Source organism: Schistocerca nitens, chromosome 6 (assembly GCF_023898315.1).
Source record: "Schistocerca nitens isolate TAMUIC-IGC-003100 chromosome 6, iqSchNite1.1, whole genome shotgun sequence".
NCBI classification, from domain to species: Eukaryota; Metazoa; Arthropoda; class Insecta; order Orthoptera; family Acrididae; genus Schistocerca; species Schistocerca nitens.
In genome coordinates this window covers 42,672,131-42,920,882 of record NC_064619.1, presented here as the reverse complement: position 1 = coordinate 42,920,882, position 248,752 = coordinate 42,672,131, and the positions used below count along the sequence as shown (strand labels likewise).

The window sequence follows — 248,752 nt, the reverse complement described above, 5'->3', positions numbered from 1 at the left end:
TAGAGAGCATGCCCCAATGCACAGTAGCTCTTATTGCAGCAAAGGGTAGCATCACTAAATACTGAAAATTTATTTTATTAGATTTTTGTTAATGCTAATATTACTCCTATGAAAAAGAAAAAAATATTTTTGTCCAGATTTTTTGTTGTTTTTATGATCTCAATAGGATACAGATACAATAAAAAATACATGAGACACCTACAACCAATCATTTGTCACAGAAATCCAATTAAACTACAAAAATCTGAGTACTATCCCTAATAACATAGACATCTACTGCACTCATATGCAACCAGATGTCTATTCTTATGGCACAAATAAGTACCATTCCACAACAAACATCAATGTAGTCATGTAAATATTAAGCATGCACTAGGAGATAAAAGCTGCAGCTTTATGAAAGTTATTACGCTAAACTCGGTTCAAAAGTTAATTGAGGGCCATTCCACCAAAAGTGAAACAAATCTCAGAAAAAAAATAATCTTTGGGTATTGTAAGTAAATTTGTTGCAGCAGAGTTCATTGTTGCCTGCACTGTATAAAGTACATATTGGAACACTGTAATTTCTTTGTAACTGTGGATGCAAACCTATTTATCTGCTAATAAGAAATTGAGCTCTTTAACATTTTGAGAAATTACAGTTTCATGGAGCATATTGGGATCAATTTTCAATACTCGAGTTCCTTTTGTACTTCTATCGTGACATGTAAAATTTAATTGTGCTATAATGCAAACAAACCATCTAACACAAACCAAAAACATGTGCTTAATTGTCCCTTTCCGTCACAGTGAATCATAAAAGTTTATATTATTTAGGTAATAATCACACCATATATAAATAATCAGAAATTAAAATTATAATCTTACAATTTAGTTTTTTTAACTTGTCCCACTATGTCACAGCTTAAAAAACTAGTTTGAAGACATGTAGAAAAAGCTTATTATACCATACTGTTAACTAGCTTAGTTGCTATTTTAATAAACTTGAGAAAACTTATATAAAAGGGATTTTCAAAAGTTTTACATCTTATGTAAATTTTGATATTTATTAGCTTGTGCGTTTTTCTTGATATTGTGCGTTTTTCTTGATATATCTTCGATTACAAATATGCGAAGCAGGGTTAAAGTGATAACATTCTACGAAGACATGCTGAAAAGTAATGCTTCTGAATTTTTTTCTCTGTTCTTGATTTAAGTTGAGTTATAACCTGTCATGCATATTACTCAGTTGACTTTACCGCTTTGCTGTCAGAAGTTGCAACTCTCTGCCACTAGAAGGTTCTGAATTGTAGAGGGTAACATGATGGTGTGCAACTTATGTTGTTGCATGAAAGACATTAAGAAAACTCAAAGCACCAATTTGAAGAACTAGTCCACACATGGAGCACCCTCTCCTTCAGCTTAACAATGTCACATCACACACAAGTGCTACGGCATCTGTAAAAATCTGACACCTTAGGTTCACTGTAATTGACCATCCTCCATACAGTCCTGACTTGGCCCTATCTCAATTTCATCTGGTTTCTAAACTCAAAGAACACCTCTGAGGACTACTTCGATAGTGCTGAATCAGTGAGAGCAGAGGTGACAATGTGGTTCTATCAACAAGGCCACATGTTCTACAGCGACAATTATCGACAAATAATCTCTCGTTGGGAGAAATGTGTTCGTCACCTGGGTGACTATGTTGATAAATAAATATGTAGATGTGAAGAATAAAGATGTAGAATATTAATAAAGTTTGTTTTATTTGAAAAGTCTTCACAATTTTCATATAAATAATTTGGAGATATTACTTTTCAGCATGCCCTCGTACATAATATTAGCCTAGTACATCATGGGAAAGTTAGCAGAAGACACAACTGGGATGAAAAGAAAGGAAAGAAATGAATAGTTGGATGATGAATGTCAACTAGCAATGGAATATAAAAGTGCAGGGAGACTAAGAATGCTACAGAGACAGATAAGAAGAAATGTGGAGATGTATAAAGAATTAAGGTCTAGTGTTCATAGGATATCAAAAAAAGAAAAAAGAATAGCTTAATGCAAAATTTCAAGAGAGAGAACAAATAAAGGAATGGAATGAAACAATGACATTCAATCATGCAATAGGGAAGACAAGGAAAAGTTTTCAAAGCAACACAAAATGCACGTAAAAATAGTAATGGCACAGGGCAGGAGCATGTAGAGGAACAATGGTTATAGTTTAAAAGAATAGCTGACCATACACTGGATAGATATGTACCCAGTAGAATAGTTCATAATGGGAGGGGGACACTCCATGGTATGCAGTCACTGTAAAGAAACTTCTAAAGAAACAAAGATTACTGCATAATAGGTGTAAAACAAAGAAGAGGGCTACAGATAGAGAGATGCTAAATGAAATGTGTTTGGTCGTCTAGTGAGCAATGCATGATGCATTCAATGATTACTGTAGAAGAATACTGTCAAATGATCTTTCACACAACCCAGAGAAATTCTGGTTGGTTGTAAAGGCTGTTAGTGACACCAAAGTTGGTGTCCAGTTCCTAATGAATGACATAGGAACTGATATTGTGGGTAACAAAGCAAAAGCTGAAATGCTTAACTCCATTATTATCAAACGTACGTTTACAAAGGAAAACCTAGGAGAATTGCCACAATTTACTCCTCATACCAATGAAAAGATGAATGAAATAAATATTAAGTGTCAGTGGAGTTGAGAAACAGCTGAAATCATTAAAACTAACCGAAGCTCCAGGGTCTGATGGGATGTCTATAGGATTCTATACAGAATTTGTGGCTGAGTTAGCCCCTCTTCTAACTTTAATCTGTCAGAGTCCTCAAAGAAGAAACCTGTGCCCAGTTCTTGTAGAAAGGCACAGGTCACACCCATCTACAAGAGTAGTAAAAGTGAGCCACAAAACTACCAACGAAAACCCTTGACATCGATTTCTCGTAGAATCTTAGAATGTATTCTGAACTCAAACATAATGAGGTATCTTGATCAGAACGACCTCCTCAACATCAATCAGCAAGGATTCCGAAAACATCAATTATGTGAAACTCAACTCGCACTTTTCTTACAACATACCTAAAGCTTTGGATCAAGGCAGTTAGGTAGGTGTGGTATTTCTTGATTTCCGAAAAGCATTCGACTCAATACTACATCGAAGCTTATTGTCAGAAGTATGATCATAAGGGGTGTCAAGTTAAATTTGTGACTGGAGTGAGGAATTTTTGGTAAGAAGGATACAGAATGTTATCTTGGGTAGTGTGTCATTGTAAGATGTAGAACTAACTTCAGATGTTCCCCAGGGAAATGTGGTGGAAGCCTTGCTGTTCATGTTGTATTTAATGACCTTGCAGGCAACATTAATCGTAACTCCAGACTTTATGCAGATGACGCAGTTATCTATGAAGAAGTACTGTCTGAAAGAAGTTGTATAAATATTCAGTCAGATCTTGATAAGATTACAAAGTGGTGCAAAAACTGACAACTTGTTTTAAATGTCCAGAAATATGCAACTCCCCACTTACAAAAAAAAAAAAAAAAAAAAAAAATTTACAAGGGCTATTTGGAAAGTAAGGAACGGTAGGTCACGAAATGGAAACCACAGTAAAAATCAAAACTGTTTTATTTGGAACGGTTAGCTACAACTTCCAGCTAATTTCCTACACAGTCGCCGCTCAGACTTAAGACATCTGTCGTAGCGTTGTACCAATTTTTCAATTCCCTTCTTATAGAAGACAGCCGCCACTGCTTTTTGACAATTTTATACTCTGGACTGCAGCTCGTCTGTGTCAAAATGTTGTCTTCATAGCCAGCGATTCATTTGAGCAGAGATGAACCTCAAGAGTACGCAATTACGGGCTGTATTGTGGGTGATCAAACACTTCCCATCGAAAATGCTGCAGGAGCATCTTCACTGCCCCTGCAGAGTGCGGACGAGAATTGTCGTGTAGAACTAACCACATGACAGTTATGTCACGTGGATTGCACACGTTCAGGCGAAATCTTTCGCCATGCCCTCATACTTGGCGGGAGACACTAATTTCTAGCCATCTTTACGTTCTCACTGAGTTCAGAACTGAAAAGAGCAACATGATGCAACTGACGGGTGTACTAGGCACAGTGTCCAATGCATCTGTGCAAAGCTTCACCAGATTTTCACTGTATTTTCCATTTCGCGACCGATCATTCCTTACTTTCCAAGTAACCCTTGTAGTATCTTATGACTATGATATTCAGTGAGTCACTATTGGAATTGGCCAACTCATACAAAACCTGGTGCAACACTTCGTAGCGGTATGAAATGGAATGATCACTTAGGCTCAGTTGTGGATAAAGCAGGTGGTATACATTAGTTTATTGGTTAAGTGCCAGGGAAGTGCAATCAGTCTACAAAGGATTTTGCTTACAAATCACCTGTGCAACCAGTTTTAGAAAAGTCTCAAGTTTATGGGACCTGTAGCAAACAAGACTAACAGGGGACACTGAACATAAACAGAGAAGGCAGCACAAATGGTCATAGGTTTTTTTGATCCTTGGGAGAGTGTCACAGAGATACTGAAGGGACTGAACTGGCAAACTCTTTAGAACAGTCGTAAATTATCCCAAGAAAGTATTAAAGTTTCAAGAACCAACTTTAAATGATGGCTCTAGGAATATACTAAACCCCCTTCATATCGCTCACTTTGGGATCGTGAGGATAAGATTAGAGTAATTACTGCACACACAGAGGCATTCGATCATTCTTCCCGTGCTCCATATGTGAATGGAATAGGAAGAAACCACCTCGTGGTTTGCAGAGTGTAAATGTAGAAATAGAGATGAACAAAAAACACAGCACAAGTGCGCAGAACATTTGAAGATATGCTCAATAACGACCCAGAGCAGATGTTTGGAGATCCACAAGAACAGGAGGAGAATATAGACGCAAAAGAAGAAGAAAGGGAAGAAGCAGAAAGACCAACAATGCAAGAAGTAGAGCAAGTGATACAAATTGAAAAATAACTGTGCACATGGCAAAGATGAGATGGTGTCAAAACATATAAAATTTGGTAGTCAACCTCATGTGAAGTACATGCACGAATAAATGACATATGGGAAAATGAATAGATGCCTGAGGACTTTAACAGTATGTTCTATCTAAATAAGAAAGAAGGAAAAAGTTAGCTTGTGAAAATCGTAGAGCATTACTTTATTGAATACAGCATACAAGATATTTTCCATGGTGCTGAATGAAAGAATAAAAAAGCGTGATGAAAATATCCTTGCAGAATACAAAGTAGTTTCCAATCAAAAAGAGGCACTTCTGGTCAGCTATTTGTTATTAGACAAAGAATGCAGAAATTTTACAAATATGACACTAGTCTCTACGTCCTGTTTGTTGACTTCAAACAAGATTTTAATGCTGTTACCAGGCCAGCATTGCATAAAGCACTAAAAGAATTGGGCATCTGTGACAAGAAGTTTAGTTAAGGAAAGGTGAACAACAAAATGACCAAGAGTTTTAACTTTGCAGATGGAGTGAAAGAGAACAATGGCCCCTTTGTAGTCCTGTTTAACTTGGCACTGCAGAGTCTGGTGGGGAAAGAAAGGACAAGAGAAGAACAATAATGGTGATATCCAGTTAGATATGTGCATATGCAGATGATATTGCTATAGTGGCAAGAGATGTAAACACTCTTAAGAAATGTATGGCATAATGGAAACTGAGCCAAAATTGGATTTACTGTAAACTGAAATTAGACAAAACATGTGGTAATGTTCAAGGCCAGAAGAACACCGCTTGACCTAAAGGTCTCTAATAACATGTTTAAAAGCTGTCAGCTGCTTAAATTACCAAGATGTCCTCTTAACTAGAGAGAATATTATAGGACAACATAATAAATAAAGGAAAGAAGCAGGAAATAGAGCCTACTATGCAAATTACAGGTATATAAGAAACTGCCTGTGAGAAGGCAGAGGGTTAAAGAATAAGCTAAATCATGAAATAGTTATACAAGGAAATGATATAGTGAAATCTATTAAATCTCAAGGAATATGCTGGTTAGGACATACGGAGAGGATGACAAGAGGCCCAAACAAATAATTAAAGGTGGACTGTATTCCAACAGAAGCAAGTGTTGGCCAGGAGCTAGATAGCTGGGCAATGTGTTACCTGAACTTACCAAGATCGAGATCTGAGGATAGAAGAGTAAGGCACAGAACAAAGATGTATGGAAGAAGATTATTGAGGATGTCAAGGCCCATCGAGGGGTTTAATGCCGAAGAAGAAGAAAGCAGTGTCGATGGAGACAATGGTGAACTCAGAAACATGGTGTGGCATGTGGTTTTGGATGGAAAATATCAGGTTACAAAAGCAGTGCGTCTTCATGAATGGGGGAAAAAATCAATTGTGATGATTTTTTGTCCTATGTATCAAGCTGAATAGCATAAGTGTCTCTACTTGGTGGAGCTATTCATAATATCCATCTTTACGCTATGTGGAAGTTCTATTCTCTTCCACAGAAATTTATGAAGAGCATTCCATCACAAAAAAAGTTTTGAATTTAGCTTTGTTTCAGGGAAAATTGCAACAGTGGTTCCTGAACACACTAAATAATGAAGGCAGCAGTTGAATGGATGATAAAAATAAAATTTGCAACTGAAAACTCATTTTGCACTTCATGGGACAAGTTTAAACAACAGATGTTGAACAAGAAAGAACAATATAGGCAACAAATTGGGTCAACTAAAACTACCGGTAGCAGATGTCAGCTTTATCCCATAACATAATGATGTGTAAAACATCATGTGTGCACAAACAGAAAGAGTAACTGACACTTTTTGCTTTGCATCTAACTTATATTATCTTTTGGGATGTATGTTGTGGTGACAGACTTATCTGTAGTGTAACCTTAGCTTAGAGTCAAGTCAGTAAGACGATCCCCGACAGCAGTGCCGCTGCCAGCTGCATAGATTTATTGGTTTCTGGCAAAAATAGTCATCTGTATAACTGAGACAACACTGAAGTGTTGCTACAGAGATGTTTATGAAACTGTGTTACTTGGTTAATTGAGATACACGCAAGAAGCTGCTGTGTCCAGACCACTACAACTGTTAGGAATCTTCATAAGCTGTGTCCACTATAGGGTAGGTTGGAACTTAACAGTTTGGTTGCGAGTTGGTGAAGGCAACAAAAGTGAACACGAAATCTTAGATGGTGTAACAATGATCTGTAGCACTGCCAGAGGTCAAGGTTAGGTTGAAATATGAGTTCTTGTTAGTTGGCAAACTAGTATCTGACACTTCAGTTCATCAACAAATATACCTTTTAAGCTCATAATACTGCAAGAGTAATGAGGTCAGATATTTTTAAAATTCTTGGTTCACCTGCTGTTGGCCATCGGCAAAGATTTTCATTCTCTGGCTTGAGAATCAAATTGTTCATGTTGGAAATCAATATCTTCAAAGCAAAACAGGTTAAAATGAAACGGTTTTGTACTAGTCCTACTCCACCACACTGAATGTTCCATTGATCAGCCAAAAAATGGTCTTGATTTTAAAATAACAGTTGAGAATAAAAAATATTAATGTAGATTGGACTACTGACTAACTTCACAACAGAGAATTTTAGTATCCACTCGTGTAATGTAACATAATATTTATACAGTGTTACCAGAGATGGCTTTTATATTTGGCCTATGTCCCATTCCGGCATGCATCTATTTTTAATTATTTACACAATGCTAAAGAATATTTCTATAATTTTATTTTACTAAAATTATATTTCAGCCTATATCTTTTTATGGTGGCAGAAAGTGTGTTCCTGTCACAATAGAAAATTTTGGAATGTGAAACATGTTAAAATAGGAAAACGACCCTTTCTCTTACTTGGAACAGCCCTAAATAGCTTAATGATGATTATTTATGGAGTTTCTAACAGCTGCCTCACTCTTCATTGTATAACTCAACTTTTGCCACATTACTGAAGATCCACCTCTTTATTGCTGAATCAACAGAACATGATGAGAATGAATTGTCACCTTTTTACAATTACATCACTATCTGCAATCTGATCTTATTTCTGTAAAGAGGTGCAAACAAAAACAATCACAGAGACAGTCCCTCAGAAGTCTCGAAGAGACTTTCTTTCTGGCTGCATCAGTCTTGAAGCTGCTGGGTTGTTGACAGCATGAAACTGATTCACCCTAATAATCAGAAGAGTTTATTACTACACACTGAAGAATTTATTCCACATAAACCCTGGCTGGTGTCACACCTATCTTTAAAAGTTTAATATTAATTATTTACAAATTTTTAACCAAGGCAGATATGTATGTACAAAGGGATTGTTCGAACAAGTGCTGTAATTCACGAAACTTGCAAACGCTGGGGGCTTAAACTGGCCAAAAAAAATAATGAACTACTTTAACGTAAATCCGACACTGATACTCTGTGTTATCACACGCAGAAATCTACATCTTCTGATCCCATAACATAATACACAAACTTACTCAATAAATTGTGTCCATTTTTAACAAATGAATAATTGGAAATTTATTTTTTATTTATTTATTTATTTATTGCTCCGTGGGACCACATTTAGGAGAAGTCTCCATGGTCATGGAACGAGTCAATACATGAAATTATAACACGATTGTAGAAACAGATGAAATGAAATATAAGAAACATATTCAGGCGACAAGTAGTTAGTTTAAATAAAGAAAATCTAGAATGTAACACTGGAATTTGCTTAATTTTTTAGCTCTTCCAGGAGCTCCTCGACAGAATACAAGGGAGAGCCATGAGGAAACTCTTCAGTTTAGACTTAAAAGTGTTTGGGCTACTGCTAAGATTTTTGAGTTCTTGTGGTAGCTTATTGAAAATGGATGCAGCAGAATACTGCACTCCTTTCTGCACAAGAGTCAAGGAAGTGCATTCCACATGCAGATTTGATTTCTGCCTAGTATTAATTGAGTGAAAGCTGCTAACTCTTGGGAATAAGCTAATATTGCTAACAACAAACGACATTAAAGAAAATACATACTGTGAGAGCAATGTCAAAATTCCCAGACTATTGAATAGGGGTCGACAAGAGGTTTTCGAACTTACACCATACATAGCTCGAACAGCCCATTTTTGAGCCAAAAATACCCTTTTTGAATCAGAAGAATTACCCCAAAAAATAATACCATATGACATAAGCGTATGAAAATATGGGAAGTATACTACTTTTCGTGTTGAAATGTCACTTATTTCAGATACTGTTCTAATGTTAAATAAAGCGGCATTTAGTTTCTGAACAAGATCCTGAACATGGGCTTTCCACAACAGCTTACTATCTATCCGTACGCCTAGGAACTTGAACTGTTCCGTCTCGCTTATAACATGTCCATTCTGTCTGATTAAAATGTCAGTTCTTGTTGAATTGTGAGTTAGAAACTGTAAAAACTGAATCTTACTGTGATTTAGCATCAAATTATTTTCCACAAGCCACGAACTTATATCATGAACTACATTATTTGATAATGTTTCAATATTACACACAAGATCCTTCACTACCAAGGTGGTGTCATCAGCAAACAGAAATATTTTTGAATCACCTGTAATACTAGAAGGCATATCATTTATATAAATAAGAAACAGCAGTGGCCCCAGCACTGACCCTTGGGGAACACCCCATTTAACAGTGCCCCATTGGGACTGAACATCATTACCACTCTCAATATTGCGGAGGATTACCTTCTGCTTTCTGTTCTTAAAGTAGGAGGCGAACCAATTGTAAGCTACTCCCCTTACTCCATAATGTTCCAACTTCTGCAGTAATATTTTCTGGTCAACACAGTCAAAAGCCTTTGTTAAATCAAAGAAAACACCTAACGTTCGCAACCTTTTATTTAATCCGTCCAAAACCTCACAGAGAAAAGAGACTATAGCATTTTCAGTTGTTAAGCCATTTCTAAAACCAAACTGTACATTTGACAGCAAATTATGTGAATTTAAATGCTGCAGTAACCTTGTATATACAACCCTCTCGATAACTTTAGCAAACACCGATGGCATAGAAATAGGTCTATAATTGTCAACATTATCCCTGTCTCCCTTTTTATAAAGTGGCTTCACTACCGAGTACTTTAATCGGTCAGGAAACCGACCACTCCTAAAGGAAAAGTTACAGATATGGCTAAGTACTGAGCTAACATACGTGGAACAATACTTCAGTATTCTGCTAGATACCCCGTCATATCCATGAGAGTTCTTGGTCTTTAGTGATTTAATTATTAACTCAATCTCCCTCTTGTCAGTATCATGGAGGAGCATTTCAGGTAACAGTCTCGGAACACTTTTTTCTAAGAGCGCTATATGATTCCCTGTTGGGACTAGGTTTCTATTTAGTTCACCTGCTATATTCAGAAAGTGATTATTAAGTACTGTACATACATGTGACTTATCAGTAACACGGACATCCCCACTACGCACTGATTCTATATTCTCGACCTGTCTCTGCAGACCAGCCACTTCCTTTACGACTGACCATATGGTTTTAATTTTAACCTGAGACTTAGCTATTCTATCTGAATACCACATACTTTTTGCCTTCCTAATAACTTTTTTAAGCACCTTACAATACTGTTTGTAATGGGCTGCTGCATTTAGATTGTGACTGTTTCTAACGTTTTGATATAATTGCCACTTTGTTCTACAAGATATTCTTATCCCTTTAGTCAGCCACCCAGGCTGCCTGTTTGTGCTAGTACCCTGTTTTGAACGTTCTAACGGAAAGCAACTTTCAAGAGCACGAGAAAAGTCTTGAGGAAAGCATTATATTTATTGTCTACTGTATCAGCAATATAAACATCTTGCCACTCTTGTTCCTTGATAAGGTTTACAAAAGTCTGTACAGCAACTGGATCAGCTTTCCTAAAAAGTTGGTAACTATATTTAACATGTGTTGAGCACAAAAATCTTTTAGACTTAAAATTTGTGCATCATGATCTGAAAGGCCATTCACCTTTTTGCTAACAGAATGCCCTTCTAATAATGACGAATGAACAAAAATATTGTCTATGGTTGTTCTACTGTTCCCTTGCACTCTCGTTTGAAAGAATACGGTTTGCATAAGATTATATGAATTAAGGAGGTCTACCAGCATCCTTTTCCTTGCACAATCACTTATACAATTAATATTGAAGTCACCACATATAACTAACTTTTTGTATTTCCTATAAAGTGAACCAAGAACCTCCTCTAGCTTTAGCAAAAATGTTGTGAAATCGGAGTCTTGGGATCTATAAATAACAACAGTAAGAAGTTTAGCTCCACTAAATTTAACCACACCTGCACAACATTCAAACACCTTTTCAGTGCAGTACTTTGAAACATCAACTGACTCAAATGGGATACCGTTTTTCACATACATGGCTACTCCCCCACACCGCAAAGAGCTCTTAGAAAAGCTGCCAGCCAACCTGTATCCTGGTAAAGGAAGCCTCTGAATTATCTCCTTATTTAAGAAGTGTTCAGATATACCAATAATTTCAGAGTCAACATCTATAAGCAGTTCACTAACTTTATCTCTAATACCTTGTATATTTTGATGAAATATACTAATTCCCTCATTAATTGGATACCCAAGCTTTGTCAAAAGTGGTTTCTTTGTTAGAGAGACTTCCCTTAAGCAGGAATACCTATCAGCAAAGATACAATAATTAAATACCACCTCCTTCTGGTATTATATTTATGAATGTTTCTACAGTTGTTAAAGTGTGAGAGATTGATGAGAACCAACTTTGTAAGGAAGTAAATTAACTATGATGCTATTGTCAGTAAAAGTAACTGTTTAAAGAGCTGTCCACAACAATTTCAAGCCAAAAATACTTACTTCCTCAATGATGAGTTATCCCAGTACCTTAGTGTGAGAGAGGTATATTACAGTCATTGCATACATAATCTCTGCAGGAAACTCCGAGGAGTACTTAAGTATTGACGTTGGTCGGTAATTATTATCCCGATAGTTAAGAGAGATGAAAATTTAGTTATGATAGGAGACTGGAATTCAATAGGAGGGAACAGAAGTGAAGGAAAAATAGCAGGGGAACATGGATTAGCAGAAAGGGAGGACACAGACAGCCACTTAATAGAATTTTGCACAGAGTGTAATTTACTCATCGCAAGTACAAAAAAGTCATGGAAGAAGGTTTTATACGTGGATTTTAAACTACAAAACATTTCCAGGGGCAGATGTGGACTCCAACCCCAATTTACACTACAACTGTAGATTAAATCGGAAGACATTACATGCCAAGAGGTTGGAAATTTCAGAGATGAGTCCTGGGCAATTTGAAAGCAGAGGACATAGCTGAGAGTTTCTGATGGATCACTAGACAATGATTGACTGAAACAGTGGAAAAGAATACAAAGGACAATGAATGGATAGCTTTGAAATATGAAATAGTAAAAGCAGCAAAAGGTCAAAATAGACAAAAGGACAAAGCCCAGCAGAAATCATTGGATAATGCAGGACACATTTGATCTGACAAAAGAAGAAAATCTGCAAATTTAGTAAATAAAGAAGGCACACGGATGTACATGTATGTAAAAAAAATGAGTGACAGGAAATGTGAAATGGCTAGACAAGAAGCGCAAAAGATGAAGTATGCAATCAATGAGAGAATTAAAGAAACAGTGTGAGGTCAAAAGGAGGACCAATACTAAGCAAAGAACGGAAAGCTAGAAAGTGGAAGAAACACACAGAAGGGCTATCAAAAGGAAACAAATTTGAAGGCAATATTGTAGAAAGAGAAGAGGAAGTAAGTGGAGATGAGTTGGGAGATACGATACTGCAAGAATAATTCGACAGAGCACTACAATGCTTAAATCAAAACAAGGCCCCTGAGCTAGAAGCCTTCCCCCCAGAACTATTGAGGGTCTTGGCAAAGACCGCCCTGACAAAAACATTCCACCTCACGTGCAAAAAAAAGTATTCTGACTTCAAGAATGTAATAATCCTAATTCCAAAGACAGGTGTGAAAATTACTGAACTTTGAGTTTAAAAAGTCATGCTTGCAGAAAACTGGCAAATTATTTACAGAAGAATGAAAAAACTGGTAGAACCTAACCTTGGAGAAGACCAGTTTGGGTTCCGGAGAAATGTAGTAACATGCAATGCAATACTGGCTCTACTGCTCATCTTAAAAGACAGCCAAACGAATGGCAAACCTATGTTTGTATCTTTTGTTGATTTAGCTTTTGATAATGTTAACTGGAATACACTCACTGAAATTCTGAAGGTAGCATTAGGACTTCCTTGCGCACTGTGTAGATATAGGAGCAAGGAATTGAAGCCATTCATGAACAGTGTACAGATATTAATTTATTCTAGACCTAATATTGAATAGTAAAAATAATACATAGCTTTCTTGCTGTAGTTGCAGCCATCAGCTGATAACAGTAGATCTGAATGTAGAAATACATACAGATACAAAAGATTTACAAATCTTGTCACTCTTCAGTAAAATATCTATTCCGAAGATGTTGAGCCCTGGCCATTTTAAAAGTCCATAAATGTTATTCAGCTGCAAAACACCCTCGTGCTGTGGTGGCAACTGTGGGACCAATGCGGCATCATAACTGGTGGGGCATTTATTTGAAAGTGCGGCAGACCGGAAAGCGGCCGATCCCCTAGGTAGTAGCCAGTGTTAATTACAACTTGCAAGGAAACCAGACTGAAAATATAAGATTCAAGGGACATTAAAGGAAAGCAGTGGTTGAGACATGAATAAGACAGGGTTGTGGCCTATCCCTGATGTTATTCAATCTGTACATTGAAGTAGCAGTAAAGAAAACCAAGGAGAAAATTAGAAAAGGAGAAAGTTTAGGGGAAGCAGTAAAAACTTCTTAAGGTTTGCAGAGGACATTTTAATTCTATTCGAGACGTCTGGAAGAGCAGTTTAACAGAACAGATAGTGTTCTTGGAAAGGCGTTACAAAATGAACATCAACAAGAATAAAAGAAGGTTAATGGACTGTAGTCTGATTACATCAGATTAGGAAATGAGACACAAACAGTAGTAGGCAGTTTTTCTATTTGCACAGCAAAATAACTGAAGATGGTTGAAGTAAAGGATATAAAATGCACACTAGCTATAGCATGAAAAGTATTTTTGAAAAATAGTAATTTTTTAACAGCTAATACAAATTTAAGTGTTCGGACATCTTTTTTAAAGGTATTTGCCTGCAGTGTAGCCTTGTACACAAGTGAAAAATGGACAATAAGAAGTTTAGACAAGAACAGAAAAGAAAAATTGTGCAGGCGGCGGCTATTAGTGTTTAGACAAGGTCATCAAAGAGAGAACAGGAGCTTGGATTAGGGAAGGATGGAGTAGGAAAGCAGCTGCGCCCTTTCGAAGTCACCAGCCTAGCATTTGCCTTAAGCAATTTAGGGAAATTATGGAAAACCTAAATCAGGACGACTGGATGCAGGTCCGAACCATTTTCCCCTTGAATGCGAGTCCCTTGGGCTATCCCTTGCTCTACCCTCAGTAGTAAAATTGTAGAGGGACACCGGAGATTCAAATGAATGTAGATTGCAGTAGTTATTTGGATATGAAGAGGCTAACAACTTCAATTTCCTTACCCATCTAGTAATTCCTTTTGTGTTCCAGAGCTTCCCAGGCATTTTTTTTTTTTGTTTTGGAAAAGCAACTGTTAAATATAGAAACCCATACATAAATAAATTCGATTTGGAAATGCTATCTGCCACTTTACAAACATCCCTCTAGTCAAGCTCCATATAATGCCGTGAAAATTTGTTTGCTCAATAATTACTCCAATTTCCATGGCACCACACCACTGTAACCAAGTAAGTAAATTAGTGAGTATAGTTGCACATTATCGCCTGAGGGGTCACTCACCACTTTATAAACATGTTACTGATTAAATGTTCACCTACAAAACTGATGTGTATTAGTATACTGGTTTACTGCACAATCTTGGTGGGAAAATTAACAGCAAAATTTAGCTTGTAAGTGTTGAGTATCCTTTTTTCAAATTAATTTCTTATATACAGAAAATTAACATTAAATCTTCCATAAACCATGAACCACTTATTTTTTTTTTACTGTTAGGTGGCAAAATAACGACCCAAATGTTTCTAATCATATTTGGGAAGTTCCCTGTTGGGAATCTGTACACTATAACAATTATAACGACTTTTCTGATAGCAGCTATTCACAATCACAAGCTTCCAACTGTTGACCTACGCAGAAACTACAGGTATCAATAGGTTTGCCTCTGATATTTCTCTACAGAAATGACATGTGAAAATTCAACGCCAGTTTTCTATGTTTACAGCTTTAGTGCTGTTGAAAGTAAAAATAATTAGACATTATTTATAAATAATGAACCACAGATACGAGGGCCGCATTTTCAACACCTCACCTTTTGCAGAAAAAGTGTGTGGTTGTGAAGTAAATATAAAGCCTCATTTCATTTTAATTGCTAAAGTTAATAGCCTACATATATACATTCACTGCAGTCTCAGTTCCCAAATTTCACATAATAAGTCATGATGTTTGGTAATTTCTTGGCAGACAACTCAAGGTATATGACAAAAGTATTTTAAAATCAGTGTAAATTATGAATACTGATTGTTGAACTGCTAAAGCATTTCTGGCATAGTAATGTGTGTCATCCTTCTAATCAATGAGATTATAAAACTGAGGTCACTAATTGCAAAACACAAACTATATCAATAATGTAGTAATGCTGTACTAATCAGCATTTAAAAATATCACAATCTGCTTTTTGCATCGCCATTAAAAGAAAGTTCTGAAAGGTTGCTTGTAGGAAAACAAAAGATGAAAAATTAGTTATATTAAGAATTGTTCTATCTTGTTATACTTTCATATGAACAATATATTAAGTTTTGAGAACAGTTTTACATGACATATTCATAAATGAAAACAAACTGTAAAAAGCCACATGACAGGACTTAAAACAATGTTAGGACCAGCTTTTTTTTTGCCTTGCGAATAATTGCCAAAAGTGAGAACATAAAAAAAATCAGTAAGTTGACATTCTGAATTTTGCCACTCACTTAACAGAATATTCTAGGGCAACTTCTGACTTTTGCAAAAAGCATCCATTGTACAAAAGAAAGGATCCTGAATTGTATGTGGGGTTAGCACGAATCCTGCAGGCATCTGTTCAAACAATTAGGAATATTAACCATCCACACAGATTCATAAATAAAACACTAGAAGGAATATTAATTATCTGCCCATGGAAATAAAATGGCTTATGAAAGTGTTTTCAGAAGTTATACCAGTATGTTTGACGAATTCTTGAAAAGACGTGTACTCAATTACAAAGAGGTAAATGGCCAACATATTGTCAAATATTTTTAACTGTTTGTGTAACCATTTAATGTATTCCATATCAATGTTTCCAGTGAATATAATCTACAGAGTAAGAAGCCAACTTACCTTGTCAGAAATTCCACTGGCTCTCATCTGAATGTAATTTCACATTTTCTTGTATGAAACAACAGTAAAATTTATTCCTATTTCATTCACCCCATAAAAGATATTCAACTTCAGATGTAAGACAGTGTCGAAAAACGCTGTTCAAATATTGTTTCCAGGGAGTGGATACAATCACAACCCAATATCTAGGGAATATCGTGCTGACACGAAAGGGGTGCCTTTAGCCAAATCCACATTATGCATAAAAAAGTACCCGAAAAAGTTTAATGTACATGAATAAAAATTCATGTTACTAAATGCGCTGAACCTGATGTTACTGGTAAGTACAAAATTACATTTTGAAGCGTATTCATATAGCACAATTACTGGAGACTGCATGCCTGAAAGTTCATGGTTATAAAATCATTCCAGCACTCAAGTAATCTAGAAAACCACTGAAAATCTGAAGTCAAGGAGTCAAAGCAATTATGAGCCTAGCTCCTCAAGAATGTGTATCTGCAGACTCAAATACTGTAATGACTTTTTTACTGTAATCAAATTTTGGTTCCGCATTACAGCTATTTTAATGACCTGTTAGGTGTCAAAGACCCTACTTTCCTTAGATGTAACAGTACCTCACTGCATACTCTCAACAAAATGAGCTACAAGGGAGGAATGTAATAGACTCAATGATAGAATAATACCCTGCAAGATTGTAACGTATCATATTGCATCTTAAGATCAGTCTTAAGATTCCAAACACTTGTGTTACTAATTGTGAAAAGCTAAAATTAAAAAACCTGATATGAAACTAGTATATACAACACCCATCCTGAAACAGTTTGCACTTCAGTTTCCTGCTGATTCCAGTTTCATGACATTCTTGGTTGAGTGCATTAGAAAACAATTCTAAGATTATTACTAGTTTCACTTATTTAAAGAAGGTACAGTGTATATATAACCCAATCTTCTCGAAGTATTAAAAGCACTTTATTTAGAAAGAGAAAAGTAAATCTGCAGATTATTGAGATTGCTCCACACAACCTTAAATTTATTGGTTCCATACACACATGTACACAGTACAATGAAGTGTGACCAATAAACTCTTCAGATTAGATTCAGTTGCACAAACACAAGAATCCTTTTCAGCACTGATCTTAATAGGCAAATTAAAAATGGAATCTTCTGGATAAAAAAACAAACAGCAACACAGTTTGATACGGCTTAGTTCATTTCTATTGATCATTTGTACTGTGATTAATTCACAAAAAGTTTAGTATACACTGTTCAGACGAGGTAATATGGAATTCACTTAACACACATGACAATATAAGATACTAATACTAAAGTTTGTCTTTGTGCCCTGCTCTGTCTTACACTACATCACTTCCTAACTTCTTATAACTGAATGTACAATTCCACAGTAATATGTATTGTTTCATGTAAGAAATTGAGATATCCCCAAAAGATTTCACACATTCATGCAAAAGCCAAAAGCTATCTTGCTCTATTCAAATTGCGCAGTTTCTATACACGGTACAATCTGTACATACAGGGCATGTTTACTACACCTGTCCACCACAAGGTTTGTCATATTTCAAGCTAAAATTGCAAAAAAGGGTCCATCTCAGATTTTCAAAGTTTTGCTCTCCATCACTTACTATAAACCTTCGCTACCAAAATATCTAAAGTAATTGGTGGAACACCTTTTATTAATACCGTTTAAACTGTGTTTACAGTTTGTAAACAATGAAGCATGGGTGTCATGACCATATAAAACATTATGAATTATTCTTCAAAGAGGCTGTAAGTTGCAAAGATTTGGTACCGCAGGTCTCGAGAAATATCCTAGGATTACGCAGAAACATTTTAATTTGCGCGTCGTCCAACAATTTTGTCAATAATTACGAAAATCGTTCTTTAAAAACCCACTAAGAAACAAGTAGACAGACAGTTCGGCTGAAGCACCTTATTTCACTTTCCAACAGTTATATGGTTTCTACACAGACAGTAAATTATAAAAATATGCAAATACTTTCGAGTAGTTCTATAATTATAGTGCTGTTTACCGAAAACTGAGTCTTACCTGTCGCATGTTTCGTTCTGCTTGAATACGTGGAATCTCAATATTTCTTCAAGTGTTTCGGTGAAATATATACAGTAATGTAATTTACATTACTAAATTCGCACCACAGAGGCTAATGCGCGAAATAAACAACTAAATTAACCGCAAGCGTGGTGGTATCTTCGTGCGAATTCGTCAAAGTAAATTTGCTGCCATCTTGAAAGGCAGTATATCGTGTCCACTGGGGAAAATCGTACCTCGTCTCCAGCACGACGTATAATTCCACAAAGAAATTTAATAAAAATATAGAACGTTGAAATTACAATACAATGGGTCTTCAACAACATATAGCAGCTTGAATCGACAGCCAAGTTAATACGCACAGGTTTATTCAACACCTATCCCCGATGTAGCACTGGCAGCCATGTTGCCTTCTTCACAGGAACTGTACCCAGAGTTCCAAGCGCGCGTTACGTGCCAGACTTGAACTGAGTTCTCCCTAAAATCGTCCGTGCCGAGAAAATGCAGCCTCTGACAAGTGCGGGACATTTGAATTTCGTTCCTGTGACGATAAATAGCAAAGCTAACTTCTTCTCGCATGTTTGAACGGAATAATTAACTGGGGGCAGCCAGATATTGCTGATCGACGAGAAAACAGCATTTTCTCGCTATATTCCAATAAAATCGTCGTGATAAACAGATATTTCAGGTCCCTTGAATAAAAGAGCCCGAGTTTAATTCATGAAATTAATGACAAACCACTTCTCACTGCGTATAAGCGGTACAAAATAGGGCACCTTTGTACTGAGATAAGACTGGTTTTTTTTAAAAAAATAATGTCACAACAACTGTCCTGAGGCATTATTCTGTTATTACAAAGTATTCTCTGCTTTTACACATTTAATTTCCTTTATCACTGTCAAAAAATAGCATGGATACACCATGAAAGTAAATCACAACACAAACATATTTTTTGGAGTCTTTTACTAGGACACAAACATGCAATCACAGTTTCTTTTGCTTCCGTGGTCGAGGCGGATTCCATGAGACTGGGGTGCTGTCTGTTATGGAGACGATATCCATTCCACCCATTTGCAGTCCTTTGATTGCTGCCTGAAATTAGAAGAAAATGTATTAATATCTTCTTTGAGCTGAAACTAAATCTAGTTAGAATAAAAAATACTGTTTTTGTAAAAAGTTGCTGATATAAACACAGACTATGGAAGACGGAAACATATCTGAATATAAATTAACATGCTAGCTGATCTTTAAAATTCTGCAAAGGTTGAATGTTATGCTTTATTATGAACAGTTAAGAGACCAAGTGAAGCAGACACTAAGCCCGGAGGTTTGTCCAAGATTCAAATTTCGATACAAAAAATGGTCCCAAGAAATGGCATGCTTTTCCTCACCGAGTCCAATGACTAGTTCATGAAGTGGAGGTGACCTAAAGTTTAATGTGGAATCTGAACAACAGCTCAAGATGGTATTCTCACATATACAATGACTCGAAAAAGTCATATATATGACAACAGATTAGCTTTCAGTTCCCAAGCTGTTTCAATAAATGAATACTTTTCACAATTTTAACCAACATTCAGCCACAGAAAATGCAACGAAGTATTTCACTAATAGTTCAAGACATAATCACAGAGCACTAACCAGTTTGGACTTATATTTACCAATGACGAGAGCAAAATCTTAAAAAAGCATTTTCTATTAGGGAATAAAAGTGGATAAAAAATTGGCCAAGATGACAAAAGGATTATTAAAATTAATCTCTTCAAAAAGGCAACCAAAACATACTTCATAAGAAATGTATACTACACAATCAAAGATTACTTACTGGACTTCAAGTAGGGGTTAATAACGAAAGAGACCAATTGCAACATCCTGTCACATTACAATACATGACCACAATGTAAAGCTTTTACCAAGAAAATCATGTGGATGACAGTACTATCTTCCCATTTTCTGAGATCAACATTTCTCATCATGGAGGGATGCTGACTCATTTTCCCAGAGAGAATGAAGAGACGACACAGAAACACGCATGGGACCGGAAGTCAGCTTTCTGAACAGACTGGAGTGAGTGGAAGGGCCACAGTAGCACATTTGTTGTTGACGTGTCATCATCAGAGGGTGTCCAAAGCGAGTGCAGTACAGCAGTGAAAAATTGAGTTTTATAACATAAGTTGTTTTGGGCAAATTGTGTATGATCAAAAGAACACTTTGCAACAAGGATTGACTGAAAGACACAGAACACTCACTCAAGATGTTGGAGTTTGCTTTGTTTAGCCATCCTGATCCATTTTTTTTAATTTTTAAATAATTTCCAGAGAATGCTGGAATGGTTCCTCCAGCAAGGGCATGACTGAAGAAAATTTATTTACTCACATTTCCACATGCATAAATTCTCAAATACACAAGGAACTGTTATTTGTATCAACCTGAGTAGGTAGCTTATTTGCAAGAATAGTGATAACCAAGTATTTAAGTAGGAGACTAAAGTTATTGATTACATCTGATCTGACAAGATCCTAAGTAAAAAACAGTTGTTCGTTCCCTTCCCCATTACTAAAACTGCAGCATTATTACAAAATACTGAAAACACCTTGTCAGAGGCTGCATTTTTAAAAATGACATAAATGAAATTTCAAGGTGTGTGTGTGTGTGTGTGTGTGTGTGTGTGTGTGTGTGTGTGTGTGGGGGGGGGGGTGTGTGTGTTACATATTACATAATGCTTCTATTCTGCACATATATTCAACAAAATCAAAATAAAAAAGGACAGTGCACCGAGATCACTGTAAGGATAGGTAGGCAATAATCTTCCCAAAAAATTTAATATGACTAAATTTTCTCATGCTGAGAAATTACGAACAATCTGTTTTACTTGGTGAAAGCTTTCTAAATCCAAGATCACACAAATATATCTTTATTTACGAACAAACAATTGGTTTTGCAGACTTTACTATCATCTCCAAGTCTATAGCATAATGCTTTTATATGAGATATATCTCATACCATGAGTTGCAAAATGTATTCATTTTGAGTTAGACCTCACGCCAAATTCTCATGCAGATAAAATGTAGTACATTATATAAAGGTTTTTCATAAATAAAACATTTTAAGTCAAAAAGCACCTTGTGCACAGGACCATGTCCATAAATGCGGTGCTCACAGAGGGTTAACGACTCAAAAACACAGTACACAATGAAATGCACAGTAGCACCATCTGTTAACATTAGCCGGATAATTGAAGATAGACCTTAGTGTATATACAGTGCAACTAGTACTGCAAAGATGAACACATACAGTATGTTACAGCCACTAGATGGCTCGTAACAGCAGTACCATAAGATCAGAGTGTAAATTATTCTCTTCTTCGCATTTAAGATTAGGTACTTATGTGAGTGGCCTTTAAAAATAGTAACGACTGTAAAACTACACTACACTTGCAACTGGAACATTTTTTTTAATTCTCACAATCCCCTCACTCATTCTTATTACTGCCAACACAACTGGTAAGTTTAGGTATTTAATACAATATCTAGATAGTTACATGTGTCAAAATTGTAATTTCCAGACATGGGTTATACTGGCCCATATATCTTATTTATCATTTACGAATATCTGCAATGTATAAAATAAAATAAAGGATATCAAAATTTCATGCAATTAGCTTGGAAAAAATTAGTCTACTGTAAACCACTGTCACATGATTCTTCACTTCACAATATCTTTAAATAGATAAAAGTAAGTTATGCAGATAAACTGAGTGCTTTTACAGACAGATTAGGAAATCTGCCACCTCACTTGGAAAAAGTGGAATACAAACTTTGCTTCAGTGTGGAGCTGACACTACCCTCGCCGCTGTGGCTACTACATGCAATCATTTCTAAGCAATATTTTGCATCTGAAGCCACCAATGAAACTTGTAATAAATATGTTATGATAGGTAAAACAAATGTTTGACTGGGATACATGTCAAAATTTTCTGCTTTTGGCAATCAATCCATCTATTCCTTATAAATTAATCGCATTGGGGGGGGGGGGGGTTGTTTTGGATGAGGAGACCAGACAGCGAGGTCATCGGTCTCATCGGATTAGGGAAGGAAGTCAGCCATCCTGGAATTTGCCTGGAGCGATTTAGGGAAATCACGGAAAACCTAAATCAGGATGTCTGGACGCGGGATTGAACCGTCGTCCTCCCGAATGCTATCGCATTATGGGCTTAGCATTCCTTAACAGTTTACACTAACGTCATTTCATGTCACTGCATATCCATTAATTTCATTTCAGCAAATCTAACTAAACTACACACTGAAAGATTCCTGTTCTCTCTTCACTGCCAATTTTGATGGACACCAATATGAGAAGTGTCCACCCTTTGCCTTTATCGTGGCTTGGACTCTACTAGGGACATTTTCCAAGAAGAACGTGAATGTCAAAGAAGGACTAGGAGCCAATTCTTCCTCAAGAGCCAAAACCAGAGAAGATTGGATGCTGAAGTCAAGGGAGAGGTCGACATTCTAACTCGGCCCTAAGGAGTTCAGATTGGGAATCTGAGCAAGCCATTCGATTTCAGGAATTCTGCTGTCTAACAACCATTGCCTCACAGACGCTGCTTTATGACAGGGCACATTTTCAAGCTGATACAAATAATCTAGTCTCTGATATTTTCCCCTCTATATGCAGTATACAATACTGTAAAATGTGCTCATATCCTCCCACCACATTTACTGTTTTCTGAAGTGCAATAAGGAAACCATACCCTAACCATGAAAAACACCCACATTCTGTAACACCGCCTCCTTCGTACTGCAATGTTGCCACCACACATGTTGGCAAGTACTGTTCCATTGGCATTAGCCACACCAAAATCATTCCACTGGAAAGCCACAGGTCTAGAATGATTTGTCACTCCCAAACACTCATTTCCACTCAACTAGTGTTCCATGGTGTGTCTCTACACCACTCAGAAATGATTACAGAAATGTGTGGCTTATGAAAAGCTGCTCGGCCGCTGTACCTTATTCTTTTTAAGCTTGACCATGGTCCCCTACTCTTTGTAATTGTTCGATGGATCGTATCAACCAGTACCTGACGTCTCCCAGTCTTGATGTAACTGTGGTTGTTCCTTCACCTTTCCACTTCAACCATCACATTATCAACGAAACTTGGGCAGCTTTCAAAGGGTTGAAGTATCACTAATGGATCTGTTACCCAATGACTGCTCCACATTCAAACTTTCTAAGATCTCCTGACTGATCCATTCTGCTGTTGTTGTTTCTCTACCGACAACCTAATACTCAATGTCTCCTTTTATACTGGTTTTCCACCTCCTGTGGCATCTAGTGGTCATCACTGGGGGGTGCTGCATACTTATGATCAGCTAATGACCTGATCATACAACAAACATTTTCACGGCTGGTTTTTTTAGCTGTTGTTAAATCTTGTGTGTTGTATGGTCATGGTCAAAGAAATTTTTCCACAAAAGTTTCATGGACATGACCTGGAAGATTTCCCAGCAAGTAACATAGTGTATTGTTTAATAGGAAATCCCAACTATGGTTATAGTGTTTCACATTTGGAAAGTATGGGCAGACAAGTCACACCAATGGGTAGAAAATTCTCAGAATGTAATGGGCATCAAAACCTGATCTCCGTATTTACAATATGATATCTATGAGTGCAGCCACCAAGACAAAATCAAATAAATATTATATAAGAAGACGTTTGTTATTGTCGCTGTTGCATTTCAAAATCTTTCCTGTCGTCTTATTTTCTGTTTCTGTTTTTACCAGTAGTCTCACTTTGTATTCACCTTCCCCTTTTTACCGTAATCTACTATACAATTTTATCCCGCCTATATATACTCAATAATACGTAATCCACTTCCAAACCATAACAAAAAAAATTTTATTTTCCGCTTTCAACACTACCGCTGCTATAAAATCCACCGTTTCTAGTTCAATAACAGCTGCTTTCACGTATTAAACAACCATTTCGGCTGGTTCTAATAACTTTCACTTTATTTCCACTTCCGTTTTTCGCACATCACTGATCATTTTTAGCCGCTCCCCACAGGTTTTAACGTCATTATTTCTTCGTCAGACAATTGTTAGCCACATTTTCGTAATCTTTCACCACAACACCACTCCTTTTAATACATTTACACGTTTTTTCGAAATTTTCCCGAATTTCTCCGTCCTTTAACATGTTTTAGCGGCAACACAACCACCTAACCTTTATGCACATCGTTGTCTACCAACCCAAGTTCACCACAGGATCAACTTAACCAACACTTTTTCGCCTTTTTTCATACCAGATCTCCAGTTGCTTTCTAGTTCACCTTTATCTCTCCCCATATATTTTTATCTTTCATTTTCATTTCAACCTCATGTTACACTTTCCACCTTCTAATACCATGTCACCCTCACAACACCCCCACAACGACCCCACTAAGTTTTATTTACATTCCCTCCGCAAAACATGCCCTCGCCCTAGCCAGATTACGCTCCCATATTTTATTTTCTCAGGCTTGTCTGACATTTGGCATTACCCCCAAAGGCCTCACACTTAAAGTTCCCATCTCTGGCTGCAACCCTTCTTTCCATCAGTCCCTATACCAGTTCCAAACTGAACAATCCATTGCCCTCACCCACCTAATCCTTCACCTACACATAAACTCAGCCAACGAACACACCCGTCAACTCCTATCCTTAATAAAAGTCCTCAATCTTTCCTCTCCCACATCCACACCGGCTGTTCAGAGCATCCTCCTACAGGCCAACCGCAAATTAGAACAGCATGCCACCCTCCACCTCAAAAAACTATCCAATCTCCTCGTTTCCCACCTCCGGAAAGGCAACTCACTCACCCTTCACAGCCTTTCCAGCAAACCTCAACCTCCTCTCATTGCACACAAACCCAGTCTCTCCCATCTACTCAATCTCCCACTTCCAGCTCCACTCCCTCCAAAACCTCAAAATTCCAATCAACGCAATCTGGAACCACAACACCCTAATTCAGTAGTTAACCTTTCCTCCAAACCTCTCTCCCAATCCGAAACCTCTGTCCTATCCAAAGGCCTCACCTTCAGCCCCACTCCCAGATTCAACCAAACAGCCCTCGTCAAAGATTTACTGTCCTACACTCGTACTCTCTGCTGGAAGTATCACTTTGCCACGAAGAAAAATGATCCTAATCCTACTCCTAATGATCCAACTCCCCAAGACACTATCCAAATTGAACCCTGCCTGGAACAGTTCCGTCCTCCGTCACAGCGGGACCCACCTCCTCTTCCTCGAAATCACCCTCTCTAAACCTTCCAGGAATTTCTGACTTCCAGCCTTGCCTCTCAATCCTTCTTAAAAAAACCTTAATCCTACTCCCAACATCACCACTGCTGAAGCCCAAGCTATCCGTGATCTGAAGGCTGACCGATCCATCGTCATTCTTCCGGCGGACAAGGGTTCCCCGACCGTGGTACTTGATCGTCGGGAGTATGTGGCTGAAGGACTGCGTCAGCTTTCAGACAACACCACATACAAAGTTTACCAAGGTAATCCCATTCCTGATGTCCAGGCGGAGCTTCAAGGAATCCTCAGAACCTTAGGCCCCCTGCAAAACCTTTCACCCGACTCCATCAACCTCCTGACCCCACCGACACCCCGCATCCCTACCTTCTACCTTCTTCCCAAAATTCATAAACTCAACCATCCCGGCCGCCCCATTGTGGCTGGTTACCAAGCCCCCACAGAGCGTATCTCTGCCTATGTAGATCAACACCTTCAACCCATTACATGCAGTCTCCCATCCTTCATCAAAACACCACCCACTTTCTCGAATGCCTGGAATCCTTACCCAATCTGTTACCCCCGGAAACCATCCTTGTAACCATTGATGCCACATCCCTATACACAAATATTCCGCACGTCCAGGGCCTCGCTGCGATGGAGCACTTCCTTTCACGCCGATCACCTGCCACCCTACCTAAAACCTCTTTCCTCATCACCTTAGCCAGCTTCATCCTGACCCACAACTTCTTCACTTTTGAAGGCCAGACATACCAACAATTAAAGGGAACAGCCATGGGTACCAGGATGGCCCCCTCGTACGCCAACCTATTCATGGGTTGCCTAGAGGAAGCCTTCTTGGTTACCCAGGCCTGCCAACCCAAAGTTTGGTACAGATTTATTGATGACATCTTCATGATCTGGACTCACAGTGAAGAACAACTCCAGAATTGCCTTTCCAACCTCAACTCCTTTGGTTCCAACAGATTCACCTGGTCCTACTCCAAATCCCACACCACTTTCCTTGACGTTGACCTCCATCTGTACAATGGCCAGCTTCACACGTCCGTCCACATCAAACCCACCAACAAGCAACAGTACCTCCATTATGACAGCTGCCACCCATTCCACATCAAACGGTCCCTTCCCTACAGCCTAGGTCTTCGTGGCAAACGAATCTGCTCCAGTCCGGAATCCCTGAACCATTACACCAACAACCTGACAACAGCTTTTGCATCCCGTAACTACCCTCCCGACCTGGTACAGAAGCAAATAACCAGAGCCACTTCCTCATCCCCTCAAACCCAGAACCTCCCACAGAAGAACCACAAAAGTGCCCCACTTGTGACAGGATACTTTCCGGGACTGGACCAGACTCTGAATGTGGCTCTCCAGCAGGGATACGACTTCCTCAAATCCTACCCTGAAATGAGATCCATCCTTTATGAAATCCTCCCCACTCCACCAAGAGTGTCTTTCCGCCGTCCACCTAACCTTCGTAACCTGTTAGTTCATCCCTATGAAATCCCCAAACCACCTTACCTACCCTCTGGCTCCTATCCTTGTAACCGCCCCCGGTGTAAAACCTGTCCCATGCACCCTCCCACCACCACCTACTCCAGTCCTGTAACCCGGAAGGTGTACACGATCAAAGGCAGAGCCACGTGTGAAAGCACCCACGTGATTTACCAACTGACCTGCCTACACTGTGATGCATTCTATGTGGGAATGACCAGCAACAAACTGTCCATTCGCATGAATGGACACAGGCAGACAGTGTTTGTTGGTAATGAGAATCACCCTGTGGCTAAACATGCCTTGGTGCACGGCCAGCACATCTTGGCACAGTGTTACACCGTCCGGGTTATCTGGATACTTCCCACCAACACCAACCTATCCGAACTCCGAAGATGGGAACTTGCTCTTCAATATATCCTCTCTTCCCGTTACCCACCAGGCCTCAATCTCCGCTAATTTCAAGTTGCCGCCACTCATACCTCACCTGTCATTCAACATCATCTTTGCCTCTTCACTTCCGCCTCGACTGACATCTCTGCCCAAACTCTTTGTCTCTAAATATGTCTGCTTGTGTCTGTATATGTGTGGATGGATAAGTGTGTGTGTGTGTGTGTGTGTGTGTGTGTGTGTGTGTGTGTGTGTGTGTGTGTGCGCGCGCGCACGCGCGCGAGAGTGTATACCCGTCCTCCCCCCCCCCCCCCCCCAAGGTAAGTCTTTCCGCTCCCGGGATTGGAATGACTCCTTACCCTCTTCCTTAAAACCCACATCCTTTCGTCTTTCCCTCTTTCCTGATGAGGCAACAGTTTGTTGCGAAAGCTTGAATTTTGTGTGTATGTTTGTGTTTGTTTGTGTATCTGTCGACCTGCCAGCACTTTCATTCGGTAAGTCACATCATCTTTGTTTTTAGATATATTTTTCCTACGTGGAATGTTTCCCTCTATTTTAATTATGTAAGAATAAAATACATCACCAGACATATTAATCCTACATGATTAAGGTTTCCAAGTTCTATTGGTCAATAAAATTTTGCAACCAAATGAGCAATTATACCTTATAAAAACACCAGTAAACCACCCGATTCTTTAAAAGAACCTGACTATGCGCTGCATTACTGGTTCCATCACATCAACCTCATGGCACTGGTTACCTGTATTGAGTCACATCCCACCACCTCACTTAAGGCAAAAATAAGCTCTACTGAGGGAGGCCAAGAAAATCTCTGCATCACCCTCTCCACCACCACACCAGAAATTCTGTCATCTGCCACAGCAATGATTGCGATCAAGAAGACCAGCAAGTGTTACTGCAGGACAACTCATCGCGGATGGTTTTGATCTAAATGAAGGCTGGAAGCATGAATGGTCAATGAAAACATTGGGAACAGGAGCCCCCTCACCTTGATCCCACAAAGAAGCCAAAAGGTTCTGACCTACCAAGGAACCTCTGGTGCCGCCTCAACAGGTTAAGGACTGGACATGGTTGTTGTAGCTACTTCAGGTACAAATGGGACTAGATGAGTTCACCAATGTGTGAATCTAACCAAGAAGAGCAGACAATTGAACATCTAGTCCAACACTGTCCACTTCATTCATACCCTGGAATTCCCAATGACTTGTTCACTCTCACACCCAGCTTAAGTAATTGGTTGAAAAACACAGACTTCAAGGTTTAATCTTGTCTTACACCATATCTCCTAAACTTTGTGTCATACAATGATATACGAATGAAGTCATGGTATTTGCACGCCATCAGTTACACAGACTCAAAACAGAGTTTCTAATTATAATATTTGTCTTATTGTGTCAAACTTTTAACCTAACCTAAACCTCTTAATGAGAGATTGAGACAGCATTTCAAATTTTCAAATTTTGTCAATAATTACAAAAAATACTGAAAAACAATTTTTTGATGCCCTGGAAGCCATTAGATAGGCAACCTGCAACTGGTCCCAATTTCAGGTGCTGTGTAATGCACTGGAATATACTACATAGCCAGCCACGGTGGCCGAGTCGTTCTAGGGGCTCAGTCTGGAACCGCGCGACTGCTACCGTCACAGGTTCGAATCCTGCCTCGGGCATGGATGTGTGTGATGTCCTTAGGTTAGTTAGGTTTAAGTAGTTCTAAGTCTAGGGGACTGATGACCTCCGATGGTAAGTCCCATAGTGCTTGGAGCCATTTGAATCATTTATACTAGATACTCTGCAATCTTGCCTTTGTGACCCACATACATAGTCATGCACTCTGTACTACTGGAATAGAAAAAACAAACATGGTCACTCAGCTAATATACTGCTTTGGACTTGGACGATTCAGATTTAATGAGATTGAGGCATTCATTAGGAACATCTTGTCCATCCTCAAGGGCAGCAATCTATAAGCCTGGGAAAATCTCTGGGAGCACTGTGTTCTTGGCAGTTGGTTCAGAAATTTTCAATGGGATTCATACTTTGAAGAGATTGTTAACCATGGCACTTGAGTGATTCTATCTCTCGGTGCTCTCTCACCTGAGCTTTACAAGGATGTGTATGGGTGTCCAACAAATGAAGGAAGAACTTTTAAATTAAATGTCCTCAAGAAGAAAATTTAGAGTGTAATAACTCTTTTATACAGATATTACTATTTATATGAATGGTAAAAACACAGATTTACAGAATACACTTACTATGAGAGAGGGAAAACAAAGTGTGATCTGAAGGGAGTGAATAGGAGAATTAGAGGAATAAGGCATTCATGAAAGCTTTTGTGTAATTCAGGCCAAGAGGAAAGGAAAGGAAACTGTTGTGCCAACTTAGGGGAGTGTACCACTGGCTGAATGCAGAAAGAAGAAACATCTATAATGCCATAAGATAGACAACCATAACAGAACAGTACATTATTAGACTGGTTTTTTAGAATTAAATTAAATGAAATGGATAAGAATACGAAATGAAAACGATTGATTTATGCACTTGCACACCACATTAAGTACGAATAACTGAAAACTGATATCTGCAAATCATTGATTTTAAGAGAGGCTCAGTGACAAGGAAAATTTGTCAAAATAGTTTTTTTTAAGTGATACAGAAAAAGAGCAGTGAATCAAGAATGTTTCAACAGGGTAGCAGAAGGTCTCAGCAAAAAAGCAATAAAATGCTAAAAGAAATAAAAGAGCATTTCTGTAAGTTTCTAGTTAAAACCCTCCAAATGAAAGTCATTAGTCCAGAAGAGATAATAGGAAAGTTTATCATCTCATCTGAGGGGAACTGTTTGTATGAACAACATTCTAAGGAATTTTGCAAAGATACAATTCTGTATCTTATAGGCTGTTCTGCAATAAATCCCATGCAATTAGACTATCATGAATCTTATGAATATTAAAACTGATACAGACACTATCTGCAACAAGACTGCACTGTACTGCCAACTGATGAATACATATTACAGATAGAACTTTATCTCACAAACACACCAATCTAAGAGAACAGTTCTTGTACAGAATTTGGTGGCTTTCAACCAATGGGATTAATATCACTGTCTAGGACTGTACTGACCGAACAATCTGTTTCTTTGTGACAAAGGCTTGGAAGCAAGAGGAACAAAAGATTAGAATCTTGTTATTTCAATACATGACACAGGAACTGAAAACTGAAGTAAAGGCTGTAATCATGCCCTCCAAGACATGTGCTGGGCAAACCAAGAACACTCATTTTGCTGGTATTTTGTGGTGGCCTTGCAGACCTTGTCATTAGAAATAATAGACCACGAACTTTTACTTTCAATGAAGCTGCATATGAATTATCTGAAAGAAACAAAAGCTGGACTTCCTGGTTCTCTCGGGATTCACTGCACCAGCATTTCACAAGTTCTACCATGATCTAAGGAAAGCTGCTAACATCAGGGAAGTCTACTTTGATACTGTATTTACGAAAACAAACATGATAAAGAAGCACGACATTGTTGTTCTCAATGGCAAAAACCCTGTGTTCTGGTGCATCATTAATTTTAATTAGCTATTTCTTAGTAAATTCAGCACCATTAAGCACAATTTTTTCTCAGTAATTGCTGATGTTAAGAATCCTTCTTAAGGCTTATATTTTTTCTGTAATGTACATGTTAAGAAAAATAATACAGACTATTAAATTTATAATGTGTGGTCTATAAATTGATCAAATAGTTTCCAATTACTTTTCCCTGGATGTTACAGTAATACATAACTTTTTCCTTTGAATTGGTAAATAAAACAATTTTAAGTCTACAATGGCAATTTTGGCCTTTGGCAATTTTCAAAGGGACACTGCAGAAATGTTGCACTTTAGCACATAGCCTTATTTAAGAATATGAGACACTTTCATCACATAACACCTTCACAACTCTCCAGCCGTCTCCACATGCATGTCTACTACTGTTTATGCTGTAGTCATATACATGCCATTTCATCCCTGACAACTTGAGTTGCAGTCCGTCAGTAAAAATGTGCACCACTCCATTAGTTTGGACCAAGGAGGAACAATGAGCAACAACTATTTCTTTGGTCAGAGGGGTAAAATGTGCTACAAGGACTTTCAGCACAATAACAGGACAGAGCAACAGTGTTTTGGAAGTGGCCCAAAGGAAGTCGGGCACGAAGAGGGACCAGCCAGCCCATCAACTTTCACCATGGTCCCAGAACATTTGGCAAGCTCAAGTGAGAATTTTAGAAGGTAGCTACCATTGAAGTGGTAGTGTCGCCTTTGGAAATCAGTCATGGTCATGCATATCAAACAGTTTCAGGGTGGTGTGTAAGACAGCTTACGGAAGAACTCAATGTCAAACATGATGACATCTGCCAAAACTTGCTTGATAATTTCATCAGAGAAGGTGGTTCACTTTTGACACGGTTAGTCATCGGTGATGAAACTAGAGTGTCAGTGTGTGGAATGGAAACAACCTGGATCACTGAAGCCTAACAAGATCCAGGACTTTGCCTTTGATGTCAAAGGTTATGCAAGCTTTTTTTTTTTGGGACACAGAGAGCGTAAATGATAAGGGAACAACATCAAACGAAATTTCCAGAGTGTATTGTTTGGAAACAAGCTAATGGCAGCAATTCATAGCAAACAATGAGGTCTGTTGTTGCACCAAGTGTTGCTGCTGCATTGCAATGGCTGCCCACACACAGCTCACTATACCATTAAAACCATCAAGAAGGTGAGTTCTGAGGTGCTGAACTCCCTCCTTACCACCCAGAGTACAATCCCTCCAACTTTCACTTGTTTGGGGCACTCAAGAATGCTTTGTGAAGTCACTAAGTTTCCTCACATGTGAAAGTGCAGAAAACAGTGCAAAAGCGTTTTTGTGATCAAGTGTAAATCACCTTCTTGGTAGAAATACATAAGCTTGTGGACTGCTGGATTAAGAGCATTGAAGAGAGAGGAAAATATGCTGAAAAATCACTTATAGGTTGAGACAATTTTTTATATACACCGTATAATGAAAGGTGTAGATATGTTTTTACTCTCCCTTGTATTAAACAATATGTAAAGTCATTGTAACACGGTCCACCTGCAAAGGTTGTGTAGATATTTGAGATAACTATATATATATACTAAACGGGAAAGCACTGGTAGATAGACACAATAAAAAACAAACACACACACACACACACACACACACACACACACACACACAAATTTGAAGCTTTCGCAACCCGAGGTTGCTTCATCAGGAAAGAGGGTAGGAGAGGGAAGGACAAAAGGATGTGGGTTTTAAGGGAGAGGGTAAGGAGTCATTCCAATCCCAGGAGCGGAAAGACTTACCTTATGGGGGGAAAAAAGGACAGGTACACACACACACACACACACACACACACACACACACAAAAACAGGCCTGTGTGTGCGAGTGTGTACCTGTCCTTCCCCCCCCCCCCCCCCCCCCAAGGTAAGTCTTTGTGCTCCTGGGATTGGAATGACTCCTTACCCTCTACCTTAAAACCCACATCCTTTCGTCTTTCCCTCTCCTTCCCTCTTTCCTGATGAAGGAACCTCGGGTTGCGAAAGCTTGAAATTTGTGTTTTTGTGTTTTTTATTGTGCCTGTCTACCAGCGCTTTCCCATTTGGTAAGTCAAAGCATCTTTGTTTTTTATATATAGTTTTCCCAGTGAAGCACAAAATTTTCACTATGTTCTACTAGAAAATTTCCAAAGGACAAAATTGTAATTATGGACTTAATAAATTATTTTAACAGCTGAAAACAACAAGTCAGTTTATATCCATTATATCAGAAATAATCTTTAAAGAAATTAAAACCACAATAATGCTTGTCATATTTGAAAGATCCCAAACAGCGTTCTTCACAAATGAAATATTAGCACTTGAATTCAGAAGAAAAACATTGCAGAATTACAAAAGAAACAGCACACAGGGGTAAAAAGGTGATGCAATTACTTTTAAATCTGGACTGTACCCATATCCCACTTGAGTTACACGATTTGCAAACATTTAGAAAACTCTTGCTGACTTTCACATTAATAACACTATACACAAATAGTTAGGGGTATACATATTCCACCCCAGGGGACAACTCTCTCTCTCTCTCTCTCTCTCTCTCTCTCCCCCCCCCCCTCCTCTCGTGTGTGTGTGTGTGTGTGTGTGTGTGTGTGTGTGAGTGAGAGAGAGAGAGAGAGAGAGAGAGAGAGAGGGGGGGGGGAGGAGGGGGTTTGGACGGTTACAGGAAAGGCATCTGGCCACCCCTTCAACTACTCATGCCAAACAATGTTGAACCTGCAGAGATGGGGGACAAAAAAAAAAAAAGAAGGAGAAAAAGATGTAGTGTACCACATAAATGCAGGACACACACTGAAGTGTAAAAGATTAAATGAATGTCCAAAAAATACTGCACAGATGAAGACAGTACGAGAAATAATACTACAAGCAGGAACAATTTTAGAATCTCACCAGTTGGAGTGGAGGAACAATTAAAGGTTAGCATATTCATTAGTTCAACATAAAGTAGTGTACCATAAATTTAATGCAATATTTGTGGGTAAGGAACTACTAACGGTTACCAATGCCTTGGAATGCAGAGAGTAGCTGGCAAAATTTGGGTTAGAAATATCTGTCATCCTGCGTGAACAAGTTATTCAACAAACAGTAATCTTCTAGGTGCTAATGATGTTTTGGGATATGAAGGGAATGATCCTGTCATAATTCGACACATGTGCTACAACAGTAAATAGTACAAGCTGCTGTGACATCTTGCAAGAAAAACTGAAATCTAATTTCTCAAAAATGACAAAAAGTTTTGCAATCTAAACTGAGAGTTCATACTCCACAATAATGTCCAGCCTCTCACAGCAAGTGCAACATTACACTGCTTCCTCACTGCCAAAAAGGTTTTGATCTGGAATCTGTGGATTACCATATCTTCTGCTTTAGAAGGTGCTGTGTTATTGACAGTTTAGGTCAATCAGATGTCTAAGTCTAACAAGCAGAGCAAATGTGGCTTCCTAAGCAACTGGAAACCTTTGTGGATGTGATACACAAGCTGATTGAACAATACAAAAGCTACATCGCTGAGCAGTGAGCATAAGTGGAAACGTGATAGGTTGGCAGTTATATATTATATTCACCTCTCTGTGACGCTAACTTGATAAGAAGTTGTCCAGCTGTATGGATGTGTAAGTAGCAGAGGGAGACTTTAGTGTAATTGTTGGACATATAAGGAAAGGAGTGCGGATAGAATATCGCAATACTATATAAGTGCTAAGTGGCCACCTCCTATGCTACGCTTCTCATGTCTCTCCCCTCCCCAGTCATTTGTTGTTTTACCACTCATCAACAATCAATACTGCCGTGGAAGAGAGTGCCTCGACCTTTCTGTAAGAAATGCCTGAAAGTTTGGTTCTCAACACCTGCAACAGCATAATAACGATATATTTAATACGCTGTGAAAACAGCAGATAAAAACAGGTTCTTTATGTCACGATAACATGACAATGCTCTAATACAGACTGTGCTGACCATCAATATTATGCAGCTGCTCTGAATGAATATATTTTAGTGCCTTACCAAATATCTAATCTATTTCAAAAGATACATTCTATTATGCAAAGCGAGAACACATTCGCACAGACATGGTGACAAGCTATAAAGCTTTCTTAGTAGGTGGTTCAGTGGTTAAGATACTGGACAAGTATTTGGGAGGAAGACAGTTGAAATCCCCATGGGCCCATCTGGAGTTAGTTTTGTTTTTTCTCTTCTTCAGAAACGATTTCCTTGCCACTGCCAGTCTACATTTTATATCCTCATTTATAGATATTTTCCCATAAATATCTTATAATTAAAGCTGGAATGGTTATTTTTATGAGGTGTAGCCATCTTCCTTCCCCAATGTAAGCTTGTGCTCCATCTCTAATGATAGGACAAACCTTAATATGTTCCCTCCTACTTTTTTGAACTTTTCTTTTTTAATTTATTTCTGAATGTAAATGTTATACATCTAAGTGAACTGGTCACTGCTGCAACTAAAACATTATTTATTTAAATCTTTTGCTGTAAACTACGAACCTCTGAAATACATGACAAACTGTACTGTATATTACTTTCCTCTCGTTCAACTGATCTGTGGGTGTATGGGAAGAATGACTGTAATTATAATTATTCAAAACTTGTCTTCATGGCCACTATGTGGGTGATATATTGATACTTGTAGTATATTCCTATGTTCTTAACTTAATACTGGTTGTTGAAACATTTTGCAGGACAGTTGACGCCAATCTTCAAGTTTTCACTTTTTCCTCGACGCAGTCTTTTGAGTCAAACCAACTTATGACCATTCATGCTGCTCTCCAGGTAGGGAAAAAAGCTACATGTAGGAGAATATTAACCTGCTGGGGGAAAGGAACTGTTAATTCAGACATACAAATGATTAATTCTAGAACTAACTCCATGTCTCTACTTCCTTGAGAGCTTAGAAGGAAAGGGCAAAAGGAAAGAAAATACGGGTTTAACAGTCTGTTATTTGACACAGATGACATACTCAAAAAATTGGACGAGGTCACGGAAGGAAATTGGCAATGTTGTTCTAACCACACAAAATAAACCTGCTTGACCAGACAGGGATGTTACAACTGCTCTTACTGAAACATCATAACAACATCCCACAGAACAAACAACAGTAAACTGCTGGGACTGCAATGAAATATATGGAGTGCCTCTCTAAGCCTTACTGTATACTGTGAGAAGCAGCTACGATACGCCATCCCAAACATCTAGTACAAGTAAATATAGTGAGATGCAGTTTCTCAAAATTATAGTGGATAATGTAACAAATTTTCAGATATACTCAAGTCAACAGTGTTCGCAGCTGCTGAATTACATCACTGACATAAAAAAGAAACTACACACTTTTCTTCTGTAATATTGGGAACTGCCATCTAAGAGCTTCGGGATGATAATGCATGGAACTTGGGGAAATAAGGTAACAGCATTGCGAACTATAGTCTCACAGTTGGGAGAAGTAATACTACAAACACCTGTCCTAGTGTATAGGTGTAAGCAAACCTGTAACTTGGGTGCACTTCACTTCATGTGTGTACCTGTGTATTTTGGGACTACAGTCTATATTTTTCTGCTGTAGCAATCTGACAACTTGTTCCTGAAGCTATTCAGACTTTCATACTGTCCGAGATCTACCCAGAAACTAACAGACGTTTCGGTCTATTGTGGTGTTGGGCAGGACTACTGCCGCCATCTTGGTGCCACAATGTTCCTACATTCAGCAAGCATCCAGTGGTGGTAGCGTGTGCTCTGTCTCTCCACTACTTTCCTTTCTGTGATGCGTTAAAATGTGCACTGGTGTTGCTAATTGTGAGGCATGTTTGCGGTTATATTTTGTTGGCAAAAAACTGCACACTAGCTGAAATTTTTTCACAAACTTTGTGATTTACACTGGACAGGAATAATGAGTGAAAGCCAAGTGAGGCAATGGGGCACCGATTATAAAAATGGCCCACACTTATGTTCACAGTGAGGACCACAGTGATTAGGCCAAGCCTTGTGGCTAACTGGTGGCGAAAATCTAACACAAAATTCATGAAAACTGTTCTTTCATGATTATGGAAATTTTGCATTACTACCTCTTCCCAGCAAGTAACACACGGCTCATTACATAATGCTTCGATACTGATGCCAAATTGCATGCTGGTATAAGCCAGTGGTTGCAATCATAGGCAGCAGATTTTTTCAGAGATGGTATTGAAAAACTTCTGCCAAGGTATAATACCACTTGGAGTACTGTGGTAGGGAGGAGCTGGTACAGGAGAAGACACCAGAGTAATAATAAAACCATAATGGATACAAAAAAAAGATTAAGAAATGCAAGCAGCAGAAACAACAGCACGGCTATATATTGGTAACTTAAAGAGAACCACCACAACTGATACAGTAGTGACATACCTCAACAAGAACAGAATACTGTGACAACTAGAATGTGAAGAACTACGCACACTGGGCGACAAAAAAAGCTTTCAAAGTAGGCATTCCATTTGAAGATCTACAAATCACAGAAGAACTAAAATTGTTGTCTGAAAACTTAAAAGTATGTCAATTTCGTTTTCCAAGAAGATCAATGGAAAAGGGAGCAGCAGAGCTCAACTAAACTAAGAAGAAAACCAGAAGAATAAGGGATAAAAGCAGTCTTGCAGAATACAGAGGGAATAAAAAGTGCTCTTAATCTAACAGACATTCTGCAAACCTCTGATCTTGCAATTCTAACAGAAACCTTCCTGATAAGACAAGTGGCAACAAAGATTTCTACAATTTTCACTTAATGGCAAAGAAGGGAGAAAGGGGACGACCCATGGGAGGAATCTCTATCCTACTGAAACCCTGGATGAACCCCAGGGGGGGAAAAAAAACCCACACACATACAAGAAAATAGTATGCTAGTAGAACCATCAAACAAATATAATTGCAGCCTACTTCCAACCGCACACAAATGCAGTAGAAATAATTGACGAGATAGTCACACTCACCAAACATGGCGACAGCAAACCCATCATTATTGCACGCGATCTCAAATGCAGAATAGACACGTATAACTATAAAACAAGACCAGTCACTGAAACTCTAGAAGAAAATGGTTTCATTCTACTGAACGATAGACAAATACCTACATATATATGTCACAATGGGAAAAGCACCATTGATTTTGCATTAAAAAGAGGAGAAATAAAAGGAAATATTCAACCAATATGGCAAGACTCCATCACTCCTATACGAAAGCACATTCCAATGAAGATAAAAATAATGTCACCGCACCACCAGCAAGAAAGACCCACCAAATCACACAAATAGAAACTTTAACAGAGGAAGGAAACCTTGAAAAAGCAACAGACAAATAGAAGACCTCCTAAAAAATTCAATGATACAAACCAAACAACAAGGACGGCAAAAAGATGGTTCGATGCTGAATGCTATAGCAAAAGGAACACTGTTCTAAGAACACTCCACAGATTAAGAAACCAGCACGATGATGAAACATGCAAACTATATGCAGAAGAGAGGAAAATCTACAAAAAAAACTAATAGAAGAGAAGAAAAAAGAATACACAGAAAGAGAGGCAAAAAGAGAAGCGGATGAAGCAGTGAAAGACACATATATAGCAGCAAGACCAAGAAAACGGCTCATACACCAAATATAGACAGGAAGGAATGGGAAGACCACTTCAGTAAGATACTGAACAAACGAGGAATCCAAACACCCCCAAAGAAAGAGAAACAACATCAAACAAAGGAAAGAGAGAATGTATGGGAACCTCTAAATGAAGTAAATGTAAAAGAAGTACAGGGCTATTACAAATGATTGAAGCGATTTCATAAATTCACTGTAGCTCCATTCATTGACATATGGTCACGACACACTACAGATACGGAGAAAAACTCAAAAGTTTTGTTCGGCTGAAGCCGCACTTCAGGTTTCTGCTGCCAGAGCGCTCGAGAGCGCAGTGAGACAAAATGGCGACAGGAGCCGAGAAAGCGTATGTCGTGCTTGAAATGCACTCACATCAGTCAGTCATAACAGTGCAACGACACTTCAGGACGAAGTTCAACAAAGATCCACCAACTGCTAACTCCATTCGGCGATGGTTTGCGCAGTTTAAAGCTTCTGGATGCCTCTGTAAGGGGAAATCAACGGGTCGGCCTGCAGTGAGCGAAGAAACGGTTGAACGCGTGCGGGCAAATTTCACGCGTAGCCCGCGGAAGTCGATGAATAAAGCAAGCAGGGAGCTAAACGTACCACAGCCGACGGTTTGGAAAATCTTACAGAAAAGGCTAAAGCAGAAGCCTTACTGTTTACAATTGCTACAAGCCCTGACACCTGATGACAAAGTCAAACGCTTTGAATTTTCGGCGCAGTTGCAACAGCTCATGGAAGAGGATGCGTTCAGTGCAAAACTTGTTTTCAGTGATGAAGCAACATTTTTTCTTAATGGTGAAGTGAACAGACACAATGTGCGAATCTGGGCGGTAGAGAATCCTCACGCATTCGTGCAGCAAATTCGCAATTCACCAAAAGTTAATGTGTTTTGTGCAATCTCACGGTTTAAAGTTTACGGCCCCTTTTTCTTCTGCGAAAAAAACGTTACAGGACACGTGTATCTGGACATGCTGGAAAATTGGCTCATGCCACAACTGGAGACCGACAGCGCCGACTTCATCTTTCAACAGGATGGTGCTCCACCGCACTTCCATCATGATGTTCGGCATTTCTTAAACAGGAGATTGGAAAACCGATGGATCGGTCGTGGTGGAGATCATGATCAGCAATTCATGTCATGGCCTCCACGCTCTCCCGACTTAACCCCATGCGATTTCTTTCTGTGGGGTTATGTGAAAGATTCAGTGTTTAAACCTCCTCTACCAAGAAACGTACCAGAACTGCGAGCTCGCATCAACGATGCTTTCGAACTCATTGATGGGGACATGCTGAGCAGAGTGTGTGAGGAACTTGATTATCGGCTTGATGTTTGCCGAATCACTAAAGGGGCACATATCGAACATTTGTGAATGCCTAAAAAAACTTTTTGAGTTTTTGTATGTGTGTGCAAAGCATTGTGAAAATATCTCAAATAATAAAGTTATTGTAGAGCTGTGAAATCGCTTCAATCATTTGTAATAACCCTGTAATAAAAAACACTGAAAAATAAGAAAGCAGCAGGACCAATTATATATTTAATGAATAATGAACATATACAAGATGCGAAAGAGGCTCTCTAACACACATGGATCAAACTATTCAACAAATGCCTGGAACTTTGAAGCATTCCGACCCAACAGAGACACTCGATAAAAGTTCTCTACAAAGGTAGAGGAAGCCCAATGGACACAAACAAGTACAGAGGCATAGCCCTAGTAAATACTCAGTTCAAGATGTTTTCAAAGATAATTACACAAAAAAATCAAAGCCTGTGTGGACAGTCACCTCCCAGAACCACAAATGGGCTGCAGATATCTGGAAGATCAACACTTACGGCAGTCAGGCTGCTTCTAAACAACATCGACTACAAAAGAAACAAATGTTCTACACAGTGTTCATAGACTTTAACAAAGCCTTTGACCTACTGTAAACAGATCTCTTAGTCCGAAAACTGGACAACACAATGGGAGAAGATAGCGTATGGGCAACAATAATCAAGTCAATCCTCAAATACAACTTAATCACAATATCAAACAACCTCTATTTTTCGAACCTTATTTTGCAATCAAACTGAGTATTACAGGGCGACCCAATGAGCCCTTTGCTGTACATTCTTGCTACTGAAGAAGTACTGCGAATTGGAAAAAATGAAGATGATGTATACATATATGCATACACTGACGACATAGCAGTACAGAAGCTAAAATCATTGCGAAAATAGATAAATGGTGCAGAGAACACATACTACACATAAAAATAACAAAGACAGAAATGGTGATTTTCAGAAAAGGAGGCAAAACACCCAAGAATGCGGAAATCAACATCAGAACACAAAAAATAAAAATCTCATCAGACTTTAAATACCTAGGGGTGACATTGCAAGCAACAGCCAAATGCTTCACAAAACATACAACAGAATGTGCAGCCCAAGCAATAATAGCAATACAGGACATCAAAAACATCCGCCTACTCAGTCTAGAAACAACCTTGAAATTATTCAACGCAAAAATCCTGGCCTACGGGATGGACGTTATATGGGACCATCTGACAGAAAAAAAATCCAGAAACACTAGAAAAGGTAAAATAGACTTATCTAAAAAGAGCACTAGGATTCTCAAAGACAACAAGATGTAGACTAGTGTACTGGCTAGCGAGAGAGACATTCCTAATTGAAGACATCAAACTTCGATATATGATTCCACATACCAAGGCTTCCAGAAATCAACTGAAGATCATGGAGGATAAACGAGAAAATTATGGCCAGAGTTCTATGGCACTGAAGCAATGACGAACCGCTCATGGACAGCACCAAACTTCGAACTGCGACATGTCTTAACTAGATTATCTATTCACGGCTTTTATCACCTAATTTGCAAAAAGAAAAATTATCATGCCCCAACCACAATGTGTGTGTGAACTGTGCAGTAAAAGAGTGAAACCTATAAATGAATATGCAAAAATGTAAAATGTTAAGCACAGTAACTGTATATGGCTATTTGGCTGCAGTTTTATTAAATAGTGTTCCTCAGCAATGATTAAGTCCTGGTACAAATGGACAAAATTTTTCGCTCTAGAACAGATGTGCTGGGTGCTGGTTTGTAATGTTGGTGGTCCTGTTGGAAGAGATAAAGTCGAGCGAAGTAATGTGAAAGAAGAGACCCCCAGCTTGAACCCAAACTTCTGGATGTTCTTGCATACTCAATGGTGTTCTTATTTTTCAAGTTTGATTTTTTCTTTGTGCTATGCTCTAGTTTGGGTTCATTAAAAAAATGAACTGTGTGTAATTTGGACTTTTTAAAGCTATTACAGCTGGCTGGTTAAGCAATTACTTTCAAACTGTTAAATTTGTTCTATTAACTTTAGTAATTCAATTTACAACAGCACTACGTACAAATTTTGTGTGGCAAGGAAGATGAGAAAAATATTTTCTTTTATATAAATATGCATTCTTTGATAGTGAAATATACTACGAAAACTTTCAACAATATTCTTAGAAACCTGAAGTATGCACTGCTTTTGTTTCATATTTTTTCTAAATAATTACTGAACTAATCCATAAGCTGATTGCGTCCTTTTGTAGGATCATTTTCAATTATTATTCATAGCCATTATTCACTAATTCTAGACTGTTGATGAAATCATTTTTATACCAATGCAAAGTATCTGTCTTAAAGAACCCTTCACACAAGTCCTGTCTTGTAAAGATAGAATAGTCTGGTTTTATTTGAAATAAATAATTTAAACTCATTACTGATAATTTCTGGAATTTGATTACTACTTGAACCCCTTTAATCTTGTCATCTGCTGGTTTCACCTCATGATTCAGTGCAGCGCCCAATTTAACTTTTGAATCAGAAGACAAATTAGGATCAAAGAAGACAAACAGATGCAGGAGGGATGCCATAAATGATTTTTCAAGTTTGTACAAAGCCACACGAGATATCACAATCGACAACTTGATGTTTATAAATCTTCGAAAGAATGTTTAAATCCCTGTATGGTGCTTCGGCTGCAGAAGGGGCAGACAAATATATGTATTCCTACAGCTACTTCCAAATCAAGTCACTATATCATTCAACATTCCTGGAACTTGATGTCATATGTGGCAAGTTTGTCCAACACGAAAAGATCCCTGTGGTGAAACTGACTTTTTGAAATCATCTATAGCAGGGGTGATCCAAGTTCTAAGGGGTTCTATGTGACACTCAGCAGTGTTAAAAGAGATTTTTGTTATTGGTTACGTGGTGTAATGTCTACAGTAAGACCTCCATGGGCTGAAGGTTTTGGGTTCTAATCCCATTAAGTGCCTTGTTTATTAAATCTTTATCAAAAAGACAATTATTTTTTAATTAATTAACTGGCTTAAATGTAATTTTTTATTTCTATTCCTACGTCAAATTTTAATTATCATGCAAATTTTTTCACATGCTTCCATTTTTTCTTTATACCATTCTTTTTCCACTTGGAATTTTTGAGAACGTGAATTTAATTATATTTATCTATTATAATATTCAAATATTTAAAAATTTCTATTGGTTAAATAACAAATGACAAAATAATCTATTTATATTGACTGTGCAATAGTGTCAAAAATGTATTTTTCATTAAAAGATTTACTTTTTTTCGGATGGTAATTTTCATACAAATGTTTAAAACATAGCCTGAATTCCTATTGCACTATGGACAAAATAAGAGATGGAGATTTAAATGAAAGAAGGAAAAATAAGAGTAAATGAAGAATCAGCTGTGATGATTAAAATGATGTGACAAAGGAGTAGAAATATAAAATTACATTTAAACCAATTAATTGAATGAAATTAATGCACAAAGTAATTTCAATAAAAATTTTATTACCTGGCAAGATTTGAACCCATGACCTTTTCCACATCAAAGCCTTACCCTATCCATTACCCTACACAACCTGTCAATATGATGCTACTATTTAAATGTTATCGAGTGTCATGCAAAATTCCAAAATATTTTTCATTAATCAACTAAAAAAGAGGGCCTACCAGAGAGAATTGCTGCAGGGGTCCAGCTGGGATAAGAGATCTGAACAGTAGGAAGTTAAATGACTGAAATATGAGTAAAATTAACACTACTGAATGAGTGAGTGATTGAAATTTTCCTATTTTATTTTCAAATGTATTTATGTGTAACATTTACAATTTCAAAAATACACCACCTACTAAGTGAAGCACTTAGAAGACATGGTTGGTTGTCAATTACTTTCATATACATACACGAGATCAGCAGGTGCGCAAATAATTGGAGTTCTGTTTCTCCGTGGCAAGTAGACTGGCCACTAGAGTGTTTTAGTGATGGTTATGTTTAGTGTTGTTACTACAGAGCAGTGGGATATATAAATGAGCATGAACTGTATCAGTTTTTGGGGAACCTCTGAAAAGGACAAACATCTGGTAAAATCGTGTCATATCCAGAGTTATGGGGCATTCATATGTGACAGTTGCCCTATGTTCGACTGGATGGGAACATGAGGGCAGGCATACATACCATCAAAGTCTCAATCGATCACGTCTAACTACAACATGGGTAAATCACCATATTGTGTACCGAACACACTGCAAATCCTTCTCATCTATGCCTGCCATCCTTGAACGAGTAATGGACGCCCTGCAACATTCTGTGTCATCCCAGATTATGAATTGGGGACTAGCAGCAGCTGGAGTAGGGTATTGCCACCCCATACACAGGCTGCAATTAACACCACAAGACATAAAGCTAGGTTGGGAGTGGTACCATTACTGGGAAGCATGGAATGCTGACGAATGGCATCAAACTGTGTTCAGCGATGGATCACAGATCTGAGCTACCCCATATGAGCACAGTCAGCGAGAATGGCAGCGAACTGGGGAGAGATGCCATTCTGCCAATGCTCGGGAGAGCAACAATGGTGTTACTCCTAGTATCATGGTATGGGGAGACATTGGGGTGCGATTTCAGGGCATAATGGGGATTGAAGGAATTATGAAGAAACAGTAAGTCAAGGACATCCTGCTTCCTCATGTTGCCTCTCACACGACATCATAGTGCCTTTTTCAACAGGACACTGCTCCTCCATAGATGGCATGTGTGTCTATGAACTGTCTGTATTATAAGTGTGCTGTGGACAGCAAGATCTCAGTATCTGTCCCAATAAAACATGTGGGACCAGTTCAGATGTCAACACACATCTCAGTGCCATTCCTCAAGATATCAATAACCAGTTACAACAGTTGAACAACTTGCCTCTGAAGAGGATACAACGGCTCTGTTAAGTCCTCCTCAACTGAATTGGTGCACGCATCCAGGCCAGAGAGCGGGTGCAATGTTATATGGGTAAACAGTCAATGAATGAATGAGGTAAAGTTTAAGAACCGAGTACAAAGTGTGGCTTTGAATACGATATGTGGTTATTTACAAGTATATCCAGCTTTGGTTTCAGAATACAGCTGTCTGACAGTTGGAAACAACGCAGAAAAAGGACATTGTTGTTGTTGTTGTTGTTGTTGTTGTTGTTGTTGTGGTCTTCAGTCCTGAGACTGGTTTGATGCAGCTCTCCATGCTACTCTATCCTGTGCAAGATTCTTCATCTCCCAGTACCTACTGCAACCTACATCCTTCTGAATCTGCTTAGTGTATTCATCTCTTGTTCTCCCTCTACGATTTTTACCCTCCACACTGCCCTCCAATGCTAAATTTGTGATCCCTTGATGCCTCAAAATATGTCCTACCAACCGATCCCTTCTCCTAGTCAAGTTGTGCCACAAACTTCTCTTCTCCCCAATCCTATTCAATACCTCCTCATTAGTTACGTGATCTACCCACCTTATCTTCAGCATTCTTCTGTAGCACCACATTTCGAAAGCTTCTATTCTCTTCTTGTCCAAACTATTTATCGTCCATGTTTCACTTCCATACATTGCTACACTTCATACAAATACTTTCAGAAACGACTTCCTGACACTTAAATCTATACTCGATGTTAACAAATTTCTCTTCTGCAGAAACGATTTCCTTGCCATTGCCAGTCTACATTTTATATCCTCTCTACTTCGACCATCATCAGTTATTTTACTCCCTAAATAGCAAAACTCCTTTACTACTTTAAGTGTCTCATTTCCTAATCTAATTCCCTCAGCATCACCCGATTTAATTTGACTACATTCCATTATCCTCGTATTGCTTTTGTTGATGTTCATCTTATATCCTCCTTTCAAGACACTGTCCATTCCGTTCAACTGCTCTTCCAAGACCTTTGCTGTTTCTGACAGAATTACAATGTCATCGGCGAACATCAAAGTTTTTACTTCTTCTCCATGAATTTTAATACCTACTCCGGCTTTTTCTTTTGTTTCCTTTACTGCTTGCTCAACATACAGATTGAATAACATCGGGGAGAGGCTACAACCCTGTCTCACTCCTTTCCCAACCACTGCTTCCCTTTCATGCCCCTCGACTCTTATAACTGCCATCTGGTTTCTGTACAAATTGTAAATAGCCTTTCGCTCCCTGTATTTTACCCCTGCCACCTTCAGAATTTGAAATAGAGTAATCCAGTTAACATTGTCAAAAGCTTTCTCTAGGTCTACAAATGCTAGAAACATAGGTTTGCCTTTTCTTAATCTTTCTTCTAAGATAAGTTGTAAGGTTAGTATTGCCTCACGTGTTCCAACATTTCTACGGAATCCAAACTGATCTTCCCCGAGGTCCGCTTCTACCAGTTTTTCTATTCGTCTGTAAAGAATTCGCGTTAGTATTTTGCAGTTGTGACTTATTAAACTGATACTTCGGTAATTTTCACATCTGTCAACACCTGCTTTCTTTGGGATTGGAATTATTATATTCTTCTTGAAGTCTGTGGGTATTTCGCCTGTCTCATACATCTTGCTCACCAGATGGTAGAGTTTTGTCATGACTGGCTCTCCCAAGGCCATAAGTAGTTCTAATGGAATGTTGTCTACTCCCGGGGCCTTGTTTCGACTCAGGTCTTTCAGTGCTCTGTCAAACTCTTCACGCAGTATCTTATCTCCCATTTCATCTTCATCTACATCCTCTTCCATTTCCGTAATATTGTCCTCAAGTACATCGCCCTTGTGTAAACCCTCTATATACTCCTTCCACCTTTCTGCCTTCCCTTCTTTGCTTAGAACTGGGTTGCCATCTGAGCTCTTGATATTCATACAAGTGGTTCTCTTCTCTCCAAAGGTCTCTCTAATTTTCCTGTAGGCAGTATCTATCTTACCCCTAGTGAGACAAGCTTCTACATCCTTACTTTTGTCCTCTAGCCATCCCTGCTTAGCCATTTTGCACTTCCTGTCGATCTCATTTTTGAGATGTTTGTATTCCTTTTTGCCTGCTTCATTTACTGCATTTTTATATTTTCTCCTTTCATCAATTAAATTCAATATTTCTTCTGTTACCCAAGGATGTCTATTAGCCCTCGACTTTTTACCTACTTGATCCTTTGCTGCCTTCACTACTTCATCCCTCACGAATATTTAGAAGATTTACTCATTGTAATGTACTTGTAGAGTTTTCTGAGTGCAAGAGAGTTTCTTACTTGTAAAGGCTGCAAATGCAATAGGGGAAGTGGTGGGGTGAGAGATCTTTCACAGACAAAATGCACCTGCCCTACAAAGATCTTTGGTAATTTTAACACTAAGGTTCCGCTAAGCAAGAACTGTTTTAAACATCAACCATATTTACCAGATTAGGCCTCCACCGACTGCCACATATTATTGTACCTAAAGGACTTTGTGGTTGCATAAACACTTAGTCTGAGCTTGATAAAGATTTCAAACTGGTGCAAAGATTGGCAATTTGCTTTAAATGTTCAGAAATTTGGAACTGTGCACTTTGCAAAACCCAAAAAACATCTTACATTATGACTACAATATCAATGGGCCACATTAGAAATCAGTCAACACACAGTATAATAAAACACTGACATCATGTGAAAGTCCATTTATAGAAGTTTTAAGACTCAGTATTAACTGTGAAATCTAACAATATCCTACCTCCTTGCATATAAACATTTAAGCAAATGGTGGAAACTACAGAATACCTATAGGTGGTACAATGGGAAGAACCTTTGAGTAATGTAGTTCACAATGGTTTGCCGAGTATGAATATATTGTGTTCAGACTACAACTAGCATACTTGGCATCTGTCTGCAATAGCACATAATATGGGTTGCCAGATCATGGTCACAGGGGTAGTATGGAATACATACATAGTCACCATCATAGGATAGCTTGGATGGGGTATTATATAATAATAATAATAATAATAATAATACCCATTTTACCTGTCAGAAATCTGATAATAGAATAACATGCCAGTTGTAGCCTGCAAGATTTGATGATGATAGGCAAAGAAAGATAACACTACAGTGTATGTGCCATGAAAACAGTCCACACCAGATTATGTACAACACTGGATAGTCTAACACAACCAAAGGAGATAAAGGTGACAGCTGTCCAGCACTGTAGATACCCTGTTGAGCCCTATAACTATTCAGCATAGCAAATGTCCCTTTTGTATCAATTCATTCCCTTATACATCACTGTGGCCAGTTATCATGTACTGATGTACTACAGCAAACTGTAAATATCACTCTAAAATTAGGCCATTTCTCTGAATGGGAGCTGGAAATCACACAAATTTGTCATCTCTCTTTGAAAGAGCCAAAATTGCACTTGAATTATGCCACTTGTATTTGGATGTGTGCTGGTATACTAATAAAGCGGACAGGTTTTGTACCACGTTCTCCAATGATAACTAGAAAACATTGTAGAGGTCTGAAATGATGGTCAGCTGCATTATGATCAACTCTGGAAAGGGACACAGGTCTGTTTTTGAGAGTGCTATGTAGCTCACAGCACGAGGTCAGTATTTTTCTTTGAAACTGCATTTAATGTATTGTTCAAGTGTAGAGCATGAGGAGTTTCTTAGTCGCAAATGATTCAATGGCTCTGTGGGTGTGTGGTATGCAATACTGACTGGTAATTTAGGGGCCTGTGTTTGAATTATGTTGCTACTTATACTTTTCTACTTCATTTTATTATATTCCTCGAATCACTAACAATTAATTATAAAATCTGATTACATTAAACAGTTCATAAATTCGATACAGTTAAGATTACTGTCTGTGCAAGTCAAAAGGAGGTAAAATGATAGTAAAAAAGTGAGTACACAAGGAAATTTAGTACAAAAGGTTTTTTTTTTATAGCAGGTACCAAAACAATGAAGGTGGCATTTTCCTTTTTTGTTCTATTAATTTTATTTGTTCACGTCAAGTTCAGCCTTCTAAGCAATTCTAAAGCGATTTTGTGTTTCTGCAAGAGAAAATTATGCCTTACATATGGAAATGCCAGCCTCTCTCTAAATTTGTGTTTTTTATTCATTTTGGCTAAAAATGCTGACTTGCTGGTTTGACAGCTTGACATTTATGAAGCTAACAAGACAGCATTTGTGAACCAAAACGAAAAGGAAACAAATCTAAAGGTGCTGACATTTCATTATGTAAGTCATATTGCAGAACTATATCATCACTTGGACTGGCCTAGAAGGTCAAAACTAGCCGTGAACAAATTAAATCAATACAGCAAAAGTGGAAAATGCCACATTTTAGTACGAAAGTGTTTCCAGTAGATGATCTGCTAAAGAGGCTCTTTACAAGTAGATCTTAGGAGGAAAAAGTATGATTTAAAGAGTCAGTCAGATCTTGTACAAATGTAAATCTAAAAACAAGTGTGGGTGGGACAAGGCTCACTGATTTGGAACAAACAGTGTTTAATAGAAGAAGGTAAAGGTCACTTTCAAGTTCCTGTAATATTTTGCCCGATGGTCACAGGAAAATGTACAATGCCCTAAAAATGTTTTCGCGTAGATTACGAGGAAAATTTGAGATACAGACACAGGACATGAGCAGTTGCCTTACGATTACGAGCATGGACTCAAACTCAGGATTTGGTGGGCTGAGTTTAATTACTGCTGGTTTCATAAGTGTTTTCTTCTTTTCCTATATTTCTCAGAATGTTAAACGCGTAATTATAATGTTTAGTTATACTTAAAACAGTTCAATAAATGTATGCAAATTAATATATTCAATATAGTTATAATTACTACAGGCCCCAAAATGTCAGAAAGCAATGGCAATGGTGAAATTCTGCAAGAGCCGCCACTGAAAACCGTATTCCCGTAGGAACCAACTGTCACAATATGATACACACATTTGTCAGAGCCTGACCACTCTTCCCAGATGCTAATATTGTAACATTTTATGTTGGCGAGGCATAACAACACTTCCTCTGAAAGGTCTTTGCCAACTGAACTTCATATAACACTGACCATAACACCGACCTTGCCAATTGCTCAAGAGTGTGCTACAATTTTTATCACTTATTTCTGGTACTGTTCAATACATCTTGCATCTAGTAGAAACTCTGTTGCTAACTTCAGAAACATTTAATGTATATACTGTCATTAAAAATAGTTGTGTCTAATCTCTCTGAGGAACATCCAGTGCTACTTTCACTTCAGAAGACGTCTCCTCACAGCTTGTCTAATATTCTAAAAGCAGTGCATTTTACCGATTATGTACCAATGGAGAACTGTACCGAAGGCTTCCATGAAAAGTGAAGAAATAAGCTATCAACACTGGTTCCTTGTTAATAACAAATAGAGGGAGCTCTAACACACAACCGGAAGATTTCTATACAGATGTTTGTCAGCTGATAATGAAGCAGTGTTATGTGAGTAAAGCACATCTTACATAATCCTAAGACAGCAGTAGTAAAATTCCATGCTTAATTTATGATTTTTCTTAAATTCTGGAAAATGTACCTTTTTCACTTACACCACTGTAGCTCCAAATTCATACAGTAACTTCTGCTATATGGTGGGTCACCACTACTGTACAGTATAGCATATAATATGTTCTCCTTTAGGTACGGTCATCTTCACTATCAAGTGACAGTAGTTGCTTTTCTGTTTTCATGTATCTTTATATCTGCTACTTTTGTGAGAGTATAAAAAATGGAGGTAGCAGAAAAGGAGAGAAGTAAAAAGACTGAGTGTGTTGGTGGAACAAAGGGCTGTGTAGTGCTGGAATGGGAACATGGAAGGAGCTAGACAAGTGAGACAATGACTAATGAAGGTTGAGGCCAGGAGTAGGATATACTGCAGGGAGCATTCCCACCTATGCAATTCAGATAAGCTGGTGTTGGTGTGAAGGATTCAGATGGCATAGGCTGTGAAGCAATCATTGAAATGACGATTCATGTTGGGCGGAGGTGGCCATTCGTGCGGACAGACAGATTGTTGGTTGTCATGCCCACGTAGAATGCAGTACAGTGGTTGCAGCTTATCTTGTAGATCACACTACTTGACTGGTTTCACAAGTAGCCCTGCCTTTGATGGGATAAGTGATGTTTATGACTGGACTGGAGTAGGTGGTCCAGTCCGGTCACAATCCCCACCTAGCCTATCAAAGGCAGGGTTCCTTGTGAAACCTGTCGTGTTATCTACAAGCTACACTGCAACCACTGTGCTGCATTCTATGTGGGCATTACAACCAACAACCTGTCTGTCCGCATGAATAAACACTGATGAACTGTGGCCAAGATACAAGTGGACCACCCTGTTGCTGAGCACACCACCCAACACGACGTTCTTCATTTCAATGACTGCTTCACAGCCTATGCCGTCTGTATTCTCCTCACCAACAGCAGCTTTTCTAAACTGTACAGATGGGAATTCTCCCTGTAATATATCCTATGTTCCCGTAACCCTCCTGGCCTCAACCTTCATTAGCCACTGTCCCATCTAGATCCTTCCCTGTTCTCATTCCAGAACTACACAGCTCTGTTCCACCTACACATGCAGCCTTTTTACTTCTCTCCTTTTCCATTACGATCTCCCCCCACCCTCACTCTCCATCTAACGTCCTGATTGCACCAAGCTGCTAGCTGTCCTAACATCTCCCCACCCATCCCTGCATGCTCCCGCAGCAGCAATTTATCGCCCCTCATCCTTACCCTCCTATCCCTCTCCCTTCCCACCTCAGCCTCTTCCTAACCCGCACCCAATACAAAGCGGAACATGTACTCACTGTGTTTAAGAAATAAAACCAAGGAAATTGTTAAAATTAGAAGAAGACCAAATGACTAGCAAGTGTAACTTCAAGATAGGAAATGCAATTCCCACATTTTGGAACTTTTATGTTCCCCCCTCAAAGAAGAAAGTGGGATTGGTTAAGAAAGGATGAAAAGGGGGGGTCAGATCACTCAGATCATAAGTTAGTGGGGATCTAACTGTTGTGAGGGCATGGAGAAACACAGAAGTGAAGAATAGGATGTCAAAGAGTGGAAGTCCATTGGGTCAACTTCAGTTCACAGACAAACTTTTGCCAGAATACCCCTCTTAAAACAGGTTTGAGGTGATGTCGTCCACTGACTTTGAGAAAAAAATCCACTGGGCTTTGCCCCTCTGACTGAAGCAATCCCCTCGCCTTTGTCAAGTTCTGGGCAGCCATGGAGCAGGGAAGTGCTAATAAGTTGCTAAAAACCTTAAAATTCGCTGAAGTAGTGTGGCACAGCTTGCATAAAGGACATGATCTATTAAAATAACAACATCAAAGTGTCATTTTTATAATTTTATTACTTTGCACCTAGTTTCAAACTAACCATCATCTGGTGGAACTTTAATGTTGACATGAGCATTAAATTTGATGTTAACTTTATATTCCAGGCATTTATTGGTAAAAAGTATGCTCTCAATGTATTTTTCCGATTTCAGTCCAAGCCCTTGGTACGTCAATATTGCAGTTCTACCTCGGTCAAGCATAGCCCATAAAATCTTTTTAAAATTGTACAGCATAAATGACATTGCCTTTTTAACTCTAAATGCTTAGAATATCAACCTATAACAGATTACATTTGTTTCAACATAAAAGTTCTGCGAGACTGACAGGTTAGTTTCAAATTAGTCACACAGTAATGAAATAAAAACTTTTAACATGGTATGTGTATTTTACATGGAAACGTAGCTAAAAACATTAGGCATATGATGGCCCCTTTAACTGTGAAAGAAATGAGTCAAAGCAAATCCTCCTAGAAAGGATGAGACCAACGCAGAAGCAATGAACTTGTTTCTGGAAACTAGTGGCTTGCTAAGCTTCATTTATAGATTATCTGCACAGCATTTCATTTGCAGCATTGTGCCAGAGACTGACTACACTAGGGAGCAGCAAAAAGCGGCTGCTGTAAGGGATAGATCAGTTCTCCCAAACTTCGTCTTCCCCCATTTGTGACCACCAATGAGAAACCTTTGACAAAGTCATGCTTAGTCTCTAACTGTAAGATCACATTGCTGCCAACATCACTTCTGCCACAAGTGCCATCAACTTAGCACAGAGTACTAAATGGACACCTATCGTTAATAGGATATATGCGGCAATACTGCACTCCATTCATACTGCTGCTGGCACAGCTTTGCACCTTTGTTGCTCCCACTCTCCAGCATTCGCTTTGCATTGTGTGGAAGTGTACACAGCAGTAACTTCCATTGGGCAGTACTGCTTATTTTGTTTGCAAATATGATAGTAAGGCATAAGAGTGTCTTCAAGATCCTAAAGACAATGCCAGAAGAGATGAAATCCTATCAGCACTACAAATCGCAACAGCAAAGTTGTGTGCTGTTTCACTATGACCCGTACAGAGAATAGTTGCAGAAGCATGGACAATGGAAATCTGTGATCAAGAAATGGTGTTTCAATCACCAAGAAAAGATATTAGAGGAAGAAGAACTTTACTGCATCAGAATTTTACGACTGTGGCAAATACCCAACAAGGAAAACGGTAGCATATCTTTTAAATGACAAGACTGCTTTCACAGAGGTCACCACTGCAGTGGAAGAATTCTAAAAGTCTTAGGGATTCAGGTACAGAAAGTGCACCAATGGAAGAGACAGTCTGATGGAAGGATCTGATATTGTAGCATCTAGGGCTACTTTTCTGGGAAAAATGTACATCATGAAATAAAATCATCACCCTTATCTCACTTATTCCGATGAGACTTGGATCAATCAAAAACATGCCAGAAAGCTCATATGGCAGTTTTTTGAAAGGCAATGGTTGGTTAAAAGTACTGACTGGCAAAGGAAAAACGCTTATTGTCTTTCATGCAGGATCTTTCTGAAGATGATTTAATCGTAATGCAAAGCTAATACAAGGTGTGATCAAAAAGTCATGAGAATCTTTTAATTTCACGGGCTTTGTGCATCTGATTTTCAAAACTTTTTTTTATCTTATTGGTACAAATGCTCTTGATGTATGTTTACATTTTAAGCTGTTTTGAATATTTAGTTTATTGTTTATAGTCAGAAAGGTTATAAGTGTGAGTACTCAGCAATTTTTTTTACTTACAGAAATTTTGCTTGAAAAATGGAATAAAGTGCAGCAGTGCATATGAAATGTTGACTGTGGTATCTGGCAAATCTACTTTGAGTACGGCACAGAGTTTATGAGCAGTATAAACATTTCAAAGAGGGTCAAAGAAGACAAAGGCGAAGACTATGAGCATCCTGGACTATCTAGCACATCAATTACTGACAAAAATGTGGAAGAAGTAAAGAAAATGGTTCTGAAAGAATGCAGAACCTCGATCAGAGGAGTTGCTGATGATGTAGTAAAGTTTGTACCAAAATTGTTGAATTTTGACCAAAAACAATGATGCGTAGACATCACTCAGGAACTGCTGAATGAAGTTTACTATGATTCAGAACTTCTAGAGAAGTGAAACATGGTACATGGGTATGACACTGAAACCAAGGCCCAATCAACCCTACGGTAACTGCCTGAATAGCCAAGAACGAAAAAATTTAACAAGTTTGCTCACCAGTGAAGATTCCTCTCACTGTTTGCTTTCGATTACAATCGCACAGTGCATCATAAGTTCCTGTCTTAATGTCATTTAGTGAATAATTAATACAATCTGAAAGTTGTGCACTGTTTGTGTGAAGCAATTTGAAGAAAATGACCAGAATTGTGGCCAAACTACTCATGGAAATTGCATCGCGATAATGCTCCTGCTCACACCTCACCTCTTTTTTTTTTATCTCAGACTGTGAGAACCATGAAAGGGCACAGTTTTGCTAGCATTGATGAAGTAAAAAACAGAAAATCCAATGATCATCAAGAAGCGAAGAATAATTATTTGTTTAAACGATGGGTTTTAAGTTTATTACGTGGTTCAGAAGAGGATTGCATGATATCTCTCTCTCTCTCTCTCTCTCTCTCTCTCTCTCTCTCTCTCTCTCTCACACACACACACACACACACACACACACACACACACACACACACAACCTTCCCCTCCCCCAAATTTATCAATACAAGGCACAACAGTCACCAAACACTACGACCTGTGCTGGCACATTTGTTGATGTTACTTGCGGAATTCCTAAGTCCCATTTTTTCTGCTTTGTGCCCATGTTAAAGATAACGTGTGAAGTTAAGGAATGCTTGAATATCCACATAAACAAAACAGAAATACCTTTACAATTTAAGAGATGAGCAGTAATAATGTATTTGGCTGTAATGAACCTTCTAAATCACGAGACATTAAACATTAATATGACGAGTCTGCTCTTACACTAAAGTATTTTTTGAACATTTTCTTGACATCTGCTTATAAATAATAGAGAAATTAATGATTAACACTTTATGTAAAGATGTATGGTATTAAAATATTGCTAGTTAACTGTAAATGAATTGAAAACAAAACCCAAGTCCTCACATCTCCTAGAATGCAGTCTCACTTACATTTTTGGAACTGAGGTGGTTGAAACTAAGTGGAAAGTAGGAAAATTTTCCAAAATGTGTGGAATGTATAGATATGTTTCACTCCTCAGCACTTGGAGTGTTTATAGCAACAAGGTTTAAGACTATGTCTCCTGAGATACAAAATGAATAAAAGTGTCAACTCTTACAGAAAATGAGAAGCTCAGGGGAGACTTACTGCACAACATGAGAAGGTAAGTCTTTTCCTCCCATCCCATGTGGTAAGTCTCCCATGAACTGCAGTTCTGTTGATTTTCCTGTAGTCTACTCCTTTTCCTAGACTTCTCCACTCCTTTTCCTTCACCCCCCTTCCTTCCCCTTCAACAATTTTGCATAACAAGCCACTGGCTCCGAAAGCTTGCCAATTACAACCGTCTTTTATGTGTGTGTGTTTTGCCACTGCTTGGTGAGTAGATTTTTTTATCTATTCAATTTAATTATTTTGTCAATTACAGTTTATATTGAATACACTTTCCCTAGATCGCAGTTGTGGAGATTCTCTTTTACAGCACATAGTACCTGTAATTGGAGAATTTAGCCCCCCTCCCCGGAAACAAAAAGGGTCCTACAGTACATCCTCAGCCAGAATGTATGTTGTTCCTGGAGAAAAAGTGGCTTCTTTCAAAGAATCAGCATTGATAAAGGAAATACCACCCTTATAGAGACAAAATGTAGCCCCACAGTTTTTTGCATACAGGTGAATAATAGATTTCACTTTCCTAGATACTATATCTAGTCTTATTCATGGTTCACAATGCAGAATAGAACTACCGCAAGTGAGAATGCTAAGGGTTTGGTTGAATAAAAGCTCAGGACTTCGTTCATTCCTTCAAATGATCAAAAGTTGTGATCTGTGAACAGGCAACACATTTGTGCATTTGTGATAATTTGGTCTCACAACTACCCATTGCAGCAGCCAGAGGAATTGGGTTGAAAAAAACATTTTCCTGTCACACGCCAGTACCTGGCTGCAAGTCTTCAACTATATCTTCTGCTTCTTTTCACTATATCTTTGAGGACTGTAGATGGCTGCAACCTCCTCTTCGTTCCGAAGTACATAACTGTTGCTCCTATCTGTTTATCTTTAGTCAACTGCAGTACCCTTAGCTGGTGATTGGACAACCCACTGTTGCTGGCACTGATATACAGCCAACTTGTTCCATAGCTCATCACTTCCTCCCATCTCCCACAAAACTCAAAGAGGCCTTCAGCTGAGGGATTTCTTTTGAGCAGACGTAGCTGTACTCGAGGACACAACAAATCAGAATTCTGTCTGTTAGGTGCAGTCTCCCACGAGTCTAAAGATAGTGTCCACACCAAAGAGAAAGAATCCATACAGTCAAAGAATAGTGGTAAGCTTTGGGAGCTCCTCAGATTTAAATATTTGAAAGTAATACTACCAAGTGTGATGAACATGTAAATCAGTGGCAAAGAAGCAAACGGAAAATTATTCCTTCAGGATTTTGGAATACTTATTAAGTAGCATGACACCAGAAATCAATTAAATTCAGTGACATGCAACACAACCTATTTGAAAGGTTAACAGTGATGCTCAGGAATGTGAAATGGGAATGTCAGATATTTATTTAAACACCATGATCTTACCTTCAAATACTGTTTAGGTCTACATAGCAGCTTATTTCAAATATGACTACACTCCATCACATTATAATTAATTTGCATCTGTAGTTATGTTATGTTTCCTTGAGGTCTTCATAACGAAAAAGTATTTGGGAGGAAAGGTGAAGGGTTGGATGGCAGGGTTCACTTCTATCAGTGGTGCTAATTTATTATGGTATTTCACTTTTATTGTTATTACACTTTAATCGTTCTGATATAATTTGAAGATGATACAGATGACAGGTGCGCCCTATCTTTTTCACTGTTGAAACAACTTAAAGGCCGAATTTAAACACCCATAACCACATTCATCATCACTGACATTCATGTACCCATAATTTCACTTCTAAATGAAGTTTGCAAATGAACACAGAAGAAGCAGATTTGGCCAGTGGCACATTTACTCTATAAAATTTCAACCAGCAAATTTGATGAAATTTCCTACACCATTAATTCCAGACTCAGTACTACATAAGAACTAAAACAGAATTTATTTGGAAACAATTTGCATGTAGCATGGACCCGCACAGTAATACACTGCACCTGACAAGAGAAATATGGTCCAAACACATACTAACCACACTTGTTTATATGACTGCATCATCTTCACAAACTTTGTTCACTTTTGGTTTCCTGCAAGGAGGATCACTTTTAATACTACAGAGCGCGAAAGTGGCAACTGAGATGGGTAGGCCAGTTCTCCCACCACTTATCTTTCCTCAGTTTCTGAGTGCCAATGAGAAGCTTATGGCTTAGTCCTGCTCCGTCCACAACTCACACTACCGCCTCAGTGTCATTTTTGCCACTGGTGTCACGCAGATGATGTCATAAGAAGCAACAGCTATCAAACAAACACTTACTGCTAACAGTGTTTATGTGACAATAATGTGCTCTGTTCATGCTGTAGCAAGGCTTTGCAACTTCCTTGCTACCCACTCTCCAGCATTTGCTGTTATCTGAGCTGCATGGAATTTATGTATGCAAAGAGGGCAGTGATTTTCATTGGGTAGTACTGCTATTTATGCTTGCAAGTTAAGATGACAATTCAAAGACACACAGAGACAAAAAAGATATAAAAATTTCTTCATGGTCCTAAAGACAATGCCAAAAGGGACGAAATCTTATCGGCACCACAGACTGCAACAGCAAAGGCATGTGCTGTTTCAATACAAACTGTACAGAGAATAGTTGCAGAAGCACGAACAAAGGAAACCTGTGGTCAAGAAATGAGAAAAAGATATTAGTGGAAGAAAAACTGTCACCGATTCGGGCGATTTCTGGAAAGATGTTCTTTGTCGTTCTGCATCAGAATTTTATCACTGTGGTGAGTAGCTTAAAAGACAAATGGTAGCATATATTTTAAATGACAAGACTGCTTTCACAGGGGCCACTATTTCAATGGAAGAATTCTGAAATCTTTGGGAGTTAGATACAGAAAATGCAATGATGGAAGATCCTGAGGGAGATATCCAGTATTTTAGCACCTAGGGCTACTTTTCCAAGAAAACTGTGCATCAGGCAGGGGAAGGTAGGGGGGAATCATCATTGTATTATTTATCTCTGGGAAACCTGACTCAATCAAAATTGCACCAGGAAGCACATCTGGCAGGATTTGAAAGGCAATGGTAGGTTGAGAGCACTGACTGGCAAAGGAAGTAGGCTTATTCTGTCTCATGCAGGATTGTCCAAGTATGGTTTTATCAAAAGCACAAAACTAATATTGACATCCCATAAGTCCACTGATCATGAAAAAATGAATAGTGATGTACGTAAAACACTGTTTTTTAGAGTCATTACTTAGTTTGGAAGAGGGTTGTGTCAGTGTCATGATTAATGTATTTTCATTCAACAAAAAGGAGAAAATTCCTAATTCAAGTACAAATAAGGAAGAACTGCATATTGGCTAGAAGAGAAAAGTATTTCAGGCTGCACCAAACGCGGAGATGTTGTAGGAATTTGGGCACTAGAAGCATCCTTATAATCAATATTAACTAGAGAGCTTAGCAGCATAAAAGGGACTCATAGTTGTGTGTCCGCTCCCTTACCACTGTTAATTAAATCCCATGGAAAATGTGACAGCCCTAGTGAACGGAGAGGTAGCGCAAAGGAAATGCACATTAAGACTGAAAGATGTGCAGGAGTTATTTCAGGAAGCAATCGATTTTGCAATGGAAGACAGAATTACGTGTGTACACCATGCTCAAGATCTGCAAGAAAATTACTTTCTAAAGGAAGGCATCCAAGAAAGTTCAGTGAATGCATTGCCACTGCTCCAGATGTCGTCAAACAGTTAAGTCTTCAGAACAAAACCTTCAAATAGCTCTAACTGCAGTAAATGTTGTATTTGTTTGTCCTTCCCCTTCCTAAAGCTGTGACTACTGTTCCCTCTCTCCACTCAATTTTGTAGTCTTCCCTTTTCTCCTTGCCCCAAAGTCATAAATATGAAATGGAACAACTGCCAGGCGTACACTGCCTGAGCTAGCACGTTTGCCGGTTTTACTTGCAGGAACAGAAGATTCACATTTTCTGCTTCGTACTGCGGTTAAAACTTAAATGCAAAGTATAATTTAACAGCAATAATGTATTTGTCTGTAACATACCTTCTAAAACACACAAGAATAGATTAATATGGAGAGGCCGCTGTTTCTTTACAGCATTTTCAAATGCATGGTTTTGCAGCTATAATAAATTGTTTAAAGTTAAGACACTGAGCATGTCCGATTCTAAAATCATTATTGCAATGTGCTACCTACCAGTCTCAGGTGTATCATATCATTTACAAGGTAGTGCCATGTAATGAAGTGATCATAGACAGCATTGTCTGATGGCACAGTTTGCTGAAATCTGCTTGACACATATGGGACAAAGGCTTTTAACTTGTGCCGACTGAGGTGTGCAACGAGAACACAAATGGGGGCAGCAGGCAGAAAAGGTGGAGAATTGGCCTTCTACAACTTACCCCTTCAGCTGCCACTTTTGTAGCTTCCTACTATAATAACCAAACACTTAAGTGTAAGAAAGAGGGCAGTCTACCTACCATATGCTGAAACAATGATACCAGAGCATGAACACATAAGTTAGCATAATCTACTCACCATATTGTGTACGTATGTGTGGAGTGAGGCTATTGCTAGAAACAGGAAGTAGAAGTAGAAGAAGAAGGAAGGGGGGGTGTTCCAAACCAGAGATCTGGGACACAAAGAAAGGTGCAGCAGCAAATGATTAAGGCATTCTAAGTTCACACACACACACACACACACACACACACACACACACACAAAGTGAAAACACAACACACTGAAGCAGTTGTATAAAACAGTACTCACCATTCTACCAGGACCCAGCCCTCGAACTCTAACACGAACTGTCTTATATCCATATTCCAAAGCTTTCTGAAAAATAAGAAACAAACGTTATTAATTACCAACGAACTACCTACTGTAGTAAAATACGTTACACATAGCGAATGTGTGTGTGTGTGTGTGTGTGTGTGTGTGTGTGTGTGTGTGTGTGTGTGTGTGGAGGGGGGGGGGGGATAACCAACTGCATTTCTGTATCAGCTGTTACATGAACTACCACCCATAGGATAAGTGTGAGCATGGAAACTACCTGCTTGGAGGGTGAAAAACTGTCTCAACTGAATTTTCCATTTGATGTAATTGTGCATGTTGTGGTTGCCCAGAGCCATAAAACATAGTTCTGATCTAGAGAGCAGGCGCAATATCATGGTATAATTATGTAAGCAAAGATTTTCTGATACTTCCTGGTAAAGTTTTCAATCTGGTGCAACTACCCAGGGTCTTATTAGATTTAAAAATCTGAATTTTTTAAATACAAAGTGGTGCAGTTAAAAGCAGCCCGGCTCTCCTATGATTCCGAATGCAATATTACCTACAACAAGGGACAGTTTTATGCAATAATAAACTGTTAGCATTCTTCTGTCAGCATTTCAATTTATTTCATTAGTGAAATTAGACATTTCTCTTTGCGGTCTGCAAAATGACTCACTCAATACAAGAAAGAGTTGAAATTGTGGCCGCATATATGGAAACAAGTTTCATTACGGAAACTCCCGAAATTTTCGGGGTCAAGTATCCAGATAGACCAGCAGCAAAGAGAGCCACAGAGAGGATGTACAGAAATTGGTGCACCTGTGGATCTGTGCAAAACGTAAAACAAAGAATTCCTTCAGTTCATACATCAAAAGTCACTGCAAACATTTGCCAAAGAATTATTCAGAGCCCAAAGAAATCTACATGTAAATTGGCCCAACATGCACAAAGTCTTAACTTGGAGCCTTATTGTGTGGCAGTTGTGCAGCAATTGCAAAAGATGACAGTCAAACTAGTACATTACTGCATATAGAGTTTGAATAACATCATCAACAATGATTTATTAGGTTCACAGTGTCTTCACTGACGAACGAACTGTCAGCAATTATTTGTGGTCACCTCATTTGCCAGATATAACAAGCGATCTTTTCCTGTGAGAGCACATTAAGAGCAAAGTCTATGAAAAAAATCTATACCCAATACAGAAACTGAAAGACAACATCAGCCGTGAAGTTACAGCCATCGATATCCAAACTTTACACCCGGTGTGCCTGAATATGCTTAGCCTTGCACATCTGCGTATTGATGCTGCAGGGGGCTACTTTCAGTATCTTCTACAAATGTATTTTACACTGTAAATAAATGGTAAATCCATTCCAGCTCTTCATTTCTGTAATTTCACTGCATTTACTTTATACTTACATGGGCTACTTTTAACTACACCATAGTGTAACTCGTGTGCTGAATTGAACTAAATGTAATTTTTCCCTGCAATTAACAGTAAATACAGAGAAACTCAAAGCAGCCATGAACAGCTAACTAAATTTCTACACAACAACATGGGACATCATAAATACTATTTTAAGTTTCAGTAAGGGAGAGTGGAAGGTTGGTTGGGTTGACTTGGGTGAGGGGACCAAATAGCGATGTCATTGGTACTATTGGATTAGGAAAGGATAGGGAAGAAGTCGGCGATACCCTTTGAAGGAACCATTCTGGTATTAGTCTCAAGTGATTTGGGAAATCCCAGGAAATCTAAATCAGGATGGACAGACACAGGTTTGAGCCATTGTCCTCCCAAATGGGAGTCCGGTGTGCTTATCATTGCACCAACTTGCTTGATGCAGCATCAAATCATACATCAAGGACTGTAGAGTCTTCTGAGTAAAGTTCTTCTGGGCAGCAGCAGTAAGGTTTATTAGAATACAAGGTCCTATGACAGATTTATGGAAACAATTTATCTAAACTGCTTTTTGAGCTGCAGCTGATATCTCTTCTGAATTGCAGTCAGAATTTTCACCTGCCTTCAAATGTAGTGGGAGTGGATGCACATTAAATAATTTACTTACTAGAGAACTTCGTAAATTCTTTTTTCCCATTCACAATTAAAAAACAAAGGGTTTTGGGGTACGTAATATCCATCTTCTTTGTCATGTTAAGTAGTTGATGCACCAAATAATGACAATGCTTACCATGCTTAAACTGATAGCTGTGGCCTGAGCAGCTACATTAGTCCCTTTGCGTGTATTCTTGAAGCCTTCAACTCCACAAGACCGCATCAGCTTAACCACACCTGAAAGTTATTTCAAAACAGAGCATTTAAGTTAAGCAATATGACTTCAAATCAGAAGACAAAATGATGAAATTAAATTACCTTTATGATCAGTTACACTTATTATTGTATTATTTGGGGAGACTTTTATGTTAAATATAGGTAGTTCCTCAAAGGGGGTACCATTAAATAACTGTTTTGATGTAGTCTCATCTGGGAACAGTCCGTCTCCAGCTCTGCAACACACAGAATTTTGCATTTATACAATATAGTTACAACCCTACAAGTTAATAACAGCAATGGAGATAAAAAATAAGGAAATGGAAATCCTGGTTGGAATAGAAATAAAATGAAAGTGATGGATTGCTACTCACTACATTTAAGAGGCCTTGTGTGACATAAGCACAATAAAAGGATTCAAAAATATTAGAGCTTTCGGACAATGCCCCTCCTTCCAAGTAGAAACGTGTGCGCGCGCGCACACACACACACACACACACACACACACACACACACACACACACACACACACACAGAGAGAGAGAGAGAGAGAGAGAGAGAGAGAGAGAGAGAGAGAGAGAGAGAGGAGGGGGGGGGCAGAACTCCAAAAAATATGGCCACTGTCTTCTAACACTGAGGCCTTCCCAACTCCGTCTCATTCCAAATCCAATCATGCTGGGCTTATTTAATACCTTCTCTCCTTCTCCCAGCTCCTACAAGTAGAACCAACTCAGATTACTCCCTCACCCAACAGTAATCCTCAGCTACTACCCCCAAATCACTCCATTAACTTTCCAGAATTTTCTAATTTTGAATGTTGTCTCACTATCATTTGCCAAATCCCTCAACATGGACACCAACCTTACATCTGCAGAAAGAACTGCAATCCAGCAATTTAAAGACAAAACTGTTGGGCATAAGCAACCAGAGGCAGTGGCCACATATGTGGGAGTTGTGCTTCTGTGTGTGTTTACTGCCCTGGAAGAACTCTAACTGAAAGCTTACAGTCTGCGATTCAATACTGCCCTCTGTGTTTTAAGTAGCAATTTATTATTTCAGTACTGTTGCGAGGTATCTAGTAGTAAGTTTACAACTGAAAACATCACAAAGCAATAGTACCTTACAAGTATATTTAAACACTCAAAATAGGCAGTCCAGTCCTCATAAGGGTTGGGTTGATTTACTGTATATGTTAGGTAAATTACATATGTCTGTGAAACTGACAACCAAGTCTTACAGAGACCTGAAGCAGGGGTAAAGGAATGAAAGTAAGAAAACTTTGGATTTATCAAAGCAGTCTGGACTCTTAATGGCTTGAGACATCAGATGATGATCAGTTGTTTCGGGCACAATAGCAGGGTCCTTAGCACCATGTAGAATTATCAGGCTTTTATAATGTAGTAACTAATGCTTCAAATGTTTGAGGAAAAGATGCAATATTTATGTCCCTGCCACCTAGTGAAAAGTTGAATCTTGAACATGTTTGAGCGCTTCCACAATAAGCAAACATAATTTCTACTTTGGTAGCTTTATCTTTTAACTGTTCAACAATATTTTTACGTATCAAATAACTCATCAACTCATTTCATTATGTTCTTCCGTGTTTCCAATCTCATCAAATTGCTTTTGTGCTGGGGTATGAACTGAAGAAACTAATTTTCAACAGGTGATCATTGTTCTGGAAGTCTCTCTCCAGCTGGTTCTAATGTCAGCTGTCACACAAAATGATGACCCAGAAATTTCAAATTCGATTGTCCTTAATCAAAACTTTCCCAATGTGGTGCATGGCTACAAAAAAGAATATAGAGGAACGAGATCATGTCTGAAGCATTTTCACCTGATTCTTGTAACCCTTTTTCGAAAGAATTATGGATAATGTGTATGTTACACAAATCAGCTCTATTCTTCCTAAAAGGACTGGAGACTCATTCATCTGACAATTCGTAGTTTGTTAACACTGGGCGCATCACAAACTATCATCGCTAGCTTTCAACAACAAAGCTGGGAATTATCTGACATTTAATTTAATTTTGAGAATATCACTAGCAGTGGCTCTACCAATGAAGAAAGTTTGGTATCAACCAGGAATTAACTACAGTTTGAAACTCTTCTTTTTAAAAAAAAGCTGCATTCACAATTTCATCAAAACGAAGAGAGAAATGCGCTCCTACAATATCATCCACAAACTGCTTTTAAAGCATGGAGCTAAAGCATCAAATACTAAATATCTTACCTTTGTCCTTGAAAGGGTGAACTCAGAGGGAAGACTTCCAAGAAACATTGCTTCAAAGGTTTCTTTGTAGTCCTCACAAGCTGGCTGAACAGCAAAGTTCCCTCCACCCACCATTTTCAATCACCGATTAACTCTGCCCTTAAAAGTTGGTCTAACAGAATAAGGTTAATTTATGATGTAGCTCAAAGCGATGAAATTACACCACCACTGTTATATCCAGCACTGGCTGGAGATAAGTGTAATTGTGAAGAACTCAGTTTCACTTTACACTGTTCTCTGTGCTTCCAGGTAAAAACATGCTACTCTATAGCACTAAAGCTGGTAGTAACTACTGTCTACTTCATAAAAAAAAGTATATGACAACTGACAGACAAGCTTTACTTACAGTTTTAGACAAATTTGGAAATGATGGAAAAACGAGGTAGCTCTTAAAACAAACCCTGCCAGACACCATATGAAAAGCAAAGTTTTTCTTTTTTTCCCTTTTCTTTTTAGAAAGCTCTGAATCCTATGCAATAAAGGCATGAGTCAGGAAAAGAGGAGGATTATCCCTGATCATCATCAATATAGTTCTGGAGAAAATGAGAAAACCCAGAAAAAAAAAATCTGAATACACTTTTGCAAAAAACAAATAACATGGTAATCATGTGTTCAAGTATTGCCAATGACACTGTCCTTTAGTGAGAAAATCAGAAGGATAGGCAAAGAATGTTGGCAGGTCTTGCATAAAATCACTGGAAAAACAAGTCTCAAAATCCCAAAGGAAAGGAAGGAATATACCAACATTAAACGGACAGATGAATTCAAATACTTTGGAGAATGGATCCAACTATATGGACTAGGTAAAGAGGCAGTCAAAGGAAGAGCCAGGAAATTAGACCTTCGTTACACACGAATACAGAACAGCTACAGTAGAGGAGTGACATTCTCCATGGCCAAAATCGGGCACTATAATTCAGTTATGAAACCAGAGGCATTCTATGCTCCAGTGTCTCCATTAAAACAAGAAGAAGAAGCAGAGCCAACCGCATAAAATCGTTTGAAGAGAAACCAATAAAAACGAGATCCATACATTACATTTCCAAGGAGGAGAGAAGAGTCTATGTGGACCATAGTTGGTCAAATTTGGAAGCAAGACGAAGAAATGTGACTTTACAGACCAAAATTAAAAAATACAGACTAAAATTGACCATTTTCTACCCCTGTATATACCATAAATTCAACTTGCTGCATGTCCGGACTTCTTTTAGTGCGACTATAGTAATTATTTTTCCAATTCCTTTTTTGCATACCGTTTCCTCTTGCTTATAGTCTGGTCTGGTAATTCTTTGCACAGGTACTTTGGGAATGGACTTGTGAGGGCAATGTCTTAGATTTCCTAGTAACTAAGAAATCGGAGCTTTTTGAATTACTAAACATACAGAAGGGTAAGTGTTACAACAAATATAATGAAAGGTCAGGAACTGTCCCCCCCCCCCCCCTTTCCCATAGCAGGAATCACGGTGCGAAGGGGGGATAAAATGATACATGCAGAATGTCTGAATAGCCAATATCAAATATTCAGCTTTCAGAACAAGGATGTGGAGGAAAAGAAGCTAAAACTCAAAATCATTGTAGAAAAGCCTTAGACTAATAAGTGATAAGCAAGGATGTGTGGCATGGCAAATAATCATAGTGTTCAAAAGCTGACTTAGAACATTTCAACAAAAGCAAAGACTGCTTCATCACATATTTAAACTAGGTTAAAGTCTGGTTGACAATCAGAATCTGAATGGAGACAAAGTGAACATAAGGAGAGCAATGGTAGAGCATTCAATGACTTCAAAAGTACAATTTTGCTAACCAATCCTGACCCCCCCCCCCCCAAGAGCATTTTGGTTGTTTGAAAAACCATAAGCACTCATTTAGTGACCACACAACAAAACTACTGAATTCATGCTACCAACATTGTTTTTACTGAGGAATATTGTAACATGGTTTCACCTTTCAAACAGTTGCACCAATGTCAAAATGGCACATGTTGAGAAAACTGATCGTGGAACAGAAAAACAACTAAAATTGCTCAACAGAGGATACAAGACTGGTCCAGAAGAGAGATGTGTGAGATTCTATAAAGATTATGTGCAAGAACTTGCTCCCCTTCAGCAACATTTTATAGTACATCTACATGGATACTCTGCAAATCACATTTAAGTGCCTGGCAGAGGGTTCATCAAACCACGTTAATCCCTGAAGCAACAAAGAGCACTAACTGATTGGGAAAAGTGCAGGCAATCCTGTTTTCAAGGACTGTCAGCCACATGTACATAATTAAAGACCTATACTGCTAACATCAATCTGTCGTACAGTAACATAAGGTTTTCTGATCTCGTATCACGATTCCTTTTAGGACAAAAATCTCTTTATTAAATTCAATGGGTATGTCGCAAGCAGAAATCTTTTGAAAAGAGCTTGCTCTGTTTGTCCGTAAAATCCATAAAGCAGTAATTAAGGGCATCCTGGTTTACACTGACAGACAGTTCTGCACTGTCATTTAACAAACAAATTTTGAGCTTCCCGAATATTAGACCAGATTTGTGAATGAATTCAGGACTCCTTACAAGAGAGAACTCAATGTGTTGTTCTCGTCCTCTGTTATCAGTCAGCAGACTGGTTTGATGCAGCTCTCCAAGCTGACGCTATCCACTTCATTTATGCGCAACTACTGCAACCTACATCCATTCAAACTGGTTTATTGACAAGTCAAGTTCCCCTATATAACTTTTACCCCCTTACACTGCCCTCCACATTATCAGTTTGACAACTATATCCCATAAGCCATTACTTCTTTTTGTCAGGTTATGCCTTAAATTTCTTTTTTTCTCCTATTCAATTCAGAACCAGCTCATTAATTATTTAAACTGCCCATTTTATCTTCAACACAAATCCATAGAACTACATTTCGAAAGCTTCTACTCCCTTTTTTATCACCCACTTATCACTTGCAGTCTGGGCTATACTCCAGACACATATCTTCAGAACAGACATCTCGACACTTAAATTCATATTTAACTATCAAACACAGCAATGCTTCACAGTTGCTAAATATGTATGGGAACTGGATATACATCCTAAACCAGGGTATTCCTAAGGATAGTTATCAGGACACATATTTCAGCTCCTCATTGCGACTTCACCCACTTGGAAAGTATGGAACTCTAAATAACAAAAAATCATACAGAACATGAATGAAAAAAGCTCCTTTGTTTTCAAATTTGGTTTTTATTATTTTAAGGTTTATCATATTTATTCACAACACAATTACAAAACATCTCAATATACAATATTTTTCCTTTTTGTGGATGTTGTGTGGTAACAGTATGAACTGGTTTTTGAACTACTGGCCCACAGGCAACATACAACTGACCATGCGAAAAACACTCTGATAGCTTAAACTTAATGGGTGAATCAGTTGAGATCGTTTGTATATGTGGCATGAGAGACCTTTCAAGCGGCTGGATTTGTGAGGACAGTAGCTTCAAAAAAGACACTATTTCACATAATTTTAAGCTGAGAGCAGGTAGCATTTAAACGTTTCGGACAATACAGAGTGCATACAAGTATTCTGATCATAAACATAATGTTTTTAAAACGATTTTCTGTTAAAACTGACTGCAAGGAAGAAAACAAAACTGCACATTTTCACAGGACAGCACAAAAATTTCTTCTCTGTGGATGGTTTTAACAGAAAATTTGTATCTTGTTATTTTAAAAAATGTAAAACCAAACCCCTCCAAATGTTTATTAGAGTATTGTGTAAAAAATGAAGTAAATTCGTCAAGGACTGAGATTTTTATTAACTTTTCCCTCTCATATATTAGCAAATATTTTAACGAATTCCACTAATCTCAAAAATGATTTCCCTGTTGTTACAAGTCTATAATTTAAATTTTCTCTAATTTTGTTATCATCAGTTATTTTACTGCCCAAATAGCAAAATCCGTCATCTACTTTTAGTGACATTTCCTAATCTAATTACCTCAAAATCGTCTGATTTAATTTGACTTCATTCTGTTACTCTGGTTTTGTTTTTGTTCATGTTCATCTTACTACCTCTTTACATAATATTATCCAATCCCTTCAAACTAAACTTCCAAGAACTTCAAAGTTTTTATTTCTCCTCACTCCACTTCCTTTGCAAATCAATTCTATCTCACTCTTTCTCAACTACTGCTTCCCTTTCATGTCCTTTGGCTCTTACGAGGAGACTTCAGAAAGTAAGTTACAAATTATTATGTATGGCACACCAAGAAAATTTTATTGAACGTTGCACTACACTTCAAAGCGACAAGGACACTCTACACTATTTTCCAGCATAGTCACCACTTCTCAGTAAAGGATCGGAATGATCTACCAATCTTTCAATTCCTTGACAACAGAAATCCTCTCCTTTAAGATCTGCTGCATGAATGTCATCATAGGAAAATCTTTGATTGTTGAGAATCAGTTCCCTAGTTGCCTGGACATTGTCATCTGTAGTCGATGTATATGGCCTTCTTTCTCTATCACCACCACCCACTCTGTGAGGCCTTAGTCTAGTTGTTGGTACTATTTCCCTACAGCTGGACCAAACATTGCATCTGACATAATTTCACCATAAATCTGTGTGCCATTTAATCATTTTGCTTACAAGAATCATACTGAGCCGTGTACTTCAACTTCGGAGTGTTTCCAGCTGCTGCACCGCTTCAATCGCACAATGCAACACACCTGTTAACCATAACATTGCAGAATTATGTCTGCAGGAAACCAAGAAAAAGAGTTCTTTCTGACAATGTGCAACTTACTTTCTGAAGTACCCTCATAATCGCAATAGGGTTTCCATACAAGTACTGAATAATCACATTGCCATACTGAAACTAATCTCAAATGCTGTTACAATTGAAGGTAGGCCATAGGAGTTAGCTGGTAACAGTGCACAAAAATAATTGAAGGTAATCACCTGGGAAGACAATGTTGTATCCCAACCACAATAGCCAACAGTTTTTTTTTTACAGAACTCAAGATGAATAAGAAATTGTTCAACCTGCAATTGTGTAGTTTTGGCTTGCTCTTCAAATATTTCTTAAATTTATTCATTTATGCACGTATTACTACAAACTCTGCCAATGAGGATGACCCTTGGAGCAGAATAACGCCCTAAGAAAATTAAGAGAACTGAGACACTACATATTTAAAATGGCCGTAAATAACTACTATCTTGGAACAATTGGATGGGGTTCACTGAAACAATGTTATACTAAACTACTGTCTACTTAGCTTCTTATTTCTTTCAGTACCCACCCGGTTAGCTGAGAGCACTAATGCGCTGCTTCCTGGACTCTGGCAGGCGCGTCGGCCTCGGATCAAATCTGCTGGGTGGATTATCAACAAGGGTTGGTGTGCCGGCCAGCATGGATGTGGTTTCTAGACAGTTTTCCACATCCCCTGGGTCAATACCAGGCTGGGCCCACATCCCGCCTCAGTTACACAACTCGCAGACATTTGAAAACTTTTGCACTATTCCATATCTTACACTAGATGCAGACAGCTGGGGTACACTATTTCCATCCCGGGGGTATGGGGTGGTGACAGGAAGGGCATCCAGCCACCCTCTGACACTAACATCGCCAAATCAATACTAACAAGGCTGACCCTGCGTTGTAGTGGGACAAAGGCCCAAAGGAAATGAATGAATGATTTATTTCTTTCAGTCAAGCTGCGTCATCAAGCACTTTCCCCTCTTTTTTTAGTTACTCTTCTTACCCATCTAATATTCAATTTTTCTTCTGGAAGACCACATTTCAAAAGGTTTTATTCTCTAGCCTTTACTCTAGCATACATATTTCACTTCCATATAAGGCTACATTCCAGAACATACCTCCAGGAAGGACTTCCTAACATACAACATTTTTATTAGATGTTAATAAATCCTCTTTCTCAGATTGCTTTGCCAGCTACCACCAGTCTGCCATGAACAGTGATATTGCAACCCAGCTGGCAAAAGCCATCTATTTTCAGTATCATTTCCTAACCTAATTTGCTCAAAGTAATTTAATTACTATATATTACCTTACTTTTACTTCTGATTATGTTAATCTTATAGCAGTCTTCCAAAACATTATCCATTCCATTCAGCTCATCATCCAACTCTTCCTGTCTCTGGCAGAATTACAATGTCACTCAAATTTCAAACTTTTTATTTCTTCGCCTTCATTTTCTTTACTGCTTGCTCTACATACAGATTAAATAATTCTGTCTCGCTCTCTTCTTCATTACTGCCTGCCTTACTATTACAAAGTTCTCCTTCCACGGAGCATTTTACAGTGATATATGAATATAAACACGTATCCTTCGATTCTTTTAACTGTTGCCTAGTTTCTGAAGAAGTTTTGGATAGCTCTTTTTATTTGATGTCTAATAATCTCAAAATTTTGAAGAGTGTATTCCAATCAACATTTTCACAATATTTTTCTAATCTATAATTACTATAATGCATGGAAAACTTTAATCCAACAAGTTACAGACACACGAAGTATGGAGGTTTATTTTTTACCATTGTCACAAAGGACAAACAATTCCTATGAGAATATAGTGTCCATAATTACCCATAGGAATGCAAAAGACTAACAAGTAAGGTATAGAGTCTAAATTAATTATCACAACACCTCTAGAACAATGCCTGAAAAAACAAATTTTCAGTCCAAAATCTTGTAGCAGCAGATGATGACAAGGTTTTGCCAGAGGTTTTGTCATCGTGTCTGCCAGCATTTGGCCTGAAGTTATGTGCAACACGGCTACTTGAGGTGACCATTTTTTCCTCTTATAAAGTGGTGTCTTATGTGTTCATGTTTAGTTCGACTCTTTTAGCCACTAGCCTCAAGACACATCAATAGATGGTTTGTTGCCACATGGTAGTTTGATAGGATCCTTCTTAGAGTTTGGAGATATTTCAGTGTTCACTTCTGAAGCCATGAGACTCCCGACATGCTGAGGCCAGGGCTATACATTCTGTCTTAGTTGTGGGTAGTGCTACTGTCATCTGTTTCTTATTCTACCAGGATATCACTGCTGACTGAAATTTAAATTGATATCCAGTTCTCTACTATCTGTTTTCAGAATCTCTGGCTCAGCCTGCATCACAGTAAGCTATTATGTGGCAGTCCTCTGCTTAAAGAAAGAATAGCTTTATATACTCTTTAGATATCTAAATACCCTTTTGACTATCTGCCAGTACAGATGCCTGGATTATTACAAAAACGGATGAAAATTCTACTGCTTAAGCTAGGCCCAATCTTGAACAGACATGCTTCCCACGGCTTCACATGCTCTTAATAGCTTCTTTCTCTTGCTCTGTTTTTGGACTCTCACCATGAGTGAGCTCCTGCTTGTCCTCCAGTGATGTAGATAGTGGGTCAAGCTCTTTCACATTGATCTATCAATAAATTGCTCCACATGGCTAAGTTTCGTCTATCCACCTTCTTCGCAGTTCCTAATAATTCATATACCTAAACAGTTACTATACAGTGACAAAGATAATTGTACTCAGCGTATAGCAAAGATGCTGGGTCACAGAAAGGCACAACAAAAAGAGCATCACACAATTAGCTTTTGGCCAACAAGGTCTTTGTCAAAATTAGACAACATACACACATTCATGCAAAAACAACTCCCCCCCCCCCCCCCCACACACACACACACACACAGTCGCTGGCAGCTGGATTTTACATGGTTTGGTTTAAACAGTTATTAGCTTCACCAATCTCTTCCAGCTGTAATTTTTCTCCTAGGCTGTTTTTGAAAACATTTTTCTGTCATCATCTATTACAGATAACTTGCATATAATCTACATAAACAGCAACTGTTAATATGCCTGAACTCTGATTTTTGTAAAAAGACAAGGGTCAGCTACTGACCTTTCCAAGTATAGATTCAATAGTGTACTGTCTACTTTCAAATCTTTGTCTTTGTAACTGAATCTACTTCTGGAGCTTTCACATAAATCTCTTTAAGTAAGTCACCTTGCAAGAAAGCCATGACATCATCTAGGTGGTTGTTGTCACGATGATGATTAGCTGCCATAACAAATAAATGCCTTAATGAGTTATATCTTGCAACTGATACATGTGTTTCATCATAGTCCAGGCCTTGCTTCTGAGCACAAAACCTTTTATTATTAGCTGTGCTTTATAGTGCATAATATGGGCTTCCAAATCTTTCTTAGTTGTAAAGACTTATTTCACATTTGTACATTTTTTATAAGAAGGTAAAATAACAGACAGAAACATGTGGTTCTCTTAATGAGATTGTAAATCTTCGCCCTCAACAAGTTTTAAGCATTGTATGACATCATCAATCTTCCAGTGACAAAGGATCGAAGTCGACTGACTGATACTTTATGAAGTCCTGCAGCTCTGTGGCTATGGAATTTTTGGCAAGAGCTTTGGAAAGATCTTTGATGTGCAGCATCATTTACACTGCATATTGTCGTACCTGTAATACAAAAGTATAGATTCGAATTCCACCAAACACAGCACATTACTTTCTGATGCATTGAAATCAAGATTGAAATGTCCTTTTGTAAGCCAATCGTAGCTCATGTCACGTGATCTCTCAGGCCAATGACTGCAGATATTCAGAGCTTAGGATACGTGATGTAGTTGGCCAATAGCAAAATCACCATTAAGCAGTGTGAACACACACACAGGAAAACTTAACGGTTTAAATTGATGTACATAATGTAGTTGCAAGAAAAGGTAAGGTTTCACAAATAATATTGGTCTTTTTACGTGTGTTACACTTTAAAATACATCACACAAATGTGCCAGTGAAATTTTACTCAATGACATTAATATCTGTGTGTGCTTTTCAAAGCACCATTCACAATATTTTTCTGCAACCTGTTAGAAATAAGATTCCTTTCAGCCATAGACTGCCAGAAAAAGGCATTACTGAGCCTGGGCAGCTACAATGACACAGAAAGCCCGTATGTTCATATTAAGAAATCTTACATGAGATCATAAAAGGAATAGAACATCAGAGGATACTGGAGCATCAGAATTTCATAAACATACTAAAATGCATAATTCAGCTTAAAGTGCACATTTGTATGTCCAATTCACAATGAAGTTGGCCTAACCTGATATTAAGTTTTTCTGTTTGCTTTTAGGGATGCAAATTTTCTTGAAGTACGAGTACTGTATTATCTCATATTTGGCTTTTATGACATAACGCCATACGTGCCAGAAGATCAAAATGTGCACTTTAAATTCAATAAGCAGTTGAAACTGGCCAACAGTGTGGAATGAAACACTGTTTCCAATAAATTGACTGCCTCTGTGGTCAATTTACTGCCTCTGTGGGAAAGATTAATGAAAGCCACATTTATTTAGCAAACTGATACAAATAACTTCTTTGTTCTGCAAGTCAATTAATGCTTGACTGCCAAAAACATGGAAGTAAAATAAAATCAGAAAAACTAACAGCATATTTTAGCCTTCCATAATTACGCAAATGTATTTTAATTTACTTGTTAGCTCTCAGTCACAGAATTTCATTTTATTTTCACTTGACATGAGAACTGTGTATGAGGAGGAAACAGCAAAATCACTAAATTTACACACAGCTCACGTAGAATGACCGCCAGACTACAACTGAGACTGCTCCGTGCATGTGCGAGTCTGGCAACTTGGGCACGCCAGAAAAATTTTTCTGGGTAGCACCTAGCTCCTTGTTACTACCGTTGATACAGCTAACAGCCACACAATCAAGTAGCCGGAGGCAGGAAAAGGTACTGCCCGTATGCATCTCAACAGCACTTGAGCCCACTGGTAACAGCTCAAATGAAATTAATGTAAACTCATCGGCAGTAATTTACTGTTAAGAGGTACTCCATAGTGTTTGTCCTAGTGTCTTTGACACATTTTGTTGTTTATCAGTTCTTACCAGTTAAAATTACAAAATCTTAATGGCAGTCTAAAACAGTAAACAATTCCAGGAATCCTAAAAAATTCCCAGGTTTCTCCCAGTTGTCCCAGAGCATATACGCCCTGACATATCATTCTGTTTGTATATCTTTCTTGCTCTTACTTCAACAATTTTTGCCACATAACTGTACTTGTTGCTGGGATGTGTTTTGAACATAACATCACATCACATCACATCCTTTTCAGGTAGACTAGCATAGTCGCGTCACTGGTTGATGGCTTATTATAAGCAGTTTATTTCTTGCAGCAAATTATTTTTTATGGAGTCTCCTGTGATTGTCAAATTTGTATTTTCCAAGCTCATAATTTTAAGTTTACATTAGTCTGGTAGCCTGCAAATAGAATACACCCAATCTATTATTCTTTAGGTTCAAAGCTCAAGTCACTTAATTTTCGCAATGTGGGCACTACCGTTGAAACAGATTCTTCTACTGATTAACATTTTTCAAGTCCCTTTATCAGCAGTGCTTTTAGCAACACTTTGTTGTAAGAGGCTAGACTCTTTGTAGACTCACTTTGACTTGACCCATGCTACTTTAGAGGTATCTAGCAAATGAACATATATCAACAGATAGAGTATAATTTTGGCTCTTGATGTGCAGATCTTAGCTAGGTCAATTATTTTGCCACCGACACAATCCCATAATGGTCCATGTCCTACATATGTTCACATAACGAACTGCCACATGCTATAGTTTTCTCTTCCCATCAGTTTTTCCAATTGGAAGCAAGGAATTGGTATCTAGACAAACCATTGAATTAGCAACTATGTCATTCCAAACTGCACCTTTCCTTTTTTTAATTTTATATAGGATGTATTATGCCAACGTATGCAGCCTGGGCCTACAACCTGTTAGCAGAGTAGTTTGTGGGCAGTATCTTACTAACTACAAGGTTTATCTAAAAACAAAGATGATGAGACTTACCAAACAAAAGCGCTGGCAGGTCGATAGACACACAAACACAAACATACACACAAAATTCAGGCTTTCGCAACAAACGGTTGCTTCATCAGGAAAGAGGGAAGGAGAGGGAAAGACGAAAGGATGTGGGCTTTAAGGGAGAGGGTAAGGAGTCATTCCAATCCCAGGAGCAGAAAGACTTACCTTAGGGGGGAAAAAAGGACAGGTATACACTCGCACGCACGCACGCACGCACACACACACACACACACACACACACACACACACACACATACACTAAAGTAAAAACAGTCACTAAAACTTCTGTACAGTTCAATAAATCGAATAAAAACAGTGTATCCATAGTTAACTATAGCAAAGCAAAAGGCTAGTTAATAACGTATTTACTTGAATCTAAGCCACACTTTTTTTCCGGTTTTTGTAATATAAAAAACCGCCTGCGGCTTAGAATCGAGTGCAAAGTAAGCAGAAGTTCTGAAAAATGTTGGTAGGTGCCGCCACAACTAACTTCTGCCATCTAATACATGTAGTGCTACACAGGCATGCTTTGCAGGCACAAAGATAAATACTGGCACCAAGACCTCTGCATCAAAAAGAGGGTAGAAGATGAGCTTTTTTCTCCGCCCCGAGTTTCAACCACTGCACTTTCATACATTAGCCAACAAAGTAAATAGAAATTCCATTTTGTCCATCTTTGAATGTTGCAGCCTTTCAAATATTTGTAGCAATGAAAATAAATTTCTTTACACAAAAACACCAACAATGCACAAGGCTTTAGGATTGCTGCCTTAGTTGATACGCTGGGGCTCATTAAGATTTCACGTAGTGGCACCTATTGCTTTGTGGAATTTTGTGGAGAGCTTGTTGGTGTTAGTGAACCATAATGAAGCACTTTCATTATAGTGCCAAATTCAAGAGGGGAGTTATTTCTTTTGCGGAACAAAGTTCTAAACGTGCTGCAGGTCTGCGATACAGGATTGCTGAGAGCAACATCAGACAATGGCGACTGCAGAGAGACAAATCATTTGGATGTTCAAGTAGCAGGAATGCATTTAGTGGGCCAAAGTGTGGCCGATATCATGCACTAGAAGTGATTTTAAATGAATGTGTTAATGAACAGTGTCAGAAATTCCTGCCTGTGAATGTTGAAATTTTAAAAATTAAGGCACAGGAAATTGCTAGAGGGCAAAACATAATAAATTTTAAGGCTAGTCGCAGCTGGATTGATCTGTTTATGAAGCGCTGGGGTTTTTCACTTTGTAGGCGAACTTCAGTTGCACAGAAGCTGCTGAAAAATTATGAAGAAAAACTTCTGGAATTTCAGTGCTTCATAATTGGGCGGCACACAGAAAAGCAATACCGTCTGGGTCAGATAGGAAATTCTGACCAAACTACTGCATATTTTGACATGCCGCTAAATTATACAGTTGACGGCAAAGGAAAGGAAGACATAAGTGTTCTTACATCGCAGTAATTCCAGGCGGGATGATGTCAAGTCTGCAACCACTTGGCGTCTGTTTGAATAAACCATTTAAGGACAAGCTTAAACACACATATACAGACTGGCTTTTGAAAAGCGACAGACAACTGACACCAACAGGACGTGTAAAACATGCAAGTGTGCCAATATTTTTATGATGCATGGAAGTGTGTTCCAAATCAGACTGTGCAACAAGCATTTAAAAAATCTTCTATATCCAATGCGCTAGATGGTACGGAGGACGAGGCTCTGTATGAAGAAATGAGCAGCAAAGAATTGAGTGATAGTGATTCAGAATCATGGCTGATATTTTAAATATTTCATATAAGATGTATTACAAACCTAATAAAATTTTGTTTTAAATTTCAGCATTTAATTTCTAAGTTATTTTCATTCTCATTTTATAAGTGTTGCTACTCTGCATTGCACAGGATAGAAAAGCGTAGAGAGCTGCAGCAAACCAGTCTACAGACTGAAGACAACAACACACACTATACTTGAAGTCATCACTAAAAATCTACTATGAAAATCCAACTGGCAAGACTGTTTGGGCCATGTATGCCAATATGGCCAACTCTATATTCTGAATTTTTTCCTACCTGTGACAAGAGATGGTTGCTAATACGAACTTTTATGAATCGTGAATCACATGTAGTATTCTCTTCACCATAGGAATAATACGAATGGAAACATTATGCCATGTATTTCTTTCGTTTTTGCTGCTATGTCATTTATATCCTGTCTGCCTAATAAACTATGGAACTAGAGAGACAACAGCAAACGCGGAAGACTATATATATCCTGTGCTGAACTTAGGTTGGTGAACAACGATGGGTACAAAGGTTAAGTAGTTGTGTTGCCTCCAAAACACGTTAAAGGGTGGAGAAATTCAGGAAAATTTCGAAAAAACTGTGTGTAAATGTATTCAAAGGACTGGTTATGTGCTGGCAGATTATGAAAATGAGAAAGTGGTGAAAATGTCAACGCGGTGAATACGGTTTTTTTTTTTTTTTTTTTTTTTTTTTTTAATTTTGTGAAGGGCTGATAGTGATCAAATGTTTAGTTGCATGTATTTTTCCCATGTGGAATGTTTCTTTCTATTTCATTTAGACTATATATATCATGTCATGTTTATATCCGTATTATTCTTATGCTGAATAGTGATACAGTCAGAAATGAAGCACAGCAACTGACTAGATTTTTAAATCTAAGATGACTAATTTCTGTGCAGGATGTAATGTACTAAAGAGGCGTCAGCAAAGATTTTCAAATGGAGAAAAATTTTCGCTAAACTCTTGTTCAGAACGTCATCTATCATATGCAGTCTATTATTTGGTTATTGTTGATCATTATCAAAGAAAGCAGCAGTGTATCAACAAATAGCAGTCTCTTGCCATAGTTTCGCTGATGAGAAAATTCCTCTCTCTTTTTTTATTGTAAGCGGCAGTAGCACGCACAAAAGCAAGCCATGCCGCGAGCGGCTCCAGGTCGTGAACACTCTTTATCAGAATGCGACAAACAATTCATGACAGTACAATAATGCATTTTCAGCTTAGAGTGACATAAGTGCCGTTCTCTTTGTTGTAGGTGTTTATCAGATCAATGCAAAATAAGCAATTGATTCAAACTAGATGAAGCATGTGAAAAAAGAAGAGTACCCGTATAAATACGGACGGAGCGCCTGACGCATAGCAATGGCTACCTGGTAAAGCTTAACTGTAAAGCTTATGACTCGAGCCCAACTACTGTAGCTGTATCTTCATCCATTCGACCTAAATTGTGTCTCATGTTACAATGGACCAAGTTTGTTTCGAATTGGAGGTGCAGTCTAAAACTTTTCTCTCCTCTTGAATTTTGAGTCTCAAATTTCAGATGCGGCTTAGATTCGAGTAAATACGGTAAGTGGGGCACAGATTGTAAATTCTCACAAAGTTCTTTTATGATGTTTACAAAGGGACCAAATTTATTTGGAGTTATTTTAGTATTTGTGCTGTGGTTGCAGCAGTTTCTCAGTTCATCTGCAACTGTCTAGTGTTCGTTGCTTCGTAGTCAACTTTTATGCCACTGTACCTAAACGGACATGCAATAGTCAAAAGTCTTCTAAATCTATTTCAACCAAATTTGTGCTGTAATTATATGATGTGGAGTTTTTAGCACAATACAAGTCCCCAAACAAATGTTTAATCTAATAACAATAATCTCTACTGAACTAATGACAAAAAGTTTGCCTTACTGACAATCTAATGCTAATCCCAAGCAGTTGGGTTTAAGTAAGTAATAAAGGAAGATTTGCATGAAGGACTGGCAAACAGGTGTTCTACAATGTTTATTCAACTACTTTTTAATTAATGCCACCAATATTGTTACTGAGACACCTAGGCACAATCTACAGCAAACAGGAGAAATGCAGCAGTAGCAACTGCCAAAACTCTGGCCTTGAATCCTGACCAGTAAATAATTTTTTTTCCTCTTCTTTTTGTAGGCACTACTAAGTTGCCTAGAATTCACCTGTTTTCTTATTCTATTACAGATATCCCAATCCTCTTGTGTGCCAAGAGTGAGAAAAGTAAAAATCTCTTCACTCCCTTGAAAACATTCTGGACAGAGAGCATAATGCTAAGTGATGTAAAAGTGTTTCCATCTTATTACAATTTATTGCTAGGGATTAAATTTTAAGAAAAATTAAAAATTAAGTGTTATTCTAAGACAGACACGCAAAAGCAGTACAGTTTGACACTGCCAGTAATGATCACTAGCTTGTGGAAACACTATTATGCAACCTTTGTATATTCATATAAGCAACGGTTTTACTCCCAAGCCTTAAACTATAACAACACATTCTTGTCAGCTGACTCACCATTAACGCACATGGCGAGAAAAAACAGTGCATTGTTCACAACACTTAAAAATGAGAACATTGTCAGATTATTGTCTTGAAAGGTTGTCTGCAATACTAATATTTATTCTTATGCAATCGATACTGCAACTCAAATGCAATAGAAGTCATCTAAAATATTCTTTACATACTCAAATACGAGCAAAACCATTCATTACACAGAGAATGTATTCTCTTCCGCAACACTTACTTTATGTGGAGCTAGCTCCTTGTACATTCCAAAAACTGATATAAAATTATATGATTGATGAGAGCTAGTTGGGTGTAAATCGGCAATTAGAAAAGGGGGGCGGGGAAAGCAAGATTTTCTGAATCAGTATCTAGTGTGACAGTACTAACATTCTATTCACATCATCAGGCAACTGTAACAGGCGATTTTCTTTGTTGCAGAGTTGTTCTACACTCATCGCCCCAGTTGTTTGTGGGATTAAAACAGTCTCTTTCAGAAACACTTCACTTCAGACAGAAGCCTTTAATCTATGAAAACAATGTTCATTTTAAAAGATCTATATGTAAAATACCACATTCTCAATGACTTATTATGATAAAGTACAATATGTTTTCATGGTTGCAAAAGTTTTCTTGTGAAGAGTGAACTTTATACAGGAAAAGTTAATAACATGCTGATAAGGGGGGATATTTGTAAATACAATCAAAAGAGCCCTAAACAAAATGGAAAGTAATGTAAAGAAACAGAATTTCTACTTACCAGGTCAGAGCAAGAAGATCAATACACACAAAGGCAAAAGATTCACAAGCTTTTGCACATGAGGTTCCTTCATCTGAAAAATAAAAATAAAAGAATAAGAACCTCTAAATGGTTTAGGTAGGAAGATTGGGCAGGGGTTTGTGCAAAGACAGGGAATGAATATCAGATTCTGAATGCTTCTGAGTCTTTTATTCTTGTATGTTTTTCTTCATGCATTGATCTGCTCCCACCTGGTAGGCAGACACATTAAATACAAAGAATTTTACAGTATTTTGTATGCAACGTCTGTTTTGAAAAATGGAAAATAGCTAATGCCCAGTAAGTAAAAATACAAGGAGAGCCTGGAAAATAATGCAATTTTTTCCCCAATGCTCCAATTGATCTATGCATATTTGGATTGGTTTAGTTGAAAGCCAGGTCAGACAGAACACGGCTAGGCCGTGTCACCTTGAGCCATGACATCCAGCCTGTGTCACTGAAATCCTGTATTGTGCCAGTCACAGAGTGCTGCCACCAGTCTGTGGTGGCTGCTGCTGGTACCAAGCTGTCTCAGTGTACAAATCTGCTGCCAGCTGCAGCAGCTATGTGCACCGGCTGGCACATTTAATTACTGTGTGGCAAAAGCAGTGGGAGGCAGCACTGTTATACGTACTACAAATGCAAGCTGCAATGAATTTCGGCCATTCCAACAGTGACAGTTGACGCAGTGAAAGCAGTCACTACTGGCAGCTGCTCTTGCTTGTGGATTGCCCTTGCCACTATACATCCTGGCCACCCACTACCACCTGAGCCAAACTCTCAGGTTGATTTTCGTCTGGTCAGGCCTTAAGTGGGAGCTCTGACCTTTTATCGCTGTAAGAGTGCCAGGATAGCTGTTTCCATGAACCTCCCGATAGTGCATGCGTCATACTGTGTGATGAAGTCAAAACTTGAAAGAAGGAATGTAATCAAATACTGTGCTAAATTCAAGAAGTCTAACAACATGATTCATCAATTCTATGGGAGTCCGCTTTGTTATACTTGCAAGCTTCTGGGTTGTTTCAGTCATGCTCTGGTTTATTATCCACCAGCAAGTGACGAAACTGCCTATCATGCTTACAAAATTTTGAAAACCTGCCACTGAATTAGTGTCAGAGGATACCAGATGCACACTACTATATGGCTATGCTTTAATGACTTAACAGTGAGATCCCCAACAGCAGGATCAACATTTGAAACCTTTTATACGATGATGAAGGTTAAGATCCCTGGTATCTCACTACAGCCATTCACATTGATGGCCTTCATTTGCGAGTAACTGACAATTCTTTTTAAGTTCTGCATGGGGCACAATAGCATTAAAATAGTAGTATTACATAGACTTGTGTAATGTATGTGGTAAGGGCTCCACACACAGGAGTTTGTGGGTTCAAATCTCATCAGATGCATTAAATCTTAATTTTTAAATATTTATCCACATGACTGACCATTATTTTTATTCAATTAATTGGTTTAAATGTAATTTTTTATTTCTAATCACTGTATGAACTTTTTCATGTCTCTTCATTTTTTCTTCATGTCATTCTTTATCCACTCAATTTTTTTGCAAATGTGAATTTAATTATATTTATCTATTTTAATATTCAATATTATGAAAAGGATAGATTGCTACTCACCACAAAGCGAAAATGTTGAGTTGCAGATCGGCACAACAAAAAGACTGTCAAACAAGTAAGCTTTCAGCCTAGAAGGTACACGCAAAACCACTCTCTGGCTGCCAAGACAGAGACAGTAGAGCACGCGTGTGTGTTCTGATCTGGAAGGAGTCATTTTAGGCCAAAAGCTTACTTATCTGGTAGTCGTCTTGCTGTGCCTATCTGCAACTCAACATCTTCACCGCATTTAGTAACAATCTATTGGAAAATCCAGGATGGATGACTATCTGAGACTCAGCATCTCCGCTATGTGGTGAGTAGCAACTTTCCTTATCATAACCTTGTCATTCATCCATCCTTGACTTTCCATTATTGTAATACTCAATCGTTTGAAATACCAATGTGTCAGTTAAAAAAATAAAAGATGAAATAATATATTTATAGTGACTGCTGTGACACAAATGTCTTATTTGTTATAAGGGTTAATTTTTTTGCATAGTAATCATTATACCAACATTCATTAAAGCCTAAATTCCTATTGCACTACGAACAAAATAATGCATAAGGTGGTTTAAACAAAAGAAGGGGGTTACAAGTAAAACAAAATTCACGCAAAATGAGGACCAGAAATAACGAAAAGAATAATATGAACAAAAATAGTATGACAAAATGAAAGAAATTAAATCAAAATTAATATATAAAACTAATCAAAATCATAAAAAGATTTCAAGAGGAAAAAGAATGACAGGATGAAAAATGAGAGCAAATGAAGATGATTAAAATGATGTGAACCGAAATAAGCAATTACATTTAAAACCATGAAGTGAATAATAAAAAAAATAATAATGATCAAAGTCATTCATTTAAAAATGAAATTTAATGCACCTGACAATATTCAAGCCTGCAATCCCCTGGAAAAGAAGCCCTTATTCTATCCATTCCACCACAGAACCAGTCTACATAATACTGCATTTTTAATGCAATTAAGCATCACGCTATTTTTTTTTTTTATTCCCAACTGATTACTTGCAAATGAGTGCCCACCTGGGTGAATGGCTGCAGTGTGTAATACGTGGTTACTTAAGCCACATAACCATATGGATGGTTTCATAAAGTTGATCCCACCATTGGGAAAGTCTCCTTGTGAGAACAGTAGTTGTCCAACCACAAAACATTGGCAGATTTCTGCTAAAAACCCTCACTGCAATCTTTTTCTACTCTCCCAACTTATTTTATATTTGTTACAGCTTGAGACATTATTAACTATGAATTACTACCACTACAGCTGTTAACACGTGCAGTTTCAGCTTAAAACCTCTTGTACGCACATTGCCATTGTAGCATATTCCAAGTCAAAACATATATATGGAAGAAAGTGGTGTGCAAGAGGGCATGCAATATAATAACCGACCTGCAACTTTGTCCCACATTTAATGTTTGTGTGACACTATAAACCTCCATCAGAGTGAACAGTCACAACCAACTTATGTTGATGTACTGGTTTAATTGCTCCACCTATTTGTATTTTCCATTCTAACAACTGAGCTTTCAAACTCTGGAGATGAGAACTGGCGCTCTTAACACATACTATGCTCTAACAGCCTATCTAATCAATTTATACCACTCTTTTCACACCTGTATTCATGATTCTCCTCTGCTGATATTCTGACACCTGTTTTGTATTTATGTACAGCATTTGACATGTGCATGCGCGCGCGCGGGTGTGTGTGTGTGTCTTAAAATCCTTGCTCCCACGCCTTCCAAATAAAAGTTACTTGTCTTAGCCAGTGTGCAATCTCACCTGGCACTTTTATTTCAAATTCTCTCTCTCACACACACACACACACACACACACACACACACACACACACACACACAGATGCACAGAGCAGTAAAAGAGTAAAATTATTAGCATGTTCAGCTTGGTTTAACCAATGTATTCATACAGTTGATTGGTGCATTTCGATGACAGTTCCAAATTTTATTCGATTACCACAGCTCATTATCACAACTGTAGATTCTAGATATTTTTTTAAGAATTTCATTGTATTCTCGCCTTTTCCTGTTCACAGAGTTTACATGCCGTAAGATTTAATGGAACTATCTTCCCTAAACAACCTACACGCCTTACACACTCATTTTATCCGGGTCAAAGATTTAGATCCTAAAATACTGAGATCTGAGATTTTATTCTGTGCATTAGCTGCATTTCAGCTGTCCCTCGTGTGATGTTTGGTATGAAACACACCAATTTGTATCAGAAGCACCACCATTCTGGCCTCAAGACAGGTCAATTGAGACCAACTATCATGTTATCCTCATCCAATGGCAAGATTCGGATGTGGTATACAGAGGCTTTGGTGTCAGCACACTGCTCTCTTGGTCACTGTCACCTTAACAGACCTTGGATGCCACAACTTGTCATTCAAACAGATCCTCAACCGACATCACAAGGGTGAGTGGGCCCCATTCCAATGCTCGTATCAACGAAAACTCGCTGGCAGTACCCGGAATTGAACCCCGGGGCTCTGCATGGAAGTCGGCCACGACGGCCACTCTGCTAAGGAGGTGGACACTTTGTACAAAGTGAGGTTGGTATTAGTTATCAAGTTCCCAGATAATAATACTGTCATCAGCCCAAAGGTCAGTTTCAACACAATATTGCCTTACTAAGGATGGTCGTATTGGAGGTGATATGCTGCTGCCTTCTTCCGACCTTCAAAGTAACTTACCCAGCCAGTTATAGAGGACTTGCTGTTTAATGTGGGCTCTGACCTAGGGTGCAACTTAGCATTATCAAATTAACAGAAATTGCCTTGAGATGAGAGAGATGATATGTTGTTGTTGTGGTCTTCAGTCCTGAGACTGGTTTGATGCAGCTCTCCATGCTACTCTATCCTGTGCAAGATTCTTCATCTCCCAGTACCTACTGCAACCTACATCCTACTGAATCTGCTTAGTGTATTCATCTCTTGGTCTCCCTCTACAATTTTTACCCTCCACGCTGCCCTCCAACGCTAAATTTGTGATCCCTTGATGCCTCAAAACATGTCCTACCAACCTATCCCTTCTTCTAGTCAAGTTGTGCCACAAACTTCTCTTCTCCCCAATCCTATTCGACACCTCCTCATTAGTTATGTGATCTACCCATCTAATCTTCAGCATTCTTCTGTAGCACCACATTTCGAAAGCTTCTATAAACTAGTTATCGTCCATGTTTCACTTCCATACATGGCTACACTCCATACAAATACTTTCAGAAACGACTTCCTGACACTTAAATCTATACTCGACGTTAACAAATTTCTCTTCTTCAGAAACGATTTCCTTGCCATTGCCAGTCTACATTTTATATCCTCTCTACTTCGACCATCGCCAGTTATTTTACTCCCTAAATGGCAAAACTCCTTTACTACTTTAAGTGTCTCATTTCCTAATCTAATTCCCTCAGCATCACCCGATTTAATTTGACTACATTCCATTATCCTCGTTTTACTTTTGTTGATGTTCATCTTATATCCTCCTTTCAAGACACTCTCCATTCCGTTCAACTGCTCTTCCAACACCTTTGCTGTCTCTGACAGAATTACAATGTCATCGGCGAACCTCAAAGTTTTTACTTCTTCTCCACGAATTTTAATACCTACTCCGAATTTTTCTTTTGCTTCCTTTACTGCTTGCTCAATATACAGATTGAATAACATCGGGGAGAGGCTACAACTCTGTCTCACTCCTTTCCCAACCACTGCTTCCCTTTCATGCCCCTCAACTCTTATAACTGCCATCTGGTTTCTGTACAAATTGTAAATAGCCTTTCGCTCCCTGTATTTTACCCCTACCACCTTTAGAATTTGAAAGAGAGTGTTCCAGTCAAGATTGTTGAAAGCTTTCTCTAAGTCTACAAATGCTAGAAACGTAGGTTTGCCTTTTCTTAATCTTTCTTCTAAGATAAGTCTTAAGGTCAGTATTGCCTCACGTGTTCCAACATTTCTACGGAATCCATACTGATCTTCCCCGAGGTCCGCTTCTACCAGTTTTTCCATTCGTCTGTAAAGAATTCGTGTTAGTATTTTGCAGCTGTGACTTATTAAACTGATAGTTCGGTAATTTTCACATCTGTCAACACCTGCTTTCTTTGGGATTGGAATTATTATATTCTTCTTGAAGTCTGTGGGTATTTCGCCTGTCTCATACATCTTGCTCACCAGATGGTAGAGTTTTGTCATGACTGGTTCTCCCAAGGCCATCAGTAGTTCTAATGGAATGTTGTCTACTCCCGGTGCCTTGTTTCGACTCAGGTCTTTCAGTGCTCTGTCAAACTCTTCACGCAGTATCTTATCTCCCATTTCATATTCATCTACCTCCTCTTCCATTTCCGTAATATTGTCCTCAAGTACATCGCCCTTGTATAAACCCTCTATATATACTCCTTCCACCTTTCTGCCTTCCCTTCTTTGCTTAGAACTGGGTTCCCATCTGAGCTCTTGATATTCATACAAGTGGTTCTCTTCTCTCCAAAGGTCTCTTTAATTTTCCTGTAGGCAGTATCTATCTTACCCCTAGTGAGACAAGCCTCTACATCCTTACTTTTGTCCTCTAGCCATCCCTGCTTAGCCATTTTGCACTTCCTGTCGATCTCATTTTTGAGACGTTTGTATTCCTTTTTGCCTGCTTCATTTACTGCATTTTTATATTTTCTCCTTTCATCAATTAAATTCAATATTTCTTCTGTTACCCAAGGATTTCTATTAGCCCTCGTCTTTTTACCTACTTGATCCTCTGCTGCCTTCACTACTTCATCCCTCAGAGCTACCCATTCTTCTTCTACTGTATTTCTTTCCCCCATTCCTGTCAATTGTTCCCTTATGCTCTCCCTGAAACTCTGTACAACCTCTGGTTCTTTCAGTTTATCCAGGTCCCATATCCTTAAATTCCCACCTTTTTGCAGTTTCTAGATTGTGGTCAGAATCCACATCTGCCCCTGGAAATGTCTTACAATTTAAAACCTGGTTCCTAACTCTCTGTCTTACCATTATATAATCTATCTGATACCTTTTAGTATCTCCAGGATTCTTCCAGATATACAACCTTCTTTTATGATTCTTGAACCAAGTGTTAGCTATGATTAAGTCATGCTCTGTGCAAAATTCTACAAGGCGGATTCCTCTATCATTTCTTCCCCCCAATCCATATTCTCCTACTATGTTTCCTTCTCTCCCTTTTCCTACTGACGAATTCCAGTCACCCATGACTATTAAATTTTCGTCTCCCTTCACTACCTGAATAATTTCTTTTATCTCGTCATACATTTCATCTATTTCTTCATCATCTGCAGAGCTAGTTGGCATATAAACTTTTACTACTGTAGTAGGCATGGGCTTTGTGTCTATCTTGGCCTCAATAATGCGTTCACTATGCTGTTTGTAGTAGCTAACCCGCACTCCTATTTTTTTATTCATTATTAAACCTAGTCCTGCATTTGATTTTGTATTTATAAACCTGTAATCACCTGACCAAAAGTCTTGTTCCTCCTGCCACCGAACTTCACTAATTCCCACTATATCTAACTTTAACCTATCCATTTCCCTTTTTAAATTTTCTAACCTACCTGCCCGATTAAGGGATCTGACATTCCACGCTCCGATCTGTAGAACGCCAGTTTTCTTTCTCCTGATAACGACGTCCTCTTGAGTAGTTCCAGCCCGGAGATCCGAATGGGGGACTATTTTACCTCCGGAATATTTTACCCAAGAGGACGCCATCATCATTTAATCATACAGTAAAGCTGCATGCCCTCGGGAAAAATTACGGCTGTAGTTTCCCCTTGCTTTCAGCCGTTCGCAGTACCAGCACAGCAAGGCCATTTTGGTTAATGTTACAAGGCCAGATCAGTCCATCATCCAGACTGTTGCCCCTGCAACTACTGAAAAGGCTGCTGCCCCTCTTCAGGAACCACACGTTTGTCTGGCCTCTCAACAGATACCCCTCCGTTGTGGTTGCACCTACGGTACGGCCATCTGTATCGCTGAGGCATGCAAGCCTCCCCACCAACGGCAAGGTCCACGGTTCATGGGGGTAGATGATATGTGACAGATAAAAATTTTAACGTTCATTGGGGATTAAACGAGAGATCACTGAATCAGCAGGCTTGTGCTTCACCACTGAGCCACCAAACAGGTAAAGTCAATATCAAAGGACACAGGTATGATCCTTGTCCATTCCTAGGATTTTTTGCATTTCACTTAACACTTCTTTCATCTCTGGCACTGCTTATTAATGTGGAAAATGCCAAGCTGCACTATGGTTGGGAGTCACTCCGCCCCTTAACTGGTTGGGTTGGTGGAATACAATATCAAACCACCTCTAATAGCACCAAACCCAGTAAAACAACACAGTTTTTAAGCCAACATCTGGAATGACATTTCTCTTTGTGTTAATAGATAGAATTGATCCTACCCCCTTCCTTTAATAACAGAATGTTTTAATGCCTGTACAAAGCAGTAAAGGAAACTATTAGCATGATTCAGCTTGTTTTAAACAGAGGGTGGTCATGCAGTTGATTGGTGTCATTTAGCTGCTTACATTTGCTGACTGGTACCAAGATCTGAAGTTAAAAGCAATTTAAGCTTTCCTATGTTGTGTCTGATGAACAATGTAAACCATCAATGTATTCTTTGAAGTGTGGCATGAATGATGTAAATTGCATCTGGGATGTTTTTGAACATCGCAGTTGTAGATGTCAATATTATGTTTTGTTTACAAATGGTTCAAATGGCTTCAAGCCCTATGGGACTCAACAACTGAGGTCACAAGTCCCCTAGAACTTAGAACTACTTAAACCTAACTAACCTACGGACATCACACACATCCATGCCCGAGGCAGGATTCGAACCTGCGACCGTAGCAGTCGCGCGGTTCCGGACTAAAGCGCCTAGAACCGCTCGGCCACCGTGGCCGGCTGTTTTGTTTACAATACATAGTTTATTTCCTGTGCATGCTGGCTTACATTGTGTTGTTTAATAGGCCTATATAGGTCTTGTGGAGATGGTGATCCACTGAGGTGAACAATGTTTCTGATATTGTGTGTACCAGACCTACACGTACTTTCGTTAATGAAACAGTGAAGACAGACTGAACTGTAGCGTAACTGAAGATCTACGTCAGATGGGAAAGTGACGGTTTAGTTTTGATCTGGTGATGCACACAAATTTGTCTTGACATCCTTTTTTATACATATTTTACAATACACAATGAAACCCCTGATTTAAACTCATTTCTCATCAAGGCCTGACACTTAAGTTATGGATATGTTTGAAGGCATTTTGACAGAGCAAAATCCCTTACCCGATAGAGGTCCTGTTAATTTGGAAATTTTATTTCAGGGGCAGCTGCATGTCATTAACTAATCTCAAAATGTTTTCATCACCACTGTTCCAAAACTCACAGGTGAAGGGGAGATCAAAATATGACCATTCTACTTGTTACTTAGAGCAGAAACTGTTTCATTTACACTATGTTTAGATTTTATAATATATAGCTATGGCTTAGTCTACTCAGAAAAGGTACATCACTTCTCCAGAGTGACAAGGTACAAACATTTCTTCTCTATGTCACTCAAGTAATGGCTGAATAAGAAAAATTAAATACACACACACACACACACACACACACACACACACACACACACACACACAGCTGTCAAGGTGTGGACTCTGGATACTGTTTTGTGTGCTGGTAAGGGAATTGGTATAATATTGTTAAGACGTTTTTTAGTTAAATCGTTGGATAATGTAGGTGGATCTATATTTACTAATAATCAAACATGTGACTATTATTGATCCATCTACCTTCTCACACAACAAATTAAATAAAAAAAATGTGCCTCTATAGTCGGGCATTAAATATATATCGCTCACAGTGTTAGTGTGATTTTGACATCCAAGGCTTCTTGAAAATTACTGTAATGTAATATCACAAAGAAATTGTCATCTTCTAAACAAACCCGCACTTCACTTCAGGCTACAGACAGATCAGTCACCACACAACTAAAATTTTAGGAAAAAGGTGGTAGAAAACACACTATCACACACTGGGCAGTTTTTGTATTGCACGAACAATCTGCTAATTTGGTGCCATGGAGTGTGGATACATTCATTTCCATACAGTTAAACTATATATCTAATGGAAGCAACCTATAACAAATATCGGTGATTAGTGTCTTCTAATTATAGTACTGGGAAATTATTACTATTAAATTACTCCACCCTCCTCCTCATTCACCCACAGTGACTCTTTGATGAAGGGAAATTTACCTGTGAATCACTTCATTTTCATTATAACAAACCACAAAAATAAAGATTAAAACTTCACTCTAGTGGAAATTAAGATCTGCTAACAGAGTTATTTTCATTCCTATGCTTTATAAGGATAGTGCTTCAGGGCTAGGTCCAGCACACAACGAAGTTTACAGACCATTGATGCAGATCTATTTACAAATAAATGTTACATTACACAACTGATGAGATGATTTATGAATCTGTTAGTGTTCTTTCATACGTCAATAATTACGGTAGCAAGAGTTCATATTTGATGCTTATTCGGATGCACTGAGATGTACATGTAATGACGAAAATACCATTCCCCCCCCCCCGCCATATTCATAAAATTTAGCAGTAGCCTGACGAAAACGCAATCCCAGTAAGAGTAACTCATTTCACTTACATCATCGTTTACAACCCGGCTCTACAATTAGATTCTAGTTAGAGATTACGTTTTATGCAGTCTCCAGAGCAAATATCTTAAAGGCAATTGCATCAACCATAGGCCTAACTCCCATACTTTTCCCAACAAAATATACAAGGCCATAAAACAGCTCTATTATTTACAAAATGTGTTAATTCTACAAATTTGGAATAATAAAACTAAATAATTTGTGTAATAGCTCATTTTATAACTTTATCCACGTAAAAGGGCGGACGCCATTTTGAACAAGTTCTGAAATACAATTCCATACGAGAACTTACCTTTTTATGAGTGTGTCGATGTCAACAGTTTTCTCTCCCTCTGTACCTTCATCTTTTGCTGGCATTGAAGCCAACATTTCACGACGGTCTTCCACTTTTGAGAGGAACGAACTCATGTATATAGTTCTACAATGCTGTACGGGCAAATATGTTCCCCAGATCAGGGAACTTTTGATTTTGTGTTGGTCTACAAACGAACAGGGCTCTGCTTTTATATTAATCAAGCGCAAGGCTTGATTTTGAACAGAACCTAACGATTTTAATGCTAAAAATTTAAGAAGCATTCTTCAGTAACTCTATAATTTACGAACAAGTCTCACCCAAACCCCGACTCTACCTCCTCCTTCCATCAATAGCCAAAAGAGAAACCTTCTTCACTGTGGAAGTAGCTTCCTGTGTTTACTGACACAGTTTGACCAAACGTTGAAAATAAATTAACGGCCTTTTTCCTTAATTTACATTACATTACAAATTTAATCTCCACACAACTGTGTCTAAAAATTTCTTCTCGCTCTTACTTCACACACAGCAACTCTATCAGTTTATTAATTCGACAAGTATTAATGTTGGATTCCCATTCGCGTGTTGGCAGAGTTCTGATACAGTTAATCAAGTTAACGACTTTACGCTATAATTCCATGTTTTCATATGGTTTGTGCAATTTGGAGACACTATTTGGTGATATGAGCGTTCATTTTCATTACAGTAAAAAATACTAAACAATATTATTGTTAACCAGTATCGTGTGGGCAAGAGTTGTGTTGACTAACTTCCGTAGCGCACTGTATGAGTATATAGTCATGATAAGTTTCATCAATGTCTAAACAATCAAATCCCGGGAGAAAGTCATAACGTATAGTATTTTTGTTGGAGTGTAGTTATTAATCATTCGTAACGGAAAAAAGTAGTGGTGCTAATTGCTTACATGTCTCATTTGTCTGTTGTTGTGAGAAATCAAAAAATCCTTTTAATTTCTGTTCGGCAGAAGACGGAAAAGAAAAACGTTTTAACTTTGATTTGTTGGGAAATGAGTTGTTAATGGCTTCCATGGAATTATTTCGGAATGCTGTCTCGCCGGCTGGTATACACAGAGTGAAATCGAAAGCATTTGCAGTGTTGATTGATGGTGTTCATACTGACATAGTGCTGATAGACTACATGTAAGATCAATGTAAAACATTACACAGTAGTGATAGAACCATTCCTTTACGTTGATATAGCAAAGCGATGCGTAGCATTGCTTTGCCCAGATTTAATTCTTCTTGCATCATTTCTCCCCAATACTCTTCTGCCATTGCTATATGATAACTGTTGTTACAGAACGTCAGAAAAGCATTGTTATGAGTCATTCCTTGTAAAGTGACCCAGTATTCGATGCCTGCGTCTCATCCCTCTCTAGGTTTTGATGAAATTTTTATAGAAAATAGGCTGTTTAAGAGAGTTTGAGCTTGGTACTTACCTTCAGTTAAATGCTAGAGCCGTTTTCATAAGGCATGCTGTCTTCTAAACTGGAAAAATATGACAGTCCCTAGCTTGTCAAACCATTGCTCCTGATGTATTGGAACTATGATATTTAAAGTTCTGATCCTGAGAGAACACGGGAATAACACAAATGAACGTCAGTAATGCCTGTTGCACAATCTCTCTTCAAACTTGCTGAAAAATTTTGTTGCTACAAATATTGTGCCTATATTGTAGCGAGATAAAGGCCATAGAACCATATTATTTGTCCAGTGCATTATCTGTCCAAAAAAATAAGTGCATTCCAAACTTTCCTGCAAGTGTATTCACTATGCTATGGACCTGTAAAGTTATTAAAAATATTGAATGTACCAAATATTGTCAATATTTGTTACCATGTATTTTAAAATTGCCAGTGTTACCACTCATTTTATAATCTGCTTACACCATTGAAGAGTTGGCATTTAAGCCCATCAGAAACACCGGTTTTCATTCTGATGGCAACTCAGTTAAGGCGCAAAAGAATTTTTTAGAACACTGTCCTTGGGAATACACAGTGATTGTTATATTATATTAAAATTATCTCAATAAAATGGTCTTGATAGCAATTAAGTTTTATATATTGCACTTGGTGACTGGTTATGGTCTCTTGTAAGAGTGTCCTCAGACTTTTTTTTTTATTTATTTTTTATTTTTTTAAAGTTCTTTGTGACAGCAGCAGCTGGTGACATGGAACAGACACAGTCTGAAAAGGTGTGTGGAGCATTTATACGTGATACTGACTTTTTATCGAAATAATTTTAAGGTGCGAAAACTTCATTTACAGTGTAATTAGGCTATACACATAAGCAGGCAACATACTGATGAGGTTGGAGTTTAGTAATGTAAACATATTTGTTTGTTGCTTTAGCACATCAACACAACATATTATTAATCTGATGTAGTGTTTCATCAGTTGATATAAATTGGTGATGCACTCATGCACTTGAAGCTATACATCCATTTTCTAAGAACTTTTTCCTGATATTCATTTTCTTTTTCAGTGATTTCCTTTCTGATAAAAATAAATTGTCTCATACAGTAGCCTATGTTATCTTTGCAATATGCAGTCGAGTCTAGTGGTAATGCTGCTTGAAACCTGACAGCTTGTGGTATTGTATCCCAGTTGGACCGTAAATTTTTTTAAAATCTGCTTTTAACCTAGACTTCACTTGTGAACAATATGAAGATTTGGCAGGAGCAACATGTGGTTCAGGTTCCATGTTAAATTTTAGGTCCTCTTTCCCCATTACGGTTACTGCAGGGTAGGTTAGTGACACGAAAGACACCGAAATGGCGTCCAGTTTGCTGCATATACAGTTGCGTTATGACTGAATATAATTCACCAAATTTTGAAAATTTGACTTAGTTCATTTCTGTTTTGGTAAGCAACAAACATTTCTCTCTCTCTCTCTCTCTCTCTCTCTCTCTCTCTCTCTCTCTCTCCCTCTTTTTTTTTTCCCCCTCATTGACAATTACTTCAGCTTCTGAACTTTATGTTCCACATAACTGAATGGAAACAGTTATTTTCGCCTGGACCCATTGGTCTATATTCGTGAGTTAAAATAACATTCTGCCTTATGTTTCCTGGGAGCTTTTTTCTGTGGTATGATTCATGGTATTTGGCCCAACTCGCTCATTTGTTGCTGCTTGCAAGTGATTGACAGTAATTTTTGGAGGAATGGTGGATTTGTATACTTTTGATTCTTCTCAGCTTGGGTTGGTCTGTCCTTCAAGGTCACACTAAAAAATTTGATCTGTGTATGTAAAAGAGAGAGAGAGATATGAACTTGGGAATTAGGGAAATAATTATGACAGTTTTTCCACCATCTTGTGACTACAGTAATTTTTGGCAAAGAAGGTAGTTATCAGTTCTTTTAAGCTGTAAGAAGTCTATATGAATGTCCTTGAAGTTATTAATATGTAAGCATGCCATCAAAAATGTTTGCACCTTATTTGTGCAAATTGGATATCAAAGTGCTATCAGTTTTTTGCTAGAAAAGTTTGGTTTGGAGAAGATAAAAGAAAATAATGTTGACGTTACTAGATGTACTGTTAAATAGTCACACTATTGCATTCAGTTTCTGTAATTTTGTATGTATGCTAATCTTTTTAAATTTTAATTGTATCTGACTAAAACCTGAAATTTTTAGAACATTGGAAATAAAGGATAGAAATAATTAAAAAAGGATAATAGGTAATCACTCAACAATAGATGTGTACAGAGATGAGTTGAGTCGACAAAAGGTGACCCTCCCAACAGCTTGCATTGTTGTTGCTAGCTGTCAACTGCAAGGCACGAATGGCTGCATGTGAAGATGGTCATCTGTAGAGTTGCAACAATGGAGAGGTATTGGCGTAATAACATATTTAGACTTGCATTGCAGGATTTTTTAAGGGAGATATGAAGCACCCTTGCGAAGCCCACTGCAACTGTCAGTGATCAATATGTTGCACACATAGTGGAAAAGGCAACATTAGAAATAACCTTTTTTTTTTTTTAAATGAACACACAGCCATGTTATTGTATTGGTGTTTATTTAATTATGACCCAGTTTTCTGCCTTTTATGCCATTTTCAAGTATTGAACTTATGTCATTAACGTATATTTCAGGTCATCTAGCTCGAAATTGGTCATAAAGAAAGAAAAATATTTATTGTCAATTTTGAGCTACAGGTTCTGCAATGTGTGTTAAGGACATAAGGTCACTCACTTGAAAATGGCATAAAAGGCTGAAATCTGGGTCGTAATTAAGCAACAATACAGTCAAATGGTGGTGTGTTTAAAAATTATTGTATGATTGTTGCTATTGTATGATTGTTGCTATCAAAAACTGTTTGCAGAAATGACGTTTATTTACCAGGGAGCTTCAAGGTGTGTGTGTGTGTGTGTGTGTGTGTGTGTGTGTGTGTGTGTGTGTGTGTGTGTGTGTGTGTGTGTGTGTGTGGAGGGGGGGGGGTGTCCCCACGAGAGTGTATTATGAGAATATCTTTTTTTTGCAGGCTGGGAGTGTTTTGAACATAGCTCTGCCCATTTTTTAACAGTGATCATATTTCTCACCAGACTATTCAGGCCCCGGGATGGTTTTTGGTGGTCTACATCTCCAACTATGCAATTCAAACCCCCGTGAGGTGCATGGCAAAGGGTATGTCCTATTGTACCAGTTATTAAGGTTTCATCCTGTTCCATTCACGCATGGAGCACAGGTCGAATGATAGTTTGAATGCCTCTATGCTCGCAGTAATTACTATAATCTTATCCTCATGATCCATATGTGGGCAATACGTAGACGTTGTAGAGTATTCCTAGAGTAATCATTTAATCAGTTCTTGAAATTTGATTAATCCACTTTTTCAGGAAATTTACATCTATCTTCAAGAGTCTTCCATTTCAGTCCCTTCAGTATCTCTGTGAAATTCTCCCATGGGCTACACAAACCTGTGACCAGCGCACACTTTTAAATTTCTGAAAATTTAGTGCAAATTGCCATTTATTGCACCATGTCGAAATATTATGAAGATCTGACGGAATATTTATGCAGCTTCTTTCAGACAGTACTTCATTATAGATAACTGCATTATCTGCAAAAGCCTGATTTTACTATTAATATTGTCTGCAAGATCATTATACAGGGCGAGTCACTAACTGTTGACACCTAGAATAACTCCGAAAGTACGATAGGAGCAGAAAAGTTTGTGGGACAAAAGTTGCATGGGACAACATGGGCTATAATATGATGATGATGATGATGATGATGTTTTTTTTTTTTTGCCCCCACTAGGTGGTGTCGCTTCAGAGATACAATGGTCAACTTTGTTGTTTCAAATGGGGTGCTATATTTTGGTACTTATTTTCTGATAGCAGTTGTTGAGACGAATCCAATGATGTGTAACAGTAAGACCTTTGAAGGTCACAAAGGTGGTATCAGCGTCCATTTACAGAAGGTGTTCGAAGTGATGATCATTGGTATTAACGCAGTGCTGCTATCTTCTTATCCACATCTACTTCTACATGGTAACTCTGCTATTCACAATAAAGTGCCTGGCAGAGGGTTCAGTGAACCACCTTCAAGCTGTCTCTCTACTGTTCCACTCTTGAATAGCGCGCAGGAAAAACGAGCACTTAAATTTTTCTGTGTGAGCCCTGATTTCTCTTATTTTATCATGATGATCATATCTCCCTATGTAGGTGGGTGCCAACAGAATGTTTTCGCAGGTGGAGGAGAAAACTGGTGATTGAAATTTAATGAGAAGATAATGTCACAATGAAAAACGCCTTTGTTTTAATGATTACCACTCCAATTCATGTATCATGGCTGTGGCACCATCTCCCCAACTTCGCGATAATACAAAACAAGCTACCCTTCTTTGTACTTTTTCAGTGTCATCCGTCAGTCCACCTGGAGCAGATCTCACACCGCACAGCAATACTCCAGAATAGGGCGGACAAGTGTGGTGTAAGCAGTCTCTTTAGTAGACCTGTTGCACCTTCTTGGAAGTTTTTGGTTGGCTCCACCCACAATAATATCTATGTGATCATTCCAATTTAAGGTATTTGTAATTGTAATCCCTAAGCATTTAGTTGAATTTACAGCCTTCAGATTTGTGTTACTTATCGCGTAATTGAAATTCAGCAGATTTATTTTAGTACTCATGTGAATAACTTTACACTTTTCTTTATTCAGGATCAAATGCCACTTTTCGCACCATACAGATATCTATCTAAATCATTTTGCAATTTGTTTTGGTCATCTGATGACTTTACAAGATGGGAAATGACAGTGTCATCTGCAAACAACCTAAGATTGTCTCCTATATCATTAATATAGATCAGGAACAATAGAGGGCCTATAACACTTCCTTCGGGAACGCCAGATATTACTTCTGTTTTACTTGATGACTTTCCATCTATTACAAGGAACTGTGACCTTCCTGACAGGAAATCACGAATTCAGTTGCACAACTGAGGCAATATTCCATAGGCACGCAGTTTGGTTAGAAGACGCTTGTGAGGAACGATGTCGAAAGCCTTCTGGAAATCTAAAAATATGGAATCCATTTGACATCCCCTGTTGATAGCACTTCATGAGTATAAAGAGCTAGTTGTGTTTTGCCAGAACGATTTTTTCTGAATCCGTGCTGACTACGTGTCAGTAAATCGTTTTCTTCGAGGTACTTCATAATGTTTGAATACATTACATGTTCCAAAACCCTACTGCAAATCGACGTTAGTGATATGGGCCTCTAATTCAACGGATTACTCCTACTTCCCTTTTTGGGTATTGGTGTGACTTGAGCAATTTTCCAGTCTTTAGGTATGGATATTTCTGTGAGCGAGCAGTTGTATATAATTGTAAGTATGGAGCAATTGTATCAGCATACTCTGAGAGGAACCTGACTTGTATATAATCTGGACCGAAAGCCTTGCTTTTACTAAGTGATTTAAGCTGCTTTGCGAGACTGAGGATATCTATTTCTATGTTTCTCATTTTGGCAGTTGTTCTTGATTGGAATTCAGGAATATGTACTTCATCATCTTTGGTGAAGGAGTTTCGGAAAACCGTGTTTAATGACTCTGCTTTAGTGGCACTGTCATCAATGGCTTCACCGTTGTTATCACGCAGTGAAGGTATTGATTGTGTCTTGCCACTGGTGTGCTTTATGTATGACCAGAATCTCTTTGGGTTTTCTGCCAGATTTCGAAACAGAGTTTCGTTATGGAAATTATTGAAAGCATCTTGCATTGAAGCACGCGTTATATTTTGAACTTCTGCTAAACTTTGCCAGTCTTGAGGATTTTGCATTCTTTCAAATTTGGCATGCTTTTTTTTTTTTTTCCTTCTGCTTCTGCAACAGTGATCTGACCCATTTTGTGTACCAAGGGGGATCAGTACCATCACTTATTAATTTATGTGGTATATATATCTCAATTGCTGTCAATACTCTCTCTCTTTGAAATCATTTCACAACTTTTTTATGCTTACATGATCTGATCGGAAGGAGTGCAGACTGTCCCTTAAAACGGAGTTACGAGCATAATTATCAGCTTTTTTTAAATAGATATACTTTGTGTTTCTTTTTGATGGATTGAGTGGTTTCTCGTATATTGTGCAAATAGTAAATATTCGCTGAATACGGTATATCCACCTAACGTGCCAGTGACACGTAAACATATTTCAATTTGAATGATGTATTCTTTCGAAGAACAAATTGATATGCTTCTCATTTAGGAGAATGCCAACGAAATTCAGTGATAGCTAGAAACTTACACACTGAAAGATATCCTCAATGTACTCACTTTACACGTCATACATTTAAATATGTGTATGATAAATTGAGAACAGCTGGGTCTTTAATGCATCGGAAACATATCCGGCAAAGGAAACTTACTAACAAGGAAATGTAAGTTGGTACTCTTGCCACTGTGGTTAGAGATCCTTGTGTTAGTTCACGTCAAATCACAAGGGAATCTGATATGAGCCAGAGTAGTGTTGTTCGTGTTCTGCATCTCCATAAATATCATCCTTACCATATCAGTCTCCACCAAGAGTTAACTGGTACGGATTGTATGTGTCGCATTGAATTCTGCTGATGGGCTCAACTTCAGATTCAGAGGGATGACACATTTATTAATTTGATTTTATTTGCTGACTAGGCAACATTCACAAACCATGAAAATGTTAATTTACATAACTTGCATTATTGGGCAACTGAAAAGCCATGTTGGCTGTGGCTAGTTGTACACTAACCACCTTGGTCGGTGAATGTATGGTGTGGGATTCTGGAGGACAGAATTATAGGTCTCTATTTCATCAAAGGAAACCTTAATGATAGGAAATACACCACATTCCTGCAAGAAACATTAAGTCTGTTATTGAAAGAAATACCTTTAGGAACATGGAACAGAATGTAGTATCTGCATGATGGGTGTGCGATACATTTTTTACTGATGGCTAGAAATGAGTTGCAGAGACAATTCCCAGATCGTTGGATTGGGAGATGTGTCGTGGTCGGCTCGTTTGACAGATTTGATGCCTCTGGATTTTTTCCTTGTGGGGATTTGTAAAAACATTGTTTATAAAGGCGTTCCAACCACACCTGAAGATATGGGAGAGAAAATTGCTTCAATAAGTGCCGCAGTGATAAGGTATACCATTCAGCCCATGATAAGATCGAAGTACTGCATTGATACCAATGGTCATCACTTCAGATACGTTCTGTAAATGGATGTTCATGCCACCTTTGTGACCTTCAAAGACCTTACTGTTACACATAATTGGATTCGTCTCGATAGCTGCTATCAGAATATAAGTACCAAACTATAGCATCCCATTAAAAAAAAAATTAAAAAAAGTTTACTTTCACACCTCCAAAGTGACCCTATCCAGCAACAAGAAACCCACATCATATTTTGGCCCCTATTGTCCCATGCAACTTTTGTCCCACCTACTTTTCAGCTCCTATCATACTTTCGGAGCTATTCTTGGTGGCAATAGTTAGTGACTCACCCTGTATACAATATGAACAGCAAGGGTCCTTAACTACATCTGACGATGACTCTCTACCCGAGATAACATGCTGTGTCCTCCCTACCTAAAAGTCCTCCATCCAATCTCAAATTTCACTTGGTACCCTGTATGATCATACTTTTGACATAAAGCATGATTATACTTTTGACATAAATCATACATGCGGTACGGAGTCAAATGCTTTTCGATACAGAATAAATACTGCATCTACCAGGTGGCCTTGATCTAAAGCTTTCAGTATGTCGTGAGAAAAGTGCGAGTTGGGTTTCACATGATCAACGTTTTCAAAATCCATGCTAGTTGGCATTGAGAAGGTCATTCTGTTCAAGATACCTCATTATATTTGAGCTGAGAATATGTTCTAAGATTCTACAACTAATCGATGTCAAGGGTATTGGGCGGTAGTTTTGTGGATCATTTTTACTACCTGTCTTGTAGAAGGGTATGACCTGGGCCTTTTTACGAGGACTGGGCACAGTTTTTAGGAACATGTGAGAATGGAGTTAAGCATTTCAGCATTTGGTATGCTGCCCTCAATTTCAGTTCCTGTCTCATTCACTAGGGACTGGACACTAACTTCGGTGCCACTTACAGCCTTTACACACGACCAGATTTTCTTTGAGTTCTGTGAAAGATCACTTGACAATATTCTGCTACAATAGTCATTAAAGACATCCATGCATTGCTCACTAGTCAACCAAACGCATTTCATTTAGCATCTTTCTATCTACAGCCCTATGCTTTTTTTCACACCTATTGTGCAGTAATCTTTGTTTCTTTCAGGTTCTACTGGGTGCATATCTATCCAGTGCATGGTCAACTTTTATTTTAAACTTGAGCTAGAGTTCCTGTCTGTGCTCCTGCCATGTGCTGAAAGTTTAAAGTTCCTATTTGAGATATGATGCTACTGATTTTTTATCTGGTTTACTGAACATATATTTTCTGCTTGTTTTAGTTGTCCTTTGTACTTTGGTAATCATTGTTGCCCCAATTGCGCCATGGTCACTGATACCAGTTTCATTGTGGATATCCTCAAAGAGGTCAGATCTATTTGTTGCCGTTAGATTTTCCTATCTATCTGTTGTAGGTAGTTTTCAGAGAAGGCACTTAATAAAGTTTCACAGGACACCTTGTCATGCTCACCACTAACAAAACTGTAATTTTTCCAATTAATTGTTGGATGATTAAAGTATCCACTGATGATGACAGTATGTTTGGGGAACTTACAAGTGAACTGAAGTTTTCTCTGTAGTTTTCGCGTACATCAGGAGATGAATCTTTGTGGTCAAAACAAGGATCCGATAATCATTTTATGCTCAACCTGGATACTGGGTCTTGCCCACTCTCACATGCAGCTTGGATATCTGCCTTGGTGGATTTGAGTTTCTTGTCTACTGCAACAAATTTCCCATTTGTCTTTCCTTTTGATATACACTTAAACTATCCCCAAAAATCTCACTGCTATCAATTTCAGGTTTCAGACAACTTCACTTCAAACTCTGGCACCTTATTATGAATGCTTTGGCAGCTTACCATCAGAATTTTAATATTCTTATATGATTATTTCAAACTTACATTGATGCTTCTGGGTTTCCTACAGCCCTCACTATCTGGATTGGATGGAGAGTCACCTAATCTAAAAAAGAAACCTTGTGTGCACCCCACACACATTCAGTTATCTGAGTAGCAGCCTCTGATGTGTAGTGCAGACCTATTTAGGGGAGCCCAACAACACCTAATCCTGTGACGCAAGTTCAGGAAGTCACAGCCTAGCTTGTCACAGAACCTTCGAAGTCTCTGGTTCAGTCCTTCCAATGGGTTTGGAACCGAAGGGAAACGATCAGTTCTGGGGCAGTGGTGCAAATTGTGAGCTTCATTGAAACTCCACATGCAAGGCTGGTCTTCTCTGCCAGTCACTGGAATGACCCAAACGTGACTGTGGAGCCCAGACGACAAGTGTCATTTGTTCCAACGTGCGTCACACTCTGCAGTTGGTTGCATCCTGTTCCCTCAGTGGCTGCCAGAATAGCCTCTTCAACATGCTGAATGAGGCCCCTGGGCATACACACCGCGCGTACCTGGTGTTCTTTCCTGTCCCTTTCTGCATTTTCCATAAGGGGGCCGAACGTTTGAACTGCCGACAATTAATAGACCCTACCACTTTTGTGTTTACTTCCTCCTGACACTGGACAAAACAGGTGGAGTCAGTCCCACTGGCTCATTTTCAGTGAAAGACAGCACCTCGAACTTGTTGGTCAGGTGGATCAATACAACACCTTGAGTCCTCCCTGATCCCCGTCCACACTGTGCAGGACACCTAGATCTACCATTGACAGGTCACTTGCAGTCAAGTGGACAGGTAATGACAGATGCTGTACTTTCTGCAGAGGAGACAGGATCCACAGGAGATGATAGTACTTGAAGTACCTCTAGTATAGGTATATCAGGTACATGACTCTCGGGAGTTCTTCCAACTCACTGATTCACAGCAGCTGCAAAGCGTTTCGCAGTAGTCAGGGTGATTTTCAGCAGCATACGAACATCGACCAACTCGTCCTGTGTTTGAGAAGAGCATTCACAGTAGGGCTGTATTTTGGCTGGTGCAATGTATTACAAAGCAGTGAACAAAGAACCTCAACTTCAACCTACTAATTATCTTTTAATCTGTTGAGCTAAACCGTTGCCAGTTCCCTATAAGAACTGAAGCAAATACACAAAAATGAGATTTCTATTAATACAACACCAAAACCTGTGGTAAAAATTACTAGCTTCCTAAAACATTTTGATGTTAATTATAGTTGTTAGCAATCTGGAAAACAGTTAATTTACAATAAATGCAGATAATACGTAGGGCTACTCTTCTTTAAGGGAACACTATATGTAACACAGTATGTTAGAAAATCTGATACAGTAACTAAATCGCAAATGCCGATTTGCTACAAATTATGGTAGCTTCTGAAAATTCTCAAAAACATGTTTATTTGTGTTGATACACAATGAAATTCACTGGTGATGTATTCTTTGGTTGAATAGTAAATCACAAACACCGATTTGCAACAAAATAAATTACGTATCCAAAACACTCGTACTGGTAACTTACAAAAATATGGTTTTGTAAGTGCCTGGAAATTCTCATACTAACTTTTTTTTCCCACAGTATTGTACAATGAAACAAGAAAGACTGTTTTGAACGATGCTAGATCTACTCTTCGGAAAAATTGCTTAGAGCCCTTCTGTTTAGGCCTATAGTTAACAATAACAGTACTAATTATCGCTGCACTCGCAAATGTTCAAAATTTCACAATATATCACAATACAAATGAGTATTGATAAAATCAATGAAAGGTTACGCAGAAGTAATGCAAACAGTAAAATTGCGAATCTAGACCTTTAAATCGGTACACCACACCTGTCATGGTCCTGGACTGGAGTGGGTGTTTTGTTGGGTGTGGTGAGTAAAGGGGAAAGGGGTTGGAAGTGGGATGAGTCTGAAATAGTTGCTTGGAGGGAGGAAGGTGTGCATGCAGGATTGGAATGCAGGAGGAATGGGTAGCAGGTGTACAGACTAAGCAAGTGACACCCTTGTACTGGAGCCGTTAGGTGCGGCACACGTTAAGGATGGTGTGCAGGTATTTATTCAAAGTATTCAGGTCTCACAAAGGCCTTCACAGACAGGCACAACCTCCAAAATCCTAGTCTGCAAACAGCTCCCTGTGCAGTGTCCTCACACACTCCTAATCCTCCAATCATCTCCAAGAATCTGCTGGAAAGGAGCACCCTCTCATCATTCATCACCCAATCTACGCAACATCCTAATTCATTCCTGTGCAACTTCCTACTCCCAGCCTTTACTGCAGGGGTCTTATCCCTGTGGAAGATCCAGGTGCCACATCTGTCCGATTCCCCAATGTTGCACATTCTACTGCACTCCTGTTATAGGCTTATCCTGTCATATCAGGGGCAGGGCCAACTGTGAATGCAGCCATGTCATAGAACAGCTCTGCTGCAGTTATTGTACAACCCTTTATGTGGACATGACTATCAACCAGCTGAATGAATGCCCACTACCAAATTGTTGCTAAGAACAAAGTTGACTACTTGGTGGAACAACAAAATGCAGAGCAATAAAATGCTTTAGTTCAATGTCTGCTTCACAACCCATGCTATCTGGATCCTTCCCTGTGGTACCAGCTGTTTTTAATTATGTATGTGGGAGTTATCCTAGCTACACATACTTTGCTCCCGTAATCCTCCTGGCCTCAATCTTTGCTAACGGTATAGTCCATGCCAATTCAGGCAGGCTAGGAAAAATCTTACCTTCATAGTCTCGGATGTTATTGAATTTAGCATATGTTAAAATGAAGGACTAAGTAAGGAACACACTTTTTTTTTTTTGTTTTCTCCAAAAAAATTTCTGCTCAGAGATACGGCCCTCCAAAGATGACAATGCACATACCATTTTGAAGGTGCGAATTTGGGAAAAAATTTTAAAACACTGTATCTCTGGAACAGTTGTAGATATTTTGTTGTTTTTTTGTTTTTTATTTGAACGATAATTGCTTTACGATTACAAAGAAATCCTCCATTTGGACTTATCTGTCAAAGTTCTTTTACTACAGTGTTCCGAAGTTTTTTATAATTTATGGAAAAAAATTTTTTCAAAAATGCCAATCCATAAAATTGTTGTTATTTTTTCTGTTGATTAGTACCATATTGTTCTGCATTCCCTGAAAAGGAGAGCTTCCATTTTTAGGTTGAACAGTTTTTATAAACAACTGAACTTTTTGCCATACATAAAACCTGTTTTATTACCACATTATCGCATAACAGGCTCATAAAAATCAAAACCTAACATTATTTAACATAATTTTAGTTTTGAAAGATGAGTAAGAGACTCAGTTTTCAAGTACTTTAAATGGTTCCAAAATGTATGTGAAAGATCCAAAGACTGAAAGGTTTCAATTTATACAACTCCTGTGCACTTTGTTTTGTACTGAAATTAGCCAGTCAATGAACTAAAAGTGTGTTTCACTGCTTCAGTATCTTTGATATAGAGTGTTGCCTTTCTTTTGAACCAGTAGGAACTGGATCACTTGCAGTCTTCAAAACATTGTGAACAGGAAGTGAGCACTGATAGCATTGTTGCTGTCCAGCTGGAAACCTATACCCAGCAGTTAGTCCATGTGGTAGCATAAAGTTCACTGTGATTTCGTTTAACTCATAACTGTTGTCTATAATCTCTGCAATCCACCAGTCACAGTCATACACAAACACCTCCCTTCTCAGATTGTGAATCTGAAAGTTATCCTGCTGTTTCTGAGGTGTTGGCTGAACAAATGAAATTTCTTCTTTCTTGCTCTTTAAAGTGTGTGCAATATGAGTTCGCCCATCACTTCGAGTCCAAAAATGTCTATGCTGAATTCCTTTCACAGTAGTAGTTTGGACCATTCTTCCTTTTTCTGCTCATGGATTTCTTCGATTTCCTCTTTAAACAAAAGACTGAGGGCTGTGAATGTGTAAAATTTCATGACTCTCGTATAATCCTCTGCATTCTGAATCACAGCTGTATTTTGTCTAGGAAGAGTGTTTCATAGCATGATGCTTCAGCAGGCCTCCTACACCATCACAAGGCTCCTTCCCAAGACCAGTAGCACTGTATACCCAGTCAGTTGGCACAAGTGACTTACTCAGTTCAAATAGCTGGTCGCATTCTTGAAACAAACAAGTCTTTCGCTTTATGTCCCAGGCTACTAATGACTTCACATGCCCAACGTAGGTGTCATGTCACAAGCTCCAGTAAGTTCTTCAAAGTTAGCACACACAGTTCAAAATTCGTGCAGTGCACACATAAGCAGACATCTCTAGGTGGGTGTGAAACTACCTACTTAGGTCATAGTGCATAAAATTTTGATCTTCCAATATGTGAAGTTGTATAGTTGCTCTTATAAATTGCAAAAGTTTCTTTAATACTGTGAGTCATGTATCTCTTCACTTTCACAACTTTTTAACCTTCAACTGTTACAGTTATAATGTCTTTTTTTGTTGACACTCCAGCGAGAACAGTCCCATTTATCTTCCAGATAAAATGACTGCACTGTTTGAACTTGAGCTACTTCTACAGGATGACCATAATAGGGATCTGGTCTTATAAAGATTCCTTTTACAGACCTCAAATTTCTTGATTTGTCTACCATGTACTTTGATACTGGTGGAACATGGTTGAAAATTATTTTCTTTGAAAATATCACATACATACATACATACATACATACATATGTACATTAATCCTTGTTTTATAGATCGTGAATGTACGACATCTCGTAATGATGTGGAACATGTCACTTTAACATAAGTTTACTTTACACAAAATAATTAATTAATTGTTTTGTATTTTTACGTTTACTTTTTCATATCTAGGAATTCATCTATTGAGTAGAAGGAGTTGTCATTCAGGAATTCTTTTAATTTGCTTTTAAATGTTGGTTGGCTGTCTGTCAGACTTTTAATACTATTTGGCAAATGAACAAAGATTTTTGTGGCAGCATAATTCATACCTTTCTGTGACAAAGTGAGATATAATCCAGAATAGTGAAGATCATCCTTTCTTCTAGTGTTGTAGCTATGCACTTCGCTGTTATTTTTGTATTGGGGTGGGTTATTAATGACAAATTTCATAAGTGAATATATGTATTGTGAAGGTACTGTGAATATCCTGAGTTCCTTAAATAAAGTTCTGCAAGGTGATCTTGGGTGGGCTCCAGCTATTATTCTGATTACACGCTTTTGTGCAGTTAATACTTTCTCTCTTAATGACGAATTGCCCCAAAATATTATGCCATACGAAAGCAGTGAATGAAAATAGGTATAGTAGGCTAATTTACTGATATGTTTATCACCAAAATTTGCAATAACCCTAATAGCATAAGTAGCTGAACCTAACCGTTTCAGCAGTTTCTCCCAGTTCAATTTGTCATCAGTGCACACACCCAGTAATTTTGAGTATTTTGCCTTAGCAACAGACTTCTGTTCATAGTCTATATTTATGAATATATATAATAGTTAAAACTTGCACCTTTTCAATGTAGGATGCACGATATTGAACAGCTGAGTTGATATTTGTGATAAATTCCTGGCAAGAGTGCTTTGGTTCATTTTCTTCTGAACATGGAATTTCTACTTTGAAGAGTGTGGTCAATTTGATGTAGTGTATTCATCCATAGCTTTAGTAATTTCTCTGCACTTTCTTGATGCATAAAGCTTATGACTTGACTTCACTGAACAGTTTTTTAACAGGACTAACACCTACCTCTGTAGTTGAATGATTCAGGGTATTTAATTCTTCCTCTGTTGATGCAAAATCTGCATCATCTGCACCATGGGAGGCTTCAGCTTATTCAGATACTATCATTGTTGTTGTTCTGTCAAAATATTTAGGACACAAAAAGTCACCACTGGAAACATCTTCACTTTCAAACAGAGTCTTCAAATGAGAACACTTATTCCCAACCTGAACAAAGGTGTGTTTTTTTGTATATCACTCTTTTATGGGTATGCAAATAGTCAGCACGCTTCACTCTCCTGTGGCCCTAGTCGGAAGACGTTTCAAACAGTCCTTTAAAATGATTTTTTAAAAATAAAACCTGTCCAACTTAAAAGTGGAAGCTCTCCTTTACAGAGAATATAGTACCGCTTGGTACTAATCAACAGAAAAAAATCAAACTTTTCTGAATTGGCATTTAGAAAAACTTGTAAATTATTTTTAAAAAAAATTTCAAAAGGTGACAGTAAAAGAACTTTGACAGATATGTCCAAATGGAGGATACCATTGTAATCATAAAGCAATTATATTTAAAATAAAAAAGCTTTAACAAAATATCTAGAACTGGTACAGAGATACAGCATTTTTGAAAAAAATTCCGAAATTCGCATCTTCAGAATGGTGTTCACAGTGTCATCTTTAGAAGCCTGTATCTCGGGCCAGGAATTTTTTTGGAGAAAACAAAAAGAATACATGTTTCTTACTTATTCCTGAATTTTAACATGTGCTAAATTCAATAACATTCGAGACTATGAAGGTAACCCCCCTGCCTGAAGTGATACAGATTGTGCCTAACCCACTGTCCCCACACCCTCTACACAACAGTTTCCTCTTTCTGTCATGTCACCACATCCTAAATCCATGCCTCTACGTCATCCTTACTGTGTGCTACATCTCTCTCCGGTACCTGCATGTCATTTGCTTAGCTCATATACCTACCAACGCCTTTCCACAATCCTAACCTGCTCACTTAGTGCCTCCTTCCAAGCCAAGTGTGTGTGTGTATGTGTGTGTATGTGTGTGTGTGTGTGTGTGTGTGTGTGTGTGTGTGTGTAAACAAGAAAAAGAAAAGGTGTATTACAGATGCTGAAATAATCAGGCAATAGTGAGACTTGTTCAAATAAATATGTTGTTTGTTGTTGTGGTCTTCAGTCCTGAGACTGGTTTGATGCAGCTCTCCATGCTACTCCATCCTGTGCAAGCTTCTTCATCTCCTAGTACCTACTGCAACCTACATCCTTCTGAATCTGCTTAGTGTATTCATCTCTTGGTCTCCCCCTACGATTTTTACCCTCCACGCTGCCCTCCAATACTGCATTGGTGATCCCTTGATGCCTCAGAACATGTCCTACCAACCGATCCCTTCTTCTAGTCAAGTTGTGCCAGAAACTCCTCTTCTCCCCAATCCTATTCAGTACCTCCTCATTAGTTATGTGATCTACCCGTCTAATCTTCAGCATTCTTCTGTAGCACCACATTTCGAAAGCTTCTATTCTCTTCTTGTCCAAACTATTTACCGTCCATGTTTCACTTCCATACATGGCTACACTCCATACAAATACTTTCAGAAACGACTTCCTGACACTTAAATCTATACTCGATGTTAACAAATTTCTCTTCTTCAGAAACGATTTCCTTGCCATTGCCAGTCTACATTTTATATCCTCTCTACTTCGACCATCATCAGTTATTTTGCTCCCCAAATAGCAAAACTCCTTTACTACTTCAAGTGTCTCATTTCCTAATCTAATACCCTCAACATCACCCGACTTAATTCGACTACAATCCATTATCCTCGTTTTGCTTTTGTTGATGTTCATCTTATATCTTCCCTTCAAGACACCATCCATTCCGTTCAACTGCTCTTCCAAGTCCTTTGCTGTCTCTGACAGAATTACAATGTCATCGGCGAACCTCAAAGTTTTTATTTCTTCTCCATGGATTTTAATACCTACTCCAAATTTTTCTTTTGTTTCCTTTACTGCTTGCTCAATATACAGATTGAATAACATTGGGGAGAGGCTACAACCCTGTCTTACTCCCTTCCCAACCACTGCTTTCCTTTCATGTCCCTCGACTCTTATAACTGCCATCTGGTTTCTGTACAAATTGTAAATAGCCTTTTGCTCCCTGTATTTTACCCCTGCCACCTTTAGAATTTGAAAGAGAGTATTCCAGTCAACATTGTCAAAAGCTTTCTCTAAGTCTACAAATGCTAGAAATGTAGGTTTGCCTTTTCTTAATCTTTCTTCTAAGATAAGTCGTAAGGTCAGTATTGCCTCACGTGTTCCAGTATTTCTACGGAATCCAAACTGATCTTCCCCGAGGTCCGCTTCTACTAGTTTTTCCATTCGTCTATAAAGAATTCGTGTTAGTATTTTGCAGCTGTGACTTATTAAACTGATAGTTCGGTAATTTTCACATCTGTCAACACCTGCTTTCTTTGGGATTGGAATTATTATATTCTTCTTGAAGTCTGAGGGTATTTCGCCTGTTTCATACATCTTGCTCACCAGATGGTAGAGTTCTGTCAGGACTGGCTCTCCCAAGGCCGTCAGTAGTTCCAATGGAATGTTGTCTACTCCGGGAGCCTTGTTTCGACTCAGGTCTTTCAGTGCTCTGTCAAACTCTTCACGCAGTATCGTATGTCCCATTTCATCTTCATCTACATTCTCTTCCATTTCCATAATATTGTCCTCAAGTACATCGCCCTTGTGTAAACCCTCTATATACTCCTTCCACCTTTCTGCTTTCCCTTCTTTGCTTAGAACTGGGTTTCCATCTGAGCTCTTGATGTTCATACAAGTGGTTCTCTTATCTCCAAAGGTCTCTTTAATTTTCCTGTAGGCCGTATCTATCTTACCCCCTAGTGAGATAAGCTTCTACATTCTTACATTTGTCCTCTAGCCATCCCTGCTTAGCCATTTTGCACTTCCTGTCGATCTCATTTTTGAGACGTTTGTATTCCTTTTTGCCTGCTTCATTTACTGCATTTTTATATTTTCTCCTTTCATCAATTAAATTGAATATTTCTTCAGTTACCCAAGGATTTCTACTAGCCCTCGTCTTTTTTCCTACTTGATCCTCTGCTGCCTTCACTACTTCATCCCTCAAAGCTACCCATTCTTCTTCTACTGTATTTCTTTCCCCCATTCCTGTCAATTGTTCCCTTATGCTCTCCCTGAAACTCTGTACAACCTCTGGTTCTTTCAGTTTATCCAGGTCCCATCTCCTTATATTCCCACCTTTTTGCAGTTTCTTCAGTTTTAATCTACAGGTCATAACCAATAGATTGTGGTCAGAGTCCACATCTGCCCCTGGAAATGTCTTACAGTTTAAAACCTGGTTCCTAAATCTCTGTCTTACCATTATATAATCTATCTGATACCTTTTAGTATCTCCAGGGTTCTTCCATGTATACAACCTTCTATCATGATTCTTGAACCAAGTGTTAGCTATGATTAAGTTGTGCTATGTGCAAAATTCTACCAGGCGGCTTCCTCTTTCATTTCTTAGCCCCAATCCATATTCACCTATGTTTCCTTCCCTCCCTTTTCCTACACTCGAATTCAAGTCACCAATGACTATTAAATTTTTGTCTCCCTTCACTATCTGAATAATTTCTTTTATTTCATCATACATTTCTTCAATTTCTTCATCATCTGCAGAGCTAGTTGGCATATAAACTTGTACTACTGTAGTAGGTGTGGGCTTCGTATCTATCTTGGTCACAATAATGCGTTCACTAAGCTGTTTGTAGTAGCTTAGCCGCGTTCCTATTTGACTTTGTGCTTATAACCCTGTAGTTACCTGACCAGAAGTCTTGTTCCTCCTGCCACCGAACTTCACTAATTCCCACTATATGTAACTTTAACCTATCCATTTCCCTTTTCAAATTTTCTAACCTACCTGCCCGATTAAGGGACCTGACATTCCACGCTCTGATCCGTAGAACGCCAGTTTTCTTTCTCCTGATAACGACATCCTCTTGAGTAGTCCCCACCCGGAGATCCGAATGGGGGACTATTTTACCTCCGGAATATTTTACCCAAGAGGACGCCATCATCATTTAATCATACAGTAAAGCTGCATGCCCTCGGGAAAAATTACGGCTGTAGTTTCCCCTTGCTTTCAGCCGTTCGCAGTACCAGCACAGCAAGGCCGTTTTGGTTATTGTTACAAGGCCAGATCAGTCAATCATCCAGACTGTTGCCCTTGCAACTACTGAAAAGGCTGCTGCCCCTCTTCAGGAACCACACGTTTGTCTGGCCTCTCAACAGATACCCCTCCGTTGTGGTTGTACCTACGGTACGGCTATCTGTATCGCTGAGGCACGCAAGTTTTCCCACCAACGGCAAGGTCCATGGTTCATGGGGGGGGGGGGGGGGGGTCAAATAAATAAACTGAAGTTATTCCATGTAATAATTCTCATACCAACATGTCCACCTTTAAGAGATAAAAAATTTTCATGTAGAAGTACAGAAACATGTAGCAAATCCCACTATAAATGCTGAAGAAAGATTCTTGTGTTGAAACTTCACTTATGGTGACAGAAATTAGAGGTCTTTTTAGTAGAATTAGCTCAGAACAGCATGCTTGTCCTGAACAGATATTCCCATACGAAAATGCACAGGAAAAAGCACATGACAAGGACCAAGTCTAACTAAAAGTGAAATTTGCTGTATTTTATCAAATAATAAAGAAATTGCACTGTATATGACTAACTTAAACCACTTTTTGAATTACATGTGGTAATAGGCTTGTAAAATGCAGAGGAAGAATAAGCACACAGCTAGAAAGGAAAAGACTCATATGGGTCATAAGACAAATAGAGTATGTAAATTTTGTTAAAAATACCCGATATGGTTACCTAGCTATTCTGTTGCATGCTGCCGGTGGTAATAGCACAGTTAAAGATGAGAAGTCAACACAGTGACTCAGGAATGGGATGTGGGCAGCACATGATACTCAGCCATAATTTTCTTTCTTTCACGGAGGGGTATCTGTTGAGAGGCCAGACAAACATGTGGTTCCTGAAGAGGGGCAGCAGCCTTTTCAGTAGTTGCAGGGGCAACAGTCTGGATGATTGACTAATCTGGCCTTGTAACACTAACCAAAACGGCCTTGCTGTGCTGGTACTGCGAACGGCTGAAAGCAAGGGGAAACTACAGCCGTAATTTTTCCGGAGGACATGCAGCTTTACTGTATGGATAAATGATGATGGCATCCTCTTGGGTAAAATATTCCGGAGGTAAAATAGTCCCCCATTCGGATCTCCGGGCGGGAACTACTCAAGAGGACGTCGTTATCAGGAGAAAGAAAACTGGGGTTCTACGGATCGGAGCGTGGAATGTCAGATCCCTTAATCGGGCAGGTAGGTTAGAAAATTTAAAAAGGGAAATGGATAGGTTAAAGTTAGATATAGTGGGAATTAGTGAAGTTCGGTGGCAGGAGGAACAAGACTTTTGGTCAGATGATTACAGATTTATAAATACAAAATCAAATAGGGGTAATGCAGGAGTAGGTTTAATAATGAATAAAAAAATAGGAGTGCGGGTAAGCTACTACCAACAGCATAGTGAACACATTATTGTGGCCAAGATAGACACGAAGCACATGCCTACTACAGTAGTACAAGTTTATATGCCAACTAGCTCTGCAGTTGATGAAGAAATTGAAGAAATGTATGATGAGATAAAAGAAATTATTCAGGTAGTGAAGGGAGACGAAAATTTAATAGTCATGGGTGACTGGAATTCGAGAGTAGGAAAAGGGAGAGGAGGAAACATAGTGGATGAATATGGATTGGGGGAGAGAAATGAAAGAGGAAGCCGTTTGGTAGAATTTTGCACAGAGCATAACTTAATCATAGCTAACACTTGGTTCAAGAAACATAAAAGAAGGTTGTATACATGGAAGAATCCTGGCGATACTAGAAGGTATCAGATTGATTATGTAATGGTAAGACAGAGATTTAGGAACCAGGTTTTAAATTGTAAGACATTTCCAGGGGCAGATGTGGATTCTGACCACAATCTATTGGTTATGAACTGGAGATTGAAACTGAAGAAACTGCAAAAAGGTGGGAATTTAAGGATATGGGACCTGGATAAACTGAAAGAACCAGAGGTTGTACAGAGTTTCAGGGAGAGCATAAGGGAACAATTGACAGGAATGGGGGAAAGAAATACAGTAGAAGAAGAATGGGTAGCTTTGAGGGATGAAGTAGTGAAGGCAGCAGAGGATCAAGTAGGAAAAAAGACGAGGGCTAATAGAAATCCTTGGGTAACAGAAGAAATATTGAATTTAATTGATGAAAGGAGAAAATATAAAAATGCAGTAAATGAAGCAGGCAAAAAGGAATACAAACGTCTCAAAAATGAGATCGACAGGAAGTGCAAAATGGCTAAGCAGGGATGGCTAGAGGACAAAAGTAAGGATGTAGAGGCTTGTCTCACTAGGGGTAAGATAGATACTGCCTACAGGAAAATTAAAGAGACCTTTGGAGAGAAGAGAACCACTTGTATGAATATCAAGAGCTCAGATGGAAACCCAGTTCTAAGCAAAGAGGGGAAAGCAGAAAGGTGGAAGGAGTATATAGAGGGTCTATACAAGGGCGATGTACTTGAGGACAATATTACGGAAATGGAAGAGGATGTAGATGAAGATGAAATGGGAGATAATATACCGCGTGAAGAGTTTGACAGAGCACTGAAAGACCTGAGTCGAAACAAGGCCCCGGGAGTAGACAACATTCCATTAGAACTACTGATGGCCTTGGGAGAACCAGTCATGACAAAACTCTACCATCTGGTGAGCAAGATGTATGAGACAGGCGAAATACCCACAGACTTCAAGAAGAATATAATAATTCCAATCCCAAAGAAAGCAGGTGTTGACAGATGTGAAAATTACCGAACTATCAGTTTAATAAGTCACAGCTGCAAAATACTAACACGAATTCTTTACAGACGAATGGAAAAACTGGTAGAAGCGGACCTTGGCAAAGATCAGTTTGGATTCCGTAGAAATGTTGGAACACGTGAGGCAATACTGACCTTACGACTTATCTTAGAAGAAAGATTAAGAAAAGGCAAACCTACGTTTCTAGCATTTGTAGACTTAGAGAAAGCTTTTGACAACGTTAACTGGAATACTCTCTTTCAAATTCTGAAGGTGGCAGGGGTAAAATACAGGGAGCAAAAGGCTATTTACAATTTGTACAGAAACCAGATGGCAGTTATAAGAGTCGAGGGGCATGAAAGGGAAGCAGTGGTTGGGAAAGGAGTGAGACAGGGTTGTGGCCTCTCCCCGATGTTATTTTATCTGTATATTGAGCAAGCAGTAAAGGAAACAAAAGAAAAATTTGGAGTAGGTATTAAAATTCATGGAGAAGAAGTAAAAACTTTGAGGTTCGCCGATGACATTGTAATTCTGTCAGAAACAGCAAAGGTCTTGGAAGAGCAGTTGAACGGAATGGATGGTGTCTTGAAAGGAAGATATAAGATGAACATCAACAAAAGCAAAACGAGGATAATGGAATGTAGTCAAATTAAATCGGGTGATGCTGAGGGGATTAGATTAGGAAATGAGACACTTAAAGTAGTAAAGGAGTTTTGCTATTTAGGGAGTAAAATAACTGATGATGGTCGAAGTAGAGAGGATATAAAATGTAGACTGGCAATGGCAAGGAAATCGTTTCTGAAGAAGAGAAATTTGTTAACATCGAGTATAGATTTAAGTGTAAGGAAGTCGTTTCTGAAAGTATTTGTATGGAGTGTAGCCATGTATGGAAGTGAAACATGGACGATAACCAGTTTGGACAAGAAGAGAATAGAAGCTTTCGAAATGTGGTGCTACAGAAGAATGCTGAAGATATGGTGGGTAGATCACGTAACTAATGAGGAGGTATTGAATAGGATTGGGGAGAAGAGAAGTTTGTGGTACAACTTGACTAGAAGAAGGGATCGGTTGGTAGGACATATTTTGAGGCATCAAGGGATCACAAATTTAGCATTGGAGGGCAGCGTGGAGGGTAAAAATCGTAGAGGGAGACCAAGAGATGAATACACTAAGCAGATTCAGAAGGACGTAGGTTGCAGTAGGTACTGGGAGATGAAGAAACTTGCACAGGATAGAGTAGCATGGAGAGCTGCATCAAACTAGTCTCGGGACTGAGGACCACAACAACAACAACACTCAAAAAACAGTAAAATATTTGTGAGAACCAAGATCATAATATTGAGCGATTCTCCTTTGCTACCTATTGTATCCTACCACCAGATTGGCTATGACTAATGATAACAAACTGCCAACAGCAACAGCCAATGGAAGAGTCGGGTACACTGTAAGTGTACTTCAGGCCTCATATGGAGCAAGGCAGTATCACAGATGGCCTCCACACAACCTCCCTACTGATCCCTGCAACTTCTGAAGGAAGTATCATCAGAGAATAATTATAAAGTCTGGGAGTCAAAACAGCCTTAAACGTAAACTTCATGAGCTTACACAAATAAAGTGTCTATTAAATAAATATATTTTCTGGGTCCTTCTTTGTGCAAAATATGTTTGTTGTTTTTATCTCTTTACTCATACAGTTCTCACTTATGTTAAATCGTCATCAGTGGGTTACCCATTAATTTACTTAACAGCACATTTTTATCAGTTGTATGTTCACAGCAATGCTTCTGTGTTTTAATATTACCATAGTTTGGAATCTGCTTTTTTGTTGTTTGTGGTAGAGGTATTCAGCAGATAATAAAATAAGCAAAACTCAGTGATAATCGTGTGACATAAGTGATACATATATGGGTAAAGAGGGAAACACAAGAACTTGTTTTTATAAAGCCAGAACCCTCAAAACATTTTTTTTTTTTTTTAATTACAGCCGAAATGAAGCACATAGTGATCTTTCGTAAAGAAAATCACCTAAATGTAAATAATCTGTTCACTTCAATCAAACGTGACCAGTTTTCTTCCAGTGGCCAAAATGTTCTCCAGCAAGTCATTGTTTCTAAGACAAAACTCAGGGCTGTCATTAAAAGATTCCCTACATTTAGATAAAAGGCTGCATGGCCCCCTCTGCAGTACTCACCTGTGAAAGCAATTGTAATTTATTTCAAGCTAAGTCTGTGCATTTGACATGTAAATTCTGTCATTTTATGGACCATATGTTTCTTAGGGAAATAAAAAACTTGAGAATGATCAATTTCACTGCACATCTTGCAGGCTTACAAAACCTGTTTTCTGCACTCTACAAGGGGTCATCATCAGCTGTACGAAATCTCCAATTGCAAACAAAATCAGAACATTGCTCATCTTTCAAGCTATGTAACTGATTGCCACTGTGGTTGCCAATTGACAAACGTTTTTGCGGTAATGGCCACTCTCATTGGTTCTGCTGCTTTGCATAGGATTGATTCTTCTCGTTGTTGCACTGTTAGAAATATTCTTTGGTTTAGCTTTCATTGGGTATTCAGATTTTTTTGTAATTTGTAACAAAATTTGTAAAAATATAGTCAGCATTGGATTTAGATGCAGTTTTCCCTCATTTCAAGTACGTATTACGCCATCACATAGGTCCTCTTAGGTAATGGAAAGTGATATCAGTGTTTATATATAAAATAAACATTCCATTTTTCTTAATGATTACCAACATTTATGATTCCATTTAATTTGTTTCTTAGCAAACAGTGTATACTGTAAACAGATTTTTGGTGTAATTTGCTCATGACTTACTGCTCTGCTGCATCACTGACGAGACTAAAAAATTGCAAACTAATATCAATCTCCAATATTCGCAAATTTCTGGAGCCAATTTGACAGTTAGTCTAACTCATTTATTAAGCTGACACCAAAGGCTTATTCGCTTCAAACTACTTCTCTCCGGTATTTGAAAGTGCCTCCAGGTAGACCTCTCACATTTATTTACATCCTAACATTGGAAAAAGTTTCCATAATCATCATATAGTGCTTTAGAGCACTCCAGAAACGCTGTGCGATATACAAGTGGACCTGTGTGTCGTCCTCAGTAAATCATCTCTTCTTTACTTAGGGAAATCCACTCATCCCTAAATGGTACACAAATGCAATGTTTGCAGATGCAGGTCTTACCAAAATGCACTGAATGCCTACCACAGTATCTTTAATGAGAAATCACGACTGTGCTGTGGCTGGTTATTGTGCCATACTTGTACTGTACTGGTCTGTAAAACAGTTTTAAATTAAAATCCAAGTTACAGAATTTACTGCCCTTACAGGCGGTATAGTCTGGAAAGCTTGTAATGGTACTGCAGGATAGGCTGTGCTGAGAAATAATTATTAAGAAAAAAAGTGAATGTATTGCACCATTTCCAATTTAATTAGCATTGAAGTTAGCCAATGAGGTTGTTGCACATGCAGATTCAACCAATCTGCCAGAGAAAGTGTCAACAAATGTGTTCTTCATTTGGTTTTCTCATACCAAACAAACGTAGCTTTTGCTCACCTGGGTTAAATTTATCACTTCTGAAAAAGACACATTTTAGTTGGTAATGAGCATTTCAGCAAGCATTAGCTCACAGACCCACTTAATGAATACCAAAACACAAAGGGCAGCGAAAACAAGCAGGAAGATTTACATGTTCAGCAGACTAGACAGATAATAGTGTCATACCTAAATGAGAAACTTGAAGCTTTTTCCCCCTGGTCAGTAGCATGTAGACAAGCTATGGCTCAAGTGTAAAAGAATAGTTCACTATACCCTGGATGGATAGGTTCCCAGTAGAACAATTCATAATGGGAGAGGTACTCCATGGTATACAATCACCATAGAGAAACTTCTAGAGAAACTCAGACTACTGCATAATAGGTATGAAACAAAGTATGGTGCTATAGATAGAAAGATACTGAATGAAAAACATTTGGCAATGAAGAGAGCAATGTGTGAAGCATCCAGTGACTACCGTCACGGATTGTTGTCAAATGATCTTTCACAAAACCCAAAGAAATTCTGGTCATATGTAAAGGCTGTTAGTGGCACCAAATTTAGTGTCCAGTCACTCACGGACAAGACTGGAACTGCAATTAAGAGTAGCAAAGCAAAGGCTGAAATCTTAACCCTCTTTCTAAATATTCCTCTACAAAAGGAAAACCCAGGAGTTTTGCCCCAGCTTAATTCTCGTACCACTGAAAAGAGGAGTGAACCAAATAGTGTCTGTGGCATTGAGAAACAGCTAAAACTGTTAAAATTGAACAAAGCTCCAGGGTCCAATGGAATTCCTATTAAATTCTGTACCCAATTCACAGTTGATTTAGCCACTCTGTTAACTATGGTCTATCATAGATCCCTCAAACAATAAACTGTGCGCAGTAGTTGTAAGAAAGCTCAGTTCACATATGTCTACAAGAAGATTAGCAGAAACTACCATCCAATTCCTTCACATCCATTTGTTTTAGAATCTTGGAACATATTTTGAGCTCCAACGTAATAAAGTATCTCAAAAAGAATAACCTCCTCCCAGCCAATGAGCATGGATTTCGGAAATGTAGATCCTGTGAAACCCAACTTTCACTTTCCTCACATGACATCCTGAAAGCCATGGATCAAGCAAGCAGGTGATGCAGTATTTCTTGATTTCCAAAAAGCGTTTGAGTTAATACCACATCCACGCTTATTATTGAAAGTACAATAGTATGGTGTATCAGACAAAATATGTGACTGGATTGAAGATTTCTTGTTGGGGAGGACACGTTGTCGTGGATGAAGAGTCATCGACAGATGTAGAAGTAACATTGGGTGTACCCCAAGGAAGTGTGTTGGGTCCCTTGGTGTGCATGTTGTGTGTTAATGATTTTGTGGACAATATTGATAGTAGCTCAGACTTTTTGCAGGTGGTGCAGTTGTCTACAGTGATGTACATTTGAATGAAGCTGTACAAATAATCAGTCAGACCTTGATAAGATTTCAAAGCAGTGCAATGACTGGCAGCTTGTTTTAACCCTAGGAGTACTAACATATATTAGGTTGCAAGGAGCACCAGCCAAGGGCAAATTTTGCCTGTGTTACAATAAGCTGTAAATCCTATTAATATGTATTTATTTTAAGTAATTGTGTTTCCAATGTGAAACCAGTTTAACAGGAAATAATGACAACATAACTAAAAACAGAATTTTTTGAACATGTATGGTGAATTTAACAACAGTGGAGATATATTGGACAATGAAAGTTTGTATAAACTAGAAACATAAAGTCTGTACTCGAATAGTCAGGCTTTCCAAAGCTTCTATGCATCTTTGATCTACGTACTGAATAATACAGTTTTCTCCTTGAAGGAAAGTTTCAAAAACAGAAACAAAACACTTGCACAAGTATAGGGTATGGTACGTTGAAAACTTTCGAAAAACAGTCTTCACTTGGAGAGAATACTGTCATTTACAGATGAAATTTACCTGCACATGTTAACTTGTTTTTCGTGATGTTGTCTCTGGCGCTCTGGTTATTTGCATTCTTCAAGCATATTTAGCATCTTGCTTTCCTAGTTAGTTCCTCATATGCAGCAGTTTTGGTTACCTCTAGTTTCTTTCCAAGGGTATCTCCCATTGCGCAAAAAATAGGCGGCCAGAGTCCTTTTAAGTCCTCGGATCACTCTTCTACATATAGTTTCAAAAGTTCAAAGCCTAATTCTTGGATATACAGTTTTCTAGTGTTTGATTTCCCTTCATTCTTTTAGCCACATTCATCTTGAACAGTGTGTATGAGTTTACTGCAGCTATATCAAGTAGGCTGTAGATCATTGGAAGTGGCCAACTTCTCATGCTCGTTTTTGTCCTAGTCATTTGATCTATGGCATCCACTCCTCCCTTAGTGGACTTATATTATGGTTTAATGTGGGTTTTCTTTTTTGGTGTATCAATGTCTGCTCCCGCTTCACAATGTTATGCAGCATCAACAGATTTTTTTTAGTTTTCCTTTGTGATGTAAGAGACAGTTGTTATTAAGGCTTCTTAATAGACGGATCTGTGAATGCAAATTTGGAGGAAAGTGGCTCTCTGTCTACTCCCATCCTAAGTTATTGCGTTGTGTGTTTTCTGTTGGATTTGAGCGTCCCAAACATTTTAAGTTTGTAATCTTTGTACTGAATGTCCAATTCCACAGAAGTGTAGAAACAGTCAGTTGTGATATTGTAGCCTGTATTCTTTATTGGCTCCACCAGTCTCTTCACAATCTCAAGAGGACCTCATTCACAGGTAGATCTACTTTTCCAGTATGCACTTCCGTTTTTACTATGTATCGTTCAGTTATACTTCTAAGATTTCTACCAAGTATACCATATTTTCCAGGTTTGTCTTTAAGGAAAACTGTGAAAGGACGACGACATCTGTAAAGACATAGTATTTCATCAATTGTATTGTGAAGTCCACTTCTGAAGTACCTTGCGAATATTCCATTCAATTCTTCAAATAATTCACACAGTGGTGAAAATTTGTTTCTTATATGTCTTTCTGCCCTGATGCCTTTATCATCAAAGCGAAGAATTTTCAGTAGCTGATATGCTCTTGGCTTACACATAGTTCCTCTTTATTTGGCTCTTCCCAACAAATTTAATCATAAGTTAGCTAAAGAAGTATTGGTGTCCTGGTTAGTTCCCATTAGAATTAAAATTCTTATCAAAGCATATACGCTCATGCTCATAAATTAAGGATAATTGCAGAATGTGGTGCCACACAACATGGCACTACGCAAAACTGGTGCTAACAGCATAGGCACATAGGGAACACACACGACATGGATCTGTAAGTCCACGGTATTTGTGATAAGTTGAGAAAACGGTCCCGAAACACATGTTCTACAAAACTCCACAGTTTCCCCGACATCAATACGGGATACGATCACTATGCACATGTACACAGGCCGCACAACGGATTGGCATACTCTGGATCAGGTGGTTGAGCAGCTGCTGGGGTATAGCCTCCCAGTCTTGCACCAGTGCCTGTCGGAGCTCCTGAAGTGTCCTAGGGGTTTGAAGATGTGCAGTGATACGTTGACAGAGAGCATCCCAGATGTGCTCGATGGGGTTTAGGTCTGGAGAACAGGCAGGCCACTCCATTCGCCTGATATCTTCTGTTTCAAGGTACTCCTCCATGATGGCAGCTCGGTGGGGACCTACATTATCATCCATCAGGAGGAAGGTGGGACCCATTGCACCCTTGAAAAGGCGGCAAAATGACATCCTGATACACCTGACCTGTTACAGTTCCTCTGTCAAAGACATGCAGGGGTGTATGTGCTCCAATCATAATGTCACCCCACACCAGCAAACCACGACCTCCATATAGGTCCCTTTCAAGGACATTAAGGGGTGGTATCTAGTTCCTGGTTCACACCAGATGAAAACCCAGTAGAATCACTGTTCAGACTATACCTGGATGTGTCCATGAACATAACCTGGGACCACTGTTTCAATGACCATGTAGCGAGTTCTTGACTCTAGGCTTTACGTGCTCTCCTGTGGCCGTCTGCAGGCACTGATGGTGAGATATCGGTCTTCTTGTGGTGTTTTACACTGTGGATTTCCCATACTGTAGCACCTGGACACATTTCCTGGTCTGCTGGAATTGTTGCCATAATCTTGAGATCACACTTTGTGGCACACAGCCTCCAGTCACCCTATTATTCTGCCCCTCATAACGTCATCAATACGTGTTCCTTGAGCCATTTTCAACACACATTCACCATTAGCAGGTCTGAAAATGTCTGCACACTTACTCGCTGCACCGTACTCTGACATGCACCAACATATCTCTGCGTATGTGGACTGCTGCCAGTGCCACCGTGCAACGACCGCAGGTCAAATGCACCGCATGGTCATACAACGAGGTGATTTAAACCCGCAAACCGCCCACCAGAGCATTGTTTCACCATGTATCAGCATTATCCTTAATTTATGAGCATGAGTGTATTTCAGAAATACTAGCAGGGGGTAATTGTTTTCTTTCAGCTTCTTCATTTGCATGGTCAACAATTTTCTGTACTATTTCAGGAGTGAAAAATTTCTTGAATGACTCACGTATACTTGTTACTTTCCCAGCAGTAGTTATTCCCTGATTTTCACAGACTGTGTTGGCAAAATCCCTTTTACAATGCCTTGGAGCTTCTGCAAGATACACTCTACCAGAACTTGTAACATATTTGTTTGTAGCATTACCTACATGGCTTGTTTCTTCTTCATCTTCCACTACTTCATTATTCGCTTCTATGTCTGTGTGATCCAACTCAAAGTTACTGACATCTGATAATTCGTAGCCTGGTAAAAGTTCTGCAAGAAGTTCTGCATCGTTGAAGTCTCTAAACACATTTCAGAAAATCTACTTTACAAGGAAAATGTTTGCTCTGTCTTGACAAACTGCTAATAATAATATTTGCTTTGTAAATAAAAAAATGCCTTCTCTGGCTGCACTGTATTTTTTTCCTCTCCCAGATGCTCTTCGCCGTGTTTTTTCCCCACTTTAAGGCGTCATAAGTGGGACACTTTTCTTTTGTTACGTATTATTTGTCGATTATAAAACAGTTCACCTCTCGCTTTTTATGTAAATATGTGGTTACTTACAACAGTTTTTTGTGTTTTTAGTTGGCATCTTCATTTCCTCTCATCTGATCACATGCTGGAGGTTGCTCTAGTGCTCTATTTACAGAACATAAGCATGCTTTTATGTTACAAACGTTTTTCTTCCCACTTTTAATTTTGTTTGTCCTAGATGTTCTGGTGCACTGTCAGTCTTCTGTTGCCAACATAGACATTTGATCAACTTTGAACTTCAAAATGTAACTACTTTTAGTTCATTGTGTATCCCATCTTGTTTGGTTAAATCTCAAAGATGATACCTTAAAGTGAAAAAAGACAAAACACACCTGGGAGAATAAAACACGATGCGGCAGGAGAAGGCATTTTTTTTATTTACAAAGCAAATATTTCTGTGCTTGCTGCGGAGAATGGGCACACAAACAAACTAGTTGCTAATAATAATGGGTAGTAATCCACAATGAAAATGAGACTCAACAATTAGACTCTCAACAAGACACTGTAAAACTCACATTTGAGGTTGCCAACTGAAATTTAATAAAAGAAAAATGTAAAGGCAATGTTTGTCCATGCTTGGCAAAATGTGCCTTTTTACGGGCAGTTTTGGCCTGTGCTTGGTGGTTGTGGGGTTAAATGTTCAAAAACATTAAACTGTGCATGTTATGAAATGAAAAATCCTCTAAATAATATTATTAGTGAGTCACAGCTGGAATCTGGAAAATCATATAAATACATGGGTGTAACAGTTAGTAGGGATGTGAGGTGGAACAATGTGGGTAAAGCAGACAGCAGACATTGGTGCATTGGTAGAATACTAGGAAAATGCAATCAGTCTACAAAGGAGATAGTTTACAAATCATTCATTTGACCCATTCTAGAGTATTGGTCAAGTGTGTGGGACCCATACCAAATCGGACTAGCAGGGGAAACTGGAGAGAAGGGCAGCACAAATGGTCAAAGGTTTGTTTGACCCATGGGAGTGTCTTACAGAGATGCTGAAGAAACTGCACTGGCAGACTCTTGAAGAGAAACGTAAATTATCCCAAGAAAGCCTACTTATGAAGTTTCAAGAACCAGCTTTCAATCCTGAATCTAGGAATATACCTATGTGTCTCTCATGTAGGGATCATGTGAACAAGATTATTTTAATTGAAAGTGCACAGAGACATTTAACATAGATTCTTTCCGTGCTCCATACACGAATGGCAAGAAATCCAAACACAGTTCTTAGGTAGGGACCCACCATTTTGTAATGAATGTCTTGAATTAGCCTAACATAGTGGTTATAGAGATGAAATATAAAGCTCTTTGTGATGTGCCAAACTTTACCTCGTTCAGAATAACAAAATAATTGATTGCTAATCGTGTATGGACAGCTGCCATAGCAGGAACCAACCAGAGAATAAGCTTAGGCACATGTTTTCTTTTCAGCTCTCTCATGTTGTGGTGCTGATTGTAGAATATTGCAGGTGAAAGTGTAACTTCTTGGGATTTATATTTGCTGTATGCTTTGAGTGTCTAAACAGCATGTATAATTCATGCAACATAATTCTTGATGTTACTCCTTAGCAAATGCAGAAAATTGATATGCTATTCAATCCTATGCAACCACCTTCATTTCAGCATAACAACTGCACCCTACATCCATTTAAACCAGCTTACTATATTCATACCTTGATTTTACTTTAAAATTTTTACCCCCTCACCCCCTTTCCTCAGTAACCAAACTAATTATTCCTTGATGCCTCGGCATGTGTCCTATCAACCTATCCCTTCATTAGTTAACATATTTTGATGTGATTATAACTGCTTATATAAATGCCTGTGAATGGATTGTGTTTTAGAATTGCTTAGATGCTGGAGCAGCTGACCACAAATTTTCAAACAATTTTCTTATTTGTGGTTGATTTCTGTTTTGTGAAATAGCATGTCTCAGTGACCCCAAATAAAGTTCAGAACACATCTCCCTTTTTGAACATTTTGGTTTGCTTCAGACTTAATATCATTTTGTTAGTATTACATTTGTGAATCTTCTGTGATGATACTTTCACAGCCATAATTTCAGCAGACACAACATTAAATGTTGGGATAAAAGAAACATATTTCGTTCATTGATCAGTTTGCAATAGCAGCCACAGTAAGCACTGCTCTACTGAGACAAACAGGAAATGTCAAATGTTTGAAGTTTTTGTGGTATGCAGATGTTTAACAATTAGTTTGTTGACTGTAAATTGTATTTTTTACATGTGTAAGAATGTGATTTTACTTGGTTGTCATGGATTGGTTTGTAGCTGAATTTATGTCTTGTCTGAAAAATATGTAGACAGAAACAAGATTAATAGAATTAAAATGACTAAAAAAATTTTGTTTCAGAAACAAGCTCTTCGTTGTATTGACACAGTACAAGAAGTTGGGATCATTCATTACTGTATGTAAGGAGGCATCTCGGACAATTAATGGTGTAGCAGATGTTTACCATGTTCGGTGAGTGGTGATACTACTCGTTTTATTTCTGTGTTACTTGCAGCAACTTGAGAATCCATAGCTAGCAAAGAGTTGAAAAAGTAAAGGACACTATGCAGTTTACCATCTGTATCTTACGTTGGCCTTTTTGGAGCATAATATTTTAGTTTTGCGTTTCACACACAACTTTGTATATTGACAGTATGGATTGATCAAATTTCCAGTGCAGAATGCTGGCAGTTCTGCAAGTCGTGGTTGTCTACAGTGCTTAAAGTGAAAGAAGAAAATGAGCACTGAATATGTGGAAAAACCAGATGAGACCACCAGTTGCTTCTCTTATTCTCTCCCATACTGAAAAGTCAAACACTGACTTATTTTAATCACAACAGAAATTTACTTTTTTGCTAAAGTTTCAAAAGACATTTGTCATATTTTGGAGAACTTTTATGGTTTCCCTTCAATGCAGTGTGACATTAATGCAAAGAGAAAACCTGTAGAAGTGTCAAAAGATTGAAATCCATTATTTACTTTGAAGAATAACCTTTGATTGTTAACCTATTGACTTCTGTTGGTGGGTTAACTGGTCATTATCCTCTGTTCCCCACGTGCTATTGACAAATTTAAGTGCAGCCTCTGGGTTTTCCTTTAGCAATTAGACAAGTTCACTTGGCTCTCCAAGCCCTCTGAGTGATGACGATTAGAATAATCACACCTCTGCTCAGATGCATGCTTGCTGTTGACAAGTTTAAGTGTACAGTAGATTTTCTGGCTCTTATCTCTGGAGCATTTCATAATTCAGATTGCAAAAATTGTGTTTGAGTATTTTGTCTATTGTGTTCTCATTTTGTCACTTTAAATTTAAATTTACATCTTACTGTTCATCATGATTGGCATTGTAGTCTTGGACATATGAAAAGTGACAACGATGACAAATTATTTGATGCCGACATAAGTGATACTCCTCCACCAATTCTTAAAGCAGGTGTAACAAGTAACAACTAACAAATGTTTCAACAAGAGATGCGGTTATTTGTTCATCTGAATCTGAGGAATCTGATAGTGAGAGTGAAACACTTGGGAAGAAATTGGTTTAATGACGAATTTGATTGGAAAGAAAATGATTTTTGTCCACTTAACCACAACATTTGATGATTCGTCTTCAGGATACAGTCAACTACAGAATGATACATGCATTGTGACATTCTTCTGGTTATTTTTGACAGAAGATACTATGCCAACAAATACAAAGATTAGAGGTTTAAAGTGCCATGGTGTCCTGTTTCATATGTGAAATACATAGAAATAAAAGTACAGCATACATTGTGTCAGGTATACAAAAATAAGAAATGGTTATCTGTTTAGTATATTGAACTACTCATATATCAACGGAAGTATTCATAAATCTTGATTTCCATTGTCTCAGAGATTTTATTGCACATAAAATGTTCCATGTTAGTACATTTTCATAAACCATTCAGGCTCGTGCACATCTCGTCCTTTGTGGCTATCTGTAGATGAATTGTGCAGAAAACACACAGGAAAGGATGAATACATTGAAATGTGTAGACCTAATTTTGAAAATTATGAAATACTGTTAACTGCGTGATGGGGAACTAGGAAGTCCATTTGCTGCATTTCCTCTGTTTGTGTGCAGCATCGTGGCTGTAAACACCATGAGTAGGGAACACTGCTTGGCAGATCCATCAGTTTGATGTGGTGTAAGTTACCTGTGATTGTTCTTCTTCCAATACGGTTGACTTTTAGTCATAGATCATTCTCACAAATAACCCATGTTACACTAGATTTATGATGAACAAGTTATTGGAAATTAATGAAATGCATTCCCAAATTTCCTAACAGGATGATAGCTCTTCCTTAGGTGTACTGTTTACATAGTGTATTTTTTACAGATGGTAATCTGCCTTCCTTCACTGATTGGGCATTTGATTAGTCAGCAAAAAATTGTTCACGAAGCTACCAGATAACTCTAATGCTACAGTAATAGTGAAATTAAAATGTTTTTTTTTTTTTTTTAAAGTGATTCACAGCAAATCCCAATATGTGAGACCTGTCACAAATGATCAGTACATTTTGTCAACCTATGAAGTAGCAGGATGCTTTTAACTACGCAAATAACATAGAAGATAACTGTATAATTGATGACTCCTCAGCTGCAATGAAAAATTTAATATGCACAAGAATGGAAAGTAACCGATAGTGTGTGATCCAAAAATTTCTGCTGAAGTAAGATCAAATTTGTTTATTTCTGTATTTATTAGAGCAAAGAATACAAACAGTGCAGTAGGTGTTATTGACTTGTAGCTGTGAAGGAATACTGAACTCCTGATCTGTGTAGAAAGTGACATGAAACAGTTGGAATGTGTTACCAGAATTGCATCAGAAACTAGTGAAGGAATAGCCTTTATTAAATTTCTGCAGGGTTGTGACAGCTTTTAATTTGTAGACAGCTCTCAAAGTCAAAAACTAACTTTTATGTCTACGGAAATTTTCCTCTTGGTGTAACAAACCTTATAGTGGCAGAAGGAAACATATTATAAAAAACTCGTGAAGCTTTCAGCACAGTGAGAGGCAGGCTACTGGGGTATCTCCCACCAGGGAGAAGCCTTGATGCATTAGGTGACTGTGACGTAGCATCAGTTTGGCATGTTGCAAGTGTGTCTGCAGCAGTCACAGGGCTAAGAGGAAAAGGTAACTAAATTTGCAATGTTGAACTCAATTTCTTAACATTGTTGCCTAAATGGTGGTGATCCATAAGTGAAGAGTCACTTCTGTGACACTCTTAAGTTACAGTACTCTACTTTAAGCCACAGTCATTGAGCCTTTATTTTGCAACTGGTTTCAAGATCTATTGAATTAGATTCACTGAAGTGAAATGAATAATTTGATGTATACCTACATTTGCATCTACACTCTACAAGCCATCTCATGGTGCATGGCAAAAGGTACTTCTGATACCGTTATCCATTCCAGTGTCTCTGTTCCTTTGTGAATTGTGTTTGTGAAGGACAATTGTCAAAAATCCTCACTATGAGCCTTAATTTATCAGATTTTTACGTTGTGGCCTTTTCTCATGAGGTCCACTGTTGAGTGATACTAGTTGTTTTCCTATTCCACAATCCAATATCTTGATATCAGCCATCTTGGCATTCATGGAAAAATTGAAAGGAGGACCTTTATTATGATCTTCTGCAGTGGAAAACTTTTGGAAGAACAAATTTAGTATTTCAGCTTAACTCTCTCTCTCTCTCTCTCTCTCTCTCTCTCTCTCTCTCTCTACCCCCCCTCCCCCCTCTCTCCCCCCTCCCCCCCTCTCTCTCCATCCCCCTCTCCTCCTCCTCCTCCCCCCCCCTTTTCAAAAAAAAAAAAAAAAAAAAAAAAAAAAAAAAAAAAAAAAAAAAAAAAAGAAGAAGAAGAAGAAGCCCCCCCCCCCCCTCTCCTGCCAGTGACCATTTTGGATTTGTTCATCTTTTGTTTATCACCAAGATTTTGATGTCAATAAAACCTGTTCTGTAGCTGTCTTTGTTTCCTATACCTACATCTGTGCCGAATTGCATGGCAGAGGGTACGTCTCATGGTACAAGTTACTAGCGTTTCTGCTCATTCCATTCATGCGGAGTGCGGGAAGAATGGTTGTTTGAATGCCTGTGTGTGTGTGTGTGTGTGTGTGTGTGTGTGTGTGTGTGTGTGTGTGTGTGCTGTAATTATTCTAATCTTGTCCTCACAATCCATATGTGAGCAGTATGTAGGGGTTTGTAGTATATTCTTAGTCATCATTTTAAGCCATTTCTTGAAACTTTGTTAGTAGATTGTCTCGGGATAGTTTACATGTATCTTCAAGAGTCTACCAGTTCAGTTTCTTCAGCATCACTGTAACACTCTCCCATGAAACAAACAAAGCTGTGATCATTTGTGTTGTCCTTCTCTGTGTACACTCATAGCCCCTGTTAATCCTATATGGCATGGATCCCACACACTTGAGCAACTTGATAACACGGCTGTTAACCCATGGCAGATCTCTCACAGTTTTCAAGGGCACAAGCAGTTCTGAGGAATATTTAACTTCACCTTTTTTAATGTCATCCATTTGTGCACCATATCAACGTCCCCAAAGCTGTAGCTTTGATGTGGACTGCTCACATACTCTGCAATTTGTGCCATGTCACTCTTCTTAAACAAAAATATTTTCTTACCTTCTTGAACATTCCATTAACCCCCCACCCCAAACCCCAGTTCCATAGAGAATCAAACTCTCATATATAAAACAGCTCTTGTTTTAGGAAGAGCTAGTTTTTCAAGCATCTCAATGTTTATGATGTCAATATCTCCTGAACTGTGACATACAGGGATGAAATTATGCAAGTGTATTCAGTGATAAATGTCGATAAAGCCTACAAATTACATTGTGAATAGAGTTAGAAGTAAGGAAGTAATAAATTCAAACTTCATACTTGATAGTGAAGTTTCAGTGCATGAATAGCCTAAATATAGTAAGTAATAAAAAAATGTTCCATTAATTATTTTGCAAGAGTTTGCAGCGAGATAGGGTTTCGATTAGTTTCTAGTTATGTGGAATTTTGATGGAAGTAATAAAATGCCCTTATTTTCAAATATTGGACAAATATAATCAAGCTAATTTGTGCACCATGAGCTACAACAGCCTCAAGACAGAGTTACTAATTGTAATGCTTAAATTATTGTGATAACTCATTAATGGAATATTATACGCCTTAATGAGCAATTATAACACAATTTTAAATTTGGTAAATAATTATATGAAAAACTGGGTTTTTATCCAAGGCATCATCCATGTATGCATCTCACTACAAATATCGACAACATATCCTCTTCCCCCTTTTTTTCTGCCCATCTCCTTCTCTCCCATTTCTCTGAACATCTCTCCCTTAATTCTGTTCATACTCGGGCCCCCTTACCCCTCTGCCCAAGTACTCGGGCCCCCCTTACTCCTCTGCCCACGTACTCGGGCCCCCTTACCCCTCTGCCCACGTACTCGGGCCCCCTTACCCCTCTGCCCACGTACTCGGGCCCCCTTACCCCTCTGCCCGCGTACCCGGGCCCCCTTACCCCTCTGCCCGCGTACCCGGGCCCCCTTACCCCTCTGCCCGCGTACCCGGGCCCCCTCACCCCTCTGACCGCGTACCCGGGCCCCCTCACCCCTCTGACCGCGTACCCGGGCCCCCTCACCCCTCTGACCGCGTACCCGGGCCCCCTCACCCCTCTGACCGCGTACCCGGGCCCCCTCACCCCTCTGACCGCGTACCCGGGCCCCCTCACCCCTCTGACCGCGTACCCGGGCCCCCTCACCCCTCTGACCGCGTACCCGGGCCCCCTCACCCCTCTGACCGCGTGCCCGGGCCCCCTCACCCCTCTGACCGCGTGCCCGGGCCCCCTCACCCCTCTGACCGCGTGCCCGGGCCCCCTCACCCCTCTGACCGCGTGCCCGGGCCCCCTCACCCCTCTGACCGCGTGCCCGGGCCCCCTCACCCCTCTGACCGCGTGCCCGGGCCCCCTCACCCCTCTGACCGCGTGCCCGGGCCCCCTCACCCCTCTGACCGCGTGCCCGGGCCCCCTCACCCCTCTGACCGCGTGCCCGGGCCCCCTCACCCCTCTGACCGCGTGCCCGGGCCCCCTCACCCCTCTGACCGCGTGCCCGGGCCCCCTCACCCCTCTGACCGCGTGCCCGGGCCCCCTCACCCCTCTGACCGCGTGCCCGGGCCCCCTCACCCCTCTGACCGCGTGCCCGGGCCCCCTCACCCCTCTGACCGCGTGCCCGGGCCCCCTCACCCCTCTGACCGCGTGCCCGGGCCCCCTCACCCCTCTGACCGGGTACTCGGGCCCCATCAACCCTCTGCCCCTCGTACTCGGGCCCCCTCAACCCTCTGCCCCTCGTACTCGGGCACCCTCAACCCTCTGCCCAGGTACTCGCCCCCCCCCCCCCCTTACCCGTCTGCCCACGTACTCGGGGCCCCCCCTTACCCGTCTGCCCACGTACTCGGGGCCCCCCCTTACCCGTCTGCCCACGTACTCGGGGCCCCCCTTACCCGTCTGCCCACGTACTCGGGGCCCCCCTTACCCGTCTGCCCACGTACTCGGGGCCCCCCTTACCCGTCTGCCCACGTACTCGGGGCCCCCCTTACCCGTCTGCCCACGTACTCGGGGCCCCCCATTCCCCGTCTGCCCACGTACTCGGGGCCCCCCATTCCCCGTCTGCCCACGTACTCGGGCCCCCCTTACCCGATTGCCCACGTACACGGGCCTTTTGGTCACCGTGACGCCCTCAATCACCCGCTAAGTGTTTCTTACTGCCACAGTACTGCTTTGCAGATAATAAGTGTGATGCACACACATGCACCCATGCACCTCCTCCACACACATGATCTCCCCCACCCCTCACTCACACACACACACACACACACTGCCACAGTTGGAAACTTGCCTACCATTAGCATAGTTAAAATTATAATATAATGGAATATGAAAAGGTATGAAATCATATATCGGTGAAGCATATTTGGAAATATGAAGGTGTAAGCCAAGATCCAGCATCCCCACTCTGGTATTAGAGACACACAACTACTGACCAAATTTGCAGAACCTTTGGAAATAAAGGCACCTAGCTCTCATGGTATTGCGCATGTGCAGGAGTACTCTGCTCAGGTGACTGGTAGGTTCACACAATCATCCTCATGTGTGTAGAATGTTCCTGGAATCATTGACACAATTTGTGAACGGTGAAATCGTGTATTGTGTTGCTGCAGACAAGCCAACAGGAGCATACAATTTGACAGTAAGTTGCTGTATCTTTCACTGGTGACAGGCAGTGGCACGCGTGTCATGAGCCCCATTTCATACTGTGGAAACATCCTCGACAAGGAATTAATTCCACCATCTGCCTAATTGGTACTGATTAATAAGTGACATGTTTTGTCTATGTCACTTAGACATGCTCGTACCATTGCCATCAGCCTATAACTGTGCATACTTCAACTTTCCAGTCTAGATGACATTTTTCAATACTTGGAACATCTGATGGCTGTGTTCGTGTGCCCTTGCTAATGTTTGTCCGAGAAGAGTTAACTATGTGGAGCAGTTGTTTCTTTACCTTAAAATGAGGTGGTGATGCTAGATGGTATGACTGCTAACCTGTTGTTTACTGCTCCTTAGCCCATCCCTTTGCTGTTGTAAACTGTGGTAATAAATAACATCGTGTCCTTGATATGCTGTTGCGCATGGTAGATGAAGCTAATGGTGGTATCTACCCCAATTCAGGTTCTCGGGATTTCCTTCAGCATGGAGGACATGAAAAACCAAGTGATTGCACACCCCCTTTGTCACAGTGTGCCACAGAAAAGAGAGAGAGATACTCTGCCATAAAAATCTGTGCCCACCTAGCCAGTGATGTAAAGAATTAATCAGTGTATACAGGGTGTCCCATTTATCTTGACCAACCTAAATAACTGTTTGTCCAGATGCAAATTACAAAATGTTTCAAGCAAATCTTCTTTAGCTGTCAGGGGGACATCAATCAGCATGATTGCCTTCATTGTAGCTTTGTTTTTTTACAAAGATATGAACAGCAGTATGACTCTTTTAAATGGCACACTGTATTTTTTATTCGGTAATTAATTTCATCTCCTTAAGACCGATTCAAAGATGTATCACAGTGCACCATTCACTTTAACACGACGTTATTAATTACATAACACAGCATTGACGTTGATGTTCCCAGTACTTAGTGCAGGTATTCGGGGTAATGGAACACATCCACATGCTGACATTGACAGAGGACAAATGTAAACATAAGTAGAATGCACACCTGTCATTCTGTCAACCATCGTCAATTGAATAGCTGTGTGAGTAGAATGAACACCAATGAAGAGAAGGTAGAAATGCTGCTAATCTATGGGGAATGTAAGTTAGCAGAACAGTAATTGCAATACTGTTTGCTTATGTACATGTACACTTGGTACAGTAGTTTAGTCCTTTTAAATACTGTTGTGTAGAGTAGGCATACAGTAAAGACTATCGTTCCTACAAACTGCATCAACGTAGCTTTTCTTTTATTGTTGTTGTTGTTGAAGGTAGGAGAAATGCTATGCAGGCAGCGGAACTGCACAGAGAGCGATATCCTTACAAGAACCCACCTTCCTGACAGATGTTTTCTCGTCTTGTTGCGACGTTTCAGGAAATGGGAAGTTTTGACCCACGACAACTCAATTGTCATGGCATTCTCACAGACGAAGCTGCCGATGTTACTATTCTCATTTCCACTGCTATGAATCCACATGTGAGCACACGACAGCTTGAACACGAGATTGGCAATCCTAAAACCAGTGTACATCGTATTCTTACATCCTTGCCATTTACACCTACATCAAGAATTGCATGGATACGATTTCCAGAATTATGTACAGTTCTGTCAGTGGACACAGTAGCAAATCCTCGCCAACCCAAACTTCTCCTCCAATGTTCTATTTACCGATGAATGTTCCTTCTCAAACAAAGGACATGTAAATATAAGGAACATGCATTATTGGTCCAGCGACAACTCACGATGGCTTAGACAGGAAGAACATAAGCATCAATGGAGATTTAACATCAATTATTGGTCCTTATTTCGTCGATGGCAGTCTAAACGGCACAACGTATGCCAAGTTCCTCATACGAATTCTTCCTACACTTCTGGATGAAATGCTGCTAAGAACCAGAATGCTTGTGTGGTATCAACATGATTGATGTCCAGGACATGATGCCTGGCATGCATGTTGTGTTCTGAACCAAAGGTATCATGCCAGATGGATTGGTCGAGGAGGAACAGCAGCTTGGCCTGCTAGGTATCATGATTTAAATCCTCTGGACTTTTTTATTTGGGGATGCATTAAAGATGTTGTCTAACGCGATATTCCAATAACTTCAGAGGACATGCAGGAATGTATCGAGCTTGCTTGTAATTATCTTCAGCCAGGCAACACTGGAAGCAGTAAATAATTCTTTCATTCAATGAGTGCACCAGTGTATCGGTGTCTGGGGTCATCACTTTGAGTACCTTTGAATGTTCTACTCCTGGACAATGATACAGGAGAGTCAAAGTCAATTTTGTGTTGTATTTTTACTTGGTTTTCATTTGTTTTCTTACAACTCCAGCAAGTGGACGAGTTTGTGATCCTGGGCTCAAAGTCAGTGTTGTGTTTTGTAATTAATAAGGTTGTGTTTCAGTGAATGGTACACTGTAATACATTTTTGAATAGGTCTTTAGGAGAGGAAATGAATTACCAAATAAAAAATACAGTGTGCCATTTTAAAAAGTCATACCGCTCTTCCCATCTTTGTAAAAAACAAAGCTACAATGAAGACAATCTTGCTGATTGATGTCCCACTGACAGCTAAAGAACATTTGCTTGAAACATTTTGTAATTTGCATCTGGACAAACAGTTATTTAGGGTGGTCAAGATAAATGGGACACCCTGTATAATAAAAGTAGGTTTGTGTGTGTGTGTGTGTGTGATACCAAAATTCTGCAAGTGAATTTCACTGACCCCAGAGGGTTATATGGTGTGGTAATGATGCATTCCCCATCCTTGAAGGAGGTTTTATTTTGGAACTGTGGCGTTAGTTATCAAGAAGCTATGTGTGTTTAAAGAGGACATTTGTTCACAGTGACGTAATAAGTGTTAATGTGGCTTTCCTGTGCATGCTGCTACAACTCAACCACACACTCCTGCAGCTTCACGGGGTTATGTGATATGGTAGCCCTACATCCCCTGTCCATGAAAAGGTTTGGTTTGGAACTGCAAGGGTTGGGTTTGAAGATATAGGTATCAAAAGAGGGCATCACGCCGGATGACTTCTTATGAGAAGACAGTGAAGTAGCTTGAAGTCAAGTGCCGAAGTGGCAGAGACTGGCCAGAATATTCGTTCTGGTACATTGGAGAATGTTCAGAAATGTCAGAATCTTCCAAAAGATTGTAGAATGTTGTAGATCTCCGAGGTAATCTGGAAGTAATAGGAGCTGCATTACTTACATGTAATGGACATTTTTGGCAAATGTTTCCAGTTATTCTAAAATCAACTCCAGCAGATGAAATGCGTGTTTGAAGAAGTCATTTTGTTGGTCTCTAGTGAGGGATGTACAATTAAGAACAAACATGGGAGTTCAACTTCCCAATGATGAAGTAATGGAACATTTTGTTGAAAAACTCAGTGAAGGCATCCACCCAACTGATCATGTAAGTAGCCAGATTGAGCTTGTAAATAATTTGCATAACATTGTCAACAGACAAAATGAATTATTAGATAAAGTTATTGTGAAAATTGTTCAAAATTACTCAAGTTGGTTATTCGAAAGAGCCATTTTAGCAGCAAGAAATTAAGTAGTTAACAATATTAATTTAAAAATTCAAAACAAGAAATGGTTGTGATCAGTTATCAAACAATATAATTAGAGTGAAAATAATGTCAAGCAAAGATAAAGAAAAAAAAGCATTTCTAAAATATTCTTGAATGTTATTAATTTTAGAAGATTCTAGGAAGTTTCCAATTTAAAAAAAAAAATGTTCTTGAATGTTTTGGAGTGTTCTCAGTGTTGTATAAAGAAGAGAAGTGATTGGCAGAGTACTTAATTTCAGATTAGGGTTGTGATGAATACTTCAGTAGATTTGAAGACAGGGAGCATTTTTGAGCATTCGAAAGTACCCTTTAGCGTGGCATTCTAACATTTTTATGATTTTTTTGAGTGTTCTCGAGTGATTTCGAATGATTGCAGAAAATGAATAAAAATAAAAACTGTGTGGAGTGGCCATTTTTTAGCTAGTACATATAATAAAATTAGATTCAGACACAAATTAAAATCATTTCTGCTTGACAATTCCTCCTACCCCAGACAAGAATTTTTAAATATAGAGGGTCAGTCAGGATGGAAGTTATATGTTTTGAGGGGTGATAGTATTAGTGATTATGAACAAAAAAACTTCATATGGACATATCCCCTATTCCGAGTGGTTTCAGAGATATATCACTTTTGTACGTTTTTTGTGAATAACTTGAAAACTGCACCCTCTGGTGAAAATGTATCGCAGTACAAAATTAAACTATATTAAATTTACTACAAAAAAGGTCCTGTTCATTTTTTTCTCTAGAACTAATGGTTTGTGTGAAGAGAGTGCGAGAATGTTGAAAAACTCACTCGACGCACATGCGCTGTAGCTCATAGTTTTTGTAGGCCAATTTGAGACAGCAAGTTGAGACGATCAGTTTGATACGGGACACTTGTGGTCAATAAAGTCGGGAAACTACCTCAAATTGGCCTGCGAAAACTACGTAAGCTACAGCGCATGCACGTGGAGCGAGTTTTCAACATTTTTGCGCTCTCTTTGCACAAACCATTAGTTCTAAAGAAAAAAATGAATAGGACCTTTTTTATAGGAAATTTAATATACAGAAGTTTAATTTTGTATGGTGACATGTTTTCATTGGATGGTGTGGTTTTCGAGTTATTCAAGAAAAACATACAAAAGTTATATTAAATGTGTTCTATCTTGGAAACCATTCAGAATAGGGCATACGTCCATATTAAGTTTTTTTGTTCAAAATCACTAATACTACCACCCCTCAAAGCATCTACCTTTTCTCCTGACTCGTCCTGTATATATCTGTGTGTGTGTGTGTGTGTGTGTGTGTGTGTGTGTGTGTGTCTATATATATTATTTTTCTACGTAATCTTCCTGTATTTCAACCCACCTTGTCCAGTGTTTCACACATTTTTTGATTCTAGTGGAAAAAGTTTTGTGGTTGCACCTGTAACCAAGTTTGCACCGCTTCAACGACTTCTGCATCAGTTGTGATTCATCTTCCCCTGAACGCTTCCTTCAATGGTCCAAACATAGCGAAATCACTCAGAGCCAGGTCTGGTCAGGACTGTGTGCTGTGTGGCTGGTGTTCCAGCAGTTCGAATCTTAACTCCATTATTGTTCCACCCATCCATTTGGCAGAATGTGGTCGAGCGTTATCTTGCTGCAAGGTGACACCGTTTTGCAGTTTTCTGTGTCGTTTGAATCTGATTGCAGGTTTCAGTTTAGTTCGCAACACATCACAATAGTTCTCACTGTTCACAGTTTTCCCATACGGGATGAAATTAATGGCCAACACATCTTCCATGTCCCAGAATAGTGTTAGTGTTATCTTACCAATTGATGGTTGATGTTTAAATTTGTTAATTTCTGGCGATGATGGGTGTTTCCAAACCATGCTCGCAGCCTTACTTTCCGGTTTGTGACGATGCTCCCACATTTCATCTACAGTAACGATTTGCTGTAAAAATCCATCTCCCTCGCAGTAATAACAGACCAAATGTTTATGAGAGATGTCCATCCTTTGCGCCTTACGCTGTGCTGACAGTTCATTTGGTACCCATCTTGCACACTCTTTGAGAAAATTTAGACAGTCATGTAAGGTTGAATATGCTGAATCATGACTGATATGTAAAGTATTGGCAATTTCGTCCACTGTGATTTGTCTGTTTTCCATCACCATACCCTCAGTGACTACCAAATTTTCCTCCAATATTGACATCAGTGACCTGCCCGATCTTTCCTCATCATATAGAGAAGTTCTTCCATTTTTATATCTTGCTTTGTGATAAACTGCTGTCACCACACTGTGCTTGCATTTGACGAATAATTTCTGCAGGTTTGGACAAAATGCGAATCACTGCCCTCACTTCCTCCTTGGTGCAGATCGACAATGGAGCCACCATGTTTCACCATCTGCTACAATATGATGACTAACACAGTAATAAGAATGACATGTTGTATAGAATTGTTGCAGATGACAATACTTCAGCCCTGGATACTAGTAGTGTTACCAAGCCCTGCTTTACTTTCCGACTTCCCCTTGTATGTATATCTAGTGTACTTGGGTATAAATCACTACATGGAGATAAAGGGGTTGCTGAATACCTATTTTTCACTGAGAAAATAAACTGTAATTGAGGACCATTTTAACAAAACTCAACAAATGCCATTTACAAAATTTTACAGGGGAGAGAGTTTTTAGTTGTATTCAGTATTGACGCTTCAAAGAATATAATACTGGTTATCCACGTAGGTAGGGATTGAGGAAAGAATAATTGAAATTCATCACTACCATCCTATATTTAGAAAAAAAAAAGTTGCAACTTTCAAATTTTTTCAGATCTGCACATATACACTTTTTGTGCATGTTTCTTCTTTATTTTATTATGCCAGGTGTTATAAATGTATATTCTAAGCATTTAAATTCAGTGGGTATATTACTTTTTGTAGACAGTATCAGTGTAAATATTTTTTAAAAAGTCACATGAACAAAAGTTTCACAGTAACAAAATCTGTTTCACACATCATAAAGCAGTGAGAAGCTTAAATGACAGCTAAAGCAATATTACGTATTTTAACACAATTTTTAGATTTAATACTGTGTGAAATCCAGAACAATACTGAAACATGGTATTCTTTGATTTAAAAGTTCTTTATAATACTGAATTTTGTCTTCAGTATTATTCGCATTCCCTTGTACAACGATTGAGTAGAACTCTTTACTTTCCGGTGAATCATTTTCAAAAAAAGACACCAATTTCTTCACGTCATTAGATTTATTTTTGCTTCACTCATGGCAGTTGAGGTGCTTCAAACATTATTGGAGCACATCAACATCTACCAGTGAAGCAAAATAAGTATTTTGAAAAAGGTGTTTTGTCCTGGTCATCCGACTTTCTACATAATGCAGTACTCTTGCCTCAAATACCTTAAAAAGTAGTTTGGCTTTCATTACACATTTGGAAATTGATTTCTTATTGTGACTATACCAATCTTTATCCAAAACTTTAACCTCCCCAATTTTCCTTACATGTCCTAATTTCTGAGGGCAAAGCGATTGTTTCATGTTTTTTTAGTTATTTTTCAGTAAGGTCAAAAACACTGTCAGGAGGCAAATAGCTACACCCACATATTGAGAAATAATGCTCAGTCCTTTAAATACCTTTGTAACTCATAGGCATTGCCATCTTTGTGTAGTATTTGTTTTGGTAGTCAAAAGAATAAAATAATAATCTGAGACTAAGATTATCTGCACCTTCTTTCATTATATCTTGCTCTAAAGGCTCGGTACCACACCTACACTTATTGTCAAAATACTATGCAGGATATCAAGTGAAATTTGTGACTGGATTGAGGGCTTTTTGGTAGGGAGGGTACAGCATGTTATCTTAGATGGAGAGTCATCGTCAGGTGTAGAAGTAACATCGGGTGTGCCCCAGGGAAGTGTGTTGGGATCCTTGCTGTTCATGTTGTATATTAATGACCTTGAAGATCATATTAAGAAGAAAATCAGGCTTTTTGCAGATGATGCAGTTATCTAAAATGAAGTCTGTCTGAAAGAAGCTGAATTAATATTCAGTCAGATCATGATAATATTTCAACGTGGTGCAGTGAATGGCAACTTGACATAAATGTTCAGAAATGTAAAAGTGTGTACTTCACAAAATGGAAAAAAAAAAACAGTATCTTATGACTATAATATCAATGAGTCACAGATGAAATTGGTGTAACACTTTGTAGGGGTATGAAAAGGAATGATCACATAGGCTCAGATGTGGGTAAAGCAGCTGGTAAACTTTGTTTTATTGGTGGAATACTGGTGAAGTGCAGTCAGTCTACAAAGGGAATTTCTTACAAGTCATATATGCAACCCATTCTAGAATACTGGCCAATTGTGTTGGACCTGTACCAAATAGGACTAACAGGGGATATTGAACGTACACAGAGAAGGGCGTCACGAATGGTCACAGGTTTGTTTGACGCTTGGGAGAGAGTTACAGTGATGATGAAGAAACTAAACTGGTGGACTCTTGAAGATCGATGTTGACTATCCTGAGTAAGTTTACTAACAAAGTTTCAACAGGGATCAGGAGGTCAAGATCAGAATAATTACAGCATGCAAAGAGGCAGTCAATCAATCATTCTTTCTGTGCTCTATACATAAATGGAATGGGAAGAAATTCTAGTAACTGGTACAATGGGACATACCCTCTGTGATGCGCTTTGTGATGGTTTGCAGAATGTGGGTGTAGATGTAAAGAATTTAAATAGTCTCTCTCAGAAGATGCAATTTCATTTGCCCCCATTCTGAGTCAGTCTTAAGCTATATCTGGTTAACTGCTTTATGTGCTTTCCTTTGTATTTTAAGATCATACAGTTATACAGGCAGTGCTGTCTGGAATAAAATACTTCTCCAATAAACACTTTGGGATAAGGGTTGGTCCCACCAGCAGTCAAAACAGACTGTTTCGGTGATGTTTTTGTTTTCATGTAAAATATTGAAAAATCTTTTTGCTTTTATGTTGTGCAGCCTGTAATGGGTTCTTATATTATTTTTGATAAGAGATCTACTTTTAACTCTACAACAAAGTATAAACAAGCTGAGCAACTATCAAGATTTCCAAAGCCCAGGTGGAAACATTTGTGGAATAACTTTTTATAGTTCAAAAGAGAGTGGCCCAACAACTCTTGTTTAGTTTGAGAAGTTTTGTAGCTTTCATGCATTTTTAAGATTTAAGTCTGCTAAAGATACAACTGCTAAACGTTATTTATAGACTAATAAGATGATCTGCATTTATACTTAAGTGTGTCCTTCTTAATTAATTGTGCTCTTCTTCATCTATTTCCTGCAGCTTGTGAGCTCGTCCACATCTATTTTCCTTAGGTAGTACACCCTCCAGCTTGTATCTTTTGGCAGTACACCTGGGATTGTCACCAGACACTCCTGGAAAAATATGTATGAAATAAATGTAACCTGTTCAGTTATTTGCATTCTACAAACTTTTAATTCAGACTATAAATAAAATCAGACTTATCTGTCACTTTTCTTAAAGTTGGGGCACATAGAGGAATATCTCAGCCTCCTCCTTTTATGTAGTATCAGATTGACACATACCTTTGTTTACTTTCATTGCCTTCCTTCCTTCCGTGTCTTTTATGCAAAATCTCTCTCATGTATCATAGTAATAAATCATCCTGTTCAGCTTCTGTCTTACTTGCATACAGGATGTCTCCAAAATGACCAAGATCATTGAAACACCAACATCCTGCTTTGCATTTTGTTTTCTTTGTTGTTTCAGTATGGGTACAGTCTATATTCAGATCTTCATTTGAGTGTGTAGTCGTGCACTTTTTACTCTTTTGCCATTGACGACTCTTGCTTTTTCTTCCACTTTTTGCTTCCTGATCTGTTTAAGAACATTTTGAATCTTTTGACATCCTAATAATGTTCCAGCATGAGTGTTCCAGTTTACAAAACAGTGGTTGAACAAGAAAAAAGAATTATGCAGGACAATATGCATTGTTGTGTAACAGTCATTTAAGCTGTAGGATGCTGTGTGATTACCTGGCAGTTATTGCAGATGAGTGTAAAGGCTATTAAATTTAACTTTTAAATTTTACGTTCAATGTTTCAACCATACATTATACAAGAAGGATTAGTTTAGTTTTGTGGAATCTTGAAAAATGGAGATGTCTACTTATGTGAAAATTTGCTGGATTCAAGCACCTTTTACAATGGCAAATATTAAGTTTTGTCAAATTTTCTATTATCCATTGTGTGAGGCTCACATTTAAGTACCAGAATACATTAAAAAATGCATTTTGAAAGAAAAATGTGGTTTTTGAGTTTTGCTAAAACGGTCCTTGAAATTAAAGCTGACTTGGTCCACATCACAGCAAGAGATTGCAGTATATACACAAATAACTAAACTAAACTTAGCTCGCAGGTGAAGAGTCTCTTGCATTGGGCATGCACAACCTGACCATGTACAAATTGGTTGATACTGCACATCTTTCCCATCTGGTACTCAACTGTCTTGCCTATTTCCAGACATCTATCTTCTGAGTCTCCAGATGTGTTCCTTTGTACACTGATGCTGAAACCATGTGATTCAAATCGGTGCTGTGCAGTAATATGTGCTTGTCACATATTACACAGCCAGCACTAAACTGGCAGTCACAATTAAAATTTTGCATCGATCATAAATATTTGCAAGCACTGATTTTACACAAACATATAACTGCTTGAGCAGGCTGCAGATCCACAGTGTTCATCAATTAGGTGATATGCCATTAAAATTGTCAAGCAGTAAAGATTCATAATGAAATTCCTTTTAGAGGGATGATGAGAAACAAGAGGTTTCCGCAAATCATCAAGATGGAAGCTATTGTCTCGGTTGGCCAGTTTCTGTTGTATTTCAACTGCTTTGGCAACAGAATCCCAGTAAGATGAGGCTATGGACAATATCATAACTTTTGTGTAAACCATGAAATGCCCAATGGAAATAGAATCTTCAGCTTCGATAGGTTTGTTATGCTGTAGAATTGTACCCAATTTTTTGGCATGTGGGTAAAAAAAAAGTGTTTTAGATTGGAAGGGAAAACTTAACTATTTGATTCTCCCACAATATCTGCCAAAATAGAAATCTGTTTTAAACATTCAGAAAAACATAGAGTACACTGCTTTCAAAAAAGAAAGCATAAGATATTCTTTACATAAATGTGAAGTTACTGTGGCATGTAGAGGACATCAATTCGAAACTTCAGAAGGTTGATCGTACCGAAATGAAAATACTTGACATGAATGCACAGTGCTGCCTGTGGTGAATTTAACCTTGGTGTAAAGTCATCCCTGATATTAACTATAACCTTTAAATGCTTCTGATGTTAACTCATGATCCGTGTAATATGTAGCTTTGTTGCCTCCACTGGTGTTACATTTAGAGATTTTGCTGTGCCAAAGGGATTAGTTTAATTTGAACACGATGCTTAATTAAATTTGAGAGCTTATTTCTTTTTGTGTCCTTGATTTCCTTTGTTTTCTGACGTGCATATATATTCACTGAGCATGTCCATTTCAGTTTTACAGTTATTTTTAAGTGATTGTTGTAGTTTTTGTGTGGTTTCATGTGGTATGTGCATGATTTGCCCCACTTTAAAAACTTAAAAGTTGAGAAAGATCACTAACTTTCATGCCACACTGTGCCAGATTTTATAAATTGCTAATTACTTAACATCCTGTGGACCAAGTTAAATCAAACATGATCACTTTGAGTACTGTAGGCAGTAATTTTCATAAGAAGTGCCAAATATACTTTAATATGGAGTAAAGAACTCCATACACATTGTGGCGTACCTTTCAGGTATTTCTTTAAGGTTACTGTACAGATTCTCTCTCAGACTTTTTTTTCACCAGTGTTGTTGTTTTTTTTTAAAGCAAGTAGTAAGTAGTAAAGTAAAGTAGGCCTGCTGTGGTGCACAAACCAACCTTCAGCTTGTGGACAGCATACTTTGAAAATGTTTTGCAAGACCCTCCATGCAGTTAACCTCCATAACTATTTCTCAGTCCAGCCATGAGTCCATAAAAAGTGGTGAAGGCAATGTGTAGTAAAACTGTTCATTTCTGCCCTCTCAATTTGCAAAATTAACGTTAATTCTTCCCTGGGTTACTGTTGTGAATCAGCACTTAAAATGGTCTCCTACCTGCCCTGTGCCGTACTCTTGCAGACTTACGGGGTGCATAAGAAAAATCATGTGACTGATTTTTTTATCTGCCAAAGTTTTTATTTTTTTGAAATGACGGTATTGTCCCATTCAAAATAGTTCCCTTCTGCAGGTATACACCGGTGGAGTGTTGTTACCGGTCTTCGTAGCAGTGCAGAAATGCTTAAGCTGGCAGAACCTTTATAACTTGTTGATCACATTCTTTTGAATGTTCTCCATAGTCCAAAAATGATGTCTTTATAAGACATTTTTCAATTGTGAGAAAAGAAAAAAGTCACAAGGACTCAGATCGGGTGAATTGGAGGAGGGGGGGGGGGGGGGGGGCCTGTGGAACAACAGGAATGTATTTTGAGGTCAAAAATTCCGTAATTGAAGTGGCTCTGTGACTTGGCATTGTCATGATGTAGCATCCACTTGTCTGCACTATCTGGTGTCACTCCTTTCAAACTTTTCGTAAGTCTTTCAAGGATATCTTTGTAAAACAGTTGATTGACAGTTAGACCTGGAGGAATAAATTCTTTATGCACGATACTCCTACTGACAAAAAAGCAAATTGGCATTGTTTTGATCTATGATTTGCTGATTCAACATTTTTCCTATCAAGATGTGTCTGTATGCCACACCTAACTTTGCTGCTTTGTATCGGGATCATACTCAGAAATCCACGAGTCTGTGATCACATGACTGAACCATTCATGGTCATTGGCAATCCTGAAGATGATAAACGCGTATGTTTCTTAGATTGTCCTTATGCTCATTTGTGAAGTTTTTTGGCACCATTTTGGCACGAAAGTTTTGCATATGCAATGTGATGTATGGTGAAAGTGTTTGACAGGTCACCCATCATTTTTGGTAACATTGTTGTGATCTTGCAAGAGCACACATGTTTGACAGTTTCATCAGTTTTTGAAGTTGGTCTCCCTGAGTGAGGTTCGACGTCAGCATGTTTTCAACCTTCCAAAAATGATTTGTGCAAGTGAAAAACTTATGCTCTTGCTAAGGAATGTTACCCGTACACCAGTTTCAACTTAACCAAGGTCACACTCACAGATTCCCAAAGCTAAACACATACTATGTGGCTATGATCAGATGAGCTGGTAGCTAATCTGCTTTAAATAATGTTCTGGGATACCATTAAGGTACATTTATGAACAAACATTGTAAAAAATTTACAATTATTCAATTTTATATAATTAATCTCAAAGATCGTGGAGAGCAGTTTCACACATATCATAGCTGAAGTGCGTCCTAATGCGCACCAGAAATCTCTAGCACTTGTATGATCTCAGAATGATTAATGCATTGTTGGCACAATATTAATTGTCATTTGTTTCTTGATACAAATAGTGTTCTGCATAGTAGAATTATGGAACAAACTCTAATGATGCTTAGGCTCCCCCCTAGTATTTATTATGTCACTAGTAGAAAAAGTCTTAGCTCAAGCCGAAATATCAGTAGCTACCCTCTCTTTAAGATCACCAAGTTAAATCCAATCTCATGACTTGCCTGGGCTCCCCATCCTATTGGTATATTTTCAGCATCATATGGCATTGCCAGCTCCACTGCCTGTGTTCCAACTGTGGGAACTGACTTCTTACACGTTGCTGTAGCAATCTATATCACTGCTTAAAGAGCAAAATAAATAGTGTCTGAAATAAGAGGAACCTCACAATTTGAAGTGGATGATGGTTGGTATCTTGAACTCTACAGTGCCAATTTCATGCCTGACCTTGGTCCAGTCAGTACTGATGTAGGATGTTAAAGTGTTACCTTCTTTCCCTCATTTTCACTGTGATTTTGCTCTTGAATTTTGTTTTGGTGCTTATTGCATGGTCTTTGGACTTCTTGGAAACTCAATGAAACATTGCATGCATGGAACTATCTTTGCAGTAATTTTATTCATTTTTTTGGTGCAAATTTTAACACTCCTAAATTATTGAAGTAGTTTTCTTGTATACATGCAGGTTCAACTGACAATTCTATGTAGAGATGAGGAAACTCATTAAAGATTAATCATTTCATTTGTAGAATGAAACCTGATAATTATTAAGCCACAGATTACTGTCAGTTAGTGATGGTATACTGGAAGTTCTGCAGTACCTATTGTGAATAATATTTTTAATCATTGTATTTAATATTTTAAGTTCTTTGACATTCCATCAATTTCAGGTTCAAAGGTATGAGCTGTTTAATGTTCTGGAAATAAAAAACACTAAATTGTGCACACCATAGTTCACTGAATGTTCGTTATGTTGATTAACATATCTCTGGCTGTATATGATACAAATATTATCACTGTGAATATACCATGTCTGCTACCAACCAAATCTTAATGAAGGCAGCCCATTTTCATTATGTTAAGGTCCAATGTTTTTTAGTTACTTTATTATTACAATAAAGTACATCGAGGCTCCTGACAGTGTGATGTACTGTGCTGACCGACACTGCAAAGCTCTGCATAAACAGAGAAGTATGATGTCACGTTGTCACAATATCATGTAAAGTCCACATGTAACAGAAAGAGAGAAAATTGTGCTAATTTAGAAATAAAGCTAACATGAATGCATTGCATTAAAAATCTATAAATTTACCAGACATCGCTCATATGGAAAACCATCAGTGTTAATGTCAATATTTGTGACACTACATCATAGCTCCATGGTAGCAGCTACTTAAGGGTGTAAATCCAGTATCTAGCAGCTAAATGAATTTGGCTTTTTATGTTTCTTCAGTCTATTTCTAGGCATGCTTATTGTGCTAAGAAACACTGACCTTTGACCGTGCTGTGGGTGTGTGGCATGTGTGCCTCAGTGAATTCAATAACTGTACCATAGGTGCAACCACATCAGAGGGGCATCTGTGTAGAGGCCAGAATAACATATGGTTTGTAAAGAGGGGCAGCTGCTTTTACATCTGTTACCGGGGCCACAGTCTGTAATGATTGACTGATCTGGCCTTGTAACATTAGCCACCATGATCTTGTTATGATGATACTGTGGTGAAAAACTGAAAGCAAAGAGGGAAATTAGGGCCATTGCATTCCCAGAGTACATGAAACCCTAGTAAATTTGTTAATGTAGGGAAATGTGTATCATAAAAATTGTGTGTTGAGACCATGTCTTGACTACAGCAAGCAGGTTAAAGTGTGTATAGGTTGCACTAGTTATACAGAGATGAAGAGGCTTGAACATGATAGACTGGCGTGGGTATTTGCACCAAACAGTCTTTGGGCTGAAGATCACAACAACAATTTTATTATGTAGCTACTAAGTGCATCTGATTACTGTTAATTACTTTCACTTACAAAATTCATTAAGGGTGAATAATTATATTTTCCAGGACCATTCAGGGTTGTGAAAATGAAGACTGGGAATTGATGTGTCGCCATATTGCAGAGCACACATGTATGCCTAAGCCAGTGCTTTTTTCTGTATCTTTGAAAAATTATGATGTGAAAACTGTGAAACTTCTTAGAGAAATCATACTGAAGAACAAAATCTGGTGACACTGTGGCTTGTGTAAGTGTTCTTTATAATTGCAAATTGTCATTTTTAATGTAGTGTGAGATTTGGACAACAGTTCAGATGGTGCAGGTAATGCTAAATTGTATTCGTGAAATGGTGTAATGAAATCTACTGTAGTTTTACTCTGTATTATATAATAATAATAATAATAATAATAATAATATTTATTCAACATCGAATAATCAAATACAATCCATAGAAATAATACAGTTTCAGGACATCATACAGATTATTCTTCTGAATACGTCATTTTATAAATTACAAACTAAAGATTTGTTTGTATTAATAAATTTTACATTTTGATGGATTTTACGTCTGGTAGTATACAATCGCGATATTACAAATATTGTTTTTATCAACATTATATTAGTTGTAGATTACTTAAAACTATGAGCTTGACATACTTTTGAAACACTTTTCATACAGATATAGTACTCGTCTAGGGAATAAAAAGGGTTTTCAATTAGAATTCTTTTTAGCTGATCTTTTAATTTGTTAGTAGGAAGGGTTGTGAGACTTTTTGGTAGGGCATTGGCTAGCTTCAGCCCAGCATGAAGTGCATTTTTTCATATAAAGCTGTTCTGTGGCTATTTACATGGTATCTGAACTTTTGCCTTGTATCATATTGGTGCAGGTCACAGTTGAAATTTGGATTTATTGTTTTCACAAGCAATATAACTTTCAATATGTACACTCCTATGATGGTAGGCACACCTAATTTTGGGAAGAGATACCGACATGATTCTCGAGGTTTGGCACCACAAATAATTCTGATAACTTTTTTCTGTAGTATTAATAATGTACTTAGGTTGGCTTGAGTTGTTGCACCCCATATTTCTACAGCATAGTTTAAGTTTGATGAAAATAGGGCATGATAAGCAGTTTTTAGTACACCCATGTCCTTACAATATTTGCTAATCATATTTATAGCAAACACATTCTTCGACAGCTTACATGCTAAGGAATCAATATGCATGTCCCATTTGAGGCTGTCCTGGATTGTAATTCCCAAGAACTTTGTCCATTTTTCCTTTTTTACAATGGCATTTCCTATGGATAATTTCATGTCAAATTCTATTTGTTTCCTTGTCTTAAATTCCATCATTGCAGTCTTTGAAGCACTTACATTTAGATGACTTTCATTAAAATACTTGACTATTTCATTAGTTACACTGTTGCACAGTACCTCCAGACTCTCATAGTCTTTGTGTTGACACACTATTGATGTGTCATCTGCATACAATATTTTTGTACAGTTAGGAGAACAATGCTGTATATCATTAACGTAAATCAAAAAATGAAGGGGTCCCAAGACAGAACCTTGAGGCACTCCATATGTGATGTCTGTAATTTTAGATTTGTAAGACCCACTGTTTGTTTTAAGCAAGACAAATTGTTTTCTGTTGCTCATATACGATTTTATTAGCTCATAGCCAGTTCCTCTGATACCCAGGTTCCACAGCTTGTCAAGTAATATGGTGATGTTGACACAATCAAAAGCTTTTTCTAGATCAAGGAACACTCCAGTTACATACTCCTTGTTCTCTATGGCCGTTATTATTTTGTCTATTAATTGTGCTGCTGCTACTGATGTTGACTTGTTTTTCATAAAGCCACTCAGATTTTCAAATATTCGATTGTGTTGACTCAGGAATGTCATTAGTCTAGTATAAATAACTTTCTCAACTACCTTAGAAAATGCAGGTAAGATTGAGATGGGGCGGTAGTTTTCAATTTTAGATTTATCACCTTTCTTGTGAATCGGGGTTACTTTTGCTGTCTTTAGACTATCTGGGAAACAACCTGATGCAATTACATCATTTACTGCTGTGGCCATGGCATCAGATATGTTGTCTATGCATCTTTTCAGTGTACTGATAGACAATCCATCATATCCTGCTGATTTTGTATTTTTTAATGACATTACTATGTTTTTGACTTCCTTGTTATTGGTTGGGGCCAAGTATATGCTTTGTTCGATTGGAATGCCCCTATATCTATGCTGAAGATTCTTAAAATGGTCATTGACAGATTTTCCACAGAAGAAAAGTACTCATTAAAAACATTTGCAATCTGACATTGACATTTCATGATATGCCCTTTATGGTTTATAGTAAAATCACTTGTTGATCTGTCCTTACAATCCCTAAAGCTATTTATTACTTTCCAAACAGCTAAACCTGTGTTAGTAGAGTTTCTTAACATTGTGGCTACATGTTTACTTTTAGTTTCTAGCAGAAGATCTTTATAGTAATCCTGATAGTTCTTAAATTCTACCTTTAGTCTATTATTATTGTTATTATTTATCATTGCATATTGCAAAAGTCTAAGTTTCTCTCTTGCTGTTTTTACTTCATGATTTATCCAGTTATTTTTTTGTATCTTTTTGTAGTCATTTACTGTAAAGGTCATTTCTGAACATGAGACATTGAGGCAATAATAAAAATCTGATGAAAATTCACTGAAAGTAATGCTGTTTTTTTTCACCCCATTGTAAGCTTTTTAGCAAACTGTTGAAATCTTTAACATTGTCATCATTGGTCATTCTTTTTGTCACACATTGTTTCTCTTTTCTAATGACATGAAGATTTTCAGCTTCTATCAATACCTGTACTGCGTGGTGGTCAGAAATGGCAAGCTTCAGAACTGATGCACTGCATGTAAAGTGGGACATGTTAGTTATAATGTTGTCAATGCATGATTTTACACTATTGACCTCTCTAGTGGGCTCGTTTATCAGAAATGTTAAGTTAAATTAAGATAGTATTGGCATTAGTTTTTTAGATACAGAGTCATTGAACAGCAAGTCAATGTTTATATCTCCAGTTAGTATTATGTTAACCCAGCCATTTTTATTGCAGTGTTTACTGTCAATGTCAACAAGCAGGTCATTAAGAACATCAAAGAAACTATCTAGGCTACCAGATGGAGGTCTGTATAGGCCTATAATAATTAAGTTCTCTTTCCTCCACTTATAATTAATTGCTGCTAGTTCTATTACACCCTCAATGCTGAAAGCACTTACATCTATTACACTATGATTACTACCACTGGCTGCAAAGATAGCTACCCCACCACCACGTTCTCTTTTCTACTGAAGGCAGAGCAAAAGTTCATGGAAAGTGGCTTACATACACTAATTAGCTCATCTGTGTACCAGTGTTCACTTATAACTAAAACATCAGAGTTATCAATTGCTGCAATGGTATCCAACTCGTTGTGCTTATTGCCAAGACTTTGAAAGTTCTGCTGAATTAATTTGAAAGTGAGTTTGGATTGTTGAACGCTTGATGGACGTGTCTCCCTACCAGAACCACTTATACATTTATCCCTAAAAAAGAAATATCAGTTGACAGAGTGCGTTTGATATTTTTCACTACCCATTTATTCAAGTTTGTCTGTTTCCATGTACTGGGAGCCTGGGAAGAATCGGCTTTACCTGATGTTTTCAGCAGCCATTTGTCCAATGTCATCTGTCTATACCCATTCCTGCAGTCTTCTTGTGTTGTGGAGCACTCATTCTTCGAATGTGTGTGTTTTGAGTATACGTTGTTCCTAGCATTTACGACGATTTCACAAATAATGGACGCTAAGTGACTTTTTCCGCGCCGATTGAGGTGAAGGCCGTGAATGGTGTAAAGATCTCTACTAAAATGTTGCACGTTAACCATTTGCGTAACGGTTGCAAATTTCTGCATATTGACTGTTTGTATATGCTACTGCCCTGTTTACACACGAGAATTGAGGCAAGTCATACCTGTGTGGAATATCGAGAACAATGACGTTTGAGTCATTTAGATGGTTTTGGGCAGATTTTGATGATGCCATCTTTCTGTCCTTACCTGTAATAGAATGTTTTATTCTAACTATATCTCACAGTGGGAAAGGGTGGGGGGTGGGGAGCAGGGTGGTCACATTTCACAGTGTACATAATCATATAATGCTGGAACAGTCCCAGAAAATTAACGTAAAAACTAATCCAATATTGATACTTTGATTACTATGAAAAATGTGTAATAGCAAAAAATTAATATTCGTATGTTGCTTATTTTGATTGTGAGAAGATTCGTGTTAAGTTTCCAGATGTAAAAATTACTTCCACACATTAAAGAAAAAAAAAAAAGAAATTAATGTAGAAAAGTAAACACAGTGCTAGTATCTGAGAATCACATTTTTTGAATAATGGTAGGAGTAAACAGTCAGTGTGTAGTTGAGGCATTGGTACACACAAACAAGATTCTACATAGTCCCAGCTGACTACATTGCACCAGCACTGCAGCTTGGCATTTGTCTCTTATTCTTCTCACCTTTTTAATTTTAGTTAGATGTGTTATTTTTTTTTCTTGATAAACTTGAGTATTTTAATTTTTCTTGTTGTTACTTCAAATTTTTTGTTACAAGTGATGCTTGGGGGAGGGACGGGGCATATTAATGAAGCTATAAATGTGAGAGCAAATATAGTCACCAGAATGAATTTTTCTTTTCAACACTGCAGCAATGTGTGCTAAACTGGGACCTAAAGACCCTGGAATCTTGCTGTTCATGGCCAATGCTCTTGTAGGCTCAGCTATAAAGGCGCAACTTATCACTCGCCCTTACAGCTTTGCTTCCACCAGTACCTCTATTTTGCCTTCCAAACTTCACAGAAGTTCTCTTGCGTAGTTTGAGGGATTTGCACCCCTGCAAGAAAGGAGATTCCGGAAGGTGTGATGGAAGCAAAGCTCGGAGGGTGGGTCATTGTGCCTGAATAGCTCAGTCAGTAAGAGCTCTGCCTGTAAAAAGTAAGATTCTGAATTAAAGTCCCGGTCCAGAACACAGCTTTAACTTGCCAAAAAGTTTTGAAAACTGCACACACTCTACTACAGAGTAAAAATTGGTTCTGGAAACCATAACCTAAGCTATTTATCCACAAATATCTTATCTTTCAGGTATTCTAGTCTTATAGAGTATACAGAACTTATTTGGAGTGTGGAAGGTAGGAAATGCTATTTCATAGCTCTATGAACTAAACATTTATGTATAGGAGAAAATAGAATTGTGTATTGAATTGTTTCCACAGAATTTAATTTGGTCTTCGTGTGCTACCATACTTGTACTCCACATCTTCTTAATAAAAGTCAGACATGGGTACCTTTGACCTTCCTGTAGCTTCTGTCTCCTGGATAGTGGCCACCGATTTTTGAGCACAAGAATTTCTGAAAGGGTACAACATTCAGAGTAAATTGCCAAGTTGCCTGCCAAAGTCAGCACCGATATGTTGAAGAAATGGCTTTCTTTACACCCCTGGGTTGGCACAACTGCCCAGAGTTTGTGCAACTAACTTGGAGCAATTAATATTGGCCAAGGGAGGTGGTGTGTAACTGTTTCTTTTCTCATACAAAATGCTCGGATAGAAACAGTTACTGGAACAGTCATCAGTTAGTAGAATATCTGGAAACACTTTCAGATTTGATTTAGGTCTTGGGGAGAGGGAGGTGGATACTAAATTCCCAAATGGATTGCAGATATTATGCTGGACAGGAATCATAAAAATATCTCCCGATGTTGACAATAATACCCTACTAATATGTTGTGAGATTTCTAGGATTCTATGAGTGGTACATCAGGATACCACTCGGGGATATACAGGGTGGTCCATTGATCATGACCGGGCCAAATATCTCATGAAATAAGCGTCAAACGAAAAACTACAAAGAACAAAACTTGTCTAGCTTGAAGGGGGAAACCAGATGGCGCTATGGTTGGCCCGCTAGATGGTGCTGCCATAGGTCAAACGGATATCAACTGTGTTTTTTTTAAAATAGGAACCCCCATTTTTATTACATATTTGTGTAGTACGTAAAGAAATATGAATGTTTTAGCTGGACCATTTTTTTTCGCTCTTTGATAGATGGCGCAGTAATACTCACAAACATATGGCTCAAAATTTTAGACGAACAGTTGGTAACAGGTAGGTTCTTTAAATTAAAATACAGAACGTAGGTATGTTTGAACATTTTATTTCGGTTGTTCCAATGTGATACATGTAACTTTGTGAACTTATCACTTCTGAGAACACATGCTGTTAGAGCGTGATTACCTGTAAATACCACATTAATGCAATAAATGCTCAAAATGATGTCCGTCAACGTCAGTGCATTTTGCAATACGTGTAACGACATTCCTCTCAACAGCGAGTAGTTCACCTTCCGTAATGTTCGCACATGCATTGACGCATGTTGTCAGGCATTGTCAGTGGATCACGATAGCAAATATCCTTCAACTTTCCCCACAGAAAGAAATCCGGGGACGTCAGATCCGGTGAACGTGCGGGCCATGGCGTGGTGCTTCGATGACCAATCCACTTGTCATGAAATATGCTATTCAATACCGCTTCAACCGCACGCGAGCTATGTGCCGGACGTCCAACATGTTGGAAGTACATCGTCATTCTGTCATGCAGCAAAACATGTTGTAGTAACATCGATAGAACATTACGTAGGAAATCGGCATACATCGCACCATTTAGATTGCCATCGATAAAATGGAGGCCAATTATCCTTCCTCCCATAATTCCGCACCATACATCAGCCCACCATGATCGCTGATGTTCCACTTGTCGCAGTCATCGTGAATTTACTGTTGCCCAATAGTGCATATTATGCTGGTTTACGTTACCGCTGTTGGTGAATGACGCTTCGTCGCTAAATAGAACGCGTGCAAAAAATCTGTCATCATCCCATAATTTCTCTTGTGCCCAGTGGTAGAATTGTACACTTCATTCAAAGTCGTCACCATGCAATTCCTGGTGCATAGAAATATGGTATGGCTGCAATCGATGTTGATGTAGCATTCTCAACACCGACGTTTTTGTGATTCCCGATTCTCGCGCAATTTGTCAGCTACTGATGTGCGGATTAGCCGTGACAGCAGCTAAAACACCTACTTGGGCATCATCATTTGTTGCAGGTCGTGGTTGACGTTTCACATGTGGCTGAACACTCCCTGTTTCCTTAAATAACGTAACTATTCCGCGAAAGGTACGGACCCTTGGATGATGTTGTCCAGGATACCGAGCAGCATACATAGCACACGGCCGTTTTGCATTTAGATCACAATAGCCATACATTAACACAATATCGACCTTTTCTGCAATTGGTAAACGGTCCATTTTAACACGGGTAATGTATCCTGAAGCAAATACCATCCACAATGGCGGAATGTTACGCGATACCACGTACTTATACATTTGTGACTATTACAGTGCCATCTATCACAAAGCGAAAATAGTTGTCCAACTAAAACATTCATATTTCTTTACATACTATACAAATATGTAATAAAAAATGGGGGTTCCTATTTTTAAAAATGCAGTTGATATCCATTTGACCTATGGCAGTGCCATCTAGCGGGCCAACTGTAGCGCTATCTGTTTTTCCCCTTCAAGCTAGATGCGTTTCGTTCTTTGTAGTTTTTTTGTTTGATGCTTATTTCGTGAGATATTTGGCTCAGTCACTATCAGTGGACCACTCTGTGTACAATTTCCCAAGAAAATATTTCTGTACTCTCTAGGTGAAATGCCACTAAAATAAAAGATAGTTTTAGCAGTATTTCCACATCCTTTTGTAATCTGTATGGTTGACAAACATAAAATGATATAAAATGTTTCAGTTAATTTCTATGAGTATAGCATAATTATCAATGACTTCACAGACAATTAACAAAGTATAATGTAATCCTCAAGAAATCATAGCTTTATCAGCTATGAGAAGGCATCTTACAGAACACAAATCATTAATACAGACAGATTTTTAGACAAAAATATTTGCTGCTATATCCTGTCTTAGGAAGTGTTTAAGCTCTTAATTGTCCAGTCCACTGCAAAAGAGGATTACTACACAAAAGGGCAGTGATGATGAATTTATATGCATGCCATTGTTCACAAAAAAAATGCTTTTATCAGTACAAAGTTGTCATCTGGTGTTGTTATAAAAAACAGTTAATTCCTAACTTGTTCTTCATACTCTGTTAGTTACTTACTGTTTCTGGAGGAAGATAACATACCTTACTGAAGCGGAAATGTTCCGTTCTCATTCTAACAAAATTTAAAATCTTGTTTTCATCGTAATTCTGTCATTGTGACCGTGCTGTACTTAAATAATGTGCTTCCTGTTTCAGGCATCATTAAAAATAAAATGTTGTTTTTTAGTTTTAGGAAACATGGCTGCGATTTTTGGACAACTTGTTATAGGACCTCCAGGGAGTGGAAAGACAACATACTGTCAGACAATGGGCCATTTCCTTAAGAGTATTGGGAGGAAAGTTTCAATTATAAACATAGGTAATTTCACTCAAAACTTCTTTAAGAATTTGAAATGAATATCGAAGTCTGTGCCTTGACATAATAGTATGCCAAACAAGTATATAGTAAAATTCCTTTGTCTTTAGATCCAGCTAACGATTCCCTGATTTATGAAGCAGCAGCTGATGTATCAGAGTTAGTTACCGTGGATGATGTGATGACTAATCTGCACCTAGGACCCAATGGAGGACTGATGTTTTGTATGGAATTTTTGGAGAAAAATGTAGATTGGTTACTAGAGCATGTGTGCCGCTTGAGAGATTCTTACATTTTATTTGACTGTCCTGGGCAGGTAGGTAATACATAAAAAAAAAATTATGAGTATAGACTATTGATTTGTTAAATGAGCTTTACAAGGTGGTGTCGTCGTACACCCCCTCCTCCGAAATATTTATTTTTCTGGGTAAGTTAAGGTAACTGTAACAGGTACTTATTATGACAAGGTTAAAACACTCACAGCAAATTAATATGAGGCTCTGAAATCATTGATTTTAGTTTTGGATAACAGGGAAAACTCATCACAAAAGTGAGTTCCACTGTATGGAAAGTTGTGCCCAGGTTAGCAGAATCAGTTTTCAGTAGGTTTTCAGCAAAGTGGGAAAGTAATGAACTCTAATTTTTTGATCAAAGTTGAAAGGTCTTTCTATTGTCAGATCACGACCGAATCCTGTTCACGTAGGTTGAGGCACCATGTTGCATGTTCCAAGCTACAGTTATGGTACGTCCATGCACATGCTTTATGCTTGAAGGAAGCCTGTGTTCTCCAAATTGTGTATCTCACTGGATTACGTAGATTTTCTCTCTTACCACCACCACCCACCACCACCACCACCACCACCACCAACCACCACCAGCGATTACAACTGGAAATAAATGGAATAAAAATTAACTCACTACAATCGTGTTTAATGCTTGCAGTGGCTATGACATTCGCAACAGAGCTTTCAGAACACTACTGAACCTCATTGACTATTGGACAGGGCATGACGTAGGTGCACAGAACAAGCCTAAACTCGACCGTCACTGTTCATGACTCCAACTATAGTAGCTTAATCTTTTTGTTCTTTACAAGAGTTCCTTACATCTCTGTAAGCAGTGCTACTGATCTATATATACTGTTACAGGTTACGTGTTTTCGTATTCTTTTTATTTTTATTTATTTATTTATTTATTTATTTTTTTATATATATAAATTCTGTTATTGTTTTTCTGTGTAGCGAGTCTTTCCAGGACTGAAAAGCTGTGGTTCACAAGGCCCCATGGAACTTGAGATCAAAATTAGGTTACTTCACTGATACCTTTGCATTATATCATCTATCTGCCATGGTTGGAAGACAAGTGTCTCTACCCTGAGACGAAGTCATCCCATGATTCTACTTTCAATACTTCATTAACCACGCTGTGTTTCAGTGCACGCCATTGATTGTTGTACTGAAATGTAATGTATGTAGTTGTTTTTTAAACAAATCATTTTCAGCTTAGTGCTGTTTTCTCTCATAAAAAATTATTGCTTCTATTGCGTAAGAACAGCAATTAATAAATTTAAAATTATTGGTTATATCCATCCTTAGGACGATGTCTGATTTGTGGCTCACTTAACTGCGCGGTCGTCAGTGCCCGTACAAGATCCCAGTTTTTACACAGTCCAATTTTTAGTCAATCCAATCTAGCCACTGTCACAAATGGTGGTGGTGGTGGTGGTGGTGAAATGATGAAGACAACACAGACACAACACAAACACCCAGTCCCCAGGCAGAGAAAATCCCCAACCCAGCCAGAAATCGAACCCGAGACCCCGTGATACAGAGGCCGCAACACTAGCCACTAGACAACAAGCTCTGGACGTCCTTAGGATGCTCTATTTGCTGATCTACACAGTGGGGACTCAAGAGACTTTTGCGGGTATGTACATGGTGAAGTATGGCCTTGAGCCATTGCAACGCTTTCTGTCCTCCTGCTGTGTTGCAATGGTCCCGCTCTCTCTCTCTCTCTCTCTCTCTCTCTCTCTCTCTCTCTCACACACACACACACACACACACACACACACACACTCTAATGACACCAGTGTCTTGACATTGATCTGTTGCTATTCCTTAGGTTCTAACTACATTGCTCTCAATTTCTTGGGTTCTAAATACATTGTTCTCACTTTGAGTAAGACTGAATGTGGTGCTACAAATATTGAATGTTGTGCACACCATTTGGGGAAGGCCACCTTAGAAGATCCATGGCATAAGATAACACAGTGTTCCTTGTTATATGGACATTTACTGCAGCTTTTATGATGTGGTTAGGTAACAGCTCTTGGATCAACCGTGCATATCCGTGATTCATACAACTTCCCCACTGCTGTTAAGTTGTTTGACAAAAGGTATTTGCTGGTTTTCACTTCCTGAAACCAAAAACGGTCTTCAAGCAGAGATGCCATCATTAAATAGAATATTGAGGCATAAGTAAAACACCTGTCAGCTGTTCATTCCCCCTGCGGGTCTGTGGTTAGAATAGGCCCGAGGTATCCCCGCCTGTTGTACAGGGTGTATACGACCCGGGACAACTGGGAGATCCGGGAAAAACCCGGAAATTTTTTCATCCGGGAGAAAACCGGGAAAAACCTGGGAATTCTTTTGGAATTCCGGAAATTTTTCATTGTTTTAGTTTTCAGTTAAATTTTTGGGATTTTGACTGGTAAGAACAAATACTCTAACAAAGAATATTACTGTATCCCGCTTCTGCAGAATAATAATGCAGGAACAAAACATGAACGAGAGGAGGGGAAAAAAAAAAAAAAAAAAAAAAAGAAAGAAAATAGAACTTAAGTCGCAAAGGAAATGCGCTGTATACAACAAAACACAGTGCTCATACAACCGTCTGCCAACAGCAAAGTGTGTCAAAGACTTTAGGAAGACTATGCAATGCTTCTTAACAACAAATTGCCTCCGATGAGCGTGGCGTGACAGCTGTTTACATTAGATTCGTTTTAATGCAAGATCTTTTAATGTTGTATACTGAACTATCAGTTTAATAAGTCACAGCTGCAAAATACTAACGCGAATTCTTTACAGACGAATGGAAAAACTGGTAGAAGCGGACCTCGGGGAAGATCAGTTTGGATTCCGTAGAAATGTTGGAACACGTGAGGCAATACTAACCTTACGACTTATCTTAGAAGAAAGATTAAGAAAAGGCAAACCTACATTTCTAGCATTTGTAGACTTAGAGAAAGCTTTTGACAACGTTAACTGGAATACTCTCTTTCAAATTCTGAAGGTGGCAGGGGTAAAATACAGGGAGCGAAAGGCTATTTACAATTTGTACAGAAACCAGATGGCAGTTATAAGAGTCGAGGGGCATGAAAGGGAAGCAGTGGTTGGGAAAGGAGTGAGACAGGGTTGTAGCCTCTCCCCGATGTTATTCAATCTGTATATTGAGCAAGCAGTAAAGGAAACAAAAGAAAGATTTGGAGTAGGTATTAAAATTCATGGAGAAGAAGTAAAAACTTTGAGGTTCGCCGATGACATTGTAATTCTGTCAGAGACAGCAAAGGACTTTGAAGAGCAGTTGAACGGAATGGACAGTGTCTTGAAAGGAGGATATAAGATGAACATCAACAAAAGCAAAACGAGGATAATGGAATGTAGTCAAATTAAATCGGGTGATGCTGAGGGGATTAGATTAGGAAATGAGACACTTAAAGTAGTAAAGGAGTTTTGCTATTTGGGGAGTAAAATAACTGATGATGGTCAAAGTAGAGAGGATATAAAATGTAGACTGGCAATGGCAAGGAAATCGTTTATGAAGAAGAGAAATTTGTTAACATCGAGTATAGATTTAAGTGTCAGGAAGTCGTTTCTGAAAGTATTTGTATGGAGTGTAGCCATGTATGGAAGTGAAACATGGACGATAACCAGTTTGGACAAGAAGAGCATAGAAGCTTTCGAAATGTGGTGCTACAGAAGAATGCTGAAGATAAGGTGGGTAGATCACGTAACTAATGAGGAGGTATTGAATAGGATTGGGGAGAAGAGAAGTTTGTGGCACAACTTGACTAGAAGAAGGGATCGGTTGGTAGGACATGTTTTGAGGCATCAAGGGATCACAAATTTAGCATTGGAGGGCAGTGTGGAGGGTAAAAATCGTAGAGGGAGAACAAGAGATGAATACACTAAGCAGATTCAGAAGGATGTAGGTTGCAGTAGGTACTGGGAGATGAAGAAGCTTGCACAGGATAGAGTAGCATGGAGAGCTGCATCAAACCAGTCTCAGGACTGAAGACCACAACAACAACAACAACAACGTATGAACATACGGCCTTCCTGCGTCATCGTAGCTGCGCAAGTGCAGTGACACCTGTTACTTGGCTTTCTCTGACAACTGCTAAACCGAACCTATTTGTAACAGGTCACAGCAAAATATTGCAAATGGTGGTTTGAAAAGCGTTACTTTGAAAGTTAATTTCGTTTTATGCAAGATGAACTATGTGCGAGAATGTACGACGAATTTCTTAAATCGCAGATCGTTTGACTCTCATTTAAAAATCAACTCTTTGAGGACGACCATGTAGAAGAATTTCTAGCCCAGAAGATCAGACATTTACGTCGTTATTAAAAATTTTATTGGCACATTTATGTGATGTATGTTAAAGTGTAACACACGTAAAAGGGATCAACATTATATGTGGAAGCTTAGCTTCTCTTGCAGCTTATTAATTTTCAAGACCAATATTATATGTGAAAGCTTTGCTTTTCTTGTAGCAACAATATGTATGTTAATTTAAATCATTAACTTTCCTTATTTGTGTGTTCGCGCTACTTAAGAGTGATTTTGCTATTGGCTGACTACATCATGTGTCCTACGCTGTCATCAGCTGGCGAGATCACTTTACACGAGCTATGGCTGGCTCACGAAAGTGCGTCGCAGTCTGGATGTCAATGCTTGAAAGTAACTTACGGTGTTTGGTGGAATTCGAATTTATGCTATCGTAACACGAAAATATGCAGCGTACATGTTGCTGCACATCAAAGATCTTTCAGAATCGTGTTTTTTCCCCTGAGTTTCATTTTCTAAAGTGCCGGGTAATTCTAAGTCAGTGTATAAAACCATAAACAATCAAAGAATTGAGAAGTTTTACAATGCCGAGGAAAAGTATACTGTCACTTAACAAGGAAAAAGTGTATTTTCATCTGGGAAATCCGGGAATTTTTTTCCTTGTCCATGTATACACCCTGTTGTAAGATGCGACTAAAAGGAGTCTCTCACTTCTCGGCCCTGCAAGTTCAGGTCCCATTTTATGGTTTGACCTGCCACTTTCCAAAATCTATAGAAGTGTGGGCCATACGGGGGAGGATGCCTTACGTGGTGCATGAGTTATCCATAGTGCCCTTAGATTTGATCTCCTGGATCTCTTGTCATGGCTTTGCATCTCCACCTGCAATTCAACTATTTGCGCGAGGACACTTTTCTGGGGTATTTCATCTTCTTCAGTTGTTTCCTGTCCTCTTTCATTCCCATGACAGTATTGGATTTCTCTGCTCACAATATCCAGCACGGTAGCCAGTCCATTGTGGTGGGGCTGTCATGTACCCATTTGGTGATAGCCTCCTGACAACACAGGGATCACACTGCTGATAACTGAGCTGTAAACTCCCAATGTAAGCCAAGAGTAGATGCCTGTCTTCCTGGGGCATCAGGACTTCCAGGAGCGGCCATCATACCAGATGGTGTTTGCTGTGGCTGGGTGGCGTCCATGGGGAGAGCCCCTGATCGGAGTGGGTGGCATCAGGGCAGATGACCCTCAAGAAGTGGACTAAGTCATCTCTTGCTGGTGACCGTATGGCACCAGCAGTGTCTAAGACTGGCAAGATCGAGTACACTGCTGACGGGAGGAACGTAGGCCTACAGAACGAAGAGAGCCATATTTGCCTCAGTATTTAGTCTATAGCAGAATGGACGGGGACTCCTTTCTACCTACGAAACCTCAGTTTTTTGTTGAACATCTTGAGGATACGTTTGGGGAAGTGACAGCGCTGTCCAAGATGAGAAGCAGTGCAATCTTGATTCAGACAGCATCCCCAGCCCAATCACGGGTGTTTTACTTGTGACTGGCTGGGTGATATTCGTGTTTCCGTCACTCCCCATAAAAACCTCAACATGGCCCAGGGGATTATTTTCCATCACGACCTCCTCTTGCAGTCTGACAACGAGCTCCGCACCAGTCTAGAATGGTGGGGTGTTCATTTCATCTGGCATGTTTGCAGGGGACCCAAAGACAAAATGGTTGCTACCGGTTCCTTCATCTTGGCCTTTGAGGGTGATTCATTACCTGAAAAGGTCAAGGTGATGGTTTAGCGCTGTGACGTTGAACCATACGTCCCTCCCCCTATGCGGAACTGTAAGTGCTGGTAATTCAGGCACTTCCAACGCCATAAATCGAGACTGCGAACGTCCACTACATCCAGATACTCCCTGGGTGCCTCCTCCCACTTGTATCAACCCACTTGTATCAACTGTGTAGAGCAGTACTCCCCCTGCTCACCAGACTGCACAGTACTTCAAAAGGAGCGGAAAATCATGGCGTACAAGACCCTGGATTGGTTGACTTACCAAGAGGCTAAACGTAAATTTGAATGATTACACCCCTTTCGGTTGACGTCCACATGTGCTGCAGCTACATTACCATTGCCATCATAAGTACCAGTCATACCACACACTGTGCCGCAAACCTACTTCGGGAGCAAGCGCCCCCCCCCCCCCCCCCCAGCACCCCCAAACGCTGGGGACATTGGTCCCCTCCCCCCAGTCGGAGAAGCAACGGCCTCCTCCAGCTCCTCTTGTGTGGAAGGGGTCCCTTCGGGCCCTCTCTCCCAAAGTCTCCACTAATACCACAGCGGACACTCGCCAGTGGCTAAAGGAGCCAAAAGCTGCTGGACGAAGAGCTTCACGGTCTTCCTCTGTGCCAGAAGCTACTTCGGAGAAGTCCTCCCAGCAAGTCCCTAAAGAGAAGCAAACAAAGAAGTCTGCTAAGAAAAAGGACCCTCCGGTTATGGTGGCCCCAAAACCACCTCTCCCTACCAGTTCTGCACCTGAGGATGAGGTGGAGATCTTAGCGCCCCTGAGTACCTGGATCTCACTGATGCCTCATCCACAATAGGAATTGGTACAAATACTCAGTCGGTGGCAGCAGGTGACCCTGAGGTGTAACCTGCCTCCTTGCTTTCTTCATGCCTACCCAGCCTCACGTTAATGTCATCCTCTAGTGGAATTGCTGTGGTTTTTTCCATCACCTGGCTGAGCTACAGCAACATTAAGCTTTACACCTGCTTTCTACGTTGCACTCCAGGAAACCTGGTTCCCGGCAATGCAGACCCCTGCCCTTTGTGGATATAGGGGATATCACAAGAACCGTAGCAACTATAATCAAGTGTCAGGTGAAGTTTGTGTCTATGTCCTGAACTCGGTATGCAGTGAACCTGTGCCCCTTCAAACCCCTCTTGAAGCTGTGGCTGTCAGGATATCTTCCTCCAGATGGTGCAGTACCCCTGAACGCATTGGGTGCACTGATTAATCAACTCCCTAAACCTTTCCTACTTTTGGCAGATTTTAGCATCCATGTCCTCTTGTGGGGTGGCACCGTGGTTACTGGCCAAGATAGAGATGTTGAAACTTTCCTGTTTCAACTCAACCTCTGCCTCTTAAATATTGGGGCCCCCACACATTTCAGTGTGGCTCATGGCACTCACTCGGCCATAGATTATCCCTCTGGAGCCCAGAATTTCTCCCATCTGTCCATTGGAGAGCCCACGATGACTTGTGTGGTAGTGACCACTTTTCGTATCTTCCTGTCAGTCTCCCCACACCATTCCCCAAGACGTCTGCCAAGATGGGCTTTAAACATGGCAGACTGGGAAGCTTTCACCTCTGTTGTCACCTTTGAATCTCCTCCACATAGTACCATCGATGTGGTAGTTGAGCAGGTCTCTAGAACAATCATTTCTGCGGTTGAAAACACGATCCCTTGTTCTTTATGGTGCCCCCGGCAGTAGTCAGTAACTTGGTGGTCACCGGAAATTGCTGAGGCCATTAAAGAGCATGGGTGAGCTCTACAGCAACATAAGTGGCACCCTTCCCTAGAGCACTAATAGCTTTTAAACAGCTCCGTGCCCGCGTTCGACAGCTCATAAAAAGACGGAAACAGGAATGTTGGGAGAGGTACGTCTTGGCCATTGGGTACCATACGTCAGATCAGACATGTTTGTGGGTACCAGACCCCGAAAGGTGTCACTGGCATTAACATCAATGATGTGTGTTACCTACCGACACATACACAATTGCCGAGCACTTTGCTGAGCACTATGCTCAAGCCTCTGCATCGGAGAATTATCCCCCACTCTCAAATGATTAATGGAAAGGAAAGCCCTCTCCTTCACTGAACATCACAGTGTCCTTGCACATAAGCTTTGAGACATGACCTGACGACATCATATCCTTGCCACTCCCAATTTTTATCCAAAATTTCCTATCGCTCCATACTTTCCATGTCCAAGTTGGTGTCTCCCATAGTTGCCCCCATATCCAGGAGAATGGGGTCCCGCAGGGCTCTGTATTGAGTGTATCTCTAAGTGGCCATTAACGGTCTAGCAGCAGCTGTCGGGCCGTCCGTCTCACCACCTCTGTACGCAGACGAGTTCTACATTTTGTACTGCTCCTCCAGTACTGGTGTTGCTGAGCAGTACCTACAGGGAGCCATCCACAAGGTGCAGTCATGGACTCTAGACCCCCAGTGAAGTCGTGTGTCATGCACTTCTGTCGGAGTCGTGCCGTTTGTCTGGAACCAGAACCTTACCTAAATACTAGGCGTGTTTTTTTAATTAAGTACAGTTTTGAAATTAAAAAGACGTGCTAAGATATCTCAATAATTTTATTTTTACATGAAAGCCTGTACCTTACTCTACTTTTCTACATAATTTCCGTCAATATTGAGGCACTTGTCATAACGTTGTACCAGTTTTTGAATACCCTCCTCATAGAAGTCTGCCGCCTGACTTGTTAACCACTGCATCACCACTGTTTTGACTCCGTCATCGTCTTGAAGATGCTGACCGCCCAGGTGTTTCTTCAAGTGCAGGAACAGATGGTAGTCACTGGGCGCAAGATCGGGACTGTACGGAGGATAATCTAGAGTTTCCCATCGAAAAGATGTGATGAGATCTTTGGTCTGATTCGCCACATGCAGACGGGCATTGTCTTCCTGCAAAACGGTGCCCTTGCTCAACTTGCCATGTCTTTTGTTCTGAATTGAACGTTGCAGATTGTGCAATGTCTTACAGTAAGCTGCTGCATTGATTGTCTCATTACGAGGCAGAAATTCCACAAGCAATACTCCTTTTCTGTCCCAAAAAACTGTGCACATGATTTCCTGGGCAGAAATTGTTTGCTTAAACTTCATTTTTTTGGGTGAATCTGAATGCTGCCATTCCATGGACTGTTGCCTTCATTCTGGTGTGACGTAGGCCACCCATGTTTCATTGCCCGTAACAATTTGGCTTAAGAAATCATCAATGTCGTGGTATCGCTCAAGGAAAGTAAATGCACTGTCTAAATGTTTGGTTTTTTGGACGTGTCAACCTTTTTGGTATCCAACACGTGCACAATTTTGGTAATTCAAGTGCTCGGTCACAATGCCATACAAAACACTATGAGAAACATTAGGAAAGTCATCCCACAAGGAGGAAATCGTAAAACATCTGTTTTCTCTCACCTTATTGTCCACTTCCTGCACCAAACTTTCATTAATGACCGAAGGACACCCACTCTGTTGTTCATCGTGCACATTTGTGCGACCATCTTTAAATGCTCTCACCCACTTTTTTTACCATTCTATCACTCATAATGTTTTCTCCGTAAACTGCACAGATCTCATGAATATTGATCGATTTTAGGCCTTTATCACTAAGAAATCTTATAACAGCCCGTACTTCACAGTCGGCGGGACTCATGATTATTGGAGGCATCTTAAACACTCAGTACACAACGTAACCAAGGAAGAATAAGACTGTAATGGTGTCAGTGCGTAGACAACAGATGTAGGTACCCAGTGCGTGTGCGCAGAACGCCGACCGCAGCACTGCGGTGTGGCAAAACGGTATTTACTTAAAAAACACGCCTCGTAACGATACGCTCGTGGTAGTGGAGACATACCAAGTCTTAGGACTGGATTTCGCCTGATAGACGTGGCTTCCTCATCTTCGTCGGCTGAAGCAGAAGTAGTGGCAGCACCTCAGTGCCCTCTGCTGCGTGAGCAACACCAACTGGGGTGCAGATCGCTCTACGCTGCTGCAGCTCTTCAGTCCCGCCTTGACTATGGGAGTCTGGTTTATGATTCGTCTGGTTTATGGTTCGGCTGCGCCCTCAGCATTGCATTTACTCGACCCGGTGCACCATTGTGGCATTTGACTGGCAACAGGAGCCTTTAAGATATGTCCGGTGACCAGTGTCCTGGTGGAGTCCGAAGTCCCTCCATTGAAGGTTAGGCGTGCACAACTGCTCGCCAGTTATGTTGCACACATTTGTAGTTCTTCTGAGCATCCGAATTACCATCTCCTTTTCCCACCCACGGCAGTTCATCTCCTGCATTGGAGGCCCAGGTCAGGGCTTACGATTGCAGTTTGCATCTGATGGCTGATGGTCACGTTGGCTTCACGTGTGTTCATGGAGGACATATTTAACAGCACTCCTTGCCAGATGGCTGCAGTGTTTTCACTGCAGAGCTGGCGGCCATTTCTCATGCTCTTGACCGCATCCGCTCATGCCCTGTCAAATCGTTTCTTCTCTGTACAGACTCCTTGAGCAGCCTACAAACTGTCAACCAGTGCTACCCCCGCCATCCTTTGGTGGCGACTGTCCAGGAGTCCATCTATGCCCTGGAATGGTCCACTCATTGTGTGGTGTTGTGTGGACCCCAGACCACATCGGAATACCATGAAATGAACTTGCCGACGGGCTGGCCAAACAAGCAACACGGAAACCGCTTCTGGAGATCGGCATCTCCATAACTGACCTGTGATCATTATTACGCCACAGTGTTTTTCAGCTTTGGGAGATGGAATGGCGTAATATCAGTATGCACAACAAACTATGTGTCATTAAGGAGACTACGAATGTGTGAAAGTCCTCCATATGGACCTCTCGCAGTGACTCTTGTGTTTCTTTGCCAGCTCCACATGGGCCATACGTGGCTAACACATGGCTACCTCCTCTGTCACGAGGACCCACCTCGATGTCACTGTGGCTCGCATATGACTGTCATCCATATGTTGCTGTACTGCCCACTTTTAGCCCCTCTGCGGCAGACTTTTAACTTTCTCAGCACCCTACCTTTGGTGTTGAGTGACAATGCCTCAACAGCAGATTTAGTTTTATGTTTTATTCATTAGGGTTTTTTACCGTACCATATAAGGGTGAGCATATAGCCTTCTCTCTGAGGCCGCCACCCTCCCTCCATTTTAACTCTGTTGCAATTTCTTTGCATTTGTTTGTCTTGGTGGTCATCTTTCCCTACATATGTTCAACTCGCATTGTCTTTTTGGGGTGGACATTGTAATGTGTTGGCTGGCTCATCCTCTTTTTACTATTGTGATCAGCCAGCCCAGACCATCTACTCTATGGTTTTAATACCTCCTTCTGATTTTCCTTGTGGTGTATGTTTTCCCTGTTTTGTGTTCGATCCATTCGTTTTCTTTTTAGGTGTGGTTCACTATTCCTTTTCCCCCTTTTACTTTCTCAGGCATACTTTGGGTGTTTTTGTACCTTGTGCTTGGTTGCATCAGGAAAAAGGGACTTACGACCCTGTAGTTTGATCCCTTTATACCCCAAACCAACCAACCAACCCTGCTTCGACAGGATGCAAGATCAAAGGGTGAGCGCTCGAGCAGAGTAAGTGGTACCATGGGAAATATTTTGCACATAGAATATATGAAACTTATCTCACAAAAGTGGTTGAGCTGGTTTGACCACCTCTGCAGACAGGAATCAAAGATTAATTACTTACCTTCAGAAGGAGGACAAGCTGGGAAACAGGGTTTGAGCAATTTACCAAAGTAGGTGGACTTACTCTCACAGAGAGCAAACCACACTTCTTTGATGAGTAGATAGAAGTTAAAGTTGGAAAGGTTGCTTCTCTTGAAGAAATGAGAGGTGAATCTACAGAGTGTATCATAATTAATGGCGTAAACCCGTACAGTTGAAAGTACACGATACTAGAAACACAAGTCTCAGTAAACGTAGGGTCAAAAATGCACACGTTAAAAGTTACGAGCAATTTTTCATCTTCGATACTGTGAAACAAATCTCTTCTACTGCAAGCTCTTTGCTTTCCATATTTTGGGAAGTGGCAATATGGACCAAAACAAGAAAAAAATTTCCAGTAAACATATGCTCTAAAATGCATACGTTAAGAGCTATGAGCACTTTTTCACCTTTACTACTTTGAAACATAACTCTTCTAATGAACAAATGCTCATAACTTTCAAGGTATGCATTTTAGAGCACATGTTTATTGGACATTTTTTTCTTGTTTTGGTCCATATTGTCACTTCCCAAAATATGGAAAGCAAAGAGCTTGCAGAAGAAGAGATTTGTTTCACAGTATCGGAAATGAAAAAGTGCTCGTAGCTCTTAAGGTATGCATTTTCGACCCTATGTTTACTGAGACATGTTTGCTTCTAGTATTGTGTAGTTTCAACTGTATGCATTTGCACCATTAATTATGATACACCCCCATATAATGATTAAGGCAGCCACTGAAATACAGTTACAAGCCTATGCTTGTTTTACCATAGGGAGATATACCTGTTAAAATCTCTCCCAACATAAGTCCAAACAGGACCCAGAAGATCTTTTTTTTCACCGAGATATACTAATCCAAACAGATAAAAAATTCCAGGCAAACTAAGAGCGTTGGGAAATGCCATTATGTTCACCGCATTCAGAAAGTGTAACTGGATGGTCACACCAACTTTAATATTGACGTTGTAAGGGAACACCCTTCCTGAGAAGATGAAAGTTGTAGTATAGAGAAGCAGAATTACTGTGTAGATTCAATCACACATGTGGGCTTTTGTACCGATTTTGCCATACGGCTACCTGGTGTACCTCAAGACCTATCTGAAGTAATGTCATGAGCACCCAAATGCCATTTACCTGTCGACAACCACACCAGTGCCCAAATTGTTCAGGTCTAATTTTCAGCAAATACTGGATTGCCTTACTTATGTTAGAGGACATCAAAAATATGGATGGCTTTCTCCAGTTGCAGTCACACCAAGCTTCACAACCACTATAATAGGCATACCTCTTACCTTGATCCAAAAACAGACTGCTAGGCCCATCTATCATCTGAGAGAGAGGGGCAGTTACCTCCCTTGTACACTAGCTATATGTCAGCAGCAGATACCCATCTGCTGCTACAGCAAGATACTTTGGATCCTGATTGGCATCACAGGAGACGAGAACTTCCCATTACACACACTCTTCTGCAAACTGGTAGACTATCAAATTAGCTCTACTCAAATGAAACAAGAAACTCAAATACCAGGTCATTGGGCAGCCCAGTTTATTATCAATCCAGAAATAAGGTCTTGGAGACCCTTGCAAGACTCAAAACATCCTGAAGAGAAGAGAAATGAGGGAAAACAGAGGGAGATCAAATGAGATATACATATTTAGAAAATATGTAATAATACGCAGCAATACAGATAACCTACCAGTGGTAGATATACCTATTAATATGCACAGCTTACCTACTATACAGGTGGCACAAGATCAGACTGCGGACCAGTCTGTTTCTCTTTCATCTTTGCTACCCTCAACCTCCAATACCCAACTCAATTACAATGAAACTTTATTGGATGTTGTCACCTTCTTGCAGAATTAACCCTTTAACTGCTCTGGACGTGTTAACGCACGTGCCTTTGTACCTGCCCCTGTGTGCTCTGGACGTGTTTACGCATGCCACAAGTCCTTCTACCCGGTACTCTGAACGTGACTACGCGTACACACATTCACAGTACCAGGTAGAAGGACTGGTGGCATGTGTAAACACGTTCAGAGCACACAGGGACAGGTACAAAGGTGTGCGCCTTAACACGTCCAGAGCAGTTAAAGGGTTAAAGCTGCTAACACCATTACATCTTTTTGTATGTATTGTTGTACAGATGTCTCAAGAGTGTGGCGAAAAATTTGGGTTTGCATATGTCAGTAATAGTTTCTTTGAATACTGTGCTCTTCCTAGTGAATATTAGACCTACATCAGAACTCCTTCCACCAAAGCTGCTCTTGTGTGCAGTACATCTTTCAGTAGTCTCTAGGCAACACTAAAATGCTTTCCCCTTAGTGTATGACATCTCAGTGCAGTTATACAACTGCTACAAAACAGGAGCCCCCATTGTCTTCCTTTGAATATATAGTGATGTCATCATAAATCAACCTAGGCAGCCTTTGTGGTGGAACTGTGTACACTTCCAGCCCCCAGAGCTGAAAAAGACATCTGTGCCACTGCTTTCTGCATAAATGGGAGGATTGGCAAACGAATGTGCACTCGGTATTTCTGCCTGGGGCCCTCATCAGAGATGTGGGGGAGGCCCTGCCTGCAACTGTTGAGCATGTTGGGTGCAGCTGTCTGCAGGTTGTGGCTCTCATCATCACTGATGACGTCTGTCACTTGGGTTCTAGGCCACCCTCAGTTTGTACAGGCAGCTGGCAGAGTTGGTGAAGACTGCTGGCATCATTCATGGGGTGCAAAAACAGCTTACAGTTAGCAGCATCATTCCCAGAGTAGATTGGGGTCCTTTGATTTGGAGCAGAGTGGAAGGTTTCATCCAAAGACTGTGTTGATTCTGTGATGGTCTTGGCTGCAGATTTATAGACCTGTATTTGAATGTGTTTATGCTGCAGCAGTGCTGCTGGCACATCACATCTTGCCATTCACTAGGTGTCGTGTTGAATTTATGCTGCAGCCTCATTTATGCTGCTGGCTCATTCCTGCTCACTAATTGTGCTGGCATTTCGCTTTTTGCCTGGAACGTTTACCATGCATCTGTTCACACCACTAGTTGAGTGGATTACTTGCAGCAGGTGAAGCAAAACTATTTGCAGCAGGTGAAGCAAAACTATATTCTTCGCATAGTCTGGTGACATAAATTTTAGTTTATCACACCAAAAACACGGTCATTAAAGAGGAGAAATAAGAAGATATCCTTTGGATGTACATGGTTCACACATTCTGTCAAGAGTTCAAAGAATTATACGGAGAACTTATTTAGACAATAAATTTTGACTTTATTTTGAATATTATTAGATCATAATAGCTAAAGATATGAAGATTCAACCCAACATTTTAATGTAATTTCTGTGGAAGGGTAATTCAAATACCTACTCACTCTGAGGTAATATTTTATCAGTTTTTATCTACATCCTCTTCATGTATTAGACATGCTACTTTTAGATACTTGGTGCTGATTTATCATCATCATCATCATCATCGTCGTCAGAGAGAGGAGGGAGGAGGAGGAAAAAAGGTAAATTAGTTGAAACAGAGGACTAGTTTCTAAAAATAATTGCACCGGTGCTATCCATCATGAAGAGATTGAGATGATCGGTATGCCAAGAGTCCCAGATAGGCTTGTGTCCATACAGTAGTCTGTAGAGTATGGATGTAAATGGATATATATGGTGCTCAAGAAAGCACGCTACGAGGAACAGTCAAATAAAGCACTGTCAGGAGTGTTCTAGGGAAGAGTGATATGACTGCTCTTATTCTCTAGATGTTGTTGTTGTGGTCTTCAGTCCTGAGACTGGTTTGATGCAGCTCTCCATGCTACCCTATCCTGTGCACGTTTCTTCATCTCCCAGTACCTACTGCAACCTACATCCTTCTGAATCTGCTTAGTGTATTCATCTCTTGGTCTCACTCTACGATTTTTACCCTCCACGCTGCCCTCCAATACTAAATTGGTGATCCCTCGATGTCTCAGAACATGTCCTACCAACCGATCCCTTCTTCTAGTCAAGTTGTGCCACAAACTCCTCTTCTCCCCAGTCCTATTCAATACCTACTCGTTAGTTATGTGATCTACCCATCTAATCTTCAGCATTCTTCTGTAGCACCACATTTCGAAAGCTTCTATTCTCTTCCTGTCCAAACTATTTATCGTCCATGTTTCACTTCCATACATGGCTACACTCCATACAAATACTTTCAGAAACAACTTCCTGACACTTAAATCTATACTCGATGTTAACAAATTTCTCTTCTTCATAAACGCTTTCCTTGCCATTGCCAGTCTACATTTTATATCTTCTCTACTTTGACCATCATCAGTTATTTTGCTCCCCAAATAGCAAAACTCCTTTACTACTTTAAGCGTCTCATTTCCTAATCTAATTCCCTCAGCATCACCCGACTTAATTTGACTACATTCCATTATCCTCGTTTTGCTTTTGTTGATGTTCATCTTATATCCTCCTTTCAAGACACTGTCCATTCCGTTCAACTCCTCTTCCAAGTCCTTTGCTGTCTCTGACAGAATTACAATGTCATCGGCGAACTTCAAAGTTTTTATTTCTTCTCCATGGATTTTAATACCTACTCCGAATTTTTCTTTTGTTTCCTTCATTGCTTGCTCAATATACAGATTGAATAACATCGGGGAAAGGCTACAACCCTGTCTCACTCCCTTCCCAACCACTGCTTCCCTTTCATGCCCCTCAACTCTTATAACTGCCATTTGGTTTCTATACAAATTGTAAATAGCCTTTCGCTCCCTGTATTTTACCCCTGCCACCTTCAGAATTTGAAAGAGAGTGTTCCAGTCAAGATTGTCGAAAGCTTTCTCTAAGTCTACAAATGCTAGAAATGTAGGTTTGCCTTCCCTTAGTCTATCTTCTAAGATAAGTCGTAGGGTCAGTATTGCCTCACGTGTTCCAATATTTCTACGGAATCCAAACTGATCTTCCCCCTAGGTCGGCTTCTACTAGTTTTTCCATTCGCCTGTAAAGAATTCGCGTTAGTACTTTGCCGCCATGACTTATTAAACTGATAGTTCGGTAATTTTCACATCTGTCAACACCTGCTTTCTTTAGGATTGGAATTATTATATTCTTCTTGAAGTATGAGGGTATTTCGCCTTTCTCATACATCTTGCTCACCAGATGGTAGACTTTTGTCAGGACTGGCTCTCCCAAGGCCGTCAGTAGTTCTAATGGAATGTTGTCTACTCCTTGGGCCTTGTTTCAACTCAGGTCTTTCAGTGCTCTGTCAAACTCTTCACACAGTATCATATCTCCCATTTCATCTTCATCTACATCCTCTTCCATTTCTATAATATTGTCCTCAAGTACATCGCCGTTGTATAGACTCTCTATATACTCCTTCCACCTTTCTGCTTTCCCTTCTTTGCTTAGAACTGGGTTTCCATCTGAGCTCTTAATATTCATACAAGTGGTTCTCTTTTCTCCAAAGGTCTCTTTAATTTTCCTGTAGGCAGTATCTGTCTTACCTCTAGTGAGATAAGCCTCTACATCCTTACATTTATCCTCTAGCCATCCCTGATTAGCCATTTTGCACTTCCTGTCGATCTCATTTTTGAGACGTTTGTATTTCTTTTTGCCTGCTTCATTTACTGCATTTTTATATTTTCTCCTTTCATCAATTAAATTCAATATTTCTTCTGTTACCCAAGGATTTCTACTAGCCCTCGTCTTTTTACCTACTTGATCCTCTGCTGCCTTCACTACTTCATCCCTCAGAGCTACCCATTCTTCTTCTACTGTACTTCTTTCCCCCACTGCTGTCAGTTGTTCCCTTATGCTCTCCCTGAAACTCGGTACAACCTCTGGTTTAGACAGTTTATCCAGGTCCTATCTCCTTAAATTCCCACCTTTTTGCAGTTTCTTCAATTTTAATCTGCAGTTCATAACCAATAGATTGTGGTCAGAGTCCACATCTGCCCCTGGAAATGTCTTACAATTTAAAACCTGGTTCCTAAATCTCTGTCTTACTATTATATAATCTATCTGATACCTTTTAGTATCTCCGGGATTCTTCCATGTATACAACCTTCTTTTATGATTCTGGAACCAAGTGTTAGCTGTGATTAAGTTATGCTCTGTGCAAAATTCTACCAGACCGCTTCCTCTTTCATTTCTTAGCCTTAATCCATATTCACCTACTATGTTTCCTTCTCTGCCTTTTCCTGCACTCGAATTCCAGTCACCCATGACTATTAAATTTTCGTCTCCCTTCACTACCTGAATAATTTCTTTTATGTCGTCATACATTTCATCAATTTCTTCATCATCTGCAGAGCTAGTTTGCATTCTCTAGATACATAAATGAATTGACAAACAGGGTGAGCGGGAATCTCTGTTTGCTGATGACACTGTATGGGAAGGCATTGTCATTGAGTGCCTGTATGAGGATACAAGATGATCTAGACAAAATTTCTAGTTCATGTGATGAATGGCAGCTTACTCTAAATGTAGAAAAATGTAAGTTAATTCAGATGAGTAGAGAAAACAGTCCTGTAATTCTCAAATACGGGATTAGCAGTGTGCTGCTTGACAAAGCCATATTGATTAAATATGTAGGTGTATCACTGCAAAGTAATAGGAAATTGAGTGAGCTCATAAGGATGGCATACGGAAGGTGAATGATCAGCTAAGATTTGTTGGAAGAATTTTAAGGAAATGTGGTTCCTCTGTAAAGGAGATTGCATATAGAACGCTAGTGAGACCCATTCTTTTGTATGTTGCTAGTGTGTTTGGGATCACCACCAGGTCACATTAAATGAAGACATTGAAGCAGTTCAGAGGCAGGCTGCTAAATTTGTTACTGGTAGGTTCAGTCAGCCTGCGAGTATTTGGAGATACTTCGTGAACTCAAATGTGAATCCCTGGAAGGATTTCTTTTCATAAAGTGCTATTGAGAAAATTTAGAGATGTAGCATTTGAAGTTGACTGTAGAATGGTCCTCCTGCCACCGACATACATAAGGCCCGTGAAGATAAGCATGACTATTAGTGGTACATAGTACCATCCACCATGCACCACAGGATGGTTTGCAGAATGTGTACACAGATGTAGATATAACACATGTCCCAACAAAATCAGTAGGTTCAGACATAAAAGTATCTCCAAACAGGAAGACCAGCCTAGGTGCTACTGTGAAGTTGTTGTGGTTTTAACACCTTCTTGTCAAATTCCCATATTTATTACATTTATTGCATTAATTATTGCTAACACAATCCCTGACACAGATCATGGCAGATAACACATACTGTTAACACTACTATGTTAAAGTATAAGAATATGCCTTCTATGACAACATCTGATTTATGAGTCAAAATATTGCACTAAACGATAGCTACAGCTGTTGTAGAAGCTTATATCCCTGGGGCTCTTTGCCCTATTAAATTTCACATATCTTTTTGCACAGTCTTCGACTCTGTTTTCACTGCCATTTTTATTACAGCCTCAAGTCAGTTATTATTTTCATGCAGTACAAGGACCACAGCTTAATGCCTGGGAACCCTTTGTTCCTCCAGATGAAAGAAAAATGCCAGGGAACACCTTCTTATTTTTCTTCCTTGTAATTTTAGCATTACCTTCCTTGCTGTCAGTGTAAGAGGGGAGTAGGAGTATGCCATAGTCATATTCTGCAACAGGTTTGTCACCTGGGTTCCCATCCAGAGCCATCTATTCAATAAGTTTGGTAGCTACACCCCGACCTCCCCCCCCCCCCCCCCCCACTCCGTCTCCCAGTACAGGAGGTGGCCATGCACGTCACTCGTTCAGTTTATTCATGACTAGCTCCTATTGGAGGAGATGTTTTAGGGGCATAGCTCCATCAATTCAGTATATTCAGCAGCAGCTCTCTGTTTCAGAGGGAACCACACGGCCTTTGAGACCGCCATCCAGGGACCCGACTTGGTGGTGTGGCTAGCTCTTGGACTTGGTTGCAGACATAACCTCCTCACAATGACATGCCATCTGCTTTATCACCATTACCTCTTTTGTATCATTTTCTGGGGATTGATGTACTAATAACATCCGATAACTCATACTCATCACACCGCCGTGGATGTGTTTATCGAATGGTTCAAAATATGAGAAATGATGTCAAATAGATACTACTGTGTATTTGCATGCTATTGCATTATTGAATGGAAGGCAACTGCCAGCAAATATGCTATGCCCCAAGAGGAATGGTTAGTATTCAGGGGTATGACAGGAATGATTATGTAAAGCAAAAAAGTCTAGTAAATGTGGGCTTTATGATCATTCCTGTCATATCCCTGAATGAATGCTGCCTTTCTCTTGGAACATCCTGTACATTATGAACCTGGATTATTGTCACCTGTCAGCAAAATTTTTTGTTCTGGTTTCAGTAAAGAATATAGTGTTCTTATTTTCAGGTTGAATTATACACTCATCATAATTCAATGAAAAATATTACAGAAAAACTAGAGAAATATGGTGTTCATCTGTGTGCTGTCCATCTTGTAGACTGTCATTACTGTAATGATCCAGGTGAGCAGAACAAACTTGTGTATAAAAGAAAGAGATAGGGACCATTTGTGCCAGTGAAACATTAAACTTTCCTCACTTTCTGTCTTCATAGGGAAGTTTATCTCAGCATTGCTACTCTCCTTGTCAGCAATGTTGCAACTAGCGTTGCCACATATTAACGTTCTGTCAAAAATAGACCTTCTTTCAAAGTACAGCAGCAAGTTACATTTTGGATTGGATTTTTACACAGATGTCCTTGATCTCAAGTATTTACTGGACTGTTTGGATGAAGATCCATTCACAAAAAAGTAAGAATTGATATTTGATTAATAATTCAATAGTAGTGTGTTTATTTGATTGCATCATAAAATTTATTTAAAGAGCTGCAGGATGCCTGGATCTATCGTCCTGAGGACTACTAATTCATTGTAATACCAGATTTTGTTGTACAGTAAACAATTACTAATAACTGTATTAGCACACCTTGTTCCTATATGGGTCACATCTGTGCACATAACTATTAGTAGTTGCTAAGATGATTGTACTTGTATTTTTTTTTTTTTTAATTTAAGCTCATTTTGTAAACAAACAACTAGAAATTATCTTTGTTTCAGATACAAAAAATTAAATGCTGCAATAGTTTCATTAGTTGAAGATTTCAGTTTGGTATCATTCATACCCATGAATATTGGAGACAGACAGAGTATTCTCAAAGTAAAAAATGCTGTGGACAAAGCAAATGGATATATATTTGGAGCAGGGGAGCAACGTAATGTGCAAGCGCTGCTTGCATGTGCTGTGGGAGCCGATTATGAAACGGGTGAAGATATGGACAGATTTACGGAGGGTGCAGCAGGTGGTGATGAGGATGACGACGATCTTATGATGAGGGGTGTATGGGCATAAACTGTGTGTGTTTCACTAAACAGATCACACAGTTAGCCATCATTGATAGCAAGATTTTATTGAATGGGCAATTTGCATTTGTATACAGTGCTTTCAATAATATTACATGAACTAATCCATCCTGTACATCTTTAACTTCACAGTGTGTGTATTGTATCATCTATAGATAATTTTTCAGATTTATATTTTTGTAATGTTTTGAGTTTCAGTAATAAATTTGGATGTACAGTTTTCTAAACTGAGGAGAAATATGGAGATTAACTGATTTAGCTCTACATTCTCCATAGTTATGTTTGTGCAAGTAATTGCTATGGTGTTGCAATCTTTGTAAAAAATAAATAAATTAAAAACATGAAAAATAAACCATTTTGCTGTGGCACACTGGACTTCGATTAAAATTCATAGGTTCAGTAGAATGAAGAAAAATATTATCCATCAATTATTGGTTATGTTACAAAATAAATGCATTCAGATAGTCAGTTTGTTACTTATGTTTGCCAAATAGGTCATCATGAACAAGATAGCAGCATCTAATGAGTAATTGTGTAAAATCTCTGTCCATGAGTGCATTTTATACAAAAAAGATGTACATGTTTGAAATTCATAAAAGATGTTAGGTTAAATGAAAATATTGAGAATTTTATAATGATTTCATCATATTAACATCGGAAACATGTAGATATGAGTATCCCATATTATCCAACATGTACACCTATGTGGTGGCTGAAAACAATGTAGTTTTTTAAAAAAAGTTATGAAACGTCAAGACAGGTACAATATATGTATGTATTTAAGTTTGCACAAGACAGTGCATCTTGGTAAGAGACCTAGAGAGTTACTGATACACATGTAAAATGTGTATATGGCCACAATGTATACAAAAAAGTATTGTAATTCTCAAAAAAGTAGAATTTGTTGAACGGGGAAAAAAAGAAACTACATGATCTGCCTGATGATCATTTCATCCAAATTTAAGTTACATTCTTTAACAGAAATGTTAAGTGTTTCAGACCCATGAAGTTCTTTCAGACCAATCAAGTTCTTTCTCAAAGTAGTTGACAAAGATACCACATTTTTATTTATTTACTTTATTTGCAGTTCAGTACCTCGATCATACAATTTCTACAACTTTTCTATGCTTGTACGTAGAGACAGGAGAAAATCATTTTCTTTTATCGCCAATTTCTGTGTTAGGTTTTGCCAAGTTTTTGTGTTATTTTCTTCTGGCTTATTTTTCAAGAACGACATGTTCTTTAGTTTTGTCATATTTCATTGTTGTAGAGAGTTATGTTGTGAACAAAAAATTACATTATGTTTATTGAGATGAACATTACACATTATTGACTAAAAAAGGAAACATTTATATAAAATGTAATCAGTTAAATTGTTTAATTCCATTGTATGGTCACTGTTTCTTACTGTATGCATCTTGTAAAATTCCGAGGTTTGTTTGAGAACTTGCACTGAGAAAATATCACGCCTGTATCACAGGCACTGTGCAAGGTGAGTTTGATGGTGGGGCTGGGCTACCACCTCGTGGCCTCCAGATCTGCTTGTTCCCACTCAGCTGGAGTGCCCAGTTTTAAGGCGTCAAGAACATGCCTTTCACCCTGTCCTGTTAGCTACACACCATTCAGAGTGTATTTCCTGGGGGCCCTGCAGTGCTCACCATTGTGGACACAGGAGTTCGATTTCATGGCAGAGATGCTAAGAGATCGCAGGGGTGTTTCCTTAGGTTTTAAAGCTCTGACCTCTTCAGGCTATACCAGCCTCTTGGTAAATAAAATGGAAGACAACCAAAAGAAAATAGAGTGAACATATTGATGGAATGAATAATGGCAGACTACCTGACAGTCAGAAATTATAATCAAATAGGCTGAAGAAGACTGGGAAGGCCAAAGGAGAGGTACATGGAGTGTGGACCAAGATGATGACAAAGAAAAATACCTACAACCATACACTTAAGGAGTTTTTCAAAATAAAGAATCACTGTAACTTCAAAGTTCTCTTCTGAGACATTATGTTGTTGATCTGTCAACACTTCTTTGTAGTGTGAAAACTATTGCCCCTGCAGCTACTGAAAAGGCTGCTGCCCGCTTCAAGAACCGTGGATTTGTCTGGCCTCTCAACAGATAACCCTCCATTGTGGTTGCACCTACAGTGTGGCCATCTGTATCGCTGAGGCACGCAAACCTCACCACCGACAGCAAAGTACATGTTTGATGAGGGGAAAAGTAGCACATCATTTTGTTGTTTGGGAAGCAAAATTAACATGATGGTTGAAGGTGAGAGGATATAAACTGCAGGCTAGCACCATCAAGGAACTCATTTGAGAGAAAGAGAGTTTTGTTAGCATCAGTTATAAACTGAAGCTTTTTTTCTGGAGCTATTTGTCTGGAGAGTAGCTGTGTACAAAAGTGAAAAGTGAGCAATACAGTAGCACAAGAATAGAACAGAAGCTTTTGAAATTTCATGCTACAGAAGAATGCTAAGATTGGATGGGTAGATTGAATAACTATTGAGGTGCAATTGCATTGCATTGGGAGAAACAGAAATTTATGGCATAGCTAATAGAATGGACTGTTAATAGGACACATTTTGATGCATCAAGGTATAAATTTGGTAATAAAGGGTTGTATAGGGTTAAAAATTGTAAGGGAAGAGAAAGTGTTGAATACAGATACAGATTCAAATCAATGTAGGTTGATTTAGTTATTCAGAGAGATAAAGGACGTGCACAGGGCAGATTAATGACGAGAACTGCATCAAATCATGCTTTGGACAAAATACCATAACTTGATTTTGATAGAACAGAATTATAAATATTATTTATTTATTCAAATTTCATTGAAAGGTAGGGTATTTTTGATAACTTGACGTCTACTGTCACAGTGAGGTGCTCTGCCCAGTCTGTAGATTATTTGACACTATATATTCATAAATAAATTTCCAGTCCCTGTTGATTAATGATTCTGACATCCTGTATATAAATTGCCAAGTCAAAATAATCATGCATAGATTTGATTTTCTTTCTGCAACTTCTTCTGTGCTGGAAGCTAAGTAGTTTTTTCATAAATCGGTCTTCCAAGAAATGATTTAGAGGCTGTATTCTTTAACATCAATATAGTGACCAATTTGTTTCAATACTCAAACACTTCACATAATATTTCCAGACAAATGAGCTGTATCAACACAATTTCATTTGATATTAATCTTCCGACATTCATTCTCACTTGAATAACAGCTAAAGTAAAAGAAATGACATCCAAAACAGTTTCTGCTGTTCTAGAGACATTGCACTTGTCACAGCAGCTCTTTTTCCATGGTGCGCACCATATCTACAAGGCGGGATTTGATGACTTGGAATAAACTGCCCAAACACTTGTACCATGAAACGTAAAGATTGCTGTCATCATCCCGACCTGCAGATATGCTGCATCCATCCACTCCAGAACACGTGCACATAAAGAAAACAAATTTCCAGGCAGCATAATATACAAACTCATTACTTTATGAAACTTTTATGGTTATGTTCAGCAGTGGCTGAAGGAAACATCAAATATTCTTGGACTTATTGAAAGATTGCCAGCCCCTACCACCAAGCATTGGTTAAAGCTTTCCAGTGACTTTTTTGTGAAATGGAATTTTCCGAACTGCATCAGTGCAATAAATGGGAAACCTGGAGGTAAAAAGTCCACATGACAGTGGATGTTTGTATTACAACTACAAACAATACTTCTCCATTTTACTTGAAGCTGTTGTAAAAGTGAACTGTGAACTTGTTGCCACTGACATTATCACAGAAGGGCAAAAATGTAACTCGAGCAACTTCTGAACTTCAACATGGTTTCAACTACTAGACTGGGATCACCTCAATCACTGTGGAATGACCCATTCTGGGAACAAATATCACAACTCCCCTTGTTTTAATTGGGATGATGTTTATCTCCTATTGTACTGCTTGATGAAAACCTTTCCAGACAGAAATTCTGATGAGAGGAAAAGAGTGCGTGATGAAGCAAGCTGGGATCTCCTTACTTCCTCTCTTGTTTTGCCATCTGCTTCCTTAAATTCATTTAATTTTCATTTTTGACTATTTACCATTAACATGCATGAGTATAATCTGCATTTCCATAAAAGAGAAAGGTTGGCTCTCCGTCTTAAGGAATATAGCATCAGGTCTAATTTTGTGCTTAGTTTTGTGTACGTAATTAATTTCTTATATCCAAAAACAAAGATGATGTGACTGACCGAACGAAAGCGCTGGCAGGTCGATAGACACACAAACAAACACAAACACACACACACAATTCAAGCTTTCGCAACAAACTGTTGCCTCATCAGGAAAGAGGGAAGGAGAGGGAAAGACGAAAGGATGTGGGTTTTAAGGGAGAGGGTAAGGAGTCATTCCAATCCCGGGAGCGGAAAGACTTACCTTGGGGGGAAAAAAGGACAGGTATACACTCTCTAGCGCGCGCGCGCGCGCGCGCACACACACACACACACACACACACACACACACACACACACACACACATATACAGACAGACACAAGCAGACATATTTAAAGACAAAGAGTTTGGGCAGAGATGTCAGTCGAGGCGGAAGTGAAGAGGCAAAGATGATGTTGAATGACAGGTGAGGTATGAGTGGCGGCAACTTGAAATTAGCGGAGATTGAGGCCTGGTGGGTAACGGGAAGAGAGGATATATTGAAGAGCAAGTTACCATCTCCAGAGTTCGGATAGGTTGGTGTTGGTGGGAAGTATCCAGATAACCCGGACGGTGTAACACTGCGCCAAGATGTGCTGGCCGTGCACTAAGGCATGTTTAGCCACAGGGTGATCCTCATTACCAACAAACACTGTCTGCCTGTGTCCATTCATGCGAATGGACAGTTTGTTGCTGGTCATTCCCACATAGAATGCATCACAGTGTAGGCAGGTCAGTTGGTAAATCACGTGGGTGCTTTCACATGTGGCTCTGCCTTTGATCGTGTACACCTTCCGGGTTACACGACTGAAGTAGGTGGTGGTGGGAGGGTGCATGGGACAGGTTTTACACCGGGGGCGGTTACAAGGGTAGGAGCCAGAGGGTAGGTAAGGTGGTTTGGGGATTTTATAGGGATGAACTAACAGGTTACAAAGGTTAGGTGGACGGCGGAAAGACACTCTTGGTGGAGTGGGGAGGATTTCATGAAGGATGGATCTAATTTCAGGGCAGGATTTGAGGAAGTCGTATCCCTGCTGGAGAGCCACATTCAGAGTCTGGCCCAGTCCCGGAAAGTATCCTGTCACAAGTGGGGCACTTTTGTGGTTCTTCTGTGGGGGATTCTGGGTTCGAGGGGATGATGAAGTGGCTCTGGTTATTTGCTTCTGTACCAGGTCGGGAGGGTAGTTGCGAGATGCGAAAGCTGTTGTCAGGTTGTTGGTGTAATGGTTCAGGGATTCCGGACTGGAGCAGATTCGTTTGCCACGAAGACCTAGGCTGTACGGAAGGGACCGTTTGATGTGGAATGGGTGGCAGCTGTCATAATGGAGGTACTGTTGCTTGTTGGTGGGTTTGATGTGGACGGACGTGTGAAGCTGGCCATTGGACAGGTGGAGGTCAACGTCAAGGAAAGTGGCATGGGATTTGGAGTAGGACCAGGTGAATCTGATGGAACCAAAGGAGTTGAGGTTGGAGAGGAAATTCTGAAGTTCTTCTTCACTGTGAGTCCAGATCATGAAGATGTCATCAATAAATCTGTACCAAACTTTGGGTTGGCAGGCCTGGGTAACCAAGAAGACTTCCTCTAAGCGACCCATGAATAGGTTGGCGTATGAGGGGTCCATCCTGGTACCCATGGCTGTTCCCTTTAATTGTTGGTATGTCTGGCCTTCAAAAGTGAAGAAGTTGTGGGTCAGGATGAAGCTGGCTAAGGTGATGAGGAAAGAGGTTTTAAGTAGGGTGGCAGGTGATCGGCGTGAAAGGAAGTGCTCCATCGCAGCGAGGCCCTGGACGTGCAGAATATTTGTGTATAAGGAATTGGCATCAATGGTTACAAGGATGGTTTCCGGGGGTAACAGATTGGGTAAGGATTCCAGGCGTTCTAGAAAGTGGTTGGTGTCTTTGATGAAGGATGGGAGACTGCATGTAATGGGTTGAAGGTGTTGATCTACGTAGGCAGAGATACGTTCTGTGGGGGCTTAGTAACCAGCTACAATGTGTCGGCCAGGATGATTGGGTTTGTGGATTTTAATTTATTTTGACCATCCCTTGTTATTTCCCTTTGTAATAGGGTGAAATCAGTAACTGTTTCGTGACTTAGATTCTATTGCTGACTTATAAACAAATATAAATTCTGTACTAATGATAAACATTTGGAAGAAGAACTACTAGGATTTGTGAAGTACTTATTTGGCTCTATTTGAAAACATATTAGCAAAGCCAACCCTTAATTAATTCCAAAATAATTATCAGGTTCATTTTTTTAAAAAAATTGGCGTAACCTTTGTGGAAGAAGAAACTATTAAAAAGAAGGAATTTTTCGATGTATTCAGTTAATTGAATGAGTTATGTTTTAATTTTAATTTCTGTAACTTAAACATCAAACAGTGTTTGATGTTTATCAAGTGGATAAATAAAGGACCGATTATTGGTCCCGAGACAGTCAATCTACAGCCAATTTTGAGAGGGGAATTATGAACTGTTTCAAGTAAAAACAATGCATCAAACTTTCTGGCAGATTAAAACTGTGTGCTGGACTGAAACTCGAACTCGGGACCTTTGCCTTTCGCGGGCAAGTGCCCTACCATCTGAGCTACCCAAGCACAACTCACGCCCTGTCCTCACAGCTTTACTTCTGCCATTACCTTGTCTCCTACCTTCCAAACTTTACAGAAGCTCTCCTTTGAGCTTCTGTAAAGTTTGGAAGGTAGGAGACGAGGTACTGGCAGAAGTAAAGCTGTGGGGATGGGGCGTGAGTCGTGCTTGTGTAGCTCAGATGGTAGGGCACTTGCCTGCGAAAGGCAAAGGTCCCAAGTTCGAGTCTCGTTCCGGCACACAGTTTTAATCTGCCAGGAAGTTTCTTATCAGCGCACACTCCGCTGCAGAGTGAAAATCTCATTCTGGAAACAATGCATCAACTTTACAGTGCAATTAGTGTAACACAAATAGGCCATGTGTTAAAACAATGACAGTGTCTGTTCAATTTATTTGAGAAACAGTGTCTCACGTACCGTATTATTCTGCAAGAACTGTAAACTATGTTGTTTGGTTTTTACTGCTGATGGATGTTAAACAGCATACTATTGTAGCAGTATGCTGATGTTTTCCTGCAACCTATTGATGAGGGTTATCAACATTTACCAATAGTGAACTGGCTATATAACTGTGTAATATTGGAGGGCTGTGAACAGTGCAAGTAAAGAAATGTGAAACGCAACTGTCAGCTACATCATTTACAGTAGTCGGTGTTGAACTTCCATCTCCCATTTTTCAGCCAGTATAACAATGCAGTACGTTGACCCTGAGGACTATCAACAAAGAAATAAAGCATGTGAATGTCAAGTGTACGACTACAATCTTTGGAGAGATCGCTGAACTGTTGAATGTGTGCTTGGCATAATGTAATCAAAGTGGAGAGAGTTGCAAAAAAAGCTATTGAGACTGATGTAACTAGTGCCTTAATAATTACAAAACCAGTATTTATTCTCCATAACTTTGTGAATGGAGCATACACAAACTTCCACAACTCGGGAAGATACTGACACAGATTTTGTAATGACTTTTAGTTCAATGGAACCTTGGCATCAGCAGAAGTAGTTCGATGCCCTGGCAGATAAACTGTCTGCATCAAAACATTATAGAACATGATAGTCATTAGATGGAATGTATTCAGGATTGAATTTATTACAAAATTAAAAATACCAGAGCTATCAGTTTGCATTCCAGCACCTTCCCACATCATCTTTAGAACCATTATCGTTTCGTAAAGATCATGCGCTGCATTCCACAAACGTTCCATTTTGAAAACTGACAATATTAATGCTTTCAGACGATGGAAACTCCAAGTAGGAATATCAACAATGTAGGAAAAGACAATTGCTACTTACCATAAAGAATACATGTGAAGTTGCAGACAGGCACAATTGAAAGACGGGCGCAGCATCAGGAGGTTGTGGGGCAGGGAGGTGGGGGAAAAAAGGAGAGGAGTGGGGAAAGACTGGGAGAAGGCTTCAAATGAACAGGGTTGGAGATGAGAATGGGAGGAGATGATAGGACAGAGGGGATGGAAACTCTTGGGTGGAGGGCATGGGGACAGTATGTTGTCACAGCACTACACTACGCTGCATTGCTACTGGTGGGTCTCCCGGACCCTGACTTGTGTGAGTGATTCGTTTTCGTTAGGTTCACAACACTGCACACGAGCAGTATTCCTTGTAGCTTCCTACCTTACACAGCTGTGCGATTTGCTCGTCAAGTGATGGCAGAAGTCCACTGTCTAAGAGTGCTTGTAGCGTGTTTGGGTCTGTCAGACTGACCATAGCAAGTAAGTAAATACTTGTTGGGGCTATAGGATCTAGAGTAGCAATGATGGTATCGTTTGTCCCAACACAAATACGTTTGTAGCACACACGTCAGCATATCAACCAACCTCTCAGAAGATCTGTCAACAGACTGGCAGGGGTCGAACAGCAGGATGATGGGAGTGTGAACCAGAGTACGGTGCCTAAGAGAGGACGGTGCTATGGGTGTGAAGATAGCAAAACGCAATATATTTGTTACAAATGCTCTAAATTTGTGTGTCTCAAAAAAACTCTCAAGTTTAATATGTAAAGAATGCATGTAGTGGCCTGGTGTGGTAAAACGACATGTGGAAACAGTGCATTCAGAAGACATTGTGGAGGCTCGCCGTTTACTTACATCGTTTTCGTACATGTTTACTACTCATCTGTTCTTACCTGAGTTTGGTTTTCATAGCTTTCGTTGTTCTACTTCATGTGCTATGACACACGACATTCACATTGTGTAACCATTGTGTCCTGTATGGTATGTAAATGCTAGAATCATTGTCTAATTTGCTTACGTAGTAATAAAGGATAACAATTTACTCAAACCCAAAGCAAAATGTATTTCTTTACTTCATCTAGACAACATATATGAATGTGAAGCCCTTTTGTGCTCCCCGTCCTTAACAAATCAGACTGATATGCAGGTTGGGTCTGTGAGGCCCCTCGTAGCAACGGTGGTACAAACGAACACAGTAGCAATGCAGGGTTAACCATACTGGACTTGTCAAAGACCTACTCTCCTCCTCCCAATCCCTGCAATGGGAACACTTATTTGCTGCCAATCCCTCCAGCCAGAACCACCCTAATTCCAAATTTGAACCCTGCCTCTTACAGTTCATAGAACCAACAGCCATGATCCTCACCCCCTCCCACCTAACCACTTGATGGTCACCTTCCAGGAATTCCTTACAAGTTAGCCTCACCATCCTTCCCAAGATCCGTTCATCAGAACACCAACCTTCCAGTAGAAGAAAGAACAGCCATACACAACATCAGAACAAATTCTGACATAATTATCCTACATGCAGACAAAGGTTCCACAACTGTTGTTATGAATCGCAATGACTACCTGGCAGAAGGCCTCCACCAGTTATCAGATTCCTCCACTGTAAACTCTGCCAGAGTGATCTCATCCCAGAAGTCCAACAAAAACTCCAGTCCCTGCTTAAAGCCCTAGGCCCTTCACAAAACCTCTCCCCAAATCCATTTCTCTCCTAACCCCTATGACACCCTGCACACCAACCTTATACATGTTCCACAAACCCAACAATCCTGGAACCCCAAATGTGGTTGGGTATTGCACCCCCATTGAAAGAATTTTGGCCCTCTTTGACCAACACCTCCAACCAGTTGCCCATAAAGTAGCCACCCCCGTTAAAGACACCAACCGCTTCCTTCACTGACTCTCTGTCATCCCCCCACCCCTTTACCTCCTGGATACTTACTAGTCACTGTTGATGGCACCTCCATAGACAACAACCCTCATGCCCATGGTCTTTTTGCTATTGAACACCACCTTTCCCAACCTCCTTCAGACTCCAAACCCACTACCTCATTCCTCTTACACTTTACTAACCTTATCCTAACCCACAACTATGTCTCATTTGGAAGAAAGGTATATAAACAAATACATGGCACCTTTCTAAGCCAACGTTTTTATGGGCCATCTAAAGGAGACCTACTTAGCCTCCCAAAACGTCAAACCCCTTGTTGTCTGGTTCAGGTTCGTTGATGATATCTTCATGATCTGGACTCAGGGCCAAGACACCCTACCTTCGTTCCTTCACAATCTCAATACCTTCTCCCCCATCTGCTTCACATAGTCCTCCTCAACCCAGCATGCCACCTTCCCGGATGTTGACCACCTCTCTAATGGCTCCATCTGCACCACTGTCCACTTTAAATCTACCAACCCCCAACAGTACCTGCATTTTGATAGCTGTCATCAAAAAATCCCTCTCATGTAGCCTGACTACATGGGGTTGGCATATCTGCAATGACAAAAACTTCATCGCTTAGTATACTGAGGGTCTCACCAAGGCCTTCATAGAGAGACCTAGTCTGTGAGCAGATCTCCCATGCCGTTTCCCTCCACACTCCCAGTCCTCCCACCACCCCCAAGAACCAGCCAGAAAGGAGTGTCCCGTTCATCACCCAGTACCAACCCGGACTGGAACAGCTGGGCCACGTCCTTCACCCGGGCTTTGATTATCTATCATCACGCCCTGAAATGAGGGACATCCTATGTAAGATACTTTCCACCCCTTCTAAAGTGGTATTCCGTCACCCACCCAACCTCCACAACATACCAGTCCATCCCTATGCTCCTACCCATCCCAACCCCTTGCCACAAGGATCGTATCCCTGTGAAAGACCCAGGTTCAAGACCTGCCCAATCCACTCACCTAGCACTTCGTATTCCAGTCTTGTCACAGGTTTATCCTACCCCCATCAGGGACTGTGCCACTTGTGAAAGCAGCCTTGTCATTTACAAGCTCTGCTGCAATCATTGCACAGCATTTTATGTTGATATGTCTACCAACTAGCTGTCCACCAGGATGAACGCCCATTGGCAAACTATGGCCAAGAGCAAGGGAAACCACCCTGTGGCACAACATGCAGCTGAACATAACACACTTTATTTCAGTCTGGATCCTTCCTTCCACCACCAGCTTCTCTGAACTGTGCAGATGAGAGTTATCCTTAGAAAACTTTCTCCACTCCCATAATTATCCCAGCATCAACCTATGCTAACAAACTGTCCCCATGCCCTCCACCCAACAGTTTCCACCCCCTCTGTCCTATCATCTCCTCCCCATTCTCATCTCCCACCCTGTTTATTCACAGCCCTCTGCCAATGCATCAGTCCGTCTTTCCCTGCTCCTCTCATGTTTTGACCCGCTTTTCCCCGCACCTCCCTGTCCCACAACCTCCTGACGCTATGTCTGTTGGTTGTTGAGTCCCTGCACACTCCACCAGACAGCGTCTGTCTCTCTCCCCACCTGTACACTACTATCCTTTCCCTCCCCCACACCCTTCAGAATGCTGCTTGCATCCCACACAATGGTCCATTCTGGCCCAAGATGCTGGAGTTGGCGGCCATGTGTGCGCAAGGTGTGCTTGCTTTGTGTGTGTGTGTGTGTGTGTGTGTGTGTAGGCTGTGGGCAAAAGCTATACGTGTCTTAATTTGTGCTTGTCTGCAACTTGACATATCTTCTTTATGGTAAAGATTAATGCTTTATCATCCATGGTAGAGAAGAAACAAAATTACATAATCAGCAATTTTTATTAGGTAGTATAATCTTCGCTGCCACTAAGTAACATGCCAGAAAGAACAAACATGACCATTTGCCTAGCGTTGCGTCAAGGGACTGACTGAGTCACCTAGCACTCAGTGCACCTGGTCTCATAAGTTCAGCTGTTTGTTTAGCAAGATGAGTCACCGGGTGAGTCGCAAGATACTTAGGCACCAGTGAGGTGCATCCAGTGTGGACGTAGCCTAAATGCTCTTATAAATGATCACACTTATTTTTCACATTCATTCCTATGCAGCCAAGGATTTGTCAAACATGGCTGTACACATACCATCCAGGTTTGTCAATTTAACCTCACCTTCGAAGCACATGCTGTTCGTGTTTGCTGTATTTTGACATTTGTGGGAATGGATACAAATTCATATAAAGCATTTCTGACATTTGGCTGTGCTACTGTGAGGAGGAGGAGGAGGAAGAAGAAGAAGGTAGGAAAACGGACACTAGTTCATGGAATGATTTAAAATGAGGGAGAAACAGACAGGTGATAATGTGTGAAAGGAAATATTATGCTCGGAACATGATGATACATCAACTTTCTCTGAATTGACAGTGAACCTTTTAATAACTTGTTTGGTGTTACCTTGCCTCCACATTGAAATAGAAGGTACAAGTGAAAATTTATTCTCTTCTAAGTGGTCCTCTAATGACAGTTCGTTACAATACTATAATGTGGAAACATAGCTTACATCGTCCATGGAGGAACCCATCTTCATTTTCTTTATAATTTTGTTGTGCTCCTATGTGTGTGTATTGTGCATAGAATATTGATTTGCTTCTTAACCACTTTGTGCGCTAATATGTGGCTGGGAAGGAAGTTACACCTCTTAACATTTTTGGTAATTGTCAGTGCTATTTTGTTTTTGTCCTTCCTCGTAATTTCCATAGTTGTGGAGACTAACAATACAGTGAGAAATTGTAATAAACTATTTTTCAGTAAACATATGCAGCAAAACATCAACACAAGCAATGTTCGCCGTCTCAAATTTTCTGTCAGTCAAAATTTCTGACTGACACACACACACACACACACACACACACACACACACACACACACACAGTTTGATACACACATCATACAGCACTGTTCAAGGTCAAGTATTTGGCAAACTTAGTAAAATCTGGATAAATTGTTGATCGTTTAGGGAGGGTGTGAAGGACAACAACTATCTGTTTGCTAAATACTCCCATAAAAACTATTAATTTCCTTTAAATCATCAAATTCTTGTTTCATCAGCACAGAAATGTTGTGGTTTTGCACTGGGTTACCAAGATATGGTGTTCTACCTATCTGTAGGTTATGTGATGTGCTATATTCAAAAATAAATTTCCTGTCATTATTGATTAATAATTCTGACCTATGTTGAAATTGCAAGTCAGAATAACCATGTATGTCTTAGCTTATATAAATTGCATCTCCTGCAACTTCTTCTGTGCTGGAAGCTGAAAAGGACAGTCATATATCTCAATATTCCAAGAAATGATGTAGAGGCCTCCTCCTGTAACATCAATATATTGACCAATTCATTGCAATACTCAAATATCTTGTACAATATTTTCTGACAAATGGGCTGTATCAATAAAATTTTATTTGAAATTAATTGACTGACATTCACTCTCACTTGAGTAACAGAAACAGCCAAAATTCCTTCCACTATTATTGTGGCATCATTGCAGTTGTCTTGGTCGTTGTTCTTCCATAGCGTACACAATATCTCCAAGGCAGGACCACAATTATGCACAATAAACTGCCCAAACAGAAGGCACTACATGTAATAAAACTGGTCAGAGCTCCTATTTCTTGTTGGTATTGTAGAATACAATACTGATATTCATTTTATGACATGATCCAACAGAAGCCAAATTGTAAGTCAAAATACCAAAACTATTGTCATAATTTCTCATAAATGGAACTAATACGTAGAAGTGATGGTAGATTTATTTCCAATTTAATTTGAAATTGTGATTATAATTAAAAATTATTGCCATTATTCATTTGTATGATTTATTCTGAAAACATGTGACAAAAAGTAGTTAACCATATGAGACTCTTTGGCGGTAAAAGATCAATGTATTTTATGATTGCTAAAATGAGACTTCATGTATCTCTGCAGTTATTGATTTTTGTTTAACAAGCAGTATGGAGTCAAGTCATAGAGGAGTGAGCTGGGAGATGGCATGAGCTGTGGGACTGTAAATTGGTTTTGTCTGGAACGAAGTCTGTCCATTGTTTACCTTACAGTGGACACTTAATTTATGGAAAATGAAGAAAATAAAACAGATGGAAGTAGTGTCCGAATTATATTTGTGGGTATGCCATGGAGAGGAACCTCTCTGATCATAGACTGCGAACTCAACAACCATATCTTTCTAAGGTGTACTTGGTTTGCCTTATGGCTGGTGAGCAGTATGGCATACTTTTCTATTTACACCCTATAGCAAATAAAATTTTCTAACCAGCATCATGCCATTACTAATTGTCTCCTTTATCTTATCCCTGGGTAAGATTCTATGTTGGTGAACTGCAGTGACCACATGTGCATAATTTTTGTGTAACTTTGTCTCCAAATTTGGATTCTATGCATCAATAATGCAGTCATTGCGCAACAGCCTTACATCACAGATCTCAAGGCAAGAGAGCATCTTCCATATGGAAGTGTGCTGTGTTTCACAGTTGATTCACAGACACCTGTATTTATCAAAAATGAACATACTCCTTATGCAGGCCAGCAAAATGCTGTACATCAGCTACTTGAATGGCCACATTCATGAGTGTTCGCTGTTGTTTGTGTGTGTCATACTGCATTCTAAATTGTTCAAACCATTTGCGCTGCACCATGTGGTTCAGTTGTTGGACAATTTTCTGACATTCCTACCATGCATGCGACCGTGACGCATATGGATGCCGAGTATTCATCCATTATACCACTCTAGATTTTGCCTTGGTCATTGGGATGACTATCACTGACAACACCATCGCCTGTCATAGTGATCAAACTAAACTGCCACCATTTTGCCTGCATCAGCCCACTGTCTGGTACGCAACTGTCAAGAGCATCCTTGCTACAAACAATATATCAAGTGCCAGTGCCAAATTCGTCACATTACTTAGTCACCTTGGTGAACAAGCAGATAAGTGATGTTATTCTTTTGCCCCAACTGATAGTAAATACAGGGAGCGTTTGAAAAGTCCGAGAGATGGCACCACCGGCGCATATCAAGGTCATGTTTAGTTAGTAGCATCTTTGGAAAGAGCACACACCAAGTTTCGGCCACATTTGTATATTTCTTTGCGTTTGGCATTCATGTGAATCACGGAAGACGAGTGACTGTCAAAAAATGGACGAAAAAGAATTTTGTGTGGTGATTAAACATTACCTTATGAAAGGAAAAACGTCTCAGGAGACTAAAGAGAAGCTTGATAAACATTACGGTGACACTGCACCTATGATTAGAAGTTCATAAGTGGTTTCAAAATTTTGGGAGTGGCCATATGGGCACAAGTGATGCTGAACATTTTGGATGCCCTGTGGAGGTTATGACTCCATTGCTTTCCCAGCGATGTAATCTATATTTGTGGCATTGTGATCGTGTAAGTGTATTGAGTGCTTCTAGGTCTGTGTTATTCCATTTCACTACTCCAAACGAGTAGGTCAATATTGGTATAGCATAAGTATTTATAGCTTTTGTCTTGTTTCTTGCTGTCAATTCTGTTTTCAGTATTTTTGTTAGTCTTGGTCTATATTTTTCTTTTAGTTCTTCTTTAATATTTGTATTATCTATTCCTATTTTTTGTCTGTATCCTAGATATTTAGAGGCATCTGTTTTTTCCATCGCTTCTATGCAGTCGCTGTGGTTATCCAATATGTAATCTTCTTGTTTAGTGTGTTTTCCCTTGACTACGCTATTTTTCTTACATTTGTCTGTTCCAAAAGCCATATTTATATCATTGCTGAATACTTCTGTTATCTTTAGTAATTGGTTGAGTTGTTGATTTGTTGCTGCCAGTAGTTTTGGATCATCCATGTATAGCAAATGTGTGATTTTGTGTTGGTATGTTCCAGCAATATTGTATCCATAATTTGTATTATTTAGCATGTTGGATAGTGGGTTCAGAGCAAGGCAGAACCAGAAAGGACTTAATGAGTCTCCTTGGTATATTCCACGCTTAATCTGTATTGGCTGTGATGTGATATTATTTGAATTTGTTTGGATATTAAGTGTGGTTTTTCAATTTTTCATTACTATGTTTAGGAACTGTATCAATTTAGGATCTACTTTGTATATTTCCCATATTTGTAGTAACCATGAGTGGGGTACACTATCAAAAGCTTTTTGGTAATCAATGTATGCATAGTGTAGCGACCTTTGTTTAGTTTTAGCTTGATATGTCACCTCTGCATCTATTATCAGTTGCTCTTTACATACTCATGCTCCTTTGCAACAGCCTTTTTGCTCTTCATTTATAATTTTGTTCTGTGTTGTATGTGTCATTAATTTCTGTGTAATGACTGAAGTTAATATTTTGTATATTGTTGGTAGGCATGTTATGGGGCGATATTTAGCTGGGTTTGCTGTGTCTGCTTTATCTTTAGGTTCCAAATAAGTTATTCCATGTGTAAGTGTATCAGGGAGTGTGTATGGGTCTGCAATGTAACTGTTAAATAATTTATGATATGAATATAATAGAGGGAAACATTCCACGTGGGAAAAATATATCTAAAAACAAAGATGATGTAACTTACCAAACGAAAGCGTTGGTATGTTGATAGACATATGTGTCAGTAATGAAGAAGTTTATTAATCAACAATTATGTGATGATATTGTTGAAGAAAATACCAGTCAATGTGGAGCACCAGTGGTGACAGCATAAAAGAAAGAAAGAAAGAAAGAAAGAATTCCATCTTAGAATGAGCCCATCAGTGCACAATAAACCTTACTATGTATCCCATTACCTACAACTGGTGATGAAGGCGTTTATTAATAAAGAATTACACAACAACATATTTATTAAGAAAGTCTATGGAGAGTACCAGTGATGGTAACACAAGCGAGTGGGGAGGGGGGGGGGGGGGGAGGGGTGGAATGGCAGATGATGAAACCAAAGCATATCGGTTTTGCTGCAACTGTAGGTATTGCAGTAATTGTACAATTATAGACACACATCTGATTCCAAATGAAACAGAAGCTTTGGACAATTTGGAACAGTGCAAGTATTTTTCCACCAGTGATCTGCGGAGTTGCTACCATCACCTGAAAGTAGCATCAGAAGACCAGCTGAAAATGGCATTTACACTTCTTTCAGGAAACTACCAGTATCGTCTTATGCCATTTGGGTTAAAAAATACGCCAATCACATTCAGTTTTTGTTGGAGGAGTTTTTCAAGGGTTAAAATCTGGGCAGTAAATGTTATATTTCAACAATACAATTGTTTTTGTATAGGATATGAAGGGGCATTTGCTATAGTTAAGGAAAGTGTTTGAGGTTACGTGCAGCATGCGTGACACTCAATGTAGTTGTACTTTGCATTACAAGAAGTAAGCAATTTAGGCCATGTGATTAGTTGTGATGGAGCCTATACAGGAACTTTCAGTGCCTCATGTGGAGAAGGAATTAAGGAGGTTAGCAAATTATTGTTGGAAGTTTACTCCAAAATTTTTAGAAATAGTACAATCTCTCACTCATTTATTGTCCATTGGACATCAGAGTGCAAAGATGTGTTTGGGAAACTAAAACATGTTGGTTTTTCAAAATTGTGAGAAAAAGCTCATATTGTCTTGTGATACTAGTAACCATGTGCTAAGCTGTGTATTAACTCAAGAAGTAGATGGGGCAGAACATTCGGTTGCATACCACTTGTCTCAGTTAAATAAAGCTGATGTTTTAAATAAAGCTGAGAGAAACTATCCTACCACAGAGAAGGAAATGCTAAGCACCATACATAATGTGAAATACTTCTGATGTTAATTTTACAGTAAGAAATTTAGAGTGAAATGGATTATGCAGCACTGAAATGGTTATTAGGGTTCAAAGCTGCATCTAATACATTAACATACTGTGCATTGAAGCTTAGCAAATTTGATTTTGAGGTAATCCATAGACCTGGAAAGAATCACAGGAATGTAGACGGCCTCAGTAGAAAGGTTGGTGTATTACAGTGAATGAGTCACACTGTTGCAGAGTGACAGGCAGTAAAGGGTATTGACGAGGACTGTAAACTATTTGCAATGCAGCCAAAATTCATTGTGGAAGATGCTGTGTTATGCAAGAGAATAAAACTCAGACTGCTTGGGATTCTTGAAATATTGTGGCAGACACACAATCATGTATTATTGGGCCAGAGGGGTCCATCTTGAAGGGTCTCTGATCTCCAGCATATTTTCTGTGCTAGAAAGAGCTGCCTCACAGTGTGGGTTTCTTGTACCACTGTCACTCCTCTCTGTTTGGGAATCAAATGGTATGTGAGGAAGGACTGTTAGTGAGCCTATGTATAAGCTCAACTCGCTCTAATTTTAGCTTAGTGTCTTTTTAGGAGGAATCAGTATATTGCTTGCCTCTTTTAGGAATTTATGCTTCAAGAATATTAACAGTAAACCACACTGTGATGCAAAATGGCTCTCTTGCCTTATTTGCCACTGAAGTTTGATGAGCATCTCGATGGTTCTATCTTGCTAACTAAACAAAAGCATGATGAAATGAACTGTTATTTTTTGGAACTTTTCTATTTTCTCTATAAATCTTACTTGATTATGGTCCAATATGAGCAATACTTAAGTATTGGTCAAAAGACAGCTGTGTAAGCCACTTCTTTCAAGGATGGATTATGTGGATCTCATGCCACACTGAAATCCACTGAAAGAATCCTAAGGGAATGGCATCTACTGTTCCATCTTAGGGCATTCTGAATAGTTACCCCCATATATTTTAAAGCCATTACTTTCTCCAGTGATTTATCACAAACACTGAAACATTTATGTACACTGATAGCCAATTGCCAATCCTTGCATTAAGCGTTGATCCTTTGCAGGTTTTCTTATATTTTGCTACATTTTTCCTAGTGTTGCACTACTCTACACATCAGTGTCATCTGTGGGGCTTCTGGTGTTATCCATCAGACCATTTATATAAATTGTGAACAGTAGTGGTCTTACAGCACCCCCTTGTGGCATGGCCAAAGCTACTTTTACATTTGAATATTTTGTTCTGTTAAAAATGACATGCTGTAATTTGTTTACTGGTAACTCTTCAATCCAGTCACACAGTAGATCTGATACACACTCATATTTTGTACATAGGGTGACAATGTGGAACTGTCTTGAACATGTTGCAGAAGTAAAACAATGGGGCTCACTCTGAGTGCCACTACTTGCATTCTTTTTGGTCTTATGGACAACTAGAGTGAGTTATGGACATAAAAGTTTTCTAGGTTTGGTACTGCTGTAAAGGATGAGCCAGACAATAAGGGATTTTACTTTATTATATGAGCCTCAAATCGGTAACTTCATTTTTCCATTACGACCAAGCCACGGCCAGCAGTGTTAGCTGCCTGTAAATTCTTTCGTCCCACGGTCTAGTAACAGGATGTCAGCACCGATGAAGAGCACCTTGTTCAAGCGCCTCTCTCATGTGCTTACGAGGTAACGCCGCCCCAGGCGTCGCTTAGCAGGCAACGCTCTGGAAAGTTCCATGCCGCCCGCACGGTTTGCTCGGTCCTGACCAATCAGGGTGGAGGAAGCCGCGTGGTGCGTCGAATATACCCGGCCGCCCGTTGCCGGCCCCCCGCTCTTGCATTCTTGCTCACCGGCAAGTCAGATGCGCGCCCTGTAGCAGTGAACATCTCCCGCTTCTCCCGGTGCTGCGGCACTGTGGACTTAGTTTTGGCAGACAACCACTTTCGGTAGCTTCGCGAACAATGTTCGCCAAATTATAAGCTCTGGCTCACCCTCACCTCCCTAGGCCTATGTAGCCCCTTTCATCATGCTTTAGCCAATAAATGGCCTTTCTCTAAAAATTACACTATTATTCCATAACGCCCACCGCCTGCCTATACGCCTATCCTGTACAACTGGTGTCAGAAGTGGAGTTGCGTTCCCATAGTGACTTTGTCGCTACACTAAATTTTTCCCGGCAAAACGCCGTACATTTCGCGCATGGAATGCGCCAACTGGCCGCCACGTTTGCTGCACGTGGGCCGTGGCTGCGCCTGTGAACACGCACAGGGCGCGTGCTGCAGCGAGGCAGCCCACGCCAGTCAGCCACGTGAGTCGGACGCCGCCGCGCTGCCCGTTGCCTGAGTTCGAGGGGCCTGCGCTGCGCTGCGCTACCGGCCAGGCCGCCATCATCCGCCACCACCGCCGCGCCGCCCACCGCCGCCCGCCGCTGTCACCGACGCGCCAGGGGCCTGCCGCCATCACCGACCGGCCGGGCCAGCACCTTCCGCCGCCAACACATTTGCCGCCGCCCGAGGGTCCGGACGCCGCCGCCGCCCGCTGCAGCCACTGCACCACACCGTTGCCGCCACCACTGCGTCGCACCGCCTCCATTGCCATGTAAGTCGCCGGGATGCCTACAACTATAGCTTCGACGATCTTCCGCCGCTGGATTGAGAATCTTTGTGGCTGTCCTTTTTTTGTAACAATCATTACTTTTTTCTGGTCACTGGCGTCCCATAAAATTGTAAACATGCCAATGGGAACACGAGCAACGGAACGGGATACCCCCGTAGAGGCACCTGTCTCGCAAGACCCGCTCGAGGCCATAAATGCACAAATGCGCCAGTTATTCGCACAAAATCAGGAGCTACTTGAGCAAAACCGCGTCTTGAAACAGACGCTGGAAGCTAGTGCGCGAACTTCCATACCTGTGGCTAGCTCCACCCCTGTAACTAATGCTCAAACAGAGGCAACTAACACTAATTCTGTCTCTAATACAAACGCCACAATTTCTGCTAACATGGCGACTGTAAGCAATTTTCCTGCGGCTGATTTCATTCCCACGTTTTCTGGGAAGTCCCACGAAAATGTGGCTATGTTCTTACAAAATATTCGTGATGTGGGTCGCATGTGTGCCTGGCCGGATGATCTATTGGTCAATGTAGCCAGACTGAAGTTGACAGGGGAAGCCCGAATGTTTATAGAAATGGTGGACGAATTGCGTGACACACACGAATTGGAAGTATTGGCCCGCGGATTGACTACGCGTTATTCCGATACCAGAGGTACCACATATTACAGAGATCAATTATCAACCCTTACGCAGAAGCCTAATGAGGATTTTGATGCCTTTGCAGATCGCATACGAGCAGTATCTTGTCGTACCTATAAGCTAGGCGAAAATGCCAGTGAAAACAGAATTTTGCGCTCAGAAGCGGAAACGCGTGCAATTGATGCATTTGTTCGCGGTATTGACCCCGCATCAGAGGAGAAGTAAAGGCAGCCTCCCCCACTTCTCTGTTTGAAGCTGTTCGTTTGGCAATGGTACGCGAAGAGGTGTTGCGTTTTTGCGCTGCCGCACCGCGCCCGCCGGACCCAGTACTGGTCCCAGTAAAAGAAGTATTTTGTCAGCGTTGTGGGAAGCCCAACCATACGGCAATGCGCTGTCGCGCGCCGTATTGCACTATTTGCCAGACAGTAGGCCATGCTAATAATGTTTGCCCCACAAAGTCACCATTCTCTAATCAGATCCGCGGCCACCGCCGCAACGTGGGGTCGAATGAGGGAAACGCTTGGGGGGCAGGTTCCGCCACCCACCCGCGCCCCCGACAAAAATAATACGCCCGGTTAGGACCGAAAAATGTAAAGAGGTGGAACACGTTAGTCTATTTGGAGTACTCGGGAACAAATTAGTTAGAATTTTAGTTGATACTGGTGCTCAAGTTAGTGTATTGTTTGTGGAGAAAAATGATCGAAGGGTGTTACAGCCACCCCAGTACCATATCAGTGGCCTTGGAGAGGAAGTAATTGTCCCTGCAGGTTCGTGTGTAGTGAATCTGCAAATCGACGAGGGTAAATACAGTCAGAGGATGGAGGTAGTAAGGCTAAAGAAGGGTGAATTTGACATCATACTAGGGAATGACTTCCTGCACCATTATCAGGGGATAGTGGATTATCGAACGCGAACTGTGCAGTTCGGCGAAGCAATTCACCGTTTTGGCAGTGCGCATCCCCGTCAGATGCGAGGGAGCTGCGAAAGGCGCCGTTCACAGTCTCCCATAAAACCGCAGATGTGGGCGATAAAAACCACTGACCCTGTGAGGATAAAAGGCGGAAGTGGTAAGATTCTCTGGATAGATGTCAAAAATCAAGAACAGCCTAAGACAGACATTCTGGTTGACCCGCTCACCCAGAATGATGTTTTAGATCGTCAGTCAGTACATATAAAGAGAAGTATCTGCCGACCGGAGAGGAGACAGAAGGGTTTTGCGATACCAGTAAGTGTAGATAATTTTGGTGTAGAAGATGTTGTGATACCGAAGGGTACTATTGTTGCCAGTGGTCAGGAAATTTTTGAGGAAATAAGAGGAGCTGAGAAGCAGCGAGATAAAGATGAGAAAGGAAGGAGAAGAAAGAAATGTTCAGTTAGAGAAGTGCGATATGTCGCGTCGACGATAAGGAGTCAGTTAGCAGAGAAGTTAGCGCATTTAAAAAGTGAGGAGAAAAGGAGGTTGCAGCCAGTATTAGAGGAATTTTCGTGGTTGTTTGAAGAGAGGTAGTTTCTACCGGCCACGGATTTGGTTCAGCACGGAATTCCGACCGGAGAAGCTCGGCCTATTACGCCAGTAGTTCCACCCAAAAAAGCAAGGAAGAAGGTAATAAAACCGCCTAGACAGCAACGTAGATATGCTCTAAGGTCAAACCCCTATGATTTGCATTCCAGAAAGTAGGTCTGAAATGGTATGTAAACAGTTGAAAAAGTCCTGCATGAAGCAAGAGAATCAACTGACGGAAAACACCGTCGTTACTATACCTTTAATTAAGCTGTGCATTTTAGTTCTAAGTAGACATAAGAATTGGCAACCATTGGTAACTTGTAACAGAATTTATGACGTCACATGTTAATGGAAGTGATTGAAGTTATGTAATCATTTTGTCATTTAACGTCTCCAGTAATGTTATCATAGCAGTCGAGAATTAAAAACACAAACATTCTTTAATCATGGAATTAAGGGGAAAATTGTCCTTGCCAACAGAACACTTAGAGAAAGAATCAGTTAATCTAGAATATATCAAAGGGATTCACATTTCACCTGTTAATTTAGTGAATAGTGCACGAACACAGCTACTAAAGCTTTACCATAAAAACATGATAGTAACACGCCTTCGTAACTGCCAGTAGATCAGTGACTACATGCTGCCGTCTACCTGTCCTTTGAAATACGCCCAATTACATGTATGTTTTGCTAAATGATCACACAACGATAGTAACAATTATAAGTATGTCCAAGTTAAACAACAAATAGGTTACTCTAAAGTAAAAGGAGTCTTCCTCAAGTGCTATTTTATTGTTTTCATGATGCGATGTGAACAGACAACAAGGTAAGTTTTCTTGGTACCACGTATTTCTGTATATTAAATGCCACGGAAGGAGTCGCGTAAATACCGCCACTGTTGTCTACAGCTGTTCACATGCGGCGAGTCCCACCCCTCCCTGTCAGCTGGCGACGTGGCCCCCTTCCCTTCCCTCTCACCGGCCTGCAGAGAGAGAGCGGCCATTGCAGTTCCCACTTCCCCACCCACCGCCTCTGTCTTTGGTGCGTGCAGCTTCTGCACCTCTCCCCTCACCCCTCCTCACCACCCTACCATCGCCCGGCAGGCCACGTGCCTTAACCACGCTACACATTCGTACATTCGTACGTTGCAGCTTAAACAGCAAACCTAAAATGATAGTTGTAGAAATAAATTCACCAGCTTAATATGCCCTACAGATTTTATTAGTCTTATCTAAAGACGGGAATCTATTTGTGTTCTCTATCTGTGTTTTCAGTAAGGAATAAAATCGTGAGAGAGAACTTATTCCTGGTACGCGTTGTCTAAACCATCAGGATTAGCAAACGTTGGAATTTCAGATCGATCTCCGGCTTTGTTGTATCACCACCACGGTTAATAAACGGATCTATATGGTGTCAAGGAAGCCGGCACTTGTCGCTATATCTGTCCTGTAAACGACCGCTGTGTGGGAAACGCGTTAGCCGAGGAGTTGGGTTTGGAATGCCATCGCAAAATACAGTTTCTATAGAAGCCTAACACCTGCCAGTTACCTAAATTTTAGAAGAACAGAGTGTTTAAATAAAATAATTGGAACCCGATAGTTTTGTGACCTCTAGCGATTTAAGTTATTAGAGTCCCTTAGAAAAGTACATCCTCCATGCATAACTGTCGTGAACAACATAAGATAACTCTGGAAGGAAATTTTTGACTTTACCGAGAGGTTAACTCCACGCGTAGCAAGAGGACGGACCGAGCGTGAACGCCAGTTCTGCTGCCGAGCCAGTGAAACCGGACGCAGCCGTACTGTCAGCTGTGCTGTCAGCAACTCACAATCTCACGAGCGCGACGCGTGTCGCACCTTAGCACCTCAAGCTGCACTGAATCTCAACACAGAAATTCTTAACCATTATATAACAAACACTATGAATAACTTAATGCACATTTTGAATAGTCAGGAACTTACTTTGCTCCCTACACACTTTTTATATGACAAATGAACTCTAATTTTATTAAAAACCAAAGCACCGGCAGGTAAGTCATATCGACGTCTTCCGAGATGCAACTAGCTTCGTCGAGCCGCCAATATTGATTATATGGAAGCAGGTAGGTGAGAGAATTAGCAAAAGGAACAACAATCATATCCTTGAACGATTGAGTGGGTGACTGATAATCACAAATATTTGCAAAAACAAATCAACACAGCAAACAGCATATCACATGTTTAATAATTATTGGTCTGTTCATTGAAGGCGACACAAAACCACTTTTCATCAGAGTCTTGTTAAAGGAAGTATTAACGTGACATCACACTATTCCACAGCATTACACACAACATTGCCATTACTTAATGACAGTTTTCTTGTGGGTAGAAGTACCAAAGATCAGTTGGTATGGAGATGCAAACGAGAGCATAAAGGAATACCAAGGGATACTTACACTCATTTTGCTACGAAATGTAACTGGAGGATAAGGAAGTTTTGTTTGAAAGAAATAATATTTTAAACTTTTGCTTTTGTTGCGGTTTTGCCATGTCTTGTATCACTATGACGAGTTTCCAATTACTTATGTCTAATTACTTGTGTCCAATTACTTAAGTCCATGTATTATCTTATTGTTGTTAATTTTGACTGTTTTATTACTACCTATTTAGAGAATTTTGCTAAAGTTTTGCCAGCACCAGTAATTTAGTATTTGTATCAACCTAGTGTTTCCATGTGTCGCTGTGTTACTATATTGATGAGGATAATCATTTTGTAGGATTTCAGGTATGCTAGAGTAAGTTCCCGAGTACTGCCAATTATTTGTTTAATAATAATGATGTCTTAGGTGATAAATTGTTTTGGAAGAGTAGTTTAGGATGTAACCATGCTTTATTTTGATTTGTATTTGAATGTTTATCTGGAGGGACACACCACATGCCTACCCCCGTGATAGATAACGTAAACAGAGTGAATCACACCCACAGAACGAGCAAGCTTTGGCCATATACCTAGTCTGTTGGATGAACAAGTGAACCACAACCGCAAGGGCACGTACCTTACGTGACGCGGTTGGCTCCTGCGCGGACCCTTAGCTGTCTGTGTCGTTTCTTCACTTTTCCGTTTCGCGACATAGTTCATCCTACCCACTTTCATCTGTCAACTTTCAACAGACACAGAACTATTCAGCCCAGACTTTGATCTTCCATGTCGAAGAAGAGTTCATGAGAACAGTGTTCTCTCTGACGACAGCTGATCAGGCAACGTCAGACGCGAACCGCGTCTAGCCCGCAGCTAAACGCCAGTAAGTGGAAATCTCTGTTCAAAACCTTGAGCCTTCTTTGTTTTCCCATTGTATTTTCCGAAGGAATACCGACTATTGAAGTAGTAGCATTTAACTGTATGACGTGTCCCAGGACACTGCGATATAACCAAGGATAGACGGAGTTTTAAGCAACCAGCTGGGCCCGAGGAGGCCAGCACTACGGAGTTATGGAGACGGCGAGTTTAGTCGCAAGATGTTGTGAGGATAAAGACGGCGAATTTTGTCGCACAGTAAAGTTTTTTTTTTATGTGATGGAAGTCGAGTTTGAAGAAGTATGAAGTAGCTATCTTGGAGTCGCAGCATTGTCATGTACACAGTTAAGTAGGCGATAACGTCGTGTCAACAATGCGCCGTGCACTATACCTTCTTGAAGGGAAAGTCCTTCAGGAATTACTCTCAAATTAGTCTTTTCTAATTCAATTCCTTACACTTTCTTTTTCCATTCTGGAAATCTCTAGCCTCTCGTCAAGTTTTCTCTCCCCTCGTTAGCTACAACTTTGACATCCTACGACACAATCTACGCCCCACCTGCACCAAACTGATGTCACTTTTCCTTGTCAGTCTCAATGGTGTTCAGCAAATATATTGAGTGACGAGAAAATTCTTCTCAAAATGTGAATGTTATTACACTTGGATGGTTAGCCCAAGGAGACAGTTAACTTTTCTTTTTTTAGTTATTGATACGGTATTTGCAACAATTTGATATGATGCTTGTGTGCTTCATTTCTATATTTATGTATGTTAATGTAATTTTAAACAGAACCCACTGTAACAACTCATCTAGCTTTATGTCACGTGTAATCCCACTTCTGTTTTGCTGGTCATCATTGGGGGCAAAAAAAAAAAAAAAAAAACATGTCGATGAGGTACATCTATTCCACTTTGTGACATTAATGTTTGTCACGTCTCACTTTGAAGCACATAAATACGTTCATCGGGCGTAGCAGCCCAAGAACATGTGGAGAGAGTGTGCAAAGTACAGACAGCGTAGTGAACAGCGTCGGTAAGCTTCATCTCTCTCTCGCTCTTAAACCTGACCCTTCCTGCGCCGCGCACGTGCTCGCTGCGTGCGACATTTAACAGTCATAGCCGCCTCGGCTTCGCTTCTCAGCTGCCGCATGCAGCCAGCCCTGACGCCGCGCTGGCCTTGGAAATTATCTGCCGCGCGCCTTTCTGACGCAGCCCGAGATTAGACCTTGCAGTCAGCTGCCACTCTGACGTAGCCTCCGCGCAGATCTTTAGCAAACGGCTCCTGTCGAAACGCCATTAATAACCTTTCATGCCACTACGGCTTACTCACTTAGTATTTGCGCCCCCTTTAATTATGTTTTTTATACCTGCGAGCTTATTCGTGATTCCCTGCTTCATCTAATAAATCAAATGATCACGTTCTATCGTCAATTGATGACTTGCTAAATCATGAAAAAGGACAAATTTCTTACGTTCGCCTGTTGGCGCTTAAATGAACGGCAAACAGCCATGAACTAAACAAAAAATAGAAAACAAGAACCTATCAGGCATGTGCCCTCCCTTAGTTTTAAGAGTGAAACTGAGATGTCAACTAATGTGGAAAAACTGGTGTAGTGTAGTGAAGTGTTCCCTTAGTGATAACTCCCCTTTTCAACTGTGTTTTGAAACATGTGGACCTCCCCTCATACCCCCCCTGCGCTGAGTTCCAGTGCACGGACCTGGCCACGGCCACGCCCCCTACCCGCCGGCAGCCTGCACGCTGCCCGCTGAGGACAACACACCACGCCGCCTCGTGCCACTCGCCCTCGCCGTGACTCATCAGTGGTGATATGTTGATATTTTCAACTTATTCCAACAAAAGAAAAAAAAGAGACATTTTTACTTCAACTTAGCAACAAGAACACTTGACATATTTATCTAATTCACACTGGTATGTTTTGTTCTAATTTTGTTTTGATATTTTATGATGTTTTGATGTTTTATGATGATTCTTGTATACACAAATACTGTTGATGTAAGTCCCCTTGCGACCCTTAGGTGGTCTTTAGAGTCTCTACACCCTCCCATAGCTTAAGACCCCTGCTGTCTTCCGTGAGGGCCATTCTTAATTAAGTAATGTTTACTTTGTTTTACAAGCTAAATTTGTTTACATTCAAATGATAATTACATTGAGCGAATTCACGTACGTTCTCCGCTCCCACGGAAGGGGGAGGAATGTAAAGGATGAGCCAGACAATAAGGGATTTTACTTTATTATATGAGCCTCAAACCGGTAACTTCATTTTTCCATTACGGCCAAGCCACGGCCGGCAGTGTTAGCTGCCTGTAAATTCTTTCGTCCCACGGTCTAGTAACAGGATGTCAGCACCGATGAAGAGCACCTTGTTCAAGCGCCTCTCTCATGTGCTTACGAGGTAACACCGCCCCAGGCGTCGCTTAGCAGGCAACGCTCTGGAAAGTTCCATGCCGCCTGCACGGTTTGCTCGGTCCTGACCAATCAGGGTGGAGGAAGCCGCGTGGTGCGTCGAATATACTCGGCCGCCCGTCGCCGGCCCCCCGCTCTTGCATTCTTGCTCACCGGCGAGTCGGATGTGTGCCCTGTAGCAGTGAACATCTCCCGCTTCTCCCGGTGCTGCGGCACTGTGGACTTAGTTTTGGCAGACAACCACTTTCGGTAGCTTCGCGTACAATGTTCGCCAAATTATAAGCTCTGGCTCACCCTCACCTCCCTAGGCCTATGTAGCCCCTTTCATCATGCTTTAGCCAATAAATGGCCTTTCTCTAAAAATTACACTATTATTCCATAACGCCCACCGCCTGCCCATACGCCCATCCTGTACACTGCGTCATAATGTAAAAACTACTGCTGCTATAGAAAAGGCAACATTTCGGCCACAATTGGGTCTCATGGACCCAGAAGAAGACCGCTGCAATCATGACCGAAACGTTGGCTTTTCTATAGCAGCAGTAGTTTTTACATTATGACGTGGAAGCAAACCCAGAAAATTTTTACGTCGACTGACTCTGGCCGCAGAAGCCTACGTAATTATAAGAGTGAGTTATGTTTCACAAGATTGTTGCTTGTGGAGTCTTCGGTGGATATTTTCAGTTTCCAGATCATGTTATGTGAGCTTAAAATGTGTTCAAAATTATACAGAACTCTGAAATCATCAAAATAGGTCAAAGGTTTTATGCATTTGTTCAATGGCCTGAATATTGATCCAATCACTTGGAATGTTTCATTCCTCCACTGACCTTTGATAGACTGCCATTAAAAGGGAAGCAAGTTGAGTGATAGTTGATTTTCAGTCCCAAGATCATGTACCTCAGTATCTGTTAACCTGGTTTTTGCGTGATGATTGAAAGGAAAAACCAAATTTCAATCTTCCCCATAAATTTCAGAAGATGGAAATAAGTATTTTGACCTTCTCTTCTGATGCTAATATAAACTCAGTGACTGGATAGATGGATTTTGCCATTCAATTACTTTACTAAGACCAAAAATTTCTTAGGATGTTTTATTAAATTGATGGATTGCAAATTTAATTGACATCCTGCATCAATATCAGTTTCATTGCAGTTGACATTAAATGTTGTAAGAGAAGTTCTATATTTTGGATATGACAATGATAGTAGTTGAAACAAGTAAATAACATAATTCTCATAAAAAAGAAAATCATTGTGATCTCAGACTCATTCATGGAACTTATATTTAGGACAATATCACAGGGTCTGCAGCCCCTCCAACCTGCCCTAATCACATGAGGCTCACAATGTTAGCTAATAAGTTGAAATGTCCCTGTAATGCTATAATGTGAACTGTAAATTTATGCACTACCTTCTCCAAGTTTACCCCAAAATATTAATAACTTCATGTTTGGAATCTGTACTAGCCTCACTAGCTATTATCTTACTATTTATGGCTGTAAATGTTGTTTGTTGTGATTCACATTTGCCTGCAGCCTTTTTGTTTTTGTAGTACTATTGGGGCATTATTACTGTTCAGAGATGAGGCTAGTTCTGGGACCTTTCCTTGGACACTCTCTCGGTTTACTAATACTAATTAACACTCTTTTCCTCTGGTTTGCAATGACAAATGCTGTCTTCTGAAATTAATGGGGCTGATGTTCTCCCTTCTCTAAGCCAGAACATATTTTCGTATTGGGCCTATAGAGGGATTTATATGTGTTAAGAAATCCAAATGTGTTTCCCACACATGCTCTGCCATATTAGTAGGTGCTTCCTGTGTGTAGCATGTATCTAATGTATCAGGGGTTTCCTACAAACCTCTTCACAACAGCAGAGGTCAGAATCTCTAGTTTAAGCCATCCACTAGGCTCTAAACCAGAGGACTATGATCAGTTCTGGGACAGATGCTGCAAAATGCTAGCACAGATTCACCATGAAAGTGAGCCTAGCTGTCTTTATAATTCAGCGAACTACCTGTAGAAAATGAGGATACTATTTAAACTCGGGCAGCAGCCATCATTTGTGCCAACATGAGCCATGATTTGTGACTGGCTGCATCCAATATTCTCAGTAGCTGTTAACAGCACCTCCTCATATTTTGGATGAGACCAAACATACTGAGTCAATGCTGACCTTCCTTCTCAGGTGTGGATCTCGGGTAGATTTGTTATTGCCCCTCCACATATTCAGACAGAAAAAAACTGCAACATCAAGAAGGGGTTGTGTGACATAAATAAAAGTTGTGAGCATGTTTCTACATATGAAAGATGATGTCTATTCAGAGTTGTGCCAGTTGCATAAGAACAGCACTATTAGTGTCACTATGAGGATGAAAATCAGCTTTGCTTTAAATACACACTGTAACGGTCTTGAGTGTTAGTTACCTTTGAGATTGGATGTGGTTTGTTGATGTTAGTCAAGAATGCCTTTAAGGTGACAAACCACCATTATCAGGACCTCAAGGAGTTTGAATGAGGTCATGTAACAGGGACTATGAGAACCTGAAGGTTCCTTCTGTGAGACTGCAGAAAGACATGGCAGGAATGTAGTCACTGTATGCTGGCAGTGGTGGTCACAAGAATGTACAATCACAAGAAGACTGGATTCTGAACAGCCACATTGTACTACCGAGAGGGAATACCATAATATTTGGAGTATCGCTCTGGCACATTGCACTGCAGCAATTTGAGCAGCAATTGGCACCAAGTGACACAATGAACTGTTATAAATCAGTTACTTCAAGGACAGCTCTAAGCCAGACACCCTGTAACATGCATTTCACTGACCCCAAACCACCACCATTTGCGACTTTAGAGGTGTCAAGTGAGAGCTCATTGGAGGGCGGGTTGATTTCTGATGAAAGCCAGTTCTGCCTTGGTGCCAGAAGGAGGCCATTTGAGGGCCTGCAACCAACCTGTCTGCATGTTAGATGTACTGAGCCTATTCCTGGAGTTGTGGTTGATTTCTTGTGTTGACATTCATGAACAGCACTACAGAGGGTGTTTTCCAATAGGATAATGCTCAAACACACACTGTTATTGTAACCCTGCATGCTCTACAGAGCATCAACATGTTGCCTTGGCCTGTACACTCATCAGATCTGTCTCCAGTCGAGCACTTATGGGACGTCATTGGACAACAACTCCAGCATCATCCACGAACAGCATTAACTGTCCCTGTAGTGATCATCCAAGTGCAACAGGCATTGAACTGTATCCCAGAAACTGACATCTGGCACCTGTGCAACTCAATGCATGCACTTTTGCATGCATGCATTAAACATTCTGGTGGTTACACCAGTTATTAATCTATCAGCATTTCACATTTCCAATCACATATCTTGTGCTTACATTCTCCTGCAATCTTGTGATGTTAATTGCTTAAATCTGTTATCTAGATAAATGTATTCCTGAAATTTTGTTACTCTAAATTAATTACTTTTTGGTGTCAGTATTTATTTCTGTCAGTGTTCAATTAAAATAAATATATCCTTTAAAAAGCATTTGTCCAAAAATTTGCTGCAGTGCAAGCTGTATATCTCACAGGATGCTGAAACATGGTAAGTGTGTTCATTAATCAATGTGTTCATGGAGTACACAGAAAAAAACTAATAGTTCCACTTTCTGGCACCAAGTGAAAATTGGCACTGCAAACAGTCAGAATGTGGTGTGGGTACAGAACAAGATTAGAAATGATCACACACATGACAATGGTTGTTCTGGCATGTTTATTAGGATATGGTCACAATTTACAACTGGGGTTCAATATTGTCTCCTGACACAGCAACATGTTGTATTTGTAACATGGTATGGTCAGAAGTTGCTTGTAGCATTTCCCGTGTAATCAGATCAAGATATCATCATACGCTATCCTTCAGATCAGGAAGAGTCCAGATACATCCCCAATATACATGATCTTTCAGATATCCCCACAACAAAAAGTCACATGGATTTAGGTTGTGGGATACAGAAGGTCACATATCTTGAAATTGTGTAGAGATGATGTGGCTGTTACCGAAGGTTTCTTGAAGCAAATCTTTCACCTGGCAAGTGACATATGGTGTTGCCCCATTTGCTCAAGGAGGTTCTTATAATGTGCAGATGTCACTGTACACATGACAAGCCCACAAGGTGTCACGTCTGCGAAGAAAAGTGTAAGAATGAAGAGTGAAGGGGCTTGTGAAGCCACACTACACAGTTACAAAAGCTGAGTGCAGTGGATGTTCCTGCACAACAGGTGCTGGAGTAGAACCCGATATGCGACAGTTCTGTGCATTCACAGCACAGTAAAATGTGCCTCGTCTTTCCAAAGGATATGCTCTGGCCACATGTCAACCATTTTCATGCACACCAAAAAAATGAAGGGCAACGTCACGGCATTGTAGCCTATCTTGGGGCTTCATTTGGTGCACATTCTGGATCTCGTAGGCATACCAGTGTAAAATACTCTACAAAATCTTTTGCACTGGTGACCAAGGAAGAGAGAATTCCCATGACATAACTGGAGCACTGACTGCAGAGGCCACTTCCCTCTCCCTGCTGCACCTTATAATTCACCCGTTTCTTCAAAATTTTTCCTCATATTCCATAGCCCATTTATTGACATGAGGCCTCTTACCACCTGTTTTTGTCATTAACATTCACACAATACAGAGCTGCTATTGCTGCTGTTATAATAAAACAACTTTACCAGTAGTGCACACTCTTTCTTCTAAATAGCCATTGCATTTTGTATGGGAAACCGCAACCTTCTTAACACTTTACACCAACAGTCACTTTGCAAAAGAAATCAACATGTGTCACCAAGCAACAAACAGCAGACTGATGTCAAAATAGGAAACATTTCAGATTTTGACTACTTACAATGCCATATTTTCTCCTGGTGGCAGAAAATGGAACTATTATTTTTTTCAGCATACTCTGTGAGCACACTGATCAGTGAACACATCTATACTGATTCAGAATCCTGTGACATATACAGCCCGCACTGCAGCACTCAAAACACTGTCAGTTTAATTATAACCACCCAGCACCTGGGTTATGCAATTGTTTTAAGAACTAAAATAACATCAGACTCACAAATTTGAAAATGCAATAATTTATACAATGCAAAAACAAAGTGTTCACTCACCATTATTAGTATTTAACTTAGTTCTAACATTGTGAACAAGTCTGCAGACTATGGCTAAATGAGTGAATGGGGGTGGATGCTGTATGTTCATGTCATTTATACCTATGTTCAGAAAAGTTACGCTTTTTGTTATATGTTCTTATCCTGATTTCCCTTAACTTCCTGTAGTTTGCTAGCTCCACTTGTGAACTCAAGAACTGTGTCAGATTTGTTACTGTCAGCAGATACAGTCAGCCTGTGGATAGGTGCCTTATGTCCTGACTGCAAAGTTTTCTACAGCAAGTCAGATTGCAAACCAATCCGTGTGGGCTAAGCCTCAGGACTGCCACTGATAAGCATAGAATTTCCTTGTTCTCATGATACTGTATTCTCTGGAAGTTTGTTGAAAAATTTGGAAATTAATTTATGTAAAACATAAACACTTTTAGTAAAATATTGTTTTGATTCCTCCCACCCATCCCTAAATCTGCACTTATCACCTGCCTGATGTTGGAGATCTCAATAACCCACAAATTAACCAGCTGCACTTGTCTGGAAATTTCAGGGGAATTGACCCTAGTTCAAACAGACAAGGCTTCCAGGGCTGGCTCAAATATATTCTCAGCAATAGGCAAGAACTTAAAGCTGTTTTTCAGTGGTACTGCCAGTACACATTTTTCTTTCTGTCCAGAGATTCACGAACCCACCATAGTCTGCGATTCTTCTAATGTGAGTGTGAAATGGTTAGGTCAGGTGTACTGGAAGGCACTGCAACAGCAGGGTTCCTAGCCAGTGTTAGAGATACAAGAGGTGCCTCAGTGCTACCACAGTGCAGGGTAGCAGCCTGAATTCTGTCTACTGTTGGCAATGTAGATTCCCACTCTTTCTGGACAGCAGCAAATACACCCTGTTTGCTCACACACTACACACAGTTCATATCCATCTGTACCTACATTCAATCATACAACTAGAAGTGTACTGTGAACGTAAGCAGTCACTAGATACAGTCTAAGTACTGCTACTATGCTTCTCTTGGCTATCACTTGTTAGGGCTGGAGCACTACTGACAACATGCAAAGGTCACGAATTCAGATTCACACTGTTGCACTTTGGCAGAAAAAATCTACACTATGATATCAGATGATGCTGCACAAAGAAGTGGAAAATATGCAAACAATTAGAAGAATGTAAAGCACAAGAACATGGGCAATAAATAAATAAACAGCTGCTGATCACTTCCAAGTGGCAGTATCTCTCTCTCTCTCTCTCTCTCTCTCTCTCACACACACACACACACACACACATACACACAAAGAGAGAGAGGAAGAGAAATAAAGTTCCCCATCGCATTTTTCTGCCTGTATGTGACATTCTCATAACTACTGTAGGGATTTTGATATGTTTGTTGTCACTGACAGACTGATTCACAAGGAAGCTTTGTGTACATAATTAATTACTGCTACACCAGACATCCACCTGTAAATTCTTAGTGCTATCTGCATAAAGATAGGGGAAGTCACTAGTCAACTATATGTGGATGTTAAGAACTCATGTTTCATAAAAAGCTGATTTGACTGATTTTAGAACTCCTTACATTTGTTCAACTATTACTAAAAACCTTTATGATCATTATTGTGCTATCATTAATTACATAAATTGAGGAAATGCTGGCTTGAGGCACTGTGGTATGACATGTCCACAGTGAGAGTTACCGTTCAAGATGCCAAATATAGTGCAAGGTCGAACCCAGTATACAAACAAGCAGATTGTTCTCAAATGTGTGACTTATGATGAGAAGAAAAAAAGAAATTGTACCGATACTATCTGAATTTTATTGGAGATAAAACATTAACACTACATGATTTAAATTTATTTAAAATGCTGTTAACATCTGTTCTTAGTTTTTCCATTTCTTTTAAGGAAACTAGAGAGGAGGAACGAAGTTTTTGCAGAGCTCGAGGCCCCCCATGACCTTAATCTGTCAGAGCCTATTTTCCTGGTCATAATGTTTTCTTGTGTTTACACAATATTATCCGTTTGATCACTGTCATTAGGCCTCTCTTCCATTTGTGGTTTAGACTGAATGTATCAGCTTACAGTTTAACTTACTGAGTTTATAAATAATGTCATAACCACACTCTCCATGTGTCATACTCAATTTAGGAAAAACTGCTCTGCAGCAAATGCTATTACATGCAGCACTTTCTTTAAGGTACTGTAATCCATTTATGCCTTATTCAGCTAACTAGATCAGGCCTGGACAAAGAGCTCTTCATGGGAGTGCAGCAGTGAAAAAAAGGAAGGCTCAATAGGTCTCAGGTATACTACAGAATCTATGAATTTGTCCAATAAAGTGAAGAAGCCGCATTGTTCAAGGCAAAGTGGGAACTGCTTTATTTTTCATATTGTTTGAAGGCATTGCACTATTATGCCATGGAAAATAAAGTGTCATCACAACACCAGCCACAAAGACGATATGATGCACTTGTTTTCTGATGAACAAAAGAGAATCCTGTTTTAACTGAATGTGGTCCTTTGGGAAAAAAACTGAGTTGATGGTAAGTGAAGAAATGACAGATTCCTATAAATTACATGTTATGAAGGCTTAAAGATGGAAATACATAAATATATTTCATATTCCGACGATTTCGTTAAAATAACTAAATAAATGCAGTAACCCCCCCCCCCATCCCATGAACCATGGACCTTGCCATTGGGGGGTGGGGGGGGGGGGGGGCTTGCATGCATCAGTGATACAGATAGCTGTACACTAGGTGCAACCACAGCAGAGAGATATCTGTTGAGAGGCCAGACAAACATGTCGTTCATGAAGAGGTTCAGCAACCTTTACAGTAGTTGCAGGGCAACAGTCCAGATGATTGACTGGTCTGGCCTTGTAACATAAACCAAAATGGCCTTGCAGGCTGGTACTGTGAATGTGTAACGAAGCAACTTTTAACTAATTACTATTAAATTACGTGAGTATAATCTGTATTCCCGTAAAAGAGAAAGATTGGCCCTCAGTTTTAAAGAATATAACACCAGATCTAATTTTGTGCTTAGTTTTATGTATGTAATTGATTTTCTAAAATATATAAAAATTCTGTAATAGTTGTAAACATTTGGAAGACAAAATGCTAGTATTCTTAAGATATCTATTTGGCTCTAGTCGGAAACATGTTAGCCAAACAGCCCTTCATTAATTCCAAAGTAATTAACCATTTTGTCAAAAGTATTGTTTGCATAATGATATTTGTTAATTTCATGATTTAAACTAATAATTCGGCCTAACTCTTGCAGTAGAAGAAACTGTTAAAAAGAAGCAATTTTTTGATGTATTCAGTTAATTTAATGAGTTGAGTATTAATTACAATTTCTCTAAATTACATAAACATTGAACAATGTGAAGTTTCAGTACCTGTTATTGTGAGGATATATAAGGGCCCAGTTTTTGGTCCCGAGACAGTCAGTCCACGGCCGAGTTTCAGACGAGGAACCTGTGTTGGTTAGAATGACAACAATGCATCAACTTAACAGTGAAATAAATGTTATACCAATAGGCCATGTGTTAAAACAATTACAGTGTCTGCTCCATATGTACTTTTCTATTCTTCAGGAACTGTGAACTTTGTTGTTAGGGTATTACTGCTCGTAGATGTTCAACAGGAAAGTATTGTAGCAGTATGTGGATGTCCGCGTGCAATCTATTAATGAGGCTTATCGAAAGTTAAACAATTGTGCACTGGCCTTAAAACTGTTCATTATTGGGGTGCTGTGAATAGTGAGAGTAAATAACTGAAATTCAAATGTGTACCTGTTGGCTACATCATTTAAAGTAGACAGTACTGCACTCCCACACCCTATTTTTTCAGCCAGTACATAAGCACTGAGGATGGTCAACAAAGAAATAAAGCAGGGAGCATCATCACAAATGGTTGAAAGTAAGGGGAAACAGCAACCGTAATTTCTCCCGAGGACATGCAGCTCTATTGTATGATTGAATGATATGGCATCCTGTTGGGTAAAGTATTCCTCTGGTAAACTAGTGCCCCATTTGGATCTCAGGGCTGGAACTACTCTGGAGTATGTCATTATCAGCAGAAAAAAAACTGGCATTCTATGGATTGGACCGTGGAATCCCTTAATTGCACAGGTAGGTTAGAAAATTTAAAAGGGTAAGTGGATAGGATGTAGTTGGATATAATGGGAGTTAGTGAAATTTGGTGGCAGGAGGAGTAGGACTTTTGGTCAGATGAATACTGGGTTATAAATACAAAGTCAAATAGGCAGGAGTAGGCTTAATAATGAATAAGAAAATAGGAATGCAGGTAAGCTGCTATGAACATAATGAATGCATTAATGTAGTGATGACAGACACAAAGTCCACACCTACAACTTTATGTGCCAACTATCTCCACAGATAAAGAAGAGATAGAAAAAAAAGTATGATGAGATAAAAGAAATTATTCAGGTAGTTAAAGGATATGAAAATTTAATTGTGATGGGTGACTGGAATTTGATAGTAGGAAAAGTAAGAGAAGCAAAAATAGTGGGTGAATATGGACTGGGGGAGAGAGGAAAGAAAGAGGAAGCCACCTGGTAGAATTTTGCACAGAGCATAATTTAATCATAACTAACCCATGGTTTAAGAATCGTAAAAGAAGGTTGTATACATGGAAGAGACCTGGAGACACTGGAAGGTTTCAGATTGATTATATAAGGGTTAGACAGAGATTTAGGAATCAGATTTTAAATTGTAAGACATTTCCACGGGCAGATGCAGTCACTGAACACAGTTTATTGGTTATGAGCTGTAGATTAAAACTGAAGAAATTGGAAAAAGTCAGGAAATCAAGGAGATGGGACCTGGATAAGTTGAAAGAACCAGAGGTTGTTGAGAGTTTCAGAAGAAAACTATAGGCCCCGATGGAATCCCTGTCAGATTCTATACTGAATTTGCAGCTGATTTAGCCGCTTTTCTAACTATAATCTATCACAGATCCCTCAAACAAAAAACCATGCCCAGTTTTTGAAAAAGGCAGAGGTCACATTCGTCTACAAGAAGGCAAGTGGAAGTGATCCACAAAACTACCAACCAAACCCTTGACATCGATTTGTTGTAGAATCTTAGAACATATTCTGAGCTCACACATAATGAGGTATCTCAGAATGACCTCCTCAACGCCAGCCAGCATGGATTTCGAAAACATTGATCATATGAAATCCAACTCGCACTTTTTTCACGTGATATACAGAAGCTTTGGATCAAGGCAACCAGGTAGATGCAGTATTTCTTGATTTCCAAAGATGCATAAATATTCAGTCAAATCTTGATAAGATTTCAGTGAGGTGCAGAGATTGGCAACTTGGTCTAAATGTTCAGAAATGTAAAATTTTGCACTTCATAAAATGAAAAACACAGTATCCCATGACTATACTCTCAATGAGTCACTGTTGGAATCGGCCAACTCATACAAATACCTGGTTGTGCAACACTTTGGAAGGGTATGAAATGGAATAATCACATAGGTTCAGTTGTGGGCAAAACAAGTGGTAGACTTAGGTTTATTGGTAGAATACTGGGAAAGTGCAATCAGTCTAAAAGGAGACTACCTGCAAATCACTCATGTGATTGGTTTTAGAATATTGCTCATGTGTTGGAACCCATGCCAATTATAACAGGAGATACTGAACATATACAGGAGATACTGAACATATACAGAGAAGGGCAGCATGAATGGTCACAGGTTTGTTTAATCTGTGGGAGAGTATCACAGAGATACTGAAGGGAATGAAATGGAAGACTCTTGAAGACAGACGTAAATATCTTGGATAAGACTATTAATAAAGTTTCAAGAGCTGACTTTAAATGATTACTCTAGGGACATACTATGTATCACTTACCTAGGGTCATGAGGATAAGATTAGAGTAATTACTGCATCACAGAGGCATTCAAAAAATCATTTTTCTCATGCTCCTTAAGTGAATGGAAAGGGAAGAAATCCTAATAACAGGTACAATGGGATGTACCCTCTGCCAGGCACCTCTCAGTGGTTTGCAGAGTATAGGTGTAGATAAAGATGAAATATAAAAAGTTGAGCAATGACTTGAGCAGAGCTGGTACAAGACATGGCTGCTTTAACAGGAGGCCTGGCCTCTGGTGGGGTAAATATCCCTGTGACAGGAGTTGAATAGGAAGTGCAGGGTGGGTGGATTGGGCAGGTTTTGCACCAGCATCTTTCACAGGGATGTGATCCCTATGGCAAGGGATTCAGAGTGGCATAGGGATGGACTAGGTTGTTGTTGAGAATGGATGAGTGACAGAACACCACTTTAGAAGGGGTGGGAAGGATCTTGGGTAGAATGCCTCTCATATCAGGGCACAATGATAGATAATCAAAGCCCTAATGAAGGATGTGGGTCAGATGTTCTAGTTTGCGGTGAAGAGGAGGGTGTTCCTTTGTAGCTGGTTCTCGGAGGTGGAGATAGGCTCTTTCAATTCCAGTCCTGTCACAGGCTCATCCTATCTCATCAGAGGCAGGACCACCTGTGAGAGCACCTGTGTCATATACCAGCACTGCTACAATCGTTGCTCAGCTTTTTGTATTAGTATGACTACCAACCAGCTATCCACCAGGATGAATGGCCACTGCCAGACTGTGGCCTACAGCAAAGTGGACCACTCTGTTGCACAACATGCAGCTGATCATAATCTGGCTTGATTTCAATTATGCTTTAGGCTCTGGGCCATCTGGATCCTCCCCACCACCAGCAGCTTTCCTGAACTGCACAGATAGGAGTTTTCCTTACAACACATTCTCCATTCCCGAAATCATCCCGACTTCAACTTAGCCTATTGTCTCTACACCCTCCATCCAACAGTTTCTGCCCTCTTTGTCCTGTCACCTCCTACCAACTCATGCCCCCACCCTCCTTGTGCACTAGTTTCTGCCAGTGCACCCACTGATCTTTTCCCCTTCTCTGCTCTCCTCATCCCCACTCCCTTTTTTCCCTTCCGTCCCTCCCCCACAGCCTCCCGATGTTGCACCAGGCAGCCTTGTCTGCCACCTCTAGTCTTTGCATGCTCTGCCAGGCAGCACTTTTTCCTCTTCACCCACCCATAACCTTCTATCCCTCCCACTTTTCCATTCCACTATGGATTGTTGCTCCTATTCGATGCATTTCAGAAGAAAGGACTCATTATATTAAATGTTATCAAATATTAAGTGAAATAGGAGGTGCTGCCTACATGTTAGCTGTCACTGTGGAAGTGGTCAAATAAATTGAGACATTCTACATTTAAAGAATTATTGGCTTATTTCAGAGCCAAATATGCTGATGTTCCATTTCACTCAGAAGTTAGACAGTTAAGTCATGGGTAACTTCTGAATAGGCCCCTTAATTTAATTTAAGATGAGATCACAGCATTTCCAGAAATGATTGCAACAGAGTGAGACATGACAGTGGCAGATCATATCACTTTGCATGCTCATTACTCTCCCAGTTAATAAGTTAATAAATTAAAATAACAAAGGAGAGAAATAATCAAGTGAATTATACATAGATGCATTTAGAATGTTATTAGAGTAAATTTGGTGAAAACAGCATCATGATCCAAGTGGTACATCACAAGATACTGCAATTTTAATGAGGCATGGAACTGGAACTCTTGGGACGATGGGCAGACGTCTCTTGACAACTGGTAGATGGACAAGTCCGAGAAATGGATGACAAAGGAAAAAAAATTAGTTCATTAAAAAAAACACATTTTATAAGGATAAGAATGAAGGAAGTGGTATTTCAGGGAGTGATACTAAAGAGTTTCCACTGGAGAAACCAGTGTAGGACACTACAATTTTGATAGGAAAAAAATTGATAAAGTAGTATGTCTGACATCGTAGTAGACTCAAAAGTTAAAAGTAGGACCGACATACCATTGTGTAGAGGAGAATGTGTTGGGGCTTGATGAAGGCTGGACCTATGACAGTCCTCAGACATTGTAAGCTTTGTATTTGTTCATTTCATATTAAATAAGACTGAATATGTACAGTCACTTAGACAGTGATTTTAATTGGTGTTTCAAAGTACATTTTTGCTGACAACAGTATCTACAGACTTAGATGAAGGTAGTGTAACTGAACGCAGCTCATGGTATGTTGTATGTCATTACTCAACCAACTGTCAGTAACTGGGACGAGATTAATTATTTAGTTGCATACTGGCTTGATGTTGCTATGGATTGTTTATGACCATCTTGTGATCAAGACTGGAGGGGTTTGTGTCATTTGTGCCAACAGATTCCAAAACTATCCTCGTGGTTCATGTTTAACTCCTGCATAGCAGAGCTGCAAAATGATGGTAGTGCTATTTGCAGGGCAGGGCAAAATTGTTATGTCATTGGTATTAGTTTCAGTCTCACAGGCTTCCTAAATTCTGATGAGTGCTATTGTTTGCTCTGCATGAATGCTGTAAATTCTATACACTAACAAAATTGGAGATCAAAGTGGCCTTGATAATATAGCTGATTTTACCAGATTTGTTAATTATTATTACATCTACATCTACATCCATACTCCGCAAGTACCTGACAGTGTGTGGCGGAGGATACCTTGAGTACCTCTATTGGTTCTCCCTTCTATTCCAGTCTTGTATTGCTCGTGGAAAGAAAGATTGTCGGTATGCCTCTGTGTGGGCTCTAGTCTCTCTGATTATATCCTAATGGTCTCTTTGCGAGATATATGTAGGAGGGAGCAATATACTGCTTGACTCCTCAGTGAAGGTATGTTCTCGAAACTTCAACAAAAGCCTGTACCGAGCTACTGAGTGTCTCTCTTGCAGAGTCTTCCACTGGAGTTTATCTATCGTCTCCATAATGCTTTCGTGATTACTAAATGATCTTGTAATGAAGTGCGCTGCTCTCCATTGGATCTTCTCTACCTCTTCTGTCAAGCCTATCCGGTACAAATCCCACACTGGTGAGCAGTATTCAAGCAGTGGGTGAACAAGTGTACAGTAACCTACTTCCTTTGTTTTCGGACTGCATTTCCTTAGGATTCTTCCAATGAATCTCAGCCTGGCATCTGCTTTACCGAAAATTAATTTTATATGGTCATTCCATTTTAAGTTACTCCTAATGCCTACTCCCAGATAATTTATGGATTTAACTGCTTCCAGTTGCTGACCTGCTAATTGTAGCTACATGATAAAGGATCTTTCTTTCTATGTACTCACAGCACATTACACTTGTCTTCATTGAGATTCTATTTCCATTCCCTGCACCATGCGTCAATTTGTTGCAGATCCTCCTGCATTTCAGTACAATTTTTCATTGTTACAACCTCTCTATATACTACAGCATCATTCGCAAAAAGCCTCAGTGAACTTCTGATGTTGTCCACAAGGTCATTTATATATATTGTGAATAGCAACAGTCCTACAACACTCCCCTACGGCACACCTGAAATCACTCTTACTTCAGAAGACTTCTCTACATTGAGAATGATATACTGCATTCTGTTATCTAGGAACTCTTCAATCCAATCACACAATTGCTCTGATAGTCCATATGCTCTTACTTTGTTCATTAAATGACTGTGGGGAACTGTGTCAAACACCTTGCGGAAGTCAAGAAACATGGCATCTACTGAGAACCCTGAATATGGAAGTTAATAGGAATATAAAAAAAGGGAGGAAGGTTTATCTGTTTAGCAAGAGTAATAGGAGGCAGATTTCAGACTATCTAACAGATCAAAACGAAAATTTCTGTTCCGACACTGACAATGTTGAGTGTTTATGGAAAAAGTTCAAGGCAATCGTAAAATGCGTTTTAGACAGGTATGTGCCAAGTAAAACTGTGAGAGATGGGAAAAACCCACCGTGGTTCAACAACAAAGTTAGGAAACTACTGCGAAACCAAAGAGAGCTTCACTCCAAGTGTAAACGCAGCCAAAACCTCTCAGACAAACAGAAGCTAAACGACATCAAAGTTAGCGTAAGGAGGGCTATGCGTGAAGCGTTCAGTGAATTCGAAAGTAGAATTCTATGTACCGACTTGACAGAAAATCCTAGGAAGTTCTGGTCTTACGTTAAATCAGTAAGTCGCTCGAAACAGCATATCCAGACACTCTGGAATGATGATGGCATTGAAACAGAGGATGACACGCGTAAAGCTGAAATACTAGACACCTTTTTCCAAAGCTGTTTCACAGAGGAAGACCGCACTGCAGTTCCTTCTATAAATCCTCGCACAAACGAAAAAATGGCTGACATCGAAATAAGTGTCCAAGGAATAGAAAAGCAACTGGAATCACTCAACAGAGGAAAGTCCACTGGACCTGATGGGATACCAATTCGATTCCACACAGAGTATGCGAAAGAACTTGCCCCCCTTCTAACAGCCATGTACCGCAAGTCTCTAGAGGAACGGAAGGTTCCAAATGATTGGAAAAGAGCACAGGTAGTCCCAGTCTTCAAGAAGGGTCGTCGAGCAGATGCGCAAAACTATAGACCTATATCTCTGACATCGATCTGTTGTAGAATTTTAGAACATGTTTTTTGCTCGCGTATCATGTCGTTTTTGGAAACCGAGAATCTACTCTGTAGTAATCAACATGGATTCCGGAAACAGCGATCGTGTGAGACCCAACTCGCTTTATTTGTTCATGAGACCCAGAAAATATTATATACAGGCTCCCAGTTAGATGCTATTTTCCTTGACTTCCGGAAGGCGTTCGATACAGTTCCGCACTGTCGCCTGATAAACAAAGTAAGAGCCTACGGAATATCAGACCAGCTGTGTGGCTGGATTGAAGAGTTTTTAGCAAACAGAACACAGTATGTTGTTATCAATGGGGAGACGTCTACAGATGTTAAAGTAACCTCTGGTGTGCCACAGGGGAGTGTTATTGGACCATTGCTTTTCACAATATATATAAATGACCTAGTAGATAGTGTTGGAAGTTCCATGCGGCTTTTCGCGGATGATGCTGTAGTATACAGAGAAGTTGCAGCATTAGAAAATTGTAGCGAAATGCAGGAAGATCTGCAGCGGATAGGCACTTGGTGCAGGAAGTGGCAACTGACCCTTAACATCGACAAATGTAATTTATTGCGAATACATAGAAAGAAGGATCCTTTATTGTATGATTATATGATAGCGGAACAAACACTGGTAGCAGTTACTTCTGTAAAATATCTGGGAGTATGCGTGCGGAACGATTTGAAGTGGAATGATCATATAAAATTAATTGTTGGTAAGGCGGGTGCCAGGCTGAGATTCATTGTGAGAGTCCTTAGAAAATGTAGTCCATCAACAAAGAAGGTGGCTTACAAAACACTTGTTCGACCTATACTTGAGTATTGGTCATCAGTGTGGGATCCATACCAGGTCGGGTTGATGGAGGAGATAGAGAAGATCCAAAGAAGAGCAGCGCGTTTCGTCACAGGGTTATTTGGTAACCGTGATAGCGTTACGGAGATGTTTATCAAACTCAAGTGGCAGACTCTGCAACAGAGGCACTCTGCATCGAGGTGTAGCTTGCTCGCCAGGTTTCGAGAGGGTGCATTTCTGGATGAGGTATCGAATATATTGCTTCCCCCTACTTATACCTCCCGAGGAGATCACGAATGTAAAATTAGAGAGATTCGAGCGCGTACGGAAGCTTTCAGACAGTTGTTCTTCCCGCGAACCATACGCGACTGGAACAGAAAAGGGAGGTAATGACCGTGACACGTAAAGTGCCCTCCGCCACACACCATTGGGTGGCTTGCGGAGTATAAAAGTAGATGTAGATGTAGATGTAGATCTATGGCCCTCTGAGTCTCATGGACGAATAGTGCGAGCTGGGTTTCACATGATCGTCTTTTTCGAAACCCATGCTGATTCCTACAGAGTAGACTTCTAATCTCCAGAAAAGTCATTATACTTGAACATAATATGTGTTCAAAAATTCTACAACTGATCGATGTTAGAGATATAGGTCTATAGTCTAATGGTGTAGTAATCCATTTCCAAGTGTTGTTATAGTTGTACGAGGTTCAGTTGGGTGCACAGATGGGGCTAAGCGTAACCACAACTCCATCACCTGTAAGTACACGTGGGTTTAACGAGTCAAGATTGTGTGGCTGGACTTCTGGGGGACAGTATCTGAAGGTAGATGTGTGCTGAAATTAAAACCTGCATCCCTATAAGATTGCCACTTGCCATCATATCCAGGTCAATCAGTATTACATCGCAAAACTGAGTATTGGCCTGTTTCCTTCTCTTGGTATAAACCATTGTACTTAAAGTGCTGGAAAAAAATTATCTGGGAAGGTTTGTGCAAGGTAGGTTTTATTTTTACTACCCTCAAGTTGATAACCATATTCATTAAATTACTGAGAGGAGGTCAATCATGTTTTTCAAAATGGTGCATTCATTATGTAATATGTAAAATATTCTCCAAGACTAAGTTTCGAAATTGTAACTTGCAATAGGAAAGGAGAATGAAGTGAAAGATCAGACACTTCAGCTGGTATCACAAACATTAGACTATGAGTGGTCCCCAGAAAGCAGATGAAAGATGTGGCAGCCCCAGAGTGTGGCACAAAGCAAAGGGATGGCTGTCCAACTCATCAGCAGAGATAGCTGGTGTGATGGCAAACAACAAATGTCCCACACTTTAAAAGCTAAGCTCTGATATTCTTTATCAGCTGTTGGGCATGTTAGCAACATTACAGAACAGAATGGCCGATACTGAAAGAGTCTGAGTAGATTCCCATTCACCACTTGAAACAGAAGGTGTAATTGACATGGATAGAATGAAGAGGGGACTAAGCTGCACAGAGGTTTTCAGTCCTGATTTGTACTTGACAAGAGCTTTGTATGAAGAGGAGCTGGGGTGGCATCTCCAAGTATTGTATCATTGGAACCAGTGAAGTGGGAGCATTGGAAATCAATTTGAGTGTAATATATCTAGCTGAGTGTCTGTGATGCCAGCCACCTGCTGAAAAGACTTGTAAAGCAGGCCCCAGACCAAGTAGGGGTCAGCTTTGCTGCTACACGCAGACTCTCCTCGGCGACCACCAGGTGACCTCACTTGCACCACAGGAGGTCACGATGTATATGGACCTAATTTCTTCAGCACGACACGTGGCTGAAAATAGTCCGTAATGTATCCTGGAGTGGGCATCCTATATAGCCTCATGCTGAGGTTCAGATGGGATTCAAACAGAGTGAACTGTCTGGGCCAGCTAGGAGCTAATGCTCTTCATCAACCAGGTGCTCATCACAGTGCCATTGTAGCAGCCACAGCACGATACACTGTCACTGTAATGTTAACCCAGGAACTCTTCATGTCCTCAGCCATCCATTACAATTACATAGTCTCTGACACTGCTCATCAAGAAGCACCAGAAGAACTGTTTTGTTGCTTAACTTTTTTTGGCAATGACGAACTTCCATCTTTGTCTTAAGATAGTATTTTTTTGCTCAATGGAAACATTGATTTTTTTTCATTTTTTTTTTTTTGTGGGTATCAGAATTGGCTAGCTTATATGTCTTTACTTTATAAGTCAGAAGAGAAATTGTATTGGGAGTTTAGAGTTAAAAAAATTCTTACGGGTGACTTGGGGAACTTTTTCCTGTCCGTAGTTTACAGACATTTCAGTGGTGATGAGGAACTTAACTTCCCAATGTTGTGATTCACATGTGCAGGCCTGCTCTGTTAGGCAGAGAGTACTGTTCATTTTTTAGAATGTTAAAGGGGGTCAAGTATGACAGAAGAGATGGACGCCTTCAACCAGGTGTTACTTCTGCTCTAGCAGATGCAGTGGACTGACCAACTTCTCATTGACTGACTGGAGTCACTGTCAAGCACACCTCCCAAGGTTTTCCAGTATCTTGTCTCAATGGACATTTTGGTCAAGAACATCTGGGCGGCTCCATCAGCATTTGAATAGTTTGGCAAGAAGGTGGAATCTTGGACCAACTATGTGAGATGTATGGAGCAGCACTTCATGACCCATGTCATCATGGGGACACCCAGTGGCATGCCTACCTCCTGGCATATGCAGGGCCTGAGATCTGCCACCTCCCGCAGCTATAACAACTGGGAGGTGGAATCCCATGTTCTCTCCTATAACAATCTGAAGGTCACTCTTTCCGTGTACTTCAAAGCCCAGAATCCATGTGGCCGCTGCAATTCATAAATTTTTTTGCTGCCACAAGGCCACCCGGCAGTCTTCCCGGGAATGGAACATGCATCTTGAAGGCTCATCCTGCGACTGGCGTTTTGTCTGTCAGAATCCTACCTGTAAACAGTCCTATGTGGCTTCCCTATGTGTGGCATCATTCTCATTCGTGCACCAGATGACGACGTGCTCTGTGTCAACCAGTTGAAACTGAAAGTTCCTTCTTTGGACACATGTCTTTCAGTCATAAGGGCATTTGAGCCATTGTTACATTCCAATGCCTCTCTCCAGGATCTGTCCTCTGTGTATGCTACGTGACCAACGTGCTGGCCATGCCCTCTTCTGTGCTTATCAGGCTGACAGAGACTCAGCTGTCAGTGCCAACTTTGCGGTTGGTCGCCGCCCATAATCGTTGCCCTCCTTTCAGTGTTGTTCTTCCCAGCATCTGCAGTGTCACAGTCCCCACTGGCGCAATAAATACACCACCTGTGGCAAAGGGGGACATGAAGATGAGATCTGTCAGTCTTCCTCCAAGATATTGGTTGATTCCACCCACTTTAATCTGTCTGATATGGGAAGGATGATGTAGCCAATGTTTTTCCCACAATTTCTTTGGTTCAGTCGGTCTTTTCACATTCCACGAGAGCCATTTATACCCTCCTGTCAATTAACAATGTGCCCCCTCAACTTTCAGGTCGATACCAGCTCATCTGTAACTATCATTGATTGGAGATCATATGTGCAGGTGGGGTCCCCACCCTTACACCCGTTCGACATCCCTCTTCGCAGTTATAGTGATGATTGTATTCTGATGTGCATCCAGTTTTTCACTTCAGTCCAGTAGTTACACTCGTTTGACATCCCTCTTCGCAGTTATAGCGATGATTATATTCTGATGTGCATCCAGTTTTTTGCTTCAGTCCAATACTACTCTATGGCACTGACAGCTCTGATTCTGGTCTGTGCTAACAACCTCTAAGGACCTTTTTAATATTTTAGGCCTGGAGGTCCATGATTCTGCTCTTTCCATCTGGTCAGTCGTGGATAACTCCTACTTACAGGAACTGATGACACAGTTTGGCTCTGTCTTTGAGCAACTGGGCACAAATCAACAGATTAACTATCAACACCAAAAAGACAGCTTCCATGAACTTCCACACAACACAAAATTCAAATTCCTCTCAGCCATCTGTCACTATAAATAACCAGTCAATAGATACCGACACTGTTTTCAAATTCCTAGGTCTGTGGGTTCAAGATAACCTGAAATGGAATACACATACAAGAAAGGTAAATGCCAGGATTTGTACTGGCTGTTATGCATTGAGTGTACTGAAAACATGTGCTAGCCTAAAAACATTAACCAGTGCATACTACGCTTACATACAAGCCCACCTAAAATATGGTGTAATATTCTGGGGAAATGCTCCAACTGCTCTGAGCACATTCAGAATCCAGAAGAGAGCAATGAGGATTATTACTGGGAGCAAACCCAGAGACTCCTGCAAACCCATCTTCAGAAAGTTGGAAATCCTTACACTGCCTTGCCTCTACATTCTTGAGACTCTAAAATTCTTCAGAAAACACATAGTGCCAACTGACCCCAGAGTCGTAAAAAATAATGAAATACATGAACACAACACCAGGAAAAACGCAAACCTGCATGTTATACGTACAAACACTCAACTGTGTAAAAAGGGAGTTTTCAACATGGGCCTCCAACTGTTCAACAATCTTCCCACTAGTATTAAGTCCATCGAAGACAACATAAAATTTAGCAAAGCCGTGAAGTCATATTTGTTGTGTCACTGTTTTTACTCTGTAAATGAATACTTAGAACAGTAATCTCGCTGTTTGTGTTAAATTGAAAACATTGAGCAATATAATACATTAGGATACTATAGGCTTACGTTAATATATGTTAACAATGTTAAATGATATTTCCGACATCTGCAACACACTGTGGACCATCAGATCACATGGAATAAATAAATAAATCCACTAAAGGCATTATTTGCTTTGAAGCTCATGTGGCCCTCCTTCCCACAGCAACGCCTAAATTCTTCAACGTGCACAACAAATGCTTTACTCTTCGGGATACACTTCACCACGAACTGCAGTGACTTCAGGATGCGAATGTCCTCATGCCAGTGCCTCACAGTCAGTGGGAATCACCGATTGTTATCATAGAAAAACCTAATGAAGCGTTGCGCATTTGGGTAGATTTCAAGCATATAGTGAATGCCCAGTCAGTAATCGACGACCCCTCATTCCCAAAGTCAACGAAGATTTCTCTCATCTGGCTGGTGGGTGCATCTTCGCCAAAATCAACCTGAAGGATCCATGTCTCCAGATACCGTTGGACGACAACTGCTGGCAGCTTCTCATCATCAATATGCCATTTGGCGTTTTTCAAGCATAATCAGTTACCTTTTGGTGACACCAGTGTGGCCAACATCTTTCTGGAACACCTAACAGGTGAGATATCAGACACAGCCAGTTATTTAGACGACATATTGGTGTCCGGCGAAGATGCCCAGGACCCGGACAACAATCTTGTTCCCTGTTCACAGTGTTCCAGCAGACCAATCTTAAGGGCAACAAAGCCAAATGTTGTTTTGAGAATCAAGTAGAATACTTAAGCCACATATTCAGTGCTGCAGGGATCAGGTTGATGCCTCAATGTGTGGATGCCATTGAGCATCTCCCTCCTCCCTCCAACACCAGCCAATTAGAGTCAGTCCTGGGACAATTAAACTGCTATCACAGGTTCATCTCTCATGCGACAGCCACGGCTGAACCCTTACATTGACTACTTTGGAAGAACATGACATGGCATTGTTCGCCTGACTGTGACAAGGCATTCTGGGCACTAAAGAAAACTTTCCCTTGCTCCATGTATCTGGAAGCCTATGATCCGACCAGACTTCAGATCTTAGCTGCTGATGCTTCCAATTACGGCCTGGATGCACTTCTGTCCCAGGTTATGGATGGTTTGGAGTGGCCCATTGCCTTTGAGTCTATGTCTTTCTCAAATGCTCAAAGGAACTACAGCCAAATTGAAAAAGGAATGTTAGCAACTATATTTGGGATCAAGAAATTCCATGATTATGTCTATCGTAGAAAGTTAATGCTACTGACTGACCATAAACCCTTTCTTCTGGTCTTTAAAATGACAGCTTCTGTCCCTACAAAAACAGCATGCCACCTTCAGCAGTGGGCTTTATTCTTGTCTATTTGTCACTACGACATTCAGCACCACTTCATATCCCACCACTTTAATGCTGATATACTTTCTCACTTACCTCTTGGGCAGCACCTGATATTCAATGAATATTCCGATGTGTGTTTCCAATTAGACAGTGCAGCAGAAGAAGCAGTCGCCAACCTGCCGTTGGACACAAGTTCATCACCTGGCACATGTCTGCTCACCCGTTCCTGCTGGAGGTTCATTGGGTAGCTGGCTGACCATTGACTGCTTCATCACCTGAGGCTGCAAGGTTACTGGTACCACCGAAACGAGTTTTCTGTTCTCCAGGCGGTTCTTCTCTTCCAGGGCAACACTGGGCAGACCAGGGTCATCATCCCCATGAACCTCTGGCAGTGGGTCCCCATTTGCTTACATGAGTGACAATGGAGGCTGGTGCTCACTAAGAGACTGGGCTGCCACCATGTCTGTTGGCGGGGCATGGACACAGATGTCACCACAATGGTTACTTCTTGTCACATGTGTCAGAGTAGTCAAGCAGTCTGCCCTTATCAGTTCCTTCCTTGACCTAATGCCTCGACCCCTTGGTCCAGTCTCCACATCTATTTCGTGGGGACATTTCTTGGGCATACCTGGCTCATCCTGGTTGACGCTGATACTGGGTTTCTGTATGTCTTGGAAATATCCAACCACCTCCATAAGGGTAACCATACAGATGCTCAACTGCATTTTTGCCATCAAAGGTTTGCCTGAGACCATTGTTAGCAATAATGGGCCCCAATTCGCATCAACAGAATTTACCACTTTTTGCTCAAACAACAGCATTGAACTTCTTCACAAGGCCCCATTCCACCCTGTTTCCAATGGCTGAGTTGAATGGTTTGTTCACACGTTTAAAATGCTGATGTCCACACTGATCTGCCACCACTCTTTAGAGACAGCATTGCCACTCTTTCTGGCATCTTATGTCAACTCCACAAGACGGGTTTACCCCTACAGCATACTTACATGGGCGTGCCCATTGGCCATTACTTTCCTTAATGCATCCTTCCCCACCTCTGTAACCCTACTGGCAGACCCTGCATCATCAATTTTCCCCCCAGGACCTAGTTTGGACACTGATTTACCCAAAAGGTCATTCTCATTGGCCCCAGGCTTTATCTCCCACCTGCTAAGGGGGGGGGGGGGGCACTGTGGAGGTTACCTTACTTACAGGCCCTGTGTGTTGTACACATATTAATCAGATGTTGTCCCACCTTGGGGAGACCCGTTTCCTGTGACTTACCTTCCTCTTCTGTTGCAGATAGCAGCTCTTTAAATCACCTGGAGCCCGAGATGCTCCCTTCACCAGGGCATGGCATCATCAGTGGGGCCTCCATCTTCACAGATCCTTGTCCATCACTGCCACCAACCACCATGGATAAGAACCCCAGCATCCCGGCTGCCCTGACCACTGACACAAGCCTTTGTCGCCAAATTTTTATTGCTTTCTGGACATTTTTGTATGCACTTTTCACATTTGTGCTTGTGAACATTTCTGTTTCAGACCCATGCTTGCCTTTTTTGTTCAGTTTATTTGTTTGTGCTGCCACATATTGATTTAGTTTTAACATTTTTTGCTTTTCTATGCAAACCCACCACCTCAAGGCCGACACACGCCTGCTTCACAATTAGTGGCACCACAATTGCAAGTGCCTTTGGCACCAAAGCTGGATTAACATGGCCTCATCAGTTACAGATGCAACAAATAATGCAGCTTACTGAGATGAGGGGTGTCATTCAAATGCAGACGGCAGCAGCCAATGAGACTTGCAATCAGATGCCACCAAATATGTTAATGACACAACTTATGCAGCCATCATTATTGCTTCTGTTTCGCCCATTTGAAGAGGATAAAGAGGACTGGGTTGATTACTTGGCTGAGTATAAAGCTCATCCATCTGCACACTAATTACTGGGTACTGTTAATCAGTCTTTTTTCTTATCAACATCTAGTGTGTCAGTCTATGAACTGTGTTCCAAACCATTTCCCACTCTGTGGCCAGAATTCATGACCTATGAGGAATTAATCCAGGTTTTGAATAAGTATTATGAAGAGAAAGTTCAGGTGGTGGCTGCCATGTTTAGATTTTTTATACTAAAGAAGTAGTATGAAAAATATATAGACAGTGGGTGACAGATTTTCAAGGGCTTACTGGGCAGTGTAAGTTTACATGACGCCATTACTCAGAATGTGGCTGATGATAAAATAAGGGAACAGATTCTCAAGTATCCCAACCCTTCCTTGCAGCAAGTTTTGCAAATTATTCTTGTGACAGTGCCGTAGATAGTTTCCAGTCAGTAAAAATTTATGCTGTAGCGCCTAGCAATAGCATTGCTCGATCACGCAAACAGGCTGCTTCCAAGTTAAGCACCCAGTGTTCCACTTGGACTCAGCATAGACAGCCACGTAAACAGTCGAACCAACATGCTACTGGCGTGAAGTCTTGCCCGTGCTAGTTCTCAGCGCATAAATGTCATTTGTGCCCACCACAAAACGCAACTTGTTTTTCATGAGCAAGAGCGGATATGTTCACGTGCTATGCTTGCAGAAAAATATGGCTCTCTCTCCTAGTATATGCCCACAGAAATCAAAATTGCTGTACACTTTGTGTATTCTGAACCAGAGTTTCTAGTGTGGAGTGGAAGTGTGGTAGTTCACAATTAAGAAATTGGTAGCCTCTCCTTTGGTGCAACACCACTGTAACAAACTCTTTATGGACCCTGTGATAGCTGGCCAAGCTATTCAGTTGCAATTAGATATGGGCGGTTCTGTTTATTTTCTCAGTCGCAATACTTATGATATTCTTGGCAAGCCCACACTGCAGACAACACACACAAAGCTTACAGCATATAATGCGCAAGACATTTCCAGTGCTCAGTTCTTGCAGCCTTCCTGCCATATACCAGAATTTGCAAAAGACTGTCACACCAGGTTTTGTGTTCACGGAATAGTGCCAATATATTTGGCCTCAATTTGTTTGATTCGTTTGGCTTGCATGTGGTAGAAAATGCATTGTCAGTTACTCATTTTGATTCAAAGGAAAGTGTTGCTCAGTTGTGTGCTGAATTTAAAGTCTCCTTTGCTGATGGCTTAGGCAAAGCTTCTAACTTTGTTACACATGTTACCATGTGCTACCACATATTGATTTAGTTTTAACATTTTTTGCTTTGCTATGGCAAACCAACCACCTCAAGGCCCACACATGCCTGCCTCACAATTAGTGGCACCACAATTGCCTCACTTCTTCAGGGCTTGCACTGTACCACACATGTTCCTTGAACAGGTTGGTCAGGAACTATCACAATGGCAGGGCAGCGGCATTGTTACACCCATCACAGCCAGTCAGTGGGCATCTCCATTAGTATTCATCAAGAAGCCTTCAGGCAAATTGCGTATGCAGACTTCAAGGCAACAGTAAACCCCCAAACAGTGATTGATTCATTTCCTTTACCTTGAGCTGATTAACTTTTTGGCCCTTTGGGAGCTGGTCGTTACTTCTCTAAGACTGATTTATGCGGTGCCTATCTCAACATCCCTTTAGACGAACAGTTACAGCAAGTATCTGTCATTAATAAGCACAAGGGTCTCTTCAAATTTCTTCATTTGACTTTCGGTAGTGCATCCACGCTGGAAATTTTCCAGTGCTATTTGGAACGGTTAACTGCTTCAGTGTCTTTGTGTACAAGTTACTTTGATGATTTAGGGGTGTCATTTCACAAGGGTGTCATTTCACACAGTTTACAAGCACCTTAGTGATTTGCGCGCAGTGTTCCAAGTGTTATGATAGGCAGGCTTTATTGTAACAGAGCCAAGTGTGTGTTCTTTCAAACTGAGACTGAATACTTAGGGCATGTAAGTAATTCTCAGGGTGTTCATCCAATGCAGTCCCACTTGCAGGCCATTCGTGACCTCCAACCTCCAGTGAATCTTACTAAATAGCAGTCAGTGCTAGAGGAGCTAACATATTGACATATTAAATCCACTTTATTCTGAATGCAGCTCAGATAGCGGTACAGTTGCACAGCCTTCACTGCAAGACTGTAGCTTTCACGTGGTCCCAGGAATGTGGCACTGTTTTTTGACAACTCAAAGACACTTTGCTCAGTGATCATTGCCATTCATTTTGATCCTTCCAAACATGTAGTCTTCACCATGGAGGCCTCTTTATATGGCACTGGTGCTGTATTCTCGCACAGGATTGGTTCTGCAGATGATCAATACCCTTTGCCTCCAAATTGCTTAACAAAGCTCAGAGCAACAATTTGCAAATAGAGAACAAGGTTCTTGCCATCATCTATGGAGTGACTCAATTTCATCAGTATTTGTGCACAAGAAAGTTCTTGGTCACTGACCACAAGCCTTGGCAGTCACTTTTCACCCCAGCCAAGCCCATTCCGAATTGCACTGCACAGAAATTGTAATGTTGGGCTCTCATCTTATCACATTACCAATATCCAATGTGAGATAAGAGTACACGCCCACATCAACCATGCCAGTGCAGTCACACTTTTGCATCTTCCTTTGGGACTGGACACAGATTTTATGTCTCAGAAGTATCTTGTTGCCACATTGATGCACAGGATTCAGACATGCTGGACAAGTTTTCATTAGATCACCGGAAGATCCCTCAGGCAATGACAGTAGATGCAGTCTTGCAGATTCTGTTGCACTATGTATGCAGTGGTTGGCCTCGCACTGTGGAACAAATTGTTAGCCCAATTGTACGCTGATACTTTGCACATTGTCTGTGCTACAACATGTCCTATTGTTATGTACTGAATCTAACAATTGTGTGTGGTGATGCCAAAGGCTCTCCAGAGACATGTTCTTAGTTTGCTTTATCAGATTCAATCGGGCATGGTCTGCACCAAACAATTAGCTTGCTGACATTGTGGTTTACCATGGACTCGCAAACAGAGCAGATGATGGCTCACTGCCATGATTGTGGGGAGCCCCTCCTCATTGATTCTTTGATTGGCCAAAGCCTGAATCACCTTGGCAGTGCTTGCATTTGTATTTTGCTATATGCTACTGGAACACTTCTTAGCTTGTAAGATGGCTTTAAGCACTCATCTACATACTTTGCCCTGATTTACAACCAGAATTAGGTATCATTTGATAGTTTGTACATCATATATATGAATGTTTAAAAAACACTGACATTGTCACATACATCTTGTACTTAGTTGTTAACACTTATTGCATGAAAGGTGATGGAGTGTCTTTATTATCAAAATGGCGTAATGAATGATTGCCTATACTAGCAGAGGTTGGAACGCCAATGGAAATGAAATGGCAGGCATAACTCAGGCCCTGGATGGAAAAGCCCTCACAGGTGTGTTGGTTCTGCTTGACACAGGAAGTAGCCAAGACAGACAGTCGGGGCACCTGAGCGCTGCAGCACAATACAGCGGTGGCCAGCTGGTATTGTAGCAGAGCCGGAAGGATAACTGGATAATACTTCGGAAACTCTGAAAATCTCGGACGCAGCAGAGAGGAACGAGTAATTGTTACCTCGCAAGTCATGCAGGCTGGGTTATTTCCAAGAATTTTTACTCTAAGAAGTGCACCATTGTATGAATTCCTAATTAACGGGGTAGGTATTTCCTCGCAAACTTTCCGCACTGGACGACAAAAGACTAAAATATGGTTGGTTGGTGTTTGGAAGAATCTGTAGAGAGGGAGAATTTCTGTGGTTTCAAGAATATGATTCGCCTTCGGCAGTTACGAGGGAGGGGAGCCGAGCATTGCTGGAAATCCAGTGGTGGAAAGAAGGTGGTCTGCATTTTGAGCGCCCGTGTTTGATGATCGCCGAGTATCAGCTTTGGTTGGTGCAGACGGACTTGCTGTTTTGCTCTCAGGAGATTTTATAGTTAGAACGGTTAGGCACTGTACTGTTGCACAGTTCTGGACTTTGCCTCCAGGAAGGGACTCATCATTGAGTAAGCAGCATTCAGGGATTGAGAGCACTACTACTGCTTATACTCACGTAAAGACGTTATCTGAATTCCATCCTTGTGGCTGGATCACAGAGAGAAAAAGACAGTATTAGATTATACTAGTCAGAGGACCACCTTCTGCTGTCCTTGTGTTTGAAAGAGTTTTTATTAGTGGCTGGAGTTCTTCCATCGTCGTAGACGTGTATGAGAACCACCACTCCGATGCACCGGACACAGTATATATGATGATATTGCTAATAGCTTCGGCATATTAGGGCTATAAAGCTAAACAGCTGTGATCATGTAAGTTTTATTTCCACTGATGTTGCACACCACTGTAGATCATCTTTGAAACCAATGTCTTCTAGTGTTTGGTATGTAGATGACGTCAGTCATCTCACGTTATTTACATTAGATCGCTTAGTAATAAAAAGGGGCATATTTGGGCAATTGATCAGTCATATTAGTTAGGAAATTCATTTGTATCTCTTTATGTCCATTGGACATTGACATACAAACAGTTGTAATATATAAAGGGGTTTGAATCTACAATATATGTATAAGCAGAAACAGCATTTATCATTTTGTAGTTACTAGTTCCCTCAATCATTCATTTATGTTTATGTTGTAATGTATATGTTAAAGAGCAAGTAGGAGGAGATAATATCACTATTAAGAGATCATAAGATCTGCTTCAGGGGGTAGTCAGACAGGGCCAAATCTTCATTTTCGCGTTCAGTATTTTCCATTGCACACATTCATTTTACACCTGCCTGGAGTAGCATTTTGGAAGCTGATTGTCGTTACCACATCTGGCAAGTTTCCTTTATGGTTCCCAAGCACTCTCTGATGACACACTGCACTCTTCAAGCCTTGCAATCGATATTTTGCCTTAAGGATCTACCAGAGCTGTTTGTGACTGACAATGGACCACAATTTGTGTCTGCAGAATTTGGAGACTTCTGTACAGCCAATGGGATTTGTCACATCAAAAGTGCGCCTTTTCATCCACAGTCCAACTTTCAAGCAGCAGATGGGCCACAGATGGGATGAAGCTTTGCTGCCCTTCTTGTCCTATCCCACCCAGCCTTGCAATGGTGCACTGCTGGCAGATTTGCTTCGTGGATGGCGACATCGCACCTCACGCCAGTTGTGGCACCACAGCGTCAGCACCTACTCTGCCCCCTCCGGTGATGTATAAACCTAATGACTCTGCCTTTTTTCCCCTCTATCTCCTCCAGGTTGTACGGAGGTCAGTGGTGCTAGGAATGATGCACTGTTGATTGCAGTTGCACATTTTTGATATAGGGTCTAGCCAGATTGCACTGGTGACACCTAAATCAACTTTGCATCTGTAAATTGCATGATGCTGCCATGATGCTCTGTTCCCAGATTCATGGCATGCCCAGATGATGCAGCCTCCATCCCTTCCGGTTACATGGGGCCCTGCATCACCAGCACCTGGCTCTGAGCCAATAGATCTGGACATTACACATCACCTGTAACCAAGCGTGGGCTTTACACCTCATCTGTTGCCATGTGGACAGCAGACGTCCACATGTGATTGTTTCCTCCATTCCGCATCTGGCCACGGGGCCGTCGCGCCGCTTCAAGATGCCATTGAAGTTTCACCACCAGAATGTCTCGCACAGTCATGGGGTGGACGGGCAAGCACTCCAACTCATTTCTCAGCTGGCATTCTGGGAAGTCCACAAGTGAAATACTGGAGCATGGACTGGAGCTTGGCACCAGGCAAAGCTTCAGGTCCTATCCCCTCATCACTTCCTTCATCCACACCTTGCATCCCGGCGTCATTGCAGCAATGGTCATTATATGATGACAGTGAGGAAGTTGGGGGGGGGGGGAGGTAGGGGGGGTGTAGTATTGTAGGTTACTGATACTGCCAGAGCCAGCACATTGCAGATTCCCCCACAGGCACTGCAAGCAGAGCTTTGAACTTCACTGCCAATGAAGAACATCTGGACCGCTGACCAATGAGCACCGCGAGGACCGTGTTATAAGTGGCGACCATCTGGGTGACAATCTTTACTGCTAATTGTAGTTCCATGCATCTAGTGAGAGTTCCTTGATGCTAGTTGGTGCCAAACATTACTCCAACTTCTTGACAATTAGCTCTACTGGCCAACCTTCAATGTATATAGGTGCATTCTGTGTCAGGCCTTGCTTATTGCAAGCCATGGCTGTAACAAGTTGTCACCATTATAGAAGTTCTTCAGAATAAGTTGAGTACAATATATTTATTCAAACTACATTTGTGTCTACTAATCTTTTGCTTGCCTGTCCAGATTCCTAAGTGACAGATCCTTTGGCCACATTCCAACCATTTGTCATTACTAATGAGGGCAGTATGGTTGGTGACACACAACACAACAGCAACAAAGTAACAGTGAAAACAGTATGTACATTGTACAGAGATATGGCCGTATTGTAATTTGATGTATTAGGGCTACATTTCGATAATATAAATTTTATGTGGCAAGGAAATTGGCATTAAGTATCAGAAAAAGAGAAAATGGGTGAATGTGAAATATACCTACATGGCGGAGAAGTATCAGAAAGAGGAGGCATCATATTATTATTCAAAATTCATGGAAGTTTTATACACAATGGCATCGTGGTGAGACATGGCATGGTAGGTCATGCAACTACTCATGTTCATTGCACTCCATGTTAACAAATTAATAAATTAAAATAATGAAGGAGAGAAATAGTCAAGTGCAATCATATTTAAATATATGTAGAATTTTATTTGTAAACTTGGCAAAAACAGCATTGTGATCCAAATGGTAGATCATGAGGTATTTCAATTTTAATGGGGCACTGACATTAATTAGAGTTCTTGGGACTGTGTGGAGGCAGGAAGCTACATTTGTCACGTCAGTGAGATGGCAGCATGCCCAAGGACACCATGTCTTCATGGTATGCTTCGGAGCGTAGTTATGAAAAATTATAGAGGACTGGCATAAGGATATAAGAAGATGCAAATGAAAGAGGGGTAGGACACAATTTCCAAGGGCAGCCATCCCTTGGCAACCAAAAGACAGACAAGTTCAAGGAATGGATGACCGAGGAAAAAAAAATAGTCCATCAGAAAAAAGCATTTTATGAGAATAATAATGAAGTGAGAATTATTTCTGAGAGAGTTTCTATATAATGTCCATTAGAGGAACCTTGTTTGACAACACAGCAGACTCAGAAGTCATTAGTAGGACCAAGAGACCATTGTTTGAGGAGAACGAGTCAGGTCTCGATTAATGTCTGAGCTAATGACAGATGACAGCCCACATTAGTTACATCATAAGCTTTGTATTTGTTCATTTCATTTTAAATATGTACAGTCACGCAGGCAGTGATTTTCATTTCTGCTTCAAAGTACATTTTTGTTGGTGACGATATCTACAGATTTAGATGGAAATAGTTTAACTGAACAAAGCTTAAGACATAACATATTTCATCACTTAACCAACTGTTGGAAAGTGGGATGAGGCTAATTATTCATTTGTATACTGGTACTGGTTCAGTGTTGCCACTGATTATCATTGATACTTGTGTGGTCAAGGCTGGAGGGGTTAGCATAGTTTGTGTCCAGGGCAAATCGTGTTATTGCTGGCAGATTCGAAAACTCCTGGATGTTCATGTATTAAGTCCCAGGTGGCAGAGCAGCAAAGTCATGGCACTGTTACATGTGAGTAACTAAATTTGATAGGATGGAACTGTTATGTCAATCGTCACTAGTTTCAGTCTCACAAGCACTCTGAATTCTGAGTGCTATTGTGTACATCTACATAGATACTCTGCAAGCCACTACATGGTGTATGGTGGAGGGTACCTTGTACCACCACTAGTCATTCCCTTTCCCGTTCCACTCGCAAATAGAGTGAGGGAAAAAGACTATCTATATGCCTCCACATTTCTTGTATCTTATCTTCGTGATACTTATGCGCAATGTATGTTGCCGGCAGTAGAATCGTTTGGTAGTCAGCTTCAAAAGCTGGTTCTCTAAATTTTCTCAATAGTGTTTCTCAAAAAGAATGTGACCTTCGCTCCAGAGATTCCCATTTGTGTTCCCAAAACATCTCAGTAACATGTATGTGTTGTTAGAACCTACCGGTAACAAATTTAGCAGCCCGCCTCTGAATTGCTTCTATGTAAATTGTATAAATGATGTAAATTCTGTACACTAACTGAGTTGGAGGTTAAAAGGCCTTGATAATGTAGCTGATTTTACCAGATCAGCTTGTTCTTCCTCTAATGGTGTAGCAACCCCTTTCCGAGCATTATAGTCACGCAAGGTTCAATTTTGTGCACAGATGGGAGTGAAGTGTGACCACAACTGCATCATAGGGAAGTACAGCTATGTTTAGCAAGTCAAGATTGTATGGCTGGACTTCAGGGACACAGTACCTGAAGGTAGGTCAGTGTTGAAATTAAGCCCTGTACCGCTGTTAGATTGCCACTTGCCACCAAATTATCTGGGGGAGGTTTCTGGAGGGCAGGTTTTAATTTGTTAACTTCAAATTGATAAAACAGTTTCATTAAATAATCAAGATAAGGTCAATCCTGTTTCAAGGGGACAAGCATCTCCACGAGTCTCGTTGGATGGTGGACTCCACTTTTAGGGCTCAGAATTGTGCAGTGGTGGAGGAAGCAGAGTGCTGGGCAGACTCAGGTGCACTCCCAGAGTGCAAGTGTGCAAATTTTAGCCATGCCTGATGTAGATGTGCATGCAATGGGTAATTCTTCACCATTTCCCTTACATGCCCTCATTGCATTCATCTTAATGACTTTGTGAAATTACAATATTGAAGTATTCCTCAAAAGCATTGTTCTGCCATTTGCCTCATTCGCACAACACCCATTCCTTTAAGAGTTCAAGGAGTGATACATTTAGTTTCTTGGCCATTTTAGGCTGATGAGATTACTTCCTCAGGATCTCACAACTACCAGTTGAAGATTTAAGTTATTCTGTCACAATCCCCATATACTGTTTGGAATTCTCATTGTGCTTCTGCAGTGAGTGGTTGTAACACACATCAGTTCTATATTACTAAAAAGCTAACCCAGCACACAGTCCCAATTCCAGGTTTTCTGTCTAAAGGCTGAATTTCAATATTCCATAGTTATCGACTGAATTTAAATTGCTATTATAATATATCCATTAATATCTACAACACTACTTTAAATGCTTAGCACAGTAAGTCAAGTATTACAGTGTAAGTATTGAGGTAACATATCTCTCAGTGTACAAATTACTCAGACTATATTCATCCAGTATTACAGAATGTGAGCATTTAGTGACTTCCAACAAACTTTACACGCAATTTAAAACATTTGCGAAACTTTTTCTCACTGATACCCCCTACAATAAGATGTAAGGAAAAAAGTAGTAGTAATAGCATAATTTAGCATGTGCTCCAACTGTTCCTTCTAGACTGATCTTTGGGCTTTTGCTTTTTTTATAGGCTCTAGCTTTTACTAACTGGCCTACATGCTTGGGAACTATTGATATCCTGTTCTTTACTACCAACATGCATGATAATTCGTCATCTGGTTGGTTAGTTGATTTGGGGGAGGGACCAAACAGCGAGGTCATTGGTCTCGTTAGATTAGGGAAGGAAGTTGGCCACCTTTCAAAGGAACCATCCCGGCATTTGCCTGAAGCAATTTAGTGAAATCACAGAAAACCTATATCAAGATGGCCGGATGTGGGTTTGAACCATCATCCTCTCGAATGTGAATCCAGTGTGCTAACCACTGCGCCACCTTGCTCAGTTTGTCGTCTGCTGAGTGAAGTAGGTCCACATACTCTATACAGACATCCACCTTTTTCCTCTGCATTTAAATAATCAGTTCCTTAACACTCTCCACAATTTGCTACTGGTGCCCTTACAGCACAGGCACCATTCACTTTGTGAACCTTAATTAGTGGTTCTACTACAGGTTCTAATAGCCCAACATTCCATAGTTTAACCCTATCTCCTGACAAATTCATTGCAGTTAACTGTGTGACCTTTCTTGTTGCATCTATACAGTGGTCACTTCTTGTTCTACTTGCATAACTTTACACATCAACCTGTTTTACTATTTTCCAACTTTTAGTTCTTTACGTAATTGTAGTCATAATCTAGCTTCCCCTGTCTGAACTAATCTGAAGAACATCCTCAGTCTAACCATGTTCCATGGTAATGGGGATAAAAGTGGAGAACAGAACCAGTGGCATACTTACATATTGTCAGCACTTGCTGTGAGGTACAACCATCTCGTGTAACTGAAGAAATCATGAAAAATAGTAAAGTATTTGCGGCAACCAATAATATTAATCAAATTGCTGCTTGCATTAGGAGTAACAATTAGCAGTGAAATGTGACTCTTGTTGAATTTGTTTCCTCCAAACATATTCGAAGAGGTAACTACGAAAATATTTCTTTCATTGTCGTGCGCCATACAGGAACCATTTAATGGCAGACCTCATGACCTCTATAGTATTTGTATGGGCACCTGTCTTCGGATCCCTGACAAGTCAATTTGTGATTGATGGTAAGCTGTTGGAAATCTTTGTTTTTTAGACATTTGTATGTAGAGAAACTGTCTGCTATTACTGTTGTCCATAGCAAAATAATCTCTTTTGTAATTTTTAAAAGAATAGCTTCTGAAAGTCTTAGCAAAACATACAGAAACAAAATTCGGGTTTGGGTGGGTGGGGTACTTCACTTGTATGTTATGTATCTTGTTGCATACCACCAAACACCTATGTTATTGTTTTTTTGTTCCCTCTCCTAAGCTACTACTTGCCAAACTGAGATTTGTTGATCTCCCCAATCTGACTGGCACCACCATGTTTCTCATTCTGTTTCAGTGACGACTTCCATACACTTCTCTACAAAATTGTCGTCAGTCCACCATAGTTTGCTTGGCCAAATCCAGTTCCCAGTGCAGAAATTTTAATTTACATTCATAAACCCATAAATATGTAAGCAAAATGATACTAAGTTTCATTTTGCTTCCAGAAAACCAAGAATCCTTTCTGGTAGAACACTTTTAATATTGGTAGCTACTGCTGCATTTCCAGATGATTCCATCCACACAAACCTTTGACTCCGCAAGAGCCATTTCACTGTCACATTTGATATATTTTCATGTCTGCAATTAATTCACAAGACAAACACAGAGAATGACATCACCAGGCAGAACTAAACCACTTAAATCATTTCACTTTATAGAATTTGCTGCAATAGTCACATAATATTTATCTTGAAACTCACGAATACACACCAATAAACAGCAAACAAGACAATGGTTAATTTCAGTGCTAGAAATTTATTGCCTCTCTTCTCACCTCTGGTTACGTGAAAGTATCATCCCACTGGGTATGCGAAACTAACATGTTGCCAACCTATGAGCAGTGCATAAGCACTGCATTGACTGCTGCTGGCCTGATCTAGACTTTTAAAAAATGTCATGAACTGTTCTTTATTTCACCATATTAAGGGTATAATGAACTGAGTGTTCCTTTCATATTTTACTCTCCCCTAAACAATTCTAATGTGAAAAAAAAAAAAAGAAAAAGAACTGCAGCAGCTTGGAACACTACATTGGGCTGACAGAAATGATATGTGAAATTTATTCTCACCTACTACTTACCCTCCACAATTTCGTCATAAACCTTCCACATGAAGATAACTAGTTCAAAGGACAATACCACGTAAGCTTACTGAATTGACATATGAAAAGATTTTACTTTTAATGATGTTCAAACATATGCACTACTTGGGTCAACTGAACTTACCAGTACTGGATGTCAGTTTCATCCCATAACATGATGATATGGCCTGTGACAGACAGAAAGAGAACAGAATGTTGACTTTTTTTGTCTAAGCTTATATTAGCTTTTTGAACGTGTGTTTTGTGGTGACAGAATGATCTGTAAGGTAGCCTAATTAGGGCAAAGTGTCAAGATTCCACCCGCCTGCTTTGAACCATGTCGTAACTGTGCTGTGTAACATCACTGAGGCATGATGCGTTTAAAATACATTGTTTTTGCAGATGATGTGTGTGAGTAAGCGGTGGCACGCTCTAGTGTGGGATGTCTATGTTTCTGAATTGTTTGTGAGAGATATTAGGAGCTATGTTGGTCAAATGAAATATTTGATTCCAAATGTGCATAAATTTTTTTGTTTGGTTTATTCTCAAGGATTTTGTGTGTTATTTTTCAGTTTTGTTTGATTTGGAATGGTGACATCCTTGCTCACTTAACTTGTCCCATTCCTAAACCCCTACTTCCCACAGTTGTCCTGTTAGTTTCATTTAATTGCTGAACCGAAAAATTTTGCATCATTTATACGTTTGCTTGCAGGTGTATTAGTGAAGTTATGGTCACCATATTGTAAATGCTAGAAATAGGGGGGGCGGGGGGTCCGCCATGTTGATGACATCATGGGTCACAGCAGATTTGGTGAAATCACACTTCCATATTGCTCGAAGCTAGGTTTGAAGATGAAAGTATGACTGAGTTGGTGAAGCCAATGAATGTAAATAAGAAAACTTACATGTGGTGCCATACTGATCTGTAGTAAAACCTGAGGTCCAGGATAGGTTGAAAGGTGACCGTTTGTGAACTGGTGAAGTTGAGTGACTGGATGTGAATTGGTGAAATGGGGTATACTGCCAGTTGGCAGAGTGATATTGAACACTTCAGTAAATCCCATTATTTGGTCAAGAGTATTATACGACACATTTATGTCGATTGTTGTATTGTTCTTGGTTCAAAAGACGTGTCCCACCTCAAAATCATGGCTAATGACAGACTTACCAGTAGCATAGCCCACTTTGAATATTAGGTTGGAAGATGATATGTTAAGAGTGATCAAACACAAATATGAATAATAAGGGCTATTTTTACAGATTGATGTGCAGTATAGCCCTATGTCCATATTTTGTGCTCTTTTCTTGATAAAGAACAAACTACATGGTAAATTCAGAAAAAAGCTGAGCCATATAATACGCAATGCCTGAAAATATTTTGGTGCACATTATATACATATGTTGCACAAGTATGAAAAATATGAGTGGGGAGGAGGAAGCCAACTATGTAACTCTCACTCTCTTCCTGTATCTCATGAACTACCCCTTGTACAGTAGTGTTGAATAAAGAAATATGAAACTTCTGCAGCTGCCATTAACCACACCCACAACGAATTTTTTCAGATATATTCAGGATGCTGAGAACCATGTCTTCAAAATCATCATATTATTGTGGGCATATTCGCATGTTCCTTATGGTATGGAGCAATATTTAATTTTTCTGTAAATCAGTAAATGATTACTGGTTAGTGAAAACAGTTAATGTACTTGCAGCGATAATCAGCATAGTACCCGCATACTTTGTATGCATGATCTTGATCCACAGTGATTACAGTGCAAAAGCCTTAACCCTTAACAAAATAGTGATAAAACTGAACAAATGGTATATCTTAATTAAATTGAGTAGTCTTAAAAATTTAAGTGTCTGATTTGACAGTTAACTGTAAGAACACAATGAAATAATTGATGGTAGGACTTTGTCAGTTTTATTTTCTCAGTTTACTTTCCATCAGTTATATTTTCTCAGTTTACTATATTTATAAATTTGTCCTCAAGAATGACTGATCGTCACACTCATGGTGTCACTGGAGTGACTTCAAGTCTATATTTTGTCTTCCTGTCCGCATAGTTTGTTCTCAAGAATGGCTATCATTCTCCTGCAGTAGAAATCCCTGTATTCACCAGGCAAAGTTTCCAATAATTTTGTGGCATTCTCAGTCATCTGTATGGCCTGCAAAATAGTCAAGTAATAGAAATTCCTATATCTGCATCCCTACTTTATCTTAATGATAACAAACTGATGCTGATTAAATACATGTTTCAAACACTCTTACCCTTGCTGCAGGAATGTGGTCTTTATTTCCATATACATCTTTCTTATCATACAGTTCTTCTGGCAAATGTTTCCAGAACACATTTACTGCAATCCCATTGTCTAATGCTAATGTATTGTGAAACCAAAGTGCTGGAATAAAAATAATATCTCCTGATTCCATAATGCATTCGTGTCTAAGAACACTGGAAAACTTTGGGAACTCTGAGGCGTCAGGATTGTCAATATCCAATACTCGCGATTTATCACCCACCAAGTACATGCTTAAAGCTTCTGATGGTTTAAACAAGGCAATTCTTTTCCGGCCACGAACTTGTATAAGGATATTATCCATGACATCATAATGTGTCCACAACTGAACATTTTTTGAACCAATCCGAAGTACACTAGAAAAGAATGCCTCATCTTTAAAGAAATGAGGAATTTTTAGATCAGCAGCAATAAATGGAAACTGCTTTCGAATATCGGCAATTTCACGGCCTCTAGGATCAAGTCCAAGAGATCTCAAATAATAATACTCGTTCGGACTCAGAAAGAAAGCCTTACTTGTACCTGACACTCTTTCTAAAAGTTCATTGAAAGGTAATGTTTTGTATACGAAGTTTTTATTTATGAAATCCAACTTTTCATGTTGGCTGACATGAACTTTTACATCGAGCGCACCAATTTTTTCCGATAAATATTCAGTAGTCCATTTAGCGGTACATTCACCGATGTCAATTCCACGCAATAATGCCGGTTCACGTCTGTTCCATATGGAATTAATAAATAATTCAGGAGTAACGTCTGTATATATAGGCACTTCTTTGTATTTAACCATGTTTCCCCATCAGCATTAGATCATAACAGAGTGCCGTCGACAGTGATGAGTGAATACTGAATAACACACCTCGTGCAAAGCTCATCAAACAGGAAGAAATAATCCAGTGAGTTTCGATCACTACATATACCACATTGAGCGTCAGCGGCGTGCAAACGTTCAGTATTAATTGACAGTAATTGAAGCACTATCACTAATGTTGAGAAAAGCTGTCAGTTGACAACGCAGCGCAACAAGGTTAAGATGTAGAACACACAAAAGATAGTGTGTGCTGCAGTTACATTAGCTACTGCTTGCAAGCAACAGAAAAGAACGAAAAAGAAGGAATGTATCCAAGAGCGGTTGAAAAAAGGGGCGACTGGTAACATGTTAATTTACCGCGTGAAATCAGAACCACTGACGCGAAATGTTTCATAAATTATTTGCCGATGAGTCCTGTATTATAAAAGTTACTAATTTTGATAAAAGAGAAAACACAGAAGCAGAATACATTAATGAGAGAGTCAATCTCAGTCGGTAAGAGATTAGGAGTAACTCTGAAATTTCTGGTGACAGGCAGGTAACTCGAATGCTCGAAGTTTACAATAATTCTGTATAGATAATATCAGCAAGCGCAATTAGTAAAATTCTATGGAAACCTGGGAAGCAATTATTGCGGCTTGTGGTGGCGTAGCTTCTCTGACAGGAGAAAAGCAAGGTCACTGCCCCTGGAAGCAAGAAGAGTTAGTACGCCCCAAGGACAATAAATAAGGGTACGTTCTGTACGCTTGTAACGATTACACGAGTTATTTATGTTTTGCTCAGTACTAAATAGTGCGGAAATTATATCTTTCCCGGTGTAACATCAAGCGCCGGCACGTCGGCCTGGAGCAGAACAACCAAGAAGGCTGTGATACGATGTGAGCCAATAGTACGCTGACTAGGACCGCACCAAGATAGGAGCGGCACCTATACGAAGAGAATATAAGCGCCACTCGGCACTTGAAGAGCCATTTCGAGGGTTGGATTCTGTTACTTCCTCATCGAGGACTCGCACTGCCTGGGCTACTCTCAGGATATATCTTCGACGTGGAAGAGCCTCACCCTTTCCTTGCCCGTGTTGTCTGCACGCCATCACTACTGCTCGCCGTCCGGTCCTCCCCGCCGCCGCCGCCTGGTCGCCACCTGCCGGTGCTCGCCGCCGCCGCCGCCGCCGTCTTCGCCCCCCCCCCCCTCTCGCGCGACGCCACCATGTCCCAACCCACCACCACTATCATTTTCACCTCTCCCTCCGCTGCTCCAACCACCATCACATGGAGCTCATCCTCCATCCCCCTTCCCGTCCTTCCTTCTCTCCCTGTCCACCCCACCCCTGTGCCATTTTCGGCTGTAACTACTCCCAACTCGCCCTCCCTTATCACTGTCGCCCCATCGACATCTACCGACTTTCCGCCGCTCCCTGCACCGCCTCTGACAAGCTCCAAGCCAGCACGGATTTCGGCTCGACATTCCACAGTCTCTGTGACACCCACGCCCCCTCCCTCTGCGTCATCCGCTGCTCAGGGTGGTACTGCCCCCCGCCATCCCCCTACAACCCATCCCCCTACAACCCATCCCCCAGCCCCCTCTCCACCCTGTCATTAAATACCCCAATGCTTCCTTCCACACCGATCTCCTCTCCTGTATCCCACGTATCCAATTTGGCCAATGTGCAACCCTCACCCCCTACCACACCCCGTCCTCTCCCTGTCAGCCTCAACCTCCACGACGTCCGACAACCTTCACCGCCGTGATCACAAAGCTTAGTCCCGTGGTCACAGAGGCTGAAGTGTTGGCGGAACTCAACTCCTGGCCCAACATCGAAATCCGCTCGGCCCGTCGCATCTTCAATGATGCCGGGCCAACTTATCTCGTGCGAATATTCACTGAATCCTCCTCCTTCATTGACCGCCTCCTCACTGAGGGAGCCTTCATCTACAATCGCCGTTATAAGGTGGACCCCTCCTGTTCCCCAGTCCAATCCTACCACTGCCAACGCTGCCTCACATACAACGACCATGTTACCTCTGCCTGCAAGAACCCCCCTACTTGTCCCCACTGCAAAGCTTCCCACTTCCTCAACAACTGACCCAACCTCACCTCTCCCCCCTCCTGCAACACCTGTAACTAACCCCATCCTACCTACTCCTCGAAGTGTAAAGCGAAACCTCCTCCAGTCACCCCTGAGCTCACCGTCCCTGTCCGTCCTGTTGATGACCCCCTCCATCCCAACAACTCGCTCCGCCCTCCACCTACTGCAGAGGACATCATCCATTTCATCACCGTTGTGCTCCAAAACATCCTCCCCTTCCAGCGCTCCCACACCCTTTCCCAAATCGCCTTTGCTGCCCGTTCCATCTTCCATCTTACCACCTATGCCACATACTACCACAACCAGGCCCACTTCACCTTCACCCCCCTCACCACCCTCGTCTAACTCTCCTCTGCCATGGTACAACAACCCTACCATATCCTGTACCACAATATTCGCTCTCTGCCCGTCCACAAACTCCTCTTACTCCACACCCTTCGTCAGCACCGCATGGATGCCTTGGTCCTAAATGAAACCTTCCTTCAACTCCGTATCTCCATCTCCACAGCTCCTTACACCCTTCACCACACCGATAACCTGTACCCTCTGGTGTGTGGCAGAGTTGCTATAGGCCACCTCAAGCACCTCCCTGTCCAGCCCCAACCTCTCCTTAACACTCCTACCGAGCATCTCACCCTCAGCCTCTTCTTCCCCACCCTTGCCATCACCTGTACCACCATTTATGTCCGCCCTCGCACCCCCATCCCATACGATTTCCTGGCCCACATTGACCGCACCTTCTCCACCTACGTGATTGCCGCTGACCTCAATATCTACAGCCGTGATCCTGCCAACCTCCAGCGGTGGCATTGGTTTATCACCATCCTCCAGGGAGACCTGGTTCCC

At 39.8% G+C, this 248,752-nt stretch overlaps 3 protein-coding genes and 1 long non-coding RNA gene across 5 annotated transcripts; 2 read left to right on the top strand and 2 right to left on the bottom strand.

Annotated features, from left to right (window-relative positions):
* Positions 1 to 19,347: 19,347 nt before the first annotated feature.
* LOC126262896 (28S ribosomal protein S11, mitochondrial) lies at positions 19,348 to 92,323 on the bottom strand. The gene is made up of 5 exons (XM_049959791.1): positions 91,947 to 92,323; positions 63,147 to 63,280; positions 62,965 to 63,065; positions 60,767 to 60,832; positions 19,348 to 19,611 (listed from the first exon to the last, which is right to left on the bottom strand). The coding sequence occupies exons 1-5, from the start codon at positions 92,228 to 92,230 to the stop codon at positions 19,504 to 19,506; spliced, it is 693 nt and encodes a 230-aa protein (XP_049815748.1). The 5' UTR covers positions 92,231 to 92,323; the 3' UTR covers positions 19,348 to 19,503.
* Positions 92,324 to 92,967: 644 nt separating this feature from the next.
* LOC126262546 (uncharacterized) lies at positions 92,968 to 148,292 on the top strand. Its single transcript, XR_007546739.1, has 4 exons — positions 92,968 to 93,106; positions 94,110 to 94,160; positions 126,227 to 126,337; positions 148,268 to 148,292. It is a non-coding gene; the product is annotated as an uncharacterized LOC126262546 (long non-coding RNA).
* A 17-nt stretch (positions 148,293 to 148,309) lies between these two features.
* Positions 148,310 to 178,507, top strand: LOC126262545 (GPN-loop GTPase 2). Of its 2 annotated transcripts, none has more exons than XM_049959229.1 (6): positions 148,310 to 148,446; positions 156,641 to 156,772; positions 156,880 to 157,085; positions 177,259 to 177,373; positions 177,465 to 177,660; positions 177,967 to 178,507. In XM_049959229.1, exons 2-6 carry the CDS (start codon positions 156,652 to 156,654, stop codon positions 178,256 to 178,258), a joined length of 930 nt encoding a protein of 309 aa, XP_049815186.1. In that variant the 5' UTR covers positions 148,310 to 148,446; positions 156,641 to 156,651; the 3' UTR covers positions 178,259 to 178,507. The 2 variants fall into 2 exon arrangements, with proteins under 2 accessions (XP_049815186.1, XP_049815187.1); XM_049959230.1 differs by having other exon boundaries at positions 148,313 to 148,446; positions 156,647 to 156,772.
* Positions 178,508 to 244,389: 65,882 nt separating this feature from the next.
* LOC126262515 (tRNA wybutosine-synthesizing protein 5-like) lies at positions 244,390 to 245,876 on the bottom strand. The gene is made up of 2 exons (XM_049959188.1): positions 244,978 to 245,876; positions 244,390 to 244,874 (listed from the first exon to the last, which is right to left on the bottom strand). The coding sequence occupies exons 1-2, from the start codon at positions 245,794 to 245,796 to the stop codon at positions 244,746 to 244,748; spliced, it is 948 nt and encodes a 315-aa protein (XP_049815145.1). The 5' UTR covers positions 245,797 to 245,876; the 3' UTR covers positions 244,390 to 244,745.
* Between the last annotated feature and the right edge of the window lie 2,876 nt (positions 245,877 to 248,752).

What these genes read in the sequence shown, in the direction of transcription:
- LOC126262896 (XM_049959791.1), bottom strand. Translation starts at nt 92,230, where the DNA reads ATGCTTCTTAAATTTTTAGCATTAAAATCGTTAGGTTCTGTTCAAAAT. An exon ending in AAGTGTAACTGATCATAAAG is followed by an intron (nt 63,066 to 63,146) that starts GTAATTTAATTT and finishes AATAACTTTCAG; the next exon opens with GTGTGGTTAAGCTGATGCGG. An exon ending in CAGCTATCAGTTTAAGCATG is followed by an intron (nt 60,833 to 62,964) that starts GTAAGCATTGTC and finishes CTTATTTTTCAG; the next exon opens with AAAGCTTTGGAATATGGATA.
- LOC126262545 (XM_049959229.1), top strand. Translation starts at nt 156,652, where the DNA reads ATGGCTGCGATTTTTGGACAACTTGTTATAGGACCTCCAGGGAGTGGA. An exon ending in AGTTTCAATTATAAACATAG is followed by an intron (nt 156,773 to 156,879) that starts GTAATTTCACTC and finishes CTTTGTCTTTAG; the next exon opens with ATCCAGCTAACGATTCCCTG. An exon ending in TATTTGACTGTCCTGGGCAG is followed by an intron (nt 157,086 to 177,258) that starts GTAGGTAATACA and finishes TCTTATTTTCAG; the next exon opens with GTTGAATTATACACTCATCA.
- LOC126262515 (XM_049959188.1), bottom strand. Translation starts at nt 245,796, where the DNA reads ATGGTTAAATACAAAGAAGTGCCTATATATACAGACGTTACTCCTGAA. An exon ending in ACCACATTCCTGCAGCAAGG is followed by an intron (nt 244,875 to 244,977) that starts GTAAGAGTGTTT and finishes ACTATTTTGCAG; the next exon opens with GCCATACAGATGACTGAGAA.